General features: G+C 39.7%; 10 protein-coding genes, 1 long non-coding RNA gene and 2 other non-coding genes across 26 annotated transcripts in view; 9 read left to right on the forward strand and 4 right to left on the reverse strand.

Annotated features, from left to right (window-relative positions):
- Positions 1-10,002: 10,002 nt before the first annotated feature.
- clcn5b (chloride channel, voltage-sensitive 5b) lies at positions 10,003-39,941 on the reverse strand. Of its 4 annotated transcripts, none has more exons than XM_032582258.1 (17): positions 39,643-39,941; positions 38,960-39,106; positions 25,300-25,478; positions 24,395-24,494; positions 23,091-23,278; positions 21,759-21,881; positions 20,682-20,888; positions 19,965-20,045; positions 18,846-19,080; positions 18,559-18,734; positions 18,329-18,469; positions 17,399-17,585; positions 15,803-15,945; positions 15,441-15,590; positions 14,205-14,310; positions 13,712-13,928; positions 10,003-10,962 (listed from the first exon to the last, which is right to left on the reverse strand). In XM_032582258.1, the coding sequence occupies exons 2-17, from the start codon at positions 39,093-39,095 to the stop codon at positions 10,872-10,874; spliced, it is 2,460 nt and encodes an 819-aa protein (XP_032438149.1). In that variant the 5' UTR covers positions 39,096-39,106; positions 39,643-39,941; the 3' UTR covers positions 10,003-10,871. The 4 variants fall into 4 exon arrangements, with proteins under 4 accessions (XP_032438149.1, XP_032438150.1, XP_032438148.1 ...); XM_032582259.1 differs by having other exon boundaries at positions 39,601-39,706; XM_032582257.1 differs by lacking the exon at positions 39,643-39,941 and adding an exon at positions 39,204-39,379.
- On the forward strand, positions 39,368-40,853 carry LOC116732220 (uncharacterized). The gene is made up of 2 exons (XR_004341741.1): positions 39,368-39,482; positions 39,604-40,853. It is a non-coding gene; the product is annotated as an uncharacterized LOC116732220 (long non-coding RNA).
- A 1,285-nt stretch (positions 40,854-42,138) lies between these two features.
- Positions 42,139-114,933, reverse strand: shroom4 (shroom family member 4). Of its 3 annotated transcripts, none has more exons than XM_032582254.1 (12): positions 114,659-114,933; positions 89,036-89,187; positions 64,640-64,846; positions 55,172-57,986; positions 51,568-51,629; positions 50,297-51,079; positions 48,872-49,453; positions 47,942-48,071; positions 47,145-47,246; positions 45,914-46,084; positions 45,057-45,199; positions 42,139-44,959 (listed from the first exon to the last, which is right to left on the reverse strand). In XM_032582254.1, the coding sequence occupies exons 1-12, from the start codon at positions 114,779-114,781 to the stop codon at positions 44,797-44,799; spliced, it is 5,433 nt and encodes a 1,810-aa protein (XP_032438145.1). In that variant the 5' UTR covers positions 114,782-114,933; the 3' UTR covers positions 42,139-44,796. The 3 variants fall into 3 exon arrangements, with proteins under 3 accessions (XP_032438145.1, XP_032438146.1, XP_032438147.1); XM_032582255.1 differs by lacking the exon at positions 114,659-114,933 and adding an exon at positions 109,525-109,543; XM_032582256.1 differs by lacking the exons at positions 89,036-89,187; positions 114,659-114,933 and adding an exon at positions 68,626-69,056.
- A 3,372-nt stretch (positions 114,934-118,305) lies between these two features.
- On the forward strand, positions 118,306-122,290 carry bmp15 (bone morphogenetic protein 15). The gene is made up of 2 exons (XM_032582274.1): positions 118,306-119,150; positions 120,733-122,290. The coding sequence occupies exons 1-2, from the start codon at positions 118,811-118,813 to the stop codon at positions 121,710-121,712; spliced, it is 1,320 nt and encodes a 439-aa protein (XP_032438165.1). The 5' UTR covers positions 118,306-118,810; the 3' UTR covers positions 121,713-122,290.
- Positions 122,291-129,158: 6,868 nt separating this feature from the next.
- leap2 (liver-expressed antimicrobial peptide 2) lies at positions 129,159-133,054 on the forward strand. Its single transcript, XM_032581985.1, has 3 exons — positions 129,159-129,457; positions 129,798-129,985; positions 131,617-133,054. Exons 1-3 carry the CDS (start codon positions 129,380-129,382, stop codon positions 131,669-131,671), a joined length of 321 nt encoding a protein of 106 aa, XP_032437876.1. The 5' UTR covers positions 129,159-129,379; the 3' UTR covers positions 131,672-133,054.
- A 4,932-nt stretch (positions 133,055-137,986) lies between these two features.
- Positions 137,987-162,018, reverse strand: phka1a (phosphorylase kinase, alpha 1a (muscle)). Of its 9 annotated transcripts, none has more exons than XM_032583388.1 (32): positions 161,734-162,014; positions 158,620-158,778; positions 158,489-158,536; positions 157,144-157,312; positions 156,981-157,063; positions 156,813-156,893; positions 155,904-156,002; positions 155,681-155,827; positions 154,736-154,789; positions 154,016-154,138; positions 153,332-153,427; positions 153,098-153,205; positions 152,304-152,382; positions 152,090-152,224; positions 151,244-151,353; positions 150,994-151,138; positions 150,826-150,904; positions 149,759-149,826; positions 148,645-148,806; positions 147,982-148,076; positions 147,743-147,888; positions 147,486-147,639; positions 146,238-146,396; positions 146,017-146,146; positions 145,785-145,886; positions 144,860-144,975; positions 144,614-144,649; positions 142,858-142,902; positions 141,527-141,688; positions 141,213-141,266; positions 140,541-140,741; positions 137,987-140,454 (listed from the first exon to the last, which is right to left on the reverse strand). In XM_032583388.1, exons 1-32 carry the CDS (start codon positions 161,809-161,811, stop codon positions 140,281-140,283), a joined length of 3,597 nt encoding a protein of 1,198 aa, XP_032439279.1. In that variant the 5' UTR covers positions 161,812-162,014; the 3' UTR covers positions 137,987-140,280. The 9 variants fall into 9 exon arrangements, with proteins under 9 accessions (XP_032439279.1, XP_032439275.1, XP_032439280.1 ...); XM_032583384.1 differs by having other exon boundaries at positions 149,651-149,826; XM_032583389.1 differs by lacking the exon at positions 161,734-162,014 and adding an exon at positions 161,622-161,638 and having other exon boundaries at positions 149,651-149,826.
- Positions 162,019-162,536: 518 nt separating this feature from the next.
- Positions 162,537-192,251, forward strand: hdac8 (histone deacetylase 8). The gene is made up of 12 exons (XM_032584051.1): positions 162,537-162,572; positions 162,695-162,945; positions 163,064-163,116; positions 164,247-164,377; positions 165,589-165,730; positions 166,618-166,730; positions 166,912-166,989; positions 167,393-167,501; positions 169,252-169,424; positions 169,948-170,042; positions 182,440-182,545; positions 191,494-192,251. The coding sequence occupies exons 2-12, from the start codon at positions 162,838-162,840 to the stop codon at positions 191,514-191,516; spliced, it is 1,131 nt and encodes a 376-aa protein (XP_032439942.1). The 5' UTR covers positions 162,537-162,572; positions 162,695-162,837; the 3' UTR covers positions 191,517-192,251.
- Positions 192,252-206,810: 14,559 nt separating this feature from the next.
- Positions 206,811-215,920, forward strand: cited1 (Cbp/p300-interacting transactivator, with Glu/Asp-rich carboxy-terminal domain, 1). Its single transcript, XM_032583689.1, has 2 exons — positions 206,811-206,975; positions 213,065-215,920. The coding sequence occupies exon 2, from the start codon at positions 213,084-213,086 to the stop codon at positions 213,663-213,665; it is 582 nt and encodes a 193-aa protein (XP_032439580.1). The 5' UTR covers positions 206,811-206,975; positions 213,065-213,083; the 3' UTR covers positions 213,666-215,920.
- Positions 215,921-221,153: 5,233 nt separating this feature from the next.
- rps4x (ribosomal protein S4 X-linked) lies at positions 221,154-226,337 on the forward strand. The gene is made up of 7 exons (XM_032584046.1): positions 221,154-221,266; positions 221,829-221,906; positions 222,148-222,328; positions 224,005-224,102; positions 224,769-224,940; positions 225,034-225,191; positions 226,175-226,337. Exons 1-7 carry the CDS (start codon positions 221,264-221,266, stop codon positions 226,274-226,276), a joined length of 792 nt encoding a protein of 263 aa, XP_032439937.1. The 5' UTR covers positions 221,154-221,263; the 3' UTR covers positions 226,277-226,337.
- On the forward strand, positions 222,422-222,499 carry LOC116733533 (small nucleolar RNA SNORD61). Its single transcript, XR_004342056.1, has one exon. It is a non-coding gene; the product is annotated as a small nucleolar RNA SNORD61 (small nucleolar RNA).
- On the forward strand, positions 225,375-225,447 carry LOC116733531 (small nucleolar RNA SNORD61). Its single transcript, XR_004342055.1, has one exon. It is a non-coding gene; the product is annotated as a small nucleolar RNA SNORD61 (small nucleolar RNA).
- An 11,221-nt stretch (positions 226,338-237,558) lies between the features above and the next one.
- Positions 237,559-288,358, forward strand: part of nhsl2 (NHS-like 2) — a 124,409-nt gene continuing 73,609 nt past the window's right edge. Inside the window, exon 1 of the mRNA XM_032582265.1 lies at positions 237,559-238,200. Coding sequence (XP_032438156.1) covers positions 237,912-238,200 — 289 coding nt within the window. The 5' untranslated portion in view covers positions 237,559-237,911. The remainder of the gene's footprint in view (positions 238,201-288,358) is intronic.
- Positions 268,075-273,175, reverse strand: LOC116732226 (E3 ubiquitin-protein ligase TRIM21-like). Its single transcript, XM_032582268.1, has 2 exons — positions 272,120-273,175; positions 268,075-270,431 (listed from the first exon to the last, which is right to left on the reverse strand). Exon 2 carries the CDS (start codon positions 270,420-270,422, stop codon positions 268,386-268,388), a length of 2,037 nt encoding a protein of 678 aa, XP_032438159.1. The 5' UTR covers positions 270,423-270,431; positions 272,120-273,175; the 3' UTR covers positions 268,075-268,385.

The raw sequence follows: 288,358 nt of genomic DNA on the forward strand, positions 1-288,358 counted from the left end.
ACAAATCAGTTCATATTGAACACCTTCGGATAAATGAGCCTTAATGTGAAAGAGTGACAAACAGTAGCACAGACAGAGGGTAAAAAGGACGGAAACAAACCAAGCTAACTCCAGCAAATATAGGTTTCCTCTTTAACTTTAAAAGTTTATGACATACATTTTTGTCTCGCACTCTTTTATTCTCGAGATTAAAAATATGTTAAGATTCTCCAGTCAGTATCTGAGACAAACTTTGTCCTGGCCTGGTTACAAGTGGAAAAGCTGGCAGGAGTTACACCTTGCTATGCTACCAGGCTAGGCTAATTATTAGCGATAAAATATCAACTGAATTTGTCTGCATTTAATTCATTCCAGCACAAGAGGAAAAATTGGATATAAAACAATATCACATGTTTAAGAGATTTCAAAAAAGGAAGTAAGTCTATTAATACGATCATGGGGAAAGTTTAGCATAAAGCGACCATGTTGGATTTAGAGGCTGGAGTATTAGGGACATTTAGGGGGGAAAACTGTGTTTTTTTTCTTACTTTCTATTACACTTGAAATTTGATTTAAAAAATAAAGACAAGCTGTTGAGAATAAAGGGGAATTAACATATTAAAGGAAAGGCTATAACTGCAGGTTTGGTATACATCAGGATAACGCTGGTGCTGACTGAGAGTATGGGTCCACAAGAAGGTTATATGCAAAAGAAAGAATTTATTAAATCCTACTCCCAAGTATGAAGGAACAAGCTCATTTAAGTAAATCATGACTCTGATCTCAACAACATTGCTTGCAACTCTATTGTTGATATGACTTTCTCCACAATTTTCTTCCCTTAAAGTGACCGCAACATTTACTAATTATACAATTCTAAATCTTAATACTCCAGTTTTTCAAATCTTGTTACTTATGAACATTACTTGTGACACTGTTTCCTTGCCTTGAATGAAATCCTGGCCCACACCACTACCCCACCTCCACCTCGCCTCTGTCGAAGTAGAAATGTGTCTCCGTTTCCAATCTAGCCTCGGGTCCATCCATCTGGTCCAACAGGTGACAATCTTAGCCCATCATTCCAATAAAACGTTTCTGTGCTTGTTTTTTAAAACACAATCTGTCTTTAAATATTTCTCGGCCCATTCTTCAAGTTTAAACTCGTGCGTCTTGTTCAGCGGCGGTCGGGTTTCAGCCCTCCTTGCCTTGGCCATGTCTCTTGAGTTCTGAACAGCCTTTGCGTCTGGGCCCTCAGGTGGTTCTGGAATATGAGCGCACTGGAGGAGAGCTGGTTCCTGGTAGCATCGTGTTTGATTCCTTTAACACGTATTGTTTTTGTCAGTAGGTTGGAAACTATGCACATTTTTTCCCCCCACACAATTTTTTACAACTAACATCCTGTAGAAAAAAAATGATGTCTTCTTGTCAAAATTTAGTTTTTTTTTTCTTTGTTTTAAAACCTACAAAGAGAAATGAATTGATGTGTCATTAAAAATGTCAACATATTTCCTACAGTAGATGTTTATCTCAAATGATAAGTTTTCTTTTTTTCAAAAAGTTATGCACTCTTGGTATCTCTAAAGGAGTTTTAATTAGCTGGACTGAGGAACATCGCAGGCCCATAAGAGCGTCGATATAGAATTTAGGCCACACCCTCCCTATTTACACAAATACACGTCACCTGATACGCTTTGCATCCAATTTACGTTCAACCTCACGATCCTGAGAACTTGGTTTTCAATCAGTTGGAGATTTAGGATTAGCCAGAATCCTGAGATGAAAGAGCGCCGAGAGCACCGAGCAGAGAAACTGATCAAAGGAGATCAATAAATACACAGAGAACTGAACCAACCACATAAGGATCTACAAACCAACGGGAAAAGGCTAAGACCAGCCTAAGAGTACGATGAAAACTTCACAGAACAGAAATAAATAAAACGCAAACTCAATACAAGGATTAAACCTGATATGGCAAGACGTTAGTCACAATAACAAACAGAACACCAAAGGAAAACAAAGAGCCGTGGATCACGACATAGCTATGCTGATCAAAAGGTTTTAGCTGCGAGCAGCAGGTCCAAGCTAAAGGTTTTGGACTTAGCTAGCATTTCTGAGTTTTTTGTTTCCTCAACATGGTCAAGACAGAATAAACCTTCTGTCAGGATGAAGCATTTAAGACAAGTTAGAAACCACAACAGCAGTTTGTTTTAGAGCTGGTCACATCCCAACATGAACCTTTGCTTCTAGAAGATGGTGGTCAGCTCCTTCTCAGTCCTGTGACTGAGAAGATATATTTTAAATTTAAAATGTAAAATAGAGCAATATCTTTATCATTACATGGTGGAATAGGGAGAGTGATTTTTTTTTTGCAGATAAAAGAACTTCAACATTAACTTTTGCCTCTGTCCAAAAACGTACAGTTAAACGAAACTCTGTCCCATAGTTCCCAACAACGTTTGATGCTTCAATTCGACTCCATTCTTCAACTTCTTCTCTACTGACTGTAATCACAAGCTTAATTATATCATATGATGAATGACAGCCGGAAAAACAAATGTCTGATGAAAGGTAAACAAGTGAATTTGTTAGAGAATTATCACAGTGTACTTCAGGCCATTGCTACGCAAAAATATACACACAGTCTGCAGAACGGGCGGTATAAAATTAGTGACAAGTTGCTTCTGGGTTGTGTGTTAATCCAACTGCTCCAGCAGGGTTTGGACAGGAGAAATTGCACAATATCTTCGAACAGGTTCAGCGTGTGGAGAACAAGTGAAGTCTTTGAAAAACGCGGCTTGGGGAACAAAAATAAGCTTGATGCAGGTAGCTTTGATAGAAATCCTGCCCAACTTATGAACAGCATATAAGAAAATTGACTCAAAGTATTCTTCTTTTTTTTTTTAATCGTTAAGACGATTGCTACAGCTTAGACTGTCAGAGAGATCAGGTCGGATTAAAATTCTCGTCAGTGTTCTCGGAGAAACAAATTACAACGGGAACGTGGCATATGCCTTCAATTTGTGTGTCCAGCAGAGCCCCAAATAATTCACAGTAGTCTGCTGGATTAGTCACAGTGGCATTGTTCAACAAATCATAGACAGGCGTGACTGAATCTGTTACAAATAAAGCCTTTATGCATCACCCCGATTCAGGGACAGATCTAAGCTCTGAAACAGGCCGCAAAGCTCGCGAGTGAAGAGTCGGCCTGTAAAACCGTCTCCTCCCAGAAGCCGAAATCCTCTGAAAAGCACAAGAAAGGAAAGAAAATAAAATATTTTACCATTAGTTCGATACCACATGACAAGAAAAAGATGTTTCGGTGTAGAAGTGGTACAAAAATGCAAGTCCAATGCATTATTATTACCCACAACAAGAAAAACCAACACAAAAAGCGTTTCTGGGAGCGCACACTTGGAAGTTGAAACATCTCAGAGCTTCATCCTGAGTCAAACGAAGCTTTACTTGTGGCTTCAGCTGGGGAGTGTTTGTTTGTTGACTCGAAGGAGACCTGGCTTCCTCCTGCAATCAGTGCATTATTTTTCCATCGGTTACCAGCTGATGAGGAACCAAAATAAACGTAGCTGAAGAATCTTGATTTAAAACAACCAACAAAGACCACAGAGGTGTGACAACTAAAGCCCAGGAGGAAAAGCTTTAGGGTTAGGACTAACCACAAAAAAAGAAATATCAGCTCCTGAGATCAGAATTAATTTTAAGTGTATTCAGGAAATCCAATTTGCTGTTCCAGGAAAACTGTTTATCTGCCGTTACCAATAGCCATGCTAACTAGCCTTAGCATTCAAGCCAGGCTCCATTGTGGGGAATTAGCTGTAGTTCGCTAGTTCCCCACAACAGGAACTAGAAAGGAGCTTGTACATTAGCCTGATTGACAGTACTCACAGTGTTATCAAACCTCATAGTCGGGTAGAATCGGTTCCATTGGGGAGCAAAGTTACAACATTTGTAAAATTTTCAGCTGGTGTGGTTTGCTTTCATACTGCACTCTGTCAAACAATCAGGCCTTTGATAAGCCTTTCAGAGTATCCTTAATACTCCAGCTTCTAGGTTTTAGCGGTTGTAGGATTCCACTTTTGTCTTTGGTAAAAGACTACAAGCCATTTCTCCTGCTAGCGCTAGACTCAAACTTTGTATTGGTTGTATTTACCCAGAATGCCCTGCGCTATGGTCTGTTTCCTGCTTTTGAAGTGGCCTCCTGGCTGCTTGGCATTAACATATGAATTCAAACTGCACCAGTATTCACTTCAGACTAATGGAGGCCTACATTTGTAACCAGACCAGAGTTCACTTTCTTTTAAGAGGTATTCACACCTCTCCAAATGAACCGGTCTTTCTAGACAAACAAACCAGAGTTCTATTGAAGCGGAATAAAAAGGCCAGTCGTTAATGCACCTTAAGACTCTCCTGCTGGCTCTGATTGTTTGTTTCTGACGTCACTTTGGGTTTTCAGGGTAAAAACTGATGCAAGAGCTGAATGAGAGATGTTCACTCATACTGTATGCGTCATGTGTGTCACCGTAGGTTGAACATCCACCACTCAATGTTTCTACACTATGACTGGACCAAAACATTTTCAGAAATGCCTCATTTGTAAGACCATGGTAAAGCTTAAAATGAATAACGGATATGTTGGGCATAAAAACAAACCTCTCGATTTTTTTATTATTTCTCAGCCAAAGATAAAAGATGCAAAACAACACGATGAACGTAGAGCCCAATGCTAATCCCGAAGAAGACGGTAGAACGGGAAAAAAAAAAAAGGTTCTCCTCCTCTGACTGGCCTCGGGTTGTTTGTTATTTTTGGCAGGAAAAAGGTCAGTGTGATTACTCTGTTACATGAGCGGCGGCAGCGAGGAATGAAGCTGTGGGAACCTGCGCCTCATAAGTTCAGGTGAGCCCGAGTCAGCCCGGATGAAACAGTGCAGAGCAGATTGGATTGCACACCTACACAGAGCGCAGGCAGGGTTTACCCCTGAACATTCGCTCACCCTGCGCAGCCCTCAGGACACACACACACACACACACACGTTTGCGTGGCTATCTTTGTGAGGACTTTCCATTGACTTCCATTCATTTCTACAGCCTAAACCTTACCCTTATCCTAACCCTAACCATTACATACCTATCCCTAACCTTAACAGTAGCCAAAACTGAATTCACATCTTAGTCCTAAACATGACCCTGACCCAAAAACAGCGTTTCCCCTTGTGGGGACCAGGCTTCGGTCTGTTACTCTGTTACATGAGGTCCCCTTGTGGGGACCAGGCTTCGGTCCCCACAAGGAGCAGTGGGTCCCCACAACATAGCATGTGTCAGGAAAATGGTCCCCACAAGATATTACAAACAAACGTACACACATGCACAGAGAGAGAGAAATAGAGAGAAGGGCAGAGAGAGAGAGACAGGTATGTTAGAAAAGAACGGCTCTGACACTTCAAGGTGTAGGATGACACCTTAAAACTGGCTCCTTGCCACATCCAAATATTTTTGCTGCTTTGTAATGCACATCAATACAATAGCAGGCCTGGGAACAGGGGGATTCTGATATGAGAGAAGCAAATTTAATAAGAAAGTAACACAATTACAACACGAGAAAGAAACAAAATCAACAGTTCTAAAATGGAGAGAAAGACCAAATACTTTGTGCGTGTCGGTGAAAAGAGAAAGAGGGACAGTGCGTTCAAGGTGCGAGAACGCAGAACCCGCAGGCAGGTCTGTAACCCGAGCCCCATGTGAAATCTCAGGAAGCGAGCAGGACGTAAGATCAAGCCTACGCCGAGTGATTACAAGCTGGATACAATGTGCTCACATTCCTGAGACGTACACACACTCAATCCTCACTAAAAAAGAAAAGAAGCGTTGCAGTAAACATTCAATTCGGCAGCACACACACACACACACACACACACAAACATGTGCAACAAATAAATGAATCCATATGCAAAACACCCACATCCATCACCGCGCTCCTCCTCTCCATCTTCGGCGAGCAGGAATTCCTTCTCACAGGGATTATGTGGCCAGACACATGCTCTGACTCGCTGCGGGAGACCGTGAGTCAGAAGTGACCATAATTAACTGCGGGGGTCATGATGTGGTCCGCGGTGAGGACGGTGAACGGGTCGTCAGCACAACTCTCATTCTTTAACAACCATCACAGCTCAGCAGATATCAATTTATGGGTTGGTGTTTTCATATGCATTTTCTTCCCTTGATTATTTTAAAGCAGGTTTTCTACAATTTTGACAGGATGAGACATTTTATATACATACAGTACAGACCAAATGTTTGGACACACCTTTTAATTCAATGAGTTTCCTTTATTTTCATGACTATTGACATTGCAGATTCACACTGAAGGCATCAAAACTATGAATAACACATGTGGAAATATGCACTAAACAAAAAAGGGTAAAACATCTGAAAATAGCCCTTATATTCTAGTTTCTTCAAAGTAGCAACCTTTTGCTGTGATTACTGCTTTGCACACACTCTGCATTTTCTTGATGAGCTTCAAGAGGTAGTCACCTGAAATGGTTTTCACTTCATAGGTGTGCCCCGTCAGGTTAATAAGTGGGATTTCTTGCCTTATAAATAGTCATGAAAATAAAGAAAACCCATTGAATTAGAAAGGTGTGTCCAAACTTTTGGTCTGTATATATACAGTATATATATATTCTTTTTTTTAAAAAGTTTACCAAAATATTTAATCTAATCTGACTAGCAATATTCACATTTTGAAGTTGAATTTGATTGAGAATGTGTGGAGAGAGCTAAAGATTGGGGATTTATTGTACTTCAACATGCCATGTCTTAAAAATGTGAATGAAAGCATATCTCCCCCGTAACTCATTTTCTTATCTTTTCATAGATGCCCGTCTCATTTCCTATCAGAAATGAGCTTTTTGATTGAATAAAAATAATCAAATCTAAATCTAAACTGTGCCCCAAACATACTTGCAGCTGTAACTCCATAAAAAATTAAAACCCAGCTCAAGTTTACTTCCACTTCTAGTGTTCCTGGTGGTTTGACCAACTCAAATGTAAAGACTTTTTAAGAGTATTATAACTTACCTATATCACAACAGAAATTACTTACCAATGATAGGTGCAAAAACACTAGCTAGCAAGCTAGCTAGCGAGGGCTTACTAGCGGCTAGTTAGCAGTAGCCTCTCAGCACGTAATGAAGACGTCTGCGTGTGACTCAAACGTTGGCCAGACAGAAAAGTCCCACGAGAAAAATAAACTACATCCCAAAAATCTCAATAAAACACTCCAGAGTGTGTGTTTGTAATATAATATAACACTATGAATAATCTGTGTGTGGATGAAACGGGAAGGCGTTGGACTGCTAAGTCCCTATTGATATTTTTGCACCAATTACACGAAGGCTTTGCTTTTTAAAATCAGACCACCAGCCTTTCTCGGTGACTAATGGCCTCTTTGTGTCATTTTATTGATGCTTTTGTTGGTTTTGAAGTCCAGGCTTCCGCAGGTCAACAGCAGACATTGTTCAAACCCTTTGGGGCCAATACATGCACAAGCCTGATAATAAAAAGCTTCAAGTAGGCCAATCACCTGCTGAGTAATTCATGTAGAAATTCCTCTCTAACAAGCAGAGAAGGTATTTTCAGCTCTACCATGTACAAGTTATTTAAGTTTATCAGACAGTCAAAAAAAGTAATGTCTACAAAGTCCGATTTAGTTGTGGATTCTAGCTGGACCACAATAAGTTAAGTTTCCTCTGATGAATCACTCATTACAAGGCTAAAATAGTTTTATCTTCAGCACTCATCCTATAGAATTGGTCAAAAACTGACTGATGTTCAGAAATGCTACCCTGACAGAAATAAAACTCTAGTTTGATCTGTAGGTATGACGTTCCTTTACTGACATTTTTTTTTTTTTCTGTGCAGCTTCTTTGGTGTTGCCCTTTTCTCTTTCTGCAGAAATGCTGTCCTATATGTTCTCCTGGAATTGACTGTCTTCACTCAGTGGCGGCTTCGGGGGTTTGTGGCAACTGCAGTTGATTTGTGCAGATTATCTCATATTTAAGGTGAAATTGTGCTCTTTGTTTGTTTTTACCTAGCAAAAACAAACAATATAGGTTAAATCTCTAGCTTGGGGAAACCCTTCGAATGACCCACAGCTGAACTAAAACCCCATCCACACTCAGCCAAGCGAGAGTAACTACCCTCATCAAAGCTAAAAGGAAGTTTCGTCACTTCGGATTTATTGTTTAAAACTTTTATTTGTATTTTTTTTTTACCTTTCACACGTTTCCTTAGGGTCTGCAGAGACGTGCAGCTGCTGTGGAAGTATGGGAGGTAAATGTTTCAAGATGTGTGTCACCCTGACCTACACCGTAGCTCAGACCTGTAGAGGAGCAACAACAAATACAGGCTGGAAAAGTTCTTTAAAGGTTACCATTAAGCGTAATGGTGCAAACAGTGAAAACGGCCTTCATTTTATTTTTAGTTATATTTGAGAAAGTGGAGAGGAAACGTGTGAGGCTTAAACAACATTCAAAAAAATTTCTCTTGTATTTTTGAAATGTAGAAATTCAATATTTGTGATATCGCTTCAGCAGTTGCTCCGAAGGCAGGTTAAAATGTCTCCAAATGCAAATTTTAGTTTAAGTCTAGCAAAAACTCTTGTGAAGTTGGAAGTGCAGCTACGTACATCTCAGCAATTTGGCTCCAGGAATGACTCAGAATTTTTCGAATATCATTCAATTTTCTTCTCCGATCATTTAGAGGTTGCGCAAGAAGTCTCAATATTAGGATTTAACTTCGTGATGCGTCTCCATTAAACAATCAGCAGCGAAACAAATTTCAGCTTCAGACGGTTGATCCAGAACAAATGGAAACAGGGTTTGTGTTTTTTCTTCCTGGCGCTGAAAGAAAAGCATGAATTGCATGAAAAACAGAAATTTGTGGATAACAGATGGAAACAGACAGATTGATAAAGAGTGAAGCAGAAATACGCCAACATTAGATTAGATTTTATAGAGCTAAATCTGATTAATCCGGATTCATTTAGTCTCCTCCGGAGGGCTGCTTTGTTTTCTTCTGTCGGTTGGATCTGACGGTTGGTAATAAATCGGATTCAGTTCATTATTTTTGCAAAAAATAAATAAATAAATGGTTGTATGTTGACCCAATACAGTCAAACTTCAGTCTTTTTTTTGTTGTAACCGCGTATTTTTAAATGTATTTGAACATATAGAAACGATGGAGCGGCAGAGTTGGATAAAAGTTGCACCTTTAAATGAACAAACACGTTTTCATGGCTTCCCAGGACACATTTCTGTGCCAAGCTGGCTCTGAAAGGACAAAGAGTTTTCCTGAAATCAATTCTATCGGCCCTCGCCTCGGTGTTTGTGCTGGCCGAGCGCAGCAGCTCTGCGCCCTGATGGAAGGAAAACAGAAAATCAGCTCAAAGGATCAATAAAAAAATAAATAAATATGATTTTTTTTAAAAACGGATAAACTTTACGAGTCTCAGCTTCCCTGCATTGAGTCATCAGAAACGAACCCTCTGGGACTGTAAAAACTGAGTCGAGGATAATATTTTTCAGCTCGTGAAATATTTGTGAGCAGGACTGGACGGGGATGAAATGTCTGAAACAAAAGCAAGCAGCAGCTAATGACCCCCCACGCATTTTCCCGATTCCACTAATTACGACAACTTCGAAAAGTATTTACAACTCCCAAGCTTTTCCGCATCATGTCACTTTTGCAGGTAGGGATGCACCGATGTAAAGATTTGGCCTAATATTTGATATTTATTTTACTGTTATGGCTCTCAACCGATATTTATGTCTTATATATTTTCACCTTAAAACTGACCCCAACTATTATTTGGTCAGCTTCCTAAAATAATAGATTAAGTCATTTTTCCCCCCCAAAAAATGAGATAGGATTTTTTTTTAAATGTAGCACGTTCAAATTAAAGTCAGCCAGCTACAAGGAAAAACGTAAACATAAAAAGAGACAACACAATCTGTTTAAATCAGTGTAATAATTTAGTGGGATCGGCAATTTGACATTAAATTAAATCAATGTGTCATGATTCTTTAAGCCCTTCCACTGCGGCGCTCCCATAAGGCATGGCATGGTGTTTGGACCAGAGCGGTTCTGCTACGGTGCCGGCCCGGACGGTGGCCGGTCGGTTCCTATGCTGCCGCCAAAGTCTCAAACACTTAGGAGACATTTCTGGGGACTTCCCAGGCTGTCGTCATTGTTTCGTTGGAGTGTAGATGTGCAATCCTCTGCGTCGAAATCCTGAATCGATCCCCTCTGGTTTTGCGGGCGAGCCATCGGTGCAGCCACTGCTCCCGGAAAACAGCGTCTTGTCTGGACTTGCAAAGACAGATCCGGGGCATTCACGGAGCTTCCCAAACCTCTCTCTATCTTCTTTTCACCCACTTCATTTTGTAAGCTTTTTCCCTCTCTCTTCACCTCTTCTTTTAGTTTCAGCGTCAGTCACGTCGGATCATCTCCTCCCCCCCGGTATCAGGAGAAAGTAGGAGGAAGATTCCAGACTTCTTCTGAGTTTCCCCCTTGAAAAAAAAAAAAAAAACGCAGAGAAAGGAAAGAGCCAAAAGGAGCACATGTAAACTAGTCGCCCACACCCACTGAAGCTGTCTGGGAGAGTCACTGCTACAGAGAGCTTTTGCTTCACTGGATCCAAGAGGGCCTCCAAAAAAATAAAAAATTTCACAGGAATTTCAACTCGGCCAACCGTGGCTTGTTTGTGCAAATGAACGCTGGAGGTCTCTGGTTTGAGGAGAGGTGAGGCGTGTCCGAGCTGGTTTGTGTCCTCCGTCCCGCTCCGTGGACAGGAGGTGGAAGCGACAAATGAAAGGAGTTCAGTTGAAGAGGATGGAGTCAGGGTCTCTGTTGGATATCTGCGCCATGTGTTTCAAGATGTCCTTTTTAGTGATGATTCCCAGCAGCCTCCTGATGACGAGACACAAAAAGTTAAGTTAAGTTAAGTTGGAGGTTAATCTCGGACTTTTAATACGAGAAAATGGTTTATTGTGTTGTTTTTTTAAATATCAGCTTCTGAAGGAAACATTCTAGAGAAAGAAACAGATCGTTTTCTTCTTATAGACACTAGAGAAGTTGAAAAATGGGACGAACAAGTATGGAAGAACAGGAGGAAATTGGGATCAACCCGCATTGACCCGCCTTACACCCTTGAAGTACGTCATCGTATATTTTCTTGACCTGAGTTTCAAATTTAGGTCAACTACAGATTCAAACCTGCTTCAGCTGAAAGGAAGGAATAGCTTAGAGCAGGGTGTCAAATTTATTTTAATTTTAGAGCACATCAAGATCTTAATGTACGACAGAGGATTAGGGCTACTGGGAAAAAACAAAGGATTTTGACTTTTCTCAGATTAAAGTTGGAATTCTGAGAAAAAAGGTCAAGCTTTTATCTTCATTTCAACCAAAAAATAAACAGTCACTTACTTTCAATATCAGTTTAAAACTAAAATTGTTATCTCTTTTTCTCCACCAATGCTGATCAACTAAATTCCTCTGTACCCTCACATGGGGATCCACTCTGATCAAAGCCTTGGCCTCGTCCCGTTGGCCCCAGAGCAGAGCGTCTAAAGCAGATGTGTGTGAATCCTACAGGGGCCAGTTGTGCCTGTCGACGGCCTGCCAGAGGCAGAACACGATGCTGGGAAGTATAAACGGACTGAGACGCTTCTGCTCATGATTTCCTTTGATCCAACAAAGACATTTCACTTAAAGAGGCATGAAGAAGCTCTAAACCGCAACCCCAAGGGGAATGTTAAAGGGACATTTTGCTAAAACTAATCTGAAAGACTTTGCGCTTACTTTTCAATTCCCTGGAAACTGTAAAACAGAACAAGAAACTGCCGTTTCACACCAACACCCACAAAGAAACTGTTTAGACTAAGACTTTGAAGTTGAAACTCTCCTGGCCACAGCCTACGCCGGTGGTGGCATTCCTCCTGAAAATGAACACAATGTGCCAAAGACAGAAAATAACAAAGGAAGACCACAACATGTGTACGTGGAAGTTGTTTGGCGGTGAAATCGTGAGAATGCAAGTAGACTTCCACTTCCAAACCGCCCCGAAAGCCGAGTTTCAACAAATTCGAGAGGGGAAGAGATAGAGGACTAAAACACTTTTTGTGGTTGTATCTTTTGTTGAGGTCCGTTTGTCTGATTCTAAGAGAACAATATTAGACTTGTATAAAGTCTGACACGCAGCTGTACTGTGGGGTGACGTGTTCAGGTTAGTGGGCCTCGGTGGAGCAGGGGGTGGAAATGATTTCAGACAAAATGAGGTAACTTTTACAATCAGCCGAGCAGCAGACTGAGTCCAATTTCTGGCTCTCTGAACAGAAATGTATCCCGATTTTCCAACACACACAGAAGAACATCCCAGTTCAGGTGTTTGTCGTATGGCCTCACAGGGGACTAACTTGGCTAAAAATTCTGTAAAGGCCCAACAGCAATATCTATTGCTGGGAAGTTATAGAAAAAACAAAAATGCCAACTTTTTTTGTCCGTTTCCATTGTAAAAGCCATTCAACCCAGAAAGACGCCACGTCGGGCGTTTGGGTTTAACCTCGTCTGCCCAGTGAAAATCCAACTGGTACAGCGTTTTAACACAACTGCTCAAACATTGCGTCAATAATTATAACATTACTTAATCTCATGAGACATTATGCAAATACTCAGTTTACACTGAGGAAGATTCAGTCACCTATGCATTCTAGGGAGTGATTAAAACTCAAAGGGAAACTGATGGCATGACCAATTTTCTGATTACGTCAGATTATTATTCGAGCACTTCTGGGCGGTAAAAAGGCCATTTGTTTTTTTTATACCTGGACAACAAGCTTAAATTGTAAAAGTAAATAGAAAGTGACGCCACAGTGAAGCAATGTACAAATTCCTGACAGAAGAAAACTGAATTTTATCCCATTGTACGTGCAATATTCAGGAAGGGAGGACACAACACTTCAAAGATGCGACAGGTTTTAAAGTTCCAATAAATCACCTTATTTTTTCATGTTTGGCCCTGTGTAATACGTGTTTTTCAATCTGCTTGCATATATGGCAAAATGGTTAACTGTGTGACAGCAGCTTTATTCTCAATTCTTTCATTTTTTCTTTTACCTTTTTCTTTCACCATCGTCCTGGCATCTGATAAGATTTTTGAGAAGCAAAAGTTCACATTTTTCCTCCAGCTTTTAGAACCTTCTAGACTACTGAATACAAAACATTTAAAAGCTTGGTTTTTTTTATATGTACGTTCCGCAAATCACAAGCCACCAACGCGGAAGTTGGCTTCTGATTAGACAGTGTGCTATGTCACAGGACGTACCATTTTGACATCTGGCACAGTTCAAAATCCACCCTGTTGAAAGGTGGTTTGAATTATGCTACATGGAACACAGATTCTTTAAAAGCATTGTTTGTGATCTGTGATTGTTTGTAAAATGTAAAAATAGAAACTTCCAATTCTATGTGTGGCCTCTTAAACAGCCCCAGATTAAAAACCAGAGGTCCATATTGAAAAAAAACCCAATCTAAGAGTGAGGAACTCAATAAAATTTGCAATAACCTATTTTCAATAAAAGCTAGATTTATCTTAAAACCTTTTTCTTTAAACATCCCTCTTTCCGTGGGTGTCCATTGTACAACACAATGAAAATCATACCCGTTATGTGTGACCAGACACTGGCGGAGCCCCAGTTTCCTGAAAATATCCACGGTGATGTCCATGGGCGTGTGGTCCGTGACGGTGAAGGGGCTCAGGTCCATGATGCCTCGGAGGCGGAGGGGAGGGGGCGCTTCGGGCGGCTGAGCAGGGCAGTGCTCTGTGAAGACCACCAGGGAGGCGCTGACGATGCCGTCCTGACGCTTCCGGGCGTTATCTGATAGGAGACGCAGAGTGGAGGAAATCCAGATGAAGAGCTCATTGGCATTCCAGACCAAACGTTTTACACTTCAACCAGTAAAATAACAGCTTCAAAGGCTAAAACTGCGACAAATATTTGCTAAGGTATACAAGAATTGATCAGAAGCCTATTAAACCAGGACTTATTGACAACAAAAAGAGTCTCAACTGCTACAATCCTCACAATCACATAAAATTATACAGTTTGATTATTTATTTAAATTAATGTTTGTAATTCAGTCGCAATCCGAACCTATTGATATGAGCAGGTCTCTTCTGAGCACAAATCCCACCAGCCTTTGGGATTCCTGCGAGATGACCACAGGGAAGCCGCTGTAGTGCGTGCTCTCTACTAACGTCTACGGAAAAAAAAAACAAGCAAAAAAACAAAAACGTTAGGAGTTATCGTGTGGAAAACAAGACATCATTCAAACGTAAACATAAAAAGAGATTGCTTTGAAAATGTATTCACACCTTATGAACTCCTCCACCCTTTGTCACAATGCAAACACAAACTTTAGGTATTCTACTGAGGTTTTGTGTGAAAATGTCAAATCACAAAGTGAAGCCAAAAGCAGATGTGATTTTGAATGTTTTTTTTTTTTTGTTTTTTTTTTACATATAAAGATCCATAAAGTATGGCATGCTTTTACTTTCATACTTTTTAGAACGTGCTTTAACTTTAATTGATATTCTTTTCCATCAGGTATGAATACTTTTACAAAGTGCCATGCTTTATGTATGGCGTTACCATAGTAGGGCTGAAATGATTAATCGGATTAATTGTGATTAATCAATTATTGAAATCAATCATCAACTAATTTAGTAAGCGATTAATCGTTACTGGAGTAACAAATTCAAAAAAGACAATTTTCTAAAAGCAATACTCGGAGCAGTAATTAAGCCAAAACTGCACAAAAAATATGTACATTTTGCATTTTAGACATAAAAATAACCTTTGTCTGTAAATATGTTCTACCCAGAACTTTTCAAGTGGCATAGCTGCACCTTGTTCAAATTATGTAAAGGACAATATCTCTTAAGCACCTTATGATATAAAATTACTAATCAGATCATTTTAAAAATAAAAACAGATTGATGTTAAATATTGATGTTAAGTCAAACAGAACATCAATAGTTGGATGTATTGATGTTAAATCAAACCAAAAAGGCTGAACTTTTCAAATGATCGACATATAAATGAGAAAGCGCACACTAAAGGAATGCTTTATGTTGCATTTCAGGCAAAAAAAAAAAAAAAAAAAACTTTCTATATTATAAAAGGACTTGAATAATTAGTTTTTTACATTTTTATCAAATTTTTGATATTGTATAAAAAAACAGCTTGAGTTGTTAAATGAAAAATCTCCAGAATGTGTCAATTCTTTCATCCGATTGATTAATAGAATAAATCGATAGAATAATCGATTACTAAAGTAATCTTTAGTTGGTAGCCCTGCTGCTGCACAGGGTTTTTTTTTTTTTTTACCTCCACCTCCCCTACAGTCATGCTGTCCTGTGTGAGCACAGCCAGAGCAGGGTCCCCCCTCCTCGGCCTCATCACGTCCACTGCCAGGCTGCTGTGCTCAAACTCTTCTTTCGGCTCCAGGAACGGGTAACCGTTCAGCCTTATGTGAGCCTGCAGATACAAATGAGTGAATCTTTCTGCTTTAGCTGGATTAGACATACAGAAATAGACATGTCAGGGGAACAAAAAATAAATGCAAATGCACCAGGAAAAAGAACATGCAGAAGCAGAGCCACTCGTTCACACCTTTCGATCGGATTGTTAGCCGGAAATGAGGGCTAAAGAATACACAAAAATCAAGTTGTTGTTTGCAGACACTTCACCTCATAAATTCCCTCTCTTCCAAAGGCGTCTGCCACCCATTTGCTGGTCATGGTTGCGGCCATGAGGGGAACGATGTACTCCAACCCGCCGGTCAGCTCAAACATGATGACCACGAGCGACACCGTCATTCTGGTCACGCCACCTGCAACGGGACACGGGTCGGAACAACATTAGACTTCGTCCACACAAAACACCAGCCACCTGATTGTTGCAGCTTCAGGAAAAAAACAGAAACGATTGCAGTTGCATCGAGGTACATGGCGTCAGTCTGAATTCAATCACATGTCTCTTGGCAGCCTCGTCCTTCTGACGACAGCTGGACAGGAGATTTACGCCGAGGGTCCGGCAACCATTTTCGAGGAATGAAAACGAGCTCGTTAAGATGTCAAAAATGCAACAGATAATACCGCTCCCTGAATTGCCTCCTGATGTTAACTCAAGGAATGTTAAAACTCTTTCGGTTTCCTGTAAGACCGGCCAATAAGTCAACGATGCCTTTTGTCTGGCCTGTCAAAAATGAACAGATTTCATTTAATGAGGTTTGTGTGCAAATAAGCTCACAGTGGCTCGTGGTTCTTCAGTTTTTAGCTTGATAGAAACTTCAGTAAAAACCTAAACGCAACTGCTAAAAAATGTGTGCAGCACAGACACAAGAAAAAAGAAACAGCAGAAGCAGAGCTGACTAACATGCAACATGCAGTTTTTTTTGTATACCTTGTGATTAAATATTCAGATCCAAGATTGTTTACTATTTAACTCACTCTGTTCTGTGAAGGAAAGCAATTATCAGATTTTTTTTTTTTATCTAACTAAGGGTAAAATCTAACAGGAAGCATTTAAAGGATCAAATTTACATTAAGTAATAAGAATAAATCAAAAATATCTCTCAGTAACAAGTTTAAATATATATAAACTTTGTTTATATATTTGTTTTGTTTACCAATCTTAATTTTCAATAAAAAGGAGCACACTTAATTTCCTGCTTTTTTCCAGTACGAAATCAAAATAAGGTCACTAATGTCACAAAGTTATAGAAAAATTTGTAGAAAATCATTATAGCACATGGAGAATAAATGTTTGAAATAATACATTTTAATTTCTTTCAATTACTAACCCTGCCCCCAACTTCTCCAATTTAAAATGCAAAGTTAGGTATTGTCTCTTGTTGAATAAACCTCAGTGGTTAATAATTTATACACACAAACTAAAACTACTTGACATTTGTTCTACCTACATCTATATCTTCCCATCGCTGCCTTTTTTAGTTTCTAAAAACATTTCCAGGAAGGACTGAACACACAATCTCAACCAGCTTAGCATGTTCAAGCTCTACATTCTCAGAATACCATCCCACAGAGAGACTACAAGATGTCTTTATCGAACGGCCAAGCAGCTGCCTGCTTTTCATCAACTCCAAGCTGCTTCCGGACTTTCAGAGGAAACCGCCCAACAAGACATTTGTAAAATTTTTCCTCCCCGTCACAACCCAGATCTCCTGAATGTCTCATGTAAAGTGCAAGAGATAACGCCGAGCTGCATAAATAAACTGAACTGGGCTGAAACAGCAAAAATCCAGAGAAGACGAAGCCCCCCACCTAAACAAGCAGCGGCCCCAACCATTGCGTAAAGGCCCGGTGTGATGCAGTCGGCTCCTGGGGAGCACCACCCTCTAAAGAGTAGCCAGTCATGGTTGTAGTAGGCCAGCTGCTCCATGCCCACGCCCAGCAGTCTGCCAGCTATCGCTCCCACCGCCATGCTGGGGATGAAGAGGCCAGAGGGAACCTGGGAAAAGAGTCAGGAGGCTTTAAGAATGCAGTTTTCCACCAGAACAGAGTTTAAAAAGCAAAGTGAGAAGGTGCCTAAATTTAGGGCGTTTTCACATCTTATAGTCCGGTAGACTTGGTTTGATTTGGGACCAAAATCGCAATGCAGTTTGCCTGAGTAAATATTCAATGGTAGATATCTTTTAAAATCTTCACAATTTTATTTTAACAACGAATTAAAAATTATAATACTGCACTTAAAAGTTTTAGCTGCTGTATCGAGATAGGATCACCCTTTCCATCTGCTAGATCAGGGATCTGCAACCTGAATCTTCGGAGACACAATCAAACCAATCAATCGGACTATCAGTTGTGAAAACGCTCTTACACACATAAAACTCTTTTACAAACAGATAACATCACTAAAGAAAGAAAAGGGTCTTGTATTTCCGACACTTTTTCAATTTCTACTGAAAAAAAGTTCATGATGAATGAAAGGGAAGCATGTCTTTAAAATGTGGCTGCAGTTTCGTATAGTGAACACAGTGGTAGCTGTGGTCTCCTCACATGCTTAGCACTCCCACAGAGTCCGCAGGGGGAAAAAAAAACCACGATGAGTTCAAAGCGGAGCGATGACAATTTAACAAGCAGCTCAGTACAAATGGAGATATAAAACGTCTACGACGCGCCAAAACGAGGCCGTTTCTGCAGCCTCATTTCTGCGGGCTGCAGAAAGCGAGAGCTCACATGTCCTGAACTGACCTTCATGCCAAAAGTGATGACAGTGATCAGGATCTTGAAGATGAGGGCCAGGGCCAGCTGCCACAGGGCCGTGCAGAGGCCTGGCCCTGCTGGCCGGTCAGCCAGGCTGTTATCTACGCCCGTTTCTGACGTGTTGACCGGCTGGAAGGGAAGATTTTTTAAAAAAGAGAAAAATGATACATTATCTACAACTTAACTTGTCTTACGGAGACAAAGAGCCACCTGCTGACCTGCTTGTAGCCACACAGCTGAGAGGAGTCCAACAGGGAGCAGTCGTTGAAAAGCTCGGATATGAGCTCAGCTCCACTCATTCTGGTGTAACTGTTTGGGAAGGCGAGCAGGGCGGTCACCGCGGTGACCAGCAGCACCTCGATGACCGGGTAGTGCCCGAGCCGAGTGGTTTTCCCTGCAGGACGCACACGGACAAGCCGATTAGTACACACACACACACACACACATAAAAACACACCCAAACAAAACACAAAGAGGAAAAAAGGATAAAACAGGCAGCACTCACGCGTCCTGCACCATGCGATGTTGGCCTTGATGAACAGCGTCCCCCAGAGGCCGCCGAATATCCCCAGCAGGATGAAAGGTGCCAGCTCCACCAGGTGCCACGGGGCGTGGAACTCCACGTAAAACAGCACCAGGCGGCTGTTTCCAAACGGGTTGATGGAGCGCAGGGTGAAGGCCGCCACCAGGGCGGCGAAGAACGAACGCCACAGGGTTTTCAGGGGGAAGTAATAACTCACCTTGGGGAGAATCAAGAGAAGCAGGAAGTAAGCAAAAGGTTGGGATTTTTGCCTATATATGCGCAAAAAATTATTAAAAATATTGATTCAGTGGCAGAAGCTGTAAAAATACTACTGTGTCTTGGAAATACATTCTTACCCCTTCATGTTTATCACATTTTGCTGCATTACAATGTATTAAACTTGGATTTTATGTTATAAACCAACACAAAGCATTGCTAAATGTTCAGTTTTACTTCTCAATGACACATAGTACTATGCATGCAGTTGAAAAATAATTGTTTTTCTCTCTTCTTTACAAGAATCTCTTCTTCCACATGTTTTGTATCATTTTATTTCTCTTTTACGTCTTAATTACAAACTCTTTTATGTTGTTTTGTCACGTAAAAACTGAAATTTGTGATTGCAAAATGAGACAACGTTAGAGGGTATGAATATTTTTGCAAGCCACTGTACACTTATTTTCATTTTAAGTGCCTACTAGTACACAGAAAACATCTTTAGAAAATAAACAAGACTAAAATGAATTCAATTTTGAAGCAGATCTGGCATAATGCACTCCCCTCAATACATCGTAAATTGTTTCTGTCATTGAACATTTCGTTATTTAATAACCAAAAGCTGCCAAGAATACACTGACTCTCCAAACTATTGCAGCAAGCGTTTATTCCCAGTTTATCACGTCTTAATTAGCTGCCAGCGTGCGTTCGCTCCAGTACAAAGTCACATGGCTGGGAGAGAACAAACAAGGAGGGAAAGCAAGACGTGACTAATTCAAATCGTCTGTGTCATCTGGTGCCGATAACTTTACTGGCTCTGTGGCAGGACAAGGAGACGGGTATGCACACTTCAGCTCATGGCTTATTTCTCAACTTCCTACCTACCTCCTCCAGACTGAACAGGACTCCTCCTATGGGAGCACCGAAAGCCACGGACACTCCGACTGCGGCTGCTGCCGATAGAACCTGCAGGAAGAGGGGAAGAAACAAAGAGCGTTTCAGAACGACGGAGATGGGATCCATCAGAACCAGAAGCACAGGGGAAACATCTGCTGACCAGGAACGGATGATGTTTACGATTTGCCAGTTGGAAAGATTGAATCAGTCGAAACGCCACAACCGAGAAGTAACGACAACACTCTTCAGTGTGGAAGTTGTTACTAAGGGAAGATGTGTGAAACTAGGGTATTTCCAGTATCAATAAAGTAAATCAACATATATCTATAAACTGCAGATTTTTCTTCACAAATAATGATATTGAAGAAATAAATTTCACATCTAATCTTACGGTGCACAAAAATAAAAATGTGTTTTCCTTTATCTATCTGATGAAGTAAACAAGATATGCTCTAGTTAGCTTTAGCTGGTTTTTATCTGTCCAATTATTTGTGTTGCATAAGCTAAAATGTTGATGCAATTGCAGATCGATTGTTTTAGAGAAAATGATTAATTTATGTTTACTCTCAAAATGTTAGTTGTTACGTTTGCTTAAACTTCAATCTACCCCAAACAATCACTTGGTGATGTCCAACAACAAAAAAGGAAAATAAACCTTCATTCTACCAGTAAACATAACAGCATATCACATTCTCTGAAGCCCACCTCTCGCCGTTTGGCCTCGTTTTTGCGGTATTTGGTGAACAGATGGCAGAGAATGTTGGCACAGCAGCAGGCCACATGAACCAGAGGTCCCTCCTTCCCCAAGCTGAGGCCGGAGGAGACGGCTAAAACCAGAGTGATGGTCTTTATGATCAAGGTCCACTTCCCCAGGTAGCCACGAATGATGAACCCACTGAGGATTGTTTTAATCTGAAAACGACAGGGAGAGAGAGAAAGAGGGGTGTGAACGGATAGGTTTTCCATTCCAAAGACAATGACATGTTTAGACTTTGGTGAGGAATCGCTTCAGATGTGTGTCTGCTCTCTCTCTCAGAGTTAAAAACCCTTAAAAAAAGGGGGGGGGGGGTGAAATAAGTCCCCCCTTTTTTTTTTTTGAGAATATTTTCTTTCAAATAAGACATTAATCTCCTGACCGCGGGCCTCCTGACCAGAGTCTGACCTGCGAGAGATTACAGTCAGAGGAGAAAATGATCTGAGTACGTGAAACTAGCCGCAGCGAGAGGCCGACAGCTTCGTTTGGGTTTTTTATTCCGAGACGGATCAATCAGTGAGACTTTTGAGACAACACAAAAGAGTTTTTTTTGTTTTTTTTTTAAAAAAAAACCTTTATCTGCTCATTAAGATTAAGGCATTGCAGTAGCTCAGCAAAGGTCCAAATCTCAATCAGTAGTTGACGAAACAAACATCTAGGCAGAAATGTTGCACAGAAAAGTGGGTCAAACTCCCTTAACAAAGAGGGCAGACACTAAAAAGTCATACAGAATAAACTCCTGGGAGTTACCAGAGTGCACTTGATTTAAACACATTTAGAACCTGATAAAGACTAGATGAAAATCAAATTCTGCTATTTAGTATATAGAAATAATGTTGGATCTCCCATCTGATCTAAAACAGGAAAAGTTTAGTCTGATTTAAAGTCAGACACAGAGAAAAAGGGTTTGTTCTTCTTTTGCAGTGTACGTAAATATGTGGTTGCAACTGTAAGAGAAATTCAGTCAGTGACAGAAGAATATATAGATATAAAACAGATTGGTGTAGCAACATGATGTCCACTGTTACCTCTGGTATTCCTGATCCACAGGCATATGGAGCAAAGGCCCTGACCAGCGTCACAGCCAGGAATGAGAAGAGCAGAGCCCAAAATATGTACATTAGGTAGTTCACTATGTAGGCAAACGGGCCCTGAAAACACAACAAGCACATTTATTAACCTTAATACTGAAGTACATGAAAATATAAATCCAGTCAGAGAAAAAAAAAAAAAGTGTTGTCTTTAACGATGACATGTTGCAGCCAGTAGATGGAACCCAAGCGTCATTATCATTTATCTTGCTGTCCAAGTCGCTGAGATTCTCATTAGGACATAAAAACATGCAGCTTCCAAAGACTGGTTGAGCAAATAGAGTAAAAAATAAATAAATAAAAGGTTCTCAAGCTCCTTATGTTGTATTTGTAACACAATTAGAATCAAGATGTTCACATTTATGTCTGTTTAGAGCAGAACTCAAAGATGTTCCTAAAAACAATAAAACACATTCAGCTGCTTGATAACAGTTGTGAATATCGCCGTGTTTTACGAACAAATGAGGGAAGTACGGTACTTCAGTTTTTGTCGCTTATTGAACTTTTAGAAATTACAGCAGCTGCAGAGAGCCCCAGCAAAGGGAAAATAACGGTGATTAACGGGCGTGAAAAACAACTTAAACCCATTTATGTTCTACTGTTTCTCGCTCTTTTCTCAACAGTCCCGTTGCCATGACAACCGACTGACAACAGCTCCACACATCCACTGAGCAGAGATTATGTTCAAGTGTATCATGAATTGACATCAAAAATACACAAAAACATTTTCCACACAAACAAAGTACGCAAAAACACCAAAACAAAGAATTCAGTCCATTACAGTTTCATGTTCTCAGGGTTGATGGGGTTTTTTTTTTGGTACTTTTGCAATGGTTAAGAAGTCATCGTCTCAACACAGTGGTCGTTGATTGGCTCGTTTAAACACCTGGTCTACTGATGATCTTTCAGAAAATGGGTGTATGGGTCACCTTTTTTTTTTTTTTAAACTGAACCAAAACAAATTGAATTCCACAGCACATCTACATGTTAAGTTGTAATAGTCAAGCTAGCATAACTAACCACTTCCTCACTTTTTTTTAAATTCACACTGATCTGTGAAATATCATACCCTGGGACCGTGTTATCTTGTTGACAATAGCAAAAACATTGCGTCCCTTTTGTTAGATTCTTTGCGTGATCATATCATTTTCCAACCACATTGCTGACTCAATGTACAGCAATGGCACATGTGTGGCGCACAATAAGTTACATGATGTCCAATCCCATAATATTTATCAATACGTGTGACCCTATGGAACGGCGTCCTACCTGAGCCGTTCCTGCTATGAGTTCAGCCCAGCTCTTCCACTGCGGACAGCGGTCTCTCTCCTGGAAAGTCGTCTCATTAGACGTCCAGCAGCAGTGCTCGTGGTTGAACCAGAAGCCAATGAGACACACCCCTTCTTTCAGGTCTGTCATCCAGTGAGCTGCGATGTCGATACCACCAGCGAGAGCACCTGTGGGACAGAACGCAGAGCTCAGGATGGAGGCAATTTGTGGTTGAGCGCACCATATTTTTTCCAAGTTGCCATTTTGTTGTGTTCTGAGCCGATTTAAGTATATGAGCATCCTTAACTGTTTTCCAAGCTAACATGGAGTGCATTGACAAAGTAATTATACCCCCAATAAGGACAGTTAACTAGAAGATGTGTTGAGACATAGCTCTCCCTCACACACAATGATTTGAATGTAGGGAAAACAGTTACATTTACATGATCAAACTGTCTAATCTGAACAACAGATCTTCCTCCAGGTTATGTCGAAGCGACATGGTAGTCCTGGGTTTGACTCCTGGTTATTCTGTCCACAGGTTCTCCCAGCCTGAGCTGAGGATCTAATGGCTGCTTCTCTGAATAATACCCTCCTTGCCTGATCTGTCGGTATAGATGGTTGGTCCATGCGGGTTAGGAGTTGTGTTAAATTCAGACATTAAGAAAAAGAAGCTTGCGCTTCAAGTTTCTCCCCTGCTTTATCCATAACAATTATGTAATACTTTGTGTAGTTCTTTTGTATAATAGTAGAAAAACACACTTAACTTTGCTACTGTTATGTTACAAAAAGTGTAAACTCTTCAGCAAAGTGCTTGGCCTGCTTTCCCTGAGACCTAAGTCAAGTTTCCTGCTGGGCTTCCGGTCAATCTGCAGAATAATCACTTTCTTTAAAAAAGAAAAAGTCACCATGCCTATTTTCAGTGCTATCCCAGTTCTATCTTGTGACTCTACACCTGCAGTTTTTCACGTTGTGGGAAATCAAAACTGAACTGCTGCAAGCGGCCCCAAACCGAAGAACCACTCTGGATTTAACAGAGCTTTGTCTGGAGGATTGACACTGTAAGTATGACTCATTTTAACTCTACCTGCTTTCAAGAATGATGAATCATTGCTGTAATGACTGATATCAGCTACAACATTTAGGATGAATAAAGTATTTTGGAATATAATTGTGCTGAACACCCAGTGTTTGACGATTTAACTGCAAGCTTTAAGCATCCAAGCATCTCATCAGATGTAATGTACATCCACCCACCATTTAGGTAAGCTAGTAATTATGTAAAGGTTGAGTGTGTGAACTACCTGCCATGAGTCCCACCAGAAGCATGAGCAGCCATCCGGAGAAGGCGTCGCTGACGCTGTGCAGCAGGGCCACAGTCGACTCTCGGCTCTTATTGGTGATCTGCACGGTGACAGAAAAGTAAGACAACGCCTTCTGATATTGCTTCTTACTTACGTATCAACTAAATTAATAATTGATTAATCATTAGCTGGGGTTTACAGCCTAAAGAAAGTCCTTTTTCTGAAAGAAAAAAACAGAGCAGTAATTAAGCCAAAACTGTGCAAAAAATATATACATGTTGCATATGGGATTCAGAAAAAATGCCTGTCTGTAAAGTTGTTATTTCAAAAAGAATTTAATTGTTTGTTAGCATATTTTAATGTACTTCCAATATTGTATAAAATAAGTTTAAATGAGAAATCTGCAGAGTGTGCCGTTTTTTTAAATCTGATTAATCGAATAATCATCAGAATAATCTATAGAATAAATTGATAACTGAAATAATTGTTAGCTGCAGCCCTAATTTACAAAGTTTTTTTTTTTACCTTAAATGCTAACTCTCTTTATTTTTCATACTGTTTCGCCTTAATAATAGCTCTTAATACGTAGTTCTTTCAGAAAATAACCTTTTTAGAGAAGAGTTAATGATTAATCAATTCCTAATTTGATTCATCACAATTAATCAGATTAATCGTTTCAGTCCTGGTTTTTAAATTGTCAACATTTGATGCAAGGTTCTTTGACTCCTTTGTAGCAGAGCGTTCACTTTCCTCCAGAGAATTGAACCCGACTCTGCTTCGCCTTAGTGACTCCTCCATGCTAACACCTTCAACAGAACGCACATGCCTTCTAATCCCAAAGTAAACACTTCTTTAACCCAGGTTCTTGTTTTATCTCGCTCTATTTCTTCAAATTTACTGCATACCTCTCTGTGTCTGTCGCGGTCCTTGCTCTTCTCCCTGACCCAGTCGATGGTGTTAAAGTCTTCATAGGTGCCCACCCCAGGCAGCGGGTCTTCCAAAGGGTCCACTAGCTTAGTGGGGCCGCTCCCGTTCATACCGGCTGCTCTGCTGCTGCTACCGGCGCTGTACTCATCATAACCTCCTGGGGGAACAGAGGTGGCAAGAGGTAAAGGTGGGGAATGGAGAGAGAGAATAAAGATACATGGAAGTCACAGTCAATGATCAACTCATCGGTTCTGACTTCATTGTTGTGCTTTAAAATGGGTCATGTCCTGTTTTATAGACCTGCCACGATTCTTAAAAACAAGGGAGCCGCGTGAACTTTATCACTTAGACTGAAGTATAAGATCTGGTCTCTCTCTCACACACACACACACACACAGTGTTTCTCAGTGTTTTTCCATTTAGGTGGTGCAGTAAAGTGCAGTTGTATGAGGCACAGGTCTTCCCTGCCAGGAGTGACTAATGCACCTAATGGATGGTGCACTTAAATTCATCACAAGGTTTGACTACAGAAGAAAAAAAAACAAAACAAAACATATTTTCAGCATATTCATGATAACTGAGCACAGAGTAGCTCAGTTCTATTAAGACTAGACAGGAAATTAATCTGTAACAGAAAACTTGCACTTAAACATGCTGATGTAATCATAAATCCAGCACACAGTGGGGCTTGTGTTTACAGAAGTAAGTCTTCCACAGAGAAAGCAAGATTGTTTTGGCTGTTTCCACTTCCTGTCACTTTGTCATGTCATGTGTGCCGTTTGTGACATTTAAATCAAATCACTTAGTTCATGAACCAAGAGACAAGCTTTCTCAGTACATTTTGTCTGCAAAAGATTAACTAAAGCTGCATTGATGGATGAAACAAATCAATGAGTCGCAACAAAAGTGCTGCATAAACAAGCTTACATCTGCTAAAATCACTGGCAGCACAAGTTTATTGGAGAGAAACTATACTGTGTGTCATGTCAGAGCCATCTTTAGAAGCAAAACATTAACCTGAAGAAATGTCTGTATGAAGAAAATTGCAAAATGGAAAATTCATAAGAAATGCTGCAGGGGTGCACAAATTGCAATTTTCTGGCATATCACAGATTTTTCAAAACCCTGACATGCCAATTCTGATCGATACCAATTGTTTTCCTCTGGAAAAAAATGGCAAAATTTAGTGACAAAGTCGTTGGCGATGGACTACATAAGACTGGTTTCACATGCATGTATTCGCTGATCAATCTCCCAAAATTATGGAAATCGGACCAGATTTCCTTGTCCGTTTTCCCTTATCAGCTGGTTGATTTATCAGTGCACAGTGCTGTGTATAGCTTAAATTTATTATGTTTGAAAATACAAAAAGATTTGATTGGGACTGTTTTGTGTTTTTGAACGGCAGCTTCAGGAAATGGATTGGAATCCATATTGGAATCCATATTGAGCAATATTGCTCAATATTTAGAGCAATATTGCTCTAAAATTGCCATTTTAGAGCAATATTCTAGTCTCTGACTGCATGCAATTAAAAAGTTATAGCTGAAAACAAAGTGATACATTTTTCTCATCACTTTCATTAGTAATTTTAGGCTCATATTGCCTTTTGCTAAAAATATATCTATGTTACTGATGTGGTGTAATGTGTGGGGTTTGTTTTTTTTTAAAGCCACAGAATCAAAAAGGAAAAATCCACAGCAGTGATTTTAATGAGGTATTGACAAACGTATATTATTTAATAACTCTTATTGTATTGTATTGATGACAATGTACTGATCAGGGATTCCATCAGCAGTGGGAAATCCTGAAAATAATGTAAAAATTTTTTTTTTTAAAAAGCAGTCTATGTAATGGAAAAGTGTCATAACCCTCCTTTATGACTCTATTCACAGAATGTATCCTCTTGTTCTGTAACTTAAAATCACTTTACCATAACGTACATCAGAACCTCATTCTAGAACCAAACCAGAGCCCTCAAAGATCACTTTCTACTTTTTTGTTTTTGTTTTTGTCCGTCATGACAGTTACAAAACATTTTTTTTAAAACCGCATATATATAAATATATGTCCACACAGACACGTAATTACAGACATGGTGGTCGGTAATTGTTTAGATTTAACAATATGTGACAGAAACAGCAGCTGTTTTAAAATTGCAACCATCTGGTTTAATACTAGCTGGAGGCAAATGTCTGAGCTTGATTTTGTTTCATGACACCAGCAGCATACAGTTCACAGTACTTTTCATCAGGGCGACTGTTTCCATTTACTGCAGTCTTCTCCAGTAATGTGTAACGCAGAAACTTATCCTGGCAGTTTCAACCAAATCAAATAAAGTCAAATAAAGTTTCAACCAAAACGGATTCAGACTCGTGAAAAATTATGAGGAAGAGAAGGGAAGTGCAGTGCACACTGGTAAAAATTACATGCAGGAAGTCGACTGTCAGTGTTTCTCCCAATGAGCAAATGTTTGGATAAAAAACAGAATTCTGATAAGATTCTTTTTGAGGATTTTTTTTTTTTTAAATTAAAGAAAACTTTTATATTATCTATTCCTTAAAAGGACTAGAAAACTAAACTAAAAAGAAAACATCTGCTGCCCTTAGAAGTCCCGCTGGTCCACTTTAAAAGAAAAATTTAGAAACTAACCACGAGTGCACATATGTTGATGTTCAGATGTATGTAGATGACACTGTGGTTTTTACACAACAAAGAAAAAAATATCCAAGAAGCACCTTTGATTGTGAAATTGGGACATTTTTAAAAAAAACATTGCTTGTTATTGACTAGTAAAATACTGAGTAGCATGTTCTGTAAAACAAAATTAGATGAGGTTATTCCACTATATTAATATTATAGATAATTATCTTTATTATTGCAATGGCATTTCAAAATAGATCAAATTTTAAAAGATTAATATTGAAGTGAGCTGCAAAAGAAAATCTTAACGTTCGATTGATTGCTTCACCACACAGACGCAATCAAAAAGCAGATCCCAATGGAAACAGGAAGTAACACAGGAAGTCAGGCCCTTTTAGCTCGAAGCTCATACAGATGGGTCATTATGGGGGTAAAACAACAATTTTAGATAAAATATAATTGTAATAGTTTTTATTTCTGTATTACTAGAATTGAGAACAAGTTAAAGTTGGAGGAGGCAGGGTTTAGACGTCACTGTGAATACAATTTAAGAGTTACTTCATATAACAGGCTTGAACTTGGCCGAAACCCACAATATAAATGCACTTTAGGCGAAGCAATCACTTTAATAATATTTGATTTTGGTGATTTCACAGTGACAGAGCATGAACTGTAGCATATTTCAGAATGTAAATACATTCCCCGACCGTCCAGGAACGCAGCTGGAATCCAGAATTCCTTCACACTTTGCCGGTGAAAGAGCTCCTATCTACACAGTCATCAGCATGTCACACAAATTCAGCTGTGTAGAAAAATGTTGCTGTGCATTAAAAACAGAAGTAGCTTTTCAGCTGTCACCTGAACTGACAGGTTAAACTGGTCTGTACAGTGGACTAATGAGAGCGAGTAAAAGCGGAAGTATGTTTCCCCGAGGCCACGCTGACATGAACACCGACAACGTTCAGGACAATTTGCTGCGACAAAACGGTTTCAGAATTGAATTTTAAAGTTAAAAACTTACAGAAAACTCCAAAAACTGGGGTAAAATCAGAAAGTTGGCTGACAATGCTAAAAGCACTAATAAAAGCTGATCTGATGGCATCACTGTGGAAGACGAGACACTAATGTAACAAAAAACAGCTCATTGTTAGCCGTGGCGCCTAATGCTGATTTTATTTTTTGTCAGTTGGTAGATACATCATGCCAGAGTGCCGACAGGTCTTGCTAGCAACAAAAACTTTTGGGTGTAGATGTTGTTACTGATAGACTCAAAGTTAGCCAGGTTGAGTAACAGTGGCGTATTTGAAAATGAAGCCACAAAAGTTACAAAGGATAAAAGAAGCTGTGGAAAAAGAAAAGGTTTCCAGTTTCGGTCATTACCCAGAATTAGGCCCCTTTCATAGGACGTCAACCTGTACCTGCAATCGAGATGTTTGCTTTCAGCGAATTAAGCCTGGAGAAGATAACAGGAAGGCTGAACTGAGCATCGTTTTATATTTTTGAGGTGGATTTGGACGTCTCTGTAGTCTTTTGGAAATCTCAAATGAATACACTCAGAGACTGCGTCTAAGGTCAGTAATGCTAACTGTGCTAATGTCTATTCTAATTATTTTACCCTTGATTGAAATAATAAACCCTCCGTGTTACTGTGACTGCTAGCTTAACCACACAGTGTGACATCACCCCTGCTGCTAATAAAATCAATTAATGAATGTTCAGAGTAAGAAGGCTAAAAATAAACATGTAAGGTATGCACCAATATGAACATTTGGGCCGATATCCAATATTTAAACTTGATGTTAGAACCAATAACCGACATTTACCAATATTTTATATCATAGACCTTTTCCTACCCTTGCAACACATTGAGTTCAGTTAAACTCCCGACAATCCTGCACTGTTTGGATATCACATATCACATGACCAACCTCTGTCCCTCTAGAAACAAATATCAACAAGACGGAAATAAATATCGGTTGTTACCGTCAGCCCAATTTTATTCATCGGATCACTTTCCTAAAATAATGGCCCAAGTCTCTTTTTTTTTTGTCTAATTCACCTCTTGGCCAAAGGAAATTACTTAGACCATTATTTCAGGAAGATGACCATATAAAAAATAAATATCGCTGATAGTAATGTTGGTGCCGATATATTGTGCATCCCTAAAACAGTTCTTAAAATAGTTCTAAGTAAGAAGTCTGTGTCGACTATAATTGGCATTGGCTGGTCAAAGCTTTACAAAACATGGAGATTGGAACCGGGTACAAAACTAATCGACGCATTTCCAGGCTTTTCCAAGGTAGTGGAAAACTCAGACAGCACAAACTAGGTTCTGTGAAGATGACAATGTTTCCGATATTTGCATGCGATGGCTATGTACCCGTCCACAGGCCTGTGGCTGTGTTGAAAACATTTATTGCAACATACTCAAACATTTAGGATACTGTTTATCTCCTGAGGAAAAAGACAACAGTGAACAAGTTTCCTCTGTGTCTGAAAAAGATTTGTGGGAATATTTTTGGGAGCTAAAATAATAAAGGTGTGTTGTGTCCACCTTGGAACAGGATGGATATTATCTCAGCTTTAAACTCATACATGACAGTCACAACACAGTCAGCAGAGCCTTGAGAAATCACAGTCCGAAGACTAAAAAAGGTACACAGAAACACCTCACTCAGATTAAAGATAAAAAAAACCTTCACCAAAGTCAGATTTCATCTGACCCCTTTCTCTATTGTGCAACCTCAAGCAGTTACTGGACCCAAATCATATGACGGGTGGTAAATGTACTTAATGATTAAACTCTGCTGTGCAAAAGTTAAAGTCAGCATCTCGAGCACAACAGAGAGAACCACATGAACAAGATAAACCTGATTAAAACACAGGAAGCAGACGATTGGGCAGATCTAGCAGCTGCACAGAACGTGATGAACAAATACCAACAACTTGTTCTTAATGGCACGAGATCTGTAAGCGGTCCAACAGGAAAAACATGTCGCTTTTCAAGCCACATCGCCAAGACGCAACAGAAATAACTAGCTCACCATCCGCCACCAGTTCCTCCTCATCCAGCTGCTTACTCCAGAACTCCCAGCCCATCTCTCGTTACACTCCCCCCACCCTCGCTCAGGATCACCCGTCGAGTCAAACTGGAAGTATCTTCCTTCTCCTTGAGGAACAAGCCCTACTGCAGGTCCCTCCCTCTGTGGCCAGAAGACTCTGGAACTGACTCATGATTGGCTAAGCTGTCTGGGAAGTGGATGGTGATTTACTGAGCTACTTTTTACAGGTCTTGAGTAATGAGCTTACTGTATGTTTGGGGAGGCTGAAAGGTAGGTGAGTGTGGAAATAAACACACTGAGACAATGAACACAATGAGATTGCAGAATTTAAAAAGGTGAAAGACCGCATAAACAGCTGAGTTTATGTTGTACAGAGATGCTTTATGTCAAGGTGACTTTACCTGGTATTCACTCAGTTCTGGGAATCTAAGTGTTTTCCGAAGGTCTCATTGTTCTTCATTGTTTAATGATTGAACACAGTTAAAAAGGATCTGAACAATCTTGGATGAAATACTTTACAACTCAAGAGTCTCAGGGCTTTCAGTGCTCAAACTGAAATGAAAAAGTAGCTACTGTGCTATCAGAAGCAACACATATAGTCCAGACAATACTGCATCACACTGAAGATTATCTTTCAATTCTGACCCGATTAGACTGCAACATTACACCAGTTTTGTAAAAATGCACCAATCACACAGATTCTACTTTTATTGTAAGTCTGACCTTCCGATTCAGATTTTGATCAATTTTAAAAAAGGGGAAAAAAGGTTGCGCATGTTTAGATACCAGTAGCAGTTTTGAACGCAACATAAAGAATTACAGAATATTCTACTTAATACAAAAAAGTATATCTCCTTGACTTTTTAAGCTGAATTTTATAAAGCTCAAAAGAGAAGCACTGAACAACGTGGTTTATTGGTGCATTTATACACAAGAAAAATGGGAGTTCTTAGTTTTTAATGTAATAGTCAGGATATAGAGGAGAATTTTTTTTTAAAAAGTGAATATTTTCAGCCAATCTCAGGGAAATTGGCTGATTCTAATATCTGGCCAGTTAATTGGTGGGTCTTAAGTACTTCATCTTATTTGAAAATTAGAATTTTGATCAAGTTTCATTTTTGAAGTTTCACTAAGTTTATATATATTTATATTATATTCTATTTATATTTGCATTTTTTTTGTTAAAATTAATCTCTTATAAAAAATAAAATAAAAAATTTGATCTGTCTGTTATCCAGTATCATTTTACATAAGGACGCATCCAAAAACAGTAAATAATGAAATAAATAAAGACTGGTGACTGTAACATAGCGCAAGCAAGTAGTTTGCATCTCAACACTCTTCAGTGTGGACGTTGTTACTGAGGAGGGGAGATTAGAAGTACTAAAAGGGGAGTGGCATTTCAGCAAACAGGAAGTGGTTCAGCTTTGTCCATTTAAGCTTTCAATGTCTCTCTCTTTCATGCATTTTGTGATGTCACCTCTGCTCTCAACGTAAATAATTAATGTTAGCTCACCACAGAAAGGCTTCTTAAAGCCCCAGGAAAACCAGAATAAACAATAGATCACAGCTTTGTCCACTGAAATACTTGGTTACTTACTTTGCTTCAAACATGAAATTTTCCTAATAATTTGTAAATTCAGCAACAAATTATTTTCCCCAAAATGTATTCTCCTGTTATATTGTCTCATCATCTTTTGATAGATGGCGGTCTTATTGTCTTACAGAAACGCCTTTCATCGTTGACTGAAAATAATTTTGAATCTAAATCTACAATAACTTTGAATAATTTAAAGCAGCAAAAGCAAATGGGGTGGATTAGCAGAGCTTGCTAACAACTTATCCAGGAAAAGTTACAAGTTTGCCTTTTGCTCAGATATTGAGCATTTAGCTGTCAGTCTTCAGTCAGAGGCTTACTCAGATTCATTGTAAAATTGACTGCTACTGAAAATCCTTCTTGTCCATCCACTGACTCTTAAGATACTTGGATGATATGAGTTATGACAACATTTAAAATGCCTCTTTGGGATAAATAATATATTTTAGAACTCATTTTGAATTGAGTTCACTTTGAAAAAATAAAAAAGATTATCTTAAATCAGTCAAAAGTCTGAGTTATGCATAGCTACTTATTTTCCAAGAGATAGAAGTTTTAAACAGTGGTAGTCTGGTTTACAGAAAGCATATGCAAGATTTATTTTCAAAACCGTTTTATTTCTAAAATAACCGCCTAACTACCAGGAACACAATAGCTTTATATTTAGAGAAAATGTTTTATTAATTTTTCTACTACTAATGATTTATCATAAAGACAGGTAGGATTCTACCAAAGGTGAGAAAAGGCCAATGGTGTCGCACAAAAACTGGAACTACACCAGGAAAGAGCTTCAGAAGATCTGCTCCAGAAAGTTACTGTACAACTACTGAAAATGGTTTTCCCACAATTTCCTCCATTTGTAAAACTTAAAAGTCCAACATTTGTTGTTCACTGGGAGGCTCCCTTCTGACTCTCCCACACGCTTTCTGCCACAACCAACCCCCTCGCGAGTTTCCGGAACAATTCTCCTCTCAGTGGGACGTCAGAGGACGTCTTTCCCGTAATGTTCAAAAACATTTAACAATCTGTTCCCAGTGGGAGCGCTTGATAACATTTGTTTATGTTAGCGCACTGCAGATTATTTCATGCATTTAAAAGTAGGCCTGAACAGATATCTTTCTTTTTTTGCCCATTAATTATTTACATACATGCACAGAGGACCGGAGGGGTCAGGGGTGGGAGGGAATATTTTCCTTTGCATCATGGGAACTTCGCTTGTATACAGGCTCTATAATATTTCTCTGAAGTTCAGAAAGATTTCAATGCGATCTCTTGGATCGCATTTCTGCCAAAACACACATACTGCTTTAGCAGAGGCACGTAAATGAAGGAGGATAGCAAGACACAGGTTCGAGCTAGAGTTTGAACTTTGAACTCTTAAGGTCTGATAGCCATGGGAACATGAGTTTCAGGTGACCTCAATGACGGTGGCTGCATAAATGTCTGGATTATTGATTGTAATTACTCTGACATTTTTAATTTTAATCATATTTACAAGGTCAGAGGAAATTGAAGGAAACTGGCATCAGTGCAGACGATGTCTCTTAAAGTGTTTTCTTGAGCATAAGATCATTTTCTATTTAGATAAAGATTTAAAAGAAACAGTCCTCGCCGGACATAGCGGGATGAAGACACAGTAATGAATATGAAAGTGAGAAAAGAGTCAAAAAAAAATGTGCAGCAAAAGGTCATCGCAATGTCCAAAAACAGCATCGGAATCGCATGTTTTCCTGATGTCATGCCGCCCTAATTTACAGTATTTTCCCAATTTATGGCTTCCAGTCATCACAGTCATTATCACATGTCAAGAGGTTCATAGTGTGACTAAGCCAATCTGCTATATGAACCACTCAAAGGACCGTAAGCCAATATGCCCAGCAATAAAGTCATTAGAGGCAATAACAACACACTAACTGGTAATAAATCCAACAAATGCATTTACACAGTCGAGATTGAGAGCAGTAAAAAGAGAAAGATAAAAGCATACTGGAAAATCAGTTAATTAAAAGAGGAAAAAGGCCCTCCTCACTACTTAAGGAGTGAAAGCGTCCATCTGAATGTCTAAACACCTTTTTCTTTTTTTACTAACCAAGAATGAAACTCTTAGCAATTCAATTTCTGGTTATTAGTAATTAAATTAGCAGAAACCATTTGTTGTTGAATGCTCATATGGAAGCATTTTATGTATTAAAAACATAGCAGGGTTTATGCAGGTTTCACCAACTCAAATTTAAGACTTTAAGACCTTTCTGAGATCACGATAAGTCAAATTTAAGGTCTATACCATGACAGAGATGTTCAAAAGAAATGCAGGGGACCAAAACGTTGGAATTTCTGGGAATTATTTTGTGGCTCTGGCAGCAGCTTTTGCTAAAGAGCTTTTTGCTAGCTGCTAATGGCGTGTTTGTGTGTTTGCTAGCTAGCTAGCAAGAAAGCCATATGCTTGTCTGCAAAAGAGCCATATTCTAGCTGCTAATGGTTTGTTTGCTTGCTTGCTACCAAATTTATATGCTAGCTGCTAATGGCTTGTTTGTGTGCTTGCTAGCTAGCTAGCTAGAGACCCATATGCCAGCTACAAATGGCCCATATTCCAGCTGCTAATGACTGGTTTGCTTGCTAGCTAGCTAGAAAGTCATATGTTAGCTGCTAATGAGCCATATTGGTAATGAGCCAACTGAGACAAGGGGTAGGATTAAATAAGTGTCCCACTCCTTTTCCAACAGAAAAGAAGTGGTAAACAAATTATATTGTTCTTGGTTATGTATGGATTTGTTTTTCTCTGTCCTACTGATTGCTTGTTTTCTTGCTTTTAAAAATCAGTTTTAAATAAAGAAATCAAATCAAAAATATGTTAGATGCCAGTGGCTTGTTTGTGCATTTGCTAGCTAGCTAGTTAGCTAGAGAGCCAAATGCTAGCAGCTAATGAGCCCTGTGCAAGCTGCTAATAGATTGTTTGTTTGCTTGCTAACTAGTAGCAAGTAAGTATTAGCAGATTGTTAAGCAGCTGCTTTGAGTCACAGAACGCAGTGACTCAACACTTTCGCCGCATAGAAAAGTCCCGCAAGAAAAAACACCTACGTAGAATACATGATATTTAATTGTCCTCCCACGATGTATTTAAGGCTAACTTACATTTTCTGTGATGAATTTAAGGCATTTTAGGGCTTTAATTTTAGATGAATGAATTAAAGACTTTTTAAGGATCCGTGGACACGCTGAAAAAAAACAGAATGCTTTGAGTTTGCCAATTGAGCCTCCTAATAACTCATAGCAAAGAATCAAAACTCTCAGATGAGAGGAGAAAAAGAGAAGAAGAAAAAAATCAACCCCGTGATATATTTCATGCAACATGTGTGGCTAAAACCAGGCGCAGAGCAGCACCTTTTTAAAACCATCTCTTGGTTCAGACAGGGTGATGACAGCATCAATCTGTGGGTTTTATTTCCACGACAGGGACGTGGAGGTGAGCCAGGCTAGCGGTAAGGAGAGACCCATACTGAGAAAACATTTAGAAGACGCTACGATCTCTGAACTGGTGCGGACGTTTTTCATCTTGGCAAGGCGAGGACTACCCTACCATCAAGAAAACATAATAGGGGGGATGTGTGGGCTTTGGGAAAGCCTCAAAGAGCGGGTCCTGGAGTGACCCAGAGAACGTCTGGTGCACTCCAGGAATTTTTGGAAAGTCCTGAAAAGGCTGGAGCGCTGGCGCTGCCCATCAATCTAGTTGAGTCTGAAAGTCTATGCCAAAAAGAGCTGGAGAAGGAAGAGAGAGGAAAGAGGAGGATCACTCCAAAAGAAAACATGATGATGCCAGAAGTGCTGTACTTATGTGTACTTACTCCTCATGTACATGGATTTATAATTACTTAAGATCACTGTGGAAACAGAAAGTGCACCCTCTTTCACTTCTAAACAAACTAACTTAAAATCATTTAAATTTATTACTCATCTGTTTCTTACTGATTATGAGAAACATGGGCTATGTCAGTATAATAGTTTATTCAAATATATATTGCGTTGGTGTTTTCTCTGCTCCTTATGTTATATTTTGGAGGTTAGTTGATTTTGGCTGAAGATATACGGTATCTTGTCATCGTTTCCTAAATGTGTCAGTAATTCGCCAGTAGGGGTCACTATTGCAACACAAATAACGGCGAAGCAGAGGGAGAAACGGAGTTCTCAGGTAAATACAGTTACATGTCAGGCAGTTTGATTTCTACAATGTAACAAATGTTCCTTATTACCAGCATGTGGACATGTAGACAGAGTCACTTAAGACTTTCTTAAAAGAAGACGACAACAGAGTCCCACAACTTGCACCAAAGCCTCAAGAGGGGAAAAAAAAAGAAGAAGTGAGAGTCGGACTAAAACCTCAAGAATTTCAAAACAAGCTTTGGGTTCATTTGAACGGAGAGAAAAACTTGTTCAGCGTACAAGTCAATGAAGTCTTATAAAACTTCCAGTTAACTCTGCATGACTGAGGCCAGCATGAGTCACAGCTCTTGTAATAATCCCACAGCTTGATACGAAAACAAGCTGTGGGATTGAGTCAACCGGACTCAAAGCTGTGGGTGACAGAGATTACAACTAATCCACAATCCAGAAAGGGGGCAATGAGTGGGACATTGCTCCACCCCCTGTTTCTAACCAGCTGATAGAAGTTTATCACTAAGAAGAATGTGATAAACTTCTTCTTTACCAAGAAGAAGTTGATAAAGAAGCAAAGCAAAGAAAAAAAAAAAACTCCTACAGTTTTCCTCCTACAACTTCGACCGGACACTCTGAGCTCCCGACTGTAAATTCACAGACTCCCTAATTTACAAAAGAAAGTTCCGTTTAAAAGTGAGGCGAAGCGTCTTTCCTTTCCTTCAGCTGACACAGCAGGAACAGCTCACTGTTGAGTTAAGACGTTCTCCAGACTTCCTTCCTGCTGACGCGCGTTTTATTCTGTTTGAGTTAGCGGCACGGTGAGGTCACCAGTAACCGGGCAGTTCTGATGTGCAGAGGAATAAATAGCTTCTGCTCACCATTCAGACACACCACATTTGTTTATTATTAAGGGCACCTTTTTATGAAATGTATCATACATATATACATATATAGCTGGTTTATTTTAGCATTTTAGGCTCTTAAAGGGCCCCAGTTAAACAGAAACCGCAGCAGCTCGGGTTCAGAAACAAAGACGACCGAAACTTTCCATGCCAGTCAAAACATCCAGTCGTAATTAAATCTCATTTTATCTATTCACGTCGCCTTCTTACGACATCACAAGGCAACAGGAACTTAATTATCTGACGATGACATCATCAGTAACCGGGCAACATTGGGGAGGAGGAGAAAAAAAAGAGCCTGATTTCTTTACACACTTCCCTATGATTGGAGCTAGAGCCCTGATCAATGGTGCAATGGTGCAAGAGTATTCAAGGCACCATTGATGTGAAAAAGAGAGATGACTTTTTCACGTCCTCTCACGCTGCAGTCGCAAACTTCAATGAGATTTAATCAGGATTCAGATGCACTAGTATGATGCAAATGAGTAAACAAATAAATAAGGCAAAAATGAAGGCGGTGCGGGTGGAGCGACACATTTAAAAGAACGGCTAAAACAAAAATACAAATATACTCCATAACTGTGAGCATAAAAGAAACTCAAACACCAAAGAATAAAAATGGGTCTTTTGAGGAAAGATTTAAAAAGTCTCGACAGTCTCAGCCGTCCGTTTAGGAGTTTAGGAGCACAAATTTCAAATCTCTCTCTCTCGAGATGCCGTTCAACCGGAGAGAAACGACGAGAATAAACAAGGTGGAGGAACTTTCCAGACATAAATCATACTGATTATTTGGGAAAATACTTAAACGTTGCCAAACACAGACACTATAGATGCAATGCGACCAAGCTCGTTTGAGCTACTTTGGAAACAAAACGGACAAAGACAAACTGCAGCGGTTTCAATGAAACATTACCACACAGGGGCTGAATACAAATGCATATTGCAACTTTTCAGATTTTATATGATCTACATCAGATCTATATCAATATATCTAGATCAATATGAACCCAACCCACGGACTTCATGATTCCGTGGAGAGAGTTTTAAGCATTAATAGTCAACTTTCTGGGGTTACTTTAGGCAACCTGAGCTACGTGATTATTTGCATGTTGAGCTGAAACTTGTTGGCTAAAATGAAAGATTAAAACATCTAGAGCTGCCAGTGGACTGAATAAAGTCAGGCGTGAGTCAGTCTGAGTCAGCCAGGACCCAAATTAATACCAGACCTCGGTCAATGGTCGACACCTTTACAGTGGTGACTCCACATGTGCGTGCAGGTTACCTGAGCTGAGCGGTGGGACGTCATCTGTGGCCGAAAAGTCCAGCGTGGCCCCCGCGATGTCCACCATCTCGTCATCGTCGTCGTCGCTGGGGTGATGGAGGCCGTCGAAGCCGCTGCTGTAGCCGGGGTTCTCCATAAGTCCAGGGGCTGTTTCACAACACACACACACACACCCCCACACACAATTAAAAATGAAGCACTGAACTTCCAGCGTCTCCTCCTTTCTCTAACTTCAGCTGATTACCTCTGTCCACGGCGAGGGCATAATTCCGATACAAGCTCGACAAAAACTGGAACATTGGCTCTGAAAGTCAGCGGGGTGCCAGTGTGCTTATTCCGCCCAGAACCGCGTTCAAAATGAGGAGCGTGTTTTAAAGACCCACTGCATATCCGCTCCTCTCATCCAGACGTGACTACAGTTCTAGTTAAAGGGAAGTTCTGCAACCACTTCCGCTCACTTTTTCTGTCGCATCTTTGCGGTTCGGCTGGCAGAACTTGCGCCTCGCACTCACCAGCAGACCCGGTGGATTATATTAGCTGGGGCTTTAATACGCGCTTTGCTGCCGACGAGCAAATTCTCATACCCTCTCCTCCACCCCAAACACACACAGGCTAACTTACTGTGTTGTTTCTGTTCTTACCAGATGGGAAACGTAGAAGAAGAGGAAAAGTTTGGGCCTTACTTTGAGCCTTCGACTGGAAAAAAGCGGCAATGAAGAAGTCTTGTGACTGGGATTTGTCCCGCCGCTCTCCCCTCTCCTCCTCCTCCTTCAGCTGGAGCTGCTTATGTCGACAGCAGTAAACTTGAGGAGAAAATCCTGCGTCATCCTCCACAGCGGAAAAACCTCGGCTTTCACACGGCGCGTAAACACGAAGCGAGCGCGTTTTGATATGGTTTATCTACCCGAACACGACACATTGGACCTGACTGTATTTTTCTGTATTTACCCGTTTTTTTTTTTGCCACTTAAAACTGCAACATGTAAGCTAAGTGTCACGTAAGCGACACACGACTACAACTTCCGGTTTTGTCCTTCAAATCTCAAAACTGTCGAATCTGCTTTTCAATCACAACATAACAAATTTTACAATCATATACTCAATATCAGAGGTGTGTTCTTACAGATTTATTCGTGTCTTTGGGATGTGAATCTAAGTCTTCTTTTTCTTTCTTTTCTAAAAAAAGTTAAACTGTGAATTTTATTTTCGAGGCATGAGGATGTTTATTTCCGGTTACACTTTTGCACTTGATAAGAAAATACTAAATATCTAAAAACCAGGACAACTAGTCGAGTGAAGAGTCGTTGCTTGTCCTTTTGATGTGTGTATGGCGTTTTTAAATGGGTCAGTGGAGCAGTTTTACTAATCAGTCCTCGATGTTTTCCTAAATCTTAAAGTTCGTTACTAAATTAACCCAGAAAATGCTTTGACCATCAAACGAATTTGAAAAGTGGAATTTTATCTGAGTACTCTAGTTCTTCTTTTTATGTTTCTCAAAAACTGGAGACCGAAAAATACTAAAATAAATTTTTTTTTAAATGTTTTGGTATCTTGTATTGAATTTCTTAAATGCATAAAGCTAGTCATTTTAACCTATAAATTATGTGGCGCGTAATATGTGTAAATATTAATTTACATGCATATAAATTCATATTTAAAAGGTAAAAAATAAAAAAATAAAATCAGCCAATTTCTTCATTGATCTTCATTTGATAGATTTGCAGGTCAAAAGTTATTTAAGAAATGTATGCAGGACAAAAAGAGAAAACTGTGTATGTGAATTGTAGTGTCAAACTGATTGAGGGGAGTCGTAGTTTTCTCATAAAGCACAAAAGCTCAACTGTACCATAGGAGCTGCAGCCATGCTTACAATCATTAAATGAATCTTTAGGAATATGCGTCCATGTTCTATTTCACAGTGGTTAGAGGGCGCCACCTTGTGGCCACTCACTGAACTATCCAGGTCCTCCGTGCTCAGTTTTATGCAGAAAGTGGCTTCAAGTTTCCAACTGTTTCACCTTTGAGGCCTTAAAGCATTGATTTAGTCATTGATGTCTTCTTTCTTACTATAAACCCAATCACACACAAAACGGTTCGTTCCTAGGAAAACTTTCCTTTTGGCGGTAAGTCTTATAAAAAGTCTAAACCAAACAGGATTATCATGATCAAACTGAGAAACAAGGAACACTTCCTCATCATTTTGTCCCTCTTGTTTCTTGTTTGACAGTTTTATAGTTCTGTGAACAAGCCACCTTAGATCATAAGTTGTTGAATCTCAAAAACCTGAGATTTTGGAAAGCTGGGGTTGATTTTCACTAGTCACAACCAGGCCTGATTACTGTCAATAAAGAAAGCAAACAGAATCCGCCTCATAACATCAATTAGGCTACAAAAACCAGAACGTCAAGGCTCAGACTAAAGAAATTCAAAATCAATTTAGTTACCAATTTGTCAGAAAATGGGCGCAAAGCCATAAAGGAAGTCACACAATAACCGAGAGACACATCTAAAGCAAAGCAGGAATCACTCCCCTTAGCGAAAGGACGTTTTCATCATTCACCCATAAGGAAGAGACTGAGTCAAAATTTGCCACACAACCTGATAATTATGTAGCAATTGTCCCAAAACACTGGCAGTTATTTCTAATGCTTGATTTCCACTGTTGCTCCCCAAAGCGAAACAACCATTTATTAAGTTTAGAGGGTGAGTTTGTTTTTGATTTCACTTAAAATTTAATAAATATGATCCTTCAAAGGCTGCTTTTTGCATTCACTCTGTGCAACACAGAGGCAAAAGGGGGGGGGGGTGACTACTATTTCACGGCACTACATTTTTACGCTCTATTTCCGCTCTTGTTTTTCAGCGTTTACAACTTAAGCAGGAATATTTAACAGCCCCTTATTCCAGGAAACGTAACCTGACAGAGCTATCAGTACTATCAACACATGGTTACCGCTGAATGTGCCTCCAGGGTAAATTTCTCCACCTCCCACAAGAACGTGCTCAACGACTCCCCTCACTCCGGTTGTCATTTGTCAACCTCCATATAACCCCAAGCCATGTTTACTCAACCATCCCACGACTTTCAAATGTAAGCTTCCCCTGAGGAGCATTCACACGTTGGCTCAGGACATTTAGGAGGCCCGTCAGAGCGTAAATCACCACAGTACGGCTAGAAGGTAGTTTAAAAGTCATTATTATTTATGGTACAATTTCCTCACACAAGTGTTTTTGCAGTAACAAAATGTTTTCTTTAATAAATCAAAATGTAACCCCCCTCCCCCCCAAAAAAACAGAAACAAAAGAAACACACTCTCTTACAGGTCCAACAGGCAATGTTTGTCCTTAAAATATCAGTATGTTTCCAATGAATTTTCCAATGAGAATTGCTGTTTGCAGCACAGGAAAACATTCACAAATATAAAAAGTAACAACAATGAACAATGTAATCTTAGACTTAGGGTGGCTTACAACTAAAAACAAGAGGAGTCCTTTACTGATATTGACGTGCAGCTTTGAATAGACTTCAAGCTACTTCGAAACGGAACAGGTTGACTTTAACAGCAGTTAACGAGTGGCAATGTTTCTTTACTTGACTTTTCAATTTCTTTTGTTTTAAAGTGTTTTAAACTTGTTTTTATCAGAGGCAATACTCTACTCCTTTAAGCATGTCCGTTCTTCTAAGATTTTGTAAGTGACTTCATCCTACGCTGGCAGCTATTGCCCAGTAGGTGGCAGTAAAGTAGCATTAAACTGTTATAAAATAAGGGAATAACCACCAGAGAATCAGGTCCCACTAAGTGGTGGTCATTGACCAGGCTAACAAGTATTAATAGCAACACAAGCTGACTGGTAAAATGCATCTCTCTCTGTATCTTTTATTCAAATATCGTGGCAAGATCTTAACTGACCGAGGTTGTAGAGTACTTTAGGTGACTGATTTAATGAGATGCCAACTTAAAAACAGAACTCAACCAACTAGGAATGTTCAGCAAGATAAAAACCTACACATTTTAAAAAATGTAAAGATTTCTTGACCTTCAACAAGATTCTTACAGCGACCGCCCAATTTAGACCTTTGCTCTGTAGGGAAAAAATGTAACAGGAGATAGGTTCTCTTTTAGGTGCTTGTTTGTTTATTTTGTAGCATGTAGTGAGAATGGAGAAAGCCATACTTAAAACCTGCCTACCTACATTTTAAACTCACAGCTGAAAAACTAGCTGTTAATCTTAGACAAAAAGCTCTTAGCTAGCAAAACAAGCTAGCTGATGTAATAAGTAGTTCTCTTTTTTTTGCTTTTGTTTGATGCTTTGAGCATGAAAACACTAGCACTTCTTTAATTTTGAGTTTTGCTGGTGAAACAATAAATAAATTGTAACAGCAAAAGAAAGTCCCCCCAAAGATTAAGTTTGCATGCTAAGCTAACCTGCCAGCTAGCCTGTCATGGCCCAATGGTACAGCCTGAGATGACTAAAACAGAATTTAAAAAATACACATGACAGCAACAAAAAGAAAAACATGGAGAAAACAAAAACATTTTGAAAAATATTTAGTACTTCCAAAATGTTTAAATTTTTGGTTTTGTTTTGTCCCTGATGTGTTTTTCACTTTTGGCAATATGGTATATCTAATTTTGCAAAACAGGTTTTGCTTAAAATTGGTTTAGAAAAATGTGAATATGTTGGTAAAAGTTGGGTTTTATTCTTGCACTTTGGAACTAAAAGTCATCCAACTGCTGTACAGATTTCTCTCCATATGAAGGTAAATTAGCATAGTTTTCAAGTCAGCTGAGGTGACAGCTGGGAATAGAAAATGGCCGAAAATAAATTTGCAAACTTCACTTGATGCAACACAAACCGCACTTCACTCCGGATTCATTCATTGTAAACATATACAGTAAACTTCAACTCTTCCAGGTCTTCTCACCCATCTTTTAAAATGAATGTTCTCGAACATCAACACCACAATATACAAACCATATACATAATAAACACTAGTGCCTCCTGTACATAAAGGTCGTTACGTGACAGTCAGTCCATGGAGTGTCAAACTCCACACAAGTACAGTAAAGTAACACAAAATAACACAATAACAGTATGTTTATGTCTTGCAGAATCAATGTTTAGAAGTTAATAAAGCTGACAATGGCACTGTGAAACATTGGCTTTAGTGTGGATATGAGAAGCACCAAAAAAACCCTCCTCAAGTTCTCTGAACCGGGAGGTTTAAATATAAAAGAAAACAGAAGTGAATGACACAGTCATCTCGCAAAAATGTCTTTGGCAACAAAGTGTGTAACAACAGAAAATACATAGTGTCAGTTTAATAGTACAGTACATGTCTAAGGCACAAAGTGTTTGATTTCTTTGTCATGGCCTTGAAAATATGCAACAAACAGGCTTTTCGGACACGTATCTATCATCTCCTAGCTGGTTTTCATCTTCGCTATGATGCTAAGAGTCTTGTCTTCATTTTTGTTTTTCCATGCCTTAATGTTTGCCTGTTGAGCTGGAAAATGTCTTGTAGGACCATTTTGGGATGACTTCACTTGCTTCTTGGATAAAATTAAGAGTCAGAATATAAATTGTTAAACTGTTTTTTGACAGTGGTTGTGTGTGAATACTCTTACTATCAGATAGTAGCTTCTTAAGCAGTTTTAATTCCTATACTCATGTCTAAGTAACCGTCTGCAGCAGCTTTGTATTTAGTGTCGTCATACAACTATTAAGATATTGTCCTTAACTGTGCGATTGATAATATGTCTTCCATGTGTTGGACTTGATTTGAACTGAACGTGTTAATGACTTCATCCTTCATTTCACTTCTTCTGTATTGCTCAGTAATGTCCATATCCCATCGATATTCCCATCCCCATTCCCAGGCCCAGACCCAGGCCGAGGCTCTCTCTCAGCCCTCTGAGTTGCTCCTCTCCCAGCCGAATCTTGTCCTCAAGTTGTCTCTGCTCCACCAGCAGGGCAGCTTTCATCTTCACAAAGTGGCTGGAGAGAAAAAACAAAAGTACACAAAGCAATTTAGTACTCAAGGACAGTGCACTGGCCAGGTGGAATGCGAGTTGATTCCTATTCTGATGCGCACCTGTAGTCTCTGTGCTGTTCTGGAGTGAGGCAGCGGGCCAGAACCCGGCTGACGGCCTGCTCTCTGCGATCGACGTGGTCCTTCAAGTCCTGAGCCTCCGACAGCTGTCTCATGAGCTGACGTTTCTTTTCCAGCAGGGGGAGCTACAGGACAAAGATTACCTTATTTTATTAGGTTTATGAAGGTTTCATCAACTCAAATTTAAGAGCTTTTTAAGAACTTTTAAGATTACTATGAATAAAATGTAATGCCCATATCATGACAGAGAGGTACAAAATAAATGCAAAACTGAAATTTCTTGAGTCTTTTTGTGGTTCTTGGCAGCAGCTTTGTGCTTCACACTTAACATATGGCTTTCTAGCTAACTAGCTAATTAGTTAGAGAACCATATGCTAGCTGCTAATGAGCTATATGCTAGCTGCTACTGGCTTGTTTGTTTGCTTCTAGCCAGTTAGTATGCTACTTAGAGAGCCATATTATAGCTCCTTATGGCTTTTTTCTTTGCTAGCTAGCAGGTAATGGAAAAGAGCGCAGGGACTGAAGATGTCTGCACATAACTCAAACTTTTCTGATACAAAAGTCCCGCTTAAAAAAAATCTACATAAAAATGTAAGACGTGATTGACTTACTTAAGGATTATTTACATGAATTTAAGATATTTTAAGGCCTTAATTTTGGATCAATTAAATTCATTCACATTTTTAAGGATGTGCAGACAACCTGGTTATAAATAATAATTTTGATCTTTAAAATCTGTTCCAACCCCCCCCCCCAAAAAAAAGACTTTTACTAATATGACTCTTCTTTAATCAACATTTAATTCCTGGTTCTTTATGCAAAAGTTTTCTCCTCCTCACCCGGTCCTGGTGCTCTGTCTCGGGGTCCAGCGTGTCCAGTGTGGTTTCCACTCTGAGCAGCCTCCCAGACAGAGACAGCATTAAGCTCACCACCTTGTCAAGGTCGCCAATGAACATGCGGTATTTGTCCACCTCGTTGGGTTTACACACGGATACCACCATGTTCTCCACCTACAGGAAGTAAAAAAATAGACAGAGAGGCTGTTTGACTATTTTTATTCTTGATGGATAAAGATATCCTCGGATCTAGAAACGTCACACGTTCTAGAACCTACTGGATCTAGAGTTTAACTCTAGCATCACTGATGTAAAAGTGTTGAGATGGATGAAGAGATGGACGAATAGGGTTTCACCAACTCAAATTTAAGACTTTTAAAGACCATTATAAATGGAATTTAAGACCTATATTTCAAAAGAAATGTACGAACTTCGTCCAGCCAACTTGTGATAAATTTGCACTTACCCATGATAGATGCAAAAAAGCTAGCTAGCTAGCAAGGGTACGTTAGCAGTGAGTTAAAGAATGAAAATGTCTCCCTGTGGCTCAAACTTTTGCCCGACAGAAAAGTCCAGCAAGAAAAAAAAAACGTAGCATGTACAAGAATAGAAAAAATGTAAGCCCTATGATCAACGTATTTAAGGCTAACATACTTCTTTAAATGAATTTAAGACATTTTAAGACCTTGATTTTTAGAATCCTTGATGAATGAATGAGTTGCTGGATAAATACAGGAATGGATGGGTTGTTGGTGGAAGGAAGGATAGATAGATGAATGGAGGGACATTTAGGGGGATACAACTTAGAACGTAGGATCAGAAGTAAAGTCTTACTCCTTACGAATGCAAACCTGGAAAATACTTCCATCAAATTGAGTATTTTTCCATAGTTTTCCCAAACTGTATAGGAACACTGACGGTTATATATTAAAAAAAAACAGTAAAAAGGCCCAGCAGATACCTCTTTTCCAAGATTTTCATTACTTTTCTAACAACTTTTTTTTTAAAACCATCATCCAATCAAAAGCATTTTTAGAATAACACAAATTCTTCAGACAACATATCCAATGTACGACTTTATAATCTGAAATGCAGTCCAGTCCTAATTGGAGAAAGCCTTTTTGTAGACATGCTTGTACAAAATGAGTCGCATCAAGTTTTCAAAGTAAGAGTGGCTGCCGACATGCACAGATGATTTAAAGCACTTAATCTAGTGAGCAGGATTGGACTGGACCTCGTCTCCCAGCTGTGCGTTGGCTCTGATGTCTTCCTGCAGTCCCCTCTGAGCCTCCCTCAGCACTCCCAGCTTCTTACGCAGGCTCTCCATCAGCTGCTTCTGCACAACACGGAAACAACTGTTTCAGCTCGCAGTGAGAAAAACAACAGAAGAACAAATTCGGACAATAATGCGTAGCCGGATTTTTTTTTTTTTTTCCCAGATTGGGTTGATTTCACAACAAAACCCTTCAAGGAGATTTAAAATCAAAAAGTTATTATGGATTTCCTCTGACCCACAAAGGCTTGAAATTATACATTAAAGTTAAATATATAAACATGTACTTTCAAGAATGTTTGGGTAACTTGAAACTGCATTAACATCGGCCTCCCTGATCACAGTGACGCTTAGAAAAGATAAAGATTGAGCTTTTTAATTAAAAGTGACAAAACGTACGTTTGATGGGTTGGAGTAGGGTAACTTTAAAACCTTAGAACATTGTGTCTACTACCCAGCATGGTGGTGGCAGCATCATACTGTGGGGTTGTTTAAGAGCACTTTATTAATCCCCAAAGGGAAATGAAACTTTGTTGTAACTCATATCAACTTCTTCAAAGAGTTGTAGCCGCTGACAGGATCTCTTGTTGAGTCTGCATGATAGTGAATTTAGAGAAACCAGCCTTGTTTATCAGAATGTTTAGTCATTTTTATGAACCCTGGTCTTGTTTTTGAAATTAGTTGAAGTTGTTTAATGTATGATAATTTCTCCCCATAAAAAACTCCTTAAAAGTGGTTCAAAATGAAGCTGTGTCTACCTTGTAGGCGAGCTCGTCGTCCTCGTGCTTCTCTCTGCTGTCGGTGAAGTCCTTCATCTGCGACAGGAGCTGAGCCTTGGCTGCAGACGTGTGGTAATAGGACGAACAGCTGGAGCTGGCCCTGGACTGCCTGAAGAGAGGAGGACCGACGGAGGAGACGGTTTGTTTATGTGTGTTGGTTAGAAACGGCAGCAAACGCACGGGTTTTGAAAACGGCAGTGAATTCTGTGGGTTGAGCGTGTCAAAAGAGCAAAGTCAGGGATATGAAAATCACCTCAACCCCTGGTGAGCAACTAAACTACAGAGGCAGGGAGAAAAGCCAACAGATAACACAGAAGACAGAACTGCTCAAACGGGGTTTCTGCACGTTTAACCGACTCAAATTTAAGACCGTTTTAAGATCATTCTGAATGATATGTCACAACAGAAATGTGGAAAATAAAGTTGTTTATTTTATATAGTAGTGCCGGCAGAGAATGCACCTAGCATTGCGAGGGTTGGTGACAGAATTGAGCCGGTGGCAAAGACGAACGTTGTCCAGGCAACTGACAATAACTTGCGGTTATTGGTGATAGACGCAAAATAGCTAACAAGCTAGCTAGCAAGGGTATATTAGCAGCTAGCTAGCAGTAGCCTCAACCGTCTCCAGTCACAGAACGTAATGAAGATGTCTGCGTGTGACTCAAACCTTTGCCTGACAGAAAAGACCCACAAGAAAAATAAACTACAAAGATTAAATAGTGCCACAACAAAATGTAAGATCTGTGAATAACAGATTTAAGACCAGCTTACACAGTTTAAAATTAATTTAAGACATTTTAAGGCATTCATTTTATATGTGCAAATTTAAGATTGTTTAAGGATATGCAGACACTCTGTTAAAGGATGAAGTATTAGAGGCAAAAACAGGTCTTGAACAGGGTAAACTACCTGTCCAGGCTGTTGGTGTTGTGCTCCACAGACTGACTGGCTTCTCTCCAGCTTTCCGTCCCAGACTCTCCTTCGCCACTCGGAGGGAAAAGCTCCAATTCCTCCTCATCCAGCGAGCCGCTTCCATCGAGAGTCTCAGCTGATGGTGAGGCCTCGGGATCTGGCAGCGTGTCGATGTCTGTCTCCAGCACTGTGACGGGTTGTGCGAAGCACGGCAGCTCGCTGGTGATGGGCATGTCCTCCACGGGCAGCTCCTGGAAATCGTCGATGTCCGTCTCTAAGGGAACCTCCAGCTCGGCCTCCAGGCTGTGGACGGGGCTCAGGCTCAGAGGTTTTTCCGACTCTGCGTGTTTCTGCTGACCTTCAACTTGGAAGTCTCTGTTTGTGAAAGCCTGCTGATGCTCGAGCTCTACCTGACTGAAGTATGCTTCTGTAGGATAATCCTCTCTCGGTCTGCCAACTTCTAAACCCAGAGAGGGACTATGGACCCCAGGAGATGGGGGTCTCTCCCGCTCGGCTCCAGGTCTGATGCTGGGTAATGGTTTGAGATCTAGACTGAGGCCCACATTCAACCCAGATGGACTGGAAGACAGATTACATTTCAGAAACAACATCAATTTACACTTCATAAGTACTCTCAATACAATTATGTGACAATAAAGACCTCGAGCACCTGGTTTCTGTTGCACAGAATCTGCTTCCTCTATCAATAAGTGTATATAATATTTATGAAAAATATTGCGTGTAACTTTTGTGTTAAAACTAAAAGTGAATTTCCTGGGAAGATCTCAAAGAAAACAGTGTAAGCCTGTAAAAGACAAGTCCACCAAAAACACTCTCTAAGGTTGCAGCGTTTGTTACATTTTCAGCTGCTGCAGTTCGATTTCTTATTGCACTGTCAATGGGTTACAAACTCTTTCAAAAATCTGTTCTCCCCCTCGCCTGTAGTGGCAGTATACAAAGAACCACTGAAAGAAACAACATGAAAACCTCAGAAGAAGAGGTCCGCAAAATCTTTCTTCATGAAATGTAAACAAAAACCGTAGCGTCAGATTTTAGCGGTTGTTAGATTTTTCTATTGTCTTTGGTAAAAGACAATTAGCTATTTCTCATGCTATCGCTAGACTAACGTCTTTGTTTTGGTTGTATTTACCCACAATGCCCTATGCTATAATCCACTTCCTGCTTTTTGAGCGGCGTCTGGTTCGCTTGGTGTTCACATACGCATTTTGACCAGGCCAGAGTTCACTTAACAAACCAAGATGTAGGTTTTCAAGAGGACCAGAGTTCGCTTTTTTGGTTCACAGAGTTCAGTTGCGCATTCACATCTTCCCAAACCAACCGGACTTTCTAAGCAAACGACCTAGAGTTTGACTAAAACAGACTAAACAGGGCTGCTTTGAAAGTGTCAGTATTTCATCTCACCTTCTCATTCTGGTCTTAGCTGGTAGAGGTGGAGGTAGAGATGCTACAGGCTCCACCACAAAGTCATCCTCCCTCTCAACATGGCGTGGCGCCACAGGCCTGAAGGCCTTCCTGGAGAACATCGGGCTGGGCGGGGCAACAGCGGAGGCGTGCTCCTGAAACGGAGCCGGACTTTGGCTGGACAGTCGGGAGAACGCGTGCTCCTGAGTTTGAGTCTGACTGCAGCTGCATCGAGAGCAGGTCTCTGACGCTTCCTGCCTCTCTGGGGGCAGGCTGTAGGACCTCTGCCGGGACTCATCAGGTGGCGGGACGTAGGAGGACGAGTGAACCGAGTAGCGTCCCTCTGTGCTGTCGAAGGAGGATGGGATGGGCTGCGGAGCAGCAAACGTGGAGGACGCGAGCAGCGCGTGGTGAGACGCTCGTCGGCGGTGGAACTGCTCCCACTTTGGGGGGGGTGGTCTTGGTGGAGGTGGGGTTTTCTTCTTTCTTTGCCGCGCTGCGCTCGATGAGTCTCCACCCTCCTCCATCTCACTAAGGGTCTGGCTCGAGGCGGCGTAGATAGAAGGAGACCAGCGGTGGCTGGTCTCGAAGCGCAGGTCATTTTCAGACATGGCTCGTCCTCGAAGGTAAAGGGGTGCCGGCGGGGGGGCGGCGTTGTAGACATCTCGCTCATCACCACGACTGGCAGGCCGTCTGGAGTCCCAGTGCACCTGATGAAGATGATGCTGCTGTTGATGGACAGCTGGCGGTGGCCTGGACTCCCGTCTCCAGCTGGAGTAGTCTCTGAAGGGGAAGGGAAGTTATTTAGATTAATTAATCTTCTTATCTAATGTTATTTTTTGGTCTCATCTGATATGAGCATAAATTTACATTAAAAGCCTTTTTTTTTTCTTGAAACGTTCCAGATGTTTCCTTTCTGAGTTCCCTGCTAACTGAGTCAGGTCATCTTAGGCCACACATACCCTACATGCCTTTCTCCCTCTCCTACATGTTTACATACATCCAAATACATATCACTGTGGTCACATCTTGAGCATGGATGATTGCCCCACACACTTAGAGCTCATTAGAGCTTAATCAGAGTCAGCCGTGACTAAGTAGGCTTTCCGCCTGCCGGTGCACAATGACCAAACCAGACCTGATGTCGATGGAGGCTGGTTGAAGCAGAGACGGCGCAGGTGAGTGTCTCAGAAAAAGCGAAAGGTGAGGGAAGTAATATTTTATGGTTGATTAACAAATGATGTAAGTTGTTTCCAAAGTGAGGGGCTCACCTCTCCGTCAGGCTGTACTTCCTGTTGAGTTTGACCATTTCCTGTTGCAGGGCGTGAAACGTCTGGGAAGAGATTTAAAGAAGGTTAATAACACCTAGGCTGAAAAGCGTTGGGAAGAGGGTGTGTTACTCCACCCTGCATTACACTTGAGTGGAAACAAAGCTGATTAGGGTGGAGGCGATTTCTGCTACATTAAGAACACTTTCTTCCTTCTATTGTTGTTTTCCACATTCTTTTGTTATCTCTATCTTTTTTATCAAGTACAGTTTAGCTCAAACACTTGCTTGTTCAGTACTTAGCTGGAATGTTTGTTAGATATGTTAGTCCAAAGTTATTTAATTTTAGTCCAATTTCAGTTTCATTTATTTTATCAGGGTTTCACCAACTAAAATTTAAGACTTTTTAAGACCAGTGTGAATAAAATTTAAGACCTATCACAACAGAGATGTACAAAAATAAATGCAGGAAACCAAAACTGTAAAATTTCTGGGGGGTTTTTTGTGGCTCTAGCTGGTGAGCCACATGCTAGCTGCCAATGTCTTGTTTGTTTTCTTGCTGGCTAGCTAGCAAACATGCATTAGCAAATTACAGACCATGATGAATTTGGTCATGTTGGCTGCCCTTTTGGAAAAGAAGATCGGTTTTCTGTCAAGAAATGCCACAAAAATTGTTGTTCACAGTTAGCCATGGTAGTTGTTTAAGTTTACGTTTTCCCTGTGCACTAAAGTTGAGTATTTCTATAAGAGGATCAATACTTTCTTACCAGTTTACCATCTTGCTGATTTGCTCAAAACTAAAAGAAAAAGTAAAGTTTTGACAGCAAGAACAAACCTAAAGATAAGTCTTTGTAACTTCACAGTTTGGAAGTTTTCCTTCACTGCTAACTACGTCAACATCTTTAATGCTTATTTGAGTCTTACAAAAATCAAAGACATGATGGCAAGTAACAATACGTCCAATAATAATTATATATAAATCTACAAGACACTACTTTATGCTGGCAGGTGAAGAGTTTTGGGATGCTTAACGTATTAAAGTAGAGTAGTGGAAGTGGTGAATTAACTTATTGCACTCTCTTGGTTTAGAGGTGAAAGTAGCCAGAAGGTCCCCACTGGGTGGACAGGCTGCACAAATATACCATGAAGGAAAAAGAGCCTGCATTACAGTCTGTGATGCAAATCAGAACATCCAGATGGTATTTTTGTTGGCATAACAAATGTGGATTTTACACATTCGGCCGTCACCTGCTTTCAGCAGCGGGAAATATCCATGAAATTGTGTAAAATAACTACTAAAAGATAATATGTTCTGTTTCATGAATGGCTAATTTACATTTAAAGGTCTGTTGACATTTAAGGAGGTACTGAATGTTTTTATGACAGATTTTTTTTGGCCACTGCTGGGATAATTAAAGCTGGATGCACATTTTTGCAGAATAAAATATTTTCTTTAGCTAATCACAGTGGCTTTCTAGAATAACATCTTTGCCAGGAAGTCTGAAATTTTTTACATTGAAAAATCTTAACCCTAAATACAAGAAAAAAAGGAGTTAAGACATAAAAATGATAATATAAATCAAAGATAACCCAAATTTAGCTTGATTAAGCTAATAATGATGCAAATGATGTTTTACTTGGAGCCAAATTTAGCCCTAAAATAATTGAGTTAAATGATTTAAAAATTGCGACAGACTGGCAACCTGTCCAGAAACGTTCGCCTTAAGTTAGGCACCAGCACCCCTCCCCAATCCACTAAGGACAAGGGTATTAGAAGATGGATGGGTGATTTAAAAATGCAGTGCACATTAAGGGACATATCATTTTAACCCTGTGATTTACCCCGAGAAATCAAAGATAAAAGCTCACACCTTAATTGATAACACATTAATTTCCAGTCTGACTGAACATCTGTTGGTACTTTCCTAATAGAGGGGTTTTCACAGACATGAGTTTGTGTCTGCAAAAGCCCAAGTTCAGCACATCTGTTCCCGTTAAAAATAGTGCATGTACTTAGAGGTAGATTTCAACACTTGAGGTTATCGCCGTGGCATCAGAGCCGCAAGCTTTGATTTGAAAAGGACCACGGCATGAAGGGGGGCAGGGTTCAAGACTCCCCCACCCCAAGGCTTCAGTATAGCAAAAATCACACTGAACAACAAAAACCAGAGTCCGCTTGGCTCAAATATTTGCTGATCTTACAAATATGTTTAGTCCCAAAACAAATGTCAGTTTTGATTACTTGGTGTCAGATGATAAGGATACTTAAGGGATGCATTTCAGGGGAGTTGTAAAAGTTAGACCTCCGCTCCCCAGAGTCTAGAATCAATTTGCGGTGAAGCTGTAACCCAATACTGCTATTAGCACCAGAACCATAGAGCACTGTCGTTGCCCAATCTCCCCCTCAATTCCACGAACTATTTCAATGATCTGCGAATTTTCTATGTGAACTTCAGACTTTGACCACAGGCAGGATGTGAGGTTCAGGTCAGACCAACCATTCAACCGCGGAGTACTTGGACAGAGCAGCAACTTGTCTACAAATCCAAGAGTGACCACTAGATCCTTTTAGGTGCAAGTTGACAAAGCAGAGTTAGATTTTAGTCTTTCAGTGGTCAGTTGGGTTAAATCTAAAAGAGCAGTCTGATTTCAGTGAGCTGGAAAGTTTATTTTTCACCCTGAAAGACTTAGACTCAGTACTGAAAATACACTGGATGTTTGGTTTGAGTCCTCAAGTTTGTGAACTTACTGAAAATGTAAGCACCCAGAGCCAGAAATATAAACCTTCTGAACTTACATTATCTCCAGCATTGCTACTTAAAAGCAGAAAACTATTCCTTCATTAGTGTTAATGTTCCTTAACCTGTCATCACATATCATCTAAGCACTTCTACACATCATCATCTACACTGCGCTAACCATAACATTCATTGGTATGGAGGTTAGGAAGAACGTCAAAAGTTAGCTATTAGCAGGAGTAGTGAGATGTTTGAACTATTTTCTACTGAGGCAAGTCGATGTTTCAGTTAGGCAACACAACAAAAAATGGATATTTTGTACCCATGTTCGGGTTATGTTCTCAAACTGATGAATGTGCAAAGTGCGGTAGATAACAAGAAGGCTTAGCAAAGCCTATCTGTTTGATCTTATTTAGCTTTCAAACTTTGCCAATTTTTGAATTGTTTGGACCATTTTCACGTTATAACAGTTTAGGATCTACATAGTCAAGGGAACACACATGGTTTACTTAGTAATGCTTATTTAAGACGATCGTAATATGTCAACTCCGTAATTATTTTGTGGTGTTTTTATGAGGTTTTGTTTCACAACTGTTGTCTCAAACACACAGTGTGACATCACCTCTTTTCCCCAATATTAGTATCTACTGCCTTCAAAACAAAGGTTCAAACTCTATTCTTAAAGACAAGTCGGAATCAACTAAAATTGTTATTAGCAGGTCAAATAATTTTACATGAAGACTGGAAATTTGTCAAGAATCTCTGATTGGTGCAACTCTATTCAAAATCCTGCAAACAGACTCATTTTGAACTCTGCACTGTAAATCCAGTTATATATATATGATGAACCCAAGCAAGAAGTCCTCCTACCTCTGTGGGTGTGTAGCTCCTTGCCTTGTACCCCTGATGCAAAGACTCTTGTTTCTCTGGCTGCAGATGATGGCTGATGGGATAAAAAGCTGATCCTTGGACTTGGTTTTGACAGTGAGAAAATGTCTGAGGTTTGGGCTGCCAGTTGTGGAATTGGTCCTTAAGCTGGATTTCTCGCTCTTGTTCTCTGATGCCAGAATGACTGTAACAGTCCTGAGGTGGGGCATGTTGAAAATGTTCCACTCTTTCCATCTCAGCCTCTTTTTTTCTTTGCAGTTCCCTCTCTTGTTCCCTCTCTCTCTGCCTCATCCTCTCTTCTCGCTGAATTTCTCTCAGTCTTGCCCGTTCCATTTCTAGTTCTCTCTCCTGTCTTTCTAGCTGTTGCTGCCTCTCCATCTCTCTCAACCTTTCCTCCCTTTCCCTCTCCATCTCTATCTGTCTCTCCCTAATGGCACTGACAGCCTGCCTCCTTGGTTCGACATTGTTTGGAGGATGGACACTTTCTTCTTGTACTCCTTGGTAGGAGTATCTTCTTTGGGTAGAATTTTGCCCTAGATCTCCCGTCTGTTGCTCTCGATGCCGGTCTGGTTGGTTCTGCCTGTGGTTGGACCTTTTTGAGGTATTTGACACAGGAATGCCTTTGGAAGTCTCCTCAAAAAACTTCATTCTATCCGCAAATGGAAGAATATCTGACTCCTCTATTCGAGAGCTTGAAGAGGAGCGACTGTAGGAGGAGCCGGATGAGGAAGTGAAGGCACAAACTCCATGACGTGATCCTGTTACACCCAATACCCTTTCACCCGAGACTCCACACCGTCGATCTCCATCTAGTTCTGGTTGGAGCTTGTGTTCAGGCGTCCATCGCCAGCGGCGAGCCTTGCCAGCAGGAGCCGGTTCCTCAACAACTCTGATTCCGACACCAAAGCTGGGGACCCCTGGATCCAGAATCTGAACAGACCTGGATCGATTATTGCCCTGGGGAAAGGATGTGGTCTGAGTCTGGGAGATGCCACAGTCTGGCTCTCTTGAGGTTTTTGATGTCTTGACCTGTGAAGAGTTTTGGGAATCTTGAGGGACTCCTGGTGTGGCAAAGGCAACTTTGGCAGATTTCTTCCGGATAGGCCTGTTTGGGTCTGCCCCATCTTCACAAAGGTCTGAACATTCCTCTTCCTGGACAGTTTCTCTGCTGCACAGTAGCCCTCCTGGACCATGACCCCGCTGAAGTTGCGCCTTTTTCCTCTGGATTTCGTTGCGGAGGTTGGTGGCAAATCGTTCACTGCGTCGACGGTTCCGCCGAAAGTTTTTGGATGAGTTTGACTTCTTTGTGTTTTCCTCTCTTTCTGCCACTTCCCCATTTTTATCCCCCGTCCTCCGCTTTTCTACAAGCATTTGCTCGTCCAGCAAAGTATCCACACTGGCAGCTGCACTGAGTGGCTGAAAATCACTCTCTGCCATGTGATCAGAGTTCAGTCGTTCCCGGGTTGATAATCCAGTGGGTTCACCTGGTACGCTTGCAGAACGTCCCCAAGGTGTATGGTGATGAACTGGTGACAGAGACCTCCCATTTACACCCACAGCTTCCAGCCTCTCAACTGACGCACCATCCTCACCTTCTGCCTCCAGGAAGACAGATCCTGGAGTCGAGCATCGACTACCTTCCAGCTTATGTGATGTGGGAAGGGTTGAGTCTTCCGTTGTGTGCTGAAGTGATGAAGCATGGGACCACTGGCTACTGCAGGCCAATACAGAGTGATCAGAAGGGTTTAATGGGTTGAAAGGCTCCAGAGAAGAGTCGTTGCTGTTGAACTGCAGTAGCTGGAGCTGAGTGGCGAGCAGCTTCTCGGGTGCACTGTGTCGGTGAAGGCCTGCTGAGGAGTGATTGGTCTGACAGTGGTCAACATGGGACTGCCCTTGAATCTCTGTGGAGGATTCGGAGGGTAAAGAAGCAGAAGCAGAGGGGGTGATGGGAACTTTTGAGGTTGGAACCGAGTCAGAGAGGTGCTCTGATGGCGCCTCGGACTTAGAGTCATTTTCAGTGCTGCCATCACATTTAATATGTCTAAATTCATCAATTTGTCTTTGACTAAAGTGAGAGTGTGTTGAATCTGTTTTTAAGTTCTCAGTTTGGTCACCCTCTCCTGGTGCAGAGAAACCATTTTGAATTCCAGAATCGACATTCAGACAGGGCAGGTTTTCTTTACAACAAGAAGTATTTTCAACCGCAGATGATATGCAATGTTTGTTGCCATCATTAGTACGACTTCGGGTGGCCCTAAAGCTGTCCTTTCTAGTTGGAGGTTGAGGGGGATTGTTCTTTCTCCCCACTTGAGATTCTCCATTTCTAACAATGTCCAAACCCCCTTCCCTCTGGTCGTGTTCATAGCAGCACGATGACGGCCGTCCTTTTATCTCGGCGGGCCTTGTTTTTGGCCTGGTCAACGATCTGGACTTGTGCACAATTAGATGCGCCTCATCTGGGGCCTCACCAGGCGACCTCCCTAGAGTGGAAGCCTCACCAGAGTAACCTTGACATGCTGGGCCAAGGCTCTGGAGGAGGTTATCCATGGAAGAGGCCTCACCGGGCCTTAGAGGCACAGCAGCGTAATCAGATGTGTTCGAACTGGCAGAGAAAGAGCTGTAGGCGGAGTCCCGCTTGTTGTTGAAGAGGGTGGGGTCAACGGGGGAATTGTGGGAGTCGGAATATGGCTGTGTGGTGGGTGTCGGTGTGTCCAAGCTCTCCATAGATCCCAGGGAGCTGCTTCGGTCAGTGGAGGAGTACGGTCTGGGCAACTGAGACCACTGCATGGACACGTCACTGCAGAGACAGGAAGATAAATATCTGATACATAAGCAAACTCAACATTATAAACAGGCCATGCAGCTTCAATTTATCTAAAGCTTTGAGTAGTTCTAACTGCTTTAAAAAATTTCAAATATTCACTAATATTTTTGCTAAATGCAGTTCCTTGGAAAAGTATTCCCAACATTTGGCCACTGCTCACAATTTTATTAAAAAGAAAGTGAAAACCTGTATTCCTGCCATTAAATTTAACAATCATTAAATACTTTTTTATGGCGAATAATAAACATTGAAGTTTGTGGTTGTGACATGTCACATTGTGACAAAGGGGTGTGAATAGTTCTGCTAGGCACTGTTTGCCCTAGAGGCAGGATTTATATGGTTTCTTCAGGAACACTACGGTGTCAGTTCAGGACAAAAATGTAATAATGCTTTCATGAACTACACTGAAGGAGTTATCCTTAAATTTCAAACATGCAGAGCATATTTTCCTTCCATACATTGTTTCAACTCTGCAGCTGGAGAATGTGTTTCCTATTAGAGTGGGGCTGAAGATCCACGGCAGCCCCATGTGTTTTTAAAGCCCCTATGAGAAAGACTCTTTAGGCGAAGAGGGATTTCCTCCTCATCAACTCCCAACGCCACAAGTCCCAGTTTTGAAGAAATCTCTTGATTCCTCTCATCTTCTTCCCACCTTTCTCCGTCATTCTTTACTTCCGCCATTAGATTGTTCCCGTCTCATCTCCTTTATATCAAAGGTTAATTGCCACTGAAACATCAGCTTAACAGTTTCCTTTTACTCTTTTGATGATCACTGACTGCAATGCAAACATTTTATAAAAGAACTTCTTTATGGTTTTACTCTCAAGAAAGATTCTGTAAAAGCAACAAACGGCTCAGTTGTACAGCCTGTACAACACTTCTCAGACTTACAAGCGTAATGCAGTGAAAGATTTTCCCTCATGCTTGCCAAGGTAGCTTAAATGGATTGGGTCTGCAATGGCCAAAATCCATTTGGCCAGAAATAAGTGTGACCAAGCGAGGGATAAAAATGCTCCAGAAGTTCCCTGTAAACCCAAGCCTAAGTCGAGTTGCTGGAACCAAACCAAGATTCAGCCATCAGCCTTACAAAATGAGTCATTGTTTATGGTCTGTTGATCTGAATAAATTTGCATATTTTTATTCTTAACTGGCCACATACTGGGAAAAAAGATTCTATTTGACCACTAGAGCAATGCAGACAAGAGCTTAAAAATAGCCTCCAATGTTCAAATTTAACTTACAACCTGGATCATTTCCCAATGATCGATAAGTGTTGAGGGAAAACAGCTAAGAGATCTTTTCCAGCACAAACAGCAATGCAATAAATGTCACTTATACTTAATAATCAATGTAATTCTTAGCGGAGCTGCCTTCCACTCAATTTTAACCTCATGTAATTGACTTGTGACACCAATAAACCTTCACCCACACATGTTTTTCTCAGCCCACTGTGCAATTGTAGTTTCACATCTTTGTGAGGAGATTATTTCCTGATGAAATCCATAAAAGACATTTTGGCAGTGAGCAAAAGGAGTTCGTATTGGCTCTTAAAGTTAGCTGGGGCAGGTGGGGGGCATGCAGTGTTCCCCAGCCTTGGTTCAAATGGTTTAAATTGATTTTGTGAAAACCCCCCACAAGGCCTTGATACATTTTATTGTGGTGTTTCTTTTTTTCCAATAAAGAACAGAGTGATCCCTCACCCTTTTGTAATTCTTTGGTGTCTTATTCAAACAATGGCCAAAGTTTCCAGGGAGACAGAGGAGGGGAAAGAAGACAGAAAGCTCTAACGAGCTTTGATCTCAAACACGTATTGAGGTCTAACCAATAGACGACATCTAGGCAGTCTCTGGTATTTATGATTCGCATTTCATGGTTGAAAAATCTCACCAGCTGCAAAATACTCCAACCTGGTAGAACTTTGTGTGAACACAGTCTTGTGTTTTGTTGTGTTATGAAGGTTCCTAAAGGAATTCCCCATTTGTCTTTAAGAAAGGTCAGTTATTTCTTTGTGTTTTTTAGATTCTAGTCATTCACTTTTGGCTACCAGATGATGTCCCAGTGAGTTTTTGGCTTCTCTGGTGATATGCATGACTGGATTAAAAAAAGTTCAAACAGCTGACCTTTCTTAAAGAAAAATGGGGAAATTCCATTATTGTACCATTACACACAGCTGCCTGAGAGTTCACAGCAGCAGGTGGGGGAATGGCAGCCAGCATCATCTCTGGGACCTTCTAAAACATATCAAAATTGTACAAATGCCAAATTATCTGTCTGTTTTGAAAGTAACTTTCTAAAGCTTTGATACATTAATAAATTTGCCGATGTCTTGTAACAACACCTTTGATTTGGGACCATTGACTTCAACCTATTTTGGTCCAAAATTAAAAAATTAAACCGTGACTAATCTGATAACGTATACCCGATGAACCCAAGTGCAAAGTTTTAAATGTAAAAAATAAAAAAATTCTGAAAATTTAACTACGTTCCAAGTCACTGACCACATGGCTTCAAAAATTATTTTTTAATAGTTGTGACCTGATTAATTTCTCATATATACCAAAGTGCAACTTTTTGGGTGGTTGTCCAAAAAGTTGACTAAGTTAACAAAATTGACTAATTTGTGTTAAAGAAAATTTTTGAAAAACTAAAGCAAGCTGAAGTAAAGAAAACCTTGAGGCTGGACCAGCAGTCAGCAACACTCAACAACCTTTACAATCTAAAGAAAATTGGTCTTGAACAGTAATATATATTTGAGTCCTGGGAAAAGGTAAACATGCATCTATTATCAATATATGTCATATATATCTTTATTGTATAAATATTCATCAGTACAACAAAGCAAGTTGAGACATTTTAGCAAAGATGACAAACATCATTTGCAGCCTACTATAAAATCATTTCAGCAAGTGCGTTTCTCAAAACATGTGCATCGAACATATTGCTTGTTAGATTACTTAAGTTTGATTTCATCTTCAGTTCACCGACATTCTGATAAATGACAAGCTAAAAATAGAATTTCCTATTGTCGTTTGGCTCATTTCTGCAAAAACATTTCTGCTAAGTCACTGTAACCTTTGGAGAAGGGCTGAATAGCTTCATTTGGTTCTGGAGCCACAGACTGCTTGACCACTTACTATTTCAGCAAATGTTAGTGTCTCTGGTGGTGTAATAAAGCTAAACAAAGGGTGACATATACAATAGGTGGAAGAGAGGCGCAATGGACAATAACTAGTATGAAGGTATGCCGAGACTTTAAAATTCAAGTTTAAAAACTTCAGACATTTTTCATCCTACCATTCCTACAGCTTAACGTCTTTTTCATGAAACACCAAAGAACATATTAGAGTTTTCTCTTCATACAGTAATGCAGAGCTGCCCCTCGCCTACTTGTTGCTGCTCTTCCTCATAAATCCAGAAAAGACCAACTTGTCACTTGTCACTCTTGATGTAACCCTGTTTTAAGACTACAATTGGTGAAGACAAAGAACACAAAACCTTTTTCTAAGTTTGTAAAGGACTATGGACGAAAAATACTGACTGTGGGAAAGATGTGGGAAAGATTCCATGCTTCATTATCTGCATGGGAAAACATTTTTTGGGAAGGAAATGAGCAATGAATGAGTGGAGAGGAGGCGGTTGTATAGATTTGACCTGGTTGACAGAGAGAGGAAACTAGGATATAAGGTCAGAACTGGACAGGAAATGACAGTCACTCCTGCCCAATCAGAGACCAATCTGGGACATGTGAGGCTGACGCAGAGATACACCCAGGGATCGTGTAAGGTCGCTGGATTAATCCTCAGTGTGTCAGCTAAACACACCAACAACAATTTTTATTAGCTAATCAGAATGGTGAGAACAGATAAACTTCCTTCCTTCAGGCCTCATATTGTGTCGGTGCTTAGATTAAAAACACAAGTCGCACATTACAAACCCATTCACACTGTACAGATTGTCCTCTCTCTTCAGACAAACACAGTTTACTGGATGTCTTCCTCTCTTTGTCCACATGTTCTGGGAGTCACATGCCATTGTCCAGAGTTATGCCAGGAGCTTCCTCCTCATCCGATGTGTGTGTGTACTTGTCTAGCTATCCTATTTAGGACACTTTCTGGCATATTTACTAACCTTCAAAGGATCAATGGTTCTTATGGGAACAATCAGCCCTAATATGGTGTACCCTCTTGTTGAGGCTAAGGAGTTCGATTTAGAGATATGGTGTAATTAGATTTTGGTTAAGGGTAGGGTCAGGAATATATTAATAATGGTTTGGGTCAGGCATAAATGTAGATTCTTAAATAAATGGTAGTTAACACGCCACCCTGGGCGAGGGACCTTAATAAAAACTTGAATTTGGATCAAAGTAAGGCGTTAAATTCTGTCCACTGCAGTGGTTGTGGTACTAAAAAAAAGTTTTAAATTTTTTTCAACTCAATGCAATCTGTTTGCTTAGATAAAAACATTTTAAAGTACTTTAAATAATTAACTGAGGCTACGCTACTGTTTGATCATGAGGATCAACTGGAATGTATGTATGACTAAACTAAATAAATTTTTTTGTAAAGTACATCGACACCAAAGCCAAAATATAATATGACCGACCCCTTTTTAAGGATTTGTGTTAGGTTTAGAGGCTTGGTGTGAATTTGATTTTTGTTAAGAGTGATTTAGGAATATATTGGTAAAGGTTAGTGTAAGTCTTAGGATTAGGCAGTCATTACTTAAATTAATGGAAATCAATGCAAAGTCCGAATATGGGTGGAAATCCAAACCTGTGTGTGTGCGTACAGAAACTGTGGGAATGAAATGCCAACACAAACACACAAACACTGATGTACTGGTATCTAATCCTCGTGGGACTATTAAATCTAATAGAAGTGCATTATATCACTGATTCTTATCATAAGGAGAACAGTACAAACCCCTTACATAGAATGCAGCTGACAAACAAGGACAGTGCAGCTATTTTTATTATGAGTCAATATGCAGACGCCGCAGACTTCCTCTTTCTTTCTAACAGATTACAGTTTACCTCAGTGAGATCATACAGAGACACAAAGGGTCTTGTATCTACAGCACATGGTTGATTTTAGTTCAACCTGAATGGACAATACAGTCTTCCAACCCTGCTGTGTTACAGGAACAAAAATATCACCATTATTATACTTGACACTGAGGTCATGAAGGTTGTCAGCTCCCTAGCTCCTCAATTATTTAACATGATTGTTTTAGCTAAAAATGTCAGATGTTTCTAAGCTGTAGCTACTTTGTTTCTTGCGTCAGTTCAAAAAGTAGCTAAATCTTTTTGACTTTTGGATAAAACATAAGCTACAGACACAGCATTTGGCTAATTTAACAACTTAATTAGAGGCATAAATATGTCCAGCATATAATAAATAACTGATATGCTTGTTAATGTTTCATGACTTGGCTTCTTAATGATGTTTTCCTGTTCTGCTACTTGTTATTTAGCTACTTAAAGCAAACTACACTCCTGGGGATGAATACAGTAACTGAAACGTGTGTGTAACCTCCACAAACAATGCAAGTAGGGCTTTGGATGGACCCACCTTTGAAGTTTTGATTTCATATAAAGTGAAAACCTTATATGAAGTCCCAACTTCATATAAAGTCTTCTGAGAGCAATGTGATTGGTTATCACTTTAGGATGTTTGAATAGGAGCTGAAAATAGATCAATGCTTCCTGCGTGGGCCGTGTTGACTATAAAATGCGGTGATGTCACCTGTTTCCTGACAATTGTTGGTTTTTTGAGATTGAAACAAAAAAATCCCCAACGCTGCCCTGCAGCGTGAAAAAAAAATCTGATGGGAGTCACAGGAAGGCAAAGAGTGACTCAAATGGAGAGGATGACACACTGTGTACATAAAAACTGCTGACAAGCGTAATATGTTAGACTATTTGGGAAATCTAAGTTTATCAATTCAAGCTTGGTTAAGAAATACCACAAAAGATCAAATTTTTGTGTTTGTAGCATTTTTTTAACAGAAAAAAGTCAAACTACATCTGGAATAAAAGCCTTAATTTGCCACTAGTTGGATCAAACAAAATATCAGAGACACTTCTTAGCTTGATCTGAATATGCAATAAGAACAGAATAGAATTTAATCCCATATCAACATAAATAAAAATAAATAAATACTACTGGTGTGGTCTGTTTTACATCCTGCCCGTCTCTATGTAATGAAATGCTGCTATCACGCCAAATGTTCTTAAGTCAATATCAAATTATTAGGTATAACACAAAGTATCTGTGTTTTGTTCACCATTTTTTTCTGCTTTTATTACCATTTTATAGTAAAAGGAACCACAAAGATCTTTGCTTAAAAACAGACATTGGAGTTCTCTTTCTTTAACTTACAACAAATGTTTTCAGAGAAAGACTGAAGCATATCTGGATTCTTGTAGCTGAAAAGCAACTAAAAGTCTCTCCTCTATGCGTTATAGAGCTCTGATATACAGAGATTTTCAGATTTCTGTACTGAAAAGATCCAGAAAGCTTCAGACAAATGTTGTTCCAAAAGTTACTGTATCAAGTAAAACCTAGAAATCAATCATTTTATTGGTTATCGGTAAATGTGACGTCAGTCCATCTGTTGTGTCTCACCTGTTGTCGGTTGTGTGCCAGGGTAGGGTGTAGGAGCCGGAGTGGAGCTGCATGGCAGACGGAGGCGGAGGAGGGGGGAGCGGAGGGGAGTCGGCTAGAGGCAGGCGGGGGGTCAGGAGCGGAGGAGACGGAGGAGGGGGCGGGAGAAGCGGCTCCGACAGCTTGGCCAAGTGCCAGGAGTGAGGCCTGATGAGAGGAACGCTGCGTCTGCGTGAATGAGAGAGGAAGACCCAGGTCAGTATTTATCCCCAAAAGAATATTCACATCTTAAGATTTCAAATTGAGCCAGTAAATTACAATTAACACAAGCAGAGGAATTCGGCAAAATGCTGTTTGGACATGGCTTCCTTAGAAGCTGTTTGGACTTTCCCCCCGTGCTGCCATAAAACGCTCATCTCACATGGGCAGTAAGTTCTCCAGTCAGATCCAAGGCCAAGCAGTCCACTGTGTCCCAAAATATTCCCTAATTCCTTTATACAGACTTCCGATCTCACACGCTGGCCAGATTCAACTGAACCCCCTGCAAAGAAAGTGCGAATGTAAGAAAAAAGAAACAAAGTACAAAAAATAGTAAAAGAAAAAAAAAGGGGGTATGGGAACGGGACCAGAACAGTATCGATGTATGATCGCTGCAGTCTGAAAGAAAGTTCATATCTTTTAAACCAACACACTGTCAGGAATGTTGCTGCTGGATGGAAGGAGCTAGAAAACCTGCTGAGTTGACAGCTAAGGTTGGATAAGGTGTAGCTTTGGAAACACGAGGTCTGTCTATAAATACAGCTGCTGCAAAGCACAAAGTTAAAATCATTACGTTTGAAGTTGAAAATGAGTAAAATTAAGAGACAAGAAATCAAGAAAAATTTCCCTTTATTCTGTTAGAAAAGGCGAAACATAAAGACTTGATATGTAGATGGATGGACGGGTTGATGGATATGACTTTTGGAGAAAGACAGAAAATTAAGTCTAGGAATATAAAATATATAATTGAGTTAACACTATTATTTGGACATACAGTACAGACCAAAGGTTTGGACACACAGTTGTGTCCAAACCTTTGGTCTGTACTGTATGTCAGGAAGATTTGTACTTTGAAAAAAAATAGAGCTGGGTGACCTAAAGTTGAATTCCCAGCACCAGTCCAGAATGAGATATATGGTTCCTAAGCCAGAAAGTGCAAAATCCGTAAAACGACACTATTCTGGGTATTTCACAGAAGCACTTGGAGGTACAATTAAGGAAGAAGAATGCAGACCCTGGCACCACGAGGGAGAGGAAAAGACCGTTTTTGAGTATTATTGTTTATGATAAAGTAGGAGCGGGAGACCCACTTCCAAAATAAACACTGTAGTTTCCTGATTCTGGCTCCTTAAGACGGATTTCTATCTGATTGTTCAACTTTGCTGACAATGTCCTTGAGTTATCCCCTGAGAAAGTTTAAGTCAAGCCCGCATATGAACATCTATCCGTTTGTTTGTGTGGGAACTATCTGAAGTCCAGCCAGACGAAATGCCATTATTGAACGCACCACAAGTATTAGCGAACCGCTACTTCAGTACCACTTCCTGTTTCATTAAGTTTAACTTTCAGAGATTTACGACCAAGAAAAAAACAAAACGAGTGACATTTGACAGAGAATTTGATAACTGGGGGTGGAGGGTTATAGAAAAATGACAGATAAATATCCCAAAATACAAGTTGTGTTTTATTGCATTTCCAAGGAGAAATAATGTGTTTATTTTAAAACCAGATAACTTATCCTTTTCTCCAAAAGCAAAGTGGCCCCTATGTTGGATCAGAGGTGATGTGAAGATTAAAACTCTGAAATCTACAACAGAGGGTTGTACATATATTTTTTTCCTCGTTTTTACCATGTTAACTTAGTAATTTCAGACTAAGACTGCTAAAACCTTTTAGCAGAAGAATGTGTGGGAAAAGCCTTGCAGCATGTATGCATCTATTCTGTCCGGCAAACATGATTTGCAATGTGTCAGAGCTAAGTGAGACTCTTCGAAATCCTAACCACACTAAAGTTTTTTTTTTGTTTGTTTCTTGACAGTTTAATGGCATTGAATACATCAAGAAATACACAGCTATTAAAATACTTTAAAAACTGCTTTAGATATAAGTACAAGTTAACAATTACAAGTAAATCACACATACCAGAATTGCCATAACACTCTACAGAGATAGTGAGTTGCTGGACAAGAAGAATAATACAGCGGACAAGAGGAACCTCCAGAAGACACAAAGGGGAACTCCTCAATAAAGTCTGTGGAATGCTGAACAGCTGTTAACTATGTGCACAACTTTTATGTTTTAGCTATATTGTATTTTATAAAGTTGGGTCTTATGTATGTAATCAAGTTTTTCTGCCATCAATTTTCTAAATAAGCCCAAGTAAATCAGTAGACATGTACTAATGTAGCAAACAGAAGAGCTAGCTAGATAGCATTTTTCAATTTCTTAAGTGGTGATACTGCTAACTTAGTAACAGTAGAGTTAGAAAAACTAACTCTAGCACTGAAACATGACCTATCTCAACCCAAGTTCACAGCCTCACTAAAGGGAAGAACCACGTTTGTCAGGTGCTGTGGGGTGGGGTCGAGGGACACTGTAGCAAATCAAAACATTGTGAGCACTAAGCTTAAGGACTGTTTAAAAGTGTGGTTCTCCATTAGTCAAATTTAAATACAAAATCAGTTTCCATTGAACCCATAAACATTTCTGACAGGTTATGTGCCAGTCTGAAACTCAAAAATCCACTCTCCGGAGTAAATTTTGTTACTGTGTGAAGAAGAGTCAAAGTTGCTATTCAGGTATTTAGAGGTACTTAAAAACTAATTTAGTGGGATCACAAAAGATGTAAAGTAACAAACACAAAAGTTTATTTCAGTGGATGCTGGTCATTTTGTAGATTTGCAGTTTTGATCTTCCACAGCAAACCTTTTCAGGTATGAACCGGAGATGACTCCAACATCAGTTTATAAAATGTCTCGGCAGACTGGCAAATGTGAGTGTATTAAAGCAAAGTTGCTCCAAAGTTATCGCTTTGAGTCTCTAACCTCTCTGTCCTGGAAATGTAGGAAATGTTTTGGAAATCTCAGTGTGACTGTATCTGGCTCCAATCTCTTGGGAAATAAATAGCAGATTAAAACTTTACAAAAACCAGAGATCAGAGATCTCAAATATCTGATTACTGCCTCTCTATTTTTGTTTTTTATAAATATCAATACACATACAGATCTCGAGGTATCTTGAATTTAACCAAATAAAGTTTTAGAACAACTTCTGCTTTCTTCTCTGACCCTTTAACCTACTGGGTAACCTGTTGCTGCTTGAAACAACAACCAAAGAGGAGTCACATTTTGAGGAAGTCTATTTTGAATCCACTACGCTACAGTTTGACAGATAAGAGTAAATCCTTAACCTGAACACAGAGATAATGACTTATCCCACCACTTCTGTTGGTGTCTTTTAGTAAAGAAACCAAGAAATTTATCAAAGTCAACAGGACTTTCTTTTTCTAAATATCCTCTCAGGATTCTTGGTCAGCTTTTGAGCATCTTGAACTTAAAATCTAGTTAAAGAGGGAGATATTGACAACTAAGATCAAAATCAGTGAACAACAAAGATCAGAATTCAAGAGGAGGAAAAACTCTGACTGTGAATGGGTCTTTATGAAAAGATCTGCTGGAATGTGGCACTTAATGGCCAGAAACAGCAACAGCTGACTGAAACCGCAAAGGTCACAGCGCATAATCAGAGTCACACATGGAGCCTCACTAAAGCACTGAGCAAATGCCAGACAGACGGGAAGATCTGAGCTCTGACAGAAGCTGCTACAAAGCAAGACGAAACTACGGGCTTTGGCTATGGTGAGTTTGTCTATGAGAATGAGGCAAACCTCAAATGAACACCTTAATTTTCTGTGTTCAGATCTTTTACAGATAGAGTTGCGGAGCAGATGTAAAGTTTTCAAAACCTACCTGACAGCACAGGTATCTGCTGCTAAAATGATCCAAGCTCAGCCCTCAGGATCCCAGACAAGCCAAGTTCAAGTTCAGATTGTGTATCGTCTGCTCTAACGTCTTAAACTTCTTCCACTCAGAAGGACTCAGCTCAGATTCATCAACCCCTTAACAACTGAAGGGGTTGATGGCTTGAGGGAATCTCCCTGTCCCTCAAGCCAGTTGAGGTCTGACGAGAGTTGGGATGTGATGCAAACGAGTGACACCTGAACGCCTGAGAGCTGACGTGAAGAAGTAAAGTCAGCTTCTGACCAAGAGGGAAAAACCAGCTGACGATCCTCACATCCCCTCTCTCTCCTTTTCCTCTTTTCCTCCTCCTCTGCTCCTCTCGCTAGAAGACAAAACATGGCTATGTCTCCCAACTGGACTCGGCATGCCTCTCTCTCTCTCTTACTCTCTCTCTCTCCCATGCCATTCCTTCCCTGCCTCTCTCTCGCTCCCCCCTCCTCTACGCCAGGATGTGCGAGCCCGTCAGAGAGGAAGCCTTGTGGCGGACAGATAAAGCGCTGGACGGCCCGCTAAAATAATACCAACAGTTCCACACTGTTATTGTTTGACAGGAGGGGAAAAAATGCAGAGGTACTTCCTCCTTGGACGTGTGTGCATTGGCGTGCACGTGTGTTTACGGAGCATGAAAAAGAGGTCTGAAAGAAGTAAAGAAAGCAGAGACGTTTTGAACAGATGGGGGGCGGAGAGGGCCAGATTTTCTCCAGCCCCTCGCTTTGGCAGAAACATGAGAAAACAAAATGTGGTGAAAGACGGGGAATGTAAGAGAGGATGGGAGGTCTGCAGGGGAGTATGAAAAAAAATAAAAATCTGCTCAATAATTATAGGCCAACACAATGAGTGGGGGTGATGGATGAACAGAAGACCTTATCCCTGTTTTTATCGCTCGGACGCATTTCTTTTAGACACAGAAATGTAATGAAAGCTGCATGACTCAGACTGCTGTGTTCTGTGCTACTGATAAGTAGCTAGTTAAACTTTGTGCAACAGCGTCAGTCTTAAAAGGCAACACAGCTGCAGTCTAGGCAGCTGGCATGGAAAGAAGTAGACAAAGGACAATTTGAAGAAACATCAATCTACAACAATCTAAGGAAAGTGCTACAGCATTCGCTATCTGCGCCAGGTTCAGTCTAATTGTTGATAGATATCATTTCAAACATGCATATGAATAAAACACTGACATCATTGGCATACATTTGTATCTAGACAGCTTGACTACACTCTTCCCTAATTTAGCTGGAGAAAAGCTTAACCCATAGTGGGAACAGGTTGCTATGGCTTCTTGCAACAATAGCTTTTCAATGAAGACAACATTAAAGGAATACACTCCTAATTGCTGTCCTGTCTCCCATGTTAAGGTCATAATTCATAGAAGAAACTGAGATTTGTTTCTTGCCTACCTGGTGTGAGGGCTCTTAAATCTTGCACTTGACCCACCACTCAAGTCCAACTTTTATCCTGATTGCTGTCCAAGAACTGCACTGATTGGTCAAAATATGAAGTGGGCAGGGTTACTATGCTGACATATGTTGCAGTTACAGGGATCTTCTAGGGTAGTGTAGGTTCAGGTCTAATTTCTGAACCTACACTATTGCTGTCCTACTGCAACAGTGGCTACCTACAGCCAGAACCTACTGGCTGATTGCTGTCATGTACAGCAATCAGCCAGAGGATTAGACCTAATCACCTCCAATTTGCTGTACGTCGTCATGCCAACTAAACAACACTGATTAATCAAAGCGTCCATGGTCTCTGAAGCTGAACTGTGGCATCAAGGACAAAAACATACACTGGAAAATGGGGCAGGCAGTGATAAACGTTTCTTTTAAAGGCCCATCTTCAGACAACAAGCAAACAAAACTTTTTACAGGTTTTCTGCAGGTTTCACCAACTCAAATTTGATACTTTTTATGACCATTCTGAATGAAATGTAAGACTTCTATTTCTATAAAAATGTACAAACTTTGTTCAGGCAACTGGCGATAGATTTACACTTACCCATGATCAATACAAAAGAGCTGGCTAGCAAAGGTGTGTTAGCAGCTAGTTAGCGGTAGCCACAACCGACTTGAGTCATGGATTGCAATGAAGATGTTGCCATGTGACTCAAACTTTAGCCTCAAAATAAAGTAACAAAAAAAAATAAAGCTGCAAGCAGCCTCGGGCGGCCCTCGCAGCAAGCGCCGCTCCGGCCTATTGGCCACCGCGGGAGTTCCGGCCACCGCAGAAGCTCTCGCGCGGTTTCCAGAGCCGCAGCCCGCTCGCCACCGCGAAAGCTATGCCGCAGTTTCCAGCACCGCCGCCCGCCAGCCGCCGCAGAAGCTGTCGCGCATTTTCCCCGCCCCTCCACCGGGCCACACGCGTGAATGTGTTCGGCGGCGCTCCCCGACGACTGTCAAAAAATCTGGTGCAGATCGGTCGATGCGTCGAGGAGATATAGCCGATGTATCAACGTAGGGGGCGCAGTGGAGTCAAATGACATCTCAAACCCGTTGGGCTCTTTAGAGGTGAACAAAGGTCATACATATCCAGTTTGGCGCCAATCGGATGATCCATGTGTGAATTAGAGCCAAACGTATTCATATGGCGAGGGACAGATATTCGCCATTTGGCCACGCCCACACCGTTCAGCCAGCAGCGAGCATTGACAGAGTTTATCATCCGAATCATCTTGATTAGGTCAAGAGAGCCATAAACAGAGCTTTCCAAGGAAAAAAACGGCACTTCCTGTTCTGAGGGGGCGGGGCTTAGATCACGTCATAATATGATGACGTAGGATCGACGGGCATCCCACCAGTATCACTCAGGCCAAGTTTGGTGCAGCTCGGTCAAAATATGTGGAATGTAGAGGCAAACGTATACGAACGGCGTTGCCGCCATTGAAAACTCTTGGCACTTTAAAGCAAGCGAGACCAACTTCCTATCTGTCATCCAACACAGAATCACCTTGATTAGGTCAAGAGAGCCATAAACAGAGCTATCCAAGGAAAAAAACGGCACTTCCTGTTCCGAGGGGGCGGGGCTTAGATGACGTCATAATATGATGACGTAGGATCGACGGGCATCCCACCAGGATCACTCAGGCCAAGTTTGATGCAGCTCGGACAAAATATGTGGAATGTAGAGGCAAACGTATACGAACGGCGTTGCCGCCATTGAAAACGTTTGGCACTTTAAAGCAAGCAAGACCAACTTCCTATCTGTCATCCAACACAGAATCACCTTGATTAGGTCAAGAGAGCCATAGATGAAAGTTTCCAAGAAAAAAAATAGCACTTCCTGTTGTGAGGGGGCGGGGCTTAGATGACGTCATAATATGATGACATAGTATGGTCAGGCATCACAACAGGATGACTCAGGCCAAGTTTGTTGCAGCTCGGTCGAAACATGTGGAATCTAGAAGCAAACGTATGGCATCGGCGTTACAGGTCACTTCGCCATGCCGCCGCACCCAGCTGCTTCATCGCAGCCGGTCAGGGCTTGAATCCACAACACACCAACATGTCTTCTGTCTCTGGACACAGTTTCATGTTGATGAGGTCAAAGGGCTAAGATAGCGACCGTTCACAGTAAAACATGACACTTCCTGTTCTCAGGGGGCGTGGCCTAAGTGATGTCATCATTTCACCACAGGGTATTTTAGGACACCCGATGACGATCAATCACTGAAAGTTTGGTCCCTCTATGTGTTTTTTTATAGGAAATATAAGAGTTTCGTGTTTCATGGCGAGTAGGTGAACTTTGACCCCTGCTAACCCCCCTTCAACATGCTCCAAAACTCACCAATTTGATAACTTTAAATCAGACATGCCTTATGATCAGACTGACCGAGTTTGAAGTCGATCAATCGAAATCCCTAGGAGGAGTTCGATCAAATACGAAGGCTGTAAACGTCAAAATCGAGGTAAAAAATGGACGTTCAATACAAAATGGCCGACTTCCTGTGATAGTTGGCTTATAACATCAAATGTAAGTTCTGAGTCTTTTGGTGAGCTCTACGAGTGTACCAAATTTCATGTCTCTACGATGAAGTACGTTCATACCATTGTGTCAACAGAAAATTGCTAGTTGCCGCCGTTGAGCAATTTTTTTTGCGATTTTTGCGACAACCTTAAAATTCAAAATTTTTAAATTTTCTAGTCGCGACCGCCAAGTTTGGTGAGTTTTTGAATATGATAAAGCCCCCAAAAAGGCACCTCTTTAGGGGGGCAGAATCGTAATAATAAGAAACAGTACAGATACAATAAAATCGTAATAATAAGAAACAGTACAGATACAATAGGCCTTCGCAGCGCTTTGCTGCTCGGGCCTAATAAATTAATATGCGAGATGTAATTGTCCAGCAGGTTAAATATTTTAACCTGCAATTAAAATATTTAAGGCCAACTTACAGTTTTCAAATAACTCAAGACATTTTACGGCCTTAAATTTAGATACATTAATTTAAGACTTTTTCAGAAAGAACATACAGTACAGACCAAAGGTTTGGACACACCTTCTCATTGAATTCAATGAGAAAGTGTGTCCAAACTTTTGGTCTGTACTGTACATAAATATAATTGGGTACTTTGGGAAAATTTACAGGTTGGCAGTGCTGCAAGTCTATATGACAATTGCAATACAGATTCTTTAGTAAAAGATAATGCCAGATTCTTCACATGTTGTTTAAGTACATATAAAAACAGCAAAGAGTACCATGTATCTTGTCTAAATTTGTGGGACTATGTCACGCTATGTAAAGATTGAAATTTAAAATCTATTTGTATATGGAAGAATCCAATTCCACAAACCTATTCACATGTACAGAAAAGGAGGATTAGAGCTACATAGTTATCCAATTTTTGGTTATTCAGTTGCATATTCACGGTTTAACTCAGAATTAGGGAAGAAAATTGAAAGCCCTTTAAAACCTGACTTTTAAGATGAGCCCAGTATGTTATCTTCTGGTATCACTTGTGTAACAACAGAAACAGCATGTTAGACCACCACCCTCATGTCTCTGAGCCTCCCAAGAGGGTGGTCACAAAGTCAAGTTAGTATGTAGGTATGAAGTGGTAATTGCAGTGAGTGACATTGCACAAAGGTCTAAAGGCAACATCTCATTGCTAGTTACCTCAGCTCACAATAATTTGATCCAAGTATTTCCTGTGTTCATCCATCAAAGTTTCAGGATAAACGGAATTGACACATCTTCCGAAAATGATGTTGACAGAGAAGCCTGAGAAATCAGCCGCCACCCCTAACAGACACAAAACCTTTTGTACGGGCCGCAGCTAATTTGATCTCCGTGTGTGAAGTTTTTCTGGTCTCAACTCTTTGCCCAGACTGGAACCTTGTTGAACAAACATCAGCAGGTGTGAGTCTCTGATACCGACGGCGTTAAAGTTTAACCAACCCCTTAACGGCAGACACTTTCAAACACAAGTCCCTCAGTGGGCTTCAAAGATTTCCGGGACACATTCCATAGAAGTGTGTCCATATTGTGCACATGGATGCGAGTAGATTCTTGGAATTCCAAGTCTTCTCCTTAAAAAGGTGAAAAGGTTAACTATGTCAGAGAGCCCAAAGAACCTAACCTCCTCCTCTGTACCCCCCGTGGCCACCTGATTAGGATCTATTTGTTTGCTTTATAGGTCTCCCATTCGTATATGTGCGCGTATCAGCATGAAATCAGACCTCCTTCTGTTTGCCTTGTAGCCCCTTGAACTCCTAATGATGGATGTCTGGATGACAAACACACTTGAGGACATATCTTTACTACATGGAGGACCTCAAACAATCCTGTTTGCTATAACCAAGGGTCAAATACACACAGACATCTTACATACCAGGTAATCAGTACAGTGAGACTAGGCCCGTAGAGGGGGTCGATGGCAGGAAGGGTGAAGTCCAGTTTAGCCTCTGCAGCACAATGAGCTGTTTGTTACTGCTAAGTCCCCAGACTATCGGAGAGTGTGTGTGTGGGTGTGTGTGTGTCTCTCTAATCGGCAATCCCTCCCTACTTATGAAAGAAAAGACATTTTCAAGTGATTTTTTTTTCAGCATCAGTTTGGTTCGCATCAGCTGCATAGAGGCAGGAAGGTAACAGATGCAGTGACAATGCAAATTCTGCATGCTAATAATATATAGAGCCTGTTTCTGTAGATTATGACGGCTTTAAAGTTTTCTCGATATTGGCATATTCTAGTTTCTGAGAGGAACATCAAATGGTAAACACCTACAATAAACTGCATTACTACTTTCTCACTCAACATACAGTACACTCACAAAGCCACTTTATGTATGTGTGATTTATGAAGAGCTTAGACTTATAAAATGGTCAATGTGAATTAAAATGAATTGAAATGGTGCAATTCAAGTAAGTAATCACTGAAGCAGGTGAAGGTACTGAATTCAAATTTACTCAGATAAATACAAGTAAAACCATAAAACAGTGCATCAAACATAAAATTTATTGCAAAAAGTATTCATTTGTCTACCTTCGCATGCATTTAAGCCGACATGATATCTTATTTTTATTCCACAGCACACCCCTACGTTTTTTTCTAAATAGACTTTCTACAAGATTTAGCCGTGTGTTCAAATGATTTTCTTTTTTACCAGTTTTTCCTGAAGTGTATTTGTGAGCTTGGAAAGTGATGTTGGATGACTGATAATTCATCTTGAAGATATTGAGGTAAGGAGTCTTTGCAGGATAGTCAAGCTTTTTCAAACCAAACTTCTTTTATTCATGTCTTTATGGACATTGCTTTGTGAACTGGTGAAGACTAATGTTAGGAGTCGGAAGGGAACCGTCATTCCCTTTTAGACGAGTGTGAAGAATCAGCATCAGTCCTGTTCACGTCCATCTGTCAGGTGTTTAGTGTAAACCCTCAAAACACCAGACAACCCAGAATATCTTTTACCAGTAGGCCAATCATCATCATCATTTCACTGAAAAAAAATTATTTAGAATGAGATTTTTTTTTAGTTGGTATATCTTGTTGAGATGTACCCTTTAAAAATACATTAATAAACACATTTTATATTCAATAACCTTTTCATTGGAATAAGTGTACACTTCAACTTTAAAAGAAATACTGCCTCCATTATGATAGCAAAACCATAAGAAATACATTTTCAATCAACAGAAAAAGAGTTGAAACAAGTGTACATTAAAATAAGTAAAAAAAAAACCCAACAACAATGTTTCTATTGTTGTTCATTTTCTTAACATGTCAAGTAGAGTCTTCATATGAGCATTTTCTTAACATGTCAAGACATGTTTAGCTTTCTTAAACAAAGCCAGGAAAATACAAGCATTGCACCAAGATCCACTTGAAAGTTATTTTAAAGGAGGTGGTAAATCACATTTTGTAAAGTGTTTCCTATTTTTATGTTTTTCTCATTTCTATATATCTCATTTATTGTACTTCAGGCTCTCTTCTAAATCAGAATGGAAATACAAAGCATTAGTTCTCAATCATCACTAGCCAAACATGCACTATGGACAATGGCTAAAATGAACATAATATATGTAAATGGAGTTTATTTATAATGTTCCCATTCCGGAGTTTCGATTTAAAATCCAATTAAAAGGCTAAACTCTGTTTTATTCATCACTGCATTCTCATACACTTCAATTAAAGTTTTAAAAGTGCCAGATCTTGAAACATCCCATGACAATTGTTTGAGCTCATCTTTCAAACAAACTCCTGTAGCTGCTGATAGACTGAGCCTTAAACCTTAAAGAACTGGAGGAAATGACCAACATGAATGTTACAACAAGGCCAACATTTTGATTCATGTCTTCACCTCCAAACGGAGTTTTAGGAATTTATTTTGGGCCGTGAGACGGCACTGTCTGCTTGTTAATGCCTCTGTTCGTGAGTGTGTGTGTGTGTGTGCGTGGGCGGGGGTGTGTGTGTGTTGGGGGGACAGCGGTGTCATGTATCTCGGAGTCGCAGCTTAATGGGCCAGTTAATAAAAACCAGGCCTCAGGAGACAGCTCAACTGTAGGAGACCACACGCAAAGGAAGAGGAGACACTCACTCCATTACTTCAACTGCAGAAGAAACAATCACTGTTAACATCAATTTAAGCTGTGAAATACATGCAGCTTAAATACAAATATGTCTATTTGCTAACAGAAAAACCAAAGTAAATTTGTAAATATTTGATAGATGATTAATGAACCAAATGGTTCCTGTAGGTTTATTGCAATGATCAGTGGCCGGTTTGGATACGAGCCACACAGGCAGATGCCCAGGGCAGCAACAGAAGAGGGGGGGACACTAGCACAACATAACTCATCTGATCCTGAATAAGTGTTATGTTGCTTTTATGAATGTGTAGACACTCCAAAGCTCAGATTATACCGATGAAAGGAACATGTGAAAACTAGTTGTTGAATTTAATTAAATTTAATAAAAAAATATCATCCAAGTATTTTCGAAGAGTCGTCGTGTGATGCTGTGGGCAGAAAGGATCTTGAGTAGCAGTCGATCTTTCAATGAATCTTAAGATGCCTTTTGACTGACGACACTGTTGCTATGAAACGGTCTGATGGCTATCATGACATGCTAACAGCTCAATATTTGGGTAGCAGAGACGATACTGTGCAGTAAACATGGATTTGCAGTCATAGTCCAGATATTATTTGGGAATTTGCAATGCTAATCAGTTGTTCCTGGTTCTAAAAAACCCCACATTGTTCCTACAGTAACAGATCTTAAAAACTGTCTGACTGTAAAAAAGTAAGAGCAGAAATGCTTCCAGCTTAAATGACTTTAGGCTACCATCAGAATACAAATATGTTAGCTTAGCGTTCCTTTTCTGCATTTTAACAAACTAGTTTTCTCACCAGAAATCAATCGCAAGACATTTTTTGCCATTTTTCATATAATGATGAGAAAGATGCACATTTTTCAATAAAAAACCCCCAATTGTTCCATGTCTATTCTGAGTGTTTTTTCCCCCCACCAAAACAAAAATAAATAAAAGAGCAGCTACAACAGTGGAAGAAGACCAGTTACTGGAGCCAAAATGTTTTTAATTCAGTATTGTTGACAGCCTTGAGTCATTCAGTCTGACGTAGCTGATGTGCGTTGCTCTTTCATGGTTTCCCTCAGTGTATTATTGGCTTTTTTATTGTAGATTTTCTCAATCACCAGTAACAGTGAGAGCAAGGGCGGGTTACAGAGTCTCTGATGAAACAGTTGGAAACACAATGGTAACGTAGTAAGGTCAGTATCTGACCACATGGGGAGACTGAGGTCAGGTGTCGTTTTTTTTATCCACCCCAACTCTGTAACCTCTGCCCGTCTTTATCAGTCTACGTGCTAACAACTTCGGCGAATAAAATGACGAGTTATTTATTTTAAATTTGTATTTTTTAATACTGTATAGATGGTGTTTAGGTAAAGGTAATAATGTCTTCCAATAAAACATAATTTTAAAAATTTCTATCAACTTTAAACCTTTTTTTTTTTGTCAAAAACATGGCGGGCTGCTGGATGATGGCCATAGCGCCCCCTACCACCGACTTGTTTTCTGAAAACCCTGCCTTTGGTCTCACTTGAAGGTTTTTGTTAAACAACAACTCACACACTGCAAAACACTTAAAATGATTTACGATTTGTACAAGCAGCTGCAACAAGTGAAAGTTGCAAAGCGTATTGTGATGTTACAGACGAGATGTCTCTTGATGCATTTTTAATAAAAAACAATTTGTTATGCCGCTTACATGTCACCTTCCTGAATAAAAAAGGAGTTAAAGTAAGCCCAAACTAAGCTCTGCAATACAGCGGACTTAAACGCTAACTCCTGATTAGTAATTCTTTTGCCCCTAGGCCAACAGGTATCTTGATGCAGACTCCTTTTTCTTCTCATCGTTTTAATTTGGCCGTAGCTTTGATCAAGACGATCTCAAGCGCTGGACAGGCTGCATAAGGTTTGAGTTAAGTCAGGCTCCCTCCAACCTAGTAGTCCCATTTTTGCCTGTTTGTTAACAAATCAGAATATGAGCAGAATTAGATTTAAATGAAGAAAAATAAAAGAGACCTTTATCAGATCTTTTTTATTATTGTCCCGGCCAAAATTAAGTGATGATTGAAAGCAGAGAGACGCCTTTGTCCATTCAGAGTCCACTTTACTTCTGATGTACTGCACGGCCCAAATTGTTTACGGATGGGCCTCTAATCGGATCCAGAAAGGTATATGCGGGTGTGTGCGTGTGGGTGTGTGTTTGTGAGTGTGTGAGGAAGAGGTCTTGGGGAATGTCAAGAATGTCTATTGTTCGGCTTGGGAAGGAGTGATGGGGGGCAGACTATTGTGCTTCATGGTTCTTGGCACCGCAGACCTCAGCATGCCCCATTCTCCAGGGAGCATGTGGTTCAAAAATCCCAAACAACGGATGTGTGTGTGTGCGTGGGGGTGCGTGCATGAGAGCTTTTTTTACCCATCCATCTCTCTGCAATAACATTCCAACCAATTAGATGAATGTTTGTGTAGGGGTGTGTGTTGGTGTGTGTTGTGTCTACTGCCAAAAAAGCTCCTGACAGTCCCAAGCAATTTAGTAACGAGAAAAACAAACCAAAACAAACAAACAAGAAGGAAACAAGAAGAAGAAAAGAGTGAGTCAGCGTTCAGAGGCAGAAGCACTGGGCAGTCAGAGATTGAAGTTTGGGAGGAACAGATAAAAACAAGCGTTTCAAATGAGCACAAACTGTGAAGCCGAGCGGCGGATGGGATCAGAGCCGAGAGGGCTTACCTTCAAGGAGTGATTCAGGAGTTTGACGTTCTGATCAGACTTCACTGTTACCGATAACACTGATTATATGGACCCCAGCTACATCCTTTTTCGCTTCTTATGGGTTCAATTATTAAGATTTAAAGTGAAAGACCAGCTGTAGGGAAGCCAGCAGATGGCAGCCTGGTATCAGCTGGATCCCACTCGCTGAGTTCCAGACTTTCTGAACATGTGGGAGGTAAAGTGAGGTCAAGGTTGTTTGCGAGGCACATTTTCAGCAATGCGGCCGTTCGAAATGTTTTACACCATAAAAACATCACGCAGTCACCAAACACTGAATTTTGTCAAATGTCATCATTCAAAATCATCAAGCAAATATGTTGACTAGTTTTCCATTTACAAATAGTCAAAGGCCAGAAGACTTGAGAAGTCTGGAAAGTTGATGCCACAGCAGCAGATCTTTAATGTGTTTTGTTGCGCTCTGTGATTTATAAACTAACAGAAGTATTTTGAAGTATATTCTCTGAGCAACAGGGAGCCAGTGGAAGGACTTAAGAAATGGAGTGATGTGCTCTATCATCTAAGTTTTAGTAATCAATGCGACTAAAGATAAACACATGGATGAATTTGTCTAGATCTTGCTGCGACATTAGTCCCTCAGTCATGGAAATGTTCTTAAGGTGATAGGAGGTGCAGCTTTGTACTTTCTGAGGTCTATGTAGAGACATTATAGCACACCTGTAACTACAACACACAGTCGAGAAACAACAGTGACCTGTCATTTTACTAGTCACTTTTAGTTGGTAAAGTAACCTGGTAGCTGTGTCTGTTTTGAGTTCTCATCATATTCATGCCATAAATGAGCTAATGTAGCTTTAGCTTTAAAAGTGCTAGACATCTCCAGTGTGAAAACACCTCAAGACTCATTAGGTTCCCACTGTCATGTTTTACAACCATGTCTTGTATGTACTTCTGTTGTTTTCAGGTCTGAAAATTGTCGGGAAACTGAAGTAAATATTTATTTTGCTCATCCACAAATCCCAGCCTCCATTCAGTTCCAAAAAGATAAAAGTAAAAGTGTTTGTGCCCATTTCTGAGGAAGGAGGCGAGTCAAAACATGTCAATATTTTATCACCGTAATGGCTAAAAGAATTCCACGTGCTAGCTCCTTTGTTTTTCTACCACGTTTCCCCATTTCCATCCTTTCATGTGCTCTTCCTCTCCCTCGTTCGGGCTTCGGCTAAAGCCAACATTTAGCTAATGTGGTGCGGGGATCAAAGAGTGAGCTGAGATCAAAGAGCTTTGTCATAAACAGCAGTTTATGCTGCCATGACAAACATAATATCATCCCTCTTGTAATTACAATTTTGATTTCTGCACGCAGACTTCTGCTGCCACTGTGAGAACGTTGTGTTGCCACGTAACTCCAGCCTGGGTCAGACTGGGATGGTTCCTGCCTTTTATCCAGTGCTTGTGGCTGGGATTAGCTCTTTTTGGAGTTAAAGTAAAACAATCAATACATTTATTTATTTTTATATTTTTCCATTTTTTTCTCCGAAGAGTTTTTGCGGTGCTAGTGGCTCGTATTTTTTCGACAGTAGGCAGACAGGAAGGAGGGTGAGGAGAGTGGGGAAGACATGCGGCAAAGGTCACCGGGACCGGGAGTCGAACCCGCGACGTCCATGTCGAGGACTAAGGCCTCCAAACGTGGGGCGTGCTAACCCCCTGCGCCACCACAGGACGCCCCAATACATTTATTTTTTACGGGAGATAGTAGATGTTCTCTCTGGTTTCATGATCTTTGATACCTCTAGTCCATATGCTAAATACACAAGGACTTCTATCTACAGCTAGCAATGCTAAACATGCTAATAGACTGTGAAGACATTTTAAAAGTCGCCTCTACAATCATGTCGTTTTTGTTTTTAAAGTGATCCATGTCAAACTGCAGAGATGTATAACATTGACTGCTCTCTCTCTTACACACAGTGTGACGACGCCTCTGGCCTCAATGTAAATAAATATGATAAATAATGATCTATTGCAGATAGGATTTTCAAGGCATCCAGACTGTCTTGTATTCTTTGTAGGTGCTTTTGTTCAGCATTCCCCAGCTTTTTGTTTTTGTTTTGTTTTCCTTTGGACTTCAGTTGCTTTTTCACCAATTTTATGCCCAATGTAGCAACATGGACAAGTTCAGGACCAAAACCTTTGCAGATGAGCTACGTATGTCCGTCAGTCACTTATTGAAGAAACAGCAAACATGTGACAGAGTTCACTAATAACAGCTCCTTGGAAAATACTTTGTTAGCTACTTTAATAACATTTTCAGTCAAAATGAGTTATTCTTGATATTTGCCACAGAGTCAGCAAAACAAATTGAAACAAATTGAGAAATTTTGTCTCTAGTAAGCTACATACAATTAAAGTTACAAATGTGCTTCTTTTTTTCTGGTATGTTGTCTGATATGCCTCTTACTGGTTTATGTTTCAAATTTAGGAGTCTAGAAATGCCTAAGAGATGTAAAAGAAGAAGCAGTTTGACAAACCCAAAGCATTCAAGCTAAAATGAGCAACTACTGATAAGAAACTATTTAAACGTCTGCCTTTCCAGCCTTCATGTTATACACACCTGCAAGTTAAAAAGAGCAGCTTCCCATTCAGATCAGCAGCCGTAAACAAACTGTTTAGTCTTTTGTTCCCTTCCTATGAAAGCTGCTTTTTTTCACACAAAACGCATTTCTTCAGCACTTTAGCTCACATTAGCCGGACAGGAAGTACTGAGGGAAAACTTTGGGAGGAACAGGAAATGACACATTTGCTGGAGAATGCCCCTTTGCAGTGTTTATAGCTGCCCAAATGGAGTAGCTAACAGACACACACACGCCCACACACACACCGAGAGAGACATAGACAACAGATCTAACAAAGGGTCTCAGAAAACAGGAAGAACTGAGGAAGGAACATTTCCAGGTCGGGAGAACAAAAACCACCAAAGATTTTTTCCCCTTACAGATATACATCAGAAAAAAAAGTATCTGAAAATATTCCATTGGAAAAGTACTACGGTGGGCATTACTATATTCAAAAGACATTCCCTTTTTTGGGGTTTATTTTCTCATTCAAAAGAATTGAATTATTTGTTTACTTGTATTTTTTATGTATGTTTAATATTGCATAAAAATGCTGAAGTGGTTAAATGACAAATCTGCAAAATGTACCAATTTCTTCATCCGATTAATTGTCAGAATAATTGATTACTAAAATAATCATTATTGCAGCTCTAATTTCAAGCAATAGATATACTGACTGATAGTACAGTTCTAATATACAGTATAGAGATTTACTTATATTATCCATTCTATTATTAGTTTATTAGTGTAAGTATTACTCAATAAAAACAAAATTTGAAGAAAAAAAAAGATGATGACAGATTCTCTATCCATTCCCTACCATTTTTTAAAAATCTAAAGCTGAGTGTTATTGTTAGAAAATAAATCACTGCTCCTTTAGCTTATAAATAAAAAACAAATAAAGAATCTGAACTGAATTGTATATATCTAACGTTTACTTTTCTGCTGGTGAAAAAAAAGGAAACTCTGGAGTCCATTGAGCTCTCGAAGCTTTCACTCTAAAATAGTAATGTTTTTGTATTCCTTGCGGCTTGTTTGTTAGGTTTCACAACATTCTCTAAAAGAAGGGTCTGCCTGAAATACAAGGCCGGTTAACACCAGTGTGGCTTCTCTTTGCTCCTTAGCTGCCTTGTTAAAATGCCAATAAAGCATCAGTAGAGAAATAAAAAAGGAAAACTGACCAAAACACAATGCCGTCTCACCCAGCGCTGAACTGCTGCGGAGGCCAGTAAATTCCTGCGGCTAGCCAGATTTAGCCTGCAGGCCTTCCTTTGGCCTGAGAATTACAGAACGGTACAGTAAGTCAGAGCTAAATTACTTTTTATTTAAAACGCAAACAACACTGTTGAGAAAGGAGGGCAGCCTGCAAGTGGCATGATGGGATGTCATTTTGAGACTTAATAATGTCCTGAACAATGACAAAGCCTGTAATAAAACTTGCAGATAGTTTGCCCTTTAATACAGCGATCATGAAAATACTCCTGATGTTTTTACATGATTTCTTGTTGTTTTAAAGTCAAACTTCTATGTGTTTTTATTGGATTTCAAATAGGACTGAAGTGAATAATTGGAATAATTATGATTAATTGATTATTGAAATAATCACAATTGATTTAGTAATTGTTAACTGGAATACATTGCAGGGTTTTCCCTGGTGTATGATAATAAGCCTGGCGGGCCACCAGGCTTTACTTATGCCCCCGCCAGGTTTTTTTTTTAAGACTTAATAGCTGGTGATCAGCTATTATTCTTTCAATCTTTCAATAACACATTGTTGTCAATTAATATTTTCAGATTTCCTGTAAATGTAAACATTTTTTAACTCAAAAACATGACAGGCCGCTGGATGAATGACTGCCAACCTCCGGGCTTAGCAGGTTTTCATAGGGAAACCTTGCACCGACTCAAAAAACAAAATCTTATGAAAGAGCAACATATTCAGAGTAAAACTTAACATTAAACTCAACAAAAAAATATACATTTTGTATCTATGTATGTATCCTCAAGTGGAATAGTTTTAAATTAATCTGGTTCAAATGCAGCAAAATGTTTCTCCAATGGAGCCTTAGAGGAGACTGACTATTAATTCAACACTCAACTTTCATATTTAATTTATTTAAGAAAAGGGAAAACAGTATTACTTTCCTCCCAGTTTTCAGTTACATACCACTTTGTGCTGGTGTGTGCTGTTAAATAAAAGAAACACTTTAAAGTTTGTGGTTGTAACCTGACAAAATCTGAAAAGTTAGAGGAGTACAGTAACTTTAACTAGTAACTCTACCAATCCACTTTGAGTCACAGATCTGCCTCCGACTCACGTGAAGCAGAAACCTTACACAAAAGCAGCTTTTTTTTGTCTTCTCTTTTTAAATTCCATCTCTTCGCCAGCTCCACATTTCCTTCCTCTGCATTTACATCATATAATTAAATCTGCTTTTTTTCTTGCCCGCTCCATCAGCTGAAAAGGCCATTTATTCAGGAGCGAGCTGTAAAACGGAGTACAAGGAAGGCCATTACTGGCTAATTTCCTCAAGGCTCCACAACAAATCCGCAGAGAGCCTGAAAACAGAACCGTAAAGCTGCTTTCAATCAAAGCTTTGGTCATTTGAAATGGAAGTGGCCATAAACCAACAGATCCTTGATAAAAACACGTGTGTAAAACGCAGATCAGACACTGAGTATAAAGGATGTTAAGAACCTCAATAAATAACACCCTCTAATGGCGAAGAAGCAAAATGACTCGTGTGTATAAAGTTTCAAATGGGCATATAGATACGATACTGATTACAGTATCGTATCTTATTCCACTTCTGCGTTGTCTTACCCACCTCATACCTCCTCATATCTTTTCACATTTCTTATAAAGTCCCATTAAGAAACATGGAGCTCCATACATTCACAGGCCATCCTTGTTCCAACATGGATGCCCTCCTCTCCCCCCGTGTCATTAAAACAGACGGTAATGAGCTCTGGTTTGTGACTCAGGAGCCTTTTCCACTGTTAAAACTATACGAGAGCCAGGAGTTCACGATGTGAGCGTTTCATCATCGCTCAACGAGCCGCTTGTTTTGCTGTCTGGCCTAAAAACTCCCACGTCACCATCCTGGAGGCTTCCCTGTTGCTATGGTGACGACTCAGAGCCAGACAGAGACATGCTATGATACAACTTGTGAAAAAACTGGGGTCAAAGTGCAATGCAGTTTGCCCTACACGATAGGCACGATAGCAAATTTTGCCGGACGATAAATTGTCCCAGAAGTTATTGCGATAAGCGATAACATTTGTTGTTTTGAGACCATTTTCAAGTAATGTTATGGTAATGGCACAATAACGCAAGAATTCTCTAACTTTGACAAACTTTAAAGTCTAATAAACTGGATGATATTTTAAATGTCCAAAAGAAATGAATAAAACAGAAAAAAAAAGAAAGAAAGAAACGGGCTAGTTGAGACCAAAGCACCAGAATGAAGGTTTTTTTCATCCAGTTTTTTCATCAAGACGGAGAGAAAAAGGTAAATAATGTAAAAGGAAATCATTGAGTTCATTTTAATTCAGCATGCGAAAAAACTATTCATTACTTATTGTGACAGGCATGGCCTGCTAATTACTAATTAAGATTTGGTTATTTGTAGGAGCGCACCGACGGCAGTTTTCTGACCGATCACCAATCTTTAAAAATCAAAAATCAATTTTGTTCAGTATCGCTTTTTTGTCTGAAAAGTAAGGATGCATCGGTATGAAAATGTCGGCCAATATTGGTATGCAATATTAATATTGCTCTTATGGGCGATAGTCAGTATGTACTGATATTGTATATATTATAAATAATATATTTCACTATCCTCCTTGAAAAAACAACCACCACTGAATTCAAGTAACACATGACCAACCTCCTACGTCTGCTTCCAGACACAAAAGGCAACAAGATGGAAATTAATGTCTGTTGTTAAAATCGATCCAGTTTTATTTTTCGGATTGATAAATAAAAATGACTAATATCGGCCGATATCGATGTTAGTGCCGATATATTGTGCATCCCTACTGAAAAGTCACAAAATATTGTGAAGAAAGTTGCTAAGTTCCCATCAGTGTGTTGATTAAAGAAAAGCTACACAAAACAAAGTGTCTCATTTTAACCAAATCTACCACAGTACTCCTTTGAATGAAAAAAACAAAACATTTTTGTTTTTAGGCTTTAAAATAAAGAGAATCAAACTATTACACAAAGTAATAATGTCAAAATGCAAATACTTCGCAACAGAAAAACATGCTACTTTATCAAAAAGAATCGTCATCATGCTGTTAGTGTAACTCTTTGTGAAAAATCCTTGCGTACATTGCAAGAAAAAATTTTTTTTTACTGTTACATCTTAAAACAGTCATTCTTTAGCAAAAAACTGCCTGGGGAGCGTTAATCATCTCGGAGTCCTGGTAACTTTGCAGGAGCTGCAGGATGTTAAAATGGTGTAGTCAAAGTCCAGGTCAGTGGCAAGACTTGACAACACGGTAGATAATTTATCTTCAAACTCACAATTACTCACTATTCTGTGTTGCTCTGTCACATAAACTCCAATAAAACACGATGTTTGGAGTTGTAACGTGACTAAATATGAATCACATTCATGCACCCCAGCAGCAGGAAAGTCCCCTACAGTCTCCATACCAGACTGTGACACACAGAGGAGTGACAGAGTGACATTCTCATCATAACTAGTAGCATTCCTCAGGCTCATTTCTGTCTGTTTACTGGCCAGCCCGTCTAAATCGCCACAAATTATTCATCCTGCGGATTCTTATCATTCGAGATTGGTGTGGCTGCTGCTTCGACAGAACAAACCTCCCTGCAGACGCCGTACCCGATTCCAGATCAAGAGACGTCGCTTCCAAGCGGCTGTCTGAAAAATCTATCAAATCTTTTACACCACGCATGCGACCTAATCCAGGTGGGATTTTCTCCTCTCTCTTCAGAGGGACGATGTGTTTACACACGGCGCTGAATTTCAATCAGGACAAAGGCTCCATGGTTCGCTTCTGTTTCCAACATTTTAAGTGATGAAAACCTGATGCAGAAATGTTCAAATAATATCACCATAACTTAAAGTTTAGGAGCCAGTTTAGTTTGTTAACCCACTTTCTTTTTAAGCCTTCTTCACGTTTCTTGCTTTCGCTGTATATTTTGGCCAACTTTCTTACTCTATTTTAAAGCAATGCCCACCGTTTTTCAAGCATTTTTCTAGAAATCCTTCTACACTTTGAAACGCATTAGGCTGCAGCTGACTTAAAGCTACATTTGTTCAAACATTTCTCAACGCTGATTCAACTTCTCGGCTGTTGGAAGAGGTAAAAAAATCTCCTCCTGCTCATCTAAAACCTGCGGTTGTAAATGTGGAAATGTTGTTACGCGACCTCAGATTGGCGATGGCGGTTTTACCCACATCCTCTAATCAAAGGCTGAGATGCCAACTGGAGTTTTATATATATATATATATTCAGAGTGTGGAAATGCTCCTGCTGTTCGTTTCTCTTCCAGAGCCAAAAATATTAACAGAGGCTCAATATGTGAGAAGTGGGAAAACACACTTTCACGTCCTGTATCAAGCAAACTTGTTAGCAAACTTACTATGAATCAGAAAATCCAACAGACCCTAAACGACTCGCCGGCCATGACGTTTAAAAGTTGAAGCTTAAATCAAGGATTTCATTTATAGGAGAAATTGATATGCATCACCAGTGATGGCATAGTTACTTTGAAAAAGTAACTTTAATCAGATTACTGATTACTCCTTGAAAAGGTAACTCAGTTAGATTACTGACTACTTGATTTGGAAAGTAACTAAGTTACATTAAAAGTAACTTTTTTAGTTACTTTCAGCAGCTGCTAACAGCAACGCTGTGAAAATTACATTGATCTTTGCCAATACTTAATTGTAAACTATTTTATAATAGTAACATCAACAATGTGTCTCCACTTATAAGGTTGAACTGAAGGGGAGATTTTTTAATGGTTACAGTACAAAAAAAAAAAAAACGTTAGTAATTTGTGCATGTTTTTGTGTGCTCCACTATTGTCTGGAAAACTCTAAGAAGGATTTTTACTGGATATGAAATAGCAACGCGTCAGATTACTCGTTACTGAATAAAGTGGTCCGACGTCAGTAACGCGTTACTAAGTAACGCATTAGCTACATTACTGTGCATCACTGAGAATCTTAATAACTGTGCTAAACAAAGTTTAAATCGATGCAGGTGTTTTCCCCCCCATAATAAGAAAAGTTCATATTAGGAACTACTTATAGGTTCAGCTTTTTCCAGCCTCAGGCTACAGGGTTTAGTTTTAGTTAGTTGAACTAGGATTAGCTAAAGATGATGTTTCGGTGTTAATTACTCCTCACTACTGTTTAGTTTAGCAGGTTGTGAACATTTACAGTAGCTGGTATTTTATTATTGAGCAGTCCTTCCAGGTTGTTGCAATGTTTGTTTGTTTTTCAGATTGTGTGGCACCTTTTTCAAATTTTTGTATATCAAAGTTTTGAAAACTTTAAAGCTTTATTTTTGCCATAACATGCTTATGCTGGATGAGAGGATCTGACTCTCAGCTCATTCCAAAACTGTTCTATTGGGTCGAGGTCAGGAAAAGTCACAGAAATTTATCTTTGCAAATTAGCAGTTAGCAAACAAGTCCAACGTCGCCACCTCTAGGACTGAAGAGGAAACTGTAGAGCACCGCGTAAAATGTTTGACCACAGAGTCCCAGCCAACATTACGTGTTTTGTTAGTAACAGACTTGACACAATATCTATTAAGATTTCCTTTAAATGTGTCAGGTAAACAGAATCCTAACAGGGAACGGACGATCATGTCCTCCTTCCTTTCCCACAGCTGTGAGTCAACGTCAACACAAAAGAAGAAGAAAAGCGACTGTGGCACATCTATTCTGTTAGCCAAAAACTCCCTTTTAGACAGCTAGAATAACGCTCCAGTTGTCTGAATGCGTGTTTACCTCCTCACTGTGAGCTTCAGTATCCTGTACGACCCCTTGATGAGGATGAGGGCTTCCTGTCGGCTGCCGTAAAGGGTGGAGCCGTTAATGTTGATGAGCTCATCTCCGACCTTCAGCCTCTTGCAGTGCGCAGCCTTTCCTCCATCCTCGATCTGAAGGCAAAGATGAGATTCGGTTCAGATGAGGAAAAATTAGCTGGAAGGCTAACAAGGGCACATTCACACAAAGAAAAGAAGAAGAAGAAAATAAATAATAAATCCCTTCAACAATCCCATGGCGTAGTCAGGACGACTCCTTTAAAACCTGTTTTTGGAGACATTTTTAGTTAAACTGTTTCCGTCCCCATGGCAACCTTGCCCCGGAGAGCATCTCCAAAACAACCCAAATCAAAACATCCCACAAGCCCCGTCTCATTCCCCCGTAACAAGCTCTGTGTGTGTTTGGCCCAGTGGTGAGGGCTGAATTGTTAATGCATTACTGGGATGATTTAGACTGGTTTTAAGTAAAAAAAAAAAAAAAAATTAAAAAAAGATGGGTGTGTTGCAGTGTGAGGCAAGGCTAAATTCAGACATAAATCACACACAACAAGAGATACTGAACAAAATCCAGAAAGACAGAATCCCAGACAGACGGTGAAACTAAAAACAAATACAAGGAGGAAGATTCAACAGGCGAACAAAAACTCAACAAGTACGACACTAAAAAGCTGAAGATACAAACTGCAGCCACAAAATGTTTTACTCACTTTAAGAAACATTTAGAAATGTCCCCATTAGGTTTTCTGCAGGTTGCACCAACTCAAATATAAGACTTTTTAAACACCATTGTTAATAGGATTAAAGACAGAAACACACAAAAGAAAATCACAAATAAGGAAATCATGTGGCTTGGTGACAGAAGTGAGCCAATGTCTAACATGATGATAAATTTGCACCTTTTCAAGCTAGCTAGCAATGAATGTTAGCAGCTAGTTACTGCAACCACCTTGAGTCAAAGAACGCAGTGAAAATGTATTTGTGACTCAAATTTTGGCACAACAGTAAAGTCCTGTGAGAAAAACGAACACTACATAGAATATGTTAAATTAAATAGTCCCACCACCGCAACATTTAAGACCTGTGATTAACGTATCTAAGGTCAACTTGTTTCTGTTCAAAGAATTTAAGACTTTTAAGGATGTGCGGACACCTTGCTACCAATGAATACCAATAATGAAAGATAATTTTCTAATACTGAGTCCGAATCCGTTTCTTTGTCAAAATCAAGGCTTTGTATTGAAAAATTAAAAACTAAAGCAGCTTTAAAATGCAGAAACGCAACACTCTATGTTTCATCAACACTACATTGCGCTTATTCCAACGACATTCCAGCAACAAATATTTTCTCTCTGTTTTGATATGTCTTGTTGATTACGACTGAATATAGTTGAAATAATGAAAATAAAACAGTAGCACAATAACACTTGTGCTCAATATGGAGTAGAAAAGTTAAAACCTGACAGCACTGGTATTTTCACAGAAGTTTCAAAACACTTGAGAAATCTGCATCACTAAAAAATAAGGTTTTCATTCATTTTTGCAAAAGAATGTGTATGGTTATTATTAAAATGGAATAAACAAAAAACATGTTTATAACTGAGGACAGCAACGACAAACAAAGTTAGAAAGAAACATAGCGGCATAAAAAGCACTCTAATCCGTTGGTTTTTGAACCCTTTCCAGTCACTTTTTTTTTTTTTTTTAAAGCTACAGACACACAAGAAAGGCACCGGCTGAGTCGAAGGCATTCGACAGTGTTTATTTTCACTTGTTTCTAATGAGCTTTTCACTCTAAAAACAAACCAGAGGCCAAAAAGGGCTTCAGCGGGCAACTGTTTATCGCTGCTCATAATGTGGAATATTGTTCACACACACACACTCTTACCCTCAAAACACCAGAGCGATAAAATGACCTTTCATTATGCAGAAATGCAACAGATGTAGCACCAACGAAATAAACTCTGTTGGTGGAAGATTACAAAATACACAGAAGGGGGTCAGTTCCCGGTCCTGCTAAAACTATCAATGTACCGTTAAGCTCTGAAAATAATCCATCGGTTTCCCACGGAAACGAAACCATGGGGGGGAGGATGGAGGCACACGGAGGTGAGGCAGAATGAGCTGAACGTAAAACTGGCACCAGAAGGTATCAAGGCTCAAACAAATGATTCAGAGAAGGCAGAGGAAACGGCAGAGAAGAAAGAAGGAAGGGAGGAGACGACCTCAGGGGAACGAGCTGTAATTTGTCCGACACACACACACACACACACCTGTGGATTTTATATACTCAACCCCAGCATGCAGACATGTGGGGCATAATTAGAGAGTGGTAATAATAGAGTTGATTATGGCGCGTGTGTTGCTACGTGCGAGCTGATGAGGTCATTAACCAAAACCCCGTTCTCTGGAGGGGATGGAAGTTGTTAGCCGCTGCTGCCGCTCGACAACAAACACCTCCAGACAGAAAACCAAGGCCCGACTTCCAACAGAGTGAGGTTTAAAGTTGTTGCCGGTAAATAAAATTAACTCTGGCAGCTAAAACGTAAGCTTCTTGCATCACACAAAAGGCCTGCTTTTTAAGGTTTTGCCGGAACGCGGTGTGGGGTCCCGGAAAATGAGCCGTCATTGTTTTTTTCCATTTACTTGTTTGCCCTTTACTTCACCCAGGAAGACCCCACCGAGATCTCTTTTTCCTGAGATTCCTGGTCATGTGGGTGGCACATGTAATAAAAAAAAGATTTAATGTAGGAGTCTTAGATTAAAAAAAGAGACAGAGGGGGAAGAAATGTGAAATGTGTTGATCTAACTTTCCAGAGCCGGACACTCCTTTCTCACGGATCCAGGAATGTGTCTTGATACTCAGAAGGTGCAAAAGGTGAGTCGAGAAGGCGGTTGGTTGCACCGGATCTTAATTTTCTTTGAAAGAAGTTGGAAATCATCATCGCCCTTCAGTTTCAAAACTATGCATTGCTTTCTGTTGGTCTGTCAAATAAAATCTTGATAACATGAATCAAAGTTTAGCTAAAACCTGGCAAAATGTTGAAAAGTTCAAGGTGTGGGAAAACATTTGCAAAGCAAAATCTGAATTTACTGCTCAAATCTTTAAATATGCAAGTTCCTGAGTTAGAACGGTAAGGGCACAGAAAGGCGTTTCAAGCAAAAATATGGCTATAATATCAATATTTCTAGTAAAATGACAGTCCTATCCATCTCTCTCTGCCCGTTTCCTGGCTGAATGTTGTAAACATTGGCCACTAAATGTTAACAAATTTTTTTAAGATCACAAACATCTTTAAAACAAATATGTTGAACGACAATAACATTTTTACAATGTGTATTTATTTCACTAAATGTTGATCAAAAAAAGAAAAAATAAACCCTCATTCAGTAAACAATTAGACTGAAAACAGCATGTCTAAACAAGTCACAGAATTTGGTAAAACTAAGAATAATTGTAGGAATAAACTGAGTGTAGCTGAAACTCCAGTCCTTAAAAGCTTTACACTTGAAGCAAAGTGCAGCAAAGTGAGTGAAGCACCTTAGTTCATGCTCAATTAACTTTAAAGTGCCATCATCAAAGAGTCATATCAAAACAAAGAGTCGACGCCAATTTGGAACAGATACAAATTTGTTGCTTAGGTGAATGAAATGCACAATGTTAATGACAGTATTGACCAAAATAATCACAATCAATTATGATTCTTTCCTTTCAGTCAGCTCTAGTAGACTCCCAAATCCCCTATTTCACACACAAACACATGCACCCCCACACACGCACACACACACACACACCCACACACACCCACACACACACACACACATTGCCTTTGCTCAGCAATGGCCAAAGTTTCCACTTTGTAATTGTTACCTAGCAAACTGTAAACAACGGAGACAGATGACCGGTCAGTTCCAGTTTTCTACGATGGTTTTGTAAAACTCAACCTGGCCTTGAAAAGCCCCATGCTAGTTAGCAACTAGGTGAATTATCGCCTCCTTGTGGATCAAGACACACACCTGGTACACTTTAAAGATTTCTTGAAGATTTATAAAATATTCCTCAAACTTTCAAGTAACATTGCAATGATTTTCAACCATGTTTGAACGAATCAATGAGGAAAGGACGAAATGGCTAAATAACTGTAGTTGATTGAAACAGTTGTGTGTGTTGCTGTCTCAAAGTGAGGGATTTAAAATTTTAAATATTATGTATTTATTGCATTACCTACTGCTCACTTTTTAGTCTTACCAGCACTGTTAGAATGACAGATTCTGTGTTTTTAACCTCCATCGTTTGAAGCAGTAGAGTTTAGTGCCATGCCCTCTAATTAAATATTAATTGTCGGTGTGTTGTTGTTTTTACTATGACTTGCTGTAAAAATGAATTGCCCTTTTGGAAATGAATACAGATCTGAATCGGACAAGTGTTAGTTTTTAAGCTACAGCCAAAGATACACATTAACCGTACCCAACAACATGTGCTTTCATTCATATGTCATTAATAACCCCTACAGCAACCCCCCAAAAAAGTCACAAAGCAGAGCATACACCAACTGTATGCACACAAAGCACAGAAACAACTCGTGTGCCAAATAATCACCGAGGATGATAAGTACCAGCCTACCTCTGTTTTTTTTATGTTAACATCTGGTGAAAGGAGGTTTTCTTCTTAGTGTACATAAAATAAGCAAATGACCTGACCAATGTGCCTGCCTGCCTAGTGTTAGGTGTGTGTGAGTCTGTGCCATGCTGCCGTCTGTGCCGTGGGATGTCCAGACTGGGTGAGGTCAGCCCCGGCACATGGGAAATGTGAAAGAATGCCCTCTCTGTACGCTCGAACATGCACAGATCAAACACACCCTTTCAAATTTAGATTTAAGGAGCTGCTTTTTGAGGGTTTGTGTCATGGTACAGTGCCAATTTCTGAAAAAGATGGAGGGAAGAGGTAGGTAGATAAACAAAAACAAACAAAACCCTGAATCTTCTGAATCTCTATCACAGACTACGTAGTAAAAGTGATCAGCCTGGGTCTGTAGGTTAGCAACAGCTGTCTGAGGAACTGTGATGGAGATGATGAACAAGACAAATGTGTAACAAGAAATGCTTTGGAGGTCACATGCATGTATGTGTGGTTGTATTTCCTGCGTCATAGTAACGCTATCTGTTTACACAGTGACGCTGTGGGAACCGGACTTGCCTACGAGGCCAATAATCAAGACACGTTAACATAAATGAATAGATTTAATGTAAATGACGGGGTTTAATGTTACAGTAACAGCGAGGGTAAGCGGTTGGGGTGCTTCATTCGATGAAAGTTAGCATGAAGCCTTTCAGGTGGAGGAAGTATGGGTCTGTATCCATCAGCTACTGTCAGTGGGTCCCTACACATTCTTCCTGACTTGTGAAGAATCAGGTTTCTTGGTCGATGATGATCAGTGTTACTTTTCTGCCACACAGTAGCCATGTTTCCATCAATGCGTATTTTGACGTATCGGATTAGAAAAGGTTGATGGAAATGTCAAAATTCGAGATAACTTCCTCAATTTTATTAACAAAACGTTTTTATGTTAGCTTGAGCCAGTTGTCAGCTTTTCCCAAAAAAAAGTTAAAGGCAGAAGGAAACGCATTTGCCGAGCAATTTCTCATGTAGCGAGATGGATTGGATGACTGATTGGCTTTTTCCCGCTGTCGGCATACGTTAGCATACAACACCGTCAATGCTAGTTGACAATTACAAGTTGCCTGATATTAACACATTCCTGACAATCTCTCTTCATGTTTCTGAGACTTGTGGTCCATGCTGGTTTTTCATCCTCCACTTCCTGTTTATTACAGCCATGCTCAACACCAACATCTGAGGAAATTAAGCTCTGCGTAGCCTCGTTACTCACTTCCAAGTGAGTAAACAGTTAACCAGACAAGTCAAAATTAACACCGATGTCATTCATTTCTCTCTGAACATAACGATGGAAACGACTGGTAAAGACAAAAAATGAAAGAAAAACACTGAATGAAGACATGAAAACCATGACATGACGGCAGCCCTTTTTTGCTATTGTCTGTTGGGCTCCCATGAATAATGACCATGTCCCCAAAGTAAAATATGTGCAGAAACATGAGTAGGGGAGCTGGAGGTTTCACTATCACTTCTTTCAAAAAGCTCTGAAGGTTATTCCCCACGTTTCCTGTTTGGACAGCTCCTAAATTCGCCATTATTTCCACTGACCGTTCAGGGGAGTTTATTGCCCCAAGTTGGAGTTGCTCTATGTGTGGCGATTTCTCCAGAGTGAGGCTAAGGACTGGGAATGAAACATAAACTCAGTGTTTGTATGTGGTGAGGGGGTTACTACCAACTATCCAAATGGAAGTTGAGCTTAAACAAGAAGAAATCCTGGCCACGTTCAGTGGGAATAAGGTGTGATAACAGATTGGCATTACCCTCTGCATTCATTTACAGAAAAGCACATCCTCCAATTCAAACCACTGTACTTTAGCTGTGCTCTACTCTGAGATATAAAGTTTCCAGTAGTAGTCCAAAGAGGGCGATAGTGAGGCAGTTTATACATTACATTACATACATTTTGTTGAAAAGTTACTTATACACGAGTTTGTCTTATTTCAAGTGTTCTAAGATATTTGAACTAAAAATACTTGATGAGATTTTATGGTTTTGCTGTGGATTCAGTTCAATTTATTTCATTTATTTTTTCATGAAATCATAATGAGGTCCTAATCATTCATTTAAGCTCTACATGTTAAAAAAAGGCACTAAACATTTCTAAGAGCCTTTTCCTTACACCTATAGGATAACGTTCCTCATGTCTTGCATGTATGGAAAAACAAGCTCCTCTTTCTTATACAACTGCTCCCAAAAACACGCACACACACACACAGACACACACCCTTCCTCAACCTCTGCCCTCCAGTCTGAGCCATGTGAGGTTCTCCTCGCTTCCTCACACCCACGCTCACACAAGGCCTTCTTTATCAGGGCGGGAGGAGGGGAGCCGTCGAGATGGAAAAGGAAAGAAAGCTCCCACGCTCGCTACGAAAGCGACCAGCAGACAGATCCATGTTTGCATGTGCGCTGCAGTGGCGCTTCGTTGATCCCGGGTGTTGCAACTGTCCTCAAACGGCCTTCCCATGGAAACGCCTAGAGGAGCAAAATGAGACAATGATGCCCCCGGACGGATAAGCTCCTCCACGGCCCCCACTCCCTTTGGGGATGAGGTTTCAGCAACACGCCCTCGTAGGAGAGCGGAGACCTCGGGTCACCGACAGTTGGATCAAATTCAATGGCGGAGTGACAGAAGGGGGAACGGGTGAAATAAGTGAAGTGGAACAGACAGAACATGAAGAAAATATAACCAGCTAAACGAGAACAGGCTAGAGGGCGGGGAAAAATCCCAACCCTGACTTTTTTAAAGTCACTTATTGTTTTATGACCTTCTGCGGGCAGACTGGAAACCACAGAACGATCCTGTGAGCGCGATCACATGGAGGAACACCAGCATGTGAATAAATGACAGCAAAGTTTTATCTTGCAGATTACATTGTGTATTTCCTTCAGGCAGAGGAGCTGCGTTTATTCCCTGTATCGATTTCAGACGTCATGAGTGGGATGACGTTAACTAGGATTGAGACACGTTATAGACAAATACTTCACCTCAAACGACCAAATCCAAAACGTGGGACATAAAATGTCAATCGGAAATTCCCCACATGACTTACGACTCAGAAAAGTGAAGCATTTGTGAATAGAGATGATAGTTTTGCTGGACTGGTTGATTAATCGTATTTATAGATTAATACAATTTTGGTTTTTTTGGAAAAATCTGGATTTTTTTTTAACCAATTCACTCCTTGGGTTTTCATAGGTCAGAATGATGCCAGCACGTCCAGGTCGGCCATCTTGTTCGACGAGCATGGTTCACAGCTTCTACTGGTTTGGACTTTGAATACAAGTCAACTCTACGTCGAAATAGAAGAATCAGGCTGAGACTTTATTTAAGAAAATAAAGTCAAAACGCAGTCGAAGTAGTGCCAGGCTGAAGTTGGAACGTTAGAAGAATAAAGAGGCAATTTTATGAAAATTAATTGTTCAAGTTTTTTCTCATTAAAAACAACTTCTTTTCTTGCAATTTTAAGACAATCTGCTGGTAAAATTGTGTCCTTTTTATGCAAATATTATGACTATATTCTTGTAATTAAAACAAAAATTCTCGTAGCCTATCTTTAATACTGCATTGCACAACTCACAGAAGGGTTGATTGAAATTTTTTATTAAAGTTTTTGTCTTTTGTTTTACACATATTTAAAGATATGAATACATTGAATACATTTTGTGCAGGTCATAAAATCATATCTGGTATGAAAAAATATTGCCCATTTCTACTGAAAGCCTTTACTTCCATGAGCAGATGTGTCCACTTGACATTAAAGAAAGCGGAGTGGGCATTCCTCCACAGCCACACCGACCCAGCATATATCTGAACTGCGACAGCACCAACTTCTTCTGTTTGTTTTCAATGCAGAGCCGGTTTGGAGACTATTTAAAATGTGCCGGAGTCACTTTCTGCTGGACTTCTTCATCTGTATATTTTGCTAGGCTGCACTGCAGAAATGAGACTAAATATTGCAATTTTCTAAATAAGATGTCGCCTAAACTTTGCGTTAAAAAAACAAAACACACACACACACAGATGCATTAATCTACACAAGAGTGGCTGTGAAATACCGCATGTAAAACAAACAGCTAAAGGAAGGCTTGAACTCCCTTGTTAAAGAAACTATTGTCGTCAGTTTATTAGCTTAATGCCCTTTAATGCCCTTTATAGAGAGATAAAAGGCATTAAACATCAACATCAACATTAAGCACTTTGAAATGCCTTGCTGCTGAAATGTGCTATACAAATAAAAATTTGATTGATTGATTGAAAAGGGATCCAACAACACAAAGGATGAAAAGATGGAGAAGAAAAGGCAGAAAGATGGATTTAAAAACAGTTAGAAGTTGTGTGTCGTCTGTGTTGTTTGACTGACAAGTGATCTCAGGGAAAAGTCCCCTGCTGAAACCCCACCGCTTTGCACCAAAGACGTTCCTACCACCTTAAGCTCCACTAATGCCATTAAAGTCAAACTTAATCTGTTAAAATAAGCCCCTCGTTACCGTCTCCGAGCTGCGGGCAGCATCAAAGCGCCATCAGCCGCAGCCCTCTGGAGAGTCGCACAGCAGCGCCGCGCTAACCCCCGACCCTGACGAAACGCGAACCTGTCACTTAGATCCCATCCATCATACCGCGTAGCATGGCTCTGAACTCCCATAATCTACCGCTACAACCCCGTCACATACAAACACGTCGGTGACTTCTTAACCCACACAAGCCTGACACTCACACTGCGACATCTGACCTTTTTTCAACGTCTGGCTGGCAAGAGACAGAAAGACTCTTGCCAGCCATATATATTGGAACAATATATCTAAAGAGACGTGGATTTTGTCACGAAATACTTAAAGGGAAAGTATCCTGGTTCTAAATGATTGGCTCAGAAGTTCATCATGAAGTCATTTCCAAATACTTGTTAGTCGCTGTATTTCCATTGACCGTACAGCTGAGCAATTTGACATTTTGAAAGTTAATTTGCTTAATGGAAACACGGCAATTTTGGAAAAAATCTCATTTTTCAATCAAAAGTATTAGCTGTAGGTTGAGGTGGTTTTGTGGCTGTATCAACACTGGTTTAGTTCGCAATGGAAACACTTTTTTTGCATCACACAAGTCACATGATCAACTACCGGATGTTGCCAATGGCGCAAACCACGAAGGTGATGACAGGAAGCGGTAGGAAGAGGATGGTGTGGCTGGCTTTTAATTACATGAACAAACTTATTTACATGTGATCTAAAAAGAAATGCGTTTCTTATTCAGTAAAAACACCACAAATGAGAAATTGTTGATTTTCTGCTCACAATTGTAGTGGAAATGCAGCTAATTGTTACTCTGTCTTTAAATCTGTCAGCAGTATTCCCAAAAAATAGTGCAGCTATATTTTGTGTGGCAAATTTCTAACAACAACAACACATTAATATTTGTAATAGGTTGCAAAAAGTACTACAGTACATACACATGGATTTGTTTAACTGCATCTCTTTACCAAAACTCCTTGCTTTTCTTTTAAGGGAATTAAAGAGACACGGTAACTGCTGGTGAATGGAGAGCAGATGAAAAACTAATGATTAAATTGTAAGACGTTTAAAGGGAGCACTCTGTTAATGAAGCAGGAGAGCCACATTTTCTGAAAGTTCTGTTGCACATTAAGAATTGGGACAACTGGATCAACAAGTCATATCAAAACAGGAAATATGCTAACAGTAGCTTAAAGATTCAGCAAAATGCCGACCCAGAAATTTCTTTTCTCTTTATAAATTTGCAAACGAAGCCCGAGGCAAGTACCAGTGGACAATCAGCTTGAACCATCCTGTGGTAGATGACTGCTTTCTGTACCAAACAAAAGCCAGGTATTAAATTGATAAAAACCGCAAAAGAGAGAAATGAACAATACCCACAAAATAGTGCAGATAAAACGTCACCAAGGTTACAGAAATAACGTAAGGCTGTAACTTCAGTAGGCCGAAATATCCTTTGCCAACAAGTGGGTGGCAGAGCAGCCAGGACATAACTGTTGAGTGAGTAAAGGGGAACACAATCAAAACGGTGATTCTTAACTGCATCTCGAAGGCAAATATAGAAATACAAACTCTCTGCTATTCAGGAGCTCTTCCAATAACCCCGGTCTGGAAAGTTTTGAGAGCTAAACATATCTTCAGAGGAACAAAAGGACGTTTGTGCACTGCTTGGAGCTCTTACACCGTTTGCCAAGCACAGTCTCAACTTCACAAATTTGCATCTACGAGCACTGAATTTTTGGGACGTTATGTCGTGGACTATAGGACTATAGGGCGTCCACAGGGTCACTTACGCAAACCCCCGTGAACGGCCTCCAGCTGTGCGTTTCTGGTGGGTTATGGAAGCCATTAGATCCGGTGATCAGCGACAACAACAGCCTGGGTTAAAAGGTCGGCGGCCTGTTGGGAGCAGGATTGATCCATCAGTGTCTTTGAAAAAAAAAAAATCTTCATGAAAGTGTTGCCATTTATCTTTCTTCCTGACACCCCTCCTGACACACACCATTTCAGTATGGGTGAAATATTAACTTCTTAAAGTGCACCTATTGACCTAGGAATCTTTTTTTCATGATTTGCTGGTATGGCTCAATATAGATATTGAATTGTATCTTTATTTTTGAGAAGTCAAAGAAGCACTGCCACCCTGGAACATCGGAGGTCTTTGAGCAGTCGCAAGAAACTCTGAGTTCTGAACTTCGCTCAAAATAATACTGTGGTTCAACCAGCTAACTTTGTGTTGAAGCTGCAGCATGTAACCTTTATTAAAAATATGCGTTTTACATATTTGATGAAACTGTCACCATGTTGTCACAGCATAATTTAAAACAGACAACCTATGAAAAGATTGAGCTCCTCCACCTCCTCCCTGTGCTGCCATTACAGTCTGAAGAAATTCACCATTCCCGATCAGAAACAACCAATCAGTCCAAGTGCTGTCAATCAACCTCGTGAACGCGCTGTTAAATGTGCCACTGGTGGAGAAACAACTTGCAGGAAAACTATTTATCGGCCATCATCGATGGCCATGCTAACTATTCTTAGCATGGCCACCATGTCAGGCTCACAGGGGCATGATCGACAGCGCTACGACCCGCCCCCTGGTTCTGATTGGTTGTTTCTAGTTAGCGGAGAAAGAAGGCAGAAAAGCTAAATTATTTCACAGATTATTATCTAAAAAATTACTGTCACGACATAATGACAGTTCCAACAAATAAGTAAAAAAAATTGTTTTTTTTTTTACAAAAGTCACATTTTGTAATATGTGACCAATTTGTTTTTGGTGCTGATATCCATGACTTGTATGCAATATGATACAATGTGCTCCCAGATCAAACCAAACTGATATTATTTATTGGATTCATAAAACCACATTTTCCTTAAAGTGGACTAGGATTATATTACAGAACATCTTTCTAAATCATAGGTACACAATGTCAAAGGGGTGAACAGGCTTAACTGTACTCTAGTCCGCCATATTAAAATGAACTAAAGAGACGCCAGACCGTTTTTGTTATTTACATCAATTTCTCTCCAACTCTCTTTTTCAATGCAGTAAAATCGCTTCATTCTTTTCTTATGTGTAACCGTTTTATCCTGCTTAATCCACGTCAATGTATCCAACTTTCCTCCATTTTAACCTTACATCAACCTGTATCAAAAACAGAGAGACTTTAGCTCTCATTCAGAGTGAATGCAGAACTCTACGAGAAGTTTTAGACACTTTTCTGCAGGCTGCAGTGATTGGAAAAGATATAAATACACACAGAGGGAAGAAACACAAGATCAAATTCAAGCCAAAAAAATTGCTTTACTGTCTGTTTTTGTTTCTGCAACTTAAGAGAGCCAAAGGTCTCGGTTCCAACAAGAAGAGAGCACAGGGGAGGTTCTGACTCACACTAAACCTTCCCTGAGAACCTTCAGAGAAACAAGGAGGAACGTGAGGATGTTTCCGACAGACGCCACAGAGTACGTACAGCGCAAACAGGAGGGATGGCAGCATGACAGACTCTAATACACAAAGAGACTGTTGTGTCAAAACCTCGGCTTTAATTTCCCTTGTTGGGTTAGCCACGAGCGTGGACCACACTGTATCGTGGAATGTGCTTGGGGATGCAGCAAGCATGTGTGGTACAGCATTTTCCTTTGGTTTGTGGTCAAACTAAATGACCATAAACTGTAAATGTAAACACAGATGCATAGGACTGTACACTAATCATGTCTGTAAAGGTTCCCCATAACCTGCCGTAAAAGCACGGAAACGTCTTCTAATGGCGGAGAGCTGAATGAAACAGCTGCAGTGCAGCCGCTGGAAGGCAGAGGAAGAGGAGCTAAAACCAGGTTTAAGTTTGGATTAGCTGTAAAAAATTCTTAAGATGACATAAAAGGGTCAACCTTGCCTATTTACTTGCTATACGTTTATCGGCAAGTAAAGGGGCAAATAAACATCTTTAAATAAATGCAGTTGTTATTATTTGGATATGCGCCATCTGTTTCAAAACGACACTGTTTTTATCAAATACTGGCAACAATCCAGGTGGTTTAGGATGAATAATGACTACTGCGGCCCCCCAGAAACTGAAAAAAACCCAATAATTTTCCAGCAAAGACACTCCACCTCTGCGTTACCGGGCTGAGCTGGCAGCAACACTCCTCAGTGTGGAAGTTGTTCCAGTGGGAAGATGATTATTTTTGCTTAAAAATTAAGTCAAAGGAAGCACATGAATGTAAAAAGCCTTTTAAAAGGGAAACTGTATTTTTCCACAGAGGAATCTTAACTAATTCTCTTTCATCTCCTCTTTTCACCATGTTGGTGAACTTTCAGAAACCACAGGGGAGTCAAGATGTCAATTCCTAGCAATACATTGGATATTTCCTCAATTTGGCAAAGACTTCAGTAGGTGCCAGGAATGCATTTCTGCAAAGTTACCCTGTTTTATCACAGGCAGCATATCAGGAAAATATACAACTGCGATTAGGGATGCTCTGATCAGGTTTTTTGCTGCGGATTCCGATACCGATCACCCATGAGGGCGATCTTTGCCGATCACCAATCTTTGCCTGGATCACCTGGATTGGCTGTTAATTTTTCGCTTTTGGTATAAATACTGCAACGTGATCTGGCTAAATGGAAAAATGATCTGGCAATAAATTCACCTAATTTAAACTTAAATTACAAAATATTTGCAGGCACAATACAGTAGCTATTCAGTTAAAAAGACAACTCAAAAACCTGCAATCAGTAAAATAATATTTAACAGTCGGTCCTCATAAATTATGCATAAGTCAAATAAATCTCACAACACTGCCTATATCAAATAATGTCAAGAAAAAATAAATATTCATTCAGAGTCAAATGCAGGTTGCATCAAAATAAACAATCCTGAGTTATTTAATCAAAACGTCCTGAGCACGGCTAGCTGATTAATACTGGTTCTGATTGGCTGGTTGTGACTGAGTGGAGTAATTATGCAGAACACAGGGAGAAGGCATCGATTATTTTTTTTCAGAGATGTAAAAAAAATCATCTCATCATGAGATGATATGATCTCATGTTATTACATAGCAAAAGTTTTAATGCGTATGTAAAATCTTTTTTTAAAATTTATTTAAGTTACCTGTTGCAGCTTTAAGCAGACGTTCAGTGTGAGAGTTCACTGCGGGTGGAGCAGAAACGGCGCACAGTCTATGAAATATTTCTACCCGTAGCGCGTAGAGGCGGTCCAAGAGCGAAAGCAGAACCAGCTTCTTACACCACCAACTCGAAGATTTGAATTATTTTTGGGTTATCTGTTTAGCTTTCTGACAGTGATGCTAATCCGGGTGAGTGTTGGTAGCTGTGCGCTGCTTTACCTGCTATCTGGTTGCTCCGGATGTCCTTTTTTTTGCCTGCAGGGAGCCTTGATGTAGCCAAACTCTGTCAAATGTTTGTTTTATAAACGTCATATTAGATTTGCTGTGTTGATGCGCTTCAATCCCAAGGTGTTTCTTTGGCTGAACATGCAAACTTTCCCATTCACTCTCAGAGCGTTACAGTTCCTCACCACATCACTTAGGATATGTTGCGGCGCATTTGCAGCAATAAAATAGATAATAACCAGCTGCACATGCAGGTTGCAAAATGAGATGCAGGTGATCGGTTTGGGTGATTGGCAACAAGAGACAATGATCGGCGATCACTGATCATACACTTTTTCACAAAAATCGGCCGATTATGATCGGTGGACGATCGATCGCCACACCTTTAATGATGATATGACCGATGTTGCATAAACTGACATTATGATAATTTTTAATCCAACTTCTATTTCACTGACTGGAGACACGCGTTGTAAATCTGCGTCAAAAAAATCTGGTAAATCCGAACGTAAATAATGGCTGAAAATTATAATTATCAAATTATGAAAGAAGTCTGTGTCAGTGAAGCGCATCACATCACAATCCCACCACTCTTGGCTCCCGTTACGCATCCACGCAGACTTCTCTAGAAGTTGTGGGTCATTTTGTGGTTGTAAACCATTTACGCAGAGGTCTGATTGCGGTCTGATTCTGATTGCTTCCTGATGAACACGATCACAAAAAAGAAGAAAAGCAGAAGCGAAAAGCATCCTGATTCATCTTTGCTTCCTGGGAGAATGGAGTTGTTTTTAAACGATTATACGTTTGTGATAGTTTAGGGGTGTGAGTGCAAAAGTCTGGTTTCCGTTGGGTCCTCATACATAGAGAAGGGGTGTGTATGTGAGTGTGAGCCTCCAGACGAAGCCTGGGAGAAACAGCTGAAGGCTCTGCAGATCAGAGATGCATTCATTCCAGCCCCACCCAACACACACACTGCAACACACACACACTGCAACATTCCTCCAGCAGCCAAGTGTTTGTCTGAAAAACATTTCATTTGAAAACTCTGTTGAAAAAAACTGTCATTGTTGCTTTTGCCCAGCCTTATTGATCCAGATTTAATTATTATCATTTCATTATTTCCCTTTCAACTTTCTTTGGAGTTTTTGTGCTTTTTTGTATATTTTTTAATAATAGGAATAAAAGGAGGCTGCTGTCTTTTAACTTTGCTGCTGGTACTGATCAGTAATCAGCTGGTTGGGATTGTGAAGCATGTTTTTACAGTGATCTTCTACTGGAACTCAAAAGACAACAAGGAAATTAAAGTAGAGTGTCCCACTACTTGTTATTAGGGTAAACCATTATTTGCATGTTAACAGACAAGAATGCCACATGTGTAAAGCAACAGACTGCAGGCTAGCCAACCTGGCTTGGTCTCCATTTCTCTCTGTGGAGACCAGGGAGCTCTGACGGCCGTTTCAGACAATCCCTGGTGCAAGGTTTTGATTTCTCCAAAGATGTTTTTGTACAAAGATGTACATCTTGGGGTTTTTTATGTAATGAATTGCTTACAAATGTGTTCAATCTCTAGATTAATCTAGACGCGTGTGTCTATGCGCAAAGGTGGATAATTTGTCATAAAAGATGGCAAATGGTGATCTGTTAATCCATTTATGTGAAAAAGCTTAGAGGTCCAAACGCCAATTGAAACAGATGGCTCGACATTTGACTACATTAATGCCTAGGCGCAGATGATGTAGGATCTTTGTCTGATTCTGTTGAAGAAGCTAAAAAATTAAGTTAAAAATGACTCATAGCTGCTGAAAGTGGAAATCTGCTTCCTGCAACTTTATATGTCGGACACCTATAAGAGTCAACAACTCATATATGAAATATAAGCCTTTCTGCAGTTTCGTTAGCTAGGAATAGGGTAATATTTTCTAAAGCTGGTTAGACAAAAGCAAGGCACAGTGCTCCTTTCAAAAAGCTAGTTTGAAAAAGCTCAGCTGGAGAAATCAGGCGCATAGAAGCAACAGCACAAACAGGTTTCCCATAAAAACATCTTTAAAACGGGTGTTGAAAATATTTCTCTAATCTGAAACCACTAGGCTGGAAAAAGTGCCCCGACACCAAAATATGCAAGCGAGACTCAAATCAAGCAACAACTGCTTCTCATATTCCCTGACGTTCTGTCGTCCCACGGGAATGTCGCCTCGTTAGTTTTGGACCACAGCACAGTTAGAAACAGAAATATGTCCCCCCCACCCCAACACAAATCAGAAGGGAGCGCTCAATACATCATAAAACCACATATGAAAGTGAGCTGACAGTTTACAGGGGCTAAACACGATAATCAAAGGAGCTCATCATGCCCGCATTCTGAATGCAGACACAAATCTACATAAAAATGTCCCCGAAACACATGGGACTGACATCTTACATCGCTGTATGTCAGTAAACACACACAACACTCCCACTCGGGTATTTCCACAGATCAACATACTTTCATACGTGTATTTGTGTCGCATTAAACAGTGCGATCTACCCGCATGTGGGTTGTATTTTTCAATGTTTGTTGGGGAGAAACAGTTGTAGAAAAGAGGGACTCAAAGTAAATCTGTTTCAATATTATAAATTGAGTCACGGCGGCATAAAATTATCAGGAAAAAAAAATATGCACCACTTCGTGAGAAAGGCCAACTGTTTTACTGGACAGTCATAACATCATAGAAGAATACACTGAACCGAAGTGATTGTAATGATTTAAAACTATTTTTGCTGAATTAGATTTTTTTTTAACGCTAATTAGGTGTAAGTTGTTGGCAGACCTTTTATTTGAAAACATCCATACATACACCGTTATAATTTGTTCACAGGCAAAGTCGACTTTTGAAAAAACTGACATACACTAGCGAATTACCAAATGGACAGTTAAAATGTAGCTTTTTGATTGTTTTAAAGCAAATATGTTTTACAAGGCGAAGTTTGAAATTTATGTTCTTGTGATCACATTTAGCAATCAAGACTTGGTTGGATCGGTTGGTTGGTTCTCCTTCACACTGCTCTGCGTCATACAATCCAAACCTTTGAAAAACCTGTTCCCCCACCTCACCTGTGGTGGCGCCGCACCAAGAACCACTCAACGAAACGACAAAATCCTCTAAAGGAGACATGAGCGTTCTTCCTTCTTTGTGAAACAAAAATGGAGCAGCTTCAGATTTTAGCAGTTGTAGGACTTCTCTTCGGTCGTTGGTAAAAGACCATGAGTCATTACTCCCACTAGCGCAAGACTGACATGTTTGTTTTGGTTACCCAGAAAGTCAATTTCCTGCTTTTGAAGCGGTCTCTGGTCCCCTTGGCATTTACATATGCATTCAAACCGCACCAGAGTTCACTTCAACTGAACAGAGATCTAGGTTGGTAAATCTCGTTCTGCTCAATTCAGAGCACCAAGGAAAATAAATGGACCTCTTAGATTGGCTGTTTTGCAAATTCCAGCCAATAGCACATCAAGTAGCACTGCGTCAAGGTATTCCAACTAAATTTGGTGACCTGACCTTGGGACGTAGCCTAAGTTGTTCTTTACTGATTTCTTTTCTCAAGAGCACTGTTTCCGTTTGTCTTTGACTGAAGTGAGCCCAGCCTTGGCCATCATTGTAGAGCATTTTGAAGCGAGGTATTGTGAGTGATACTTATGCCAAGCAGGGAAGAAGAGGTTTATACATCTAGTTTTAAACTTACAAAAAGCAGCCCTGAACAAGAATCAAACATGGAGAACCAACCAATATTTAGCTTTATACTTTTAATAGCGGAGCAAGACCCAGAGAAACTCCTGTTAGTTTACTTAGCCACCCAAAACAGGAATCAAACATGGAGAAACAACATTTAGCTTCATACTGTACTGTACAAATCTAGAAGTCAACCCAGAACAACTGGAACCAACAATTAGTTTTATATCTCTCTGATCCACAACAAACTTAAGATTAAGAGAAACCCCTATTGGTTTATAAATCATTGACTACTTATTCTTATTCCTCTTACACATGGGTAGGCCTGTCGCGATAAACGATAAATCGATTAATCGTACGATAAATTAAAACTATCGACGTCATTTCAATTATCGGCATTATCGTCTCTCCCGACCTTTTTCTCTTTCTGTTGATGACACCGAATGAAAAAAGGCTCAACTCCGGTGCTCTCACTGACTCCTCCCTTCCTCATTTCCTTAGTATAAAGCCCAGCGCACACTACACGATCTTAGAGCTGTCAGCCGATTGTCGGCCCATTTTCAAAACCTGACAGACCACACATTAGCCGACAGAAATCCTAGGTATAACGGTTCGATCGGGTTCGTTCCTGCCGTGTGGTGTCCAACAATGGGCACAAAATAATGGCTACAAGTCCAGTGAACTAATTTTAAAACCAGGCATTAATCAATGCTTTACAACAATCTACCTGCAATGCATGTGGCTAGTGTCAGCGTAAAGTCCTGACTGAATGAAAATCATTAGAACATATTTACGTCACGTTAACGAAGAACAGCTGAAAAGTTACCGGGTTTATCAACTGCGGTAGCAATTTCGCTCCAACTCCTCCGCTTGTCATTTCTATATTCTTTGCATGTTGAATCAACATTAATGTTGTTTCCACATATCATCTCCAATGTCCGCTGGACTTCGGGTTGCGCCGTGTCAGCTGTTTGGGATTCCCCGACGTAATTTCCCCTCAGAAAACACGGAGGAGAATCCGCGCTTTCTGATTGGCTACCTGTCACTTTCAACAGGCTGCGTTAAGATCCCAGTCGGGGAAAACCCTGATTTAGATCGGAGCGGCAACGAGGATCTACCGTAACACACCACACAATCTTAGGAAGACCAAAGGTCTAAGATTGTTGTATGGGGAAAAATAGGAGCAAAAAATCATGTAGTGTGAACTATTGCATCAGGTAGTCTATGTGCCCATCTTCTCTATTTAAATCTAATTATTACTGAAGGGCAACATAATATACAGACTTCATAATCTGCACTCTTTGGGTTGAATGCATTGTTTATTTCCACTTTGGCTTTATGTTGTTTAGTTTTTATCAAGTACATTTTTTGTTAATGGAGACTGAGAATCCATTTTGTTTTTGGTTGTTTTGTTTATTTAGTTTATCAGCTCCAGTGTTAAGTATTCTTTTGAAAATAAAGTGTATCTATCTTTGGCAGGAAATCACATGCATTATTACGTCATTTCCATTAAATCAGTGTAAAAAGGTCTTCAGACAATATTATCGTTTATCGCAATAATTTGTTGAGACAATTAATCGCTCAGCAAAATTTGCTATCGTGACAGGCCTACACATGGGGAACCAATAGTTTAGTTTTGTACCTCTTTGTCCGTCTTTTCATTTTGTTGTTTTGTTTGTATTTCCTTCTAAATCATGTAAAGCACTTTGAACTGCCTTGTTGCTAAAAAATGTGCTACACAAATAAAATTACCTTACCTTATATTCTACTTACATTCAGCAGCATAGTGATCTGAGCCAATCAGCGGCAAGACCCAGCAGATTTCCACTGGAATAACATTGCAGCTGTTGAATGTTGCATTCAGTGCTGATTCCAAACCAATAAGATGAAGAAACGAGCCAGTGACAAATCAGAAATGCTCGAATTCTTTTTAAATGAATCAACGTGACAGTTACAGCTGCTTAATATCACCAGAAAGGGGGAAAAAATATCCTATAAAAAGCTGCTTACTTGTTTTAGCTGCTCAAAATTCTTGATTTTACTCTCTCTTCCACTTGCCCGTGATCTTCAAAGCAAACGCAGGCCACTACATGCCACCTAAATCCTAGCCACTAACAGACTGACCGGCTCACTAAATGGCTGAGAGAGCAGCACAGCAACTGACTGACTGAGTAACTTATTGAGCAGACAAAACCCCAGACTCACCATGTCATCGTACGTCTAATCGGCTGCCGTATGGAGTGAAGTTTTCCAGCCTGAGTCGTGTGCGTATGCAAATACGCTTAGACTCACACACACAGACATGCACGCGCACACACAATCTACTGCAGTAATTAGTTATGCTCCCGGAGGAATGTTGACCAAATGGCTTGTATCCCTCTGCTGTCTCGAGCTGCAGGAGTTGCCCCTCCCCCGTCCTGCAGGGCCATGCACGCCCGCGCCGAGTCTTCAGGACATCCTGAGAGGGCAACTGGCACTCTCACACATGAGCACCAACCTTAAAAAAAGGGGGAAAAGTGGGGCATACCCACTCCAGTAAAGACGTGCTCTTACGATACAGTTGTAGAGACATAGACCATTCTTTTCTTTTTTTTCCCCCATCTCGATAAGAGTATAACTTGCAGATTTTTATCCTGACTGACCTTTTTTTATCCATTAGCTGGCAAAGAAATGGAGGCTCTGGCCTGCTGTATCACATTAAGACAGCAAATGGTTCAGGATGGATCCGTAACCTAAACATGGATATTCTCATGAGAACCGAGAACCAAACCACGTTTAGGTATTGAAAAGTGCTAATGTGAAGAAAAGCCAAACGGAAAAAAATCTGTCCATGAAATCTTTCATGCAGCAGAAGCTCCAGAGCAAAGCCATGAAGGATAAATACAGCATGCCAAACTATAAACGAATAATCCCGAAAACCTCCTGAAGACGGCTCGCGTCGTTTGTATTGTCCTCGCCGAGGTCCCGTGTCTGAATAGATGCTTTTGTCTTCTACTGTTCCTGTGACTGATGCATGTCACTGCCTCCAAAACAAGTTTGTTTTGCAACATTTGCAGAAAGACTAGCTTCGAATCTTTTTGACAATGTCGACGAATTACACAGAAACGTCAACACGGCAGGAAACACACAGTTTCTGTTGGAAAATTCTTCAGCATTTCTGGGTCGATTACCTTGATTTAGTATTTTTCCTGCAGAAGGAGCAGCCTGTTTACCAGCATCAAGAGCAGACTACATATATACTGTTATAAAGCAACTTTCTACATTTGAGAGAGTTAACAAAAATTACATTGTAAAAAGTGAAAGATGTCAATAGAAAAATTCAAACTGCACAAACAAAATGCTGTGGGGGGGTAAAGTTTGTCAGAGTTAGTATGGACGAAGGCATAATTTTAGCTTCACTAGATTCAAATTCACTAAAGGAACTCTATGTTAGTTCATTCAAGATAAAATGTTTATTAAAATTTTTTTTTAGAAAAAGAATTACTGTTTCTAAACATCATTAATGTATTTCTAATATTGTGTTAAAAGGGCCTAAGTAGTTAAATGAAAAATCTGCAGAATGTGCAGATTTGTTTGAACGAACTAATCGCCAGAATAATTGACTGATTGTCAGAATAATCAATTAATCGTCAGAATAATCGATAGAATGATCAATAACTAACGTAATTGCTAGTTGCAGCCCTAGTTATCATAATGTTAATGTCCCCAACATCACAATCTCAAAAGACTGTTCATGTGTAGTATTTCATAAGACATTATATTCCATGCAGTTCCTCCATGGCAATAAAATACTGGGCTGCTGGGCTCAATTCGCCCTGCCCTCCATGCCAACACTTGATTCATATTTTTAGTGACTGAGAAATTAAAGCTGAAAAAGAGTGGTGGAGGCGCAGTGAGGAAGAGAGGAAACTCAGGAAAGTGTGGGTGAATAATAATCGACATCCTCATGGCAATATTCAGCAGGAGTGTCACAATTGCAAGCCTTCAGATTGCAGATTGCAGTCTTGAACCTGGAGTAGACTTGAACTGAAGCAAAAGTTTCTGCAACGTATGAACTCGGGAGGCCTGAACTAGGGGTGCACCGATTGCAGTTTTCTGGCCGATCGCCGATTACCGATCTTTTAAAAAGCTTCACATGCCAATTCCGATTTTGGCCGATACCAATATTTTCTGAAATGTTGCTCAATATAGCAAGAAACCTGTTGAGTTGGCAACAGGAGAGTAAAAGCGGACAGTGGTTGACTCTTAGACCTTTGCCAAGCTAGATAAGATCAGTGGATAAGATTAGCTTCACATGTAAAAATCGGCCGATCACCGATCTCCCAAAATGAAGGAAATTGGCACCGATAAATTGGTGTAGCCCGAGCCTGAACACAAATACGCAGCTGACTTTTCAGATATTTTTGTGAAAAAGGTACATGATGACTATACATACTGTTGTACTGCACTCTGCAATGTTACAGTTAACTACTAAAATTGGGTACCAGTAAAATACTGAACTAACTTTAATTTTATATTGTATAACCCAAATACCTCACAGCACAGCTTAGCAAAACCAAAAATCTGCATTCAAAACAAAAACATCAGATGCAAACCTGCCAACAAGGGCCGTCTCCATGTCTACAAAGGTTCAACGCCCTCAAGCATGCTAGCATTGTGTTTGATTGGTTTGTCTGAATGAGTGCCGTCTGTTGTGTGGCGACCAAATAAATAAATACCCATTGCTCCTAGCTAATAAGATAGGTTAGCAATTACAAAGTTAGAATGGATCCAGGATATGCTTTTTAAAAGTTTGTTTTTTTATTTTTAATAGCTAACGGTCTGTAAACCGAGAGTATGCCATAAGTGAGAAGCAAAAGAACGGAAAGTGGAAACTTATTCATCAAACTAATCACCAGCTAATTTCTTGGTGGGTTTAAGTTAGTGATGCCAATCTGCTTAATAAATCAGTAGAATGCAATATTCCAAATAGTACAATACACACAGCATAAATCAATTTTATTGATTCATCACATTTTCTGTTTTTGAATATTTAATTTTGAGATATTTTTTTCTCTGATGCACTCTTAGGTTTTCCCTAGTTCAGAGTGATGTCAGGAACTACCATCTTGTTTGACAAGCGTGTTTTACAGCTTCTGCTTATTTCGACTTTGAATTCAGGTCAACTCACTGAAGAGATGATTGAAATAAAAGCAAGTTTTTGAAAAAAATAGAGACTTTTTTTTATTTGCTATGAAAAAATTTAGAGATTTTATTTTCAAGCTGTGTCACCCAGACTTAGAAAGGAGAAATTGGAATTGGGGAAGTAAACCAGATTTTGTAGGAAGCCAACTATATTTGACCTTGTATTCACCATAAACCGATCTGGTGAATTTCACAAGATTAAGTCAGACTTTAACATCAACATTAGGAAAATTGAGTTTTAAATTTGACAAAATGTAATGTTTGTTACTGGTTTCTAAACTGGCGACTGCATGATGTTTTTATGACTTTAGTTTTGTGTTTTTATGATGTAAAGTACTTAGAACAGCCTTGTTACTCAGACTTCATTGACTGATTGATCCATTATGTTCAAGTCAGAATCATCTCTTTCCAGCATTGAAAAACAGATTTTATCCTCCTGTGTACATTGATTCCTACTTCACACATACTTGTCCCATTCAGAAATGATGACATTCAGCAGTAGTGCGTGACTGAGACAGTGCGACTGATGTCCTCAACACACACACACACACACCTCAGCTTGTCTGTTGTTCTCTCTATCCATTAAGCACCTGAAACCCTTCTCTGAATCGTTGTCAAGCACTCAATTGCCTTCTGAGTGGAACAGGCCAATGAACCAATGGACACTAAACAGCCATGCAGCACAGTCTGATTTGTATCTTCCCCCCCACCAAACCCTCCAGTCACATTTTCCCAGGGGCCGTGTTACTGTGTGCGACTTGTTGTGCGCGTGCGGGCGTTTCCAGAAGACTGAGCCAGGCTTTCCATTCCCCGCTGTGGCGAATTCTAAAACGTACACCAGCCAACGTTTACACCACCACAACAGCTGCTGCCACCGCCGCTGCTGCAGGTCCTCCATAAAGTGTGCGGGATGCAGCGGAGGTAAAAGGCAGCCCAGGCCACCCCCAGCAGAACACACACTGCAATAATTACTTGCAGCAATTCAAAGACACGTTTCTTGTTTGCAGTGGCTCAACGCCCGCGGAGACTGAACCACCTCAAGAGGCAAGGAGGATACTTCGGTCGTCCTCTATTTTTAGAACAAGATGGACTCAAGTCCTGAAACTTCCCCCGTACAGCTTCGGAACACGACACCATTTGTCATGCCGCATGGCTGCAGAGTAAAGGACGGTGTATGCACCCACTCACTAAAGTAATCCAAGAGCCATGTAAAAGCAAAGATATTTTAAGAATGCCCCCATCAGATAACCAGCATCTTTCATTTCTAGGATTCCCACATCCTACAGACTCCCTCTAACCCCATTCCACCAAACCCCCCCCTCACATCATTCCTGCCCCAGGCCATGTCTTCTGTGAAGTGGTTCTGGCCGTCTGTCAACACTTTGGGGGTTTTGCCTGGAACTGAAAGGAGAATAATGGACAGGAACAACGTCCCCTTTCGTCTGGGGACTTCCGTGGAAACTCTTGGAGGAGGGAGTCCTTTTAAGAATCACCACAATTCAATCAATAAATAAACCAACATATAAATGCTGAAAGGTGTACAACAAATACATATGCATTCTTTTTTACAGAAGCATAAAAATGTACTTTTTTTCCTGTGCACTGTAACATATCATGTACTTATCCATCAAAGTTAGTGGCAAAAATAGTCAATTAGTTTGATCAATCAAATGTTAGCATCTGCTTGACCTGTCACAGTGACCTTTTCAGTTATTTCATGGTGCATTGGAGCGCAAGAATCAAAATGAAGAAATAAAATACTTCAAATTCTGATATTTAACATCAGATATTTAACATCAAAATGTTATTGAACAAATTTCAGATTTACGACCTGCACAAAATGCATTCAATGATATGTATCTTTAAATATTTTAAATATGTGTAAAACATATAATAAAACGTGTTATTTTATCTGTCAGTTAAACCGGTTCACAAGTGCAGTCAGTCATTTTTCCAACCTGTTTGCTAATACTTCAATTCAACAGAACCAACAGTAACAAAAGTGCTTGGATGAAAGTCATAACATTCATGCATTTTTGCAGCAGTATCCCTATTTTAAAATGTCATTACAATGAGACGCGGAGGCAATGTTAGCAAACTGAAGTTGTGTGTGAGGGATGATTTTTCAAAAAGAACATTTGTGTTGTTAGCTTACTTTGGTGATGATGAGCGGCTCGCCGTGCTCCAGTCCTCCTTTCAGTGTAAACCCCCAAGGCGCGCCTCCGTTCAGCTGGACCTGGATGTGGTGGAAGGAGACGAGCTGCTCCACGGTCTCCATGCCGCTCCGTACCGAAGCTTCTCTGTGCCGGCGGTTAACAGCCCAGCGGCGCCGGTAGCGGTCCCTCTGGCCTCTCCATCACCGCTCTGGCATCAACAACGAGTGGATGGTGGGAAAACGGAGTGAGTGAGCTCGAATAGGGGGAGGGCAAAAACTTTTTTCGGCCTGTATAAAGTTATTGGCAATGTTGTTAGCTATATCCGGTCAGTCTGTTCGCAAAAAAAAAAAAATGGCACTTTAGCATAATTTCGTCACAACAGTCCAATTGGGTATAGTACTAAAGCATACTTTAAAAATATTTTGGGTCAAATATTTGGCCGAAGGAGTTTATTTCTTCTAAAAAAAATAGAGCAAAACAACTGTTTTATTTTTGAGACTGAGACGAACATTTCCGGTCTCATTTCTGCACCGGCGACCCAGCCGAAAACTCGGGGAAAACTTTTACCCCAGCACCTTTCCCAAGCGAGGAAAGTGGCTCCTCCCACAACTGCAAACGCGCGCTGTGATTGAAAGAATGGACGACCAATGGCAGAGCTCCATCAGAGAAGACTATCCAATAGAACAACTGATAGGAAATCAAGCGGAAGATTTAAAGAATATGGAAAAACCAAGGAAATCTGTGCAGTTTTACAGTTAGGTATTATCTATTCTTGTTTATTTCAGATATGTAAAAAAAAAAATTATTCATACATTTATATAAACAACAGAAAGTTTTATTTCTTAGATATTTTTGTTACAATAATATGTTTTCTACTACATTATCAGTGGGAAAATATTTCTGCTCTTTTAAAGTTACTGGACGTTGGATTTAGATTGGAAAATACCTGAATTTTTCCCCTTAAATCAATAAGCAAGAAGACCAAAGCTGTCTGCTTATTATTGGCTGTCTGATGTCTTTACAGTAATCTGGTTTTCAGGTTTAAATAACGTAACAGCATTTCAGTTCATTACATTCCAAATCAGTCTAATTATGATCCAATATATTCCAATTCCAAAAATTCCCAAATAAATAGGCCAATTTATTTTAAAAAGGGGTTCCCTCCAAAAACAGGCAAAGATAACAAAAAAAGACAAAGATGAAATGTTTGTACTGTGTAGACGTATGCAAAATTTCAAAGCAGTCACATCATACTTTTCAGAATTCTCTTTCTTAAAGAGGTAAAACTTTAACTCTAAAGCACTAGAGTAAGCCCTAGAGTCATCCAAGTCCCCGTTGCAGAATGCAAAAGTATTTGTTGACCAGCAATACCTCTCACGAGGATGGAAACGCCTCAGAAAAAATCTAAACTCTCTAATTAAAATGGGTTTGTTTTTTCAGTTTGGGGATGTTTCTTTGTTCCAATGACAACTGACTAAGTAATGAGTGAGAAGCTTCAGCTGGTGAATTCCAGTATGTATTTATTTTTTTTCCCGGCTCAGGCAGCGCCGTTTCGGGCACAACGGCCGTTGATGCCCTCAGTCATTGTAAATCCGTTCCTCCTTGTGTATACCCGTCTTTACCACTTGCTGCCTAAAGTTTTCCCACAGTCACTCTGCAGACTGGTCACTGGAGATAATCACTGTTGTGGAATGTCACCGCTTTAAAGCGCCGTTTGACTCAACGTGTGTGTATGTGCGGCGGGGTAAGGAGGTGGCTACTATCTTTTGCTATTTTAAGGCAAACAAGAAGTAAAGACGACATCAAACAGAATCAAATAGGAAGGGAGGAATGTTTGAACAAGTCCAGACGTCTCACCTTTCAATCCAGACTGCGGGGAGTTTGTTGTTGGTTACATTCTTTGATTATTATTTTGTTGTTGTTTGGTTTTGTTATCAGAAACTAAACAGTACATTAGGAACATTGGAAGCGGCTTTTTTTTTTTTTTTTGAGACATCTAATCGTATCGCATACATACAAACAACTAGAATGCCATAAAGCTGTAGGATTACCATGAATAGGAGTTGCAAATAACATTCAAATGATTGATTCAAAAGAAAAGGTTCATCCTCTTTTGGACATAATTCTACAAAACACAGATTTAATCCATAGATGTAACCCTCTCCAATTTCAGTTGCATCTTCAGAATATTGTGCAGTCTACCGACTCCAGGTTGGCACCTTAGAAGTCTACTCTTTATCAAATAATAAGCCATTTTTGCCCTCAATCCAACTAAATAAATCTCATTTTACAGCTGCTAAAATCAAATTATTTTTCTTTAAAATAAGGCAACTTTGAATTTTTTGACACAAATTTACTCTAGAACATTTGTTGTAATTTAAAAAAAACAACAACACAATTTTATTTCTATTTTTACATTTTAAGACGAAAAAAAAAAGCAAGAATTTTACACAAAGATGATGAACAGATCTTTTTATGTGATGTTGATTATTGTGGGGGAAGGAAACTGATGACAGGAAAAACAGATATTAAAATATTACAAGTACTCTTAGCTGCGCAAATTTGTTGATTTATTTCTTTTAAAACTGCATTTGCTGTTATATCTACATGTTTAACCATGAGTTTGTTCTTCAGTTCTAGCCAAGAGTCATTGTGAAAGCTCCAACTAGCCACAGGTTGCAGATCCATGCACTGCATAGATGGCGACAATAATGAAGATTATTCTGCCCCCTAGTGGTCTTAAAGTTATGCAAGTACAGAGGATGCTGAGACTAGATCTACTCTTTAACTCACCAGACACGGAGTAGCTGGTGACACGGAGAGCATGTTTACTTAAAACAACAATGTCTCCATTTATTATGCCTGAAGCATAAGAGGCCTACCTCAGAAACATCTACATTTTCATATGCCTGCCGTATTATTTCCTAAATATAATAGCAGAAAACATATGAAGGGTTTCAGAATCAATATACTTTGTAACATAGATTTAATAGCTTTGATAAAAGTTTTGATACTTTATGCCTCCTCTTAAAAAGAGACATAGTTTGATGTCTTTTTCTATACCAAAAGCAGTGGACTCTGTTGCTGTCTAAATATGAAGTTGTACGATAAAACTGATTCATGTAATGGCCCAAAACAAGTGAACAGCAGAAACCCAAGAGACCAACAGCCTTGGCAAAATCCAGACCTAATCTGACTGACATGAAGCTGCTTAGAAACAAATATAAACTGGAGCAACGCTGAAAATATAGGTGTGATGGCAAACTTATTCTACACTTACACTAAGGTCATACAGGAAGTGATCATGTCAAGTTATCATGTTATTCAGTGAGATAAAATTGTGATTTTTTTACACACCCTGCTTTAGCTAACACACAGTGATAAGTTGCATATTTTTGTTAGTTTCCTGGTTCTAGACAGGAACTGTTATTGTGTCCTACAGCAAACACCAAATGCAGTGACGTATTTTAAAGACAATGCATAATCCTCTATTGAGTATGAGTATAACAAGAAAATCTCTGTAAGCAGAAAAACATAACTATCAAAGAAGTAAGCATGGATGTCTCATAGTGGTCACATGTTAATTGTTTGTTTTTGTTTGATTCTGGACTTAGCTGGTTCGAACTATGCAACAGTTCAAATATCCAAATTGGTCCCAGATGTGTTCAGTTTGAACTGATTTGTATTAAATCATTTGAGAACCAGACAAGATCTACTGAGGGTTCCAAACTGGTGTTGCTGCTATGGTCAGAAGTGTGTCAACCCATCTAGTTTTTATGCAAAAAAAAAAGCTCATAGTGCCTTTCCTAGGGTAAAAAAAAAAAAATCAACATAGTTGGGTTTTTCTGTGTCTCCTTCCAGTCCACAAATGTTTTCCCAAAAGTGCCTCAAAATGTGGGAGTTTTACCATATTTTACGCACCTTTACGCAACACTCACGTGGCTTCCCTGCGTTCTCGTTGGCTGATCGCTCCCCTCCGAGTGGTTAATTGGGATCGCCCGTTAATTGGAGCAGGAAGTGCAGTGAAAACGTAAAACATGGCCAGCCGTCAGGTGCGCCTGTAAGTCACGCCCTCGGCCGTGCAGAGGATGGTTGCCGACTATAGCCTCGTTGGTGGAGCTCGCTAGCACCAGAGGTTGTATCCACGAACAATGAAGGCGACCCGCGCAAAGCACGGCTTTCTGCGTGTCTGCGTCCTGACCTGTTTCATCTACCTGCTGTGTTCCACCTGCACCGGAGTCCTCACCGGGCGAAAGATGGCCTCCCGCCAGCCCGCGCCGAAGCGCAGCCGGCGGAGTCACCGAGGCGCGCACCACCGGCCGCTGACGGACGAGCAGAAGGCCGATCAGAACCTGCAGTTCATGCTCAATTTGTACAGGAGCGCAGCCGAACCAGACGGCAGACCCAAGCAGCACCGGAAGTTCGGCTCCAACACGGTGCGCCTTGTGAGACCCGCGGCGTCCTCGGTCCACTACCTGCCCGCTTCAGGAGGTGAAGGAACAAATATTTTGTCCATTTTTATTTTTTTTTTAGCGAAGCTCTACTATTCATGGTTGGATTGGAAAAATCTTGAGCCTAAAATAATTCAAGTTTAATATCTGGGTACAAAGTCTATCATAAGTTTTCGAGCCAATTTTCTTTTTCAATTTATTGTGAGGAAAATATATCCTGACTGTCACTTCATAAAAGTAACCCCATCCCCCACCACTACCACCAAAAAACGGCTGCAACTTTGAAGCAGCAGGGCCAAGAGGGTTAAAATGCATCTAAACCAACTGTTGAAGGCTTGAAAGAGTAGTAGTTCAGTTTATCAACCCAAAAACTAGGAAAAATGTCCTACTTCAATTTATTATGAATGGGGAAAAATTGAAGGATATTATGGTTATGAATTCAATTTGTACACAAAAGTGAACTTTTAAGGTTTTGAAGCTGGACTATTAAGAGAACAGTCAAAGCAGTTGGAATTTCATGCAAAGGAGGTTTCTTCCCAACTCTAACCAAATCCAGCATGGCTGTGTTGCATCGTAGCACAATTTAAAAAAAATAAATTGCACTTTTGAGAATTTGCTTCAAACTAAATATTTGATATTCACAGTTCTGTCTAACTTAATGCAGTGAACATATTCCTACAGTGTTTGAGAATAAAGAGAATTGTATTTTGCCTATTTACCAATGGCAGTTAGCTTAGCTCCTGACCATATAAACTAACTCGCGCTACTGGTTTTTGCATTTGGATTGATTGTATTGGTTGCTGTTTCCATCTTAATCCTCAAAGTCTATTTGACCAACCCTGGGTATCTGAAGGCAGCTTGTATCACCAGTGGTCTCACCATTGACTGCCAATTCCACCTATGGTTGTACTGAAAGAAGGTTACTGACTCTTTCAAAGTAACTCTGTCTTTATGTTTATTGGTCAGTAGAATGAGATCCAAGAACCCCTCAAATAATTACAAGGCAAATCCAGAACAAATTTAATCAAGCTCAGTGATGACTTGAACTGAACATTGGTTAAATCCTTTGTGAAAATGCATATCTCATTAGTCCTTTTCCTGCTAATCCTGACTCATCCTTATTGGTGTTCAAGTGATGATGGGTACTAAAATCTATTTTAAGTCTTGTTTTAAATTTCATCTTGAGACTTTGGCTACAGATGAAAATGCAATTGTTTATCAGTTGAAGGAGGATGAATCCTGTCTTGGTTGATCAGTCACCCCTTCCGGTCCTCTTCTTTGAGTCCTCTTCTTCAGCCCCATAGGTTTTATAAACATAAAAACGACTTCCTTTGCACCCTTTTTATCCACTTTGCACTGCTTGCTATTTTGCATTCATACAAATAAGCAGCAAAAATCAAGAGTCTTTGAAAGCCCTTTAGGAAGTGTGAAAAACTGTGGATCAAGATTGCTCTAACAGGCAAGGATCGGCATACATTTTCTTTCCTTTTTCTAGAACACTGATTGCTCAATCTAGATCAAAGGCCCAAATAAGAGAATCGATCCTGAAGTTCTAATTTGAGGCTGATTTTGTTCTTGTATAAAGAAAAGAAAATTAACATTTTTTTCTCAATTTCTCTCAGATCTCACCTATACCTTCACTGTACAATACAAAGTGGACACTCTACCCTCAGAGCAGCTTGTCAGAGCTTCATTTGTCCACCTGCGCACCTCCTCCATACCCTCTGGCACCACCCAAGCTGTAGAGCCACCCCTCTGCAGGGCTCAGATCACCTCACTAGGCACCAGCAGCCTGGTCACCCTGGAGCCCCACCAGCGTTGGACGGAGACGGACATCACGGCACATGTCAGTGCCCACATCTTGCAAGAAAAGGATCAGGGTGAGCAAGGACACCTCACCCTCATCGCCCAGTATTGGTGCACAAAACCTGCTGACGGGGACGCCGGTCCCTCGTCATGGTGGACTCCTCTTTGGGGTAGAAGGCGCTGGAGCGGTGAGCCTCAACTGGAAGTCCCCTCTCTTCTTCTGTATTTGGAGGAAGAGAGGAAGGTAAAGGAGTGGATGGGGGACTTACTCGGGGCTGAGGGGGAAAACCTAATGAGGCGAGTCGGGTGGTGGGAGCAGCCTACGATTCGCCGCCGGCGTAGCTCCAAAGAGGAGTCCTCCAAAGATTCTTCTCTGGATGAGCTGAAAGATGCTCTCGCCTCCTCCTTGTCTTCCTCCACCTCCTCTCCAGCATCCATCTTTTCCGACATCCCGAACTACAAACGCAAAACTGAAGTCCCAAAGAACCGCTGTAAGCTCCACTCCTTCAACCTGGCGTTCAATGAACTTGGCTTGGGTCATTACTTCATTGCTCCCCGGGTCTACAACCCCAGATACTGCCAAGGGGACTGCCCAAGGGTGCTCCACTATGGCTACCACTCGCCCAACCACGCCATCATCCAGACACTCATCAAAGAGCTGGGAGTCGGGGAAGTCCCTCCACCGTCTTGTGTTCCCTACAAGTACATGCCCATGAGCATATTGGTTGTCTACAAGAAGAAGGTGGACTACAGGGAACTGGAGGACATGGTGGCCGAGTCTTGTACGTGTCGTTAAGGACTTGAGGCAGTGCCCAATGACTCAGTTGCTCAGCACTAAGGTACTGACCCAGGAAAAGTTGAACAGGGCTTAGTGTGATTAGTTCAAGACTGAAAGCAGGAAGTTTCCAATCACTGTTAAAGCACTTTAAAGGCAGTTTCTGTGTGTGTGTTTACTTCCTTTTTTGTCCGGTGTCATTTTAAATCTGATCTGTGCTTCACAACAGGGCTCAAGTGGACCGAAAAATATTTTTGTATAAAAAGAAAGCTCTGGATGATGTGGCACCACTGAAGGCCAGGTTCCTCTGTTATACTATATTACCAAAGATAAAGTGGGGTGGGGGGTATTTTAATGGACAAGGCATCAGCCATGTTGGATGTACTACTCGGGGGGGGGGGGGGGGGGGGGGGGTTGCAGGGTTACATTGTTGTTGACAAACTGAACTTTTTGCTGTTTTGGATGTATTAATGAAAAGAATCTCCTGAAGAAAACTTTGTGCTGCCACTGGGGTGTCCCAGAGGACGCCAACTGAATATGACGAGGAGGTATGACGGTGTTGGATGTTAAAAAGACGGGAGAAAAGAGTGCAATTTTTATTATAAGTGAAAATGATTAATAAAATAAAAAGCATATTTTCTAAAGCCTTATCTGTGTGTGTTGTCCAAAACCAAAAATGTTTCATTTGTATGGTGTAAAAGCCCTTTCCTTCTTTAAAATGCATGTCATGATGTCCTTGCTAAGTCATCAACTTTGGGATGAACAATTTTATCCTAAAAGAATGACTCTCTAAGAAAATTAGAATTCTCTCAAATATTTCTCCTTTTTATTATTTAATACAAAGATACTTGGAGATGAGATGCTACAACTCAATTGACTTGCATTAAATGTTAAAAGTATAGAAATGATGGCTCCCACTTGTTTCAGGTGACCAATTTCACTTCTGATCATCATTGGAGACATTGGTAGGGTATATCTGCAATCAATTCTTTACAAGATGAATGGTTTATTCAATTCAAAAGTACTTTATTACTCCCAGAGGGAAATTTAAACATTTTAACTCATATTTTCTTCAGAGTTGTAGATGCTAACAGCTGTGGGCAGATGATTCCTGTAATGCTGTATTGGCATATTGGAGAAGCTTCTGACTGAAGACTGTTTTGTAACAATCATGAAGATGCTGCGTTGTCTGTAATTTTGATTTTTTTTAAATTAATGTTTCTTGTTTTTTTAAAGTACCCATCAGCTGCTTCCGGAGTCCCACAGGCCAAAAAGGCCCGATAGGGCCTTTTAAAGTAACTTTAATAACTTCTTGTAGAGCCTAGATGTGCAGTGCTAAATAAAACGTTAAATGTTTTGTTTTTCCAAAAAAGTTTCAAGCTGGAGAAGCTGAGGTAACGGGTTCAGTTTTACCAGACTAATTCAGGTTGTTGGTGAATTTTACAATTTTTTAAAATTGTATTTCAGGCAGTAATCTCAGTTGAGTCTAACAAGTTAAATTTAACTCAGCAGTCCAAAAGATGTGGCTGCTTAGAGAGTTTTTTTTTCTTTCAGTACAAACATTACTTAAATATTTTTCTAATTTTTTGCTCCAATTATCTTTGAGTATGCAAATCTGTTAAAGCTGAAGCATTTAGGTGTGACCCCTTAATAATAAAAAAGCAGAAGTGAGAGAATTATATAAGGAGCACATGCTTTGGACGAACCTGGAGGTGGGGGGAGCAAGTCCACCCAAAGGCTAGGTGGCTCATTGTTTTTCAAGCCAATGGGGTAAAACATATTAAACTATACCAAAAGATAGTACTCTCTCAAGATTATCTTAAAACCCAACCATGTATAAGAACTAACCAAAATTCATCCCCAAAAATGAATTAATGCAGTACCACAGTAAACTCACCAGATGGTGCCATTCTGTCAGAAAACTGCACAGGAACAAGCACGCAGCATTTAGTTTCGAAGAAGGCAAATTAAATCAAAATTACGTACTTCAAATGACCCAGATATTCTCCAAAAAAGCCTAGCTTGCATCTTGCGTGTCTGTTTTGTACAAGCTGATCTCACTCTCCCGTCTTCCTGACCTTTGTATCAGGAAAATCCTTTCAGGAATGAGACGTAACATTCACATTAAGGGCAGAAAAGGTTAACTGGTTACAAATAGGCAAGTACATCACATGTTTAGATCTAGAAAGGGAACATTCAGAAGATAACCCATTGACTCTGCAATCGACATAAAGGAGAAGAGAGTAAACATGAGAAAGAATGCTTCTTGTGGTTATGTTGGTCATACAAGATAGGAAGAATGATGAATCATCTCAAATTACAGTCGCTGATTTATTTGATAGGGATAAATTCAATATGCCTGGAACTGCCAGGATGCTGCAGCAAATTTTTCAACCTCGCTACTGTTTTTTCCCCACCACAAGATCATAAATGTGATCTTTTAACAATTTTTTTTTATATCAAATCATACCCACCACGAAAATTATTCATAGGTATAGGATATTGGTTTATGCTGCAGAAAATGTGCAGGGTCGGTCTTTTAGCAGCCATTTGGCACTGAAACGTGAAGCTAAGTAGGGCACAAAAATGTCAGTCATCAATGTTTGCCCACCTCCCTGCACTGACGGGTATCCACCTTAACGGCCACATCTACAGTTTGTAGTTTCACAAACACACATGGGGCACGAGTGCAATTAGACACGTAAAAACCATGGGCCTAGGTCATGGCCATCTGCAGCCTGATTTCATGTCACTATGTGAAACATGTTCAGTTCCTCCTCACCAACATTTCCACCAAGAAACTGTTGGCCTTTTTTCTAGGATTAGTCCTGATCTGTTCGGACGGGTGTATTGGTCAGAAACTACAGGGACACACACACACACACACACACACACACACACGCCAACACCTACACACACACACACACACAAACACACACACACAGAAGTCTGGGTGTTCCTGTAAATGTTTCCCCTAGAAGGTGCCAGCAAGGGAAGGAAACAGACAGTCTGAGTCAGAAAACCAGCGATTACAAAAAGAACAGCCTAGTCTATTCTGGGTAGTTCATGGAGACAAGAAGTGTTTGTTCATCCAAATGTAAGAGGTGATGAAATGAGTCAACAACAAAGTCAAACAGCTTTGTGCTTACTCAGTGCTGTGTCACTTTTTAGACGCATTCTGAGAATAAGTGACAATGTTCCGTACAATGTTTTTATTGTTTTATGCCTGTCAGACAAAGAAGTATTGATAGTAATCGCCAGTTTATCTTAGGTGGAGATGGAGTTGGATAATTGAAGTTCCTGAACAAAAGAATTTAACATTTGAGAGTGATCCAATCAAGCTGTTGCTTCCTTCATGGTGCCAAATGGAAATCTGCTTTCACACCTCAGTCTTTTGGCTGACGGGAAAATCTCAACACAAGCAACCATTGTACGTATTTGGGTTGGTCTTTTGGATGTACTGGGTTTTTTCATCACTTTGTATTTGGAACACAAAAAAATGCTGCTAAAGGAAGTTACTAAGTTACTGTAATATTATAGGAAATTCATACAAAAATTAGACTACAATACAAAAAAAGGAATTAATCACAACCAATTCTGACCGGGTCAAGCAAAATGTTCTAGATGGGTTCTGAGGCTCGTTCTTGAATCTCCTGGACTCAGCTCTGTTCTTGCATCATGCTATGTGAAGAGTCGTCATGTGGATCCCATAAACCAATCAGAAGCAAAGTTGGGATAATATGGGATAAACTTCCAATTTGACAGCCAATGTAAAGTTTTTGTTTTTTTCTAAGCTACACTCATTAGAGTGAGGGAGAGCAAAAACCTAAACAAATCAACACTACTTTAAACATTTAAGGTTGCAAACATGCATTTCAATAATTAAAGACAAGTTTACATTCAAGGTTTGAAGGTGGAGTATGTAACTTTTTTAAACTGTTTTTTACATATTTGTTAAAACTGTCACTATTACATTACAGTATGAGACGGGTAATTAAAAAAAGATTTAAGCTCTTTTGCGTCCTCTTTGGGGTCCTACTACTGTTTGCAGAAATACACCGCAGAAACAACCAATCAGAGCCAGGAGGAGGGCTTTAGTGCTGTCAATCATGCTCATGTACATGCTGTTCACAACTTCCCCCTTGCTCTCTGTTAGGCCAGAGCAAGTTCACCACAATGGTAAGCACATACACGAGCATGATTGACGATGCTAAGACCCTCCTGCTGGCTCTGATTGGCTGTTTCTGACAGTGTATTTCTTCAGGTGGCCATCAGAGCACAGAGAGGAACCAGAGGAGCTTGATTTTATTCACAGATTATCTCTAATGTGTCCTATCATTACATGGTGACAAGTTTAACAAATGTGTAAACTAAGGATTATTTCAAAACGGAATGGATTTATTACATATCAAACAAGGATAATATAATATTTCAACGCATTGAACTTGATGCTTGTCATATTTTGAAAATCATGTTGTGAATGGACCTAAAAGTCCAGCACGGACACACTAAAGCACAGGTGTCAAACTCAAGGCCCGGGGGCCAAATCTGGCCCACCATAGCTTTTTATGTGGTCCTCTAGACTCCGAGTTACATCAATAAGTCCCTCCAGTTTTTCGCAAATCTGCAAAACTCACACAAAATCAACAAATCTCTACATTTTTCTGATTTGACTGTAAATTGTTTCTCAAAATTGGTCAAAAATATTGAGTTTAAGTGACTATTGCCTCAGCCTTACTTGATTTTAAAGTCCGTAATTGACATGAGTAATTAAAAAAAAAACACATTCAACATCATACATTATTACAAACATTTCTAAATTGGCATCACACAATCTGTAATTTTGATTGCAAAAAACCCTCCACTAAAACAATCACAAAATCATGCAACAGCTATTTATTGATATTTTAACAGTTTAATTGGTTTTATCAACATCTTATGGCACAATCAGCTCTTTAAGAGCATTCAGATTTTTGATATGGCCCAAAATGAAAATGAGTTTGACACTCCTGCACTACAGTAACCTTAAGAAGGGCAATCAAATTAGGTGAAAGGTCAAATACAATGCAATACTTAACATATAAATTAGTATTCAAAGGTGATTACAAGATCTTTCCACTTGGTGTTTTGTAACTTATAACATGATCCCAATCAACCTCCGGTACACAAGTAAAATTGTGACTAAAATGTAAATTGTCCAGTATAGTTATCAAGTCCTTTGGCTCATTTGCATAAAATACTTGTGAAACTGAAAATAGCTCATGGTCTTATTACTATCACAGTGTAGTCTTGGCTTTCAGGTAATCCCTTGAACAAGTGTCTGGGTCCTGAAACTATAAAAACTGCATTATAAGAATATCCATTATTTTGTCTGTAGAAATCTAAACTGCCATGCTCAAGGGCTAGCCCACGCAAATCTAAATCATTTCAAGTGAAAATACATTTCTCAATACCACATATTATGTTTTATTTACTTCTTATTCCTATTTCTGGGGAAAAGCAGTGTCAAAAATTATTGCAGCTGAACTGTTACCACATTGGCTATCAGAGATATTGGCCTTTAGTCAAGGCCTTTTCAAATTTAGGGACTTTCTGAGTAACCTATTTCTGTGAACATTAGCCTGCGCCGTGCACACAGCTGACACATGAACTGAAAGCCAGTCAGATGTGGTCATGTCTGACACCGGCCAACAATCCAGATGCAAAGTGGAATTTGAGTTAAGCTTAAAGCTCAGAAATCATGGTGAAATCAGACTTTAAAAAAAAATTCTTAACAAATATTAGTACTGGAGGGGAAACTGGAACAACCTTCATATCAGACACATCTGATAATGGCAAATCTCTCTGAGAACGCCACAGTTCTTTGTGACCTTTGAATGTTTTTTGGAACATTAGAATCAGCACTTTGGTCATATTGTTGCACATGTTTATAATAGTCGATATTTCTGTCCTGTTGATTCAGATATTTTTCTGGGATATATTGAGTTGGCCTAATGCAGACCTTATGCAGGTTTCACCCACTCAAATCTAAGACTTAAACAAAAAAATTAAGACCTATATTTCGACAGAGATGTACAAAAGCAATGCAGAAGACCAAAAGTATAACATTTCTGGGGTCTTTTTGTGGCTCTGGCTAGCTAGAGAGCTATCCTAGCTTCTAATGGCTTGTTTGCTAGCTAGCAAGCAGTAGCAGTTTGTTACTGATATCCTTAACTGTCTTGAGTCACAGAATGCAGTGAGTGAAGATGTCTGACTTGACCTGATAGAAAAATCCTGCAAGAATAAAACTACATAGAATATATATGGGTAAGCAGTCCTGACATGAAAAATTTAAGACCTGGATTAACATATTTAAGGCTAACTTACATTCTTAACACAAGACATTTTATGGCCAACTTTTAGATAGATGAATTTAAGACTTTTTAACCCTGACATTAGCAAGGTGCTAATGAGGCTCTTCTCCATTTGGAGCCCTCATCCCAGGGAGCCTGTTAGAGTCATTCTGATGAGTCATGTTTGATGATAAATTATGACACACACAATTTATGCCAGTCTTCTTGGTGAACACGAAACTTACAGGAATTTAAATGATGAAATTTGCATGTCTTCAACTCATGCATGTGCCCCTTTAAGTTACATAATTTATTGTCAAAGTTGGTATTTTTTAACCAACTTTAACAATAAATTTGGTTATTGTTAAAGTACCAACTTTAACAATAACCAACTTATTGTTGGTTATTGTTAAACCAACAATAAGTTGGTTTAACAAACTTATTGTAAAGGGAGTTTATAGGAACAATCCAGCTGTTCCACCTAGTCGACATGAACAGAACAAAATGATCTTCACAGTTATCTTTTAGGGACACAGATGCTACAAAGTTCTTGTTTTTGTCAGTTTGCTTTGGAGACTAAAGGACATTCCTAAAAATGACTGCAGTAAAATTGACCAAATTCTTCCTCAAAACAAAATAAACAGCAACATGCTCAGACCTGCCTCCTCAGCTAAGACTTAAATGTATGAATCGCACACATGTGTACGCATGTGACACGCTGAGGTCACTTTGTGTCGCCTGAACCACACTTGTTACAGCATATTGTATATGACTGTTGAGCTGAATTTGACTAATGCAGTAGCTGATGCACAGCAGTACGAGGCTCTTCTCATAAGGCTAGCATTTATGTCTGAAAATGGAGTCAACATTAGTTAGTCTCTTCCTGGAAGCATCGTTTCGTTTTTCCAGTAACTTTCCAGTCTGCTGAACATGGTTGATGGTTTGATTTATGACAACGACACTGTTCTGCAGACACACCATGTCTGCAGAACATGGTCTGCACAAAAAAGAGAGATAAAGGCAGACAAGGGTGCAAGGGGTGGTGGGGTTATAATTACACTGTATGGACTGGAACTCTGTCTCTCCCTCGTGTTCTCCCCCCTCTGGGATCTTGGCCTTACTATATAAAGGAGAACCCGACCCACGCAGGTTTGCTCAGTCAGGCAGATCTGGGTTGTACATTCAGCAAAGCTGCAGCTTGAAAACTTTTGCTTTACCTCCAGAGTCAGTCAAGTTCTCCTGCTGAGTTCTCGATTTAGCATTGGACATCAAGGAGTCCTCCTGGTCCAGGATAAGTTCAGAGGTCTTTAGAGATAAAAGAAACCGACCCAACTCTTTCTAAGTCCATTGAAAAGGATGGAACAGCAAAGCTTCTTCACTCACAGAAAAGCATTGGTGGTGATGTGCATTGCAGTATTTTTGCTGACCCAGCAGGTAAGGAGACTATTGATTTGATTGAAATGTAGAAAGTTCTTTTGTGGCTATTTTAGGGGAGACACATACTGATTTTAAACTGTTTTAAGTTACAAATATAAAATTCAGTTCATCTTTCAAAAAGCGGATGATCATCATTGGAAGATGTTATAGTTGTATCTAATAAATACGTTACATTGCTCAAATTTTATGCCCCTAAATTGATTTTGCTCTTACACACCAAAATCCAGTAACTTAAGAGACAGAAAATCAAAATCAATATGATAGTTTATCATTTTCTGATGAACTTTCAACAACTAACAGACATTCCTGTGCATTTCTTTTTTTGTGTGGTTGCCAGGCACATGCAGGTCCGCTGATATCACGGCTCCAGTCTGGCTCTGACCAGATCCAAGACGTAAGAGGGGAACACACAGAGCACATGCTGAAAAGAATTGCCCGCATGACCCCACTATGGAGGATCATGAGCAGCAAACCATCTGGAGCTTTCTGCCAAAACAACTTTGAATGCGCGACTGGACTCTGCAGGTAACAGGAAAAGTGTATATTTTCAGATGCCTTCAGTGACAGAAATTAAACTGTGATGAATCATTACCGTATCTAAGAAGGGTTCCTGACTGGGATAAACCTTGGAGGACTTAAAAGTTCAGTTAGTGGGGAAAATTTTGAAATCCACTAGGACAGTGGTTCCCAAAGATTTTCTTCTGGGCCCCCCTCTGGATTACAATAAAAATCCCCCCCAAAAAAGAAAAAGAAAAAATCAACTGGGCACACACATCGTTCAACCAGACATAAACGTATACAGATATTTTGTTTTCAAACTCCACTGAAGTTTATTTCACACTTCAGGTTGCAACAAATCACACTACAAACCATCTTTACAGTGAAACACTTTTGTGTAACTGGTTTTTTTTTCTCCATCCATCCATACCGCTTCCCACGCCTGCAATGGCCCTTAGAGGGCGCGCCCACACTTTAGGAACCACTGCACTAGGACTTACTTCTTGGGTCAGCATTGAGCTACCTGGTAATTCATGCATCTACGCAGGTTAACAGCTGGAGATTACGCATTATATATGTGCACTACTAGCTTAATGAGATCCACAAACCTTTTATTTCTACAACTTTCACTAAATTGTATATGTACTGCATTTGATGTCATGCTCATGCCTTCCTGAGGGCTAATTTCTGTTTAATTTTTCCAACTTGAAACTTCAAAATAAAAATTTCGGATTATAAATTGAACACAGCATGAAGGAACAAGAAGGAGAGAAACGTCACTTAAAGTTATGTCACAGGGATTACTAACGAAACTAGCGACTGGCCCGTTAGCTTGAACAAAATGTTACTAAGCCAAGACATTTAACTGGTTTTAAACCTTATAACTGACTTACATTTAGATTCATATCCAAAAATTTAGAGATAGGCTACAACAAGTGTCATAAAGTAACTTAAGTTGAATTTGTTTTAATTTCCATTTGGATAATTCTTGGGATTATCTAATAGTCGCAATCGCTGCTGAAGCTAATTCAAGGTGAAACCAGTGTATTTTTTCCCTTCTATTTATCTAAATACTAAAACAAATAATTATACAATACCGTGTGCGCAACTTATTTAGTAAGAAACAAAATGCCCTAAGCGCAAACAGTTTTCTTCTACAGTTTTAACTATATTCTGAATTCACAGCAGCCATGTTGCATTCAAAGTCAGAGACCTTTGGCTTTCCAAGTTTACATGACTTCATCAAGAGACTGTATTTGATTATTACCTCATAAAACAAAAATAGAGCAACAACCTTTATTTTATTACACTTGCATCATCAGCAAAAGTAGAACCTGACCTGCTAGCTTAAAAATTCAGTAGCCTAGCTTACATAGCTGAGAACATTCGGTGATTTTGCCTCATATTTTTGTCTTACTTTTTGTGTAATTCTGAACATTTTTATATTTCTCATGAAAGAAACAAAACTCTAAGCAAAGAAATTTAGGATCTTGATAGATTTTCTAAGAAATTCAGATTTTTTTCCCTACACACTTTAGCTTTTCTTGGTGTTTTTTGCAAAAATGACCAGGAGTTGGGGCTACATGTTGCTGTTGTTAACTATTCTGTGTCATGTACCGTATTTTTTCATGACATTAAAAACTTCTGTCTGTCCTCAGGGAGGGACGCTGCTCTACAAACCAACGCCCCTCATCAGAGCCTGTGAAATATTAGATCCTCCAGGACGCCACCAGCGAGTTTACATCAGTGTACAATCCCAACCTGGATGCATTCTGAAAACTAGGATACAAACTTTATTTTTATCTGTATTATCTGAATTTGTATTTATAACTATGAGTATATCTGCACAGCTACTTGGATTTATTGCCAATTTAACTACCAGAAAATGGATACAAACAGCTAAATATGTGCATAATTTTGTATGAACTGAGGTTCAACTGAGTCACCAAAATGACTTTGGTGCTATAATTTAAAAGCTTTCAGCCCTTGCCGAAAAGAAGATGATTTTTGTTTTTGGGATGTTCAAGTTACTTTAGCCTTGAACTTCATTCTACAAATGACGTGATGGAGTTTTGTATGCACACACCCTTCCTAATAACACAGGGTTGGTTGATAATTCAGTTGGATTCTTGTGATATAATAATAATGACCCATGAAAAAAACAAAAACAGATATAAGATACAAATCCCATCATTTTTACATTCTCTGGACAAAACTGGCTTAAACTGTTTCCTTAGATTGTCTTTTATCTGTAGTTTTATTCTAATGACAGATGGTAGGAGCAGGAACCGATCTAAAGCACAGAGACTCTTTCACGACCTTCGCTCCTTCCGACCTTCGTTAGAAGTTGATATCATTATGCTGTTTTGAAGTACGCACGCATTCCTTTTTTTTTCCCGAGAAAGTCTACGCAGCAGAAGATAACCTACATACATAGTGATGCGATTATCAGAGCATGGAAACCCCAAACTGAAATGCTTCTAACAAGAAATTACAGATTTTTTCCTCAAAATACCAATCATTATTTATTCTCTAGAAGAGGCTGTGTCCTGCACAACTGACAAAAGACTAAGAGAGATTTCAGACTTCTTTTCAAATGCTTTGTTTAAAATGAACAGCACTACATGGATCAAACTTTAAGTTGGCAATGATAAACTATACTGAGTTCTAAACGGAGAAATAATTTTGTTTACAGGATAAAATCGCATACGTATTTATTTGCCTTCTTTGTCTAAATGTCAAAAATGTTCCTGTTTGTGTTTAGCTCTTATTTTTGGTTCAGTCTAGAATAATTTATCACTCTAAATTGGTTTTCTTCAAGCGCTCAACATGGATCTGATTCATAACCAGGAGCTGCACGGCCTTAACGTTTGCACATCTATCCCCTGACACTGAAAGGGTTTAGTCTTTTTTTAACACGCCTGCAGAGTTTACATCATGCACATGGCAGGCAGAGTCTGATGTTTTGCGCACTTTGTGTCAGAGAGAGATTTTAGTTGGACTGCACTTTTTAAGTCTAAATATCGTTGTACTGTACGGTGTTACAAACATGTAAAAGAGTGGAGAAAAAGTCAAATAAAAGCTTTTGAAAACGGATTCAGTTTCACCTTTTCAATCTGATCTCAGAAGGTTTTTTGCATTCATGCACACCTGGTTGGTTCATAAACACGAAAAAGTCATGGTATATGTTACGTTTCTGGAACGCATAGAGCAAAAAAACGAAATGGCACCAGCTGCTAATCAAACATTTGGGTTCACATTTGGAGCAGAACATTATTTTCAGTCATTCTACAGGCAGAGAGATTAAAATATTCTAAATAGTTGCCCTTCTTCCCATGCATCAACTCTCTCGATTGCATCTTTCAGCAGACAAAACCAAAGAAGAAAGGCTATAACGCATAGCATACCTATAAAAACGAAAACATTCCTAACTGTCAAGCAAAGTGGGGAGACATCATAAACCTCTTCGGGGTGCGACACGAGAAAAACAGAATGAACAAGAAACAGTAACAGCAGACGTTTAGCCAACTTCACCAACCCTTTCATTCACCCAGCCATTGTTGCTACTTATCTGCCCTTTACATCCCAAAACTTGATGAAAACTTTATATGGACGTACATCTAGTGGTGCGTTGCTTGACATTCAGGCTGATTGGATCCTTTACTCAATGGTTGTTAATTTTACCGCTACAAACTGTTTAGTATTAATTTAGACTTCTCCGCTCATGGAAACATGAAATCTAGGGTCCTGAAATAGGATGACTAATTTTGGCTAATATTTTAAGCATCCTTAACGATTTGGCTAAACTTGACAGTGACCTATTTATTTACTTCTTATAGTGTTTTTGAAATTTTTTGACCCTTTTGCAATTCAAATCAAAATTATTGTCTTGAGTGACACATATATGAATCAAACATCAAGTATTGCAGCAGTAAAAAGTTTACAGAAATACAAAAGACAAAACCTTCCTGAGTATTTTTGGTTTATATGGCATAGTGTCAATTTTAGCACACTTGAAATAAGACGAAACTAACAAACTTTTCAGCAAGATATTGGAGCTTTGTTTATAGTCAATAATTTCTTATTATTGATGAAAATGTACTAGTTCCCCAGGCAGATTATTTCACTTAAAACATGGTAAAAACGTCTTGGTATAAGTGAAGTAATCTGTCGATTGAACTAGGACTTTTTCATCAATATTAAAGGAATTGTTGACTGAAAACAAAGCTGTTATATCTTGCTGAAGAACTTCTTCTTAGTTTTGTCTTACTTCAAGTGTACAAAGATATCTGCACTAGAAAACTGCACATTTTGTGGTAAGATTAGGTGTTTTTGCGTGTGTAGCTGGTTGTCATTCCCACTTTGAAAACTCCTGCAGAGCCCAGTACCAGCAGCCTTGTTTAATAGACTGGTTCTTCTTTTTTCTCACTTTTGGTCAACTTGGATAGAAATTCCTAATAAAAGCGATTTGGAAGTGAAACCAAGCATGTATGAATAGAATCTTCCTACATATCTCTGGTGGGAACATCACCAGCCGGATGATTCCAGCTTGGCTGCACTAAACTGAAAAGTGCGTGAATCATAACGCAACATCTGCTGCAGAATAATGACAAGACGTCTGAGTCGTACGCATTTTTTCTTATGCCACTCAAGGGACCGAAGCTGCTGTCAAGAGTTTAAAAGTCAAACAGCCGCTGGCGTTTAAATCGTCAGTCTTGCACAATAACTGAACCAAGCCAAGTGTGTGAGGGTAAAGTTCTGTTGATTTCACCTTTGCATTGACCTTTGACATAAAAATCCCATTTACAGAGAAGCTATTAAGCATTCTGTAAGGCAAAAGACAGAGATGTGTTTTTTTGAAAACAGTAAACAGACCTGGACAAACACAACAGTGAGGTCACGGAGGCCTAAAAATATCAACCTTTGATATCTGAAAAGTGTAGCTTATATTTTTATCTGTCCCACAACTATCCTGCTACAACTTTACAGAATCACGTTTTCCTGACATTACAGCTTCAAACGTTTTAGGGGAATGTCTCTACCAGTTTTGCAAATCAGGGAACATTTAGTCCCCTGATTCCTAAATGGATTCCCTAAATGTGTGCTTCAGTCTCAGCATAAGCCCAACTGTTCAAATCCAGCTCATCCAGTATAATTAAGCTGCCAACAGCTGTTAAATGGGCTCACTGTTTAGTCATGTTGGGGTTTTATAATCTGTTTACTGTTCTCTCGTGTGTTTTTGTAAAAAATGTTTTTGCTCCGATGGCCTGATGTTGACTTGGCCTCGTCTTCCTCTTCAGTCTGGGCAGAAGTCATCTGGCGCTCCTGTCCTGCACACGCTGTTCCTCATGCAGACTGTGCTGGGTCAAGTGTGTGAGAGACGGGTCGAGGAACTCCTGGTTGGCACTTGTTTAACAGCGCTGTCTGGACCTTCAGAGGCTATCTAAAGCTTTCCAAGCACGTGAGGAAATCAGTTTGCTGTTTGGAAAGTGTGGAAAACCCTGGCTTAGGACACAGGCTAATTTTTCTACTCATGCCATTAGCCTGTTTAGCTTAGCACAGCTTTACTGTATACTACTCTATTTTTAGCGCAGTTATGTCAACTTAACTAAAATTGTAAATTATTCAAGATAATTATAGACTACAATTTGTTCAATTACCTCCTTTTCTCCATTTTTGTGCAGCAGTGTAAAGTAGCTTTTACTTCTTATTGTAAAGCATAATATACATCAACCTGCCGATGGCACCAGGGATGGAAATTAGCCACGTAGCTATAAATAAATGTTATATTGTGGTTTCTCAACTATCCCTCTAAAAATATTTTGGTTTGATTGGCTCTGAAATTACACATTTTTTTTGCACTTTATATAGAAAAAAATGCACAAAAATATTTTTTGTTTCTAGTTATCACATAAATCAGTTCTTAAAGTATTTCGTAAGGTAGCTATAAACTTTGTCCAAAGTATGTCACGAAGGTTTAACGAAATAATGCAAAGGAAAAACAACAGAAACACCTAGAGGTCAGACATTTCATGATATATCACCAAAAAGTATCGGTATTGGCGATACTGGTCCTGTATTTTTATTTGGTATCGGATCCTAAGCCATACTAAAATATGCAGTATCACACTGTTCTGTTAGCTGCAATAGCCTCTAAACAATGGATGTACAGTGGACGGGAAGATATCGATCAGTGTTTTGTTTGTGGTTGAAAAGGTCTTTGCGTGCGAACCAACCAAGACTTTTAATCTGTTGGGGTAACATTTGGACCCAGAAAGCAAAACCTACGGAGAAAATTAGATCTGACTGAAATCTGCTTTTCACCTCAGTTTCACATGAATCTGGTTTCTACGGAAGAGGATTAGGGCCACCGAAAAAATAAAAAAAATAATTCTGACTTTAAAGTCAGAATTCTGAGATTAAAGTCAGAATTCTGAGATTAAAGTCAGAATTCTGAGATTAAAGTCAGAAAGTCAGAATTCTGAGAATATCATCATAAATATCATCATAATAAATATCATCATAATAAATATCATCATAAATATCATCATAAAGTCAGAAAGTCAGAATTCTGACTTTAATCTCAGAATTCTTTCTTTTTTTTTCCGGTGGCCCTAATCCTCTTCCTTAGGTTTCACTTTGTGCACCATAGGAACTTACTGACTAATCTGTTGAACCTGTCTTAAATGTTCAGCAAACGGCTTCCAGCCAAGGGGAATGTTTTCCATTCGCACCACGATGTAGTTCAAGGCGATAAATCACCAAGTTCACTTTTTTGCTTCGTTATGACACACAGATGACAGTGTTTAGAACACTCGTCCAAGTTTGATATTTTCAGGCCTTCACGACCTCACCGTCTGTGTTTGTCCAGGTCTGTTTGCTCTTTGGGGGAAAAAAAGAATTGGTCATTTTGGTCTTAATATTGTTAAACTTTGAACTCCAGCAAGTTACATTTTATACTAAATGCTAAAATGCACTGTTGCGATAGCTGTGCCACCGACGTGCCGGTCTTTTGTCCATTAAGTCCAACCATAACTTTACTTTTTATATGTCTTTTGGAGTAATAGCTTCCTCCTTGCTGAGCAGCCTTGAAGTCCAGACCGGTACCAGTTTATTAGTGGAAAACGATACTCCGTTACAGGTTTAGTCAGCATGTTTGCAAAGTGTTTTGTGCAGTTGGTTCCCACTCCAAGTTTCTCGGCATGGCTGACGGCGAATTGTAACGTACAGCTGTTTCCGAACCTACAGGGCGTTCTGTTTTTGAAGCAGAATTAGCGACTGGCTAATAATCTTGAACACAAACAGAATTCTGCAGAAAAAATGTCTGTGTGTGAAACAGGCTTATAAAAGTTTTGTGTTTTTCAATATAGCTTACTTTTAATTCGTTGAGACTTTTTGTCTAATTCAGTTTTGATTTGTTTTTAGAGGGTGTTTGCTGGTTTTTATTAGTTACACATTGCTAAGTTTCAAATTAGTTTTTGTAGTCATTTTCTTTGTTTCACCCTTTACTTTTTTCCCTCATTGCGCATTCACCTCCAGAATCTGGTTCTCTATCTATATACTAACATAAATAATAAATAAATAAAATGAATCAAATGTTTTAGCAGATTGAGTTGACACAATTACCCTCAAACATTTACATGGTCAGTAGCAGATTAGTAAGTGCCAAATAGCAACACTGGACCTGAAGCACTCAGCACTTTCTGTAATTTTCAACTAAGTTCTCATATCAGGGTGAATACAATCACCTTCAATGTCAAGTGCAAATAGAAATGACAAAAGATGTATAAAATAGGATCAAATAAGCCCAAAACAGGGGGGGAAAAATATTAGAAAGATTATTGAATTAAAATCTCAATACTGGAACAGACTAAATGAATTAATTTATCTTGTTTATAATAACAAACTCCACGAATTGGATAGAAACATAGAAAACAATTTTTTCCCAATCATGTTGCATTGTGACGGTTTTGTGATATTATCTGTGACGTTGTGCATTCATAGAAGAAAACGAATTAGGATATCATCTACAGTTGATTTTACAGTTTTATTACAGAATTAGTTTCAAAAACAGTCAACAAGCAGCTCACTCAGTAGATGCACTCATTCTCTTTTCACTGCGACTGACGTCATCGAGGAGTACGCTTAAACACGTCAGAAAATATGTAATATCAGCTTGTCAATGCACCAGAGGCACAGTCAGGCATTTTCTTCACCGACACTCAATTCATTCCTGATCTCCTCTCAAAATATGGGACAGCGAGCATATAAACCAAGGGTTAAACATGTTCGAAATATAGTGCAAAGACAACAGATGTGTGTATAAACTGCTGACAGTTCACTATAATCAAGCAAACAGCTCGGTCTACGGTAAGCGGTAAGTTCTGGACAATATCACAGCTTCTGCTCAAAAGGAGCGATACGCTCACTAACCCAATAAAGGCAAACATGAATAAGAAATACGCTGATTTTCAGTAACACAAACTGAAAATGCTGCTTTTTAACTGTGAAAACTAAAAGTGTTACGGCCCTTTCAGACGTCTTTTGAACATCCTTTAGTTGTGTTACCGTCTTAAAATCCCATAACTAAATAAATAAATAAGAGTGTAAAGATTTTTATACATTGCTGTCCAATTACGAACCCTGGTGGAGATACAATCGTACTATATTGTGAACTATTAACTATCTATTTTGAAGTTGTTCAGTCAATGAAGATCACACACACACGAAAGCAAATGCCTTCGTTATAATCAGCTCAGTTAGTTGTTGATTGTTCAATTCCTTTACTCCAGATAAAAATTGATTTCTATACAAAAAAGAACAACAAATAAATGGGTTGAAGACATGTGAACCTTTGACACTTAACTCGGAACAAAATTCAACAAAAAAAAAAAAGCAACATTCAGACAGCATTGTACAAAATAAGCATAGCATCAATACTAAAGTGGCGATAAATTAGTTAGCATTTTTCTTTCTTATTAAGAACAAATGCAGTTTGTAATCATGGCTCTCACCCATAAAAAAAGTAAGACACAGAAATTGAAAATCTCAGGCGGATGTATAGCTGAGTTTGAGAAGTCAGCAAACAGGTGCAGAGTACAGTCACAAGACCTCCAGATATTAAATAGTATTTTTCTCTTCAAAGACAAATCCATTTATCTGTTTAATGAATGTCAGACTTCATTTGACTAAAAGAAGTTAGAAACTCACTTTTCAAAATCATACAGGAAGTAGTTAAGCTGCACTGTGGCACTTAGAGTCGACTAAAAAAAAAAAAAGAAGCAAGACTTGTAGTCAAAAATACTCTGGTAAAAACCTTTTCAGTGTTTCTGTAGCAATTTTAAATCATTCCTCTGTAGCATTTTGGGTAAAAAAGAAAAAAGAAAAGAAAAAGTGACAGGGTGATAAAAAACAAAAAACCAAAAGAGTAATTTGTAAGCATTGTGGAAATAATCCTAACCGTTGAATGCTATCTCTGGCTAAATGCTAACAATGGCGTTATGGCTAATTTTAAATGGCTTTTTTTCTACTACATTCATCTGTAGTAGAAAAAAGAACAGGTGACAGAGTGGTAAAGTCAAGCAAAAGATTAATTTTTAAGCACTGTGGAAATGCTGCCAACCGTTAAATGCTAACTTTGGCTAAATGCTAACAATAATGTCACAGTGCTAAATTTAAGGGATATATTTGTTATATCTAATAAGTTTTGCCTCTAATTCAGACTCTAAAATACTTTTGTCAAACTGGAATTTGATCACTCTACACTCAGTATCAACAATATTAGCAAGTCCAAGTTAGATTTATGTTAGAGTTTCTTAAAGGGCTGTGAGGTTCAGTTTGGTAAATCTATTCATGATACTCAAAAGCATAGGCAAACTTTTGTTGTAAACCTTAAATTGTGTGTAATCTCCTGAGCTTGTGAATCCCTTAATATTCCTCAACTCATTTTGAGGAAAATATAGATGGGATCTGCTTGTGGGTTTAGTTTTTATATTTTAATTTATGTAATTTGCTGGTATGGAGGAAATTACAATCCCGAGCAGCTCCGGAGAAGAAATTTAGATTTTCTGTTGCTGTCCAATCATGCTGTATGAGTAAAGGATGAAGCGAAGGTTATTAAATAGATATGAGCACTGAGGACTTCCTTAAAATTGCTAACTTGTAAAAAAAAGCCAACTAGCTAGCAACATGGCTTTTACTTTACAGCCTAACAAAAACAGCAGCTCACTTTCTGCTTTAACACTCTGACCTTATGGCATCTCATCATTCTGTTAGTTTATTACTGTGCTATAAAACACACTACATCGTTTTCTTGTAGACCATCACTGCACCGCACAGGCCCCGCTGGGCAGGAAGTCCTGCACATACACCGCCACAGCCTTAGTGAGGTAGGTCATGCTCCCAAAGCGGCCACTGGGAGCGCTGTCGTACAACAGCTTGCACACTCCTGTGAACGGGTCCTTCTCCAGGATGTGCTCTTCCGCTCCCAGGTCCTTCTGCGGGGACGGGAGGCAAAACAAGAAATCCGTCTGAGCGCACGGCTGAAGTCTAGACGCGGGCGTTTGGAGCCGCCGATTCTCACCTGATCTTTGTAGAACATGTCGTTGGCCTGGTGGACGATCTTCTCCACGTGAATGATGGAGCCGATGCTGGGGATGTCCACGTCGGCCAGCATGGTGAGGACCAGGATGGCCTCCACCAGCAGCTGTCGGTACTCGGGCTGGGGGACACGGTTCAGCACCGTCTCCACGTGGACGGAGAACTTAATCTCTCCAGGTGTCATCTGAAGACGGCAAATAATAAATATGGAACGAGTCTAAATCATCATTCTTGCATTAAAAAAAAGAAAGTTTGGTTTAATTTCGCTATTCAGAGCCACATCAATGGTGTTTTATCCAAGTGATTTCAACTCTTCGTTGGCATAGATGGACTAAAACATTTGATTATTATTAATTAGAGAGTCTTGAGAAATAAACGTCTAAAATCTCTTCAGTAACAGATAAAATATTTCACCAATCCCAAACTGAATTTTACAGTCCCTTAAAAAAAATCTTTAACATCAATCCGCAATAAGTCTAACTTGGACCTGCTAATATATTGTAGTGTTGATCCTTGTCTAATGCTGGAAAAAGCATTAAAATGTGTTTTCACAAATAGAATAAATGTTTCTCAGTGTACAGTATCTCCCAGATTGTTTTGATATTAAGTTTATTCGAGGAAATGTAAAGACATAAGCAGTGGAGTGATTTCTTACCTCTCTGGTGGTTGAAGATGGAAGGACAAAGCCCTCTATGGACAGACCATGGCACTGCAACACAATTAGGGCAGTTTATCTCTGCCTTATAAAATATGTTGAATTCTTTGATAGCATGTTTAAAAAGAATAAAATAGGACCTTTAGGTTCTAATTCTAGCGCCATCCAAAGAGACTAATGAGTACTTAGCTGAACAACGCTTTCTTTAAGATACAGGCAAGAATAAGTTCTTTAACGTATTCCAAACTTATAACACTTCACAATAGGGTAAATTATTCACCGAATAATGAATAACAAATGTCAAGCAGACAGACCTTCTGCAGGATCTTCCACACTTTCTGGTAGAAGCCAACGGGGACCCTGTTCAGTGCTCCGTCCAGGCGCCTCCTGCGCAGCCACTGGCCATGTCTGGTGTCCTTGGAAACAGGGAAGCTGTCCGGAACGTCAATAGACTCTACAGAGGACAGTCTGTACCTCTGCAGGGCGAGGATGACAAAAGACAAGTCTCTGTAGCCTAGCCTTTCTCAATTCCGGTCCTCACGCCCCCCTGCCCTGCATGTTTTAGGTGTTTCGCTTCTGCCACACACCTGGATTGAATATGTGGGTGATTAACAGGCTTCTGTAGCACTTGATGGTCATGCAATCATTTGAAACAGCTGCTCTGGAAGAGAGGTTCATCTAAAACATGCAGAGCAGGGGGCCTGAGGACTGGAAATGAGAAGTGCTGCTGTAGCCACTGACGGTATGTGGTGAAACAGCACCCCCTGCTTGTTTAAAAGCACAGTGAAACGTTTTTAGACGTACTGTATTCACAAAAAGTGACATCAAGTTGGTTTTTGTCATGATGCACTATGGAAGAAAACATCTCCATCCTGCTACTTCATCTTTTCGTTTTACCAAGGGAGAAGTTTCATCAGCTCTACTGAAGGGTGGGGGACATCTCAAAACCTGTTACCAGATGCAATTAACCAATTTACGATTAACTCTCCATTAATGGTTCATTAGATTAAAATAAACTCCAATCGATTAACTAATAACGTCCGCTTAGACCTTCTTTTAGTGTTGTAGTTTGGCCGCCATCCAGCAGAGGGCGCCGCAGGTCATCCTTGGCGGAGCCAACTGAACAAAGATGGCGGAGCAAAGCCAGAACGGGAAAGCGAAGCGGTCCAAATAGAGTCCAGTGCGGGACGCAAAATGCACTTTATGCGGTTCTGTTTTGAAACATAACCTCTAAACAAACTCCTTAAGTTACCGCTTTAGCAGCGCTCATTCAGCCGAGCTGCTTGACGGAGGAGCGTCAACTTCTCTACCAAAAATTACTGATGTGTAACGAAGAGGATGTGCAGACAGAGAAGCGGACGGGTTGACGGAGAAAAATTGTTGTGCTTTATGGAGCTATGTTTTAATATTCCTTCAAGAGAAACAAGTGTAAGAACATCTCTCTGTTCATGGGGATTTAAGTGTTTCACTTTTTTTTTCTTTTAAACTTTTATTTTTCTATTCAGCAACCCAAAGGGTTCCTTTTATTGCTAGGTTTTATGAATATGTCCAAGTTTAACAATGTAAGAAAATCATTACATTACTAAATCCAGATGATGTCTCTATAAAAATTCTAAAAAACTGGCAGATAAAAGCAGATTTTTACCCCGGATTCGATGCTTTCTACGTCCATTGACTGAGCTCGGATACCCTGAGAGGCAGAACAAACAAACAAATGGAGATAATGAACACAAAAAAATTGTTGAAAAGTAATGAATCGGATCAACCCCACACCAGTAGAGTCACAACATGCGTGATCGGTAATTGAGAAAAATCACCCGGAGGAATTAGTCAAGTTATTATAAAAAACCAAACATTTCATTTGAGGACATTAAATGGATTCACCATCTTCAGTCAGGCAGCAGATAATTCCAAAAATCATCCCGTTAAAAGTTTATACAAATTTTTTTTAAAAAAGAAAGAAAGCACCATAATACACCAGTTTTTCCCCTCGGCTATCAGATCGGCAGAAACGAAAGGCGCTTCAGACTGAAATGAATGATCTAGTGAACCCCAGCCGTTTATTTTATCGTCACCTTCTCGGACAGGCTGGTCGAGCTGAAATACAGAAACATGATTTAAGGTTTTGAATTTACACCAATGAACCTGGTTTTATCCAGAGCAGATCTTGCAGTCTGCTTCGACTAACGCAAAGACCAAGCTAATGAAAGTTGGAGGTGTTCATAGTCATGCCAATGTCCATTAATAGCTTTATGACCAATTTACAGATTTTTGACAATTCCTGACCTGCAACTTTACATTTATTTTTTCTTACCAAATTCTGATTTATTTTGAAAAACTCTTAACAGTGTTAAAAAAAGATTGATTATGGCAACATATAACTGTTTTCAACTTAAAATGAATCACTTGAAAACTCTTTTTTGATCTGCTGTGGCTATATGTGACAATGATTTTGCCAATTTAAATACATAAATGTGAGCAAAAAATGCTGCTTTGGTTAAAAAAAAACATACAAAAAAGGAAATAAGAAGAGAATACAAGGAAGAATGATAGAAAAGCAGAGAAAACGGTAGAAAAAATAAGATCACTAACGGGATGAAAAAGGAGAAGGAATAAAAAGATGAAAAAAGAAAATAAAATGAAAATTCATGATGCTAAATGCATGAGCGATGTTCCACTGTGTGTCAGAGAGAAGCTGCGGTGAAACAGTGACATAAGTAAGTTTTTAAACTTTCCTTAGCCACTTATGCTAATAATTAGCATAGTTAGCATCGTTAATTGTAAACGTCCGCCACCGTGTCAGAGATGATGACTCGAGGTTCGGACTCAGAGTCGTGTCGCACGCAAGTCTCAAGAACAAAGACTTGAGACTTTAACTCCTGGTCAGGATCTGGAATCTCTAACAATCTTGATCTGATGTGAAAACAATGATGACGATGATGATGAGGTAAACTAATGTTCTGTCCACATGTAACAACACACAGCAATTTGTCACAAAAAAGACAATTTGTTCCTACTTTTATGTATTTTTTTTCCCTTGAAAATTAGTAACGTTAAACTCAAATTTTAAACAGATCTTGACAGAAGATAACCAAACAGTACTTTCTTGTGGGAGACCCAACACCATCAATTTTCCCATATGGATTACCGTCCAAATAAGATCCAGCAGAAAAAAAACTACAAACACCAGCTCCTTTAGTAAACTGGATTTTTGAGTCAGTTTTAAGAATTAAGATAATTTTTCTCCATTCAAACTTGATTCGCGCAATAAATAAAAAATCTCTGTCTCAGATTTTTTTTTTCTTCTTCAGAGCTGTAAATCACCTTCAGTGAAACTAAAATTATTTTCCTCATCTGCCCCCTTCAGGTGAATTAACACCCACTATAACATTCAGCATCACCTTACTGGGGTCCAGCATAGACAACCTGCGCTCCAGCTGTAAGAAGCACAAAAGTAAAGTTCACCATATTGTTTAAAATAAGATAATCATGTCCCAGAACCTCGCTTTCCTCTGTTTAAAAACAACTGTTGAGTTAGCCTCTCAGTCCTTAGTCCTGATTAAAAGTTGTAATCGTGTTTCTCACTCCACTTCTGAATGCAGGTCGGGTTAAAAGTCTTAATGTGTTAATGAGCCTCAGCTGCCTACCATCTTCATGTCGCTCTTCAGTTTACTGATGCCTGCTCTCTCGCTCTTGGTGGCGCCGGTGTTGCCTAGGTGATGGATGGAGATGGCAGGACTGACGCCGACATCTGCCTCCCTTACTGTGGACGAGGAAACCAAACACACAGTCTTACATTTTACAGCGCTCCTGCATAGTTTTCCATGTAGTATTTCCCGACCTTTCAAAGGTAGTACACATTAAATGTTTACGTTTTATTGTTGATTTATGGCAGATCTTGCTTCATAAAAACTTCAATAACTTAAAACATGAAGAAAGAAAAAAGACACAAAGAAAGAAAGAAAGAAAAACAGAAAGAAATAAAAATGAAAAGAAAAAAGCAAAGAGAAAGAAAAGAGACAGATAGACAAAGAAACAATGTTTGAAATTAATAAAAGCAGAAGACAGAAAGAATTAAAGGAGGAAAAAAAGGTGGAAAGGAAGAAAGAAAAACATTAAGGAAAAAAGGCAGAAAGAAAGAAAAGCTGAAATAAGAAAGAAAGAAAAAAGAAAGATAAAGAAGGGGAAAAAAAGAGATCAAGAAAAGCTGAAATAAGAAATGCAGAAAGAAACCGGAAGAAAAAAGTCAGAAAGAACTAAATGAAAGCAGAAAAAAGGAAAGAAGGGGATAAAGAAAGAATGAAAGAAAGGATACAAGGCAGGCCGCAAACAAAAACATTAGGAATCAAAGAAGAAAGTGAGATATGGTGTATGGAGGGGAAGAAATAGGGTCACAAGGAGGAAGGGAAGATGGACACAACATATAGACAAAAGAAAAAGGAAAAAAGTCTGATATCAAATCCAGATCTCAGATTTTCCAGGTAGCATGGTAACTAAACAACAGATAAAATATATGTAGCCAGGCTGTGCAAATTATTCAAAACACCAGGTTGTGATAATGTCAGGACTGACCGCTGCGCTGCACTCCGAACTCTTTCCCACTCAGGATGTGGTGCAGCAGATTCTTCAGCTCAGACGGGCTGAGACTCATCAGGCTCTCTGTGGCTTCCTCTCCTGCTCAAACACACAAAAACAAGTCTAGGCTGTTCTTCCATCGTTTTCAATTCGACTCAGCTAGAACAAAGCTACCGAACCTCTGATTGACCATCGAAACAAACGGACTTGTGTAACGTGTGAAGCCCACCTGAGCAGCTGAGTGACTGAGCCAGTTCGGTAGCCATGACCTGAATAATGAGGCCGATCCGCAGCCGGAACATCTCGCTGAACAGAGACGGCTGAGTCCTGATGCTCATCGCCAGGTACACCATGATCTCCTAGGAGACGGGCAGAGAGGGGTGCTGTATTACGACAGGTAGGAGCGATTCACAGGAGGTTGTGTGGTGTGGGGGGGATGCAGTGAGCCACCTGGGTGAGGATGGCCAAGCTGATGTTGTTGTCGCTGGCCTCGTCGATGAGAGCGGCCAGCTGGTCCGGAGGGATGGGAGCCGTGATGGTCTTCTCTCTCGGCTCAGGTGGAAGTCCCACAGTCAGGTGCTTCTGGTGCGCCAGCAAGTCAGAGCAAGCCTAGACAATGTTGGGGAAATGGATTTGGAAACGTTTCTGCACTTCTAAAATGTATGTGTTTAATAAGGTTTATAATCAATTTTTATGTAAACGTTTTCCCAGACTCTTGTTTTCCACACTTCCACGTTGCATACTGTTTTCATATACAACATACAAAAACTAACTATGAAGTTATGGCTGATAATTTGATAGCAGACAGCTTGGAACAGGTTAGAACTTGGAAAAAAAATAACTGGTACTAAGGGAGTAAGGAAAGACATAAGAAAATGAGGGCACAAAATAAGAAGAATAGACTGTAGGAAAGAGAAAGCGAAAACATCAGAAAGAAAAGGAGGAAGTTAAAAAGTGGCAGAAGAAATGAAATGCAGGCTTTGTACAGCTGTCACCAACTCAAATTTAAGACTTTTTAAGGCCATTATGAGTAGAATTTAAGACCTGCATCACACAGAAATCCACAAAGGAAAATTGCAAATAAATAAATTGCATGGGTTGGCAACAAAGTGAGGCAATGGCTAATGTGAACATCGTCTTGTCAACTGGTGATTGATTTGCACTTACAAATGATGGATGTAAAAAAGCTAGCCATTACTGGCTGGCTATCAAGGGTCAAGCTAGCTAGCTGGCGAGGGTAGAGCTTGCTCACTAGCAAGATTTCAGCTAGCTGCTAATTAGCAGCTAGTTAGCAGTAGCAACCTGGAATTGAAAGAACGCGGTAAAGATGTCTGCGGGAGACTCAAATTTTTGAATAACAGTAAAGTCCTTTGAGAAAAAACCTACATAGAATGAGATTAAATAGTCCTGCCACAACAAAACTAAGACCAGTGATTGACATATTTAAGGCTAACTTATTTATTTCAGATTCATTTAAGATAACGAGTTGGTGCTAAAAATCAGGAGATAAACATTTTTTTTATACTTTCAGTTTCTTTTTCCCATATTATTCTAGGACCTGGAATTACTGAAATCAAGTTCTGGACTTTTCCAGACTGCGTAGAAACTTGGGTTTGACTAATCTTCCTGAAGCTCCCAGGAATTGAGAGCAGCTTTTGCTGCAAGAATCCCTCACACGGCAACGCGACCGCTCCGTACCGAGTCGAGCTCCTCCACCTTCTTCTTCAGCATCCCAGAGATCATCCTGATGAGGCCCCAGTGTTTGAGGTCACCAGCCTTCTCATAAAGCTCGCTCAGTAGAGATCTGACTGTGGAGCCTTTGCCTTGCAGCTGGGTATCCCACTCCATACCCCTGAGAACACAAACAAACAAGATGGTTACTTGTTTGTGTGTGGACTGCAGCAGCAGTAGCAGTCCTGTTCGACTGCGCTAATATGAATAGGTCAAAGTCTTACTTGTCTTTGAAGAGGATGTAAAGGATATCTGCCTGGTCCTGGAGGTTTTTCGTGTCCTTCAGCAGCTGCACCAGAGCGTCGTAGTCGATGGCTCCGCTTTCGTCTCTGGGGATGCCGCTCTCCGCTGTGACCGACACCGCCGAGCTCTGGAGAACGGACGGAGGGAGACACGGTCAGAGTGAGGCGGCCGTTTGGTGCCGGCGAAGAAAAAGAAGAAGAAAGAGAAGAACAGGGAGAACCTGCGTTTCCTGCGGCTCAGAAGGGTCTGGGAGATTCAGGTTGAGTGACGGCTGACAGGAATGAAACAGCTTGCTCGGTAGGTACATGTTGACGTCTGGACAAAGAAGAAAAAAACAGAGAAAAAAAGAAGTCACAGAGCGTTAACTAGCTATAATGGCTAGTTAGCAAACAAAATAAAAGTCAAAAACTTGCAGGAACTAGACCCAGAAATGGGGAAACAAATGTAAAAAGTCTGACATCAACAAAGAGAATCTACTCTTGTCCTCTGTTCTCTAAGCTAACTAGCTAGAAGGTCATATGCTAGCTGCTGATGACCTGTTTGTTTGCTTGCTAGCTAGCAAGCAAGTATTGGCAACTTATCTTATCTACCTTTAGTTACAGAATGCAGGGAGTGAGGATGTCTGTGCACAACTCAAACGTTTGCCTGACAGAAAAGTCCCATGAGAAAAAAATCTACATAGAATATGAGATTAAATAGTCTTTCCACACCAAAATTTAAGACCTGTGATTAACATGTTTGAGGCTAACTTACGTTTTCTTAAATTTATGAAGGCCTTAGTTTAAGATAAATTAATTTAAGACGTTTTAACGATGCATGGACACCCTGGTTGAGGATCATTATCTTCTGAGAGTTTAGAAACAGAACTCCTGTAACGGCTCACTGTGTACGTTCAGATCCTGAGCCTTGTTCATCAGAGAAACCATCTCTTTGGTCTTGGTGGCCGCCGCCTTGAACCTGCCCAGGCCTCCTGGCTGACGCTTAGACTTCTTGGGGGAAGAGTGCGCCAACAGGTGGTCCAGATACTGGGCGAGGTCGTCCGCTTCTGGAGGAAGGGACAGCAAGGAAACAACAATAAGTAGCAGAAAGGGGCAAATACACAGTATAAGAACAAACTAAAAGAGAAAAAGGACTTAACTCACCTTTCTTTAAAAAAACGAAAATAATTTGAAATAGCCTAATAGATTTAAAGGTCTGAAAAATCTATTTTTAGTTAGATATTTTCATTAGCATGCAATCGTTAGAGAAATGTGATGCATTTAGGAGAAAATGCACCAAACCAGCTGTGCCAAGTCAAAATCAGTTTTATGCCAAAATGTTTTCACTGCAGCATAATTTGCTATTTTAATTCAAGAAGAAAGCAAACATTTTCCAAGTGAACTCAAGCTGCCATGCATCTTTGTTTTTATTATAAATGATGGATTGATGCAAACAAAATACACACACAACATGCTGCCTCACCACAACCACCATCACTATGGTGAAACTCTACACAGGATGAGGGTCAGTGTACAAATGATGTAGAAGACAGTGGTGATGAATGCAAGTCTGCAGGTGATTCAGGTTTATAATGGCGCTCCAGGTAAATTATGTTAAAGATATGCTCAGAGAGGTTAGTTTAATCAACATTTACAATGACAGAGAATTAAATTTATTGTAATAATCAGAAACAACAATAAAAGTTATTCTGTACGATTCAGTTCCTTCATGGACAAATGCTTGCAACAAGAGATAAATGAATTCTTTGTGCCAACATTTGACACCATGAATGCATTTTTTGAGTGCATTCACTCACAACGTACGAAAAAGCACGTAACCTAAAGTGGTGCAAATGTCTTATTATTAGCTGGTGTCACCATTCCTCTCCATCATCCAGACTTTATTCTTACCATCATCACAACGCAATTCATGCATGTATCCATCGCCGTCATCATCATCATCATCATCATCATCATCATACTGGTCGCCGTGCCGGCCCATGCTGCCGGAACCCTTACCGTCGAGGAAGCTGAGGTGAGCGCAGCAGGAAGTAGTCAGGAACTCCGAGAGCTTTCCCGTCTGGGTCCTTACAGACAGAGGAAGGAGACGGGAATGAATTGATTTAAGGTGTTTACAGGGTTTGTACACTTTTCCCACAGTAGAATACAAGAACTTTACAGGGTAAGTTTTCTAACTTTACCAGCGAACAATACAATTGAACTAAAAAAAACAAAAAAAACAGTTTAAATTCACTATTGTATAGTAATTTATTACTGTTACTAATAATGTCCAGTTGTCTACATTCTACAGTAGGGACAAACTTTTATGTTTTGAAATGTCTCTCTCTATACTCCCGCTGTACACCTGACTGGTCTATGAACAAAACATTAACAAAAAAAAAACAAAAAAACAATTTCAACATACAATCTTTACTTCAAATACACAGATCAATAGGTCATCAATTGACCCATTAGAAATAATTGATATTCCTTACATTGAAACAAATCACGTAAAGGTTAATTACCTTTCTGCTCAAATTAAATGCTAAGCCTGTGGAAAATGTCACGGTTTGACAGTGTGGGGTTGTCCCGTCAGATCGTCAGTTACCGAAACCACACACAAAAAAATTCATAAAGGCGCACATGGCTTCACTGCAACCTCACCAGTGCAAAAAAATTGTGGGGTCCAAATGACCCTGTCTCTTAAGACCGTGGGAGCGTTAAGCACAATATACGAAGAAAGCTACAAAATAATCTCAAAAAAATGTTCTTGCTATGTTTTCTGTCATTTAGGAAATAGAACTAATTTTGATCATTCTCACTGACCTAAAACAAGAAAGAAATTAGTCCAATTTAACTTCAGGCAGTGAGAAAAAAATATGTATATGACTTTTTATATGGAAGGTATCACCTGAAAATAACATTTTCGAAATTTGAGTTTTTAATCAAAGGTTAACTTGCACTTTCTTACAAAACTGTACAGTTTGACAATCAAGTACCTTCAAGGACGTCATACAGAAATCCAGCACTTTCAAAAGCTTGAAAAAACCCAATTTAAAGTAGACAATCATCAAACATAAATCCACCTTGCTCCTCCGTAATATCCGTCCTGTAGCTTCTTTAGCGTAGCTATGACTGCAGGGTCCAGGTCGGTGCGGTCTTCAGCTGCAGCAGAACAAAGCAAAACGGCCATCACAGAGGCAAAGCATGTACAGGTTTCACAGAAGGAACACGCAGCGGAGACAAACACCCACTCAGCATGGTCTGTGAGATGGGGAAGGTGACCGTCGGTCGTCCGGTTATCCTCCATCTGGACGCAAGGTAGGCAATCTCGTTCCTCAGCATCTCCACGATCATCTTGTTGTCCAGAGCCAAGTAGAACTGCTGGTGGTCGATGAACTGTGTTTGGTTTTAGCAAAAAAAAGAAAAAAACATGGAGGATGAGAGGTTTTCAATGTGAAATCTTTTGGAATTTTAATCCAAATATCTATTGTTTCTCATTACCTGAGGAGTGAAAGCAAAGATTGTGTTTCTAATGATGTAGAACTTGGAGGTTCCCAGGACTCCTATTCTTCTGTAGGGTCTCCCTGTAAGGCCGAGCCTTGGGTTACGGCCTGAAACAGACGAGGAGAATCAAGAAAGAAAGGGAAGGAGAGGAAAAAATTGAATTTTGTGCCACCCAATGTCATGCAACAAGATTTGATGTAAGCCGTACATTCTAAGTCTGTGCTTAGGACTCTTATTTTGAAGTACAAAAGGAAGTAGTTCTTGGTAACAAAACCGCTGAGCTGCTCTTTTTACATCATTTATTAGGAAACATTTTTGATAAAAAATGTATTGAGGCACAAACAAGATATTAAGTTTCTGGGCACTGTGAGAACACCGGCTAAACGTTAGCCGCTAACGTTTAAGTTAGCATCAGATTTGAAGCTTCCTATTGGCGCTAAGCTGCCACTTCACAGTTTCCTACATAAAGTCTGGGCTTAGTTTACAACCTAAAAACTCTCAAACCTGAACTGGATACTTATTTACTGAACTGAGATTGTTAAAAGCACAACTTGAGATTCACAAAATTTACTTTTGTTTGCGAAAAGACAAAAAAGTACAATTTCAATGTTTTTCTGACAATAGTGCCACCTCAGAATGAGACAAACATCAAGCTAGATTATTCGGACTGGTCAAAACTAGACAGAATTATTCTACATAGATTTTAGATTACGTAAGACCCAGTTTATTATATGTGAAACTTTCCGCCTATATGAGAAACCGAAAAAGGATTTTATTTTTGCTCCCACTGATTCTAAAGGATTCTTCTTGACACAAGAACAAGAGATGATGTGAAGCTTGTACCGAGTCTGGCATAGATGTGGCTCAGGACTCTGGAGGGCTGAACATGGATGGGATGGATATCCGCCACGGTCTCCACGTTTATACCGTTCTTCATCAGCAGACCCTTAATCTCATCCGTCTCAGCCAAAATGGACACTAAAGGAAAGAAACAGTTTGTTTAGGTAAAAACAATAAAATGACTGCAGGAATGAATTGACCTTGGCTGTGAACTCACCCTGTACAACTACATCAGGCTTAGGGATCGTGGAGAACCGTCTGTTAAGGGGATCGATCTCTCCGGGGGCGAGAAAACCCTAAAAACACATAAGAACCGTTTATAGGGTTCCTGCAGGTTTCACCAACTCAAATTTAAGACTTTTTAAGACCTTTATGAATGGCATTTATTGCCTATATCCCAAAAGAAATGTACAAACTTCATCCAACTGACTGGAGTTATATTTACACTTCCCCAGCATGGACGCAAAAAAAGCTAGCTAGCTAGCAAGGGTATGTTAGCAGTGAGTCACAGAACGCAATAAAGTCTGCGTGTGACTCAAATTTTTGCCTAACAGAAAAGTTCAGTGAGAAAAAAAATATATATATATGAGATTAAATAGGCCTAGTAAGACCAAATTTAATACCTATGGTTAATGCTAACTTACATTTTTAAAATGTCATTTTAAGGCCTTAATTTCAGGCTATGAATTTAACAAGTTTTATGACTTTTTAAGGTTTATTGGACAAATACTTATGCATTAACTAGTTCTGATTTAGTTTTCAAATAACTAATTTATTTAATGTTCAAAATTGTATGTTTTTTTTTTCTTCTTCTTCTTTTATGTTTTGTAAACTGTTTTTGGGTAGCGCCTCCTATAATACCTCCCAGTATCGCTTCATTGACAACAAGCAGGAGTTTACTGAAAGTTTGGAGGCCTTTGGTATTGTCTGGATGAGCAACAGTAAGCAGCATCAGACAGACCAAGGAAACCAATTACAAACAGTGAGAGCAGGTTTCTCATGTTTGGTCACCTCAGAGAGGAGTTTTCCAAGGATGTACAACGATTGACCCCATTTTAGAGGACACTTCCCCATTGGGATCCTTTCTACTGAGTGAGGGTTCATGTACTCCTCTTCCACCTGTTTGAACATCCAAGCACATAGAGGGAGAGATTTACAATCACCTAAAATCCACTTTCACTCAAAGAAGTCAGTCTGAAGCTAAGATTAGATATAAAAGACGTCCTAAAGGTTGAAATCCATCACCTTATCTGGAGGGACACTGTAGAGTTCTGGCAGCAGCCGGATCCCATCTTTCTGTTTGATCAGGATCGCCTCCAGCGCCTCCTGGTACTCCAGCACCTGTAACCAACATCAGCGGAAATATACAGAAAACATGTCTGCGTACCTCCATGTGCAAAAGAAATACAACATTGTTTCAATAATCTACCTATAATAGGAATTATTTAATAAAAATAATTTTATTTTTATTATAAAATTAATAAAAATATTAATTTTAGAGATGTAAAATTAGGCAAATACAAACCCAGATGAATGACATTTAATTTTTTACTGATGTCTGACCAAAGTTTAACTCACAATAAGTATAATGGCTCAGCTTGTTAAAGTATGCAGGTTTTGTTGATGCATGACTTCCAGTCATTTTTATCATACGTGCTATAATAGATCGGTGTAGTATTTAGGGTCAAGGTCCTATAAAAGGTACATTTTCTGGAATGCAGACCACTGGGAAGACGGCCAATTGTCCCAATTTCTGCCAATTGTCCCAGTGTCCTAATCGATGTATTTGATCAGTGGCACCCAAGACCTACAATTCATTAAAGGCAAACTTGGTCTTAACAATTTTATTGCACAATCAAGAATTAGTTTCCAGCAAAAATAAACAAAAGTGAACATATGTTTCATGTTGGTCACTGAGGAATAAATTACCTGCTCATGACTGTTGCTAAAAATGCCGTCGAGTATGAGATACGTCCAAAACAGAGGCCACTCGCACTCTATGTTTTCAAACAGCTTCAGCTCAGCGGACTCGTAATACAGCCGGTTTGGATCCTTTAGGGAGCGAAACGCAGATCAAGACAATGGTTTAGAAATTCAGGCTTCTGAACCCTAGCAATGAAAAACTCTAAAAGTTAACTATGAGCTCGTAGGGATTCAGAAAGGTCAAGCACACAGTTAAAGCGGTTCAATTATGTTGTCAAATTTTAAGGCCTTGATTTTGGATGAATGACAGCTGGTGATCAATTTTTAAATTGTGCAGTTTAATTAAAGGACTCCACTGGTTTCTTTTGAAAAAACAAAACAACAACAAAGTTTCACACGTTCAATCCTTTAGTCAGAGAAACTAAGATCACCTGAGACATGCATTCACTGCCATGGTGACTGAATCTTTTTATCAGTTTATTGCTGCCCTCAGCTACTTTCCACCCAAACAAAACCCAACAAAAACATCATCACTGCGGATACAAAAATCTCCCCGGCTTACATTGCTTTGATGATGGAATTTAAGAGGAAAGAAAAAATGGTCACATACACATTAAAACAAAAGTAACAGTTCAGTTTGCTCCGTCTCAGATGTAGCAAGATAACGTTTTGTGAAAAGAAGAAGAAAAAAGCTGCATGTGTGGGATTTTTTGTGCTCCTTTTTACCTCTCGGGGAGTCCTGTGGCCGTCTCTGAGAAACCTGCAGCAGCCGTATCGACCCTGAACACGGAGAGCAGAAGCTGATAAAGACAAGTCCTATTAAAAAAGGAACTACATATGGTAAAATTAATCCTCAATTTTCATAAGAATAGGCATTTAATGAAAGCTATAGAAAGTATCAGAGCTGGAAAAAAATAAGTATCTCTGCCAGACTGCAGGAACACAATGCAACTGTTTCAGTGTTTCACCTACTCACATTTAAGACTTTAAGACATTTTTAAGCCCATCATGAATGGATAAATTTGCACTTAGCTGATTGCTAGCTAGCTAATCAGCTAGCTAGCAGTGATTTAATAGTAGCCTCAAGTGTCTTGAGTCACAGAACGCAATGAAGATGCCTGAGAGTGACTCAAATTTTTGCCTGATAGAAAAGTCTTGCAAGGAAAAAAAAAAAGAATATACGAGATTAAATAGTCTTATCAGGACAAAATTTCAAATCTGTGATTAATATATCGTCACCTTCCTAAAATAATGGCCCGAGTCATTTTTTGGCAAAAAAAGAGAAGAAATATCACCTTGCCTAAATCATCTTTTGGCAAAAAACAATTTAGGAAGTGACAATATTAATTTGCCAATTTGCATTTTAAAATGAATTTAAGAGATTTTAAGGCCTTCATTTTTGATAAATGAACTGAAGACTTTTTAAGGGTGCACAGAGACTGTGTTTACTCTCAATGCTTAAAAAAACCCTAAAAGAAATTTGCATGTATATTACTTTCTACTGTTTAGAATCAGAAACTTTAATGGAAACATGGAGATAAGCACACATTTCTAAAATTTTGTAGTTCTTCAATTAAGAAAAACAAAATAAAAAACAACAAAAGCCTAGAACAAACCTCAACTCCAAATCTTGATTTCTACCATACAGCCACGCAGTAGGAGAGAGGCTACCTGCAGTTTAGAGATGATCTCCTCCTTTGTCATGTTCACTATGCTCATGTCCTCCACAGCGAAGGCGGGGTAGGTGATGATGGCCAGGACTCCGGCGTCTACCTCTTTAGAGATGGACGCTCTGGGTAACATTGACGTCAGAATAGACTGAAAATGAAACACAGAGAGAACGTTTGAGTTAAACAAGGATATTATTACTTTTTATAACATGATGTGTGTGTACCTGACAGTGCTGTATGTCATCGGCCAGAGCATGGACCACAGATCCAGGCCCTCCTTTTGCTCCAAACAGGTTAAGTTCATCCAGAGCCTCCAAAGCTGCCTGTAGGTCAAGCAGCAACATCAGCAAATAAAAGATTTACTGAATACTCCAATAAGCAGCTCTCAGTCGTTAAAAACAAGAAAGAAATGTAGGCACAACTTCCGGTGGAAATCCACATGGTAGGCAACAGGCAATTCAAGATATACACCCAATGCCAACTTTTAACGCGTTGCCATGGGAGATAAAAGGATTTCTCAAACATTTATGAAAGAGTCAACAACACTCCTGGGATGTTTTTGATGAGAGAATAACATTATAACATGATTTAAAGCTGAAAAAGAAGTCTGTTTTTCACGATACTGCCCCTTTAAATGAGACTCTGTGTGTGTTTACTGCAGTGAGGACTTTGCGTGCTGTTATTTCTGTGTAGGTGGCTATTCTCAAATGACCGCAGAGAACCTGATACCTCCTGTTTAGTGCCACCCAAGGACAGCATTGGAGTCAGACGGGCAGAGCGCTTGAGTGTGAAGCTAAATCTTCAAAATGATCATGTTTAGAATGAAGCTTAAGGCTTTCTTTAATATAACCTCCCCATCATCTAGCACAGCTGTCACCTTTAAGCTCTTCTTCTCTTCATTCTCTCCAACAAATATCAGCTCATGCTGCCCAACTTCAAACGTCAAAACAAAGCCGCTGCGTCTGATCCGGAGGCAGTTCAGAGCGGCCGGGTCAGCTAAATGTCAGCGTAAAGGCCGCTGGAGTGACTGTGCAAGATATTCACGGGCACACCTGTTCTGGTTTTAGCTCCGGCTCAGGCCTCCGTTCGGACGTTTACCGTTATTCCTGTGACTCTGGAAAACGGGAGCTAACCTTAGCCGTGCCTATGGAGCTGGCGTTGATCTCTGTGATGCCCTGGTTGGTTTTGTCTCCTCTCTCCCACATCCCATAATCCTGTATCAGGCCAGACAAGGAAGAGACACTCAGAGCAGTTCCAGAACATAAAGGTGAGGTGAGCCAGGTGGATGAACGGACACTTACAGCCACTTTGTAAGCTGCCTCGATGTAGAACATGAGATTCTGAATGACATCCACTTCGTCTTGGGTGTAGATGATATGGAGACCTAGAGCAGAGAAACACAGACTTTAGATCAAAGCGCATTCGGGCGTTGGGGCTAAACGGATGGGAGGTTCTTTGCTGCACCTGACGCAGTCATCTGAGCAAGGAAGAGCAGGAACAGAGAGGTGGCGTCCACCTGCAGGTGGCCCCACTGGTCGTCGCCGACGACGGTGGCGCAGGTCCTGGTGTTGTACTTGGCGTGGAGCGAGTCTTTGGTGCTCCGGCTGTATTTAAACTTCTCCACTTTGTCCAGCTGTGGGAGTAAAACAAAGACGATAAAAAACAGAGTATTTTTGAAATACCATATTTTCCTGACTGTCAGTTTGAAATTTTTTTTTTATAGTTTGGCCTTTCCTGAAACTTAGGGTATTTTCACATGCGATAGTCCGGTGGACTCGGTTCGATTGATTTGTTCCATTTTCTTCTGGTGTGCTTCTCTTTCACACTCCACTGAGTCAAACGAACCAAACCCTTTGAAAACCCTGTTCACCTTGTAACATAGCCAGTATGTTTGTTGGGAATTTATGGACATTTAATTATTTAGGGGTTTTTTTGCTGATATAAACTGAGTGATTTAAATATAAACCTGTTGGTTACTGATCTATTTATCAGAATAACTGTTATTATTTCTTAGTATTGTGTTTTTTTTGAATAAATCATTGTTTCATATTGAGGTAATTGTTTCAAATTTCATATCGAGTGGTTGGATATTTATTTTCTTATCAAATTAAATGGTGTAACATATTTTACCTGGTTCCTTTGACAGATCCCCCTTGAGTATATTGTGCGTTCCGCTTTAAATCAAGCTGAATTTTACAACCGCCTCACTTCAACCGAATCAAGACCTAGGTTTGTAGGTGGGCCAGAGTTTACTTTTTTGGTCCGCATTGAATTTTGATTATGCACTGACACCTCCCCAAACATACTGTGGAGGTGTCAAACTAGCTAGCTACTGACTAGTTTCGTCTCCACTTCCTAGTCATATATTCTCAAAGGAAGTGAATATAAGACTTTGCAGGTGGAACCAGGTCGATGAACGCAACCGCCTCTCTGTCATGCTGGATTTACTGCAGCTCTGCTCTTCACCGGCTACTATCAAGTACGCCAAGCCAGGTCCTTCCCGCTACGGTAGGACAATCTGACAAGGTACCTCAGATGGTCAGAACAAACTGGTTTAGAGCATGGGCATTGGTGCGTCACAAAATGCCAGCAGACTTCCAGCTTTCCAGTGTCTGTGAGTTTGATAAGAAGCAACTAAACACAACATATCACCGGAACCCTTCATCAACATGAGCAAGGGTCTCCTCAGGTTCGACAATTTCTAAATAAATGCGACTTATACTCAGGAAAATAATGTAATTTGACTTTCCTAGCAATTCAACTGTGAAGTCCTTTTGTATGTAAGCAATAAGTGTACCAATGATCTTACCTGCCTCATTATACACTGGAGAACACCTCTCATCAACTTCACCACGCTCTATGGGCAAAGAGGGTGAAATGTCAAAGGTTTTAACGTATTGCAGCCTAACTGAAGATGTCGAGTCCATCCACACACCCAACCTGTTCCAGCTCATAGGCCTTGGCCTTGTCTTCGTCTCTGTCTGCGTTCTTCCTGTAGGCCAGACTGAGGGCCCACACGGACGCAATGCTGTACACATTGTCTCTGACCCAGGCGTCCGGCTGGTCGGTGCTGCCTGGCAGAAGACCCGTCACCGAATCCTGTCCAACACACAGCAACGACAGTTTCTCATATGGATGATGAGAAAGCTTAGCAACAGGGATGGTGAAAGCAATAACAAAATATTTGGGACGAAAACGAGTGTTAATCCCAACCCATCATAATTTTTCCTTTTTATGTACTGAGGAGACAATACATGATGTCTTACTAAAATATTTACATCCGGACACTTCAGTGTGTTTTAATATGATTTTATGACACAGAAGGACAGAAAGTAGTGCGCCCCTGTTAGGTGGAAGGAAAATACACTGGCTTATAATCTTTACAATTACATTGATGCTTATGGTGGGCAAATATTGCAACGGTATTTTAGGCTCACAACATTGAGTCTGGACTACAGCTATTTGTTGAATACGGCCTCTTCTGCTTCAAACTATCACCTTTCGGAGTTTACCAACATAATCATTGATTCTGGCACTACAGCACACCATTAAAGTGAGAAATTTGAGAAATAACAGAATATTAGTGCACAACATATGATATTTCCCATCCCGGTCCCAATAATAATGCAGTTGCATGGTGTCTTAATATTGAGAAACTCCATAGTTTAAACAGATTAATTTAATAAAATGTATTAAAAATTTAACATTTCCATTCTGTACAGTCTGATCTTCATGAACGAGAAACACTTATTTTTATTATTATTTTTAAATGTGATAAAGGCCAGACCTTTCGCTTATTTCCTAGGATTAAGTTTGAATTAGTCTGCAATAAGTTTAGGAATTATAAGAAATCTGATTCTGACCGGAAGCAGCTGATTGTTCTTTTTCTAGATCATCTTTCGTAGTCATAAATTTAAAAAAATTAATCGTGCTTCCAGCTCATAACATCTGGAAGATTTGAAAATGCATAACTGGAATAAAATGTCAGACGATTTATGAGTGCAAAGCCATTTAGCATTCAGTAGGAAATCTGGACATCATCTACCCGGCAACACGCACATCAAAAATTCTCCGACAGCAACAAAATGTCTAAAACTACGTTTCCCATAAAGCCCCGTCACCCTCCTGCTGGATCAGGATTTGTGTCCAAATATGCAGCTGCTTGTTCGGCTCTTTTCAAGTGTCGCTGCTTTACAGCTCATTAGCTCACAGTGGCAGTCAGCTCTTCCAGCACCAAGGCAGCTTTTGTTTCCAGCAGAGAAAAACCGTTCCACAGCGTGGCTACCGGCCAGGTGGAAGTCAAAATGCTGAGGCGTTTTAAGGAAATCTAAGCAGCTGACTCATAAAAAATGAGATGTAGGGCAACGTGACTGGACCACCAGAGAGTTTTCAATTGTAACAAGACGTGATAATGGAGGACTGTTGGCTAAGTGCTCTATTTGAGCAGTGAAGTGGACACAGCCACAAGAACTGACCGTGTTCACATTCAGATATTGACCCCACATTCAGTTCCTCCTGTTTCAGAGAAAACAGACCCGAGAGTGATTCAGATAAAAAAAAAATGTTTGCACGGCCCTGAAGGAGCCAAAAATAACCACATCATATGTGAAAAGCATATATCGGCCAATACCGATGCTAGTGCCGATATATGGTAGATCTCTATGTATAATAGGGATATTGATTTGATGAACATGTGTTATCGGCCATAACTACGGATGTACGATATTGGATTTTTGGTCGATAGCCAGTATGCCAATAAACTAAAACTCATTTGGCCCATAACCGATGCCGATGCCAATATTTTTTTCCTAAACCTACTTACTTATATGGCTTTTTCTACTGTGGAATTAAAATACTGCATTATCTTTGTCCATTTAGCAAGCTACCAAAAGCAAATGCTATATCGGCCGACATTATATAATTTAATATCCCGATATCCGATATTAAATTTTACAGCTCATATTGGCTGATACCGATACCATGCAGATAATATTGTGCATTCCTAGCCATGACATAAGTACTGATATGGCAACAGATCCAATATCTGTGTCATTCGACACTGGAAGTAAAGGACGCGTGCAAACCGTGAATTTTAACAAAAAATTCTTTTTCTGTAAAAATACAAAAATGACGATACATCAGTTTTACAATTCCTCATTTTCCTTTTCCAAAACATACACAGCTTACACGGTCAAATCTGTATTGCTCCGTGTCTTGGTAGTCCGTCAATAGCTTTTCTAATACAATCTATGGCCCGACAGGAAGCAAGCCTTTCAAAATAAAACTAAATTTCGCGATAAAAATGGCCTGAACAAGTATCAGTCTTCTTACTAAATATAATAAAATAAAAAACAAACCATCATACAAATAACTTAAATATTTCCTATTTATGCCTCTAACAAGTACTAATATCAGATATCGGTATCAGCCCAAATTTTCATATCAGTTCATCCCTAAACCCATATACTACCAATTTCAGGAACCAGCAAAACTTTTTTGTTTGTTTGTTTTATAGGCCACATTTGTCATGCTTAATCGTTCAGCCAAAACAAATTGAGCTTTGTATGTTTTATAATACACAGAAAGCAATTTTGATCAGACTCAGCAAATGCGGCCTCAAAGAAATACAGAAATCGGTACAAAGCGGTTACAAATTTTTAGTTAGATACAAGTAACAAACAACATAATTTAAAAGATTCTTGCAGCAAGGCGTTTGGAGTTTGGAAGGTACCACTAACTTTACAGATACAGGTATTTATTTATTCTTTTCAGGAAGTAATTTCTGTAGTGCAGGTTCACGTGAAAACCTTTACTACATGTTTCTGACATGACTTTAGTTCCTCTACAGTGCAAACACGCAAAAAAAAAACAAAAAACATTTAAATATGTCAGAGCAACAGACTTGCGAAATTTAACCTTACTTCGCCCTGTGCATGCTTTACCTCCAACTCTTTTTAGCTTCCGTGTCTGACTGCTGTGTTTCCAACCACTAAACGTGTTAGCTTAACTCTTAAAAGTCGTCAAAAGTTATGTAGAACCTCTTTAGCCACTCACTTGGTGCTGCAGGATAGTTTCCTGCACTATCCGGGCATAGTTGTCCAATTTAACGCCAGAGTTGCTCCGACTTCTCATGCTGACAAGTGAAGGTCTCACTTCTCCCAGGGCGAGTGCACACAGCTCGGGACGAAAATTGTCTTAGGTTCTCGACAGAGAGGTCATTTTCTGTGTTGAATTACCAACAGCCGGAAAGAAGGACAACTAAGCTGCAGTTTGGCTGCAGTAAACACAGTTCAGCAGCTGGAGGGAGCGAGAAAGAGGAGGTGAAACGTGAATCCGAGCATCTTCAAAGTAAAAGCATACTTCACAGGAAGTGAGAATAGACCAAAATTACATTGTACTTGGGCTCTAAATGGGATAATCTAACAGGATGATAGGACCTGGAAATAATTAAACCAAACAACATTTCAGAAAGAGAGACGACCACATGAATTGCATTCAATAATCAGGCGGAAATTAAGACATAAACTTGAAAAAAAAAAATCATAATCATCGTTAACTTTTTTTAAATGGAGAATATAATTTAGAGACTCCAGAATAGTTTTTTTTTTTTACAAACAAATTTGAAAATCTAAAACAAAAAGGGTTGATAAAAAATGAAGTTAACAACAAAACAACAAAAAAAAGCTCACAGTGCTTTTAGTTTTCTTTTAATGCATATTATTTGGTCAATAAATCTTTTTATTTATTGAGATAAATAAAGCTTCTAATATAAGGGCTTAAAAGTAAAAAAGACTACAATAAATCCCAGAATGCACCATCGTCTACATTCGTTCCTGCTTGGAAAGCCTTCCGGCTTGAGAACGTCCCTCCCTCTTTCCAGTGCAGATGAAAGCGTACATGAATGCTTAAAAAACAACAACTATAAAAAGTCTATCTAACTTACAAATTGAGTTATATCTTAATTTAATTTCGATGCTTTTTTTAAAATCTTTTCTTTTTACTTGTTTCACAACAGCGGTTACTTCGCCCGGGCGAGGGGGAATGTTGACGGTGTAACACCAGACCGGAGACAAGAGAGTCTTTTCGCATCTTTTAGCTAACTGTTCGCTTTTAAACAATTTTAAATAGATTAGTTTAACATAATTTAGCGCAACTCCAATGAGTGCCAGAGAGCACAATGACGAAAGCAGCAAACGGAGAGTGGCGTATGTCTACAGCCCGGAGTACATCGAGACTTGTGACACTTTATCCAAAGTCCCAAACAGGGTGAGGAGATGGATTCAGATAGAAATGGATTCAAATAGCGCTAGCTTCTGTTTGATTTAAATTCACACGCATAAAGTCTGGTTTTAAACGGGATTTTCTCAATGTTTTCTATGGCCAGGCGAGTATGGTCCACTCCCTGATAGAAGCTTATGGACTGCTTCCCCACATGAGGTGAGTTGTTTAGGGTTGCTCTTTAAAAGTTTACAGGTCGACAAAAAAAAAAAAACATATTCGTGAACCATTTGAGTGTTTGAACTTATTTTTTTTGGAAAACAGAATGAATGAAACATGCAGCCATTTTTAATCATTATCCCAATACAAGTCAAAGAGTTGACTAAAAAAAATACTTTCAAATAATACCCAGAGAGCAGAAACAGTAGGTGTTAGAAAACATGGAGAATCATGCGAGCATTGGGTTTTTCAAAAGAAGATTTGCATCTCTTTTTAGATCCACTTTTAAGTTCTGAGGCAGCAACATTCCGACTATGTAATAAAGCTGTTGCAGGACTGTATAGTCAATAAGTGAGACTATTTCATCCTTGGTGCACAACGGAGCGTTATGGCATATCCTTCCTCCCAGCAGCTGTCAGTCCTTATATCCATCTCTGCTCTCAACAAACTCAATGCTCAGTGTTTACATCTCTGCTGTCACTTGCCAAGTTTTCTTATATTCATTTCTTGCAAATAGTATATTTTATATTCAGAAATATACATTTGTGCATGAAAATTAATATTTATATATTTATTTGCACAAATGACTGCATATGGACAAAAAAAAACAAAAACCGTTTTCTGACCATCCAGTTGTAAAAATAGAATTGTTTTCTCATGTTCTCTGATACTGTTCCTTTTCTGTTTTTCTATACCTTTTTTTTTTGTCTTAGTCTAAAAATGCATGCATGCATTTACTTTTAGCTTCTCCAATGGGGGACAATAAAGGATATTTCTACTGCTAGCTTAAGTTGTTTATAATATACTGTGGCAAATTAAATCAAAATGTGTCATTTTAATGGTTTGAAAGCATCACCTCCCCACCCAAAAAAAAGAAAGAAAAACCTGAGTTGGAATTGCTGCTGTTTCTACTATTTTACATGATAACCGAACTATTTCAAAATATGTTGATGCAGATATACTTTAAGATTATATCCATGTCTCCTCTATTTAATTTTCCTAAACCTATAAAGTAATTTTTTTGCATGTTGACAGTGTAATGCATATTTAGTGGATATCTGCCACAGTTGTTTACTTCCATCAGGACCCCAGTTTAGCCTTTCAGATTTTTTTTTTTCTCTTTCCTCCAGCGTTGTGAAACCTCGAGTTGCCACAATGGAAGAGATGGCCATGTTCCACACTGACTCCTACCTGGAGCATCTGCACAAGATCAGCCAGGACGGAGACAACGATGACCCCCAGTCAGCCGACTACGGCCTGGGTAGGGAATACACAAACTAGAACTTAAAAGTTATAACTTATTCTTAGCTGGTAAACAGGACCCCAGAAAAAATATGTTTCAAACTTTGACCATTTGAGAGATTCAGTATGTGTTGGTATTTTAAATTAGTTTTAAGTTCTGTGTATTCAGCACATGCAGAAGTTACAGTATGGGGGCGTGCTGTGGTGGTGTAGTAGGGGATAGATAGCACAACCCACGTTTGGAGACCTTGAGTCCTCGACGCAGCCGTCGTGGGTTTGATTCCCGGACCCGGCGACATTTGCCGCATGTCTTCTCCCCTCTCCTTCCCCTTTCCTGTCAGCCTACTTTCATATAAGGGACACTAGAGCAAAAAAAAGAAGTTACAGTTTGGAAATGAGAAAAGAAGGGTATAAACATGTCTGTGACCACCAGGGGGCAGTATAACACTGTCTTTAATAAAAGTTGTATCTGCTGAGATTTCCATTTCTAACTTTAGACTGATCTTGAGGTTAACCCGTCTTGTTTTTGTTTCCTCGTCTCATTCTCTTGTATTTATCTGTCGCTCTCACTCCTTTCCTCCACTCTCATCCTCCCTCTGCTCTGTTCTCAGCTCTTCCCACTGGAACTTCCTCCTTTTGTGTCGAATGTGATTTCACCCCCCCGAGTTCATCCGTCCAGTGTGTTATAAAACTAACTCCTTGGGTTAAAAGGTTTGCCATTAGGCACAGGATTGTTTCGGAGGTGTGAAAGCGCACATGCGCAGAACGCACGACTGTAGGGGTTTATTTGACGCAAGAACTGGCAGAAGGCTATGACGGATACCAACGGAAGCCGGACAGGTTCAGCTGTGCTACTTAATCTGTCCAGTTTAAATCAATTTCTAATAAGGAATACATGTGATATCCTGAGAACTTTGTTCATGGGAGACGACGTACTGTTTGATATAAGGTGGACGCTAAAGGTCTAAATCGCGTTCGACATTCTAAAAATAACAGCGCCATACAGTGGCCTGGCATGACAACTGCAGGTGACTCAAGGTGTTCTGGCGGTGCTGTTGATTGGGAACTTTTTCACCAATCGACATCTGAAAATCCAGGCAGTTTCCTGGCAGAGTTCTCGTTTAAACGTAGTACAATGTTAACTTTGTATATCTTTATGGGTTTTTTTGTTGTTGTCACATTACGCTCTTTTGTCTATTCTCCTTACCTCGTGTCTCTTTCTATACCCAGGCTATGACTGTCCTGTGGTGGAGGGCATATTTGACTATGCGGCAGCAGTAGGGGGCGCTACTCTGACTGCAGCCGAGTGTCTGCTGGAGCAAAACTGCGAAGTGGCCATTAACTGGGCGGGAGGCTGGCACCATGCTAAAAAGTAAGCTCTACAGCTCCACATATAGTCAACAAGTTTAAAACGCACGATGTTGGTTACGATAGAAAAAGGGCTTGACAAACTGAGTCTATTCTAGTTTAATAGCTTGCCTTTCTCTTCTGTGTTTCTTTGGTCTTCAGAAAAGTGAAGGAAGTACTATAGCACTCAATTTTTACCAACATTTTTTGTTTGTAAAAAACTTAAATCAGTGAACCATTTTTCTTTCAGTTCACTTTTTTTTTTTTTTTTTTACCATTTTGTCTTTATTCGTCAAATAAAATCCCAATTAAATACATGGAAGTGTGTCGATGTGACAAAATGTTGGAGAGCATTAGCTAGACTGCTTTCTTCAACCTGGATTCATATTTGCCATTTTACGTGCAGTTGCCATAAAACAAATTCTTGAGAGAGAAAAAAAATTATAATAATTTTATATATATATATATAATTAATTTACCTTATTGGTAACACTTTATTTGATTTGGTGTTCATAAGACCGTCATGACACCGTCATAAACATGACATAACACCTGTCATGAACATGAAGGAGTCTTTTTGAATGTTTATGACTGTTGTCAGGAAGTGTCATTTGGTAAATAATGACACTTTTAAGGCAAAGTTGATTTAAAAGTTGCATTAAAACTCTATTAAAAGTGCCATGTTTGCATTAAAGTGTCATTATTTACCAAATAACGCAAACCTGACACTTTTAATGGATTTTCAGTCATAAACATTCATGAAGACTCCTTCATGTTCATGACAGCATCATGAACACCCCTTCAAATAAAGTGTTACCTTTTCTATTTACTAAAAAAATATTTTAAAAAATGTTTTAGCTTATTGTTTTTTTGTTTAAAATGTCTTGATTCTTTCTCTTCTGTGTTTTCCAGGGATGAGGCTTCGGGGTTCTGCTACGTGAACGATGCTGTGCTGGGGATCCTCAAGCTGAGGGAGAAATATGAGCGGGTGCTGTATGTGGACGTTGACCTGCATCATGGAGACGGTACGGGCAGCGCACACAGAGATGGAGAGCAGCTCTTTATCCTCCTCAAGATGGGTTTTATTTCTACATTACATTGGCTCTTTCTAACTATTAAAAATGTTCAAGTTCTATGTAAAGATTACAAATGTTGAATACATTTTTACTGGCGGATTATGAACTTTGTTTTTACTCTGTGGCACAGGTGTGGAGGAGGCCTTTAGTTTCACATCCAAGGTTATGACGGTTTCTCTGCACAAGTTTTCCCCTGGATTTTTTCCCGGTCAGTGACTCAAGGTGTTTGGGTTTTATTTCTTTAAAATGAAGCTCCCCAAGGTTCCTACAACCTTTAAAAGTCTGGAAGGAGCTTATATTGGTTTCCAGTTTTGGATAAGTGTGGAAAAAAGGAAGTTGTTTGGAACACTCGCTGCTTTCTCAAGTTTTTTTTTCTATTTTCTAAAGACCTAATATCTTTGTTTTGCAATTTAGCACATTGATTTTCACATTTTACTCATCAGACTTCAGTTTTTAGTCACTTAAAGATTTCACTAGATGTTTGGACTGGAGTTCAGTTTAAACTTGACGTGTGGTTTTTAAACTAGATCTGTTCAGTACAGGAAAGTCTAATTTCGAAAAGAAAACGTGTAGGAACTTTGATCCTTAAAAATAAGGGCGTCCATTTTTAGGCACTGGTGACGTCTGTGACACGGGGCTCGGAAAAGGCCGTTGGTACGCTGTGAACATCCCACTGGAGGACGGCATCCAGGACGACAGATACTTCCAGGTTTTTACCAGGTAAATAAAATCGCTCACACATAGAGAGGAAGGCAAAAACTTTGATTTGAAACCTTTTAGGCTTTAGTCCTTGGTAAAAGAACAAGCAAAGGCAGGTTTAGAGTTTTTATCGAGTACATTTAACAACCCTTTCTCTCAGTATTATTCTAATGTTCCACAGAAATCTGTAATCCTTGAATTTAAATTTGCTTCTTGGCTTTCCTTAAACTTTTCTTTTTGAAGCTCTAAACCCACATTAGAGAAACAGCTTACTGCCACTCCTGATAACGATGTTTAAAAAGCTGTCAAGTCAATTCGGCTTTTACTTCAGTAGCGCCACTGATTTTGGCCGAAACAATTCCTTCCTAATGTTCTCTGAATAAATGCAGGCAAATTAAAGTGTGAATTTTGTATAATTTAAAGCTTTTTACGTCTCCTTTAATGGGGAAGGCAGTTACTGTATTGATCAAGACCACTTTAAATACTCCGTCTCCTTTAATCTGGGAAATACAAAGAAATTAAGAGTGCTGAGATTTTTTTTATAGAACTACAGTGAACCCTCGCTATGTCGTGGTTTACCTTTCGCGGTCGCGCTGTTTCACGGATTTGCAATGTGCATTGTGTTCTGCATTCTGATTGGCTAAACAGTCTCTCCGCTTCTTCTTCACCTGTGTGTCAATAAAGTTGCGGTTTAAAATGTACACGTACGTAAAACAGCTTGCCAATTTCAAGAATCTTTTTGCCCAGAAGAAAAAAGAGCGACAACAGCTACCGATAACTATGTTCTTCTCTCAAACAAACACACCTGCACCGCGGGCTTTAGAAGAAAAAAACCCGCTACAGAGTGGAGTCAGGATGCAGCGGCTCAGTCAGAAGAGCAGTGAAATACACGCGAGTCACTATTTGTCCTACTGTACTTTGTTTTTTTTTTTCATAATCATTTTTCATTTTCTCCCGTTCTAATCCAATGACTCGGGTCGCGGTGGGGCGGCGCTGATCTCCGCAATTCGGGCACGGGAATCCGCCTTCAGTTCATGTTGATGATTAAAATGATTATTTTACAGTACAGTAGTTATTTATAAAAAAAAATAGTTTATACAATGCTTTTATATGTTAAACAAATGTTTGGGCCTGTAAAAAAGGTTTTGTTCTTTACTTTCAATGTATTATGGAGTATTTTATTGTATAATAATTGTAAACAAATAAAGGTTACTACTTCACGGATTTCATCTATCGCGGGTTCTTTTAGGAACGTAACCCCCGCGAAAAACGAGGATTCACTGTACACTGAATTGTCTCAAACCACTATAAGCTGGCAGGTCAATCAATCAATTGATCAATCAGATATGTTGATCAGTGCTCCAGTTACTACTAATCAAAAGCAGCTGGGTTTTTAGCCTTGATTTAAGGGAGCTCAGTGTTTCAGTTGTTTTGCAGTTTTCTGGAAGTTTATTCCAGATTTGTGGTGCATAGAAGCTGAGTGTTGCTTCTCCATGTTTGGTTCTGGTTCTGGGGATGCAGAGCAGAACCAGAACCAGAAGACCTGAGAGGTCTGGAAGGTTGATACAATAACAGCAGATCTTTATTGTATTTTGGCGCCACTCGGCTATTCATAACCTCCAGTTTTTACCCGAGTGATGTGTTCCGATAACCGTTAAAGTCTTTTGGTATCAAATTGTAAATATTTGGGTTAGTTGACATCTGAATTGATGTCACTGGAAGGGGTATTTACTGAAACGCATGATGGGAGACGTTTCCGCTTGCTCCGCAGCGTGATGCAGGAGGTGCAGTCGCAGTTCAACCCTGAGGCCGTACTGATGCAGCTGGGCGCCGACACCATGGCGGGCGATCCCATGTGCTCCTTCAACATGACCCCTGTAGGGGTGGCCAAATGTCTACTGCACGTCCTGCAGTGGCAGCTACCTACGCTGCTGCTGGGAGGAGGTACTCTCTCTCTTTCTGTGTATGTGTGTTATTCTGGCCGGCCATGTGTTTTTGAACGTCCTCCAGACGTAAACGTACCTGTGACTTCATAAAGATCCAGAATGCGGCCCGTATTCTTTGTGTGCGTTTGAATTTTCCTCACACACGGCGCCCTGTTTCAGACTCCTCAGCCCCTTGGCCAGATGATAGCGACTAATTATGCGACACAATGAAGCCATTTTACTCCACTACAATCCGACCTCTCTTCCTCTCTCCCCCTCTCCCTCCTTGTCCTACATACTTTCTCTCTGCGCTGTATCCTCCTCTCCCGCTCGCTTCTTGTCATCCTCCTGATTTCCCTCGAATCCGTCCTCTTCATCATCGCTGTGTGGGGAAGAGGGGTAATAAGAGGGGTAATAAGCTTTTTACCTACTGTCCTAGTAGCATTCGGATCCACCAAATTAAGCTGTCAAGATATGACAAAAATAAAATTGTTACTGTACTCATCCTTGAACTCATTGCGCCCCGCTGTTTTTGTCTCCAGGAGGTTACAACCTGGCCAACACGGCCCGCTGTTGGACGTTCCTGACCGCGACGGTCCTGGGAAAGTCTCTGTCCTCAGAAATACCCGACCACGAGGTACGACAAACGGACCCCCGCGGTCTGTCTCGTACCGCCGCAGTTGCTCGCATTTACATATTCCCACACGAGCACAAATGTTCTCATTCATCGTACCCTCTCACGCACACATACACACTTGTTAAGAACTGTCCTGCTGAGTCACTCGTCTAATCAAAGATGGCTGTTAACTCAATGAAGGGGGTTTGTGTCCAGGTGAGTCAGACGGCCAGGGGGTGCTGACAGTTAAACACAGCCTCCTCTCAAGCTGACTTGTGAGGCAGAAAGGTCACCGACCGACTGTTGGGACGTTTTAAAGGATAAATCCATGATCTTATTTGCAATAAATGGGGAAAAAATATATATTTATGACACTATAAAACAGTGTACACGCATCCTTAAAAAGTCTTAAATTCATTTATCTAAAATTAAAGCCTTAAAATGACGTAACTTCATAAAGGAAGTGCAAGGTGGCCTTAAATACATCAATCACGGTTATATTTAATCTTAGATAATCTATGTAGGTTTTTTTGCTGGACTTTTCTATCAGGCAAAGGCTTGAGTTGTCCGCAGACATCTTCACTCATTGCGTTCTGTGACTGAAGCCCATTAAAGCTACCAGTAAGAAGCTGCTATCCTAGTCAGCAAGCAAACAAACAATCCTTTAACAACTGGTATTTGGTATCAAATTGTACATAATTGGGTTAGTTGAAATCTAAATTGATGTCAACTATGCTAGCTGCTAATGACTCACATGCTTATTAGCAGCTAGCTAGCTTGTAATCAAACAATACTTTAACCACTAGCATGTGGCTCATTAGCAGAATATGGCTATGTAACGACCTAGCTAGAAAGTGAACAAACCATTAGCAGCTCGCCTGTGGCTCTCTAGCTAGCTAGTTAGATGGAAAGCAAACAGACAGCCCATTAGCAGCTAGCATATGGCTCATTAATATCTAGCTAGCTAGAGAGCCTGTTTTCTTTCTAGCTAGGTAGCTAGCTAGAAAGAAAACAAACCATTAGTAACTAGCATATGGCTCTCTATGCAGTTAGCTAGATAGCTAGGTAGCGCTGTATAACATTGTGCATGTGAGAAGCACAAAGTTGCTGCCAAGAACCACAAAATGACCCCAGAACCTACACAGGTTTGGTCCCCTACATTTCTTTTGTACATCTCCATAGTGGCATAGGTCTTAAATTTTATTAATAATTGTCTTTGGTAAAACCCTCAAAGCTCACTAGAGCTTAAAGGGTTCCACATAAATATTTAAACTGGAACCTAATCTGAGTGATCAACAAAAGCATCCACTTAAACTAAATGTTTAAAACGTGCAAAATTACAGATTGTGGATCTAAAATGTAGGTAATCACAGAATCTAAATATAACTATGGAAAGGAAGGAAGGCACAGTGGCTTTTGATCGTATACAGACCTCCCTCAAGACTCACATTAGACTTTGTTTAATGTCTAATGTTTTAATGTAACATTTAAACAGGCAGATTTATTTGGGGATAAAAAGAAAATAGTATCAGATTACAGTATAAACTCTCCTCTAGCACATAAAGATTATCCGTTACATTAGGCTCTGTTCACTGTGATCTAAAGAATAGATGTGGTGTTAGGGGTTCATAGTTTTGTAATGGTGAAACCAGGTCTCCTCATCTTGAAATATGCTCATGAGATCATTGAGATAAGATCTGTTGGAGAAAGTCAAACCTCCTTTTTTTTTTTTTTTTAGCAAATGATGCTAAAAGTAGAAAGATGACTCATCCGAAGGCATCAGACTTTATATTTCAGCTTGTAGGGATTCTAGGCCTTTTTCCTAATTAGTGGAGCAATATTCTAAGGATTTTCTTCACATTCTGAAACCTCAGACATCATTCTGGACATTTTAGTTCATGAGGTCAATCATTTCTAATTAGTCAAGTCATCCTTGTTGCTTTGTTTAAGTGCACATGTAAAACCTTTATGTAAGAAAGACTCTTTTGACTAATTTAGCTATTTTGATTTTAATTTTCCTAACAGCTCAGTAGATTCCCTTAAACAAAAAACTTTCAACCCTCCTTAAATCATTTTCTTGTGTATTTCTCATAACTCACAGTGATATCAAGTACTCAAAATGGTTTAAGTGGTTAAAATGGAAGTTGTTTTACGGATTCATGCAGAAGAGAATAGTAATCTGGAAAGTCTTGCAGCACTTTTGTGGCAGCAGACGAGGCGCAGTAACTAAACCGACATGTGACGGCTAAGCATTGACTGCCTTGTGTAGCTCTTGGTCTTTGTTTGCTTGCTTGCTTTTTAGTTCTTGATGCAGAACAATAAGTGATCCTTGTAAGAAAGAACAAGATCTTTTCCCCAACCACAGGATGTGCCATTTGACACGGTCATTTAGAGAATGAGCGCAAATCTCAGCATCCATTAGGGTTAAGGAACTTGGTGGCAGCTGGAACATATTATTCAGTGCAGTACACTTCCAGTGGGTGGATCAAGCCTATTTGCCTAGTTAGAACCAGCTGGTGGTTTCTCTTTTTGACACCAATCTTAGTGATCGGTTTTGGTTTCTTTCTTTCTTTCTTTTTTTTTTTTTTGCCAGAGAAGGTGTTGATTATTTCAGCAAGACAAACCAACATTATGTCCTGCACAATGGCTTCTGAGTGGAAAAGTTCAAGCAACATTTGGCTGAGATTGTATGTTACACCAAAATCATCATTACCGTTGTGGTTCTAGAAAGAGTTCAGAAAAAATAATGGAAGTCAACGGAAAGTCCTTATGAAGGTAGAAAGACGCAATGTGTGTGTGTCCGTGTAATTGGACCAAGATGAGGGTAGCTCTTGTTTCTCCTCGTCGCCGTTCAATGGTCCTAAATACCCTTTGACCTCGTTAAGGGGCACTCGTGGAAAACAAAGCAGCTATCAGTGCGGACAGCTGCTGCAGAAGAAGAACCCAAGGAGGCTTCACACACTTGAGTCAAAAAACAGAGGGGCGTCTTAGCTTCATACTGTGTTTTTAGTGTACAGATGTGAAGATTTTTTATTTTTGCAATGTTGCAGCTCTTTAACTCTGCACAGAAGTGTGTGTGCCAGTGTTTTTTTGTGGCCGATAAGCGGGGCATTTATCCACGATGGCCAAGCAAAGCTGAAGTCCCAGCGACATGGGGGAACAAAACCTACCTTTGTACCCTCCTGCCCTACTGTAGACTACATGAATACGCGCATTCATTACTGTCGGATAATGCCCCAGCCTGTTTTCTAGCGTTTTCACGCGCTTCATTGTATGATAAGTTTGGCCTCGGTTGTGAGGAAGCAACTGTTCGTCAAATAGGAAACTGCTGAAGGTGCGTCCTTATTGAAGAAAGCTCAAGTAAAATCAAACAAAATGTCTATTACGTTTATGCTGTTGCTTTATAAACACTTTGCCCTGCAGAGGTATTCATATGTGTTCAACTCTTTCCACATTTTTAACATTACGACAATAAACATCAGTATATTTGATTGGGACACAGATGAGCACATCAGTTCTGAAGCAAAAGGAAAATCATACACAATACTTTTGCAAGCAGTTGTACATCCAAACAGGCTATAACGAGGTTTGTCTCATCACCTGAAACCAGCCTCAAATATGTTAATCAAACGTCTTACATTTAATCTTGACATAATAGAACAATCTTGTATGTTCTATACGTGTTTTTTTTTTTTTTTCCCTTCTTGTGTAGCTTTTGAGGCTATTGGTAACTCACTGCTAGCATACCCTTTCCAGCAAGCTAGCTTTATGTGTTTACAAAAAGTAAATGCAAATGCATCCCTAGTTGGCTGGACAAAGTTTGTGCATTTCTGTGGAGGTATAGGTCTTAAATTTCATTCGTAATGATCTTAAAAAGGCCTTAAATTTGAGTTGGCGAAAGCTGCAGGAAGCCTGTTTAGATTACCTCTAAAAAGGTTGTGTTTTATGCTTAATTGAAACCAACATTTTGCCAGCGAATACATGTTTTGATTGTGAAAGTACACAATAAACCTGAAAATAAGAGTCAAAGAGCACATCGGTCAAAGCGAGGCAGTCACATCAACAATGGTATTAAATGATTATCAGACAAAATATTACAGTGCAGATAACCCACACAATGGCTGCATGTGATATACTTCAGTATCAAACCGTAGCAGAGGTAGAAGTTGTGTTGATAGCCATAAAAGCCCATTGACTTGTATTGTCGGATAGCTGTTAGCTGATCCTGATTGACCCTCCATTGTGTGATACAGGCTGATGATGGCAGCATGCGAGTTAAAGGTCAACAGTTCACTGCTTTCTAATAATAGCTGTACATGTCAAAGGTCAGGTAGTGTGTCTGAGTCAAATTGTTTGGTAAGAGTGAGTGAAAATGTTCTTAATACATTTTGATTAAATTTCTGCTTGACAAGACGGTGCTGTTGCACATGCTAGAAAACACAACATCAGTTTTATTTCTGGAGGGGGAAAAAAACTAATAAAACACAAAGTTAACAGTTGAAATAATAGCAAATAATTAATACTGAAGAATAGCAGAAGAAGAAAGTGAGGAAAAGTGGTCAGTTTGTGCTTCAGCAGCCCGAGACTATGGCAGCATATCTACAGAGCCGTCTTTCTGGAACGCATTCACCCCTGCCGGAGCAGACCGTACGCTCTATCTCTTTACTATTGAGAACTTGGGCCAATTCTTTTTATCTTAAAGAGAATTGGACCGAGCTCTAACCCCTGTGGTACTCCACAAGCAATGCTGTTCATTTACAAGAACAAACTGGACACATAAGATGTAAACCGGCGACTAGTGTTGCATGTTCAAGCCTTCTGTGAACAAGAGTTTATCAAAATTCAACCGGCTCCCCCCCAATTGTACGACAATGCTATTAACACTGCAAACCGAATATGTTGAAGTAACAAATTAGCCTTTTAAATGTGAGAAAATTAGCCTTAGCTTGTTGAATAACTTCAAAAAGTTTCAAATCCTCGCAGTAAAACAATTAGGTGTCAAAGAGCAATAAAGTTAGAAAAGGTGAGACATAAAAGGTGAAGATATCAAAAGTGGCAGAGCTTAATCTGATCTAAATAATGAGCTGTATTCTGCCACGATGTCAAGTGAAAACTGGTTTTCACTTCGATTTAGTGTTTGTTTGTTTTTTTACCTTCAGCAAATCTGACCAGTAGTTTGGTTAACACTTTTTCCCTCGTATTTTAGACGTCTTGGATCACTAAACAAATGATGTTAGGTTTCCACTTTTCTGGTAAAGGTGGGCTAAGCTGAGCCCCTCCTGTCGCGTGCTGGTCAAATACGCAGAGTCTGCACTTTTCAGCAAGATGTGATGGTACTTTTCACTTCAGACAGCAAACAAATCTTAGGTCATCTTCCGTTCATGGAATTTTGCGCTTCAGCATGTTAACGCTGGTGTCATTTTGTACGTTAATTATTCATTGTTTTAGCTCCATGATGTTGCCGGGCAGTTTTGAGCCAAGAGATAAAGTGCATAACGACCGCCGGCATGCTATAAAAACAGATGAGAAACATATTTTTTAAAAGTTTTCTAATATGCATTACAGTTTTCTTTTCCAACACAGTGAAGCAAACATCCCTACCAATAAAAAATATATTTTTTAATTATTATTATTTTCCTTCTACTTGGAAAATGTTGACAGAGGTTGAGCCAGTCTTCTGCCACTGAGCTATTCCGTCACCCTCTCTGGCAAGATGTTCATCAAAACACATCCCAGCACTACGAATTCCTGAATTCCCCTCGATTCTGGTAAGGCCAGCAGAAGTAAATACGAATGCGTGTCCGTCTGAGAGCCGCACAGGAAGGGAGGACGTCTCTGGGCCCCAGATTGGCAGCAGGGACGCGTTCCGCCTCTTCGCTTCCTACTTCCTCGCTTCCTGTCTGCAACCACTTCCTGCCCGGCCCCTCACTCTGCCGTCAGAGACGCGCGGGCTCCCCGGAGTCACGGACTCAATCGCAGGAAACGTCACCGGGCGCTGGCGTTTGGGTGTGTGTGAGTTTGCAAGAGGACGCCAGGGTGATCCTTCTTGAGAACGGCAACCAATAAATGTGAATGCTTTATTGGAACATTCTTCAGTGCTAATATGAAGCACTGAAGAAGAACACATGAACATTGGGGTTGTATCAAAAGTAATCTGTAAGTTTCAGGGCCTTATTACAGTTTTTGTTTAGTGTGTGTTTATTTTTCATGTTCGTGGTCAGGCTCCATCCAGGAGGACCGGAGAACATTTTGTTTTCCTGTCAGGCGAGATGCTTTGCTAATCCTCCTGGATTCATAATCACAATACTTCAGAGTTTTCTATTTAGTTTGTGAAAATCCTCTGGCGAGTCAGTCCATTTCACTCATATCGCCAGCAGTACTGAGAAAATTGATATTTGGATTACAATGCACATTTACTGTGTTTTCACCCCGATAGTCCGGTTTTTGCAACATTAGTTACATTTTCAGCTGCTGTGGTTTGTTTTCAACTTGCACTGTGTCAAACAAACCAAACTCTTTGAAAAAACCTGTCCCTCCCCCCCTCGCCTGTGGTGGCGCTCCACCAAGAACTACTGAAAGAATCAACACAAAACCATCTGAAGACGATATGAACGCAATTTCCTTCTTTGCTAAATGTAAACAAAAATGGAGTAGCATCAGATTTCAGCTGTTGTAGCATTTTTCTTTAGTCGTTGGCAAAAAACCACAAGACATTTCTCTTGCTAATGCTAGGCTCTTGCACTTGTTGTGGTTGTATTTACCCAGGATGCCCTGCGCTATAGTTTGTATCCTGCTTTCAGAGTGATCTCTAGTCCACTTGCATCCACCTATGGATTCAAACCGTACCAGAGTTCACTTTAATAGAACTGAGACCTCGTTTTTAAGGCGGACCAGAGTTAGCTCTTTTGGGTCGCATCAGAGTTCGATTCACACATCCTCAAGCGAACCGGACTTAGGGTGCATTCATACCAGCCCTGTTTAGTTTGCTTTAATCGGACTCTACTTCGTTTGCCAAGAAAGTCTGGTTCGTTTGTGCAAAGGCACAAGGCGAAGAGAGGGAGGGGAAGGGAACAGGTTTTGCAAAGAGTTTGGTTTGTTTGACGTAAACGTTGCAATTTTGGTCCCCAGTCAAACCAAGTCTACTGGTCTATAAGGTGTGAAAACCCCCGTAATTGTTTTCCCAAAGTTTGTGTAGCACAGTTTAACCCTGTAACCCTCCAGTAGAGGAGAACTAGCATGCCGTACCTCACTGTTTTCCACAAGCACACAAATGTTGTCTATTGACTACAGGGCCTTTAAAGGAGAACTGTCAGATGAGTGTGAAGAGTATGAAGTGGTGAAATGGCAGGGAGGACCAGTCCAGATGTGAAGCCTACGTGCATTATGTGACCACAATTCGGTATCGGACTGTTTTTTTTCCTTCCTAAAAACATTTATTAGATAGGAGCCTGATAGCAGATGCAGCCCATTTGTTTTCCTGAGACATTTTTCCTCTCTGCTGCGCGCCTCGGCATCCTTCATAGCAGGGGATCCTGCTGATCGCTGTAAAAACAAACACCCGCAGACACAGCACTGCTGTCCGCAGATGGGCCCTTGCTCAAAAAACACATACTCCGACTTTCTCTGAGGCGTGTTTGGATTACTCGTGTATAAACTCCAGTCACGCGTGAATCAATGTGTCTGCACCTGACAAGAATGGATGGCCGCGGACGGTGCGTTTTGTCTAGAGTTTTACGGCTTGCACTTTTCAAATTCTGGACATTTTTGGGAAGCAAACTAAGATAAATGAAAATCATACTCCGAAGCAGAGTAGATAAAAGAAGTAGAGAAACTATATCAGGTTGTCTTTCATGCTCATCTGTGGGCAAAGGATTTCTCATAATTTGACACAATGAGGTGCTCTGTGAGAAGAAAGTCACAAACACAAATAAATACTGGTTTTGGAACGGATACAGCTGGCTAACATTTTTACATTATGTTGAAAACCTAGTTCAGTGCCAGGGAACTAACAATTTAATTGAAATCTACCAGTTTTGCCAAGAAGAGTGGTCAAATATCTGGGGCAGAAATATTTCAAACTGACTGTTGATGGCTCAAATACATCCACTTAATTCTGTTTTACTAAAATCAATTCACCCTGGAAGAAAATGGCTGAGATGCAGCATAGGTTTCATGGATAAGATGATAGGGTGTGAGCTGCTAGGTTTAACAAAGTTTGATGCCCAGTATGTCACATTATTAATTAGCTTTACATTATATTAAAGTGGAGTTTAATCTTCCCTTTGAACACAGCATTTTTTTCTGTAATTAGTGTTTCTTTTGAGAAATTTGTACAACCAGTGAGTAATGGAGTAGGGGTGGAGGGTCTGTGTTTAGGACCATGGCAAAAGAAAAACAGCTTTTCCCTATTCATCTCCCAGAGTGTCTCTGCTCAGGACACAGGAGCCAGTCGGTGGGTATTTTCTGTCTCCTGACCTTGTCTAGTTATGTCGACGTGCTGCGTCACTGGAACAAGCAGCGGAGTTTATCTGTTTTCCCCTATTGTTCCCTCATTCTCACATGTTTGCTCACATTTCGTCTTTTTCAACTGTGTTCTGTACGATCTGGAGATGTATTCGCAGGGTGTGGACCTGTGTCTCCCTCGTCTCCTCTCTGTCTCTTCCTTGGTCATCCAATGCAAACAGGCTGCCAGCAGGAGACTGTGTGTGTCAGTGAGTGTGTGTGGGGGTGCGCGTGTGTGTGTGTGTTGTTGGACTGCAGGAGATAGAGCACTGAGTTCATGGGAATAATTTGGACGGGTCTCTGTGTGTTAAGTACACTCACATTGAAAACTGGTGGTAAGACACTAGAATTCATGAAAACAAACTGGAAGTAGATTTATGAACTTGGAGCCATACAAAGGCTTTATGAAATTTGCATACATTCACCTTGACTTTGATGTCATATTGGGGATGGACTGTTCTTTTTCTGCCGAGATGAATTTGTACAAAAATCAACTTCATACTAAACCCAGTAAGAAATGTATAAAAAGCTCAAGGACATTTCTACAGCTAAGCTAATATTTGGTTAAGAATCAAGCATACAGTTTGTAGCTGTCAACAAGTTTCAAATATACATCTGGCAGGATCACCACTCGTTTTTGCAGTATTGGATGTTTTTTTCTGTGGAATGGTCTGGCACAGTTCTTAAATTTTGAGGTTTGAGGACAGGGCAATTCCAGAAGCTTAATGTTGGCCTGTTGCATTAATTTCAAAACAGGTTTGGATGTGTATTTGGTATCATTCTCCAGTTGGAAGAATGAGTTTCAACTATCTGACCCAAATTATCACCCTCTGATGAGAGGTATTTGGAGAGAATGTTTCATTGAGCTCCAAGGTTAAGGCTCACCACAAGCTGGAAACTGCTGGTACTTAAGTGTTATTACACATGGCGAAGCTCATTTTACATCGCAGTAGCCGAGGGGCTCCTTACCAAGAAAGATGCTCCAGCTTCAAAATCGACACAATTTGCAGCAATACCTCATGGACAAGCCAAATCCCTTCTGGAGAAATGTTTTACAATCAAAGAATAAAAACTGATGGTGAGTGGTGGTGGGAATAATGAAGAAGCAAGAGTACCTCCAACCTGGACACAATAGGGTTTACAAAAATGCATTGATTATGGTTGAAAGCAAATTATTAACATTTCTAATCATAAAAGTGCTCAAAACCTGTTTTGTACCTTTAAAATGCATCTTGAGATGCTCAAAGTACATGTATGAATGGATGAATCACACGTAAATTGGGTTTCTGCCGTTTTGCCAATTCAAATTTAAGACTTTTTTAAGAACATTATGAATTACATTTAAGACCTGCTTCACCACAGAAATGTGCAGTAGTGTCAAACCTTTTTGCACAGAATTCAAGTAGCATTGGAGGGGTTGGCAACAGAAGCTAGCCTTTGGCAAAGACAAACATCGTAGATGCGAAAAAGCTAGCTAGCAAGGGTTTATAGGCAGCTAGTTAGCGATAGCCTCAACCGCCTTAAGTCATAGAACATAATGAAGATGTCTGTGTGTGACTCGAAATTTTGCCTGACAGAAAAGTCCCACTAGAAAAATAAACTACTTAAAGCTAACTCCCAATTCTTGGTTGAATTTCAGACATTTTAAGGGCTTCGTTTTAGATGGGTGACTTTCAAACTTTGGAAGACTTCTTAAGGATACACGGACACCCTGTAAATACACAAACTGATACATGCATTGACTCGCCTTCCCTCTGACCCAGTATTAAACAAAGACAGTGTGGTCCTTGTGTCCAAATAAGCAGAAATGTACTCGTGCTGCATGTTGGCTGACTTCTGCTGTGTAAATCAATGTTTGTTGCCAACAGACCTTCAAAGCTCTTTTCTAATGAGATCTACTGACTGTACTAAAAATTGAAATAACACATTACCTAGAAAAACCCCGTATGTTTGGATTTAGAAGTCAGGAATCTTTTGTGCTTGTCTTTTCTGGCGGTCACCTTTCGTTTAACATACTGAGGATTTGATTGTTTTGTACCTTTGTTTGCCTCAGTACTTCTGAATATGGCTGAGTTCAACTCGTTCCTCCTTAGATTTCAGTCACCTTGGCTCTCTTGGTCTGTTCTGGTCAGTTTTCAGTCCAAGGCTTTCACAACAGGCTCTGCATACGGACTGACGCACTTGTGGTCAGTCATGGCCTCAGAGTTTGTTTTGCTCTCACGCCACTGACTCATGGCCCAAGCCAATCACCGAAAATACTTTCTTTGCCTCTCTTCCCCTCACCCCCAATCTGACAAGGCTTGGATCAATTTATGATTAAACAAAGTCTCTAGATTTCCACCTGTTTCAGTTTTTTCTCTTGGCTGTGGTCTGACTCGACACGAAATGCCAGGGAGACTTTGGCATTTGCTGAAACAATCTCTGAGCCTTTTTGTTCTCATTTGCGAAGCTCCGACCGTTATGGTGGAGGTTTGATTGATTTGTGGTTCCTCCTTTGTGTTCTGGGTTGCATTTTCTTTCTATTTGTGAAGCAGACGAGACTGTTTTAAATGTTTGCCTGAGCAAGTAAAATTCCCTTTCAAGAAAATGAGTTCAGAAAATGGAAGTAACATGCAGCCTTCTTATAAGTTATCTTTCCTCTGAAGATGAGAATGTCAATCCCTTGTCCAGACATCTGGACTTCTACTTTGTTGTACTAAACTAAACATGTTGTTGGTAACGACATGTTCTTTAATTTACAGATAGCTAAGCATGTTGCATGAATTTGCATTGTGTAAAGAGTTTATTCACTTCATTCCATACCATCAAAGCTAATGTATCTTTTTAAAACTAGATGTCCATTGAAAGATTTTACTCTGATTTTGAATATCTGCACATGTGCAGTGCACGGGTTGGCAGAAAGCAATCATTGTTGGTGGAAACCAATTAGTACGCATAGAAAGATAGTTTGTCAGCATTACAAGCAAGAGGAAAACTGGGATTCGTCTCCTCTTTTTGCATTTACAGTTTTTAATTTCCAGATTTTCAGCATGTGTCGACCAATGTTTTACTTATTTACCCTACTGGCCCTTTTCCACTACTACCTACTTTACACGACTTGACTCTATTCTACTTGACTCCACACAGTTTTCCATTGTTTTTCCATTACAGTTGATCTACCGGTTCTACGTAGTTGGGACTTTCCTAGTAGGGCTGTCCCAGAGTCTGAAAAGTAACGCAGTGTGGTCTGTATGTGACAAAATAAGGAAGTTTCTCAGCATATTTTGAGATTCGGATTTGTAAAAAACTAAATGTACAAAGCTCAAGGTGAAACGATCAGATTTTAATAAAGAACGCAAAATAAACCCTCAATGGAAGCTGACTGGCTATTTTTTGGTCAGACAAGATACACACTTAATCGGGATTTCAGGACAGTCCAAAACACTTCTGTCTTTAACCTAGATGAGAGCTTGTTGGTATGGGTCTGCATATGTTCAAAAAGTACCTTGTAAATCATTTGCAGCAGGGCAACAGAAATCCTTCAGTGAAAATTGCAACAAACAAAACACAGGAGATCACACTCTGAATTTACTCACGAAACGTTCTTTTTTGTTGTTTTTATTGAGGTACCTATGTTTTATTATTTAAATTTGACCTATTAAAAGATTTGGGAAAATACCAAATGTTAAGTCTCTGATCATGTGAAACTTAAACCAGGGTTTGCTTACTGTAACATGCATAATATGCCAAGAAACACACACAAATCAGAGTTGTTGAAAAGAAAGCTAGCTTGATCATCTTGATATTACCCCGAATCTTTCCTACATTGCAGTAAAAACGCAACAATGATGAGACAACAACATAAAGGGACAGACTGCATTTGAAAAAACAGGTCAAACCAAAGTTTGCGATGCGATCTGTGAATGCATGTCTGCAGTTTTTTACAGAGTACGGACCGGACTACTCGCTGGAGATCAGTCCGAGCTGCAGACCGGACCGCAACGACAGCAAGCACCTGGAGCGGGTCATCAGCACCATCAAAGGTATCAAAGATTTTTGTGTTTACTGGACGCCCCAGGTGCATCTCCGTGTGGGTGTGGAGCGTAAACAGGTGTGCGCCTGTTTGTGCGGACATGAACCCTCGCTCACCTACAGGCCCTTTGTCTCTGCATGGCTCTTTCAGTGCACGGTGTCATGTGTCTGTTCTTGTCGCTGTACGCCTCTCTGCTGGATGAAAGTATAGCTTCTTCAGTGTTTTGTTCCTTTGGCTCTTATCGTCCCTTTGTGCGTCTTTGTATGTATGATCTGTTTTTGGGTTTTTTTTGGTGGGTTTTTTGGCCTGTGTCCTCTCAGTCACCTTCTGGTTCTTAACAAACACGGTATTCTTTCAGATGAGTCTGTATGGTTTTATGTTTGAACTAAATCTTCATCCTTGAGTTTGGGTGTGTGTGTGTGTGTAGCGACTTGTGGTTAAGTGGAAAGTCAGCCTTTTGGTCTTGATGTTGACAGCCCGCAGCTCTCGAGAGATGTTGCAGGAAGGTGAAGCTGAAGTGAAAAGTTGAGCGGCAGGAAGATTTCTATAAGGTGGTGTGATGAGGAAAGAAACAGCAAAAATCTAGACAATACTTACAGACTATGCTTATTTTCAACCAAAATTTTGGTAGAAAGGAAATTTGACTAGGAACTCTGTCTAGACATGTAAACCACAGACTAACAAAACATTTATTTTTGATGAAAGTTATGAAAGTTAGTTTGGTCTATCATGAACATTTATCTAAAAAAAAAAAAAAGAGAGATTTACTTTATTAGTAAGGTGTACATTTTTTTCTTATTACACCTTACCAAGCTAAGCTGGATCTATTTAATATATTGAAAAGTATTCACAGTGTTCTGGTTACGATTTTTATTGTCACAAAAGGTATTTCCTGTGTCAACTGCCAGTCTAATACTAGATTACAGTATGTTCAATCAAGGCCGTGCTCGTGCTTGAAAACTCTACTTTAAAGTGCAGTAGCATACTACAGTTCACCAGTACTACATTGTCTCTATCGGTATTGTGCTTTTATCCCTCAAAACGTTTTGAAAGCAGTTCCTGTTGACTCCGACAACACGGAACTTGGTAAAATGCTAGGCTAATGCTAGCATGTTTCCTCTCTGTTTTCACATGACTTGTTGATATTTGGAAACATAAGAGTTCCCGTTAAACGTGTGGATAAAACCTACAGAAAACGCTGTTGTTCTTCCACTTCGCAAATGGTTGGCTTTGGTCTGAATTTTTTCACGACACATCTGGGGATATGTTATGACGGTGTCACATGACTCAGACCAGGAGGAGCAGCAGCAATTTGATTAAAAAACATACTTCACCGTACTCCCCATATGATTGGAAGTACAGACAAAGTTCCTTTTTTCACAATTCTAACCAACCCACTTCGTCCAGCATTAGGACCAACACACCTGATTCAAAAAAGAGATGCTATGGTGGAGTTAGTTTGATGTTCTTTTTAAATTAATCATTTAATTATATTGTATTAATTAAATTTATTCTGGCACTCTACCCTTTTTCTACCCGGAAAAGGGTAGAGTGCCTTCTCCAGGTCGGGGGGAGGGAGGGGTGTCCTGCCCCAAGTGGAGGAGTTCAAGTATCTCGGGATCTTGTTCACGAATGGGGGAAGAAGGGAGCGGGAGATCGACAGGCGGATTGGCGCAGCGTCTGCCGTCAAGCGGGCGCTGTACTGGTCCATTGTGGTGAAGAGAGAGCTGAGCCAAAAAGCGAAGCTCTCGATTTACCGGTCGATCTACGTTCCCACCTTCATCTATGGTCATGAGCTTTGGGTCATGACCGAAAGAACAAGATCGCGGATACAAGCGGTTGAAACGGGTTTTCTCCGTAGGGTGGCTGGGCTCTCCCTTAGAGATAGGGTGAGAAGCTCAGTCATCCGGGAGGGACTCAGAGTAGAGCCGCTGCTCCTTCACATCGAGAGGAGCCAGTTGAGGTGGCTCGGGCATCTGGTCAGGATGCCTCCTGGACGCCTCCCTGGTAAGGTGCTCCGGGCACGTCCCACCGGGACGAGGCCCCGGGGAAGACCCAGGACATACTGGAGGGACTATGTCTCTCGGCTGGCCTGGGAACGCCTCGGGATTCCCCCAGAGGAGCTGGAAGAAGTGGCCGGGGAGAGGGAAGTCTGGGCCTCCCTTCTGAAGCTGCTACCCCCACAACCCGACCCCGGATAAAGCAGAAGAAAATGGATGGATGGATGGATGGATATTCTAGCCTGGTTTTTATCTCATGACTATTTTGGAAACCTACAACCAAAGAAAGATTTGCGATGCTAGTGGTAATGAGAAAGGGAAGGACAACGAAAATGGGGGAAACCTTTGCCATGAGCACAGAAAAGAGCTCACTTTTCTGTCACCTGTAAATTCATTCAAGAGACGCCACTCTGCTGTTGAAGAACTGGGATTTAGTGTGAACGCAAACCCAGACTAAAGGGAAGAATGTGCTCTTTGATTGTATGCAAAATAGTGTGGACATGGCAACAATTAACAACTCGGCTTTTTTCATTTAAACGCAGAAGATCGTTTTACTGTGGCAAAGGACAAAAAGCCTGCTGGGCGTAGATTCTCTTTACCCGGACAGGATTAGGTTTCTCAGTCACATTAAAGCAAGAAATGAGGACTTTATTTGGCAAAATTTTGCTGGCTTGGAATAAGTCGTTACAAAACGAGGGATTGAAAGTATCTCCACTGCTTAGTCATACGCCTTTTATTAGGGACAACAGAGGATTGGTGGATGGAGCGAATGAAAGGGTGGAAAAAGTAAACGGGAAGATGGAGTGAAAACAGGAACTTGTTTTATCTGCTGTTCCCATTTTTTTTATTTGACTACCAAAGTGGTTGTTAAAGAACTTAAAGCCATTTAGCACTTTTTTTTTTTTTTTTGCTGAAATCTTTGGTTGTGCAATTATGTCTAGTTTTAGTGCTTCCATTGGCATACATCTGTTAAAAATCATTTGGGAGATATAAACTTTGTGCCATTTATTCTGTGATAAAACTATTTCTTTTCATCCCTTTAAATAAAAGCAGGAGATGAGGGGCGGGGGGGTCTATCTCTTTATTCTCCTGACATTTCAGACATGTCACGTCTGTTTTATGTAGCAACCTCCATCTTCTAGTCAACCTCAGCCTTTCGCCGTACAACATATGAGACTTCAAAGTGTCAGTGACAAGTCGGTATGTTATACAGTAAATATCGGGGCGCCTAGTTTTCTCTGTTTCTGATTATATGAAGACTGGCATGTCTGCTCTACTAATTGATATGCCTACTCACAAGCACTGGGTTCAACAGACACACACCTCAAGGCAAACTGGTCCACATGACATCACTGGGGGTGTATAAGTGTTCCTCTGGTCTGAAAACAACGTGCCGCTTATAAACGCTGGTTTCAAAGAGGAACTGGTCAGTGCGTGAGTGTGTGTCCACATCTGCAGTCTGTTTGCTCTAGTGACCCACAAAAAAAAACATAAGACAAAACGATAATCCAGCAACAAGATTAGCTAAACGCAAATGGCAGACCGAAACGCGTATGCTTCATGAGATATCACTAAAAACACAAATTGGAGAATATGAGGTTGTTCGATAAACTTATGTTTCAGAGTCATTTTTATCTTTAAAGGATCACGAAAACAATGTCATCCTCCAAACGACAGTGAATATTACCAAAGTTATTCTGAAAGGCTTTGTCTCACAAGTTTGTTGTAAGTGCAAGATGATTATGAGCTCTGTGAATAATTGTGTTGAATATTTTAAAAAATCACTAAAATTGGAGGGTTTTTTTGTTATTGTTGTTGTTTTCACAGTCAAACAACTTGTAGATTATGTAGCTTATTAAAAAGTTTGGTAGTGGGTTTGTGGCATAAGGCAGCTAAGACCATAGAATCTCACTGTTTCCATCATTACAATGTCCCCACCACAACTCCTGAACTTTCTGGTCTTGGTTATTAAGATCTAGACCAGGTGTAGGCTATGAAGAAAGTAAAACCTAATTAAAAATTTGAAGTGTTTTAAAGTACTCAAATTTCACAAACATCGCAACCAAGCAGCCATCTGAAATGGTGATATTTTTTTTTTCAAACATTTATATTTTGATAATGACTCAGGTTGATTATATCATGTCGCCCTGTTGTACGGTAAGAAAGTGAGTTTATATGACTAATAGCAATGAGCAGCGGAAGGTTGTTTAGAGCAATTTTGGGAACCGTAATGTTTAAAGTCAACTGTCAATAATAGCAATCAGAGCCAACATATTTTATAATATTGTAATAAAAAAAAAATTAAAACAATTATGTTCAAACACATTACATGATGTGAGATTTGACTTTCCGAGTCGGAAAGGACGGGAGTTCAAAGGGGCTGATTTTAGATCCTTAATTACAGAAATGAATCCAGAAAGTGATTAGAAACATTGTTGTTCATTGCTACAATGTTCATGTCCGCATCATGCGGATTATGCTAAAGTTTGCTCCCTAATTTCTCTGTCCTATATTTCTCCTGCGTAAGCTGAATTAGCCTGCTCGCTAAAAGTAGCATACCATACCATACAGCTACGAAACTAGTTTCATGGCTACTGCCAGTGATTCCAGCTTTCTTCTAATGAGATCTGCTTGACTTTCAATTATTAGCATATTTTTCTGCTAGTTTCAGGAGACGCTGGTCTCCATTTCTGGCTGTTTAATGAGTAAAGCAGGGAAAAAAGTAGCAGCTGAACAGACACAGCAGAGGACCGATCAGAGAGAGAGACGGAGAAAATGACAGAAAAACACAAAACAAAACGTCTCACTGTTCAATTTCCTGTTTCAAATCAAACTCTGTTAGTTCAAATAATGCATTTCTAATAAATTCTGTTATTAGCTGATTTCCCCATTCTTCAGTCTTGTAATCTGTGTGAACCAATTATTCATTTATTTTCTATGAAATCTGTTGCCGGTTTTAAGTCTAAACATTTTTACAACATATCTAGCTAATTATAGCAAGTTACGTAAAGCTTTCTGGAAAAGTTTGAGTTCCTGAAACTTCTCAAGAAGAAAATCAGGAAATGACTAAAATATAAAATATTCACCTAGTCTGGTGTAAAGTGAATTATCGTTAGGATGTCAGTCGTTTCACAGTTGATTTTTTTTTTTTTTCTTTCCCATGAGAGCAAACAAAGCATGCCCCACCGAAATGAAATGACTAGTGTTTGCAAAAGCAGTTGCAGTCGTCATGCTAACATTCCAGTCAAGGCAAAGGCATAAAAATGACTATATTTCTGTCAAAGACATCAGAAACATCCTAGTTTTATTACGATTGTAAACTAGCCATTTAATGTTCTTTGAAGCACAGTAAAATAAATACTACGTAGGGTGTAGCATTAAAGGATTACTCAATTTTTCCTGATGTTTGTCATTCACACATGACGATTGAGACAGTGTAAACTAAAATGTGCTTTTTATTAGGTGTTTTTTGGTTGCCGCCGCCATCTCATTGTGTGTATTTACAGCTTTTGTCTTTACAAGCGTGGTAGCATAATTTCCCCTGAGGCTTTGCGCACAATTGTGACTCTTTTCATTGGCGTGAAGCTACCCGCACGCGTACACAGCTGTCTTTTTTTTTCCCCCAGTCTATCTGCAGAGTTGCTTGTGCGGATTAACTCTCCGAGAAGATCATTTTTATACTTTAAGTTATGAGCCGCAAACCTCGGCACGGAGAACTGTCATGCCATCAGCTCCTTTGCCGATTCATGGACTTTGCCCACGTAGTCTTGAATCGGAGCGAAGAGAAAAGGACAAAAAATACTCGAAACGTGCAAAGCTGGTGTAGACGTACCACAAAACACTTGGTGCTGTAATTGCAGTGAAGGTTTTTTTTGTTTGTTTGTTTTTTACAAACTTTTGACTTAGTGGGTCTGAATATATTTACACACCATACTTTTCACTTCACAGTTATTCTCTTTTTTTTTTTTTTTTGATCATCTTTCTCACAAAATCCCCCCCCCCCAAAATACAAACAATTGAAGTTTTTGGTTATCTTATACGGAAGCGGAAAGCAGATATTTTTCCCAGATGGTTATCTTGAGAAAATGGGTTAATTTTCTCTAGAAAATTAATTTCCCAAATGTTTTTCTCAGGTTAACGAGTTAACCTGAGGTCACAAGATGATCGGTTGTGTGTTATATACCTGACTCCGTCCACAACGGCATGCATTTGGCGGATGGAATCGCCAGTCATTTACTTATCTCGATAAAACCATTGCAAAAGAGTGTATGCAGAAACAGGAAATTAAGTAGTTATCTTGAGAAAACCCTCTGGGAAAAACTGGATACTTTTGCACGTCACTATATCTTGACTGTAATGACACTAGGTCGGGTAACCATATTAATTATAACAGAGTAGTTTAACTGTGACTTCATTTTCAGGTTTCTCAGTCTTTCTGTAAAGTTTCTGACAGAGTCCAGCCTTACAGTTGTCCTGCATATTCCCAAGGCAGATGAAAACGCCTCAACTCCTCTCGACATCGGTTGTTTTTCATCGAATGTCCTGTTGCCGAGGCCCCACTTCTAAAGGCTGTTCCTCTCGTCCGAGCTCCCTTTCCTGTTTTTAGTCTGCGTCAGGATTTTTGAGTTTCCATTTGTCATACTTTTTAGAAAAAGGAAAAAAAAAAAAAAAAAAAGATCCCGTGTGTAGAAAGTACCTCCATCTGGAACTGTTGGTGTGTCGTCAAAGCTGCGGTTTACTGTACATGTGGCCTATGGGTGGCTTTTACCAATGCAACTATTTAAGAAAGAAGAAAGTCCTAGAATGCATGCCATGCTTAAGAGACTTCTGTAATTTTGTTCTCGTGGAACAGATGAGGTACGGTTTTGACTGAAACTAGTGTTATTCTTTTAAAAGATTGACCAAAAACACAAAAATCCGTCAAGCCTAACTCGTCCAATCTCTTTTAACCTGGAGGTCGGATCAGCTGCTTTCTTCATTGTGAACTCTTAACAGTGGCATTTCTTTATCTAGCAATCAATTCCTAGTCTGTTTCCATTTTATCTCCAGATGTTTTTTTTAAAAAAAAACCTGTCTGAAGTTATCTCCCACTCCTAAAGCTCCTCCTGATCACTCTTCTTGGAATCCAGTGGAAAACAGCTTAATCTGAAGGAGCTGCTCTCTGTTCGCAATTTAAAACAAGTTATAAATAATCCAAAAGCACATGTGGCCTTTCAAATATTTTGTTTTCGCTCGAATTATCTCGTTTTCTGAAAACGTGTTTGAGTCTCCGGCGGATTCCATGCGAACGTCGGAGAGGAATGAAATGCAGGTAGAGAGAAAGGAATGACATTTAGCAAATGTATTTCACCTTGAAGAACAAACACAGCAAAGTGGGGAAATGTTGATTTATGCTGTTGTGCTCATAACTCTGAAGTTGGAGAAGCAAGTAGGACAGAACGTGAAGTCATAGTTCCTACAAAGGCCGAGGTTTTCCACCTACCCTGGATTCAAAATACAACATGGCTGCAGGACATACAAATTTTTACTGGTAATTGTGGTAGTAAAATGTTAATTTGTAACTGATTCATACCTTGTTACAGCATTTTGTGAAAGTATTCATACCGGCACATTTCTAAAAGAGTTGTAGCATCTGATTTCATATGGGCACTTTGCAGCTAGATAGCCAAACTGTTAAAAAAATGTGAAGAAAATAAACCGTGACAGGCACAAACATTTAGATTTTCATCCGCCTTTTTCAAGCGCTTCCTATCTTTCATCATCCATTTTGTTTCCTACTTACTGAAAAACAGACGACAGAGGAAGTCGTGCACAGTTTAGGGTTTTGGAAAATCCTCCATGATGCCTGCGTGTTTGTTTCGCTTGCAGGAATGCACGGTGCAGAGAGAATGCAAACCGTATAGGGGACAGAAGAAGGAATCATAGCCTGAAGACGAACACGACTGGCATGTCTTCATGTTGCAGTCGAGCTTTATCTGCAGCAAGAAGCCGTAAATCAGTCGCACCAGTAAACCATCCTGTCATAGTGGGTGTGGGAGGTTTGGAGCATCTGGGCTCATTTGCTGCTTTGTTTCTTGTAGTTTTCTACATTTTGCACTTCATCCTCTCAGTGGAAGGAACACCAAGTAATGCAGTTTGTCATCGGAATAAAATTTTTAAAAAATAATGTTTTTTGGGGGGGTTTTTTGTCCGATTTTTTTGTCTTTACAGTATTTTCAAAGTTGAACCCTTTGTGCCCTCTCCCTAAGGTGAAGAAGGTGCAGCATTCTCTACATAGTTGTAGGCCCGAACACAAACCGGCTGGCATTCGTGTTTGTACTTCGGAGCTGCCGGTTGTTGTTCCAGTTGTTTCGATGAAGCTGTTGTTCACTGTACTCTGGTAACGTGACGAGGACCGCACTGACAGCTCCACAATGGCCAACAAACAGGACATCCTCCCTCAGTGCGTCAGGGCAATTACTCATCCCCTCAGAGCACACGTGCCGCGCATTTGTTTTTACCAATCGGAGCGTTTTAGCACTACAAAGGATCAACAATGCCACATTATTCCTGCCAAAGTGAACCGTCAACTACGCTTCGTAATGCACCCATTGTGTCCAAACACTTGCTTTGTGTCTGTATTCGAGCGTTAGTCGGGCGTGGAAACCAATCTGTGTCCTCATGCAAATGAGCTCTCGGCGATTGGCATTTTCATGCCGATTCCCTGCTTTGCATGCTTTGTGTTTCTTCGGGAGACTGACAGGGTTCACCTCTGCCTCTGCCAGATGTTGCTTTGCATTTTCCGTGGCACTCGTGTTCGGTTTCCCTTGGTGTCTTAATATATGTGCTTAGCCTGGCTTAATGAGAAGGATCTGACCCTCTTCTGCCGTTCCTCCTTCTCTGTGGGTTTGTGTGCTTTGAGTGCTCACCCATGTAACCTCTCTCACCCCTCTCATTTCTGTCTCCCCCTTGTTTACAGGGAATTTAAAGAATGTGGTTTAGGACCTGGCAGCCTCAGCCAAACTCCACACACATACGCACACACACCCACACGCACGCCATCTCTCCGAACCAGGTCTACGCTCGGCAGCTCTAATGAAGACAATATGGAGTGGACCACTCCTGCCCCAAGGCAGGGATTGAGCGAACAAGGGAGAAGAGAACAAGACAGTTTTGGAAAACATTAGTTGAGTGTTTCCAGGGGGAGAACAGTTTAATAAGGGATGGGGGTTGACGTGGTCTCTATTCAATGTTCACCGTTTTTAATTCCTTGTGTTTTTTTGTTGTTGTTGTTTTTTAATGTACGTGGGTTTGTGCAAATGAAAGTTTATTGTACGTTCTCTGTAGTTTTGTAAGACTAGATGACAGCGGTTCACCCCTGAGCGTTCGCTACCGAGGGAGGCATCAGTCGGACATTGAATGGAAAAACAGATTTTTCAGGGCTCCGGTTTCACGGTCTGCCCCAGTCCCGCTGTGTGATTTCAGCCTCTCGTGGACAGATGAGCACTAAAACAGACAAAACATTCGAGTCCCTCCAAGGCCCCGTTAAACATTTGTTTCTAAACGGATCTGGAGCCTGTTAAAAGGTTTGCGAAACATCTAGAGAGACCTACAGCCTACAAATTGGGAGTCCGGAAAAGTTTGGAAAACGGACGATCACGCTTGCTTCCAGCTGTTGGCAGACAGCAGAAACATTTGGAATTCTGCGATTTTAAATGAAAAGAAGAAACAAAAAGATAAAAAAAAATAAAGGCCTTTTTTTGGGGTTTATTTTAGATTAAAAGCCAAGATTACATTCTCTGAAGAAAATAAGAGCAGCTTCCCCACCATCAATGTAGTTGAAGTTGGTTGGAAGCAAAGGAAAGACTAGAACTGTAAATATATGAAAGCCATCCGTAGCTACAGAAAACATGTACCGTATAAACAGCGTAACATTTCACACTTTCTACTCCGAGTGTCTAACATACCAAAACTGTGAAACTACATGTTCGCTGAAAGTTCATTGTGGAGGTTTGAGCAAGCTGGGTGAAAGTTTTTTGCTAGCTTCCTCAGCAGTTATAAGATCTAAACCAACAGTGTGAGGCATTCTGTGGTTTCTTGTATTGGGGTATTAGCGGCGATCAACGTCATCAGAGAGAGCTGTTGATCTCTCTGATGTCATCAGAGAGAGCCATTTTTCAAAAATGTCACGGTGCTGTTTGTGGTTGAGAGAGGTCTTCAAATAGGCATTTGAAAGGATTCGTAAAATGCTGAAATGTTTTTTTTTTCATGTTCGTGAAATGATTTTTAAAGACAATTTATTAAAATAAAGTTTTGCACCACCGTGTCTTTGCAGATTGATTCAAATAAACATCAAAATGTTTTTTGTGACATATGAGAGACATTTAATTTAGCAGCTTAAATTTAGCAAAGCTTTAGCTTTGCTAAACATAACTACAAAATAATTAATTTGTTTCAAAGTAATAGTGGTGCCATTTGGTACTCAATGATCTGGCTTCTTCCCCTACTTATTCAAGGGTCATTGGGTCAACCAGAGTTTGGCAGCTAAAACTTTAGATTTGGTGAATATATAGTGTTAAGAACTAAAGTCGGGTCTCTGGTTCTGTACTGTGGCTGTTGGTGATAAGGTGTGTTTTCAGCCACTAAGGAGAGATGCGAGAAAATGATAAATCACTGAATAGTCCTCTGAAAAATGTGTCCCTCTCACTAGTGGAGGCCCCAAAGAGTATATATATATATATATATATTTTTTTTTTTTATCTATCAGATAGATAGATAAAAATAAATATATATATAGATATATAATCTGCAATTACATATGTAATATAATTACAGGTTATATAAATATATCATTTATATAATGATTTATATATAATGATATATATCATTATATATATATCTAGATATACAGTATATAGATATATATTTATATAACCTGTAATTATAAATTACACACATACTGTACAGTACAGACCAAAAGTTTGGACACACCTTCTAATTCAATGGGTTTTCTTTATTTTCATGACTATTTATAAGGCAAGAAATCCCACTTATTAACCTGACAGGGCACACCTATGAAGTGAAAACCATTTCAGGTGACTACCTCTTGAAGCTCATCAAGAAAATGCAGAGTGTGTGCAAAGCAGTAATCACAGCAAAAGGTTGCTACTTTGAAGAAACTAGAATATAAGGGCTATTTTCAGTTGTTTTACACTTTTTTGTTTAGTGCATATTTCCACATGTGTTATTCATAGTTTTGATGCCTTCAGTGTGAATCTACAATGTCAATAGTCATGAAAATAAAGGAAACTCATTGAATTAAAAGGTGTGTCCAAACTTTTGGTCTGTACTGTATATATATATTTATTTTTATCTATCGATCGATCGATAGATAAAAATAAATATATATATAGATATATAATCTGCAATTACATATGTAATATAATTACAGGTTTTATAAATATATATATATATATTTATTTTTTTTTAATCTATCGATAGATAGATAAAAATAAATAAATATATATTTATTTATCTATTTTTATCTATCTATCTATAGATAGATAGATAGATAGATAGATAGATAGATAGATAGATAGATAGATAGATAGATAGATAGATAGATAGATAGATAAAAAATATATACTGTATATAGATATATAATCTGCAATTACATATGTAATATAATTACAGGTTATATAAATATATCATATATATATATATATCTATAATCTAAGTTGGGGAACCTCAACAACACAGAGAGAAACTACAACGACCTACACCTTTCTGTGTGACTGCAGCTAAGCCATGTGGCTTATTTGTTTTGTTTTTTCTATTTTGTGCATAATTTGAGATATATTTGGAGGTTTTTGAAAGGGTTCTAATTGCTTGTTTTAGTAACCTCTTTGCATTTGTCCCATTTTTGCGGATTCTTGAGACCCAGAGAGTGCAGTATCTTTTCCAAACTGGTTGAAGGGCCTCTTGCCTCCACAGGTTCAGGATCTGGGCTTTCGATTTTTTCTGACCTGAGTTTTCACACAGAGGTTTGTCACTTCCATGGGTTTAAAATCAAGAATGCCTGAATCTCTCAGCATCTCCTCTATAAAGTCATTCAGCTCCTCAGGAGATGCGTCAGGTACCTCAGAGCCCTCTGACAGTGTTTCCTCTAACAGACGGTCCAGATCCATGGATGCCGGGTCAGAGATGTTATTTACAGCGGTAGTCTCGTTCTCATTTCTTACTTGACGCCTGGCCACTTTCCTTCTTCGAGGTCCTACTTCCTCTCTGTCTCTGAGCTCCATTTGGTAATTAAGCTCACAGGTGGAATACATTTGCTGGAGGGCACTGAGTTGTTTTTGGAGATTGTCTTTCTCTGCTCCAAGTTCATTGATAATCTTTAGGTCCCTCATCGTTTTCTGTGACAGAGCTTTTATCTCTTTATCTGCGCCCTGGTTTAATATTTGTGCTTCCTCTCTTAGAGCAGAAACGTCCCTTTCATATGTAGCCTTAAGATCCTGGAAAGAAACCTTAATCTCCTCCAGCTCACTCTGCAGACTTTTCTCCGTTTTCTGCAGACAGGCGATCTCTTTAGACATTTGTTCTCGGAGATCGTCCTTCTCAGCTCTCAGATTTTCAAAGAGCTTTTGGGCCTGCTTGAGTTTCTCTTCATAAAACATCTCCGCGTCGACCTGCAGCTTCCCCTCACGAACGTCGGCTTCATATTTTGATCGAAGCTCCTCGTACTGAGTCTTCACTTGGTTCAGCTCTTGTTGGAGGGCGTCACTTTTTTCTTTTTCTGCCCAGATCTGTGACATAAATGTTTCCTTGCTGGCAGTGTGAGTGGCCTGCAATTGCTCGAACTCCTGCTGCAGCAGCTTTTTCTTCTTGCGTCTTATTTCGCCCTGTACATTGGAGGCGACAACAGTGGGGCTGAGAGGCTCTGGATCGGTAAACTTTTCTACTGCCAGTAGTGTTCTCTTAATTTCTTTGCCCTTGTTGATAAAAACCTCCTTGAGATTTTTCTGCTTCTCCAACTCAGATTTGGTAACTTTCAGTTCGTTCTCCAGACTGACTACCTTTTGCTTCTCCTGAAACCATCTCGCTCTCTCCATTTCCAGGAGAGAGCCAAGTCTCTGGACCTCTCTCTGGAGCTCATTGGCAGATGTCCTGTTCTCATTCCAGCCTTGCTGATGTTGTCCAGCTCTCCATGCCCTCGACTGGGATCTCGGCTGGGATCTCGACCCGCTGTTGGAGTACTGTGGCCTCTGATATGACATATCTTGATCCGCAAACAATATCAACCTTGACTTCGAAAGCGCTTTGCGTACGTCTGCATTTGTCAGTGGTGTAGCAAGCAAATGACAAGAAGGTAGAAGTTTGCTACATATAAAGAACAGTGATGATGACATCACAAGCATGATTAGTCGTGACATCACACAATGAGTCGTGACGTTTGAGAACTCTGCCACACTAACCAGCACCCCCTCACCTTCCTGTATTGTTGGGGTGGCTGTGATGTCTTTTTTCTGTAGACTTCTGTTCATGTTTTCTTTTCGTTGAGGCGTTGCTTCTTAGGACATGTTACATGACAGTCATCAAAATATCATACAACAACACTGTATTCAGTCACAGTCTTTTTCAGATTTGTTGCAAGATTGAATCCTGGAGATCCTTCCTGCCCTCGGCATCACCATCCACCCACGACTCCTTGAACGTTCTTGGATGATATTAGGACTAAGGGTGGGCGATATGGACTTAGTATTTTATTGCAAGATTTTGTGGTGATAATAAAAATGATGCTAAAAATAATTTCTTGCATTATTTTTAGGTGTTTGCATGGCTGTGACTGCATGGTGCGCCATCAAACACAAATACTGCTCCTGAAAAACATTCCCAGAGTATCTGTGTTTAATTCTATTTTCTTATTTCCTGGTATTTATTCTAGTGCAACACATCGTGGAGAAAATGGTCAAAATAAAATCCATGTTAATGAATGATGTTTAATCCTTTACTGTCAAATGCATGAATGACTTAACATCATTCATTGAAATTTATCGAGACAATAATAAATGAAAAAAATTCTTATTTGACAGGAAATTTTGCGCGTTAAATCATAAACGATACGATAAACGCCCAGGCCTATTTAGGGCAACATTTAAAATTCTGTTTGCGAGAAACTATTTTAAAATTTAATTTAATTTAATTTGTGGGAACATGCTGAACAATGGCTTAATAACTTAGTAAGTGGTTTGCACATCATATGCTGTCCGCTTCTGGTCCGGAATGTTAGCTGGAGATAAGCACCAGTACCAGTACCCCTCCCGACCCCACTAGGGACAAGGGTGTACAGAAAATGGACGGACGGACGGATGGACGGACGGACGGACGGATGGATGCGATAAGCCTGGTGTGCCTGGTGACCAACCAGTTCAAAGAAACTACAAATTCTGATAAAAAAAAAAGTTATCAGTTAGAATGTTTATCCAGAATTATGCCAAAAGCTTCAAATTGACCCTGTGCACATGATTTAAATTCTGTACAAGTCAGAACAAAAATCTATCAATTTAAACTGGTGCAATACAATGAAAACTGTATGTTGTTTAATTGTTGAAAGCAGACCGAATTTTATTTCTCTGGGCAGTTTTAAGCCTTTTGTTTCCCCTTCAGATCTGCCTGTTGTGTACAAGTGTTGTATTGACTTGTTTCCAGGTGATTTGGAACAACATGTCCTCCCTGTAATGAAGTGCTAAACCCGTTCCTGCCAAATGTTCTCTTCTGGGTCTCATGACTTGTAGCCGAGGCGGACACGCATCCATTCATGGCACCAAAAGGAGTCTGGTGAGCAAATAGTACTAGTGAACCCAGGAAGACTTTTATATCTTATGCTAGGATAACGGGGCATGGACCTGGGAAGAGTCCAACAGAAGAAACCACCAGTGAGCAATGAAAACCGGGGAGCCTAAGCACAAAGGAGGTGCGACACGGAAACCAGCTTAGTATAATAAGGGGAATGATGAACAGCTGAGGGAAAGTCTGAGCAGGGAAGTGAGGGAACGAGACTAATTAACACACAATGAATGCAGAGGGAGCTGAACCAGAAACACAGAAGGATCTACAAACCAGAAGGGAAACAGGCTAACATTTCAATTAAAGGCTGAAGTGAAAAATCAGGCAACAGAGCACAAAATGTAACTCAGAAACTCGACACACAACAATAAACTTATGATTAAAGACCATAATCAACATCTTAGATTATCAATATGCAAACACTAATTACATGTATGTCTGAAGAGACATGGAAAATAACCGAGTATAATAAAATAATCTAATGTAAAGACTAATGAAAGCCAGTTTAGACTTAGTGAAAATCCAAATGAGCAAATTTACCCCCATTTTGACAGTTCTTTTTGCTGTTGAACAATAAATATTGTCCATATGGGTAGATGTTGTGTTGGAAAAGCAAACAATCCCACAATGGAGATTCGAAGAATCAAACTGCAGGAATCATGTGGTCTTGCAACGATTTCTGTTCACCACTGGTTTCTACTTCTTTAGATAGAAAATGTAAATATAGCTCAATTTATATTGTTTTCAAATTTATTTCCATGGAAGTAGAGGCGTTAATGCATCTTTGTTCAATTTAAAGGCTGCTGTCTCAACAGCCATCCATTTAACCTCTCTGGATTAAGAACTTTTTTCCATTCTTTCAGTACTCGTCAAAACTTGGAGCCCAATCTCAGTTTTGTCTGAACAGAAGCTATTTTGAAAAGTACAGAAAAGGGATAAAAGATTATTCACACCAAATGCAAATGCCAAAAAATAGAAATCTGTTTATGCCTATTTTTTTGTATCAGAATAAGCCTTTATTGTCATTGTACGGAAGGCATGACAAAATTAGTTTCGGTACAGGCCATCCAAAAATTGAAAAAAGACAAACAACATGAGACACGGCTACACAGGCGCCTGGGGCTTGTGAATAAAGCACCTTCACGTTTTGGTGCTTGTGTGTCATAGCTTTGCAGAAGTAGTGGAATATGTGAACAAATGCGTAGCTACATAGAGATAAAAGTCCAAGCGGAAAGTGTTTTGTTAGTGTTGCACAGAGATATTGATAAAAATATCAGGAAATGCTGACTTTAATGTACTGGTTTGTCAACCGTCCAATGAGGGATTTCTTTGAATAAACAGCCAGAATCCCCCCCAAAAAAGAAAAAAAAGATTGTAAAGTGGATATATAGGGTTTGATCGCCTCTTTGCTCCTGTATTGTATTTTCCTCTGCTAACATGTTGATGTGGACACACCACAGAAATTAGTTGAAACTAAAAGTCAGGACACCGAGTTATTGTCATGTGTCTCCATGGTGTTTTAATCTCTGATTTACGCAGTGCCGGCAGGGTTAATGGAGGCTTTAATAGAGAGCGTTTGAAAGAGGAACCACAAATGTCAGGCAGTTTCCTTTAGAAGTGATGTTCCTTTAAATTAATGGCCTGGAAATTCACACCAAACTTCGGAGTCACCAGTCAAAGCAAGCATGTGCTGAACAGAAGTGAGCTCAGTGTGTGTGTGTGTGTGGGGGTGTGTGTGTGAGGATTCCCTGTGATCTTTATGAACAGTGCTGCGGTCATCAAGGCGGTTCGAGCCCCACATAGCCAAACCTAGTGAAACTCATTACACCGTTTACGAGCTCGGAAAAGGAGAGACGATTGAAATTCTATCTCATAAAAGTGGGAGGAAAAGGAGGGGCGGAGGCCTTACACGGTAACCGGCCAGGGGCTGTAAACATGAGAGACGTGAGAGACGTGTGTTTATGTAGTTTTTCTGTTCTCGGTGGGGTCAAATTTAAAAAAAAACAAAAAAAAAAACACAACAAAACTTTGGGGCCCCTTGAGGCGTCATGGGACAACTGGAACTACTGGATTTTGTTTTCCTAAAAAAGCAATTCCCACGTTTTGGGTTTCTTATTTCTCGTTTTTTTTTTTAGTTGGTAAAGGTAATAAAAATAGTCACAACCAATCAAAACTAAAACTAAATATTTTCAAGAAGAGAAGTTATCAAAAACAACCATGCTGTCAACTTGAGACATTCATAAGTTACAAAGCCAAAACATTATATTTAGTCCGATGACACACCAGCTCTACATCCTGCCAGTAAAAATGCAATCTGCTCGGTGAAAAAACGCGTTAGCGACATCCTGCTTGCGTGCAAGAGAATTGAAGTTTTTCTGAAGTCTTTGTGAAACACGCATTCACAAAGCCGGAACAAACTTCCAGAAAACTGCAGAAACACAGAATTCCTTTAAATCAATTGTAAAAACCCAGTTGTTCAGAACTGCCTTGGATTCATAATCACTGGAACACTGATTGATATATTTGATGTCTATCTGCTTTATGATTTTGATGACGGCATTTGACCAAATGTAATGTTTATGGCTTGTTTCACAGTCGGTTGATGCATTATGTTTTTATGGCGTAAAGCACTTTGAACTGCCTTGTTGCTGAAATGTGCTACACCAACCAACTTTACTTGCCTTAATGATTTGTACATGGGTCTCCGTATGGGCGATACTTTGGTCCTGATTGAGAAGGTCAAGTCACACGGCCAATACAGTTCCTCTTTTCTTGTAAATTTCGTTGTAAAAGGTAAAACACACTTCATGGCACTTTTCCACTGTATGGTAACAAAGACGACAGGTAACTTAAATCTCTTGGGCCTTTCACGCCTGAACCCCTCCTCAAAATACATGTTTACTTAAGCTGGAATAACGAAACCAGTGAGTTTCGCCCCCCACTTCACACCTACTCACCAGTTTGAGTGTGTAACTGCCTCTCTCTCACCTCATAGGCGTAATGATGGTCAGTCAACTTCAAACCTCCACTTGGTGGATTAGGAAGATCATGCAGCTCTAGCATAAATGTTTCTACACATCGGATATTATGTTCATGCAGATTTTTTGCACATGTTGAAAAAATTCCACAGCCCCACTACTTAGGGACGCCATTTCTACCACATAAATGCTTCAGTGCCTTAGAGTTACCACAGCCGCTACAAGTGTTGCAGCTATGACGACGTCAATTAATCTCTCACTATCCCAGAAGCTCTGTTTGCGCCAATGAAGAGTCACTCATAACGGTATGTTGAACACTTGGAGTGGCTCCACCTGATACGTAATTTTGATGACCTACTTTTTAAATAGATCAGCGAATGAATATTTGATCACTTCAGCACGCCCGTAGACGATGTGTGGAGCATTGAACTTTCATTTCCAGCTGGTTAGGTGACCATTAGGTATAGAAGAAAAAAACAAAAAAAAAACCCGGGACATCCAATAAAAATGTAAAGTATTTATGGAAAGCCGTTGGTTTTATGCACTTTGTCCAAACTTCATAGATGTGATAAAGTGCACCTCTTTTCTTCACATTTAGAAAACAGGCAGTACAAGTTGGGGAATAGTTCACTTCCCCAGATCTAAGGAATTACACAATATTCCTCTTTACCCCCTTTTTTTTTTATTATAGTGTATTCAATTTATTTCGTCATGTTCTGCAATTTTATGAGATTAATCTTCACAGTAAGTAATACAGATACTCCATCCAGTGACAGATTAAACTTTTTTTTTATTTATTTATTAGAAAGTGCTTTTGGGACTCACTCAACCCAGGCCAGCATACAAGAAAGTTAGAAAATCCTCGTGATGGAATTAAAATGACGTGGACGTATAAATATGGACGATTATTCCTGCGTCTTACATAAAGCCTGACTGTGATTCAACATGTTCTGTAAAGGAAAATCCTCCGCCACCGGTTTGGTGAGGTCAGAGCCTGCCAGGAGTTGTTTTTGGCTCCGTTCGTTACTCCGTCCAGTAGACGGGTACTGATGTGTTTTTTTTGTTTTTTTTCCTAAAAGAAAGCTGAATGGATACATGTGGAAAGAGTTTTTGCATTTTGAATGGCTGAATCACACAGTTTGATGAAATCTAATCACACATTCACACCGACCCTGTAAAGCAGATGTAATCACACGGTTTTTGTTTTCTTCCCGTCGCCGCCGCTGCTCGACGAAATTAAAAACGCCAATGCAAATCACCCGTGGTTTCGCCTGCGCTTTGAATACAGTGTGCCATTTGACCTTTGGTGTTGATTAGTTCAGATAAACCCGGAGCCCTGTCCTCTCTGCTTTTTTTCTGTTTCTCTTGTTAAAAGCCTTGGCAGCCTCTCTAAACATTTGCATAAAGTCTTGTAATTCTGGAGCTTCTCCAAAAAGAGTATTATCTTATTATCGTATTATCTTTGCGTTTATTCCCCCCCCCCCCCCCCCTCGTCCAAAACTTTCTGGCAGCTTGGAGGAGAAAAAGAAGAACAATCCACCTTTCTCTCTTATGTGTCGGCTCATGTGTCATAATTATTTGTCCGCGAAGATGGAAATCACAAACGGTTTGTTTGATTTGAATAACGTCTCCCCCGAAGGAGAACAAAGCGGCGTCCTCCCGTCTATACGTCCTCCTCCACATCAACATGCGAAGTGTCGGCGGTCAATGGCGGAGGGGATTTACTCGCACAATAAAGACAGATGCCACCTTTTATCTGCTTAACGGAAGAGAGGCCGAGCGCACGGCACTTGACCGCACAGAGGCACGCCGTTGGCGCCTAATGACGTCTTCCCGCCGCAGGCTGTTGACATGAATGGGTGAATGGGGAATGGACTTGTTCTTTTTTTTTTTTTTTTTAAGTGCAAACTGGGGGAGGGATGTTTATACAATACCGTTTTTTTTTTTTCCTCTCAAAAGAAAAAAAAAAAAAAAGATCTGAGTGATTTGAAAACATGAAGAGAATCAGATTTCCTACAGATTTGATCTCAAGTTCGAACTTCTGCTTCTTCCTTCTAGTGACAAGCAAATAAATATTCAGACGGTTGAACAAGCACGTCTTCTGAAAAGTTAGTGTTTGATACGTTACCTGAAATATTAATAGAATTTGAGGTGATGAAGATATGGACTGCAGGAGTGTAAATGTTGTGTGATTCTTCCTGTTCTTTTCTCTATTTGGTTTTTATTTTACCATCATTTGTTTTTGTTGACCTTTACCCGCGTACTTGGACTGATTTGAATTGAACTGAATTTCATATCAGTTTTTTTGTTCGTACCTGCAATGTCTTTTTTTTAAATTACATTTAACAAAGTGGAAACAAAGACTAAAGAACATGTGTCAAACTCAAGGCCCGGGGGCCAAATCTAGCCCACCATAAGTTTTTATGTGGCCCTCTAGACTCCAAATTACATCAATAAGTCCCTCCAGTTTTTCATGAATATGCAAAATTCAAACAAAATCAACAGATCCCCAAATTTTCTCTGATTTTTACTGCAAATCTTTCTCAAAATTGGCCAAAAACATTGGGTCCAAGTGACTGCTTCCTCAGCCTTCCTTGAAGCTATAGTCCGTGTAATGATTAATAAAAAGTCACATTTAACATTAGCGCAAGTCTTGTAAATAATCCTTACAAATATTTCTTAATTAGCCCCACAAAATCTGAGGTTTTGATTTTGAACCCCAAAAACAATCACAAAATCCTAGCTGGACTGATCAGTGTGTAAAGATGTTCAACACTGTTTCATTTTAAGAAACACGTATTGAATGCTGAAAGAAACAGATATCTGTTGATCATTTAACAATGGTTTTACCAACACGTTTTGGCTCAACCTGCCCTTTAAGAACATTCAGATTTTTGATATGACCCACAATGAAAATGAGTTAGACGCCCCTGGATTAAAGTGTCATCCGATCGAGTTTATAAGATCCTGATGAAGGCACTTTTTAAATCCTTGGTGCCAATGAAAGTGAATGACCGACTGTGTTGGCTGATGCAGCTTCCTGTCTGCACTGCAACAGCACAAAATCTGATCGAGTCGTTTTGGTCTTCTTTTTAGTGCAAATATCTTAATGCAGTTGAAATAAGACAAAACTAACTTTTCAGCAGCTTGTTTTAAGTCAATAATTTGCTAATATTGATTAAAAAAAAAGTCCTAGTTCCACTGGCACATTATTTTATGTAAAATGGGGAAAATGTCTTGTAATAAGTGAAATAACCTGCCAGTGGAACTAGTACTTTTTTTGAGTTCGCTTTCCTCTCCCTGATGAGTGATCGAACAGTTTCTCCTCTGCGTCTTCAGTGACAGTGAACGAAGACGTATACATATGCAAATAACCCACAGACCACCATGGTCTCCCTGTGTCATGTGTGAGTGACAAGGACAAAGACTGAGGGGTTTGAAATGGTCCATCTGATTCCTGAGAGTGTTTGCCTCAGAATGAGCAACATCTGCCCTGCAGAGCGGCCGCCTGCAAATGCCGGAGGCCGGATCCAGACCCGGATCCGGACCTGGTCTGACTTTTGACAGATTAGAATGGGGACAATGCAGGGATGTACAGTAAGTGATCGTTTAATTTTTAGAAGTGGTCAGTTTGGATTTTTGCATTAAAAATGCTGTTTTTAATGACTGAATGTTGATTTTGTTTTTGTTGTTGTTTTTTTAAGGAAAAACCTTCTAATGTAAAAAGCCAAATGTGGAGCAACTAAAACTGAAATGTTGGAAAACTGTTTATGTTTCCTTGAATCAATTATTCTGGTTTCCTTCACATTAATTGTACAAATATGCTTTCTAATGACTGAATGTGTTTTTAACTTTTTTTTATACCCCAGTTAAAATTTTTGCCACACATAGAGCTGTTTGGGATCTTTGCACTTCTTCCAGGTATTGGTCAACATTAAAAGGTTAGAGGCCTGATATCATATCACATTACCTCTTTTTAAAATGTATATTTATTGTATCCTTAGTCGGTTTTCACTGAATAACTGATGATTGTGAGTCAAATTAGTCCCAGAATGAGAAAACGAGCCTTTGTTGTCCTCATTATACCAATAACCGAAGCAGAAATGAACATTTCAAAACAGGTTTGATGTTGAGTGACTAAGTAACGAACAGTTTCTTCCAAAGAATGAAAACTAGGAGTCTCAGTCTGTGGATATTTTTTTTTTGCCTACACACTATAAAAAACGCCTTCCTTGCAGTTTTCTGCTCACTTCCCGTGGGAGAGAGAACATAAAAATAATAGTATTAACCCTGACATAAAACTTCTGTGGCTTAAGACTTTTATTACTCTAAGTCATATTTGCTTTGAGTGAGTACTTGTGGCTACACTGCAGCTGGACCTTATGTCACCTAAAAGTCCCAGCAATGTTCCGTTACTTCACAGCGATAGATGTGTTCGGCCCCGTAGTGGAGCCCACGGTTACTTTAATCTGAAGTGCAAACATGAGATAATCCCTGTAGATGATTGCTGCCATGTGATCACACAGGTGTTTCACATCTGATTTTCCAGCACTGACAAGCACAGCTACACAGGGGAGGACATTTTGATTACAGCGTACATGCCCGGTTACGCCCTTTTGGCAAATGTTTTTGTTTTTTTTTTTTTCTATTAAATTGCTCCATAGTGTCAAGAGTCAACTTTTCTCTGTTAATCACACACTGTAATGGATGTACGAATACGTCCATCTCAACAGCAGATAAAATGCGGACTATTTGCTTTATTGATTACATTTGAACAGAATTTTGAGGGAAATTAAGATTTTTTGTTTGTTTGTTTGTTTTCACAAGTAAAAGTTTCTGGAACTTGATAAAGACTCCAAGACTCATTTCCTGCGTTCCCATTATGAATGTGCGCAAATTTTGTCAATATTTTGTTAATGTCAAAAAAAAAAAAAAAAACACCTACAATTTTGCAATTTTGATATTTCCATTAAATAGGAAACGCAAAAGAAATTACTTTTCTTTTGCGTTTGTTAGTTTGTTAATTAAAAAAAACATTCCTCGCCGTTATCCTCCCACTACTTCCTGTGGTCGTCTTCTTTGTGGTTTGCACCAGTGGAAACATCCGGTTGTTGATCACGTGACTCGCGTGATGTTTCCATTGCAGTTTTGCAAAACAAACTAATTTTAACACAGCCACAAAAAAAAACAACAACAAAAAACAAGTCCTAGCACTGAAATTTTTTATCGAAAAACAAATGTTTTTCAGAAATTGGCTTGTTTCTATTTTGAACATTTATTTTCGAAATGTCAAATTGCACAAACATATGGTCACTGGAAACGCAGCTGGCAATAGAATGAAGGTTTAACAAATCTCCAAGTGTGTTTTAAATAATCTGAGTTCAACGTTTCATCTAAACATTTTATGGAGAGGAGGGACACCAACTGGAAGCTTTGAATCAAATCTGAACTTCAGCATAAATCTCTGATATCCTCTTCCAGTGCAAACCTTTCATTTCTTGTCCACAAAGCTCTAACATACTTTGCCAACGACAGAGAAATATGTTCTCTCTCACAAAAACAAAATAACATCATCCTGCTCTTGAAAACTTGGTTTGGGAGGGTTTCAATGTTACATTAGCGTTTGAAGGGACGCATGTCGACTTCCCAAGAGTTCTTATGAAGTACTGTATGAAATGTCCTGTCCAGGAACAACTTTGTTCTTGTTCTTTCAACCTTGAATAAAAGAACAAATGTCTCTGCTCATGCGTCTTGTCTGTACAAACCGCAACTCTATCACAGTTTCTTTTCTCTTCCAAGTGCCCCAAACACAGCCACACAAGTGATTTAGAAGTGGTGGAGGTTTCCATCAATGTTACATATCGTAGCATGTTGTCTACAATCAACAAGATGCTCTACAATAGAACAAGAATCTAACCTCGCAGTTAGATTTACCGATTGCTGCGCTGCTAACTAATGTCAGGAGAATAAGGCAACAACAATGCATTTCTCTCCTCCTTATGTGTTTAAACAAGTACTGTCAATTGATCACAAAATTTAATCAGATTAATCACACTCTAGCACTGTGATTAATCACGACTAATCACCACGCTCAGGAGCCTGCCAGGAATGCTAATGCTAATGGCTACCGATGACGGCGGATAAACAGTTCTCCTGTAACGGTAAGTTGTTTCTCTGACTTTACCACATTAAGTAGAGCATGATATGCTAATGGCGCATCATGAAATAATAAAATAAAAGCATTAAAATAAAGTCTAGAAACAAAGACACCAAGGGCGGCTGAAACAAGGCGACACACACCACACTAGTTTTCTTCTTGTCTGTGCTAATGAGACTTCAGTCCAGATCCAGTGAAACTCCACTCCTGGCTTTGTGAATGTTTGGACTCACACACAAACACAGACACATACACACACACACACACACACACACACACTGGGCTTTTCAGTGAGGAGGAGTGACACACAAACTGCTTTTTATTCAGCAAGCAGCTCTCTGAGGACCTGACAGAGCCTCCTGCAGTCACTCTGTGAACACGCTTCTCCCTGACAGACCTCAGCGTCTCCAGTAATTCACTTTCACATCCACAGCAGGCACTCTCTCTCTTCTTGGACTGGGCTTTTTAAACTCCTTGCAGGTTGGTCCATCTCTGATTTATCTTTTTTTCCTACATCATGACACCAGATCAGTGTATATTTGTGATGAATCGAGGGAAAGTTTTAATATCCGCAAACTGCGATTTCACCAATTCTTTTTTGTCTTACTGCTACCCTAATTTATTGTTTCCTGTAGTAAATGTAATGAACATCTCAGGAGCTTTTTTTTAGTGTATTAGGACACTATCATTATGTTTTAGCATTTGAATTCGTGAGAATATATTTAAAGTTAAAAGTCAATGGTTGCTCTCTGTATAACAGGCAGAGACTGTAAAATGTTACTCGTGAAAATCAGACTGTTGTTCCTGTTTTTAATTTGCCTCTTATTAACCATCCTCAATGTGGAGGCAATTACAGCCATTGGTTTGTGTGTGTGAGCAGGACAGACACACTGACATTTTAATTAGCTCGCCAGTCTGTAACTGTGTAACTGAAACCGCTGCTGTTGTTGTTGTAGTAGGGGGTTTGAGTGTCTGCACTCAAACAACACTTTGCGATTTCCCAAACTCCCAGAACGCTCTTTATATTTGCTGCAGCACAAAGTCTCTGTTATGCTGATATGTAGTCCTTTAGTACCATTTGATCGCTGATGTTTTGGACTCATAACTGTACTAACTAACCAAAACCTTTCCCTAATGTACTATTTTTGAATTACATTCATATCTCATATAGACTATTTCCAGCTGTAGATGAGAATTAGCTTCTACTAACTGTTTTAGCAAATTAGCTTGGTTTAACAGTTTTTAAAGCTTTTGTTAGCTGAAGATATTTCAGCAAAGTCATGTTTCCTAAGAAAAAAAAAAATTAGTTCCGATTTTTTAACTTATGTTTTGTGGAAGTGATAATTCTCTTACCTTGCAGAGAGGTAAGAGTCATACCTTGCAGAGAGTTTGTGGAAATCTGAAGAAATTCTGGAATGCTAACAGCTGATCAGAAATTAACATGTTTTTGCTCATTTTAACTTCTGAAAACAACTTTTTTCAGTGCTGCGCTGAATAAAATAGCGACAGCCTTAAAGGGCGAAGCCTGTACGAAATAGAGCAACTTTGACTAAAATATGTTCATACCCGGTGGATATATCTCTAAACTTGCACATTTTAACTTCCAACAGTTTCGCAAGGGGACGCTGTTTTTTGTTTTGTCGCTAGTTTTCTTAGCCAAACAACGACATTGTATTCGCGCAGAAATGCGCACACGGGAGTATCACGGAGTATCACTCCGCCAAAACAGCTGCGACTTCTGGTTCTGTTGGCACTAGTTCCGAAACGTACGAGACACTGAAAATGTTGGGTTATGGCAGTAAAACCAACATTTTTATAAGCCAGTAGAGCTGCTTTTAAAGAGGAAACTCAGAAAGACACAGTATGGAGAAAAGTTTACAAAGTTAACATTATTGTAAGCTTGAGGACGAATGGGGCAGCAAGGACTTTCCTTTGGATTCTTTTGCAAACATTATTCTCCTCTGTAAATGGACTGTTGTACAGTGGACCCTGGTACTTGCGGAGGTTAGGGACTACAGTCGCCTTTGAATAACTAAAATTTGTGAAATCTCCTCTGAAAATACTTATAACTGCCTATTTTAAAAGTTCAAACAATCTTAATATGCATTAAAACACAGAGTGGAAACCGTCTTAATATCTAGCTTTCCCTATCTCTGCTCTTGGCTGGGGGTACAGCCAATCAGTGGCAAGAAAAAAAAATGGAGCTCCTGGATTGGCTGCTTTGCAAACGCTTGCTAATAGTGTGTCCAGATAGATTTTTCAGCTTCTCCAGCTGTATTTTATTTGAAATATTTTTGATTTGGTTTTATTCCACAGAAAAATCCGTGAATGTACAAACATTGAGCAGGAATATTGAGAATTTGCAGAATGTTGAGCTGTTCGTTCAGTTCGCTCCATTGAACTGAACTTCATGCCATGTCCTCCATTCACACACAGATGCTTGTGTGTACAGGTTGATTCAGAATGTGAGGGACATCCAGATTTTCGGGTCTATTTTCGGTTAAAAACAAAGAAACAAAAACTAAATTTGTCCCATCATCACTGAACAGGTGACTGCTTTTTCACAAGACCGTTACACCGAAAATCTCAAGATGTTCTTGGGGTTTTCTTGAATGTAAAGGTCAAATTTGTGACACTATTCATATAATGTTTTTAGCTAACTTAAAGTGAAGCAGTCAAAGTTTGTCAAGGTCCAAAACAATTTGGAGTTGTTGATCATAGCCGTTTCAATTTATAGCTCATTCTGGTTCTCATGTTTATATTTTCAGGAGTGATTTAGAGTTGTAGGCCTTTGGTTAATGTTCACCATATGAAGTTCTATGCCTGCTGGGAGAGTCTGGCTTAATTACCTCAGCAGAAAATTAAGACAGATGCAGACTCGCTCGCAGCCAAGACAGCAGTCCAGACTGCTAATGAAATAATTTGCCAAGCGAAACCAAGATTTCACAGTGCTGCGAATGTGCGGGAGGAACACAATGAAGTCGGGTCAGCTGTAAGTAGGAAAGAAAAAACAAAAAAACACTGGCTCGCTTTCAGTTGTTGTTCACAGCATCCTTCCTCACTCTGCTGATCTGTTGCTCACGCTTTGTCCTCCGTTCACACTGAAACGTTTGGGTACAGGTTGGTTCAGATTGTGAGGGACATCCAGCCCTCGGTTTTCGGAATAGCTCTATTTTCTGTTAAAAAAATTAAAAATAAAACGTATTTTATCATATCCTCACTGAACAGGTAACTGCTTTTTCACAAGGCTGTTACACTTGCAAGGTAAGGAGAATCCTTGCGTTTGTTTGTTTGTTTGTTTATTTGTTTGTTTTTCACACTGCTGCCCCCTGTTGGCAGTTTACAAAGCTCAAATTACCATCGAATCTAAATTTACTCTAAAAACAGAGTCAATCTCACTCTCAAAATAATATTAATCCAGTTACGCTGGGCATTTGAAATGTATATGTTGTTTGTTTAAGTATTTAAATGCAACTTTGTTATTTTTGTTATTTTCTCTAGCATACAAAGATAAGAGACTCAGCTATGGCAAATACAAACTTTCCACTGCTACACCAACATACTTTAATACAGTTTGGTTGTTATTTGTTGAAATCATTATTCAAATTGTTGTTAGATAAGTCTTCATTTTTAAGTTTGTGTCTGACTGAAGGGGACAGTGACATCTGCTGGCGGAGTTGAACAGTACAGACAATTGAAAACGTTTTGCCTCAATTTTATTCCGTTGCTAAAAGAGTAGATGGATGGAGAACAAGCATGAGAATAGAAGTGGTGAGAGTATTCATTCATCACTTTACTGCCAAAACAAGGACTGGATCTGCACTAGAGACTGGAATTTCACCCTGTTGTTTTTAAGTTTTCTCTTCTGGCTTCAAAATGTGCTTGTTCTGTTGCAGAGATACATCAAAAGATAGACGGCATAAGACATACCACTAAATAAAGATTTCGAAAGTTGTTACAGTTATTTTAGAAAGAAAAACATTTTCATTACAAATACAACATGATCTTTTTTTTTTTTTTTTTTTAATCATCCTACAGAACTTCCTAGGAGTTCCTTGAATATTTGAATCCTCCTAAACCCTTGTCGTTAACATCTGACAAACGGAAAAATAAAATAAAAAAAACGCATCAGTGGGGGATCGGTGAGCTGTTTATGTTTGCATCTTCTGCGCTCATGTGGTGTCAAGCTGTTGGGCAGAGGCTTCATGCGCGGCCTGGCCCCTGACAGTAATCGGCCAATGAATAATGAACAGACGCGCAAACCTGCCTTTGACAGCTGTTTGGGATCTTTGTTTGTGTGTTAGCGCTATCGTTGGAGTGCAGCTGCATGCCTGCCTGTAGCAATTATGCTCTCTCTAAATAAGAGCCAGAGGAGAGGCTGTGTGTGTGTGGGTGTGTGGGTGTGTGTGTGTGTATGTTAAGGCACACATGTTTTTTGAACCAAGTGTAATATAAACCAACTCGGAGACCATAATATGAGCCTCAAGGATTGTGTTGCATGCTCATACACATACACACGCATTGCATTACTCAGCCTTTTTACCTCCGCACACTGCAATAACATATTTGAGTTTTACACACACACACACACACACACACTTTCTGAGACACAGTCAGACATATGGCCTGTTCTCAGAGCCCATATGTACCCCCCCCCCCACATGTGACCCAGGCACTCCTTGAGATCCTCAAAGGCTCTGTTGTGTTGGGAGTCCCATTCACACACACACCCACACACCCACACGCGCGCACACACACACGCAGCCTACATACTCAGCCTCATAAACACTACTTCAAGTCGTCGGTGCCCACGGGCCTTTTCATGGTTAATTTGCTGTTCAGTAGGTCAGGAGGAAAAGCAGACACACATGCTTCCCCCCCCCCACACACACACAAAGTCATTCTCAAATTCAGAGAGTCATGCGGCCATCCTGGCACCAGGATCGCCTTGCTGCGCGTTTCCCCACACAGATGTGACTCTTGTGATCTACGGGGACAGAGGAACACGAGTGAACCTGCTGTTCACAGTCAACAGAGCTTTTTTAGTTTCATCAGGAACCTGCAATAAAACTTTGTTTTGTTTTTTTATTGAGATATCTTGCATATCTATGGGGACTCCTCGTTTATAAAAAAAAAAAAAAAAAAAGGTCTTAAAATGAAATCATCTGTTCCACTGCAGCAGCTGCATTTCACCCTGGACATTTTGGAAAAATCCAACCTTTAAGTTTAGAACATTTATTCATCCGGGGAAGAATCTGTCATTAAGAAATACTTAACAAAAAAAAATAATAATCCATGATGGCATAAACACCTGTCATGTTTATTTTATAATAATCATTTTTCAGCTCATCAGAGTTTCTACGAACTTGTGTCATTCAGTTTCTTGGGGTATAAAAACAGGAAGTCCTTAAAAAGTCTTAAATATGTTTAGCTAAAATTTAGGCTTTAAAATGTCTTAAATTCGTTAAAGAAAATCTATGTTAGCCTTAAAAAAGTTGATCACAGGTCTTAAATCTTGTTGTGGCAGGACTATTTAATCTCTGTGACTCAAGGAGGTTAAGGCTACTGGTAACAAGCTGGCACTACTTGCTAGCAAAAAAGCAAGCTAGAATATAGCTCAGTTCCAGGTGAGAAACAAAACGCTGCTGCCCAGAGCTACAAAACCTTAAACTTCACAATGTTTGTCCCCTGCATTTCTTTGTACATCTCTGTCATCTTAAAGGCCTTAAATTTTATTCATAATCTTAAAAGTGATTGACTTGACTTGACTTTAGATTGAATTTTTCAGCAATAAACAAAAATCATGTATATAAAAAATCATCTGGTGCTTGTTTCACATCCAAATGCCCTGGAAACCAACATTGGAGTGTGTGGTGCCTTACATTCTTTGAAATTCAGTACACTTTTGCAGTTTTCTGGACATTTGTCCCAGATTTTTGTGCATAGAAACTGAATACTGCTCCTCCATGTTTGGTTCTGGTTCTGGACAGTACTTGGAAGACTACGTGCTGTCTGGTTGGCTGAAGGGGGATTGTACAAGGTGCTAGTAAAGGGGACACCAAAAGGTTTTTTCCATTTTCAGAAATGTTGATCTTCAAACTTGTCGCATTATAGAGCTGACATCACAAGTTTTGCTCACCATTAATAATTTAGAAATATAATTTATAGAGAAGTGCTGGCCTTCCACAGTTTGTTCCTCGACTTATTGTCTTTGTGTGATGCTTTTTGTTTCCTAATAGGACATATACCTAGTTGCTGCTCAGCTTCTCCTTATTTAAAAACAGATAGCTGCTGATGGACCCCGGTGCAGATGGACCAGTAACATGAAAAACATCAAATGTTGTTGACTTTTCAGTTTGATGTTAGCATCTAATGGAACGGGGACATTTTAATGGGACACAAAGAGGATGTTTTCTCATCCAGCTTTATTATCTGCTAATCTAAGCAGGAAAATGATCTCGCCTGATGCCTATTTGATATCAGCGGGACTTTTCAGCTGTCCAGCCTATCTCTTCCTCGTCCTTCTGTTCGGTGACATTTCTCCATCCTTCCTCTTTGTCCTCATGCAGGTTCTGGGTTCTCCTGGTGATGACCTCAATCCTGTGCCCTGGCAACACCTACGCTGCGATGAAGGACCTCTCATCGTCTTCTTCTCCTCTCACCACCCTCCTCCACTACTCTTCCTCCAAGCCCTCTGTCGTGCCCTTCTCCTCTTCGGCGGGTTCCGCCTCGTCGCCGGGGGTCTCGCTGTCAGCCGCGCCGCTCTCCAAGCCGCAGCCGTTCTGTCTGCAGACGGGTCCTCACCTCATAGCCAGCATGCAGCTGCAGAAGCTCAACTCTCACTACCAGAGCCTCGCCTCGGGGGTCTCCGCCGGCCACTCGGCACCCGGCGGGGCTCAGAAGACCTTCGGGGGCTCGCCGCTGAGCACGGCCAGCCCTCTCCTGGGGCCCTCCGGAGGCCTCGGCACCGGCGGGAACATGGGAGTGGGGATCGGCATGGCGGGCCAAGGCTCCGGAGCGGCCGGGATTATCGACTTTGACCCCGTGGACGAGGAAGTTCTCATGTCTCTGGTGGTTGAGCTGGGTTTGGACAGAGCCAACGAGCTGCCGGAGCTCTGGCTGGGACAGAACGAGTTTGACTTCATGTCAGACGTCCCGGCCGGATGCTGACCAGCACAAAGAAAGACAAAAATCCCACACAAACATTCGGAGACAGCGGAATTGATCGACAAAGAGAGAGAAAGCTTCTCTCACTGTTTTGTTTTTCTTCTCTGACTTGCTTGGTTGATATGTTCAAAGAGAGAGTTCGAGAGATTCACGGCGCCTTCCTGTTTCTACTTTACTGTCATGGTGTTAACTCGTGGACAGGAAATTCAACAAAAAAAGGACCTCTCTCTTTAATTTGTCTTGCGAGTTCGTTTCACCGTGGCGTTCTCACTCGAAGAAATACCCAAAGCACATGCGGAGCTTGTCCTCCTTTGTCCACCACTGCATCTCTGGGCCTTATTAAAAACCAGTTGGCTGATGGGAGACGGCTTCAAAGAAACACACAAGTCAACCTCTCGAAGGCCGAACTCTAAAGACGAGTAAGATGCACCTGTCGGATCTGGGTCGGCGCGTAAAGAACATGGAAAAACAGTGAACCAGGACTACCACAAAAAAGGATGACAAACACTACGCTTCCTGTTTTCTTAATAGACAATATTGAGCCTCCGCTCTCATGGGAAAGAGACTTCACCTCTTTGGCTCTACAAAGATCTGATTGTCTGAGAACTGGTTATCTCCACATACTTCTTCTTTTTTTTTTTTTTTGAATTTAGATCAAGCAGTCGTACCCTTGTTACTTAAGACAGCGGCTGATTATCCATCAGGGGGAGTCGTGGACAAGGGGACCTTCTATAGTCGCTGTTTTTGTGAACATAATGAATCAGATTAAGGGACGTGGAAACTTTAGGAGCAAGTGACATGAAAGCGGTAAAAATGTGTAGAGCACAGCGCCGCTGAAACAACTGGAGCCTTTCGGTCAATTCTGTGCCAATCTAAGCTAATGCAGAGCATTTAATCTGTGGACATAAACCCCAAAATGTTAGATTCGCACACTTTCAGCGTCATGGCTTTCCTACTTTACCGCTCGGATAACTTTGTTAAAACAGCTTATATCAGCTCGGGCTAACCGTAAAATCACTTTCCTTCAAGTTTCTGAGGAGGTAGCATGCTGCTTCAATACTTTGTGTTAACAAACCTTTGACCCAGAGCAAAAGATGTAGAGCTAAACTGTCACAGGAAATGTCAAAGTCAAGAAAAAAAATTGTTTTTGGCTTTGATTTGGTGTTATATGAATCTGTAACACCTTGCAGGATTAATGCCTTCATCATGCTCTGTAGCGATCAATAACGTTTCACTCTGGCGGGAGCAGCCAACAACACACACTGTCATATAGAGAATTGAAACCACTTGCCTCTTGCTGCACAGATCTCTCATCACTTCATCCGCTGAATCGTCGACCTCAGAGGGCGTCGTCCAGTGAAATCGCAGCGGATGTGCCTAGTTCACTCGGCTCATATGGATGCTCAAAGTAAATGGGAACTGTTCAAGTGTGTGGAGAACTAACACTCGACTCAAACTTCCAGAGTTCTCTGTTCTTTCTTTGTTTTTAAAAATAAAAGAAATTTGGATGATTTTATGGCAGATATTTCTGGTCAAACTTTCAATTTAGAATCTGGAAAAATATTGGATGGATTTTATGGACGGACAGGTGGATTAGATGGATTGGTTGACTGATGGATGGATGGATCATTCAGTGGATGGACAGCTGTATTGATCGACAGACAGATGGATGGAAAGATAAATGTATTGATTGACAGATGGATGAATGGATTAATCATTAGACAATGAGATATGGAAGAAGGTACAGAAATGCGAATATTTCCTGTGTACGAACCCTGATGCTCTGTGATGTTTTCAGTGAATTCAGCAGAAGCCTTTGAAACCTTTTCTCTGGAGCTTCCTGCTGCGATACAACATTATTTTATTGTCTTCATTTAAAGTGTCAGGTTACACAATCCCAAGTGTGTTTGTGCCATGTGATATGACTGAAAGCACCAGAAGAATGCTAACAGGGGGCCTCGGGTTTATATTGCATAAACCGTTTTCTACATGTGAAACTAAGTGTTTAATAGTGGCCATTGCACGGCTTGGAATCATAATAGGCCTCTAATGTGATTTTATTCCTTAAGAAATACATAAATGTATAGTAAGACATAAAAAATCTGTTTAGAATCAAGATACATATGACATGTCAAGCAAAAAGATGGATAACTTACAGATTTGTGGTTTTAACTCCCTGATCTTTTCCTGTTTTCGGCTTTCATGGATGGTCGTGTATTTATATGATCGTAAATAAAGTTAAAGCTGCAATATGCTCAGGTTTTGCTTTTAACTCCTTGGTATTTACTCTTCAAAATGAAACCCCATTTTGTATTTTGTCACGTTACATCAACAAACTTAAACGGCAACAAAAAAAATTTAGAAATAAAAATACCTGAAAGATATTTGGCTTTATAACACCATCGTTTGATGCCAATCCAGCTGAAGGTCTTTTACGATATGCCTTTACCATCTTCTCATAAAGAGTTGTAAGTTTTCACCCAATTATCTTTGCAAAGTAGCTCAAAATCTTGTCACAGATCATCAATTGGCTTAAGATTAGACTTTGACTGGGTCTTTCCAACACACAAATTATTCCACTGTATCTTTGTCCTGGTGGAAGTTGAACCTTCGCACACAGGTTCAGGTCTTTCACAGTCTCCAAAAGGTTTCCCTCCATCTTCCCATCACCTCTGACCTGAGGAAGAACATTCCCTCAGGAGATGATGATGACGGTGCAAAGAAGGATTCTTCATAAATTGAAGAACATTGCCGACAACCTTGAGCATCATCTTCATCAGACTGTTTATACAACAACGGCTGATCTTTAATCAAAGGCTTCCTCAGAATCTTATTAACTCTCACACACTACTTCCTGCCATCAGCATCCACAACAACTTTGTGAGGAAACCTCTGTAATATGAGTCATAGTTACAAGAACGTTTAATTTCCCTTTGGGATTAATAAAGCATTTTTCAATTGCACTGAATCATTTTGCCTTTTGAAGGTTACTGTACACAACATATGTTTCTTGTTGCTTCTGTGCTTTGGAGGGAGTAGGGGGGAGTCTTGGAGACTTGAAGCCAGCACTTGACCTCCCCACTCATCCTAAAGGGCTTTACAACTGTGTTTTAGATAAATGCAGTCAAGATGAGTTCCTCCCCAATACTCACCTCCCCCCCTGCCTCAACCCTAGACATGTTATCTGTTGTGGTAAGAGGAGACCAGCAGGCGACAACAAAAGGACTTTCACCCTCAAGTCACCATGTCTGTCATCTGCGCATTGTGGCTCTTCTACCAGGCCACACAAAGTAGAAGTGCACACCTGCATTTGCGTTTGCACACCGGCGGGCATCTGTGGCAGACCGTACAAAGGCATGGAAATAAAGCCTCACAGACTGGGGCAGAGGCACAGGGATGGTGTTACAGCTCCGAAATGGGAGTAGCGGCCATGAAACAGACTTGTTGGTTGTATACAGACCTAGGGTTTCACAGCATTGTGTGCGTGTACTTGTTTAGGACCTCTTCTGGTATGTCCACCAACGTTCTCAACATCGATTTGGTCTTATGGTGGCTAAACTGTGGGCCTAATTCGATGGACCCCCTTTTTTAAGGTTTAGGAGTGGTTTGGAGGTATAGTGGGAACTACAGTTTGTTTAAAACCCCTTGACTGTCACGATGACACTGATGTCCTCATTGACTTGCATGTAAGCATTTTGAGGGTAACAGTTAAGGGAAAAAGGTTAGTTAGGGAAATACTGGTAATGATTAGGGTAAGTCTTTGATTTAGGCGTAAACGCAATTACTAAAATGAATGGAAGTCAAAGTCCTAATATGAGTAGAGATACCAGGGATAGGGTTAGAGCTTGTCTGGTACAATTACTTCCCTTTTGAAGACCAATAGGTCACTCCAATGTAAGGGACACCTGATTTTAGACTTAGTGGTTAGATTTAAGCTTAAGGCTAGGATTAGGAATGTATAACAAATGATTGAGGTTACGCTTAGGGTTATTAATTGGTACAAATAAAGTTGGGTTAGAGGTTGTGTGTTTAAAGAGGAATTTCGTTTGTGAAATATTATTTTTCTTAAAATAGGGATAAAACACGCTCAGTCTTGTTTATTAATTCAGATGTAGAGGCTTCAGATAACACTCGACCTCCATGTAAGCTTATCCTTATTTTACGTTTACCTTCCAGCTTGCACACACTCACACACACCAATACTGGTTTTTTTTTGCTGTTGATAAGGATCTCTGCTACGGTCCTGGGTTTCTTTTCTTTTTGTAATGAAAAAAGAAAAGGAGCCATTGATGAAAACCCGCTGAAGGAGCGTTTTGACGGAATCCCTTTTCTGGCTTTCCAAGGGATTTGGTGAGTATTTCCTTAATAACAATCGGCTCTCTGAGGTGTAGCGAAAGACATAAAGTTGCCCCTCACTGCCTCCAAATCCAACAGACAGACACTCTGAGTCTCGTCTTCCTCCGTCTCGTCCCCTAATGCGGTCAAAACAACATTCTTCACATCGAAGGGAGCCTTGTGTTTGTTTCCATCTGCTCCGGATTGTTTTAAAGTCGTCTTTTGAGTGAGTGAGTTAGTGAGTGTGTATGTGTGTGTGTGTGTTTTTTTTTGCGGTCCAGTCTCAATCCCAGCTGAGTGGATGTTTTCTTTGCTGTGTGAACCAGAGTCCCCCTCTGCTCCCCTGAGAAACTGCCTGATGGAAATGCTTAATTTGTTCTCCTTCCTTTTTTAAAGAAATTCACCCCTCAGTGAGACACAATAACCCAAACAGGGACTTTTTCCAACTTAAACATTGCTTTCAGTACTTCAAAACTGGAATTTTACAAGAAATTGACTTAATTTGTGTTTCTTTTCCTCCTCTTATACCTCGTGGAAAGACACAGCATTACACAAAGCTGACTTTGAGGAATCGACTTAGACGTTTTTGGCTTAGTTTAGCACCAGCTCCACTACTTCCAAGGTCTGTGAACCGTTTGATTTTGCGTGTGGAACCTTTGAGCTTCAGCTGAAATTCAAGTAGACCGAGCTAAAAAAACTCAAGAAACACATTTTTAAAATGACCAAGCAAGTCTTAGTGCATCTTAGGGCTTTCCGCTAAAGATGTTCTAGTTGTTAACGAGAACTGGTGTTCAGCCTGTTCTTAACTGGTTCTGTGTAAGGATTGTTTTTCTTTTCCACCAAATCAGAGGTCCCTATTACGTCATTATAAATGTCTAATCCAATTATCAATAGATCCTCCCCACTTTATCCTGCGTTTTTGTGAAGGACTATGTTGTGATAGGGTGGAAACGCAGACAGGAACTTATGGTGAACATGGTGGAGGTTTAATAATAAAAACAGAAATCTTACACAAGGATAACAGGACATGACAGAGTAACAAAAGGATCCACAAAGGACAGCTGCACAAAAAGCAGAACACAAGAATAACCAAGAAACCGAACACCAAGGCATTACCTAACATGGCAACACTTTTCTTTAAAGCATTGATGAACACGGAAATTAACTGAAAACAGTAATAACAATAATAAAGAACCCAGAGGTGATCAAAACACTAATGAAAACCAAAACCCAGGGATGGAACCAAGGATTCTTCCTATGATTAAGACAACTTAATCACTCTGCTCTGTTTGCCAAGTTTAAAAAATTAGTTAAAAACAGATTTGGTTGCAGCAAAGTCTGCTTTTAGTTAAAGTCACTGGATATACGTAGACCTGCTTACTGTCAATTAAATCTATCTATCTATCTATCTATCTATCTATCTATCTATCTATCTATCTATCTATCTATCTATCTATCTATCTATCTATCTATCTATCTATCTATCTATCTATCTATCTATCTATCTATCTATCTATCTATCTATCTATCTATCTATCTATCTATCTATCTATCTATCTATCTATCTATCTATCCAATCTTCTACTGCTCACGGTTCACAGCACCACACTGCCATCTGGTGGATTGTGTTGGGAAGTGCAAAGGCTTTGTAAAATGGTAACATTTCACGCTGGTTATGATCCACTCAGAATAACTTCACACTTTACTAATTTACTATGTTGTTCTTCTCGAGTCTTTTCTAGACCCTGTTTCCTATTCAAATCAGTCAAAATCTACCTTGACGGGTATTAGAAGTGTTGATAAGTTTCAGTAAAACTGCCGTGTTGACTTTTGGATCTTGGTTGTTCTCCGACAAACAAAAGATGTGAAATTATTCCCTAGTCTAGAGGAAATTTGTCTTCAAATAAAAGTAAAAATAAAAATAAAACCACAAGAATAGATCCAGATTGGTCAGTTGCATGTTTTCTCTTTGGTTGCGGAACTACATACTGCCCTTTAGTGGAGAGTTAACAAAATAAATCTCATCGTTTAAGTTTAAAATGTAAAATTATTAGGTTCCTCGGTCCATTTTTGGATACTTTTAAACGTAAATACATAAGTTTAATGTGAACTCACTCACAAAAATTCTATCAAGGGGAAAGTCCAAAGATAAAACCTGCAAAGACAGGGAGGAAGGAGAAAAATGGGAAAAGGAAGGTAGGACAATATGAGAGTATGAAGAAAAGAGAACAGAGGGAAGGCAAAAAGGAGGTAATGTAATAAAGGAAAGCAAAAGAAACTAGATCAATTTTCATACTTTCCCAGAATGTGCAGGAAACCTGCAACGTTTGCTAAGTTGGACAATATTCAGTGTTTTATACCCTTTGGGCATTTCTTAGGAACACATTTCTCTGCTCTGCATTCCTTTTCCCTATCTGAGCCTATAAAACATTTTAATATATGTATATATATTTTAGAAAAAACACGTGTTTACGTTTCCAAAACAATGAAACCGATGAAAAAGTAGGTCACTAGATATTGAAGTATAATCATCCTCACAGGGGGGATTTGATTCAGGCGTGAATCCAGAGCAGGTTCATTCACCGCCTCTTTGGGAGCAGAGCTGCGTTCAGAGAAGGAGTTGGCATGTGTTCATTAGCTGGAGTCATTTGGCAGAGGCCAAAGCAGTCCCACCAGAGGTTTTATACATGTAAACAGGACTAAAATGAGTCACAAACATTTCCTGTATCTCATGATAACCGAGAGTTGCTGTCAAGCACAGCTACATCTCTGCGTGCAAATCAATAGTTTATGCAATCATGCAGATTTAATCAGAACGGAACATTTCTAACAACAAAACGCCCAAACAAATGAACAAAAAACATTCACTCTCACTAGAAATGACTAAGTGAAAAGAGTCTTGCATTTAGGAAACTCGCTTTGATGGGGAAAGCTAACAGATATACAAAACCACCTGACCACACAATCACAAAATAATTAAGCGTAATGCAGAAATATCTATAACTGTTGTTTTTTTTAATGAAATTGATTTATTAATGACAAATTTAAACATTTATCTGCTAACATGCTCCAAAACTAATGCTTTAATGGCACATTTAGGTAGCTGTTTTATTAAATATGTACTTTTGTAGGTAGAAAGTGACTTCCTAAGCTAAAATGGATTTTGGCTTTCGACTTTCGACATTAAGGTCCCTCCCAGTCTGCCGTCGGCGGCGATATCATACACTAGCGGAAGTGAGGAGGTCCTTTTCCCCGCAGACTCCAACATGGTGAGCTGTCTTTCTTCATGATTCTGCTGTGTGATAATCTCTAAACATCCGCTTCTCTGTTCACCTTATTAAACGAATACATGTTCTAGTGTAAAATAACACATATTAACTAACGGCAGATTTGTAAATTGTGAGGCAGCGGCGGGATTTTTAGTCTTAAACGGTGGTTTGAAAAGCCACTTGCAACCCGCTACTTCTTAGCTTAGCATAATGGAGGAAAGAGGTATGCTGCTGTTATGTACAAGAGTTTCCCCACAAATTACGCCTTATATTAAAATATTCATTTTAAAATTCAACACTTCATATGTATGGTGTGTCCTTTAAAATGATTTAATGAACGTATTGGTAACGTTAGCATAGTTAGGCCGCTTTTGGTTGTACCAACCCGCATTCATTTCAGCGGCACGGCTACACAGCAAGCTAACGCGGCCGGGCTAATGTAGTCTCAATTAGCGTGCTGTCAGAACGTGCTTTTGCACATTGACGATTAATATATCATTATAAACTTGTTCAGAAGGGTGAATTCTCAGTCTCTTGACCGGCTCTGTCGTCTCTCCTCCAGGCAAGAGGACCGAAGAAGCACCTCAAGCGCGTCGCAGCGCCGAAGCATTGGATGCTGGACAAGCTCACCGGAGTCTTTGTAAGTAAACTCTCTGTTATTTCTTATAAAAATCGCGGCTGGATGAAATGTTATCAACTCAACTGAATGAAACTGATTGGATGTGTGTGTTTGACATGTTAATTCATTGCTCAGTTGCTGTGGAAGCGTTACAAAACAGACGGATCTCTTTAGCAAGCAGAAGTTCTTTGTATCTGTATTGTTTGAAAGTAACACATCTAGTCATCTTAACATCTCTCTCTCTCTCTGTTTCTCCTTCCAGGCTCCTCGTCCCTCCACCGGTCCCCACAAGCTGAGGGAGTGCCTGCCTCTCATCATCTTCCTGAGGAACCGCCTGAAGTACGCGCTGACGGGCGACGAAGTGAAGAAGATCTGCATGCAGAGGTTCATCAAGATCGACGGCAAAGTCCGCACTGATATCACCTACCCTGCTGGATTCATGGGTGAGTTTAGAGAGACTTGGTTTTTTCTTTTCTCCACGTTGTGGTCGCGTTCGGACGTTAAACCATCGGGCCGGGGATGTAGTTATTTCGGGAGCGGTGATGAATATGTGGTTTTGATCAGCAGTGAGCTGAAAACTCTACAACCCAGATCCTCTAAGAAGTTCTGAGCTCCAATTAAAATGTTTGGTTTTCAAATATATTTTAGATGCAAGCTGGTCAGTTAGCTTAAAGTGTAATTATTGAGGTGTCGATTTTGATGCTTTGTTTATGCCGGCTTCTTTTTAACTGGTAATTTTGAGGGTGGTAGATGTAGACATGTCCCGTAAAAGTCCACTTAATTTTTGACAAATGTCAAAAATTATGAGAATTATCTGTTTGATTTTTTTCTTTAAAGAACTCTCCTTTTATTACCATTAGATTTTTAAGTAAGATGAATTAAAACCGGTGCAAAGGAAATGGATACGTTTTCTTCTGTGGGAAGTTGTTTGTGGAAAATAACACTAGAAAGAGTATAAAGTGTCCAGAAATAATAAAAAAAAAAAAAACGTTATTGGATCCGAGTTAATAGCCAACATGGAAGGTCTGAAGAGCCACTTGTGGAAGTAATTTAGCAAATATTTTTAAATTCAAGTGAGTTAAAAATTTGACTTTTTATTTTTCACTGAGTACAGCTGTGAACTTAAAAACACTCCCTCTTTTTCAGCCTGTCAATGAGGTTAGCCCTTACAGAAAATAAGCACTGAACTCATTTAGCAGGCCAGACTTGGATGACATCTGTACTGATTTTAGTTTCCAGTAAAAATCTGATCAGTCAGTTCATCTCGGATGCAGAGTGAATTATATGCTTTGTTTTTTGACATCTGCTTCATCCAGATTAAAGTAGATCTGATTATTGACATCCAAAGCTGTCTTTGTTGTTAGATGTTTGAGTAATTTAGGAGTGATGTGAGTCTTTGCTTTATGGTGTCTTGATTTATTATATTATTAAACACATGTTGGAAGATTAACTAACCAGTCAACTAGAGATTTAATTTGGTGACGTTTTTCTCATTTGGTTTTGATTTAAACCAAACAATCTCAACACTTTATCTTCTATAATATACCAAAGCTATAAATGTATAGATTTTGTGGTCTATTAAAAAAAAACAAACTGAAGGTGCATCAATGCCTTTAATGCAAGTTTCTTTAAGTTTTCTGTAAGGTGAGGGCCATTTTTAGAAACTATTTGGGATAATCTTTTATTTTAAAGTACACATCTGCTACTTATCAGGTAACCTGCTGCTTATTTATTTGGTCTTACTTGTTGAGCTCCAGTGGAACAAAATATTTTTTTTGCTAAAAGCGGACGTGGCAGCAGGGAATAACTTGATAAAGTCATCGCCACACACACCTGCTCGTTAACATGGTGGCTAGTTTCAGACGCTAATTGAACAAAGTTGTCCCTGCTCATTTTTAGTTAAGGTTCCTGAGATTCTTTGTCAGCTGTGGACAAAATTAAAACATCCCTCCTCATTTCTTCACTGCATATCTGCGTTATATTGAGGCAGCAGTGTTTTAACTAAAATCCCACACCAAGCACTCGGTCACTCTCTCTGTAGTTGGTGGTTGTTTATGACTTCTTGTTGGCTGATCGACGGAATCGTGTGAAATCAAACAATGTTTTCTGATTCCTTCAGATGTTATCAGCATCGAGAAGACCGGTGAGCACTTCCGTCTGATATATGATGTGAAGGGACGTTTCACCGTCCACCGCATCACCGCCGAGGAGGCCAAGGTGAGAGCCGAACCTCAAAAATCAGAATATTATTTTATTTTTTCACCAATTCACTCCTTGAGTTTCCATAGTTTAGAGTGATGTCTATGAATTTGGGTTAAATCTATGGTGAAATATGAGGGTCAGGCAAAGATATTCTTTTTTTTATTTTGAAGAGCATAAACTCATGTTACGAGAATACTCGTAGTCATATGACAGTAAAGTCAAAATAATACAAAAAATAGTCATATTACCAGATTGAAGGGAATATTAGGAGAATTGAGGAGACGTCTAATACAATAACACAACTTTTTTTTCTAATTTAAGCAACTTTTTTCTCAAATGTAAGACTATATCCTGGTAAAATTCTGTCTATATTCTGTTATTATGACCATGTTCTCGTAATTAAAATAAATGTCCTAACATAATACGTCTACATAATATGCCATTGTACAACTCTTTTTATTTATATATATATAGCCATTTATTTGTCTTAGAAAAGAAAGCAGAGAAGAAAAAAAAAACTTCTTTATTTCGAAGCTATATTGCCCAGCTCTAGGCATGACAAGTATTGACTAGTTTGTTATAAAATGCCTGAAACTCCTAATGTTTCTGGTTTTCGATTATATAAAAACAGCAGAAATGTCTCTGCTTAACGCTGCTGTGGATCGTCTCTTCTCTCTGCAGTACAAGCTGTGCAAGGTGAAGAAAATCCTCATCGGCACCAAAGGAATCCCCCACCTGGTGACCCACGACGCCCGCACCATCCGCTACCCTGACCCCCTCATTAAGGTCAACGACACAGTCCGCATCGACCTGGAAACCGGCAAGATCACAGATTTTATCAAGTTTGACACTGGTAGGTGTGACTCTTAACTCAAACGCCACTGTCCCCTCTCTTAACGTCGTTTTATTGACTTTAACCCGGTTCCTTCTGCTCTCCTGTCTCCAGGTAACCTGTGCATGGTGACCGGTGGCGCTAACTTGGGGCGTATTGGTGTCATCACCAACAGGGAGCGTCACCCCGGCTCCTTCGACGTGGTGCACGTCAAGGACACCACAGGCAACAGCTTTGCTACCAGGCTCTCCAATATCTTTGTCATTGGCAAGGTGAGCAAATTCAGACTTGGACCGTCATCATCACTGTCCTCGTTTTGTGTTGGGATGTAAAATAAGCAGGTTAATTAAATCACCTGAAAGCAACAAGCTTTCTCATGTCTTTGACTTCCAAATTGGGTTAAATGACTTTCTGGATTCTTGTTCAGGTGACTTTTGGAGACACGTCATTTTGGAGCAATGATGATCATTAGTGGTTTTGATCAGCAGTGAAAAAATCTTACCAATTCCTCTAAGAAGTTCTGAGCTCCATGACCCACACAGCTGTTTATACACTTTATATCAAACAGGTTGTCAATGCATCCTTAGAGTCTTACTTTCAATTATCTAAAATAATGGTCTTAAAATGTTACAGTCTATGGATAATATGTAAGTTGGTCTTAAATACGTTAATCACAGTTCTTAAATTTTGTCGTGAAAGGACAATTTAATCTCATATAGTCTATGTAGCTTATTTTTCTTCAGTTGCACATAGACATCTTCATTATGTTCTGAGACTAGTTGGTTAAGGCTACCCCTAGTAAACCCTTGCTAGCTACCTAGCTGTCTGCCATTCAAGTGTAAAACATTTCCACTTTGCTGGATGACGTTCATCTTTGCTACTGGCTCTTCTGGTGCCAACCCATGCGGTCCATTGTGTGAAAAGCTTGGCACTACAATATAAAATATTTAATGTTCCTTTGTACATATACTGTGATACAGGTCTTAAATTTTATTCATGGTGGTCTTAAGAAGCCTTAAATTTGAATTTATGAAACCTGTCGAATCTCTTGTCAAATATATTGCTAATATTTGCATACTGCAAATCTATAAACACCATAGCAAAGTTCCAGATAGTGAATTGGTGAAAATATGTGGATAAAATAATTTGAAACAAGATGATAAAATGATTTGGTATGCACTTAATGTGTTTCTTTTTTATTATGAATCCATTTTACCAATCTAAATGGTTGTGATCTTACCTCTTCTGGTTCCAGGGCAACAAGGCCTGGGTGTCTGTGCCCAGAGGAAAGGGAATCCGTCTGACCATTGCCGAGGAGAGAGACAAGAGGCTGGCTGCCAAACAAGGCAGCAGCTAAACTGGCCCCTAAACAGACAGCCTGACCCTGGTTTTCAAATAAAATCTTATTTACAAAAGAATTATTGTTTTTGTGGCACTTTACTTTACATAAGGTAAATGTATTCATATAGTGTACATAGTATTCTTAACTACTTGATGTCTCAAATATTAAATGTATGGCAAAGTATGAGTGATTAAGCCTGAAATATTTCACTCATTAATGAATCTTTGTGCCTTTCACTTTCTAAAATGACAATATGCTACATTGGTGGAGATCTTTTCTCTTTGTCATGACTTGGTCACACTTTTAAAAAGATATATAGTACATATTTTTCTAAAAGTTGCATATAATTTTTAATCACAGACAAAAATCCTTGTCTGATTTTTTTCCATACAAGCTGCTGATCATATGTACCTAGTAGTGTCTAGCTAGTGTTAATTACACTACCAAATGATATTTTATTCTCTTTCTGCATTTCCTCAGCTCACAACCGCTACCAGATCACATCCTGAATTTATCCTACTAAAACAAGTTGAGCACAGAAGAATTGGCTTGAATGTTTGGCAGATGCAGACAACTGATGGCGGTGGAAATAGTTTCTCCTGTAGATTCTAAACACCCACGTCCAATTATGTTATGTGTAGATGTTAGTATTGTGTTCCAAATATTGAAGAACCATATGGCATCTGTGCCTGCCATCAGGACACAGGTATTGGCCTCTTAAAGCACCAGCTTGTGTTCGTTGTCTCTGGTAACTTGTGAGCTAACCTACCACTGTGACTGCTACCAAACTCCAGGGCTTGTTATAATCCACAAAGTGGTTCTGTCCATTGTTGGTATTATTTAGCTCCCATACTTTATCATCCCTCTATCATTAGTAATCCTCTGCTTTCCTGTGAATCAGAGTTGGATGTGGCCTGTTTCCAGTTGAGCACATCGCCCACCAGCCACCGCAGCAAACGCTCATGCTTGCTCGCTGCTGCTTTGTGCATTTAACACAACTTGTTTTATTACTGGCCCTGGAATAGATGTCTAAAATTAACTGTGGACAGAATGCACTTTTGGTTAACAATCGTGTCGGGCATCTCGGATTCCTTTGTAAATTAATAGCACTAAAGAGGAAGTGCTTGTCACTTTTATTAGAATCTCCTGCTGTTCTTTCTTCAGCTGTAAATTTTATTTGACTTAATTTGGAGCAAGGGATCCACGCTTCCTTAAAGTCTTGTATTCATGCATCTAAAATTAGGTCCTTAAATCTTAAAGGTCTTAAATGTTGTATAGCTTCAATGTAGTATTTTTTTTTTTCACAAGACTTTTCTGTCAGGCAAAAGTTTGAGTTGCTTGCAGACATCTTTGTTGTGTTCTGTGACTTGAGACAGATGAGGCTATAGCTGAGCAGCTGCTAAAGTAGCCTTGCTAGTTGGCTAGCCAGCATTTTTTGTGTCTAGTTGGGGCAAGTGTAACTTTATTGACGACGTTTGTCTTTGACACTGGCTCATTCTTTGCCAACCCATGCAATGCTACATTCATTCTATGGAAAAAAAGCCTGGCACCACTGCTGTATAACTATGATTTTCTTCTGTCAATTTCTGTCATAATACAGGTATTAAATTTCATTCACAATTGTCTTATAAAGCCTTAAATTTGAGTTGGTTAAAACTGAAGAAACCCTGGTAGAAACTAATCCGATGACATGGCCACTGCAAAGCTCGGACATTTTCAGCTCTATTAAACATTTCTCAGTTTGACATTAAGTTGAGTAGTTTAAATTTCTAGTTAAATTATTACTACTCTTGCAGTATTGCTACATTATATAATTATTTTTTAAAAGGCTGTATTGGCACTAGTAGCTTTTATTCATTAGTAGCTGGACAGGTAGAAGTAAATGGCCTGGGAATTGAAATGGGGACAATTGTGTTGACTGTATCCTGTATATGGTGGACCTTCTCTACCACTGAGCTATGTGGCGTCCTACGTCTTATTGCCATTTTTTTTGAGTATGTGAGAGTGATGGAGATATTCACAAAGTCAAAAGGCCAGAGAAGTATAAGTATAATATGGGTTATTGGCCGAAGCAGCAATATTGATATTGGATGTTGACGTAGGAGCAGATTTTCAAATTTGTTTGAAAATCTGCTCAGTATGGACGGATCCTAAGCACTGGTATAGTCTGCTTATGCCTTGGGGTTGATCTGCTTCCATCTACAAAAAAGAAGCACATTCTGTCACCTTCTATGCTTCCTTCCTTATTCCTGCCCAGCCTCTCCCTGGCATATTTTACTTTATCCCTACATCTTATGCTCCGATTCCCTTTCCCATCCCTCACTGTCTCTGCGTCCTGACTTCAGTACCCGTCCATATGGTGACCGCTGGGTTGCAGCATGCTCAAGCGCTCCGGAAACCTGGCTTGGCAAACATCACCACAGTGTGTGTGTGTGTGATGTTGCTTACACATTCACTTGCCAGGGTGTGTATTAGTGCAGTCCAAAGAGCTTGAGATGAGCATGACACGTCTAACTCTGTGACTTTCATTTGCTGCCCTGCCTTTCCAACCTGACAACCTGACAACAATCACAGCAGGAACCTGCGACTGTTCTGAAGGCCGTGGCTCCGTCTCTCCACACCGTCTGCGTTCAGACAGCTCGAGTAGTTCAGTAATCCATCTTTGCAGACAAATGTAATTTGTAGTCTGGATAAATGCGAATCCATCTTCATGCTGGAGTTTGTGCTGAAGCACATAGCAGGGTGACAACCTCCTAGCTAACAGGATCACATTTATATAAACGTAGCCACGATTAAACAAAGCATCCTAACAATTCCATTGGAAATAACTCTAAAACTGAAACAAACCAAAAAATTAGACCACTTCCAGGGGTTGGTATTTTGTAACCAATCAAAAGTGGTGGCTTTGCCACTACAGACCAGCCGTTATAAACGGATAATCTCAGTCAGGCAACACATGCGCAGAGGCTCCCTCTTTGAAGAGGTGAAACATGAAGCTAACCAGAAGCATGCTTTGCTCTCCTCTGGTTCTGTCCGGTCTGCCTTTGTGAGCATGGCAACAATCACATTTGATTCACATGGAGGCTTTGAAGCGCTTCTGGCTGAATGCGAGAAAAGGCAACAGGACTATGAGCAGCGGAGGAAATGCACAGAAAAACATCCAGTTAGAGAATTGGGAACAACAAGGCAGGAAGACTTTGTAGGCACAAGAATTCCGACAGAGAAATGCATCCAGGCAGGTGTTTAACCAAGTGTATAACCCAGTCCATTAGACTTGTTCAAGATCAGGTCACAGAAGCAACTGGGACCTAGAGGATAATCTAAAGCTCCTTCACCCCAACTACACTGGAGAAGAGGAGCTATATAGTTCCTCCAGTGCACAGGTGTGACACTGCAGTTCTCTGCAACCTTTAGATGCATTTCAGCAACAACACACCTGAATCCCATAATTAAGTCAATAGGAGGGCTCTGTAGAGCTTGAGTGCATGAAAAGGTGATTCAGTCAATTGATTTGCTTTCTTTGGACTTGAGACAGCCAAACGTTGCAGGACAATGACCCTCAAAGACTGGAGTCTGACATCCCTGCTTGAATGAGCTAAGGGTCTGTCCTGGGACCCGTTCCCACAGGGATGTGCCTGAAAAGCCCCCAAAGGGAGACCTATTTTTGCCAAATCACCCCAACCAAGGCCTTTCAGTCCTAAACCCAGTCAGCCTGCACAGGGCACTAATTTCAGCCTTCAGTGTTTGAGTTGAGTTTGATCTTGATTCCTCTTTTTATTAAAGGTGAACTAGTAGATTGAGGTCTTGCTTTTTTCCTCAGTCTCAGGAGCTTCTTGCCTTTACCACACCAAAGGAGCACCTACATTACTGATGGGGTCTCAGTTTGTCGGCACCTTTCCTGCTCCAGCCTCTACTCCCATAGAAGACATAAAAGACTCTTGAACTCCTCACTTAAAGCCGGGTGGAGGTTTACTGGACGTCTTGACTTGGGGGAAGGCACCTGACTTCAATTGTCCCACAGGAGGTGACTCAGAAACTCGTTAAAGGCCTCGGCAAACCTTTGAGTCCTTGAAGACTTGGCACTTAGACCTTGCGGACAGGCATTCCTACCATTTGGACTGTTTGGCGGAGAACGCTCCAGGGCGTCGCGTCAGACGATCGTTTTTGTACCTGTTCTATTCGGAAGCGTCAAAGTTCTTAACACTAGCCATGGCTTGAATCTGGTAATCTGTCAAGTAATGTATATAAAAGGCACTGACTGACACCCATTGCGTGCCCCTTCCGATGTACGTTCGCTGTTGATATGTACAGTCAGTGGCTGCAGAGTGGGAGTTATGAGTTAGGCCTTAGAGCTGACGTCTTTTTTTAGAACACGGATGCAATTATTTAATATAACAAAAAATTAGCCAACAAATCTTAATCTATTAAATATTTATCATGTTGGGTAATATGTTACAGCTCATAATATTGCAGGAACTGAATGGCTTCATGGTGGTGTAGTTTGAAATCGGTCTTGCTGCAACATCATCAAAGCTGATTTATTCTTTACCAACATTTTCACACAAAACAAACTTTTCATGTGAAGTCTTTCTCCATCTCGGAGATGTGAGGGGTGAGATTGCTGTGTGATGTTTGTGGTCAAGACGACTGGGAGGAACAAGTTAAAATAAGAACTTTTCGCATCAGTTAAACCAATGTCTGAAATTAGTTTTCACACTTTTAGGAAGTTGAAAAAGTTTATTCTCACTTACTGGTTCCAGTCTGTTCATCTAACTGGGAAAAGGCCTTGGGTAACAGATGGTAACAGACGGTATACACCATAGCCTGCCAAGTCGTTTTTGAACATTCTTTGCTGCTTCCTAGATGCTTCTGTGTAATACACCGCCTGACAAGTTGGAAGTGTTTATTTTTACAAACTGGTTCCATGCTGGTTCTGCCTTCTATTCAAGCGCCGAGGGTTGTCGTGTCTACACCCGCGTAAACAATCTGACATTCGCTATCAAAACCGAAGGGAACTCCTCTCGACCGCCAGAACTAATTCCAGAGCAGCACCAGCTCTTTGTGGCCACAGTCAGGAGCTTCTTAACATTATTGGCCCGAGTTGCGTTCATCATAACCCAAGAGACCATTTTAACTGGGTGGAGGTTTACTGGACGTTTAAATAGCAGATCTTCAGGTGTTAAATAATCTCTGGTCTGCTAGTGGTGCCTGTTATGAACGTCAGCTGAGCTAACTACTAGACGCTGACATACACAGCGCATTACTCATGTTGCAACCACAAACCTCAATGTGTTTTATTGGGATTTTGTGGGACAGGCCAACACAAAGTAGTGCATAATTGAAAAGTGGAAGGAAAAGATACATGATGTGTAGAACCACCTTTTACTACACTTCCAGCTGCAGATCTTTTGCGCTATGTCTCTATCGACTTTCCACACTGAGACACATTTGTGGCCATTCTCCTTTTTAAAATAGCTCAAGCTCAGCCAGACTGAACTTGAGTTTCAAGTCTTGCCAGAGATTGTCAACTGGATTTAGGTCGAGACGGGATAATTTAATATAAACCATTCCACTGTAGCTCTGGATGTGTGTTTAGGGTTGTTGTCGTCCTGTAAGACAAACCTTCACACCAGACTCCAGTCTTTTGAAGTTTTCCTCAAGGACTGCCGTGAATTTAGCTCCATCCATCTTCCCATGAAGTCTGACCATTTCCCCAATGACCAATTAGTGCTTGAAATAGGTACCAGACCCCTGTGACCCCTCAAAGGGTAAATGGATGATTGCTTTAAAACTTATAGTTGTCCTCATCTATTGTCAATTTGGTCTTTTTTTGGCCATAATTGGGTGTGAGGCTTGAGCTGAAAATACTTATTGAACTAATTTATCTCTCCATATTTAAACAAGTTGCCATCATAGGCGACATTCACTCAATGATTTATGACCCGCATGTGCTGAAAAAGAATGCCAACGTCACACCACAGCGCATTGTTTACTGAAGTAATAATGGATGGAGTCATTTGTGGAACGATTTTAGCGTTTATTTAGCAATGGGAGCCGACAGTACTGTCACAAAATCACAAGATGAAGGAAGCTAATAAGAAGAAAGCACAACTTGACTGCGATTTCTGTAGGGAAGTCTGTTTGGATGTTTAATCAGAGCTAAGAGTTGGGGGATTGTGATGTGTTTCAGTGACACAGACTTCTTTCATAAGTTCATAATTACAATGTTCAGCCATTGTTTATGTCCTGATTTACCGTATCTGGTATTTTCTGGCGCAGAATTATGACGCATGTCTCACACCAATCACATAAAAGCCACATAAAATGCGACATGACCGTTCGGACTTCAGATGCTTTGAAAGCTATTGGATATCTAAACTAGTTCCACTTTATTGAAGTGGCACAGATCAAATTTTTTGGGGGGTGAAAAGATCGGAATTGTGCCATTTTAGACTGAGCAAAAAAAAGAAAAACAATGAAAAAAAAGTGGATTTCGATGTAGCCAGAGTAATCAGAAGGAATTAATCTTTCCAAAGATGTCATAAAGGCTTTTGTCTAAAAACCTGAAGAGACGCCTACGGCTTTGAATGAGTGTCTGCTGGAATAACAAATGGTTTGAAGCAAGAGCCCAGTGACTCTTTAAGAGACTCCTGCTAGAAGGATACAGGCATCAAAGTCCGGCAGAGAAAAAAAATAAATAGAGGAGAATAGGAGCACAGTAGTGGTAGTAAGTTTGTGTTACGGCTAAACGTGGGCTGGACTCCTGAAACAATGAAGTCAGTCATCAGGGGAGCCGGTGGAGGTGAAGGGCGGAGGAAAGGGGGGACTGGGTACGGACAGCTGTTTCTAATCAGTTGCTTCCATGTGATTGACGGTCTACCTAACTGTTGGCTGATTGGGACAATTGTCAGGAAAAGTGTACGATTAAAAGCAGGCTTCTGCTTTAATTTTCATCGCTAACCACCGACTAGGTCATAGATTGATTTGGTGACACAGCAGCAAGCTGGCATACTAACTGACTAAGTGTTCGGCTGTGCAACCGTGCTCAAACGATGGTCCGAGGACCGTGATGTTTGGATGATGTAACCCAGCCACTCCCTTCTGCCGCTCCACGCTTCCTCCAATCCTTACGAACTCTCGCTGTTGCAAAAACTCACTCGTAACCCTTTGTCCTTCCCCCACCGTCTCCCAGAAGTTTCTCATGTTGATGTTCTCTCTACTGCTTCAATAAAAAGCCAGCTTACGTTAAAATTCCTCCACATTCCATTGCCGCACCGCCCTCCACATGACAGAGTCAGACTAGCATGAACAAAAACACTAGGTAGGCCAAGTTCATGTCTGGGAGGGATCGCCAACGGGGTCCCGCGGGGAGTTGCTCCGAGGACCAGATGTGCTTTTAGCCGGGGGGAAAGGAGCAGGGGTACGTTCAAGAGCCTTCGGATGGAGGATTGCTTTTTTTGCTTTGTTTTGTTTTCACTGGGTGGAGAGGAGAATGGAGAAAGGGATGGTGAAATAAACTGGAAGAAAATGGCTCAAAATGACACAATGGGATTAAGGAAAATAATTTAGCCTTTCAGATTTGATTTTCTTTTTTTTTTGCCCCCATTTAACAGCAGTTAAATATTGAGTGAATTGGGCGACACAGAGGAATCCTGCAAACTTCACAAAAAACAAGCCTAAATTTAAGCAAACAGTTTGGAGAAAAATCGGTAAGACAGCTTCTTAAGTAGGGATACCTTGGGATGTATTTTAAAGCAACACCTCAACCAACCTGCTTCATTCTGTGACATCAGCAACCCAGATATCAGGGAGAGAGTTGTGGACCTCTACAGGTCTGTTTACTCCTGCGGTGCAATTTCCTGTTGCCCGAAGCTGCAAAGTTTGTTTCCTTAATGGACAATATTATGTTAAATCGACTTTTTTGAGCTTTACATCGTGTCATAATCCTTCATCAAAAACATAAGTGAAGTGCTACCTTGATTCTTTCATGCATGTTTGCGAAATTCTTTAATCTCCATGGCAACCACTCAGCTGTGTAAAATACCTTATGTGGACCTAGCGCTGCAGTTTCTGAGCTATCCCATAACAGAGCAGCCCTCTGCCATGACTTCCCCGTTACGCTCCTTCAGACTAGCCAGCAGCAATTAGCAAACACCTGGTGGAACTGCACATCTGTTGAACTCATTATACGAGCTACTACTCAGTGCAACGCAGTAAAAACACTGTTAAAGGGTTAATAGAGAAGGATGTGTGATGACTTTCTGAAGGCAGAGTTTCAGGAAGCTCAGGAGTTTTTAAAGAGACAACGGCCCAATTTCAAGGAATTAAATCGGTAAGTAACATTTCTTTCAAGTTGTATTTGATAAATACAGCATTTTTGTAACAACTGAAGGTAACATGGTTACTTGATTGTGTTGTAAAATGGCACTATATGCCTGGAAAATACATAGGGCAGGCCCTGTAAAAATCTCAGTTCTGTATTCGGTAGGAATGGATCAAAATTACAGCAAACTGTCGTGAGAAGCTTTTTAAAAGTTACCCAAAACATTTGTAGTTAGTCGTACCATTTGAATTCAATTGTACAGAATATTAAAAATATTTATGCAAACTTTTGAATTTGAATAAAATGCAAGATGAATACCCCTCTTTCTTTTTTCATGCATTTTTAGAAAAAACAAATAATTTTTGGTAAAAAAAACAGGAAAGATTTAGTCTGATTCAAAGTCAGCTGCTCAATGTGCTAATGGTGGAGAAACAACTTAGCGTTACAGGAAAACCGTTTACCCGCCGTCGTTGGCGGCTATGCTAACTAGCCTTAGCATTCACGGCGGACTCTACTGTCGGAAACTAGCTGTAGTGTAGCAGAGAGCAAGGAGGAGCTTGATTGACAGTGCTAAGACCCTCCTCTTGGCTCTGATTGGTTGTTTTTGACCAGGCATGGCACACTTGTGCAGATGGCAGTAAGCACCACAGCGAGGAGGCAAGAGGAGCTCGATTTTTTCCGTAGAGTATTTGCCTCACGATATACTGTCGTTACATGGGGACAGTTTTAACATAAAACATATTGTTTATAAAAGCTACGCACTGCAGCTTTTAAAAGGGTGAGGTGAGGTCAAATGACAGCTGTCGGATTTCCTGCAGAAAATACGCTCGCTCTCGAGGGCCACGTCATGAACGAGACTCTCCCAACCGCTCGTGTGCCGTCTCATTTTTGCTCAGCTGAGCTCCTGTTATCGCTTTGTGGGGAGGAAGAAGAATCCTCTGTGGGCAGCTGGTAATGTGGGTTAACCACTCGGAGCTGGCTGACAGCAGAGTGTTTTCAAAGGCGAAGGGGGCGGCAGGAAGAGCCAAACACCCTCCCCTCCCTCCTTCTAACGAGGAGCTTGTGACTGTGCGATGTGATGTGTCTGATAAGCTCCGTGGACATCGCAAACTGGGGTCAAAATCACATGAAACTAATGTAAACAGAAGCATGGCGGCTGATGGCTGGTTGGAGTGAGACTCGAAATTATAATATTGTTAGCTAATTTTAAAAAAAAGTGACTAAACGATATAGTTTATTCTCTTCTTAATGACATTTCACAATTACTCAGGAACACTTTGGTAGGACTGGGTTATGCCTTGAGAACTGCATGCTACAGATTTAGCGCGGTGTATCAAACATGCTATCAAGAAAGCGACATGTTCAGTGCAGTAAGTTATTTAATTCATTCTATTGGAAAAAGTCCGGTGCTTTTATTTCACTGACATTCGTGTTGATTTAGGTAATTACGGCCTCCAGCCGATGAACTCGGTTTCTAAGTAAATTACACTGCAAAAACACAAAATCTTACCAAGTACTTTTGGTCAAGTTTCTAGTGCAAATATCTGGATATACTTGCGATAAGACAAAATTAACTTACAAGTAACTTTTTAGCGAGACGCAGGAGCTTGTTTTAAGTCACTAATTCCTTAATATTGTTGAAAAAGTACAAGTTTCACTAGCAGATTATTCCACTTATAACTAGTACTACTCTCTACCTCCAGCATCTTTTTCCAACTCATTTCTTCCTTCCACTCAACTTTCCGTCAATATAATTGAATACAGTATTCAGTTGGCAGCCAGCTTCTACAGCAATGATCTTTTGTGTGCTGGCCTAAGGCAGAGGGTAACTAAGCTGCTGCTTAGGATTCAGTTGCCTCCCATAAATGCTTGAATTTTAACTTCCATCCATCCATCCATCCATTTTCTTACGCCCTTGTCCCTAGTGGGGTCGGGAGGTGTTGGTGTCTATCTCCAGCTAACGTTCCGGGCGAGAGGCGGGTTCACCCTGGACAGGTCGCCAGTCTGTCGCAGGGCAAGAATTGTAACATATTTAAGTAAATTTCTATATTGTTTATTGCGAACATTAGCATTAAATTAGTTCCGTCAGCTTTCACGTTGATGAAAGATTCTTACTTGTTGAAAATTTAAACCTAAGATTGAAAGGGATTGGGAAGTTTACTTTGTAAAAGTGAAAAAAAAAAAAAAAAAATCCTCATTGTTTGATTGTTTTGTGTTGCCATAGTTACACTCTGATGCTATGAATTTAATCTTTGTGTGTGAGCTTTGGCTTCTGCCCAAACAGCTCTTACCAATTAGTAACCAGTAACATGTGAAGCACTGCTGGTTCTGATGACGTTCTTTAACAGGAAGTTGGGCCCCGAAATCTGATTCTGCCCAGGGCACCACACAATCTTTTGCCGGCCCTGCTTACTGTCCTTTTTTTTTTACACGCTGAGTTCTGATGGAAAGTTGAATTCTTTCAGCATGTATCACATGATTTTTTTTCTTGTTTCTTATGGAGTTATGTAAGCCCAATGAAAGTGTGAGGAGCAGCACCTCCAGCGTTTTACCCGAGCTGCTCCGTCCATCCACCCATCCCGTCCTCATCCATCCTCCTCTCTCCACCTCTTTCGCCTCCTCAGCTCTCTTCATCTCTCCCCCCCTTCTCTGGGAAACTGTTGCGCTCTGAGTAAAGACGGCCTTAACTAGATCTGATCGCTGGATGGGCGCCTTCAAAATAAAAGCACGCATGAAACACAGGCTAAAAATGCCAAAGGGAACTGGGGAGCGCTCGGAAGCGTTGCTAAAAGTGCGCATGTTTTCAAAACATATTAAAGGGGAAATCATTACGTCTACATATTGAAACCGATGAATAGGTCGTTATAAAGTTCTAACATCTAAATTTCGAGAAATTATTTGACTTCACGGTAAGGAAATGTAAGGTTTTAGCTTAAATCTTTTGTAGTTAAGGATTTATTTTTCTTTACACATCGAAATATACATTTTAAATTTCCAAAGGCCCATTTTTAAACACTGATTTTGAAGTTTGAGCCGGATGTCTTTCATCTTAGATTCTGTCCAACATTCCGAGCAGCAGCTGAGACTCTCCTCCACATACACACACACGCACATTTACAAATCTGACTCCTAGTCCAAAACAATGAGTGCGCACGACGCACAGCCTGCTCCAAACCTCTCCAACAAATGCGGACTTTTCCCTCCAGGGCCGTCCGTAGCATGCGTCTCAAGGAGAAGGACCACGGGAGTATAACTTGACAATTATCGGAGTTTTTGTTTGTCCTTCTTCTCCCCTTTTATGAGTGTGTATGACTCTGTGGAGAAACTATGCCGTTCTGCAAGCGCACCATTCTCCCCAAAGATGTGTGCAAGGCCGACGGCGGCGGCGGCGGGAGGCTGCGGGCGGAGGTGTTCGGGGAGCTGGCGGACGTATGCGGCACGTCCCTGTGCTCGGTGCTGCGGCAGCTCTCGGATCTGTCCCGGCACTCGGTGAGCATCCTGGAGGAGCTGGAAGGGGAGCTGGTGTCCGTGTGCCGCCGCTCCGGCGCGCTGGAGGGCAGACTGGTCCTGTTGCAGAGGCACGTCGCCGAGCTGCTCAGCAAGCCCCCGCCAAGAGGTAAGAGAAAATGAAAAGAAGAAGAAGAAAATAAATAAATATCAAAGTGCAAGAGGTCAAGAAAAAACAAAACAAAACTCACCTGGAGTAAGTGTGCGGGCTCCCAGCTGCTTGGTTGTCACGCTCAAAGCCATGCTTGAGTTTGGTGTCATTTTTGCAAGTTTCTATTCAGCCTCCGCACATCCTCAAAAAGTGGTAAAAACTATCATATTCATGTATGTAAATGTACGACATATTAAATTCATTCAAAATAAATGAGTTGAGCTTAAATACAATTCAATTTGGTTGTGGCAGGACTATTTAATCTCATACATTGTTTGTAGTCTTATTTTTTTTTCTCACAGGACTTTACATTTATGCCAAAATTTGAAGCTTACGCAAATATTTACCGTGTTCCGTTACTAGAAACCAGCTGCTATACTCTTGCTAGCGAGCTAGCTTTAGCCTCGCTAGCTCGGGAAAAGCTAGTTAGCTTTTTTACGTCCATCATGGTTAATTGCAAATTTATTGCCATTTGGCTGGACAATGTTCATTTTAGCTAAAATGCTCACTTCTGTTGACAACCCATTTGATATTTTTATTTGCAATTTCCTTTTTGTCCATTGTTGTTGTGATACCAGTCTTAAATTCTATTAATAATAGTCTTAAAAAGTCTTATAGTTGAGTGGTGAAACCCTGTTGTTAAAGAAAAGAAGTTGTACTTTTGTGTTCAGTTGCTTTTAAATTTCTATTAAAAACGGAAACAGGATATTGATCAAAATCTCACATGAATATTGAGTTTATGTGACGTTAAAGGAGGCAGAGTTAATCCAATTAGAGATTAGAGAAAAAATCTACATGGGTCAAAATCTGCATGCAAGCTCCTTCTTTCTTATGAGTGCACATGACTTTTACTCATGAACTTGCTGGTTTCCAGGATGCTCCTGAATGCAGCACGTGGGTGTGGAGAGAAAAATGTGACCTTGTGAGCTGAAGTGCAGGGATGTTTTGCGTGCTTTTGTCGTTTTTGTTACCTTACCTGTCACACGTGTCCGTCTGGCTTCCCTCCCGGTCTGGTGTAATGTTTTATTTAGTTTTTATGTTTTCATTCCAAAGCTCTGCCGATGTCATAGCCCAGCTGTAGTATTACAAATGAGTCATCTACAGACTCAGCTTACAGCGACTCATAAAAGTGATTTCATTTGCATGTTTGTAAGATGCATGTGTGAAGTTTCTCATGAAGCATACCAGTGTTCTTTAAATCTGAGTTTTTTGTGTCCTTTTCTGAAAGCCTCAGAAAACAGCACAGCGGGACTGGATACCTTGCAGTGTCAGAAGCAGATTTGCTCTTCAAAAGATATAAACCAGGATATTTCAATTGTTTTACAGTTGATTTTGATGACAATCTTGCATCAGGTTTAGGCAGCAAGAGAAATAATAGTAATAATAGTAAAATCTGCAATAATACTCCTACAATTTTGAGACGTAAAGCACTAATTGTAGCTAAATTAGTGCACAATTTCAGCATGTTCCTTCTGTGCGCATGTAATTGTGTGATTGCACTTTCTTACTTGTCTAATTTATTAGGCACACCTTGCTAGTACAGGGTTGGACCCAACGTTTGCCTTCAGAACTGGTTTAAATCTTGGCAGTGTTGATTTAACGAGGCGGGCAAAAACAATTCCAAGAGATTTTAGCTCATGTTGACAGGACAGCATCACACAGTTTCAATTGTTTGTATAACTGATAAAGTTTATGTTGTCATGATTGCTCTGACTTTATCTCAAAGTATCACTCAGAAACTGAAAAGAGTTAATACTGACTGTAGACAGAGCAACCTTTTACCTAAAGTATGGCGCACTGACTGATAGAAAAAATGCTAACATTTTTAAATTTCTGCCTACCTGCTCACCAGGCTAGGATGTTCAAACTCAAAAGTCAAGCGATGTCAGTTCTTAAACGATGGGAAATAATTTATTTATTTCCTCGTCCTCCAGCTCTCCTTCACATGACCCCGAAATCACCATCTCTGTGATAAAACATAGTGATGGCAGCATGATTTATTATTATTATTATTATTATTTTTCATATTAATGTGTTAGAATGATTCAGTGCTTCTCTCCTTTACAATTACAATATATTACTTTTTTTGGCCCGTATGCGTCCAATAAACTGCATTCAAGTTTGTGGTTATAAAGTTGCATTGTAGTATTTTTCTAATCTGGCCATTGCTGCTCTACGCAATTTCGCTCTATTCTCATTTCCTTTCAGTGTTCTGTCTGGGCTTTCTCCCATTGGGCTGGATTTCAAAACCGGGCCAATCAGCAAACAGAAAATATCAGTGATGACGTAGATTTTTTGAGATGACTGTTGATGTTATTTCAATATTTGAAAGCATGGACTGAACAACGACAGGCAGACTACAACTTTAAAGCAGTGCAGAAAATCTTTCACAACGTCTCCTGTTTGCTGATTGGCCCGGGTGAAATTCTGCAGGAGAAATCGTGCTTAATGGGAGGAAAGCCTAGATGAAGAGAGATGAGAATTGAGCAGATTTGCATAGAAAGGCAGTAGTAAACTTTATAGCGTTGAACGTTGTCCGTGACATTGCACATGTCACGGTCAAACTTTAGTGATTGTATAAAATTTAAAATGTCAACAGAGTCCACAGCAGTCGTTTCTCAATAGCTGAGACTCCAGACGCTCTGTACGAAGCAAAGCATAGAACAAGAGGCTGGTTTCTACCAGGCTAGTACTTTACAAGACTCTACAAGAAAGTAATTATTTTTGGATTGTATTGGGCCAAAAGCAGAAGAACTAGTAACTAGTAAGGCACCGCCCAGATGGAATAATGGCAGATTTGCACCTTAGCATTAATCTCTGCACAGACTTCACACTGGTTTCCCTCCCCTGCTTACATGATGGGCCTCAAGAGTGACCAAAAGAGTGAAGCAAGAAGGCCGCTAACATGAGGCAGCCAGCAGTCTGTCTGTGTGTGAGAGTTAGTATGTATAGCATCACCAGACAGAAAGAGAAACACCCTTTTAACACAGACCAGATGCGGGGCTGGAAGGAGAGGAAGAAAGATATTTTTTTTTTAAAAGAAAAAAAGAAAAGCAAGTCTTCCTTTAGCTGACTTCCCAAGGATCCGTGTGTGTAGGTGCTCCTCTCTGTGGTGCTGGGATGCATCATCTCAACTCCCAAAATTCTGCGTGGGTTCTTCCTGTATCGCTACCACGTGGGCAGAATCACACAGCTTAAACAATCAATACACGCATTGTGGGGCCTTCATCTTCACTGCATCTTTATTTTTTTTTTTTATTTCACCTCCTACTGTTTAAATAAAGATAGAAAACACTGATGCTGAAGTCGCTAACGTAACGAGGTGAAATGTTTTTGGTTGTTGTTGATTTTAACTCGAGGGCTGGTATGAGATTGCCAAAATATGACAATATTTTAAACAAAAGTTTAAACAAAAATGTTTTATTTAAAACTTACTGGTGCTGAAGTAATATAAACGATTAATTATTACGGTTTCAATGATGTTTCTATAACTTATTTTGACTTGGATACATTAACCGAATAGGAATAACAACTAAATAGGAAAAACAACTGGTACATATACATATATATATATTTGCACAGATTATTGTAAGCTAATCTTTAATTGTGATCTGACATAAAAACGTGAAAACATAGCCTGTTTATGCTAGAGTTGACATTGGTGTTGCTTCTGGATGTATTTAGTGCAATCTGCTTTGTGAGTCCGGTGCAGAAAGAAAACGGATAAAACAAAGCAGATTTGTAAATTTCCTCGCCTATTTTCTCTTTTTTTATGTGCGATAATGTTGAAACATTATACCGATTCTACTAGAATACACAATTAGTGTGCTAATAAGGTTGTTTTTGTAAAAGAGTACATACTTTGCGAATTTCTTTAATTTGCCTGACTAATCCCTGTCACTGCCACCTGCTTTCATGTTTGGCTAGCGTCTGACACTTGGGGGATTTCAAATTTGCTAGCTTGAAACCAGCTAACATTCCTCCCCCCCTTCCTTAATGTGCAGAAAAATCACTCGCACGTGTGCCTTTCCGCGAGTAACAACCGCTGACATTCCCCCCGTCCACCTGCCAAAAGAAGGGAAACGAACACTGAAACACATGTTCCGGCCCCAGATGAGGGGATTTTTTCCACCCAGTTCGGAGTTTGTACAAGAGTCAGATCTCCCACGGCCTGTTTCCAGAAAACCGTTGCACAGAGGATCGAAGCCGGGTTCCCCTGCCCAAGGAGAGGAGGAAGGAGTCGCACTGATACAGAGAGGATGTTGCTCTTGAGTTAAGGAAGGATGATATCAGGGGAGAAGGCGTGCACGTGTGGTACACTTTCCACTGGAAGTTGTCACTCAGAAGGGCCTGAACTTGAGGACTTTGTCCTCTGGAGCATTCGCACACTGGACTTATTTCCTGCCACGTTCTGTTGGCTGCTGTTCACTATAAGGGGACAAAGTGTTCCAAGCATGTCGAAGAAAGCAGCAATGCATTCTTTTTGCAACATTTACTTTAACCAGATTTTTCAGATTGTATCTGTTCTACCTTGTTTTTATGGGCTCATATGATTAGATAGAATAGTGAAACGTTGGAGTTATGTGCCTTTGCCAAAAACATTGAAGGGATCACTTACATCTGTCAAAAAGGGTTTGTGTTTAGTAGCTATGAGCAATAAATATCTTACCTGCTGGATATAATTCCTTTTAATTGAGGTCATAGGTCCAAAGATAAGGTCACTCCATGTGAATCACCTTCCCCTGAGCTACAGTTCAAATCGTCTCAGTAACAAAATCTGTTGATATATGAAGGTGGATGAAAGCTAGTAAAGTCTTGTTCTTGACCTACTTGTCTGGGCTAAGAAAAGACAAAACTGACTGACCAACATGCCGCGGTTTGGAATTTAAAGGCTTTACATGTAATTAATATCATGTCTCTGGCAAATGGCTTTCCTGGTCTCTATCAATGTGTCTGCACATCTTTAAAAAGGTCTTATTTCAGGTACCTAAAATTAAGGCCTTAAACTTTCTTAAATTAATTTTGAAAGTAGTAAGTTGGCCTTAAAAACGTGGAGATTTCTGTCAGGCAAAAGCTTGAGTCACGCTCAGACATCTTCCTTGCGTTCTGTGACTTGAGGTGGTTGAGGCTACCTATAACAACCTGCTAATGTGTCCTTGTTAGCTAGCTAGCTTTTTTGCATCTATCATGGTAAGTTCAAATTTATTGCCAGTTGACTAGACGACGTTCGCCTTTGCCAGTGGCTCACTATTGCCAACCCAAAGCTTAGCATCTAGATTTGTTATTTGTTTGGTCTTTAATTTAATTCAAGGTGGCAATAAAAAAGATATTAAAAAGTCTTAAATTTGACTTACTAAAATCTGCAGAAACTCTGGTTATATTTAGTAGAAATTCAGATTAGTTGTTCACATAGACCACAGCTATCGACTGTCAAGACCAAAGTTGACTTCTACTATTTTAAAACAACTGAAATCTAAAAAGTGTGACAGTGTCTAATGCTATCATTACTTTTTATGCTTCTTCTAACCCTGGTCACGCTTGTTTTGGATGGTTATTTACATAAATATCAATAATGATTCATTTAGGAAATGGACATGTGAAAGTACGAGATGGTGCGTCACGATTGAGCTTCCTTTTCAAAATGTACCGACAAAGGAACATTTAAATCGTTACTGGTCCAAATAACTTCCTGTTACACACACAAAATGTGCATTTTAGCCCTTTAAATAGAAAAGTATGTATCTTAATGAAGAGTATTTAATTTACTGACTTAACTGCTTTCCTTTTCCATCTGGTAAATACGCTGGCCAGTTTTGCATCATCGTTATGGATCATGAACCATTGTAAATAATCACAGACCTTCATGTAAATCACAGACCTTCATTCACTCTGAAGTGAATGTGGCTTTTATAAACTGGTTTTAGCATAAACTCCTGGGACATTTTGTGGGATTTGAGTTTTTTCTTAGGACGACAATAGTAAATGTATTGCTTATCTGATTTGTAGCTAGATCTTAAACCAGAACCATGTTCAGAAAAATATGAACTATTGCTTTAAACTGAATGAAATGTGCTAGTAAAATATGACTAATTAGGATATTAAAAAAAACATACTTTGTGTTTTTGCTGTATAAAACTAAATACTTTCTGCTCTGTTAAAGGAAACTTTGAAAGCTTATTTCAATTCTTAGGTCTATATTGAGTTAAGGCTAGTTTCTATGTAATTAAGCTTTTATTTTACGCTTTTATTTTCGAGTAGCTAATGGGTCTAAAGTGTTTGTTGAGGCAACAAGAGCGAATTCTTCCTCCCTCTCCTCGTTCTCACGGGTACGTCATCCTAATTACTCAAATGTCTTTCCTCCAACTCTGAAAACTTTGGAAACAAAAGAAGCTCAAATGAAAACTTTAAATTAAACCGATATTCATTCGATTTTTCCTTATTTTCTTTAATCACGAATCTCTAACTTTTGACGACTCAACTTCCCGGCTCAAGTTTTATAATCCCACACAAGTTTTTTTTTTTTTTTTTTTTAAATTATCGTGAATGCAGGCCATGTACCTCAATATGTTTCCAGTGTCAGAATCTCTCCTCTTCTGCTCATCCTCCCCCACCATCGCTCTCTTCCTACAGGCGATGATTCAGAGGCTTTCTGACCAAGTTCCCTCCATCCGCAGAGCACGAAGAAAGACTTTCATTTTCAGAGTCCACTCTCAATTTTTCAAGTCTTAACTTCGCAGAGTTGCCAGAAGTGATTTGATTAGCAAGTTCAGAAAGAAAATAGTTGGAACTCAATATAATATTGATATACAAGGTAATGTTTTGGTAGCAAAACAACGTTCCATGATTTTTTAATTCTATTCAGATGAAGCCATATATTGATTTGCTTCCTTATGATAAAATGCTCTTATTATAGTGCTCAATGTTTATTAAAAACAAAAAGCTATTTATTTTTCCCCACAATATTGTCAGATTTCTTAAATCAGCATCCAGACATGCAGAAAAAGTTCTGTAAGAACCTTAAAATGTTGCAAATATATGCAAATAAAGCTCTAGAAGCTCATTTGTGTGTTTTTATGATTAAATTCTGACGCAGAAAATGTCGTCGCTGAGGTGAAGTTAGTGAATAATGACCCTCAGATGGAGATTGGGGGTCGGCTGCGCTCGTGTTCGTCTGCGTGTTTATACATGTGAGACAAAGTGCTGTTGTTCTCTGCAAAATGAACGCGAGTCACGGCTGAAGGTCAAAAAGTCGAGGAGAAGAAAACCAGCTTCCTGTCATGGTTCACAGTTTGGTCCTTTCTCTTCCTCTTACACAAACTCGTAACAAAAAAGTCCCAGATTCATCATTTACATTCATGCACATAGTAGAAGCTTCTGATAATCAATAAACCTAATGCTGCGTCACCTGAAAGGACGGATGTTGGTTCAACAAAACTAGCAAATTTTTTTCTTGATCATAAATTCGAAATTATTGCGAGAAATGATAATATCGATGTTTTGAGACCATTTTCAATAAATATCATGATACTACAAACAAATGAATTCTTTAAAGATAATCTCATAGTGAGACACTTTCTTCTCCCCAAGTTGGTGTGGAACAAACGCTTTGCCATGTTTCCCATGTATAAAAGGCCAATAATGACATTTTTTACGTAGTCATGTCAACCAGTCATTAAAGGCATGTTTCCTTTTTTTTTTTTTACATTCTCGAGTCTCACTATCTTCTAGGATGTTTAGACAACAGTGAGCTTAAAACGGTTAAAATAGCATTAATTTAAGATAGTTTCATTGTGGGTGTGGCTTAAAAACCATAGACCGCCACTTCAAACTGTGTGAAAATGTGTCTGAAGAGTTAATTTAAAATTAAAACAGCAACGCTGTCTGCAAGAGACAGGAACACCGTAAAAAAAATAAAAAAACTTTGTCGATATTTTGCTTATGTTGAAAAAACACTGAAGTGACAAGCCCCTTAAACTTGCGAGTAGTCGGCGATTTTACCAAGAGCTATGGATTCAACACTTGAATGTAAAATTTTCTAGGGCTTACGATTCAAGATCTTGGCAAATTCTCGCATTTCTTTGGTGTTTGGAATCTAATACGTTATTGATACGCCTGTTGAGAATGTAAACATTTTTTTGTCCTGTCGTGAATTTAAAATCCCGCTCCGTCATCCCCCTACTACTTCCTGTCAACTTCTTCACCTTTTTCGCAAGTAGCAACGTCTGCTCGTTGATCACGTGACTTGCGGGATTTGAGGACCGTGTTTTTCCAGAATTCAAAAGATTTTGATACGACCCAAAAAAACCCCACATAAATACGGTGCAAAAACTTTTTAGCGTGAAATTGGAGGTGTTGTAAAAATGTGTGTGTTTGCATCAAGCTGATTTGTTTTCGTAATTTCAATTTGCGCAGTTTTATGGTCAGTGGAAATGGAGCGACGCGGAGTAAGACATGGAGCGTGTTGTAGCTAAATGAGCTTCTGGTTACCAAAGACGGAGCTCGAAGAAAGTCAGTTCACCTTACCGTTGCTGATTGGTGAACAGGATGTTTCATTTACAGACTGATGTCCAATATTCTGTCTACTTCCTGTCCATTTTTTAACGTTTGTCTTGGGCTTTATCTTAGTAACACAGGGAGAGGATTTTTTGTTTCCAAAACTCTCCTCTGTGAAAAATAACAAAACGCCTCAGGACTTACAAACCGTGAAGTCAGAGCGCGGGAACAGACTCTTTGTTGAGGTTTTGTGTGAACACAGCAAGCTTTCTGCCCGCGTGGGTTGGCTTCCCGCTGTTCTCACGTTGAAGATCTCCTGTTTAATCTGAGGGCACGGATCAGGGGACGGTGTTTAAACCGTCTCCTATAGAGCTGATCCCAATCACAGAGAAGAGAGTCTGATGATGTCTCAGATATTCAGACTGCATGACGGCAGCAGCATGTTGACACACAGGATGTAGGCAGGATGAAGGAGCAACCTCGGTTGCTCCTTCGTCAAATCACAATCTGAGGGAGTTTCATTGTTGCCGGGAAATCTGCAATGTTGGACAACACTGGATCATGTTGTCCAACGAGAGCGCAGAGTGGCTGGTTCCACTCTGGAAATGAAATCGCCTTTTACATTAAGAAACATGCAATATTATTCATATTATTTGGTAACAGGACTGTCGCAATAAGTCAATTAATTGCATGATCAATTAAAATGAGCTCAGTAATTTCCATTTTCTATCAAAATCTGGATTACAAAAATCTTTAGTCTGGTATATTAGTCTCAACTTTTTATCTTGCCGAGACATAATGATTAATTTTATTTGTTGTTTCTATTGTTTTATTTATTTTGGACATGTAAAATGGCTTCCAGCTCCAGTGATAAATGTTCATTGGAATTTAAAGTTTATTCATTTTTGAGAATGTTTTCTTGCATTATTATACCATTACAGTAATATTACGTGAAACAACTTCTGGGACAGTTTATCGTCTAGCAAAAATAGTTTTTTGGCTCATTTGGTAGTAGCATTATTTCACATAAATTTGTAAAAATCCTTCAGTTTGAAGTCATTGGGGGTGAACATATGAAGAAATTGCTTTTTATTTTAAAAACAAAATTACATACGGTGCTATTGTTGGTACCCCAAGCAATCCCTTTAACACCAATAAACCTGAAGCATTTTTTAAAATATATTTCTCCACGATTTGAGAATTATCAATCAATGGCTGTCTGTCTCTGCAAAGTGCAACATATTCAAGTCATCTAGTCTCCATGACAACCGCTAGATGCCATCTTCATGGTGACTGCTAGTTTGGCGTGCATCTCAGGAAAATATCAGCTTTTTCTGTCCTAAAAATTACAAACTTGAACATGAGTAGAAACTGCAAGTGCCACGGTCCTCTGCTGGACCTGTCGTCTACAAGTCCAACAGACTCCAGCTGACTACTTTTTAATGCTAAACAATCCCCGTCTAACGCAAAAAAAAAAAAGTCCCAACAATTATAGAGTTTCACAGGAGTGAATGATGGTTGTTCTGACCTAACAGACGCATCATGTGACGCCTCTGTGCAACATATAATGGTTACATTGGTGAGTTTTTCTCCCTCTGAGCACAAAGGGTTGGCTGTCGACAGCGATACGTCAGCCAAGTCGTTCTGTAATGGTGGAGGCAATCACTTCCAGGTGTCGGACAGAAAGCACACCACGTCTGGCGGAGGGTATTTCACTCGCTCACGGGAACAACAAAGAAGTGGAGCACATTTTACTGTAGTGAGGCACTAAAGTGTAATTTGGATGCGTAACAAGTCAAAAACAAGGAGGTCTTCTCCTCCTAATTTAAAGTCATGTTATAAAACGCTGTCAGGATGTAAAGAAAGGAATTTATTAGAAAATAAGCAATAGTTTTTAGTTTGTTGGTTTGTTTTTTACCAGTTTTTATTTGTTTTTATTTTTAAAATCTGCTCTCACCTGTACAAAACCCTGAACTCAATGGAAATGTTTGCTAAAAATGAAGACCATTTCGAAAACCACAGAAATGTGTAAAATATGTGAAATTGAGTGCAGTTTGCCATTTGTGCCACTAGGTGTCAGGATTTTTTCCTTTTTTTAATGAGTGTTCTCGTTGCTTTCGATATGAATCTCATTAGTTTCACTTTTTACTTTATTTTATTTTTTTTTAGTTTTTATAAAACTTGTTTTAATTAGATGAAAACACATTGAGATCAAGAGCTCTTTCACAATGACCAAGGAAGGAAGCAGCGCAAAAATAACAAAAACAGACATCTAAAATATATAAAATGTGAACAATTTGACAAAAAAGTGACATAGTTGTGACTTGTGCTGTTTTTACAAATGTTTATGATGGGTTTCATTCAACATTTCACAAATTTGTCTGGTGGCAAATGACAGATTTCATAAATGAATACATAGATTCATAACTTACCTTAATTTTCTGCCAAATATAAATCCATTTTTGTTGCAGTTTTGCTAAAATGTTTTAAATGAAATTTTATTTAGTCTATAGTGTATTAATACAGAATAAGGCCACATCAGCTAAAACAAAAACACATAGAAATCAATGTATTGTAGTTGGACACATCAGAAAATCCACAGCTTGGAATATCAGAACAGTAATAATTCCACACTATCTGCTGTAATAAAAAACAAATAGTGAAGTACAGCAAGAGAACAAGCATTAAAGCCAGTTTGGAGAAACAGTTTGGATCTACAGCTAATGATCCTAAACTTCTCTGTAAGTGGACGTTTGCATGTTCTTGGCGCTCAGCAGGAGCATCCCCCAGCTGGAGCGCCAGCTGCCAAAATTAAGGTTTTCAGATTTCCAGGGGGAAGACTTGCGGAGTAACGTCGTCCAGAGTGGGTGCTGATCCGAGGCGGGGAGCAGAGAAAAGGCTTCACAGAACTATTTACTGGCACCGTGTTGTGGAGAGGACGCTGAGCTTTAGACGGTGGAGAGCTGCAGAACACACAGTTCTGACGCTGAACACATAATCGGGACTCCCTGACGGGTTCGGTGTGTGTGTGTGTGTGTGTGTGTGTGTCCATGCCTCCTTCTATTTGGCGGCAACAACCCTCTATGGTTTGATCAAGCTGTGAATAATGGTGTGTGTGTGTGTTTGCAAACACATGGAGTTGTTGTGCTTTTTGCTGAAGTCTCTCTAGTTTCCAAAGCTATTTCCATTTTAGCTGACCATGCTTTTGTGTTTGGTGAAGGTAGCAAAGAGAGGATTTGTGTTTTGGAAGGATAAATATCTGTTTTTGCCATGTGTGCGTCAGGTTAAAATCTTTGCAGGCATCCTTAAAAAGTCTTAAATCCATTTATCTAAAATAAGACCTTAAAATTCATTTTAAAAAGTAAGTTGATGTTAATCACAGGTCTTAAATTTTATTTTTACAGAACTGTTTAATCTCATAGTTAAGTTTTTTTTTTTCTCGTGGGACTTTTCTTTCAGACTAAAGTTTGAGTCGCATTCAGACATCTCCACTGCTCACCCTTGTTATGTTGCGAAGGTATATTAGCAACTGTTGGTATGGTTGCTAGCAAGGGTAGCTTGCTAACCAAGCTACCTTTGGTATCTAGCGAGGGTATATTAGCAGCTAGTTAGTAGTTAATTGGCAAGGTTTTTTGCTAATATTTGCAAATACCAGTGACTATCATGGGTAAGTGCAAATTTATCACCGGTTGGCTGAATTGCGTTTGTACATTTTTGTGGAGATATAGGTCTTATATTCCTTACATAAGGGTCTTAAAAAGTCTTAAATTCGATCTTTTCAAACTTGCTGCTTTCTTGCGTTTGAAAGACTCCAGATCAGTTTGTCCTCTCAACGATTCATACTCTCATTTTCTACCCAAAACGTTAATATTCGATTCCTTCCTTCTCCTCTTTTGAACCCTTGTACGTATAGGCCAAGTACTGCTGGTCATTTCTTTTAGTAGTAAGGGGTTTTGATGAATTATGGAGATAAATATTAATAACGCTTTACATCCTCCTCGAGTTTTACTAACTGCGGTTCTGATCCCCATTTGGGAGGGTTGAAACCTAACAATGATGAATTATGTCCCCCGGTCAAACTAAAATAACACCTACTGGTGGATATGATTTATTGGAGCCACCTAAGCTCATTCCCTGGAAGCACAAAATGAGTGTATTATCGAAAATGTCCTAAAATCATCAATTTCCAATGTGAAACGTCCCCAAGGTGTGCATGAACTGATGCATGGTCAATAATAAAACATCCCGGCAAACGGCTTCTACTCTTTTCTTACAAAATCCGGGACAAGTTGGCAAGAAACCTATCCCAAATATTTCTCCTTTATCCCGGTTTGTTTGCACTTGAACCTGAGATTGTTTAAAGGAATGTGACAGCAGGATTATCCTGTGGTTCGAATAAATGTAAAGAATGTCCCGTTGATCTGGAGTTTATGCTTGTTTCATACCTGTGAAAGAACGAGAGGATAGATCCGATGGAAATTAAATATTTTAAAACAGGTTTTTCACGTGTCTTGTCAGTTTCTTCTCTTTTCTTAAAATCAGGAATTGTTGGGGCGGTTTTTTGGAGTCAGAAAATCCAAGTACAGCCCTCCACCCCGTTCATGGAACGTTGCAGGAAGTTGACAAAGTTGTAGTTTGAAATACCCACAACCCATCGGCTCAAAAATAAACCAAAACTTCCTCTTCCTCTATTTCTACTTAATGCTATTATGCAAATATGCACTAAAGAGAAACACCTGCATTTTTATGAATATGTTGATTATTTGTCACCATGACAACAGATCCTGAACCAGCATTTTCATTGATCAAACCTTAAATCAGGCGAGTCTCTGTGCATGTATGTGAATGAGTCAGACAGCCGGTCTCCCTGCATGCCTGGTCGTTGTATGAGGACACGGAGGTTTTCATTGTTTCCACATCATAATTTATTACCCAACTCTATGCTCTATTATTACCTTTAATGAAACAGAGCTTATTAATGCAGCATGTCTGTATTTTACCGTGCTGCTGTTGCTGCATGCCCTCTACCTGCCTTTTGTGTTCACTGTGGCCCTGTGTGAAACAGGCACTCTGCCATGTCTCACTCTCACTCTGCAGCTGCATTAAACATAACCTGTTGTGTGATACAATTTCACATTTACATGGAAGCTGAAGTAATTTCTTCCGCTTGGTGCTGATCACTGCTGATCTGTTAACTTTTATTTTTTAAAATTTCCCCTTCAGGCTCACTTTTACTGCTGCTCTTCTGCCTGTCGTTTCTGTTGGTTGCAGTTTCAAAGTTACCGCTTTAATGAAATTTGAAACATGAGTGCATCTTGGCTTCTTTGTGAAAAGAAACCAGTTTTTCCTTTTAAAAAAAAATTCTATTCTTTTACAAACTTTGATCAGATCAAAAAAAAACAAAAAACTACATTGGTAGTAAATTTGGCTTATCCGAATTTTGCATCAGGCTAGTCCTCCTAGCTTATGTATGCAAACTTTAAACTGTTTTTAAGAGAAATCAAAGAAATTATTTGTGTCATTGAGTTTGAGCTGAAAGTTAATGTTGCTTCCACCCTTTCACCAAGTAACTGCTGTATTTGTACTTTTATTTTCCTGCTTTTGCTCTTCTCACATCTGCTTTCACATAAAGAACAATAATGGTCCAAATCCAAAGATGACTCATCTTGATGGAGCATGGCTGTAGCTCATTGTTTTTGACAGAGGTTTGACTTGAGTGTTCAGTCATGAGTTATTAGTTTGAACTCTGAACATGTGCAGATATTTCTGTGCTTCGGAGTGCACAAACTAATACTGATTAAAAAAAATATATTGTGAACTGCTCAGGAACTAACATTAGAGCAAAGAATATTATGTTTTTATATGTTTGCAATTGTGTGTTTGAGGAAATGGATCATAGTTGGGCTCATTTTTGCCAGTTTTATCTGGTTTTGAATCAAATGTTGTGGCGCTAGCTACAGTTAGCTCATAATAGTGTATTTATTTCCAGTTTATGTTTTCAGACAATGAAAAAACCTGTTCACAAATGGAGTGGAGTGATAAAGTGTTTGGCATTTTTCCACAAAAGCTAGCAAGCTGACTAGCTAGGGCTAGCTGACTAGCTAGCTAGCTCTAAGAACCCAATTCACCCATGAGTCAGAGAGAAAGTGTCATTTCCAATAGAAGCTGGTGGAGGATTCGTTGGAAACAGTAGCCATTTTTAAAACTTGGGAGGTTAATTTTGTTTTTGGTCGGTCAAATAGAAAACAAACTCTTCAGTGTGAATAACGCGTTAGCGTAGCTCACAGCTTCCAGGACAGCTGATTATTTTTCTCTGAATCCATAAAATGTTATTTTCCCTAATTAGAGTACATTTCACAGTTTATAAAGAATACGCATCACATTTGATTATCGCTAATTCAAAATCCAAAAGATTTAGAATGATCAAAACTGACCATTCTACACTGAGCCTGTAATACAACGCTGGGGATTTTGAAAAACAAATAAAATTTATTATTTTAATGGTTTTGAAGCTTTTCCTGAGAGGAACATGTTGCTATTTGTCAGAGGTTATGTGATATTTGGCAGACATGGATGATCAAGAGTGATGTTTTTATTATCTAACAGACAAAAACCGACCAAGATACAAACACCCTGATTTGCCATAGATAGTAGCATCAGGAAATATTTTGGTTAACCACCCATTTCCCCTAAAACAAGGATACATCTCTCTGTTTTTGCCAGGGAAAAAAAAAGCCGACTTGCAATACTGAATGTTTGGCGTGAGGAGCCAAGTCACACAGATGTTTTTACAGGACAACACTCGACTCATTTCCTATAACGCTCTTTTGGGGGCAGCAGTAACAAATCTATGTGGACACATTACACAAACCATAAACCACAAAGCACCAACAGGAATCCTGCTGTGGTTTGATACAGACCTGCATGTGCTTATTCTGTTTGAGAGATTGGAATTAAATGGTGCAAATGCATGACGTCTAATGAGAGACTCTCTACAAACTCAGCCGTTATTTCTGGTTTTCATGATCTTTTCCATTTTACATATCTTTTTTTTAACGCATCACGTACAAAGTTTCTAATTTTCTCATGAATGTAACCAGTTCATTGATATTTTTTAAAACTTACATTGCTGATTTTGCTTGTTTAGTTCCTTGTACTTCAGCTTTTTTGATTTACAATTTGTTTGGAGTTATGTCAGAACTTTTAAAGTTCACAGTAATCTGTGAAATTTCCTTGCAGCATAGATTTGACATTACAACGGAAACCAATTCTTTTAGCCAAACTTCAAAATGACCAAGACAAAAGAACATACCATTCAACTAAAACAGGGTTTGTGCTGATCTCCCCATATACTTTTGCTAATTGTTATTTAAAACAACTGAAGCTGCGATAAACATGCCTGGAAGAGGATACAGGTTAATTTTGCAAATAAGCATAACTAACAGGAATCGTCTAGTTTCCCCTTAAGGAAGCTATGAGATTCCTACTGACCACCTGCCTATAAATGTTATTTATTGGTATCATAAAACCACATTTTCTTACAGAGGACATGAGTAAGATATGGAAAGTTAAGTTTTGTTGTCGGTTGTCAAAGTAGTCCCAAGTTGACGCATGGTTTGTACGAAATATCCCACAATTACTGCACCTGAAAAGATTGGGCATGAAATGGAGCAAAATCACCAGCATGACTGGATAGCAGTTTAACAACTGATTAAAAAAAAACAAACAAGCAACCCAGTAGCTAGCCAAATCAATATCTCCAACCGTTCATATTCATTTGCTATAATTTCTGTGGATTTTTTGTGTTATGGAGACAAACTATTGTTTCATGTCAGTCAGTTTTGTTTAAAAGACGCCCTGTTGTATAACTTGACCACTTAGCAGAGATGGACATGGCCCTCAGGCTGTTCCTGCTCCATTTACAATGTGAAAAAAATCTGCTATGAGGAAGTTTCCTAAAAGATCTCTGGGAGGAAAACAGAAGGAGATGAGCCTTAATCGTCAGCTCTCCATCTGTCGAATCGTTTGTCTGTCTGATTGGAGCCGGCGTCTCGCAGGCTGACATTTCAGTGAGCCCAAAAGTTAGAAATGAACCCGTTTGTGTTTGTGCGCGCGAGTGTCCTAAGAATGCCGTTGCTAGGAAGTCTGGATGGAGGAGGAAGCATGCTGTGCTTGCAGGGCTTTATGGATGTTTGTTGAGCAAGTATCATTCCAAGTTGCAAACAAATGCTAGCAGTTATTATCGTCACTTAGTTCCATAATTAGTTGTTATTGAGCCAGTGAAACAGACACTGAACTGTGATTAAAAAACATTAAAACATTTTTTTTTCTCTAAATTTGGCTGTGCATATAAATTTGCTTGAATATTAGCCGTTATTACTAAAATTAAGTTTGGCTAGAAGTACAAATGAAGTTAGTTACACTGATTCAAAGATCGCAAAGGGTTTAAGAATGCCATTTATGAAGATTTATGATTTAATCTCTCTCTAGAAAACAAATTGTTATGCTATTCCCACAATAATCTGGACGAAGATCAATAGACAAAATTTAATAACGTGCTTAAGCCACGGATTTGGACGTGCTAACAACTTCTCAAACAGCTTCATGCCACCCTTAACTCATGAAAATGTGTCAGTATCACAATAAATCATTGTTAAAAAGTCCTTGGGTTGACATTACCCAAAAATAGAACAAATTTTGTAACTTAAGTTTTCTTAGCTAGACTTTACATTGAAAACATTTTTGGGATATTTCCTATTTGTGTCTTCTTCTGTGGTTTTTTGCTGTGCTGTTGCTGGAGGTAAAATAGTTAAAAATGGATGAGCAAAACTTTGAAGCGGAAAAATATCCACAATCACGTCTATATATCAGTTTTTGTTGAGGCTGGAAAAATCTAGTTTAATCCATTTGTTCCATGTATTATTATTTTTTTGGATGAAATGCAGGCATGCGTCCTGAAGATAAAATAAGGATAAAGATAACTTGCAGAACTTTTTAAAAAGAAGCCGAAAATGGCTGAAGAGTAGCAACTTTTGCCAACAACTTTACGCAAGCAGCAGCGAAGACACTATATTGTCCATGCTTGTTAAATGTTGACGTGTCGTTAGCTGTAAGAGTCTTCTGAAATGATCAGGTAGCAGCTAGCTAGGCTGCAATGCTAACCCAAGGAAATTAAGCCATTGCTTCAAATGTTTAGAAATGTCTCATAATCCCTTAATTGGGTTCACAAGGTGGAAAATATTTAGGTAGTTAATTCTTAAGTGTGTTCAGCCTTTTTAAAGCTGGCCTTGCCAAAAAATGCTGCTAGCTTTAATGTTTGTGATTTGTGGCTACCTTGATGGAGGCTCTTCCAGTGTTGAGTTATTATGCTGCTGGTGTTGGTTGGGTGGCAGTGCCTTGAAAAAACTAACGCTGTGTGTGAGTCATTTGCCGAGAATCTGCTGCGTTGAACATTACTTTGAAATTCACCCCCAAACTTTCTTAGCTTGCCGAGTTCCTTTTCTTCAGGAAATCTTGGTTAGTGTGCCACTTTTCAGGTTGGTAGAAATCCAAGAGGATCTTGGTGTGATCAGCCTGTCTTTCGAGGGTTCTTTCCCCCGCTCTCTTAGTCACTTCGCTCCTCTGATGTGACAACAAGAAGAGGGCTGCTTCTGAACTTTCTGGGAAGTTTACGTTTGCGTGTATTGAGTTACACATAAACTCCAATTAGTGTGGGCTCGCACGGGATTTTTCCACCAAGTTTTGACACAAACATAAAAATCTACCCAGCCTTGAAAAAGTAAAAACCCCTAACAAGTCAGAGAAGAAAGGGAGAGATAATGGGATTTGCTGCAGACGACAGAAACATGAAAAGAAACTTGCCAGATGTTTGAACTACGCTTTCATTTGTTTTTAAATTGCGTTTAAGTCGCCACGCACTAATAATTTTTCATTAGAGAACAGCCAAAGGGTCATTTAAAAAGATTGAACAGAAGTCCCACCTATTTATCACTTGAAAATGACCTTCATAGACTGATCCCAAAGATAATGAAGCAACATTCGGGTCTTCTGGTTCTGGTCTACTCTGATTCCCCAGAATCAAATCCAAACTTAGAGAAGCAACTTTCAATTTTTATGCTCCACAAATCTGAAACAAGATAGTTTTTTTTCTCTAGCCATTAGCTGCATTTCCATTGACTAAAATTGCACAAATTGTAATTGTGAAATAAAATTTCCCTAAAGGAAACCCGTCAACTTTAAATAAACGCACGCCTTTTGATAGAACGTTTTTGGTGATTTTTCCGCCGTATCGAAATTTGCATATTTTACAAAACTGCACTGGAAAAACGTTCCAGTTTCCACTTCAGTTTTATCACCATATCACTCCTTCACATTTTCTGTAACAGGGGTGACATTTTCAGCTCTCCAACAATGGTAGTTGGGCAGATATAATTTTTTTCCCTAGCAACTAGCAACCATACATGTTTGGCTTTCCCACCGCCACATCCACATCTGAGACTGTGGCGCCCCCTACGGGCCAATCGCCTCTGGCTGTTCAGTCTCTCATGAAATGAGGAAACCTTGACCCAATTGTTGCCTCAAACTACAGACCAATTTTAAGTTACCATTTCCTTCGAAAGTAAATTTTTTCATTAACATCAAAGGTTTTTGGACAACCATGATTTATATGAGGAGTTTTAGCTAACAAGTCTCTAGAGGTTTTTAATGACTTTGTCAGACCATCCTCTCATTAAAACATGATGATTGCTACATTATACTGTGGGGACACATTTGATACTTCATCTACTATAATAATCCAAAAACTAGTCTCTGTGTTGCGTTTAAAAGGGTTTCTTAGAGCAGATCAGCTGTAAACATGTCTCTTATCAAAGATGTTTACGTTGGCTCCAACACAGCTGAACAATGTGTGTGTGTGTGTGTGTGTGTGTGTGTGCGTGCGTGTGTGTGTGTGTGTGTTTGTCTCTGCAGATAGGTTTCTGTGGATCATGTTTACAGTTCCCGCATGGTCGGGTGGACAGATCAGACCAAATTCAATTTCCCTTCCACCAGGGGCGTTTTCTCAGTTTCATCCTGTGTGTCTCACGCTGTCGCTCTCTTGTGATGACTTGATTTGTTTTTTTTCTTTTTGTCTTGTTAGCAAGAAGCGATCAGTGATCCGCAACCAGAGGAGGTTAAACGACAGGCGGGGAGCAAAGAGCGGTGAAAAGGCAGATTATGAATTACGGGGGGGGGGGGGAGAAGCTAGGCCAGAGATTTATATATAAAATTTATTCAAGAAATATTTTCAGATCAACAAGATTTGCTGTATCATCCCACACGTTCTGTTGGGAATATGACCGGATGTTTACCTTTAGCAAAAAATCCAAAATCAAGTCTTCTTTAGCCGTCAAAACTATATCTGAAGAAAGAGGTACAAAGTTGTCCAATAGCCATCAAGTAATATTAATCTTTTGTAAAAATCCCACAGGTTTACAGTTTTAACACAGAAATTTATAACCGTAGGGAGTAGTTGCTTTTATTTAAAACAGGAAATCAACAGGTAATGCCGTTATTGCAACTAATCTATCAGATTGATTATAACAGCTAAAAAAAGTTATTCATAATAAAGAAGGAACGTGTGTCAGTTTGTCTTACTGTAGATAACATGTGCCAGGTGTTTGCTTAAGTATTATTTTATCAATCTGTGTACTGCCAAATATTGAAATTTATCGCATCGTTTGTTATTTATCGTGATACAAATCTTGATTCATAGTTGTGAATCTTTAAATTCCAATTAAAGATGTTTAAAACCACCCAAAATTGTCCGTATCATCAGGATTGATAGTTTTACTGTTTACTCCACTTTTTGGTCAATGACGGCATCAGTAAATACCAATTAATTTGAAAAATACGGTAACCGTGTGCAGTGCTGTGACGTAAATCACAGTTCTGTTCGTGACTGGTGTCCTAAAGAAGCGTATTTTGCTTTTCCAAGAGCAGTACTTGTGTTTGTGGGGCCGCAATTGCTGTAACACACAGTCACAGTCGTACAGTTTCCTAAAAAGGAAGTAGTCAAAAGTTCTTATCGTCAATTTTATCGTTATCACAATCATACTGCAAAGTATCGCAATAAAACTTCCAGTCTTTATTGCCCACCACGACCAACAAATAACATAAATGTGAAATTTAAAATTTTACCATAAGAATTACAGTGCAGAGACAGCTAATTATTCCTATTTTATCAGTTTGTCAATTGGCAATTTTATCAATACATTCAGCCACAACCGGTCGTTTGACACTCATGATCTCGATACAACCCAAAACCCAAATGAGTTTGACTCTCCTGCTATAGAACAAAGCAACGCTCTCATCATGACTCAGCAAGCCTCTATTCATATGCATAATTCGGTCACTCTAAGACATCAGAACAGGGCTGACGTGTCCGGTGCAGATCCACCCTTGTGTTTCTGACTAGGACAGGTTTGTGGAATGCTGCCGGTCCAGAAGTTATTTCATCTCTCTGTGCAGACTCAGTGCCGGCAGCCTGGCCCACAATGACGCGCTTGTTTTCATGTTGATGCGCTCAGACGCCGCAGTCCCCTGCCCCAGCCGTGCCGCTGAAGGTCGCTCAAGGTCAGGGTGCATAAAGCTCTGCTGCTGTTCGGCTCTGCGCGTCGCGTTTGCACAGGTGCTTCTCGTCATGAGTGTCGATGAACTGAAAGTCATTGTGTAACGTGAAAGCACACTGATTTGATGGTGTCACTCCATGTTTTTATTCCCCTTCTGCTCATACTTTAGTTGGTGTATTGTTGCTATATTCATGAAGAAAGAACACACCGACAGATTTCAGTTCCTGGAATCTTGGCCCAAACTCAAAGGACTCATGGGAGGATTACTCATATTTGTTTCATCCTGATTCCTATGATTAGAAATGCAACATCTAATATTTTGGTCTGACCAGCAACAAGGCAGGTGTTGGAATAGTGTTTGATTTCCACTTTTATTATTTTCATCGACAACAGGCTCTCTTTATTAACATGTAAGCTCAGCTTCTGCTTTTTTTTGTACATGGTCTAACTAGAACCAATTTGCTGTTGCTATAAATAAATCAATAACAATATACATTAAGACAGACAGTCAAGTCAAATTAAAGTTTATTTATACAGCACATTTACAACAGCTTCATCTGACCAAAGTGCTTCACAACATCACAGGTAGATAAATGATAAAATGGAAATAAAATTAAGTTTAGTAAAAAATAATAAGACAAATATCAAATTGGCAGAGATACCAAAAGACAGGTGACCAATATCAATAGATAATACGTCTGATAGAATATTAAATCATTTTTACTGAATCCAATCAAGACCCGTGCAGCATTCTGGGGGATGTAGGCAGAGGAAGAACACTGATTTTAATTGCGTTTATGTAATGGAAACAATTGTGTTTCTTCAACATTAGCTTTGTATCGACGATGCGGTTCTTGCAAAGATGACTACACATTTGTCGGTGGAAGACTATAAATAAATACAAAGCAGTGGGTTTCAAAAGTTTGTGGTTTGTGAAACAGTATTTCACTGATTCTGCCCTGATCTATAGGTCAGTTTGGGTTCAGGTGGTTCTGAGCAGCTCTTCTCCGTCCTTCTCTTCATCTCCATTCCTCCCTCCCTTCTCTCCGTCTGTCTCTCTCTCCGTCTGGACCGACTCTTAGCGTTTTGTAATCAGCCTCACGCGCTCCCCGGCTCGCACAGGGCCGCCGCTGTCTCCGCGCGCCTCCTTCCAGCTCCAGGTTTTTGATCCGAGTGCCAGTCTGTTTCACATGCAAATGATGATTTAAAGCGCATCTCTCGCGCGCTCTCCGTCCTCCGTCGTCTCCCTCGTCGTCCAGCTGCACTTGGAGCTGGTGAGGGAGCGTCTTTGTGTGGGGAAGCCTTGAAAATGGGGCCACGAGGATTTTAGCGCTGAGTCAGGTCAGACGTGTCTGGAAATAACGGAGCACAGCTGCTTAGTGTTTGCTGACAGTGCCTGTCGTCGGTGCAGGAAGTGTAGCGTCTTCGTACGGAGGTCGCGGGAAGGGCATTGGGGCAATGCTCGGTCACAAAGTGCAGAGGAGAGAGGAGAGTTTGAGATAAGTGATGGACTCTGGTCAGCTATAACCTTCTCAACGTTTAACACTAACATGCATTCCTGTTACAGTGGGAAGTTGATGAAAAAACTCAGAGACGTCGCAGATAGAGCGGCAACTAGCGATTATTTTAGCAATCAATTATTCTGTCGATTAATCAAATAAAAAACATGCATATTTTGAATTGAACCACTTAAACTCTCTTTTTTGTTTTACAATCACAGAAATGCATAAAAAAAGCAAACAAACAAATAGTTCAATTTCTTTTTAAATAATAAAAGAAACAATTTCTTGCCTAACATGTGATACCATACATCTATAGACTATTTTTTGATGAACCAAATAGGGGTTTGATTTGGACTTAGAATTTTGTCGCGATATTTTGTGGTACTATTGTGGTAACAGTAAAGATTATGATAAAAAAAACCTATTTATTACTTTCTTAGGGAACTATATGGCTATGACCGTATGATACAGCAACAACAGCAACACAAATATTGCTGTTGAGGAACATTTTTACGATAATTAGGTGTAAAAAGAACTGGTAAAGTATGGACTGAATCCAAAAATCCCCTGCAAAGTTTCATTAAATGTTGATATCCCCCTACCTCAGATTTAAAGTCAACCTTTTATGCTTTTTTGAACAGGTTAGGATATGTCTAAAGGCGATACAAAGCATGTTCATTACATTTTTTGTACAAAATCATTCTTGGATAATGAGATTTCAGTCTGCTCAGTTCTGAGCTCCTTCCAGAATGAGCTGTTTTAGAGCATCTTGTCACTTTAAATTCAAACTCAATGTTTACACTCACACTTGAAAATACCTGGAAACAGACGTGCAACTATGCAACCTTACCTCTTTGTAAAGCAGAAGTAGAGCCTCCTGCACCACCAACAAGACTGTAGCAAGTGGTTTCTGGATGATAACAACAAAACACCTGTTTTTTCCAGCAGCCATTGTACAGCGAATGCAGCGGTAAAACCAGTTGCTCAGTAATGGTGCTGTGCCTGCTGAATGTGACTCAACGATTGTGAGGTTTTTTGAAAAAGCTCATTTTCCAGACACCAAAAAAACACGAACTTTTTACCGAAAACAGCTTTTTTCAAGCGTTTATGTTTCTTTTAGAGGCAGTAGAAACCCAAATGGAAGTACAAAAGACGTGCAAAACGTGAACTTTGGGTCACCGTTTAAATGTAATTTATTTTTCCAGCAATTTACTCCCTGCTTCTTTCAAAAAGATATATTTTGCAGTATTAACTTTTTTTTTCTCTCTGTATGACATCTCTCACCCTGAACTTATAAAATATTTCATTTTACCTACGACTCTCCTTGGAAAGCTTCCTCACTGCAGTCATTTCACTCAATGCATCTTATCTTCTTTCGGTCTTTCCACTGTACTCCTCATTCTGGATCTTTTTCTCTCCCTTCTTTATTATTTATTTTTCTCTCTTTGGCAGACCCAACATCTGCCTCTCCTTGTCTCATTTAGCTCCTCTCTTCCTCTCTCCATCACTTCATGTCATCTCTTTATCCTCCCTGTGTGATGGCTGCTGTCCAGTACGGTAACTGGGGGATGACTGGTCTCATGTAATCATCGTAGATCATCAGTGAGATTGATGGGGTTGATAAGGTGGTCAGACTGGTTGTAATTACAAGGTTGCACTAAATATCAATCATGCTGCATTGCTTAATGTACTTACTGTATGTAAGCCTTTTAGGCATGTATTTCTATGTTATTTGAATTCAAACCATGATTTAATAAAGAGGAAACACTGGAATCCGTATATGTCCCGGGTTTAGAACCCTAAATACGGGTTTCTCATTGTAGCTTAAATTAAATTTCTCAGCAAGAAAGTATTATATCCAATAGAAAAGACCAGAAACATTTTATTTTTGTATGTTGCTAAACCTTACCATCATGTTTTTCAAACTCTAACCAGGCAAATAATTTTTGCCTGATTTTAAACAAATATTCAAAATCTTTTAAATTTGTCCTTATTTTGTCACAAAGCTGAATAATAATAATAATAATAATAATAAATGTATTAGTCTTTGAAACCCACTAGGCTAACCAAAGTATCTTACAATTGGTGAAATATGGCAAAAAATATAAGACACAAGGAATGTAACAAGATAAAAGAAGAAGAAATAGTAGAATAAAGTGAAAAAATAACAAAAATATGTCGCTCTACTGAGTACTAACAACCATGTTGAACTTATTTGTGTTGAGTGTTGATTTAAAGAGGGCCCAGGTCAAAGGTCAGTCTTATTTCAGGCAGGGTTCATGTCTGAAAATGGTCCAAAATGCAAAAAAGTCCATGGGAAAGAAAGAGAGAGAGAGAAATAGCTAGTGACCAGAAGAGGGCAGCACACACTTTATCACTCATTTAAAATGCTTTGGGGGCAAAATGTAACAGAATTAATGAAAACCAGAACGAGTAGATTAGAGTTCAAATTGGTTTTGGTCTCTTTAATTAGAAAACACTTCAAAGAGTCTTTTACTTCCGTTGTTCCTGTTTTCCTCTCATCACATCCTTTTTTCCCTTCCTTTTTCCACTGTTTACCCATTAAGAATAAAATAAAATAATGTAACAGAGAAACATATGAATTCAGTGTCAGTATGATAAAAAAGGTACATCCCTCCAGTACTTTATTATGTCTGTATTTATTCTAAATCATTGCTATACAGTTAAAGGAAGGACTCAAAGGCCATAGAACAGTCAAAGGTAAATTTTACAAAGTACTTTAGCAGAACCTGAGAGGATCAGAGAACACGTGGGCGTTTTTATGGTACAGGGCGTACAACTGGAGATTTTAGCAGAGCTTGTGATTACATCGAGTCAGGAAGTGGAGCGTTAGATACAGGAAATGAGCTTTTGATGTGCGGCCCAGTCACTGTCCAGTTTGCCCATCGTTATGTTTCGCTTCAAAGAGGAAAAGAAATGGAAGATATTGTTACAGCTTTCAGCTTTTCCTAAAAATTACCTTTGTGCCCTCCATCTCAGACTGAATGAACAAAAGATTTATTATATTAGATAAAATGTGCTCAAAAATGTCTTCATATTTGTGATCAAATAACACAAGAAAGAGTTCAGAAGCTAACAGATGTAACGTTTTTGCAAATATGTCACTTCAGGAATATTTTAGTAAACAAGCAGATTAGCATTTTAGTGCCATCTCTCTGAGGATTCAGGCATTTTTCACTCCCAACTTGATCAAGAGGTCAAACCCTTTTCTGTCCACCAGGAGGCATTAGAGCGTAAATGTTATTTCAATACCAGACAGTTTCTTCCTCTGCTGCCACCACAGATTGTGCATATATATTATTTTTGGTAAATGGCGAACGCAGGTGGAGTTTCTGTCTTTGTGTGGGACACTTCTTTAATAACGTGACTGATTTCAGATCCAGAGGTATTTCTTGTTCTTTACTGGGAGATTCGTGTACTTTCATGTGTAGAAAAAAAAAATGCTGCAAGCCTTTGTTTTGGACAGAACAGACAAGGCGAGATGCAAAATCTCATTCACAGTTGCTAATAACTGTTGATTTAAGATCTATTTTTCAATCCAAGTATTTGTTTCTGGAGAATACCAGCTGTTTTTGTTCATTTCCAGAACATTTGAAAGGGGGGATCATATAGGAAACTCTTGGTGTGGCCACAAAAACTGGGTTGTCATCATATATAGTGGTCAGTTTCCTCAGAATATTTGTTTTCATTCCTGATCGGACACGTATCCATTGTTGAATGACTATTTTCATGTCCCAAATGAAAATAATCCCAACAATAAGGAATTGGTGATCATGAAAAGCGTTGATTTTTGGTGTGAAACAATTGTTGAATGCACAGAAGGAGCACATTATTCTAACTGTCAAGTCTGGTGAAGGATCTGTGATGCTGTGGGCTTCTTTCTTCTCTGAATGCATTCAGAGACTTTGAAATCAATAATATATGAGGAGATTTTACACAAAAAATCTGCTGGAGTTTATTGGAGAATAAGGTCTGGGTGAGGTTGGGGCAGTGTAGAGAGGTACGGTCCAACTTGTGATCACTCACAGGAGAATGGAATTGGGAAAAGATGGTTGAACCAAGTATTGACATCAATATTGCCAATGATGATTTTTTTTTAAAGAAGCAGTATTTCTGAGCTTTACATCATCTTATAATGTTCTTCCCTCATTAAAAATATACATGGAGTGTTGCCTTGATTCTTTCATGCATGTTTGAGGAATCCTTTCATCTCCATGGCAACCATTCAGCTGTTCAGAACGCCTGGGTGGACCTAGCCCCGCCTTCAAGGTGCAGCTCCTCCTCAGAGCTGCTGCTTCCAGGCTTTGGAGCTTCCGCCTTGTAGCGTTCCGTGTAATTTTCCATGTTTCTTGTCTTCCATCTCTTGCCATCATGTGATCAATAGTAAATGGGGTTGCACAGGTCCCACAGTTTGGCTCCCTTCACCTTCAGTGAGTCTGTAGCTGTTTTACTGTCTTAAATTACATATTTTGCGACAAACGTCATCAAACCCTTTATTTCTCACAGTGAATGGGATGAATGCTGCGCCGCCCGCTGATTGCCACTTGTGCGTGTGAAGAGGGCGCAGTACGGAGGCATCCTCACTGAGCGCATCAGTCACACATCGTCCCCTATTCGAACTGATAAATCTCCCGCCTCCAGGAAACGACTTGATGATCGAGTTGTTGAATGTAACGACCAGGCTGACGGGTCAAACTGTGATGTTTCACGTTTGCTCCAGTCGTATTATTTCTAAAGTGAAGGTCGTCATGTTTTTCGAGCGACTTCAGAGATTCTGAGGAGACAAATCGATGGAGAAATGCGAGGAGTCTGTCTCCTCCTTCCTTCTTTCCACTCCTTCTAGGGATTACAGTGTGGCTGCTCTCCCTGGCTTCATTATCCACTGAGGGATGGAGCTTTGGAAGCCCTCGGCACAATCAGAGTCAGGGTTATGTGTGTGTAATAAAAAAAAAGAAAGAAATTCCTGTAGTGCAAGTGTGTGTGAGACTGAGATAATTTACTGCGTGTGTGTGTTTAGATGGAGTTTTCTTGCATATTTGTGTGTGTGTGTGTGAGAGAGAGAGAGAAAGTGTGTATGTTCATCCTCCGGGCAGCTAAAGTGTTTGCAAGGAGGATGAGATAATGAAGATGCAGGGAGTTGGCTGCAGCTTACAGGGAGCGAGAGTGGGGGGGAGTTATGAGGATCTCCCAGCGGGAGAGGAAACTACGAAGGGAAATAAAATTCCAAAATAGAATCAAATAAAAGAAACTATGCTGCTTTTAAAGCTCAGAGTGTGACAGTGAGTTGGGAAAACGGGGCTGAGGAAAGAGACGAAAACCAGCAGCAGTTAAACTGAGCGGATAATAAAACTAATAAAGTGGCGTGAAGTGAGAAGAAAGTAAAAACCACTTAATAATAAATGAACAAAATGTGTTATGTGCAAGAGAAGACGAATAAAAAACAGATTCGTTTCATACAGATGAGCCTGAAACAGAGTCTGCTTTATACCAGTGTGACAAACCTCAACCCCGTGCAGCGCTGGTTTGTTCCCCTGCAGTGCGTTCGTTCATCAGCTGAGGTCTGGTGAATCGACTCCAACCAGAACTCCAACCAGAACAGAGTAAACAAGACTCATGATTCACACAAACCTCCTTTTATAGTCCTGTCCGCATGCGGTGCAGCTGTCGCTTTATGTGTACGTAGTTTGTTTTCGGTTGCTTTTTAAAGCGTTTTGAGTTTCTACCAAAATGAAATTCAACGCCTCTGTTTTGGAACTTTACTATTGTTGAGGTTCATATTTGTCCCTCGGGTTGATTTTACGCAGTTTCTTCTCCTGCCATCTATTCTTTAAATGAAGCTTAAAATGCGTACGAACATTAAAAAAAAAAAAAGTGTGACTAGGTGCACTGCAAAAAAGAAAATGTTAAAAAAAAAAAATTAAAGTCAATAATTCCTTAATATTGATGAAAACTTTCTAGTTCCTCTGGCAGATTGTTTCACTTATAACAAGACATTTCTCCAATATTATGAGTGAAATAATCTGCTGGCTTTTTCATCAATAGTGACTTGAAACAAGCTCCTATTTCTTTCAAGCTAGTTCTCAAGTGCACTGAGACATTTGCACTAGAAACTAGATCAACAATAATTGGTAAGATTTTGTGTTTTTGCTGTGTTGCAGTGTTTTATTATTTTTTTTCCATAAGTACATAACGTCTATGAGTGCACCTGAAAAGCGAGACATGGGTAATTATTTAGAGAATTAGCTGGATGACCCTCTTGCTGCCACCATGTCAAGCAGTGAATCGTTCTTCAGTGCAGATTAGCTCCAGTGTTGTCAAACTCCATGCATCTCATCTACAATTGTAAAATTTCATGTCTTGACACATATTCTCAAATAAATTTAGGTCTGGACGTTGCCTGACGCATGAATGCACTTTGATCTTGTAGCTTTGGTTGTACTTTTAGGGTCGTTTTCTTGCTGGAAGGCTTTTTTCCTCCCTGTGTTACCAAGTATGTAGCTTCATCCGTCTCCCCATCAACTTTGATCAGTAATAACTAATTTTCCCTCGGTGATTTAAAAGCATAGAAAGTGTTGAATCAATCTGAAATAGTCTCTTATAGAAACAGAAGTTCTCCAGGAAATTCCTCCAATGGGTAATTTGCTAATTTGCATTGAGTTTAGGTGGATTTGAAATTGCGAGCACATGCTAATTTTAGCGGTGTTAGTGGCTAGCAGTTAGCCAGTCACAATTTTCTGCGGGCTTAGAATTGAATCCTATCTTGTTTGTCATTTTCTCACTTTTGTTCTTTATCCAAATATATATAATATTGTGACAGCAAAGGTTTTAGACTGGTAGAGGCTTCTTTAATGTTATTTATCTATCAGGGAGCCTACACAAGTAGTTTTTAATAGAAACATCTGTCAACATAACAAGCTAGAAGCTTGTTAGCTATTAGCCAACAAGACTTTAAGTGTCTTCATATATATATATATAACAGATGGGCAATTCTGAAGCACTCACATTAATATTCAGGGACTTTTAACAATAGCTTAGACTTTTTAAATCAGATATAACGGAAACTAGATGATGCTTTGTGATACAGACTTTACTTTGATGAGAAATAGTATCATTTTAATGATAGCGCAGGTTCTTGTGCACTGTGATGTTGACTGGTAATTCGTGAAATAAAATAAAGAGAAAAAATTAAATTCATCACACTTAGAAAATTGGATCTCAGAAATGTGTTTACTTTTAATTCAAAACTCCAAATGTAAGAACCTGTTGCCAGAACACATCACACAACAATGAAGTAACAATTCACTTTAATAGGAATCAGCACAGACTGACTAGTTACACTGTTCATTAAGGATATTTTAGTTTCGGTCTGATATTTTTTTAAGTGTGCAATCTAAAAATCCATAACACCAAATATATTCAAATCAGACTAAAATCACATTCCGTATTTGGACAGAATCTGGAAAGTCGAGACAAGTACAAATGTAGAACATAGCAAAATAACTCCATGATTCAATCACAGCTACTGTCCTATTTTAAGTGAGGCGGAGTTCCTTGAACCATGACCTGGATTAAAGAATGGATAAAGTCTCTCAGTGAAGCTGCAGTCGTTGAAAGAAAAGATGTGTTCTGCGATGCCGACGTCGTAAAATGAGACTAAACCCTCGTCATAGTCGACAAACAGCCCGATTCTCTGAGGACGGTGGGTAAGACTGAGAGGGATTTCATGGCTGGCCCGTGCTTTGTACTCATTCTCCTTCCTTAGACTCAGTATCCAGTGGCCGCTCTCCTTACTGTTTGTGATTTTTTTCTTCCTATTGATCGACTCGTAGACCACTCCGAAATCGTATTTCATCATGTCCATCACCTGAACCTCGAAGTAGAACCTCCCGAAACCGAAATTCTGTTGTGCCACGACTCCCCCTCCTGGATTAAACCTCTTTGGCAAATCCGGAACAAATTTCTTAAAATCACCCAGACGGACTTGTTTGCCGTCGTCAGATACGATGAGCCATGGATCTGCTGTTTGTGTATCCAGAGTTAAATTTACTTTGAACTTCTGCACCCTCTTTAGCTCTGCCTCCTTCAGCTTACCCTCTTCTTTCTTGAAGGTAGCCTGCAACTGATCCACAGCTTCCACCACTGCTTTCCTTACCATCTCTTCATATAGAGGGATTTGGACACTGATGTCTGACCAGTCCTTCATGGCTGGGATGTTATTGACGGATGAAAAACTTCTCAAAACATGAGCGTGATCATCAGACGATGAGAGCTCTTGCACATCGGCGCTACTCTGCATCAGGACTTTCACTTCCTGCCCCAGCTCTGCGATAAGTCTTTCAGTTAGCCTCTCTGCTGTGACTTGCCTTATTTCTATATTCCTGAGAAGTTCATCTGAACCATTTTCAAGGATTCGTTTCAGATCTGTGAAGACCTGAAGACCGACTGCCGCCTTACCGTCTGCAGCTTCTTGGTTCAGCCTTGACGTGTACCTGAGATCCTGCATCTTTCCTCGTCTCTCTTGAATCATCCGGTTTAACGTTTCCTCTGTCCCTCTTAGCACAGATCTCTTTTGTCCAGCCTCTTCACTCAGAGGAAGGTAGTCGTGCTCCTTGTGATCTAGGAGGGTGCAGAGCATGCAGGTGAATGTCTGGTCTGTCCTGCAGAACAGCTCCAGCGGTTTGTTGTGGTATGAGCACATCCTGGCCTCTAGGTTCTCCACAGGCTCGAGCAGCTGGTGCTTCTTCAGGCCTTTAGTCATCAAGTGAGGCTTCAGGTGTGTTTCGCAGTAAGATGCAAGACACACCAAGCAGGACTTGACTGCCTTCAGTTTCAGTCCCGTGCATTCATCGCAGGATATGTCTCCTAATGTGGCAACCCTTTGTTGCGACGGAGTGCTGTTGAAATTGTTTTCATCAACGGCAAGGCTGAGACTTCTCGTGGTATTGGTGGCAGCCAAGCTTATGTTGCTGTTGCTACTGTTGCTTGTCGCATTGTTGCTTCTAGAGGTGTTGCTCTCGATGACGCTGCTGGATCTGCTGAGGGTGCTGCTAAGATTACTGTGAAAATTGCTTTCTCTGTTGGTGTTGGTGTCGTGTTTTCTGGGTGTTGGAATGCTGACGTTGCTACTGTTGTTACTCCAAGTATTTCTTCTGGGGAAGCCGCTGCTGATATTGCTGCTGGATCTGCTGAGGATGTTGTTAAGTTTGCTGTGGAAATTGCTTTCACCAATTCTGTTGCTACTGTCGTGCGCCGAAGTGTCCCTCGTATAAGGGCTGATGTCGGTCTCACTTTTGTTGATGGTGCAGAGCTCCTTTGCTTTGGACTTTTTGAGGCAATTTGCCATCTTAGAGAGGTTTTGATTGGGTTGAAGCTGAGGACGTTCATTAAATTCCTTTTCGCATATCGGACACTGACAGTGGACACTTTGACCCCATTCTCTTAGGATGCACGTTTTGCACAAGTTGTCGCCACAAGGCAGCGTGACAGGAAAAGTAAAGATGTTCTTGCAAATTTGACACCGAAGCTGGTCCTCAGTTAGCTGACCGCTGGCGGCCATGTTGGCTCACTGGGAACAAATCAGAGGAACATGTGCTTAATGAACATTAGCACATTTTATGGTCTAACAGTTATTAACCATAAAATAATTTAGTCAGTGAATTTCTCATCTTTTTTCCCTGATTTTAAAAATGAAAACTAACTAACTAATCAGTCAGATCAGTACAAGATATCACGCAACAGCACATCAGGATGCAGTAGCCCCGTCGATGTCCATTAATATCAATCATTTTGATTGGTCCTAAAAGTCATTAATAGCAAATAACAATAGAGATAAATGAATTAACATAAAAGATGAGTATACAAAAATTGTCTAAGCTCCAAAGTGAAACACTATTTGATGAAATGAGAACATTCTGTCTGAGGTGAACAAAAAGAACAAGAGCACAAGAAGTAGAAATGATGCATGACTAATTTAAAGCTACCAGACCAACGACACGATTTCTCCTGCTACCAAATGTTTGTTCCCTCGACAACAATTTGGACAAGCAAGTGCAGATTACATACATTTGACTTTTTCTTAGGCACAGATTTAGGCTCTAGATTATCATTTCTATGTACTCGCTGAATTATGGCAACGTGACAATGTCCTGGACGGGGAACAATAAACGAACAGAATGAAGGACAAAGACCGTGAAGGACTTGCTATAAGTCCCAGTTCTAAATGGGAAACTTGAACGTGCACCAACCATGATATTAAAATCCAATATGGTGGCTGTGCATTAAAAAAGAATGCTCATAGCTACATTGATAAACATTAAATATTTCACAGGTACGCAGCCCTGAATGTGTGGCTGTACTGATTTTCTTGGCACTTGTTGCAGAGAAATAAATTGCCATTTGGTTGTATTGCTAACAGCAGCTATTGAGCAAATCAATTAACAACCCCAGGAAAATTGAATATAACATTAGGCACTTTCCTGTTTCATCCTTGGCGTTCTGAAAATCTCTGTCATTTTAAAAACGTCTGATGAAGCAAATGCAACTGTCGTAGAACCTCTAGTTGTTAGCTTGTTTTAGCGCAATGCTACAGTTAATTTGGTAATCGATTTGTTATATCTATGAAAATAATTAATTCCCATATTTCTGAGTACTGCTAAAGGCAGCACATGTAACACCGGTGCTACTTCTACCACATGGTACGGCAGCCAGAATTGGAGAACAATACAGCAATAGCCTGAAACACATTTAACTGTTGCTTTGCTTTTGTTATAAGGTAATATTTTTGTATTGAATTCAACAGGATTGAGTTACATCTCAATATTCAGCTCAGGAAAAAAAAATCAAGAGAGCACTTAAAATGAACAGTTTCTCTGGTTTTACTGATTGAGTAAAATGATCATTGTTCTTTTATTTTATTCTTTTATTCTCTGAAATTCCAAGCAAAAATTTTGTATTTATTTGCAAAAAATGAGAAATGGCCAAAACAACGCAAAAGATGCAGTGCTTTCAGACCCCAAATAAAGCAAAGAAAACAAGTTTATATTCATTTAGAAACAACAATGTTGATGTTTTAACTCAGGAAGAGTTCAGAAGTCAACATTTGGTGGAATAACCAGGAGGCTTTCTATGGGATTCACTGCAGAGGGTCTTTGTTTTTTCCAGAGCTGTGTTTCTCGTTTGCTTTGATATCAGAATATCAAATAATCCAATAGCGCACTTTAAAGACATCAGGTTTTATGTGTGTGAGAGACTCACCTGTGTGCTGCAGAGGGAACCTTTAACGAAGTCTTCAATGAGTTTTTGTGTCTTTCTGACTGCGAGGAGCACAGCTTTCCTTTTTATTTTTCTTCAAGCAATGTGGTGTAAAGTTCAATCCTGATAGCAGATAAAAAGTCACCTGCTCTGCTGTGATTTCCTTATTGTTTTATCGTGCCAGGTGTTGACATTCGATAACCAATAACTGGTGACTTCCCGGCCATGTTGCTGTCCGCACACCGTTACACAAAGTTAGCCATTACGTGCTGCCAGTGTTTACTACTTCAAAATAGTTTGCTGAAACCCATAACTGTACCATTGCCCTGTGATGGATAATAAAAAAGAAATTACAGCATTCAATAAAAAAACAAACATAAAAACATGGTTGTTATGACTTTTTGGTCAGACAGTTCTGACCAGTCTTCTCAGTCTGGTCAGAACTGTAAAAATCTGCCCTCTTTGGGTCAGAAAAACAAACAAATAGGCAAACAGGAAGGCAGCGTTACCAGAGAAACGGTCATAAAACTGAAATGGACCAATCAGGGTGGAGCAAGCATGAACTGGTAATGTAGTGTCGCCCAGGGAGCGATATCTGTAGAAACCATTGTTGTGTTAAAGCATGAGGGCCTTCATTGGGGGACTCCTGGTGATGGTGAACTCATCCCAGTACAGCTCTAAATAATTAAGTTTTAATTCCAGTTTTACGTCTATTCAGCTATCGGGCGCACACAGGAGGACTTTAACAACATATGTGCTGCTGAGTGAGAAATTTACAACCAAAGCTTTCTGACGCGACAAAAAATATTCCAGGATTTACATTTACTGAGCGATCACTGTCCTCAGGCGTTTGGGTGTCATTTATGTTTGTGTACTTTTATTGCTCAACTAGTCTTGCCGTCTATGTTCATTCCTTCGGATTTAGTTTATTCTTTTAGAAAATCTGTTCTTTTGGATTTTCTTCTCTTTGATTCATGTTATTTTTCCCCTTCTTGATTTGTAATTTCTTTGAGTCATAGTTCAGTCTTTCTGTTTACTTCTTATTTTACAAACTCTTGTATTTAATATCCTGTATTTTTCTTTTTCTTCATGGGCACAAGTTGCAACCATAGGTATTTGTAGTTGCAAATCAGAATATGTAGTTGAGTTGAGCTCTGTAACCTTGTGAAATAAATATTTATTTATAACAAAATATTTACTTTTTTTTACTTTAAAAAAACAACAACTGTGTGATACACTGCACTCAAGGTGTCAGTTTCTTGCGTGTCAGTTTAAGCCTACGATTGCAAATTTTAACCAGGATTTTCTCGCTTTCATCTGATTGGTCGATGTCATGTGAGTCGCAAATTTGGAGCTAGCTAGGATATGTTAGCAGCTAGTTAGCGGTAGCATCAACCGCCTCAAGTCTCAACACGACTGAAATGTTTGCCATGAGAAAAATAAACTACATAAAATATACAATATTATATAGTCCTTACTCCACAGAGTTTAAGACCTGCAGTTCTAATATTTAAGGCCAACTTACTTTTTTTTAATGAGGTCTTCATTTTAGATGATTTAAGACTTTTCAAGAACTGCCGACACATTCTCTTTGTAGCATTTTCTTTCAGTTTTATGCATAATTAATGTGGACCAAAGATTAAGGAAAATACTTGCCAGGAGAAGGTCATTTTCGTGATGAGGCACTTGCAGCTCAGTTTGCAATGATTATAAATAATTTGAATGTTCTTTTAGTGGGCAGTGAATATTTGTTTTTTCCCCCACTTGTAATTCCTCTGGTAGTTTGGTCTTCAGGGGTTTTGTGTCACACTGAGCTTTATTTGTGGTTGTGTGAAGCCTCTGCTAGTCTTGTGATTGTGCTGACTGCAGGGTTAGCTCCTGATAAAAGTAACACGCTGAGCTTATAATTACACTGTCATGTATAGCATACTGGTTTCCTAAGACTCCCCTATCCTTTCTTTTTTTTAGTTTTTCTTTTTTAGGGGGGTTTAAGAAGTTCTGTAAGGTATTTTTGTATTTAAGTGTAGATTTGTGTCTCATCACGGCGTTTCAGAGTCTCTAAAAGGGATCAGAGCCAATTTCACAGCTTAAGGATTTGTTTCGTCCCTCACCCAACTCATTTTTAAAACCAATGGAAACCTCCACCGAGGCAGAAAATAGTTCTCCGACTTGTGGCAACGTTTATCTGCGAGAAACCGCTACGCTTACACACAAGAACAGATGTGATAATTTTTCTCTATTCCCATCAGCTTAGTCATTTTCCGGACCAAGACAAAAGCTCAGTCGGGGCTCATCAATTCCCTTCTTTGTCGTTATTTTTGCCGCCCTTATTTTTCTGAGCCGGCCTGTAGTTTACTATTGGTTTTACTAGTAGTATATGTCAGTTGTGGTTCAAACTCTATTTTAAACATGTGTATCATGGGGTTTAATTGATTTATAGCTGTGCATTTTTGCCAGTTCTTGAAGTATTATCAAGTGACAGATGCAGAGAAATAATGGGAATTTATTGGTTTTGTTGGCTATTAATTTTTAGATTCTAAGGTAAGGGGATACTTTGTTACAATAGCTACCAGGACAGACACATTAGCTACCTTACCAGTTAGCTAAGATAGTTAGCTATCTCGGCTAACTGAGATAGCAGTTAGCTATCTCTGTTAGAGAGATAGCTAACTATCTCTAACAGAGATAGTTAGTTAGCTAACTATCTCAGTTAGCTAAGATAGTTAGCTAGCTAAATAGATAAGTAAGATCTTGCGTGATCTTAGTAAGCTAAGATAACTAACTATACTAACTAAACTTCAATATCTAGACTCTTCAAACCTGAACTAAATTACTCTACACTCGAAGCAGAACCTTTGAGACCAAATATTTGCGAATTGCTCTTCAGCCCCGTCCTGAATGGAAAGCCACAATCCTAGTCTTGCATAAATACACACAGACAAAATTAATAACACTTATCTTACATTAGCAGCACATTTTAGTAGAGAAGTTCTGAAACAACATGAACATTTGAACTCTGTTCCCCCCAATAAATGCATGAGCTTTTCCCCCCCTCTCTTTTAGATTCCAGGGTCCAGTTTAGCACATGTTGTCCCTGGTTTCTTGCCACTGTGCGTCCAGCAGTATTGGGTTATCTGCTCTCCGGGGATTCAACTGATTTTCTCTGGTCCAGAGGAATGTATGAGAACAGAGCCGGGTTGGCAAAGTGAACAGCAGATCAAACCAAACTCCAAGTGCCTGAAGAGTTTGCGATTGAGACGTAGCAGGTCCTCAGCTGGAATGCTAATATTAAACAGGATATTAATGTTAATATTTAATACATACACCGCAAACCCCCTCTGAGATCTTTAATGTGTGGAGAGATTAAACGATCAGGGATACCCTGAGAGGAACAATCAGTGCACAGTCTTTCCTGAGTATATTTATGTACTTCATTTATTAAAGGTAGTGAACTTGTATTAATGTATTCTTGGACAAATATTTCTTTTGCACCAGAAGTAGAGCGGTTGTAAAAAACAATGAGCTCTCCTAAGTTTTTCCTAAAAGCTGACAGAGGATGTGAGGATTTGGGAATATTTTAATTTGAAAAAACAGATTTATTCTGTTTCTGCGTTTTAGTCACAATTAAATGTCTCGGCTCACCATTAAAATGTCAAAACCAGGAAAAATGTAAATACAGAATGAAGACTTCAACCAGACCCTGTGCACTGCTAAAAAGCACATTTAAAAAAATATATCTTTTGCAAAATAAATCAAAAACTTTCTATTTAGAAAGTTAAAAAAAATGGAAGTAGACATAAAATTAACATTTCTTCATAAATAACAGATTTTTTTTGTAATGAAGTGTCCTAATTTGTAACTGTGCACACACCTATTCTCTTAAAATGTCCCTGTTTGGACTCTGAGTGTCTTTGTGCTTCCTGTTCGGACCACAGCTGAAGGGACAGTCGGGTTATGCCAAATGTGATGCGTTTTCCCACGCCGCTCGCACACATCTGTGGCCGTGTCACCAGCCAGCGCCGGCAGCTGTGGAGCATCTGATCCAAATGACATCATGTTGTTACAGGATGACTCCTCCGGGCCAAGTCTTCACTGAGCCCGGCAACGCTGGGGCAATTTGTTGTACTTTTAAACTGCAGTGCATAAAAACAGTTCGCTCGACGTTTTGGTCACAAAATAACACTGGTTTTAAAGCTCCCATCGCCGATAAACCAATTACTTTTCTGTTTATTATGGAGCACCTTTTAGGACTTGTTGTAAAATGTAAAACACAAACTGTCTTATCTGATTCAGAAGGTAATTTAATGCCTGAATTTTCTGGGAATAGAGTTTACAGAGTTTTTCCTTTCCGTCTGAATATTCCAGTAAGATCCAGTGAACGTTGTGACTGTAGCATGACAATGTCACGTGTGTAAGAATGATCTGTATGTAAAATTGCTTCCATTCTTTGTACAAACGCTTCTGCTATGAAACAAAACATTCTTTTTTTCTACACCTTCATTCATTTCCAGATGACCGTTTTGATAAAATATGGACAACAGAAGTAAAATTTTTAATTTTTTTCATGTCTTTCCAGTTAAAACATTTTGACTTTGCTCTGTGGAAATGTCTCGGGTTTAAATAGTAAGTGGTACAGTACTCGATATGAAGTATTCATGTGGTACATTTTTCTTTCTCGTATTGTGTGACGCTGCCACAGATTTGGCCTCCAAGCATCTTGGAGCAAATCTAGGCGATTTCCTGATTTATTTACGTTGTTGTTTGGCCTTGGGGAGGAGCTAAATGTTTAAACACCAGCTAACAACGCTGATTATTATTTGATTAAGTGGCTGCGGGGGGAGACAGCGGGATGCAAATGAAATTAAACAGCATAATAAAGCAGAACTAAACACCAAAACACTCATGAGCCATAATCTCCCCCTCAGCACAATAAGACAGAGCTGACAGACCAAAATGGGATTTTTTGTTGTTGTTGTTGTAGTAATTCTTTATTCTGGAGCTTTAATTCTGCATACAAGTAAAATGGTACAGAGAGATTTTTACTGTCTAAGGTTAAAAAGTGGTGGTGAAAGTTTTTAAAAACAACATTTGAGTCGATTTTGTTCCTAAAAAATTGAACTCACTTCCAAACGTTTTACGCTTTTCACATGCCGTTAATTCTGTAATATTCAACTTAAAAACAAACAAATCTGTATTAGCGGGAAAAAACAAAAAACAAAATTAAACAGTCTGGTTCTATAAGTTTGCATACCCTTAAATTAGTACTTTATTGCACCTTCCTTTAATCTGACATCAGCTTTCCCTCTGCTGACCGTTCATCCCAGACTTTGACTTGACATTATTTGCCCACTTTATCTTGGGAAATTCTCCAAATTCTATTAAATTGTGGTTAAACAAAAATAAACTGACTGAGGGAAGCTAATTACACAAAGAGAGCTGAACCAAAACACAAAGTAACTATAAATGAAGAGAAAGAAAAACTTGCACAGGTTTAGGAGAACTAAATCCAATGTCACAAAAAAATATGTGACAACCAACTACAAAACAGAAAGGAAGGAACTGATATAGGAACATGTTGCCAACAATAATGAACACAGAAAAATAAACAGAATTTTTGCATATTGAACATAAATGAGCAAGGAAATGATCAAAATACAATTGCCTGTGGAGATTTGGAGAACACAGGAGGCTGTCGTCATAACACAGATAACAGTAACCAGACGTTCCTTCAGTGCTGCTGTCAGGAACAGCCAGACAGCAGAATATTCCCAAACATAAAAAGGCGACGCTCGTGGTTCAAAGTTCTGACTGGGAACTGAAATGACCTAAATACGGCTCTTCCTGCAGACACATGCAGCATGCTAAGTAGATGTGATCACCAAGTCTTGTTCTTTCTGTCACATCCTCCCGAGAAAACGCTCATAGTTAGGCGTTAGCAAGCTGAAGCAGTTTTGTATTATGTTCTGTCCGTGAAACATCACAGGATATTTGAACTAAAAATACATCTTGACTTATTTACGTTCAATTCTCAATGAAAAATGAAGAAAAATTATATGGGGCAGTTTTGCTTGACATCAAGGCTATAAAGAAAGTTGGCAAACATCAGCTAACTGAAAGATGAGAGCGAGAGCTGAAGTACTTCCAGCTGAAATTGGTGTCTTTTTAGAAAAGCTGAGTAAAAGTCTCAGTCAAGCATTTGCCTCCCAGTTTTTTGAGCCCTTTGAGCAAAGCAGCTTTATCCAAGGAAGCTAGGTACAACTAGCACTCTGCTACACATACCAGCTCCTGTTAGCTAGATCATGTTAGCTAGCTCCTGTTAGCTAGCTCATGTTGTCTAGTTCCTGTTACCTGGCTCCTGTTAGCTAGCTCATATTACCTAGCTCCTGTTAGCTAGCTCCTGATAGGTTCTTCTCTTAGCTAGCACATGTTAGCTAGCTCATGTTGTCTAGCTCCTGTTAGCTAGCTCATATTACCGAGCTCTTCTTACTTGGCTCCTATTAGCTTTCTCCTTTTAGCTAGCTCATGCTGTTTAGCTCCTGTTAGCTAGCTCATATTACCTAGCTCTTCTTACCTAGCTCCTGTTAGCTTTCTCCTGTTAGCTAACTCCTATTGCCTAACAATCTACAGATTCTAAATGACTATATTTTTTGTCTGCTGCAGACCACACAGCAGTCAAGAACTACTTCCTTTCTTACTTCAAAATAAGAGTCTCAGACATCCAAGATCTGAAACTTAAAACTACTGTTTTAATAAAAAGGCTTATAATAGCTTAGAACTGACCACATGAAAACACCCAAAGAATACATTTTAATATTGGGAGATCTAATGGCTCAAGCTATTGTTATACCATCAGTCTTTTTGAAAGGATTTGAAAATTGATTGTAAATCAGGTGTCGGAGAACAAGAATGAACATTTATTATTGGGAAACTGTGGGGCACTGCAGGCGGTGAGGGTTTGTTATGTAAACTGAGAGTTTGGAGCTGCGGGATTCACGTCGGCGTTGCTTCAAATCTGATCCGACTCCTGCCTAACACATTGTGAATGTATAAAAAACCCCCAACTCTCTCATATGTTATGTTCAATTGTTGCATCAGTGTTGCTCCCAGTGTGTTAACAGCTGAAGGCAACAGCGGAAGTGCTGAGAGTTTACATCATACCGCTGTGTTTGTTTCCTTCAAGCTGTCAACCTATCCTCCCATCTTGTTTCTGCTCCTGTTTTCTATCTTTTTTCCAGATGTGGTGAATTTTACGATGTCTTATCCTGTTCTTTGGAAATTAAGTGAATGAGAAAATGAAACAAAAGGACTTTTGGGGACCATGGTAAATGTAAACAAGGTATAAAAAATAGATAAAAATGTCCCAATGATTATTGACAATCTTTTTACATAGTTTTTACTCCAGTATGTGGAAAAAGTAATGCATTTAGTTTAGCTGAGCTGTCATTTACTCACCAGTAGTACCAAATGTTTGACTCTAAGCTATATAGTGGACATGATTTATGTGAGAAAAAAACCCACATTTGTAGACCTGTTAGAACAGTTTGGTGAAAAACTGTTTAGTTAAAACAAAATGTATCATTATAAGATGTCTAAATGCATTTTCTTCTTCTTCCTTTCTTTGTACCATGTAAATAATTTCATTTTGTGGCCCTATGTAATGCCGTGAAATGCTCCAAAGCCTCAATCTCAACTTTCTCATTGCTGAGGGATTAGTTGCATTTTCTGTAATTTATTGTAGAGTGCAAATTTTCTTTTGGTTCAACCACTCTGAGCAGAAAAAAGTGAGAAGATTTGTGCTTGGTTGAGAATTTCTTTGTCGTAACAATGCTTCTTGGCAATAAATCTGTTTATATGCCTTTAAAAGGAGCCACATTTGTGAAGAAATCTGATTTGTGGATAGTGCTGGAGAGTTGATTATGTGGACTGCGGCCATAAAAAATGTGCTGAATCGTCTCTTTCGGTGCCAAACAGCTAATTCTGCTGGTCTGCTGTAAACTCATGTTGTTTATTGGATTGGATGATTAAAGTTTGAAGAAACAACTACATACTGGAAGTGCAATGATTGATTCATTTAAGAAACTGGGCCCTGGGAGAACTGTACACGACCACTGTAGCCCAGTACTTCCTCTTCATGGTCACCAGCTTGGTTACACAGTGCTGGGGGATGTGATGGCAGCCCGTCGTTCGAACCGCATTTGTCAGTCATTGTGGCCGACCCTCCAAGTATTCAACAGGGTCGAACTCAGGACTTTGACCAGACCGTTTATTCTTTCAACCCCCTATTTTTGGATGTTCTTATTACGAGCGAACACTGCTATCTTAGGGCAATGGTGGTAGGACTCCATCCTGCAACCAGTAGGTTACCGGTTTGTAAGACACTTCCCTCGCCTTGCCTGCTGCTGGTGGTGGTGGTGGTAAGAAGCCTCACTTCTGTCAGACCCTACTGTAGCTGTAGCTACAATCCAGTAGCTCACCACTGTCAGCATGTAAAGGTGTGTGAATGTCTGTATGTCAGGGGTACCCAAAGTCTATCCTCGTCTGGTCCATGTCCAAACATGCAGGATGCCGGCCCTCCAGGACCAACTGCGGACACCCCTGCTGTATGTAGTTTGAAGCACTTTGGGGTTCTCTGGACAGGTAAAGGTCATTTATCTTGTATTACAGAGTTTTGTTCCCAGCGCTAGAGATATTTGATTGCCACTGGTTGCAGAATCTCTTCAAGAAATGATTTTTTATTGACATTACCTCCTTCTAGTGATTGATGAACAGGGGTGCCCAAAGTCGGTCTTCAAGGGCCGGCATCCTGCATGTTTTAACTCTCTCCCTGGTTTAACACACCTGGATCAAATGGTGGCTCATCAGAGGCCTAAGAAGAACATTGACATGCTGGAAAGGTTGTTACTACCAGCAGGGAGCGTCATGGAGGATGCCGGCCCTCGAGGACCGACTTTGAGCACCACTACTCTAGAACACAACATTTCTCATGGGTGGAACATGGTCAGGGAAACATAAAATTTCTTCCATATTTTTAAGTATATTTGTTTTGCAAAAGTGTCTCATGAAGGTACCTTCCATTTATATTTAAAGCATTTTCATAAGGAGTTTGATAGTAAGTACAGCTTACTGAAGACCACTCTGTCAAACTGGATTACCTCAGATGGTTTCATCATTAGCTGTGTAATCCTTTAAGCAAAATACCTTGTTTTTTTTGCCTGCTTAATTTTGACCAATGTTTTACATCCACCTACATTTTCTTATCAAACTCCAAACAGTAATCTGGCTCTGCAATGGTTGGCGGATTAGCAGATTATTAGTCTTCCTGTAGAGCATAGCGACTGTCAAAGACACACACATACAGGCAGACGAGAAGAAATTACTTCAAATACGATTACATGCAGGGATTAATACAAGATTAAGACTGGAGGTGACAGTTCTCTTCCCCAACACCTTGTTTAGAGTAAACCATTGAAGAGATATCGGAACAATATGGTGAAAAAGAGGCAAACAGACAAGACATAGACCATGTTTATATACACACTAAAGCCTCAGGGTCCATTTAGAAACGGCAGTTAAACCAGCATGTTTCTGGTCTGGCATATCTGTAACACCCACTACACACTATTACATGAATACATCATGAACCGTCGTTCCAGTTAAGTTTATGATTTTCAGTAATCCAGCAAAGTAACTTAACGCCTTATGTTTGCAGCTAAGCTAGCGTTAGCAAAACAATGTTTTGTTTTTCTTTTTTGTTGAATATAACAACCCATTGGAAATGAATTCAGAAAAGGGGTTATTGTTTGGCTCATGCATGCTACAAATAATAATTAGCAGCTCTGCAACATGCTAGCTTCCAACTGATTGCACATTGAGCCGGTAGAAAAAAGCCAGAGTCGGGTAGTAATTGACTACATTTACCTGAGTAACTTTCTGGGATTGAAAAAACCTTTTAGGGATAGTTTTACCATGCCATACTTTGCACATTTACTTGAGTAATAACATGAAATATTGCTAATCTTACTTGAGTAAAGTTTCGTTCTACCTACTGTGAGTAACTTAAACAAGGAAGAATGTGTGGTTGCTTCCATTTTTTTGAGAATTTTGATACCAATATGTCCAGTCCTCATTGTTGCGGTCATTACCTGAATTAATTGACCTTTTAATTGTAATGCTTGAATTGCCTTTTCAAAACCATATGTGCTCCCAGCTGTTTGTTTCGTTTACACATCGTTTAATGTGTCCGTGTTCCGGGTTTCATTTCACACACTCACCAAAAACAATGAATGAATCTTTAATGACATTTAGTGGCTCACATGGCAATGTCAAACTCTGGCTCGAACTCGGAGGCACGCAAAACCTTGCTGCTTTTTCTTTTGCATTCTCCTCTCTGTAGGGATCATTAAAGAGCAGTTAATTACCCATAATCCACTCTGGTCCAGATGTCTGCTCAGTCGGAATGGTCCTCAATTTGTGTGTATTTGTGCGTTTGCTCCTTTTCTTTTTTTCTTTTTACCAATCCGCCTCACTACTCATGCTTTGCTCTCTTTTTCATGTTTCCCCCCTCTATTATCCCTCGAGGGTATTTAGTATTCTAAGTTTTTTTCACTCCATCAAAGTTGTTTCTCTCTTTCTGTGTGTTTGTTTCTCTGCCCACAAGTTTATCCACTCCGCCCTCTTCCCTCTCCTTCTCGCTCGGCTCTCTTTTTGTCTCACGCTCTCTCGCAGCCAGAGGGAGTCGACTTGATTCAGTCATCACTAATAAAACTTCAGCTTGCACCTGCTGTTTGAACCACTGGAAGGTACTGTACCTCTGTTTACTCATTTGCATTTATTATGTAGCAGATATATGCAGTTGGAGTCTGGCCGTGTCTGCCGCTCCAAACAGTGAAGCTGTGATGACTGCTCGCTTGGGAGATAAGCAGGTTTTATTGGTTTGCCGCAGCTTTATTATCCTCTGTAAGTGATTCCTTACAGTTTCGTTTTAACCGGGGCAAAAGGTCGTTGGGTGTCCTGGTTACAGTGAAGACGATTCGGCTGATTGCCGACTGTATTTTCAAGATTTGTGCGTTCGCGGGGATCGTGTCGTGTTGAGTTTGAACCCTGAATTGGTGGGATTCCACAAGTGTGTTGTAAATTTTAGGCAAATTTGAGGCGTTACATTTGAGCTGGACATGGAAATTGATAGGTTTATTTTTGTCCTAACCTGCAAAGAATCTCTAACAGAAATACTTTGTGAAAAGTTGGCATTTTCTGTAAAAGAAAAAAAAAAAAAAAAAAAAAGCTAAAGCTTGAATGTTGTTGTTATTATAAGTTACACACATTTCCTTTATTTTTAAAAAAACAGAAAAATACCTGAAGCGATATTCATCTAATGGGTAAAACAAAAAAAAAACTAGGAACTAACATTGGCTTGAGGGCTTTTAACCTAGCTACTGTGTATTTCTCTGTAACATTTACTACAGTAAGTACGCAACCATTCAATCTTGTATGTTTTTTTTTAAAGAGCAAATGCAAAACCTTTGATGGTGAAGCAATATCCCACTGTAAGCATCTTCACTTGTTCGTTTTCGTCTTAGTTTCACGGTGAATCCCACAGCGACTCGCTACGCATCCTCATACCACCTCGCTTGAACTATAAACTTTTTATTTTATTTTTTTTTAGAATACTCTTGGTTTTCTGGGGGCTATCCAAATAAAAAGCGTACTTTTAATAAAGTAAGTATAACATACAATTATATGGCCACATTTTGACCCAACAAGTTTCAAACATCACTAATTTACTTTGCCGTCTACTTTGCTCAGTTTTACAGGCTTATAGGCCATTATGAGTGCCTGATATTGTTATAAAATGGGGTGGCAAGGTGCGGATGGATAGAAATATAACTGATAACCCCTTCCAGCAGGCACAGAAATCCATAAAAAACAATAAAGGTGATTTATTTGCTCATTTAGTGCCAGTTTTGCTGATATATGATTGTTTGAAGATGTTAGGTTTAGGTAGAAAGCAGTCACTGTTTCTGCCCCTGTGTTCACACGTTTCTGCAAGTCAGTGCACATGATTCACAAGGACAGAGCAATTCAGGAGTGCTATAACTCTTTAAAAACTGACACATATTGAGATTTGCTTCTTTTTTTTCCATCTAATGGTTGTCTGACTGGACAGATCATTCTGAAATATGGGTGCATGGGGTGAATTGGTCTGCACTCTTTCCCAGTTGGAGAATGTATAATTCAGCAAACAAAAGCTGAATCGCAATTAATTTCAATGTATATTTGAAATTACCGTACTTGGTAAAAATGTGTATTAAGAAACAACTTTGTAGCTTTGTGTCAAAAAGCCTGTGTGGTAGACACTGGAACGGATCGTCTGGGTGTCATTGGGACGGAAACAACAACAGCTGCAGAATAAGAATCTCTGAAAATCTCCAACAGCAAAAAGTGGATACTTTTGTGACTTTCATAGAGTCAAACGGCTCGGCTCTAAAGCTACTCTAAATGGTAGCGACAAAGTTACTGAGTAGGGAACATTGAATTCTCGGTTGAACCCACTGGTCGTCTGGATGACGGCATTCTTAGTTGTATCATAGTATTTTGCAAAGGGAAGACTTTTAGTTGCATGCTTACAGTCCTTTTCAATCAGCAACTTAGTAATATAATTTTCACTTTTTGTCCTTCAAACCGGTTTGTTTACAATGTTTCACATCGAGGACACAAGTTCTGTGGAGATAAAAGCAAAACAAATTGCATTATTCCACCCTGCTTCGGTTTTATGAAACTGGACAAACAGGTATATTGTTTCTTTGCTTTGAACAGACCAAAGCAGAGGTAAATAAAGCTTGAATACTGTTGTAAATGATGTTGGTGGTGGGGGGGATCTGGTTTTGGTCTTTCCTCTTTTTCAAAGAAAGGTTTGGCTCGGCATTGTCTTTGCGTTGGGTCAAGACTGGGGCAAGAGCGAGATCAGCGGACGGCAAATATTACAAGAGCTGGAGTCGAGATTCGCACAGCGGGCGGAGAAACAAAGTCGGGGTTTCTCTCGAAACTGAAGCCGAAGCTGGATGCGAAACCTGCTTTGTTATGTGACTGGGACATGGGAAAAGAGAGGAAATGAGGAGGAAAGTAACACTGTCTCACCTGCGCTGGCTTTTCTGGGACAGACAGAGGAAGTCAGAATCTGATAAAATGGATTCAAACGGAGAGCAAGAGGCTGAAGTAGCGACCAGAAAAACAAGCTAAAAAGGATCTGTCGGCACGCAGCTGAACCGAAAATAGTGAAGAGACATAAAGAGATGTGGCAGAACGTGTGAAATCAATGCTGTCGACTTAACCAGAGATTCTTAAAAAATAAAAAAAAAATAGCTGGCAAAACTGCAAGGAAGCAAGCAGCTTGGCTTTTAAAGGCAGCCTGTTCTTCCCTCTGGGCCTTGGAGTCGTTGCATAAGCAGCAGGATCAAGTATGAGCGAAAACTAAAAGCAATCTCTGTGGGAGGCCCACGGATAAACCTGGATTAGTGATGGTTTCAGGATATTTGTAATAGGGAATCCCAGCAGATTTCACTAAGCAAATATGTATCGCTTATGCCACGGAATATTAGCTGCAAACAAAAAGAAATGAAGATTTCCAGGGCGATGGCGCCGTCCGCCTGCCTAAAAAGGGCCGTGAGGAAAACGCCGAAAGCAACCTCAATGTGACTGTGGCGCCGTCTGCACCTCACATTCACTTTTCAGACAATTTCTCATCTGGTACTGAAACCTGTTTTAGAGTTTCATTATCGCAATTAATGAAGGAAGAACTCGCCGTTTTATTCTCCAACCCTGCACAATGACATTATGAAACAGAATACTTTGTCCATCTTTTGTGAATCTGTCAGGTTTTCTTTTCCTGGTACTTTGGAATACCTTGGTGGGTAATCAATGTAGTTTAAATTTGTCCAACTTTGGTTTTGGGGATGTGCTAATATCAGAAAAAACCCAAAAAACAATTTCTGCTAGCAAAAATTGCTGGAAATTTTTTTTTTAGCAATCTTGTGAACCTGCTCCTGTGAGTTCCAGGCGGTTGTGTTGTAAACGTTGCAACACTTTTTATTAAGCAGTGGAGTTTTGGGGCTGTAAAGTCTGCATCGTCGAAGCTAACACCACACAATAGCAGATCAACTGTCTTAGAAATTTGACGTGATGCTAACAAGCTAGCCACATGATGCTAACCCAGAGTCTTTTTTGATTAAATTTCTCTATTTTAACAAGAATAAACTCCACCAACACTCTAAATACCACAAAACATTTTCCATTTTGCTGTTTTATAAATAAATCAAGATGTTTAACTTTTTTTGCTGTTTCTTTTAGCTGTAATTTCAGCATCTACGTCTGGCTGTAGCAGTTAGCATATGTTGTTTTTTTGTTTTTTTTCTCCAGGATTTTCCGCACTTAATTTCTAAAGTAACATAGTGTGTGTTGTAAAAGCCAAGTCTAGCATTGCTGGTCTTTGTTTCTGACTGATTACATCAGTAAAATCTATTTTTTTAGAGTAAGGAGAGTGATTTTATATAAAACAAACATGAGTATAAATTAGAGGAATGTTTTATTTCATGTACAAGGATTGACCAGTTCAGCAGAAAAGAATTAACATGACTAAGTCAGTAAAAGTTACAATTATAAAACAATTTCTTTAACGTTATGTACATCTGAAACCAGATATTTACATACATTGTAGCTTAAAGAAGCTGCATGGTGGCGCGGTTCTTGGCACGTTTGGCTCGCAGCAAAAAGGTTCTGGGGTTTTGTTGACGCTGTCAGCATATTGCAAACATATATTGTATCCTATATAACTAAAAATCAGTCTGCACAATAATAATACCCAAAGAAATGCTTGGAATGCAATGATTGTGTACAAGGTGTCACCAAACCGCAGTGTAATATTCATTCCTCTTCTTTAGCCTCAATACTTTAGATGCTTATGACTGACAAAGATGGCACTTTATAATATGCAAATAATATGTGAAATTTTACCCAGCTATTGTGGGAACTCTGTTAAAAATTACTCTTACATTTGAGCCATGTCACGCAGTTTATAATGCAATTCTACTACATACTAAGGAAATAAATGTCTCTTCTTCTTCTTCTGGCCTTAAGTAAGTTGAAATAGTTTTGTGAATTCCGATTGACTCCAAATAAGAAAAGTTTGGCATAAATAAATATCAGACAGCTATTAAAAAAAATGCTTTATACAATGTAGCATTAAGTTTCTGAATAAGTCTTTTGCCCTGCAAGAAAAGAAAAACAAACATCCAAAGCCCGCTGTAGAAGACAGCCTCTCAAAACCCAATGTTTTCAGTCTTGAAAGGAGCAATAATGATGCTGTTAAAGTGAGAATAAAAGCCGCAAAAATGTGTCTGCTGAGCAGAGATGGTCCATCAAGGTATTTATTTGCTTAGTCTCCTGCTGCGAGAGCTATAGCCAGAAGTGGTTGTAAAAAAAAATCCTTTATTTTCTTTTCTTTGGAAGAGAGCAGGCGGAAGTCATCGTTTGTGTGCCGTGCATTCATTTCCTGATTGTTGATCCAAGCACTAAATGAATGTGAACAAACTAGTTGCGAGTGGGTGCATGCTATCAAACCAGACATGCATGTTCTTCATTTAGCAGCTCGTTGTTTAGACGTTAACCACAACTCCAAGCAAACATCTAGCATTTCAGCTGCAGTCGATCATCTTCTGCCTTAATCAAGGTTGACTCAGCAAATACTTTGACGTCTTTTCAAACTGGAACAAACAGCTTGAACACACGGCAGGCATTTTCTCTGTGTTTTCAGCACTAAGCCTAAATGTGCGATGTTCTTTTCAATTAGGTGATATTGTGTTCATTCAGCACCTTTTTTTTTTATATAACAGCTGTTTATTAGGATGTGCGACGAGGCAGAGAGAAGAGGTGGGGAAGTGAGGAAGAGGGTAGGCATAAAAAGGCTGCAGTCTGTTCTCACTGCAATACATCAATATGTGGATCTAGTATGCTATGTTTAAGCGTAGACCAAGTATTTAAACATATATTTAGAACAAATAACATTTGGACCTAATTTTCTGAATTCAGTTTAGATGAAAGAGAAAAAGAAAGGCATAAAATGGAAAAACTGACAGAAAAAGCTAAAAATGCGTTCCAAAAAGGGATGTGTCCGGAAGCCAGACTCCAGAGTGGGTTATGCAATCATTAAAGTAAACTCAAAGACGGAGGCACAAGAACAAGAATGGCCTC

Source organism: Xiphophorus hellerii, chromosome 14, assembly GCF_003331165.1.
Source record: "Xiphophorus hellerii strain 12219 chromosome 14, Xiphophorus_hellerii-4.1, whole genome shotgun sequence".
NCBI classification, from domain to species: Eukaryota; Metazoa; Chordata; class Actinopteri; order Cyprinodontiformes; family Poeciliidae; genus Xiphophorus; species Xiphophorus hellerii.

What these genes read in the sequence shown, in the direction of transcription:
- clcn5b (XM_032582257.1), bottom strand. Translation starts at nt 39,258, where the DNA reads ATGTTCCAGTTTTTGTCGAGCTTGTATCGGAATTATGCCCTCGCCGTG. An exon ending in GTGGATCAGGAATACCAGAG is followed by an intron (nt 20,889 to 21,758) that starts GTAACAGTGGAC and finishes TGTCGTTTTCAG; the next exon opens with ATTAAAACAATCCTCAGTGG. An exon ending in ACGAGGCCAAACGGCGAGAG is followed by an intron (nt 20,046 to 20,681) that starts GTGGGCTTCAGA and finishes CTCTTCCTGCAG; the next exon opens with GTTCTATCGGCAGCAGCCGC.
- shroom4 (XM_032582254.1), bottom strand. Translation starts at nt 114,781, where the DNA reads ATGGAGACCGTGGAGCAGCTCGTCTCCTTCCACCACATCCAGGTCCAG. An exon ending in ACGACGAGCTCGCCTACAAG is followed by an intron (nt 47,247 to 47,941) that starts GTAGACACAGCT and finishes CGTGTTGTGCAG; the next exon opens with AAGCAGCTGATGGAGAGCCT. An exon ending in AGACAGAGCACCAGGACCGG is followed by an intron (nt 45,200 to 45,913) that starts GTGAGGAGGAGA and finishes TTTGTCCTGTAG; the next exon opens with CTCCCCCTGCTGGAAAAGAA.
- bmp15 (XM_032582274.1), top strand. Translation starts at nt 118,811, where the DNA reads ATGAAGGCGACCCGCGCAAAGCACGGCTTTCTGCGTGTCTGCGTCCTG. An exon ending in CTACCTGCCCGCTTCAGGAG is followed by an intron (nt 119,151 to 120,732) that starts GTGAAGGAACAA and finishes AATTTCTCTCAG; the next exon opens with ATCTCACCTATACCTTCACT.
- leap2 (XM_032581985.1), top strand. Translation starts at nt 129,380, where the DNA reads ATGGAACAGCAAAGCTTCTTCACTCACAGAAAAGCATTGGTGGTGATG. An exon ending in TATTTTTGCTGACCCAGCAG is followed by an intron (nt 129,458 to 129,797) that starts GTAAGGAGACTA and finishes TGTGGTTGCCAG; the next exon opens with GCACATGCAGGTCCGCTGAT. An exon ending in TGCGCGACTGGACTCTGCAG is followed by an intron (nt 129,986 to 131,616) that starts GTAACAGGAAAA and finishes GTCTGTCCTCAG; the next exon opens with GGAGGGACGCTGCTCTACAA.
- phka1a (XM_032583384.1), bottom strand. Translation starts at nt 161,811, where the DNA reads ATGAGAAGTCGGAGCAACTCTGGCGTTAAATTGGACAACTATGCCCGG. An exon ending in AGGCAGCTTACAAAGTGGCT is followed by an intron (nt 156,894 to 156,980) that starts GTAAGTGTCCGT and finishes GGCCTGATACAG; the next exon opens with GATTATGGGATGTGGGAGAG. An exon ending in GCTCCATAGGCACGGCTAAG is followed by an intron (nt 156,003 to 156,812) that starts GTTAGCTCCCGT and finishes CTTGACCTACAG; the next exon opens with GCAGCTTTGGAGGCTCTGGA.
- hdac8 (XM_032584051.1), top strand. Translation starts at nt 162,838, where the DNA reads ATGAGTGCCAGAGAGCACAATGACGAAAGCAGCAAACGGAGAGTGGCG. An exon ending in TATCCAAAGTCCCAAACAGG is followed by an intron (nt 162,946 to 163,063) that starts GTGAGGAGATGG and finishes TTCTATGGCCAG; the next exon opens with GCGAGTATGGTCCACTCCCT. An exon ending in CAGAAATACCCGACCACGAG is followed by an intron (nt 170,043 to 182,439) that starts GTACGACAAACG and finishes GCATGTCTGCAG; the next exon opens with TTTTTTACAGAGTACGGACC.
- cited1 (XM_032583689.1), top strand. Translation starts at nt 213,084, where the DNA reads ATGACCTCAATCCTGTGCCCTGGCAACACCTACGCTGCGATGAAGGAC.
- rps4x (XM_032584046.1), top strand. An exon ending in TCACCGCCGAGGAGGCCAAG is followed by an intron (nt 224,103 to 224,768) that starts GTGAGAGCCGAA and finishes TTCTCTCTGCAG; the next exon opens with TACAAGCTGTGCAAGGTGAA. An exon ending in ATATCTTTGTCATTGGCAAG is followed by an intron (nt 225,192 to 226,174) that starts GTGAGCAAATTC and finishes TTCTGGTTCCAG; the next exon opens with GGCAACAAGGCCTGGGTGTC.
- LOC116732226 (XM_032582268.1), bottom strand. Translation starts at nt 270,422, where the DNA reads ATGGCCGCCAGCGGTCAGCTAACTGAGGACCAGCTTCGGTGTCAAATT.